The following is a 288358-nucleotide window of genomic DNA, read 5'->3' as shown; positions in this document are numbered from 1 at the left end:
GGTACACCACAACTCACTTGTGTAGACTGCTCATCAAAGTATACTTGTGGGTCATGAGTGCCAGAACATCCACCATTGATGTTCGAATTCCATTTTCATTCAGAATGTCCTGTCTATTTTAAAAAGGCACACAATTCACAAACCTCCAAGCAGGGTTAGGAAGAAGACTATTAGATTTTGAGCACAGCCAAAGGGTGTGTTTATTAAGTCTCTATGTTATACATTGCGTGACGGTCGTTCTTTGGATTCAGGTTTTTTGATTGTTTTGTGATGTGTGTGGAGGCAATGGTTGAACCAAACATTTTACTCTGAAGTTTATTCAGTCTGCTATCAAAGCTTATCTGTTCGTTTTGCTTTTGAAAACAGAAGTAAACATTTTCACATTATGTTCTTATAAAGAAAAATATGGTCAATTATAGAGTCTTTTCAGATCTAGAACAGTCTTTTGTCTGGCTACACTACAGCTAGCCGTGGTTTTCTGTTGTATCTTCACTGCGGTAGGGCAAAGTCTGTGCAGTGGTGTGTTGCATTGTGCCATTCACAAAAGTACAATTAAGTTTCTTTGGTTATGGTTGTTTCAAATAAATATCCTAACTGAGTTTGCCTTTTGTTCATTCATTTCATTTCGTATGCCGCTGATGCAGTGCCCTTCTGTAGGTTAGGGAAGGAATTTATCATTTGTTCAAGGTGCCGGCGATAACTCGCCTACTCTTTAGAAAGGACATTATGGGATCTTTAACGTCCACTTGCTAATGCCGACAGACAGGACGGCCAGTTTTACCTGCTTCCAAGGAACTGCCGATGAGACACCAGGATGGAGGTTTATAGCTGGGTCACAATTCAAATCCAGGCTAGATGGTTGAGACAGGGCGAGAGTGCAAAGCTCAAGATTTAGTCCAACCCTTCATCTTTTATCACTTGCATGGAAATATAATTTCAGTATTCCTTTGAACGAACTACCTCCATAAGGCTACATTTACTCATTTTACTATAATTCACCAAATGTCCGTCTGTCCGTTCAAAGGTACCGCAAAAACGGCTGAACCGATCGCAACGATATTTTGGGTGGGTATTCCTGGGACCCCTTGGAGTAAAATAGGCTATATTGTTTTTCCAATTTTCCAGTTTTTCCAAACACAATGGAATAATATTGTTATGAATTTTGGTAGAGCAACATATAGAGCGAGGTAGATCTGATAGGTAGGTATTCGACTGTCGTGACAGGGACTCTACATGTAATAAGTTCTTGATGTTTAGGCGTTTGTCGGGGTAATATGTATGATTGTGGATCTACCTGGAGATTCGGGTGTTAAATAGTGAGGGATTAAAGGTAACGCCCCTGTGAGTTTCACCTAGTAGTCAAACCTTTGTCCATTATGGCACTCCAAACCACATAAACATTAGTTAGGTCCTTAGCGCAACATTAAATAATTCCTTTCCCTGACAATGACTTCGGAACAAACGGACAGGAAACCAGGCCAAAACCACCGCCACAATTGGCCGCCACTGTTTACACCTCCAAGGCCTACAAACCTCACCTGGCACGTGTTATAACACAAGGACCGCGGGGGTCGGGGACGGGAGAGTGGAGTGATGCCGCAGAGGGCATGACCTGGGCGAGCCGGTGAGTTGGGAGGCTTTTTATTGGCTGAGGAGTGCGCCAATGTGACGTCATCGGCCAGAGATATTAGCGACGGTCGGACACCTTTTGGCACGGAGAGTTGGCACAAAGAGTTGGCACGGAGAGTTGGCACAAAGAGTTGGCACTCAGCAGTCGGCAGTCAGGAGTTGGCACTGAGAGTTGGCACTGAGGAGTTGGCAGCTGGCTGCCAGCACTCCCGCGCCAGCACTCCCGCAGAGAGTCGAGTCAAGTGGAGTCGTTTGCTTTGTGCAGCCCTGCGTGGGACCTTTGGAGCAAGGGAGCTCGTGGTGTGGGTGTGCCGTTGAACCGACGAGGCCTGGTGGTGCTCGGGGCCGTGGAACTTGGAGCGAGGCGTGCCGCGGGACGAAAGGAGCCGGGTGTTGGACGGCGGCCACCAAGACGACAAGGACGAGATAAGGCCGTACCCGCGAATACACTTTGCATAAAACTAAAAAACGTGTTATTTTCGTATTCATCTCCCTCGTATTGTGTTTGGAATCTGTTCTGCGTGGGATCCCAATTTAGGCTTATTAGAGTTATTAGTATTACCAGCGCGTGCTTTTTTCACTGTTATTACTTTTCAATAATAAATCCTTATATTATTTTCTGTATATATCTGAACGCAGTTTCCTGGGTGTTTCATTTTAATAGATAAGGCTGCGGAGCTTGCTGTGTCCGCCATTCCGCGCGTTTAACTTTGTGTTGATTTGGAATCCGCCATTGAGTTTTCGCCTCGGGAGTGTAAAGCCTCGCAATCGGCCATCCGCAACTGTGGTGTTAATCGCGGTTGCGTAACAAGTGGTGTCAGGAGTGGGATTCGAACCCACGCCTCCAAAGGAGACTGCGAGACATCGACACGGTCGGGCGTGCATTGCGCCCGACGTTGGAACGCAAAATTTTTATAGTCGAGGCGGAGAAATTTAATAATCAATTGGGCATACGGAGCGCGATATCGCGTCTTCGTCAAATTTAAATTGTGTTACTGGAATTAAAAGAAATACGCGCGTGGGAAACAATCTTCCGGAAGGCGGATGTCGGAGATGGACGAAATGGAGGTATGCAGTGAGGCCTCCGTCAGCGTCGGGCGTGAGCCGGAAATAGGGGAATTAGATGTCGAGGTGAGCCTTGGAACCTCCCCCGTCCCGAGCACCAACTTATCCCCCTCCCCCACCGGGGAGTCGGGAGCAGTAGGAACGGCCCCGACAACCGACCAGATGTTGGGTCAATTGCTTCGAAAAATGGAAGGGATGGAAAATAACATTTAAAAAAATATGGGAGACATGAACGCACAGAGTGAGCGAGCCAGTCGGGAATTGAATGACAAAATTGAAGGGATGGAAAAGAACAGTGAGCGATTGGGAAAGCAGATGGGAGACATGAACGCACAGGGTGAGCGAAACCTTGTATAAATTCGGGGAATAAATGATAAAATTGACGGGCTGGAAAATAAAATGGAGTCGCAGTGGAAGGAATGGAGGGAAGGACTGAAGGACATGAGTGACCAAATTAATGGATTGAAAGGGGAAATGAATGCTCAGAACGAGCAATTGGAGAACAAAATTAATGCCCAAACAAAAAACATGGAGGGGCAAATGGGTAGATTAGAGGAGGGTTTGAAAGAACAGATCAAAGGGATGGACAGCAAAATTGAGGGATTGGAGGGAAAAGTGAATGAACAAATGAAAGAGAGGAATGAAAAATTTGGAAGGAAATTTGGAATGTGAGAGTTGTAATGGGGAATGTTTCCCACATTCTGGCCTGGTTGTTTATCGGGACCGTGTGGATGTCACAACACCCCAACCGGGGGATGAATTTGGAATTGTGCAGCACCAGGGCGGTGGTGCGGAGCAAGAGGGGGTAGAGTTTTTGGGGGTCCGTGCAATGGAGCCGGACCAGGTATTTATTGGGGATATTGATCAAAGCCTGGCGGGGCCAGGAATGATTTGTGGAAATGATGAGGATGAGGATGATTCGATCCAGCGGCTGGAGACCTGTGACAGTCCCATGGAGGTAGAGCTTGTCCAGGCCCAAAGGAGTCTGGGGGAAGAGGTGAGTTGGTCCAAGGAGGTGGTTGGAATGACCGAGGGGACGCTCACCGTACACTGCTATTTGGAAACAGAGGCTCCAAAATTGGACAACCATTTGGGGGAGTGTGTTGGCTCCGGGCTGGATTTGGATCTTGGAGGATCGGGAGATAGAGCTTCTGGAGATTTGGTCCCTGTAGGGAATTTGGATCAACTGCAGGGAGGGGCAGAACAACCGGTGGTAGAGGTTGTTCCCTGCAGCTGCGGTTTGGCAGTGGGAATGAAAATTTGTAAAATAAAATTTAAAATAAAATTACAATGGGAACTTGATTTGGAGCAGCCATGGTTGGGATTGGTCCCCGGGCTGCGGGATCTGGACATGGAGAGGTCATGGGTGATGGCCTCGGGCAAAAGTTGCCCCTTTCAAAATTTGGGTATGCCAGCCAGCTGGGGGGCTGTGATGGCGAGATTTGGACGTGGGGTCCAGCCTTGGGTGTCGAGGTACGACCTGGGTCCCACGGGGGGTCTGGTGGAGTGTGGCGTCCCTTGTCCGTCGGGGCGCCGTCCGAGCTGGTGGCTCGGGCCGGCAGGGTCACCGGACCCTGGTGGGGGTTAAGACCTCCAGAGGGGTCCGAGGTGGTTTCTCAAGCCTGGGTTGGCATTTATTGGGGACCACTAGGGGGAGGTGTTGTGGGTCGCGCTTTGGTGGTGGCACCGCAGATGGCCAGCTTGGGCCTGATGTAGTGATCACCCGGGCATGCGACCTGACACCCTCTCCCTGAGACTTTGGGACAACTGGCATGTGATGACCTGCCATGCCGTGTTGGTCGATGGACGCGGGTCAAACCGAATGGCCAGGGATGGAGATAGCCTGCCGGACAACCATTGGGGCATCTGTGGAACGTGATGGTGTGAGTGACCTTCCACAGATGCTCCGTTATGATTTATGGACTCTCGGGTTGGGAAGAGAGCCATGGGGATGTGAATCGGGAGATGTGTAACGAGCCGAGCATATGGGCCATGCTCGGCTGGCATGTGTATGGCAAAGCATCCTTCCTTGGTGAGGTTAGTGAAATGTGACAAATGGTTGGCATGGGTAATCTGTGGGTTAGATGCAAATTTAAGGGTGTATTTTGAAATGTCATGATTGACACTGTACAGTGACGCCATTATTGATCCAGGTGTGCAGACCAAAGTGTTGGAGGCTGTGATGAAATTAATAGGGTAGCAAGACACAGCTTTCAACTGGTTGCGGGGGCAACTGTGCTGATATTTGGGACGCGGGATGATGGGGATGTAGTTGTGTAGCCTGGGGGTCAACGTGGTGCTGTGCGTGTCCGAGGTGTGTGGACCATGTCTTCTGGGTGGGTCTCCTGGTGGAGCATGGCTGTTGACTGGACCTTGGTGTGGTCAAGTGTGGGTGAGCACTGGGGGGCTGCAGTTCTGTAGTCGGACTGGGGGATGATGGGGAGGTGCAGGGGACGTGGCTGTAGGGATGCCACGCACTGCGACCGTGCCCCCCAGGGCCGAGGTTGTGTGTGCGGTAGTGTGTGTTGTGGCAGCAAGTGCTCACCACATTGGCCAGCTGGGGCTGCTGCAGCTGTGTTCCTCGCAGGGGGGCCGAAGGATGGATGGTGGGTCGCGCCCTTATGGACACTCATGGGCCATGTTGGCGTTTTGACTGCTCACCTTGTCCCGGTGACCCTTGCACGGTAGAGGTGCAGAGCTGTCGTGGCCACAGGTAGTTGTGTAGCGAGGATCACGTTGGATGCGGATCCACATACCTGCCAGTGTAGTGGGGACAAAAGAGAAATTTGGGAGTATTTGGTAGGCCCAGTGTGAAATTTTGGGATTTTGAGGGTGGATGACACTCTTGAACCCGACCAACCTGCAACTACCTGCACTTGAGGTGAGTGTTTTAAGGAGTACTGTCCCAGGCTTCAGGACTTGCTTTGGGAAATTGGGGACATGTAATTTGGAGTTGGGAGGCGGGTGAGAGTGATGACATGGCCGGTGAGGGGATGGAATGGGAGCCACACAGTGTCTTGTGGGTGGCGTATGTTTTTGTGTTGTGGTTCTGTGTTTTGATGTGGTTGTGAGAATGGAACCTGGAGAGTGAGTGATGATTATTGGAGATAATGAAGGGTGATAATTGTGCTTTTTGGAAATGTGCTAATGGAAATGTGTAAGGATTCAATGATTCGAACTGTGAATGGGATTTCACATTGGCAGGCCATGGCAAGCCTTGTAACACCTTTTACACCAAGAATTGTACTGAATTGTGCTGAGTTGTGTGGAGAATTGAATGGCAGCGGGGAAGGAAGTGTGTTTTGGGGTCTTGTGGGTGGGGAAGGTGTGTGTGTCCGCAGGTACAGAGCAAGCTCTGAGGAGCGATGCCTGCGGGCCCCCCTCTGCGGCAATTACCCCTGGCAGCCGGTGGTAACTGGAAATTGGAGCTCGTCGGTGGAGGGTCTGGTTGGGCGCCGCGGGGTGAGGAAGCCCCCGGCGACCCGTGTTGCTGCGCGGAAGCAGGAGGCAAAGGAGCCTGGTGTGTGTGGAGACCCTCACCGGCGAGGTAACGGCGGAAAGGAGCTGTTGGGCTGTCACGGGGCCAAGAGGTAAAGGGGGGGGGGGCAATGAACTTGTAAGTCGGTTGACTTGTTTTTGGGACTGCGGGCACCACAGCCTGATGCGCCCCCACCATCTTTTTGTGCGGTACCTCCCCGCTGCCTAGTTGAGGAATGCACACACATGCGAATGACATCAATGCCATGGTCCTGCAGGGGGGGTGTATTGAGAAGAACCTTATTGATTTTTGAAATGCCTTGATGACCTATGGAATGAGAATGAGTGGTTAAGGGGTTGTGTTGTACGAAGGTGGGCGAAATCCACCGAGCCATGTCACTCACCTGTAACATCTGGACAGGGCCCGTGGAAATTTAGGGGGATGCATTGGGGATGGCCCCGCAGGTAAGGTTGTGTCTTGTGGCATCCACCGGGGGACGCGGTCTGTAGATTGGGGTCGGTACAAATGTTTATAGAGTTTTTGGAATTTTCTGGTTATGGTTAAGTTTTGTGGTTAAATTAGTGTTGCGTGTTGTTTGTTTCCTCCCTCCACAGGAGCGATGGAATGAAGATCAATGTACATACTTGCATGATGGTTAAGGGGTTTAGCATGTTAAGGAAGTGTAGGTAGGTAGTCCGACTCACTTCCCACAGCCCTTCCTGATTTATTTCATAGGTTAATTAAGTATGTGACAGAAAGTGTTAAGGCTGGAATGGTAGCGCCTGCGGTGAACCTTGCAGGAGCTACGGTTCCAGGGGGGGGGCTGTGTTATGAATTTTGGTAGAGCAACATCTAGAGCGAGGTAGATCTGATAGGTAGGTATTCGACTGTCGTGACAGGGACTCTACATGTAATAAGGTCTTGATGTTTAGGCGTTTGTCGGGGTAATATGTATGATTGTGGATCTACCTGGAGATTCGGGTGTTAAATAGTGAGGGATTAAAGGTAACGCCCCTGTGAGTTTCACCTAGTAGTCAAACCTTTGTCCATTATGGCACTCCAAACCACATAAACATTAGTTAGGTCCTTAGCGCAACATTAAATAATTCCTTTCCCTGACAATGACTTCGGAACAAACGGACAGGAAACCCGGCCAAAACCACCGCCACAATTGGCCGCCACCGTTTACACCTCCAAGGCCTACAAACCTCGCCTGGCACGTGTTATAACACAAGGACCGCGGGGGTCGGGGACGGGAGAGTGGAGTGATGCCGCAGAGGGCGTGACCTGGGCGAGCCGGCGAGTTGGGAGGCTTTTTATTGGCTGAGGAGTGCGCTAATGTGACGTCATCGGCCAGAGATATTAGCGACGGTCGGACGCCTTTTGGCACGGAGAGTTGGCACAAAGAGTTGGCACTCAGCAGTCGGCAGTCAGGAGTTGGCACTGAGAGTTGGCATTGGGAGTTGGCACTGAGAGTTGGCACTGAGGAGTTGGCACTGAGGAGTTGGCAGCTGGCACTTGGCACTTGGCAGTTGGCTGCCAGCACTCCCGCGCCAGCACTCCCGCAGAGAGTCGAGTCAAGTGGAGTCGTTTGCTTTGTGCAGCCCTGCGTAGGACCTTTGGAGCAAGGGAGCTCGTGGTGTGGATGTGCCGTTGAGCCGACGAGGCCTGGTGGTGCTCGGGGCCGTGGAACTTGGAGCGAGGCGTGCCGCGGGACGAAAGGAGCCGGGTGTTGGACGGCGGCCACCAAGACGACAAGGACGAGATAAGGCCGTACCCGCGAATACACTTTGCATAAAACTAAAAGACGTGTTATTTTCGTATTCATCTCCCTCGTATTGTGTTTGGAATCTGTTGTGCGTGGGATCCCAATTTAGGCTTATTAGAGTTATTAGTATTACCAGCGCGTGCTTTTTTCACTGTTATTACTTTTCAATAATAAATCCTTATATTATTTTCTGTATATATCTGAACGCAGTTTCCTGGGTGTTTCATGTCGTGAAAATCAAGCTCAGACACGACTTGACCTCTGGGTAGGTTTAATATCATTTAGATCGGTAATACATCCTGTGAAAATACATACATGGAACAGGTATTAAATCAGAGCATTCATGAGCAGCAATGGTAGTTTCCAAATAACAATGGTTAGCGCAGCGCAGCATTTGGGGGCGTACATACCATTCAAACTACTGGATAATGTCACAGTGAGTTACGCTGAAGTGTTCGCACGCCCCGGTTGTCCCGGGTCTTATAGACGGCCCCTTCCGTAGCGAGCACCCCTGGGTTCACCTTGGTATAATTTCACTACATTCTCCCCGCCGTTAGAACTATACTGCCGCTCGGCAGGTTGCCCAAGATACTGCCGCTCGGCAGGTTGCCCAAGCATCAGCAATAAACGAATGGGTCACGTCAATCCATGTCGATGGCAAGGGTACTGCATTTCAACCTGTTAGCCTGGTTAGCATCAATCCCCAGATATAGAAGTATTGAGGAGGAAATCCCAGTCAAGAAGATATCGAACCGAGCAAGCAGTGTTCATCCCAGGGAGGAGACGATGAGCCCGTGGGTAGCAGTAGTCTTACTGTGGGGTAGTCGGCACAGCAGCTAGATGGATAAGGTGTACCTTAGCGTTACGCAACTCATTGCATAAGGTGCACCTTGACGAAGAGCGATCATTGCATAAGGTGCGCCTTGACGAAGAGCGACTGTCCATTCGTCGCAAGGCAACATGTCAGGAAGATGTGTCAATGTGGAAGATGTGTAAACGTGGAAGATGTGTAAAGCAGTAAGCCTCTTTACAGTAAGTAAGAGTTCATGACAGGAGGCCACTACAGTAAGTCCATTACAGTAAGCTCTACAGTAAGTCTGTACCTGCCTTGGCTCCCAAGGGTACATACGCATTACAAACTCTTGTTCCGGCACGCGAATCTACCGTTGGCAGCGATCGCACGAGACACGAGCGACCTCTGAAGGCTGTCTGGACGACCGGCATGGCTGTTTACGATGACGCCCCAAAACGACCGAAGCGCGCCTCTCCAGCGAAGTGATTGCAGCACCCGTAGGCGCTGCAGCTCAGCTAGGGCACGGCTCGGCTAGGGCTCGTGTAGCCTTCACCAGAGTCCCCACGGCATATAGTCTGATTTGCGCTAGGTCCGACGCGATAAGCAAAGGTGCAGAACCCCCGGGATGCATATGGCATCCTGTCCAGCTGTACAGCGCGCGCGGAGGATCGGAGAAGATCGGCAGACCGAGAGAGACTCCCGGCTGGACAAACCATGTTTGTCCCAGCGTCGTCCCGGATGGATGGATAGTCTAGATGTCGAGATGATTGTCATGCTAGATGACCCGGATGGATAGGCCATCCCCAGATGTCCGACCGATCCATCCATACAACGCCATCATTGCATGGCACGGAGCCAGCCGGACCGCGGATGGATCGTCCATCATGGAATGGCTCGGACCGACCATCCATGGACACAGAGTGCCCATCCAGGGCCCCCACAAGGGGCGAGGTGGGAGGCGATATACCGGACGGCACCCGGGCGAGCATCAATTGACCACCCGGGCCCCCACAAGGGGCGAGGTGGCTCGATCACCGGGAGGGGCCATGCCGAGCAAAGATCGCAGACGCTCCCAAGGGGCGAGGTGGCCCGATCACAGGGAGGGGCCATGCCGAGCAAAGATCGCAGACACTCCCAAGGGGCGAGGTGGCCCGATCACAGGGAGGGGCCATGCCGAGCAAAGATCGCAGACGCTCCCAAGGGGCGAGGTGGCCCGATCACAGGGAGGGGCCATGCCGAGCAAAGATCGCAGACGCTCCCAAGGGGCGAGGTGGCCCGATCACAGGGAGGGGCCATGCCCCGGAGCGACAGAGCCATGGGTCACGGTGTACCCCAGAAATATATCCATCGTGCGTAGGGAGTTTGCGACATGCAAATTAGCATCATGGTCATATCCCTTGGACATATCCACACATGCAAATTAGCATCATGGTCATATCCCTTGGACATATCCACAAACCGTAAGATTATCGAGGTAGACGAATCATCTGTTAAGGCACCCGATCCTTCCTTCCATAATGGATGCCGGCCCATAACATCACTGAGCCGCCACCGGGGGTGCAGCAGCGCGCTGCATACCGAAGACAGACGACCTTCACAGTCTGGGTCAGGCTGAGTCACAGGCAGTCCGGGCAGAGGGAAAATGGAATCAGACGAGGCGTCTCGCAGGCTCGAAATGTACGAGCCAAGTCCGATAAACAACGAGCCCAGAGTAGACAACGAGCCCAAGGTCGAGGGCGAGCAGGCGGTACGGTGCACCGTTACATGCGCAGGTGACAAGGGAGTCGGGCGCGACGCTCAATGTCACCATTGCACGAGGTCACCGTGTACTCCCTAAACGACGCTGGCGCGCGACCCTGACATTTGGTACGTAGTCTACCAAGGTACAGGGAAATGTAAGCGTATCCCCCCCCCCCCCCCCCCGATGAGTACGCGGGTAGCACGCAATTACGTTAATGACGCTGTAAAGCCAACGCGTGATATAGTCGATGACGTCATCAATTAGTTCGGGCGCGTGCGTGCGGGCGGGTTTGACGGCGAGTTCTAGCTGAGCGGCATCCCCAGACGGAGTAAAGTAGCACTCCGAAAACTAAAGTCTCGTTTTCGGGTCAGAGCATGAAGGATGAAGAGGAGGCCATTTGGTCCGTCAAGCCTGCTCCACACCAACACCACGTAATGCAATCCAACGTTATCATATTAAATTAATTTGGGGATCCGTTTGAGGATCGGGAACAACAAATCAGGTAAAACCCAGGACGAAGAAGAACGATCATCTTATAGGATACACATGGTATACACATGGCATAAGCATAAGCCCGAGTGCCGTGAAAGGCTATGAAGGTCCCGCTCGACGTCCTTAGAAACGCATCCGTGCTGCGACGAGTCGTCGCATGGTGCCAAGCGAGCCTCCATGGAGGCGATTCCGGGCAGCGGAGTTCGCCGGCCTCGGGGAGTAGCTACATGCAGGTGGGATTGCGACGGCCGCGATCAGAATCGCCGGCCTCACAGAGTGCCCGCGAGAGGAACCGCATGCAAAGGGGTCCATCCAGCGAAGATGCGGCGCGCGCAACTGGCGCGTCGTGCATTGTAGTGATTCCATCCAGCGACGGTGCGGTGCCACGCGATGGGTGCCACGTGTTGGAGGTGATCGGAATCAGGATGGGATCGCGGGCCTCCCAGAGTATTAGCACGCGATGGGTGCAGTGCACGACGATTCGCGTGGAGGAGGTGGTTCCACCGAGTATCGAGTGGTCGGAGTGTGCCGGTCGTGAGAGGCACGGCGTGCTTCCGACAAGCGGTGCACGATTCGCACGGAGGAGATGGGCCACAGAGTAGCGAGTGGTCGGAGTGGAGCCGGTCGTGAGAGAGAGACACGGCGTGATTCCGACGAGCAGTGCGCGATTCACGCGGAGGAGATGGGCCACAGAGTAGCGAGTGGTCGGAGTGGAGCTGGTCGTGAGAGAGAGACACGGCGTGATTCCGACGAGCAGTGCGCGATTCACGCGGAGGAGATGGGCCATCGAGTAGCGAGTGGTCGGAGTGAGCCGGTCGTGACGGCGTGATTCTGACGAGCAGTGCGCGAGTCGCGCGGAGGAGATGGTTCCACCGAGTAGCTCTATGTTCCGCTGATCTCCGCTCGTCACGGAATCACGATCAGCGGAATGCGTGCCCCGAGCGGCCTTTCTGCAGACCTTTGCAAAAGGGCCCTTAGTGGAGCACAGGTGACACATCGCCTCTCGGGCCGGCCATGGAGCACAGGCGACACGTCGCCTCTCGGGCCGGGCATTCAGAGCGAGGATGCTGCCGATGTCCACACAAGTAACGTTTTGCATACCGGGCAGGCCGTGGCCGGGCAGCGGCGGCGGCAGTGAGGCCGGAAGCGGAATCCGCTTCCGGAGCTCCCAGAGCCTCAGCCGTCGTGGTGGTCGGGTCCTCCTCCGTAACCTCGGCGGTAGCCCTCTCAGGTCGCGCGTGTCGCGAGGACCCTGCCACGACTCGTGGGTGATCATATGCGGTGGATTGTTCTCGGGCATCTGTGTATACGCGTGCCAGCCGTAGTGCCTCTGTAAATGTCAGATCCGCGACCTCCAGGAGCCGGAGCCGCAAAACTCCAGAATTAATTCCGGAGATGAATGAATCTCGGAGCAAGTCGTCCTGCACTTGCTCGTGGGTCCGGACGTCCTGCACGCAGTCTGCCAACAGGTAGCGCAACTCCTGCGCGAAGCGATCGATCGATTCAGATGGTTGCTGTCGCCGCTGAGAGAGTTGATGCCGGCCGTGCACAGCGCTCCGTGTCTTTACGTAGAGGCGCTTCAGCTCGGCTAGAGCCGTAGCGTACGTCCCAAATCGAGAAATGTTCCGGAAAACGGTGTGATAGACCTTCGACTGTAACACGGATAGCTTTATCACGGATAGCAAAAATTTCTCCCAGTCGATGTCAGAGACTGGTAGACAGTTTAGTCAGGTTCACTATGTCAATAAATATAGGCGACCTCAATTATAGGCGACCGTGACAGGTCCATAATATGCTTCACAGCCTTTACATCAAGAAATGTATCACTTTCTGGATTCAGTGCAACAAGTGCACTAGCCAAGTGTGAGTTCCGCTCGCTGAATCTGTGATCCATCTCTCCAAGCACTGAATCAATAGTGTTGTCGTTCAGTCTCTGAAGTTCTGTTTTTTCATCATCATCCTTGTGTCCTGCAGTTCCCATAACGACATACTCATCCATATTTGTGTTTGCTTGCGTCTCCGTTTGGGGATCGTGGGTCTCAGTGATGCGCTGACAGCCGTGGCCATGTCCCACACCTGATTAAACTCCTCGTCACAACGGAGTTTCCATACACAAGCTGTTGCACTCGCCACGATATTTAAACCTGTCATCAAGTCAGTGTCCTCTCTCTGTAGACGCTTGTTTGGTGGGTCCAACAGGGCAAGAACTGTATGCACTACCTTGGCAATTAATGAGAAACTGGGCTCGGTCATCTCGCGCAGCAGGCCCAAAGCCTCCATTCGTATTTCTGTGCCATAGGCCAGCACAGAGTCGATCTCAGTCAAAAGAGATGTTGTCATTAAAGGATTTTACAATGACTGACACAGTGGCAAGATGTCCCGTCTATCTCTGTTCCGGAAGGCATTTAATATGCACACCCTTATAGTGCACAGCAATTGTGGGCTTCTTGCAGAATTTGTAGAGGGCATTACACACATGAAAAAAGTCCACTACAGCTGTCTCTGCTGGCATTGCGTGTACTACCACGAAGTGTAGCTGGTGGTTAAGACAGTGTACATAAGGTATCTCACGACCTAGTTTCTCTTGCAGTAGCTTCTGGATGCCACCATGACATGATTTCTTCCCAGACATCAGAGCAGCCCCATCAAATACCTGGCTTAGAATCTTTGATGTGTCCAGTCCAACTTCATTTAGCTCTGCCAAAATAGTGTCTGTTAATGTCTGTGCGTCACCTTTGCCAGCTGTTGATATGGTTAGCAGGCGCTCTGTGACCTCATATGACTCATTTACAAATGGAATGACAATCGATATATTTTCACACCCGGTGGAGTCACGGGTTCCATCTACTATCAAAGTGTAATAGGAGTCGCCTACTTCCTCCAATATAGCCTCTGTCACCACACTGCTGAGTGTACTTATGAGTTCATTTTGCATGTCGTGACGGGTGTACGTGGCGTTGCGAGGGATCGTTTTCACAACATCAGCCAATTCAGGGTCCTTTTTAATTGTATAGTCCAGTAAGGAGAGGAAAAGTCCACTCCCCCCCTCCGACATGTTGTCAAAAGCCTCTATCTTCCCTCGTAAAGGCAACTGGTTTTCCACCAAAAATCCGACAACATTGATGAGAGAGGAAACATAATACCTGTTCTTTCGTAGTTGGTCTGCGTTGACAAGTGTTGAAATCTCCTTTCCAGTATTGACACGCCTCTCCCGCTCCTTCCACAGTGTATAGCAAGAGATATGCTCCTTTGAAGACTCGTGTTTATGAAATCCCCGATCTCTCTCCACAGCATTTTTCCAGTTACGAAAGCCCACACTCACAAAGGCATCCAGTGTCCGAGACCTCCGAGTGGCGCTAGACAACCGACAACAAAAACAAAATGCTGCATCAGCCTTGACACTGTATTCAAGCCAGTCTCGGTTGTGATACCAAGCGGAGACAAATGAACGCTTCCTACCACTGAAAATGCTGGCAGGGTACTGTTGTAAGACGATTTGGTTGGGCTGGTCAGTCCCTAGGTCATCTATGATGATGGATTGTCTTCCACAGCTAGCGCTTACATGGTGCATCATGGCTGCTCGCAGAAAGAGGCTCTTGTTCTTCAGAGGTGGCCGTGCTGGGCGCATTTGCTCCCTTTTCCGTTGGTGGAGTTGGAGGAGGCCTTGAAGAAGCAGCACCGTGTAGCCATTTTCTTATATCCATTTCTGTTTGAAGTGCAGTCTGATAGTTGCTTGCTCTCTCTGAAACATATTGGTGCCAAGCGCCGTCTGACTTGCTAATGCTAACTGTACGTTATGTGCGTGCTTATCTTGATGTAATGACAACAAATCAAACCAATAGGGCATTGGTCAAGCACCAGACCAATGAGCATACTACTTCCCCAAATGAGACCTTATGCAAATATGACCAACAGGGTGTGTTTTCTTCTTTTCTTATTTTTGTTTTGTTTTCATTTCATTTAGCGAAAAGGTTTTCACTTTTAATATGATAAATATAAATTAATTAATTAAACGCAAAGTTTGGCACCAAAGGCTTGGCCTGCGGGTGGGTGGGGGGGGGGGCACAATAACTCATTTGGGGGGAATGACCCACGAATCCCCCCCCCCCCCCCCATGACGCCAACCCTGCCTGCAACCCACAATGGCCAGAGATCACAAATTCACTTTTCCCAGAAGAGCAGCCCTGCGACTGACCTGACCTAACTGCACGCGTCTTCAGTATCGAGCTTAAATCTCTCATGGCGGATCTGAAGAGCGGAATGCTTGGAGAAGTGGTGGGCTACTTCGGCATGAAGGAGGATCAGAAACGTGGACTCCCACACTGCCACATCCTGCTGATACTTGCCGATGAAGGCAAGCCACGTGAGCCCAAGGACATTGATCGCATCGTGTCAGCCGAGATTCCTGATCCTCATATCAACCAAAAACTACATGATATAATCACACCCAACAACATCCATGGGCCATGCGGTGCTCTAAACCAAAGTTCACCATGCATGTCTCCACAACGGGAATGCGAGAAAAACTTCCCAAAACGCTTTGTATAGCATACCATGGTGACGGACTCTACGTACCCAATCTATCGGCGCCATTCACCAGCCCAAGGTGGTCAGACACACAAGAAGAAGGTGCGAGGACAGGATGTCGAGATCAATAACCAATGGATTGTGCCCTTCAACCCACTGCTGTCTTTGAAATACAACGCCCACAAAAACGTCGAGGTTGTGAATTCAGTATCCAGTGTCAAATACATATACAGTCCCTCGAAAAAGTAAGTACACCCCATGTAAAGTTTTGATTTATTTCAACATATTTCAACATACAGCTATTTGATCTTCATTTCAACAATATTGATAGATAAAGGTGATATAATATAACAAATATCATGAAACATTTACATTTTGTAGTCCATTGTATAATTTAAATAAACATAAATGCAAATTTCGCATGTGGAAAAAGTAAGTACACCCTACATTTATCACGACTTCAAACACCTAAAATTAGAATCAGGTGCACCAGCTCAGGTGCAAATGATTAGAACATCGTTAGAGAGGATCTTGGAGGAACCTGTCTTATTTAAACCTCAGACATTTAGTTTGGTTTGCTCTTTTTTGTTGAAGTGTGCGGCGTCACCATGCCTAGATCAAAAGAGCTCTCTGAGGCCTTCAGAAAGAAGGTTATAGATGCCTACGAGTCTGGGAAGTGATTTAAAGAGATCTCCAAACAATTTGAAATCAATCATTCGACTGTCCGGAAGATCATCTACAAGTGGAGAAGATTCCAAACAACTGCCAACTTGTTCAGGCCAGGCCGCCCCAGCAAGTTCAGCCCGAGAGCAGACCGCCAGATGCTGAAAGAAGTCTCTAAGAACCCCAGAATGTCATCACGGGACCTACAGGTAGCCCTTGCCACTGTTGATGTCAAAGTGCACGAGTCTACCAATAGAAAGAGGCTGCACAAATTTGATCTACATGGGAGGTGTGCCAGGAGGAAACCTTTGCTGTCCAGAAAGAACATCAGGGCAAGACTAAAGTTTGCCAATGAACACCCAGGCAAAGACCAGCACTTCTGGAACAATGTGCTCTCGACAGATGAGTCAAAGGTAGAGCTATTTGGCCACAGTACCAGAAGACGTGTTTGGCAAAAACCAAAGACAGCATTTGACCAAAAGAACCTGATACCAACTGTAAAGCATGGTGGTGGAAATATTGTTACGGTTTTCCGCCGCCCTTCCTACCCTTACCAAGGGGAGATTAAACCCTTTGTTCTTCCTGGGCCGGCGTAACCGAGACTTGAAACGCCCCTTCCGGGCAAATGCAAGGTAGGGTTTCGGGACCAAGTCTCGCACGTACCTAAATACCTGCGCCGCCACGGAAGCGGGGAAGCAAGCCTCGCACGAGCCACGTGTAATTTGAGTACACCGAGCGGATTGCGTACCACGTCGTCCGTGCAGTTTTCTAGTATTGGAACCCGATTCGAGCGGTTCTATTCGTACCACGCTTAGTCAATGATGGAAAACACGAGACGGTCGAATAAAAGGAATAACACAATTTAATTATTATTTACACTTATGTACAAGTCGGTAGAAAGCAGACACAGAGCAGAACCTAATCAGTCTTATACTTAAAAGCCCAGACTCGGGCCTGATCACACTCACACAGGGGAATTGCAGGCAGAATGGTGTCCACGCGCTGCCTTGGTCGTCCAGGAACGGCAGCCCGGCGTGCTCTCCACGGTCCCAGCACGTCCCGCGAAGATGGCAAGCAGGCGGTGGAAAAGGATCCTCGCAGCGCGTCTCTCAAACAAAAGGCAGCAGATGAGGCAGGAAGGCGGGAAGGAATGTAAGCGTCTCTCGGCACGGCTGGGCGGTTCCACACCGCGTTTAGTAACCAGCGCGCTATCACTCGCGTAACCCAATGCAATAGAGGCTCAGCCTCATGCTCACCCGAGCGTCACTTTAATACGAGCGCTTATACCTGGTTCATGCGCGTCTCTCCGATCTCGTAACTCTCATAAATACGCGCCTCTTCAATAGCTCATAACTCACCAAACTCACCGCACTCAACAGCTCGTAACTCAATGCTACCGAACTGCTTCTATGCTTCTCGTGGGGGCTTTGCGCAACGGGTTATATGGACACCCCCTGAGCCCTCTCGAACATGCCAGTCACGCCCTGCCGCAGCCACTCCCCTTGAGCCCTGATTGGCGGCTTGCGCTTACCGTCAGCTTCTTCGCCGCCCTCATTCGGTCCCGACCCGACCTGCCAGGCCTGCCTCGTGTTACTTCGCGCCAAAAAGCCAAAGGCAGCACAAAGAGGCGTAAGAGGCATAAGGCAATGGAGGCAGCATAAGGCAATTAAACCATGAAAAGGACCTAACTCTCATTATTCTACTCAACGCAAAACTAACACAGGAAAAAGACTATTCTCACACATACTATGAAATAACTGCACTATCGCGAGGCTACATGTTGTTGTGTGACTAAACTATGAGTGGGAAATTTAACCTTTATTGTACAAAACTCAAAACCGCAACAATATTATGGTTTGGGGCAGCTTTGCTGCATCAGGGCCTGGGCAGCTCACCATCATAGAATCCACTATGAATTCTTCATTGTACCAGGGGGTGCTTGAGGAAAATGTGAGGCCATCTGTCGGAAAGTTGAAGCTCAACCGAAGGTGGACCTTGCAACCTGACAATGACCCTAAACATACTAGTAAATCCACCAAGGAATAGCTGAAAAGAAAGAAATGGAGGGTTCTGGAATGGCCAAGTCAAAGCCCGGATCTAAATCCCATCGAGATGTTGTGGGGGGATTTGAAACGAGCTGTGCATGCAAGAAACTCCTCAAACATCGCACAGCTGAAAGAATTCTGCATGGAGGAGTGGGCAAAAATTTCTCCCAGTCGATGTCAGAGACTGGTAGACAGTTATAAGAAACGCCTACTTGAGGTTGTTTCTGCCAAAGGGGGCAATACCACCTATTAGAGACAAGGGTGTACTTACTTTTTCCACAGAAGGAAATGGCATCTGTTAATTTTTTGTTGAATAAATTATTGCAAAGTCAATTTTTCATTGTTTTTTGTTCAATTAGATCACCTTTATCTATAGATACTGTTTAAATGAAGATCAAATATTGATATGTCCACATATGTTAAAAAGATTTTAAAAAACATTTAATGGGGTGTACTTACCTTTTCACGTGACTGTAGTGATGGATGTATGTGACTAAGGGCAGCGACCGTGTTACCATAAAGCTGGCCATCGGAGAAGAAGGAGATATCACCAATGACGAAATACAGTGCTTTGTGGATGCGAGATAATCAGTGCCTCTGCAGCTTACTGGCGCCTGTACGAGTTCCCTATCCAGCAGATGAAGCCTCCCGTGCAAAAGCTTCAAATCCACTTGGAAGATGAGCTACTCATCCTGTTCCAACCAGAAGATCTGCATGACATCGTCAACTGTGGTCCACCGAAAACAAAGCTCACAGAATTCTTCAAGCTGAACCAGAACACTGAAGTGAAGATCACCTACCCTGATGTATTTAAGCAATTCAGGTGGGTGCAGAATACCTCATTTTGGAACCGAGGATTCCAATCATTCCATCCGAAAACCTGTTCTCCTTCCAGATGCAGCGAAAACAATTCCCTGTCCGAGTCTGCTTTGCAATGACCAGTAACAAGGCTCAAGGTCAGACATTAGAAAAGGTAGGCATCTACCTAAAGACAGATTTCTTCAGCCATGGAGAGCTTTATGTCGCCATGAGTCGCGTTGGCAGCAGCGACAATATAAAAATGTTTGCCAATAACTTCAAAGAGAGAAAAGGAACTTTTATCAGCAATGTCGTCTATCCTGAAGTTCTAAGCTGAAGAAGAGGTACAAAATCATTCCATTTTTTTTCCTTAAAGAAAAGCGCACAGTTGATATCACGATTTGAAACATGATGGAATAATATTTACGGATATGAACAGTGATGTGGTTTTTATTGAAATTCCAAAGATACTGTTTAGATTTTGATGATTTGCGTGTGATATGATTTAACGGATGTTGAAATAAATCGTTTAAAATAAAAAAAAGCCTTCAATTTCTGATATTTTACCTTTTCATTTGGGCCTTCCAATTGAAGCCCCCGCCTGTAGGGCGGGCACCGTTGCTAGTTACTTAAACACAGCAGCCAAGTTTTTTTTATCCTCCTACACAACTTTTTATTTACATATTTTCTCCTTCCTCCCCAAACCAGATACCCTCTCTATTTTCAATTGCCCTTTCTCGTTTTCCCACTTTTGATGCATTGCATAATTTGCATGTAACCCTAAACTATAACTGGCTGCAAACTGCGATTAGAATGTGTTGTACTTACATCGATAACTTCATATTAATAACTCATTTTTCAGTTAACAACTAGGGTTCAAGCCAGCTTTTGACAGCTTTAGACTTGGACATGTGTTTTTTTATGCCTGACTAGTGACTATAAACTGTCAGATTGGTGCTCGACACGCAGTGGGTGGGCATCACCAAGTCCGCTACCCTCAGACATTCAGCTCATGCCCCATCTGTGAGAATTACTTGATACGTAGATGTAAAAGATGCCACAGTGTATTTCATGAAGAGTAGGCAAGTTCTATTGTCGGCACGATGTTCAAATTAAAAATTCTTGCCAAAATCAACTCCAGTTGTGTATGTCATGCCTGGCCAACCAGTTCGTGTAAGACTTTGGCCAAGAGTACATGCCCTGTGAGCGACAAACTCCAAGTTAATGGGAAAATAGCATAAAGAGGAGAGAGTATTGGTTCGACATGTGTTTCTCAATTGAGGTTTTAAAACATCAAGAATCCCATCTGAACTAATGCTGGAAACCCCTGTTCAAATCCCATGTGCTATATATTATTTGTGACATATTTACTTATGTCCTTGCGATTGACATCTACAAAGAAAAAGCACCGAGATGTATCTTGGTTACAAGGCCAAATTCATGGCCATATAAGCTACGCATACTGTTTCTTCCACATACATTTTCTTTATTTTTTATTTATTTATATAAAAACACCTTTTTATCGCATAGCCCATAGGGCAAGTCCATCTAGAACAGTGTTTGTCTCTCCATATGTATGTATGTATGAATATATGTATGTATGTATGCATGTATGCATGTCCCCTCAAACGTGCACCAATCAGAGCAGAGGATTCAGTCACGTGACAGAGGTGATGTGATTACGGCATACGACGGCTCACTCCACACACCGTCATTCTGATTTCTATGCCGTACAGGCCGAACATATAGGCCACAGGCTTCATGCTTTACTTTCAGGCCGCTTCGGGCAAATTAGACCAGGTTTCTTAATACAGTAACATCTTCTTCGTAACAATAATAATAATGTTAATAATAATAACATAGTAAATGTAATCGTGACACTGCAATCCCTTTGTTGTGACTGCAAAGTTACTGGATTGAAGCAGTGTATGGTTGGTTCATTGTTGACTTGACTCATATGGAATAAACCAGTGTCTCAATGCAATCTCTTCATTTACATGGTGACAGACAGTTTGTAGACTTACAGTACTTCAAAAAAATACTTACATTATTTGCTAACTGGTATCCCCACCCACGTCATACTATCCTCTTCAACAAAAGTATCAAACCCGGCTATGCCGCTGTTAGACTTTCGTTCTTGTTTATATACAAAGTCGAGGCTCGTGTAAGAGCTAACACATAAAACACATAAAAACAAACAGTTACACACATAAAACATATAATAAAGGGAGCGGGAGACGAGAGGGAACCACAAAAACAGTAGAAAACAGGGTCATCGGTAGATCTGTGAAAGGGAGAGCGCTGGGGTGGGGTACACGGGATAAACAAGCTGGACACGCCTCGGACTTTCAAGAAAGAAAATGGAATTTGAAAGAGGTGGATTTGGGGTGTATAACGGGGGTAGAAAATATCAAGGTTTTAGATGGGGGAAGACAAGAGATGGTGGTGAACAGCTGTTTTAAAGACCTGGAGGGAGGAGTGGGATTGAAGAAAGCGTGGGAGTTTGTTCCAGGGGCGGGAGTGAAGAGGAATGAAAGAGTGAAGGTGAGCAGAGAGTCTTGATTTTGGCAGTTTCACCAGAAGATGATTGCTGGCAGATCTTGTGTGACCTGTAGGAATATTTGGTGGACAGAGCACAGACAGAGCAGGGGGAGCAAGGTCGGAGAGGAGTCAGTAGAAGACAGAAAGACCACCTACCTGCCTGCGGTGAGAGAGTAAAAGGCCCTCAGAATCAGTTTCATCGTGGGAGATTCCAATGATTCTGAAAGCTTTGGTTTCTACAGCGTGAAGTCGAGCTAGGTGTGAGGGAGGAGCACCGGCCCAGAAGGGAGAGCAGTATTCCATTGAGCTGTGGATGAAAGCCTTGTATGTGATGAGAAGCTCAGTCGTGTCAAGGAAGGACTTCGCACGACGGAGGATGCCCAGTCGGCGAATGGCTTTGGAGGCCAGCTTGGAAATGTGGTTTCCCAGGACAGATCATGGCAGATAGTGAGACCCAAAAGCGTGAGTGACAGAACTTCTTCAAGAGGATTGTTGAGAAAGTAGATGGGAGGGTTGTCCAGATGGTCTTTTCGGAGAGACATAGTAAGAGTGTGAGATTTGTCAGGATTGAAAGACATGTTCCACTTGTTTGACCAGTTTGTGATATTGTCCAGGTCTGTAGAGAGTGACGAGGATGCTGCCTGCCGATCTGAGGGTTGAGATATGCAGTGGCAGAGTGTGGAGTCATCAGCAAAGAGATAGAGAGGATTTTCCAGAGTCAGAGAGATCATTGATGAAGACCAGAAAAAGCACAGGGCCCAGAATACTGCCTTGAGGAACTCCAGCCTGGACAGGAAAGGGAGATGAGAGAATTCCATTTAGAGCCACATGTTGACTTCGACAGGAGAGGAAGTCCGTGAGCCATGCGTGGAGATTTCCATGGATACCATAAGAGGAGAGTTTGGAGAGCAGGGTGCGGTGCCAGTCCGTATCGAAGGCACGTGATATGTCAAGGGAGACAGCTCTGATTTCCCGTTGAGGATTGAGGACCTCCATCCCTTGTTGAGACAGCAGAAGCAGTATGTCCAGAGTGGAGTGGCCTGGTCTGAATCCAAATTGATGATCTGAGATGAAGCCATTTTTTTTTTTTTTTTTTTTTTTGCGTACAGAGTCGAGGCTCGTGAAAGAGCTAACATTTATCAAACAAAGAAATCAAACAAACAAGCAAACAAAGTATATAAAAAGGCGAGCGGTCGACAAGATGAGGAGAGAAGGGGAGGAAGCACACAAACACAACATTTGAGAGCAGGGACATCGGGAGATGTTTTTGGAGGGAGAGGGCCTGGGGGGAGGCAGGATAGGTATAAAACGCAAGGACACCAAGGACTTCCAGGAAAGAAGTCAAAAGTCATCTCAAAAAAGTGGATTTGGGGTGAAATTAGCGGGGGTAGAAAAGATCAAGGTTTTGGATTGGGGAATATAAGAGATGGTGGTGAACAGCCGTTTTAAAGACCTGGAGGGAGGAGTGGGATTGAAGAGAGTGAGGGAGTTTGTTCCAGAGGTGGGAGAAAAGAGGAATGAAGGAGAGAAGGTGAGCAGAGAGTCTTGATTTTGGCAGTTTAACCATAAGAGGGTTGCAGGCAGATCTTGTGCGACCTGCAGGAATATTTGGGGGACAGAGCCCAGAGAGAGCTGGGGGAGGAAGGCCGGAGAGGAGTCGGTAGGAGACGGAAAGACCACCAACCTGCCTGCGGTGATTAAGTGAAAGGCCCTCGGAGATAGCGTCATCGCGGGAGATTCCAATGATTCTGAACGCTTTGGTTTCAACAGCGTGAAGACGAGCTAGGTGTGAGGCAGGAGCACCAGCCCAGAGGGGAGAGCAGTACTCCATTGAGCTGCGGATGAAAGCCTTGTATGTGGTGAGGAGCTCACGTGTGCCAAGGAAGGACTTCGTACGACGGAGGATGCCCAGTCGGCGACTGGCTTTGGAAGCCAGCTTGGAAATGTGGTTTTCCCAGGAAAGATCATGGCAGATAGTGAGACCCAAAAGCTTGAGTGACAGAACTTCTTGGAGATGATTATTCAGAAAGTAGATGGGAGGGTTGTCCAGTCGGTCTTTTCGGAGAGACATCGTAAGAGTGTGAGATTTGTCAGGATAGAAAGACATATTCCACTTGTTTGCCCAGTCTGTGATTTTGTCCAGGTCTGCAGAAAGTGAGGAGGCTGCAGACTGCCGATCTGAGGGATGAGGAATGGAGCGGCAGAGAGTGGAGTCATCAGCAAAGAGATAGAGAGGATTTTCAAGAGAGTCAGAGAGATCATTGATGAAGACCAGAAAAAGCACAGGGCCCAGAACACTGCCTTGGGGAACTCCAGCCTGAACAGGAAGAGGAGATGAGAGAAACCCATTCAGGGCCACACGTTGACGACGACTAGAGAGGAAGTCCACCAGCCATGCGTGGAGATTTCCATGGATACCAAAGGAGGAGTGTTTGGTGAGCAGAGCGGGGTGCCAGACCGTATCGAAGGCACATGATATGTCGAGGGAGACAGCTGTAATTTCCTCTTTGGCATTGAGGACCTCCATCCATTGTTGAGACAGCAGAAGCAGCATGTCCAGAGTAGAGTGACCTGGTCTGAAACCAAATTGATGATCAGAGATCAAGCCATTGGAGAAGAGGAAAGATTTCATATCCGAAGCAATGATGGATTCCATGACTTTGCTGATAATTGGGAGAAGGCTGATTGGTCTGTAGTTGCTAGGATCTGTTTTTGCACCTTTTTTTGCAAAGCGGTGATGTTGGCTGATTTCCAAGCAGATGGCAGTTGACCTTGAGCAAAAGAGAGGGTGAAGAGAACAGAGAGAGGGAGTGAAAGAGCGGAAGAACAGGATTTTAGGACCCGTGGGCTGATGCCGTCAGGTCCAGTTGCAGAATCAGAGTCGAGGGTTGACAGAAACTTTTCCACCTTGTCAGGAGGAAAGGACACGGAGTCCAGGAGCAGCTGGGTACGACTGGGTATGGTGGGTACAGAGAGGGATGGGTTTGGGACACAAGATTTAGAGGCAAACACAGAGTTGAGGCATTCAGCTTTTTCACGTGCGGAGTCAGCTGTGTAGCCGTTTGAGGTAATGGAGGGGAAACAAACACCAGAAACAGATTTGACCAGACGCCACCACGATTTGGAAGAGGGAGACAGATAAGAGAGTTCGGTCTTGAGAACGGAGAGATATTGTTTCCTGGCTCTCCTGAGGGTGGACACACACTTGTTTCGGGCTTTGTGAAAGGAAATGAGATTTCCTTCCGTTGGATTTGCTTTCCAGGAGACGAAGGCAATTTGCTTCTGGGCAACAGCCTCACCACAAGATTCCGTGTACCATGGACGGGAGGAAGGGTATGACAACTGAAGACGAGATGGGATAAATCTGTGCATGAGATAGAGCAATTTACTTTGGAAGAATTCCCAGGATGAGTTGATGTCAGAGGTGGTAGAGATGGGAGACCAGTCCAGATGATTGATGGCTGCTTGAAGACCGTGCCAGTTGGCCTGAAAAATGCCAGACTCGTCGATGCTGAGCAGGCTCCCTGAGAATGGTCAGAGAGATGTCCACTTTAACAAGGACATGATCAGATGATCCGATTGGAGCAGAAGAAGAGCAGCAGACATTTTCAGGGAAGTTCGTCATAACCAAGTAAGCCATTGCTGTGCGTTGTGCCATTGTTTTGCGGAAGTAAGCCTTTGGAGAAGAGGAAGGATTTGATATCAGATGCGATGATGGATTCCATGACTTTGCTGATGATTGGGAGCAGGCTGATTTGTCTGTTGTTGCAGGGATCTGTTTATCTGTAGTTGTTTTTGTTTTGTTTGACCTTTTTATACAAATAGAATGGTAAATAAGAATAATGAACAACCTGAAAACAAAATTGAAATATTGGGACAAAACTCAACACACGTACTTTAACTCAAAGACCAAAGTACATGATCGTTCAAACTTCAAAAGCTTATTCACATACACCGTGGTTGTGTGAACATACAGCAAACATATAGGAACCATACAAAGAACAAACAGTGAACAGATGCAGAACACAACAAACATAAAGAAAATACGCAGCAAACATACAGTAAGCATACAGCAAATATACAGCAAACAGAGAACATACAGCCAAACATACAGCAAATATGCAGTGAGCATACAGACAACATATGCAGCAAACATGCAGCAAACATACAGAGAACATCCGCTGAACATGCAGAGAACATCTGCTGAACATGCAGAGAACATCCGCTGAACATGCAGAGAACATACGATGAACAGACAACATGTTGAGAACATACAGAGAACAAACTGAGAACATACAGCAAACATACGCACGCTTGTCCAAAGACAAAAAAATAACAGGTATACAACAAGCACGTTCTATGTCTACGTTCTGTCATTAACGAGGTTTTTTTCAAACCTTTAAAATACAAGACCAGGCCTGTATTCCATGCATGAGGTACCGTACTTTGAGCAAATAATTGATTTGTATTCTGTAACCCAACATGTCACCAGTGACGTTAGATTCGATTGACCAAACAAGGAAAAGAGCCGCCAGATAGGAGAAATCCTCAAGTAACTAGACTCGCTGGATGGTGGTGTCAGGGTTAGAGTCCGCTCTGAGTCTGGGAAGACGGTGAAATATCAAAGACTTTAAAAATGGTACCTGCTGCTTCCTTGTATTGATGCTCACCATTTTAAAAGGATACATTACAAACAACCATAGGTTGGTAACCATTGCACAGTCTTGAGGGGCTTTATGACCATCTCATTGAAATTCCTTGGAAGGGAAAACAAATTATATAATTACTAGTAAAAGTGTCAGGTGTCCTTATATCTTTATTTATTAGACATCCTACGGACATAAATGAACACTCATTTTACTCTGTGTGCGTTGCACATCATGTGCAGCGAATTTCACCTCCCTACGCCTTGTATTTATTGTTATTTAAAATAAAACGCTTCTGTACACCACCCTTGAGGCTCGGTTTGGTTTGAAGGTATCCTTTGGGCCTTAATGATAGGGTACAAGGTACTGGGTCAGTTTCTCTAGGTAATGTTTTCGGTAACGAATATTTCGCTAATCTAATCAGAAGGAGACCCAGAGGTCATGGGTGTCATAGTCGGGGTTGTATAGCTCCAAAAATGGAAATTTCAGAGATAATTGATAGACTTAAAGGTTTTTATGAAGGAAAGGCTTTTCATGGTTTTTAGCTCACCTGGAACGAAGTTCAGGGGAGTTTTATGCGATGGCGCGCCGTCAGTCAGTCTGTCCGTCCGTAAACACTTGCAACTTCTTCTCCGAAACCGCTGATGGGATTGTGACCAAATTAAGCACAAATGATATGTGTTGCGTTGTGACTAAAGTTTGTTCGCGACATTTAAAAAAGTCGGCGTCTAAGGGGGTTTACTGGGGTCAAAGTGGATCCAGGTTTGACCCCCTAAAATAGAAATTTGCTTTTTCCTCTGAAACTACACACCCTATTTCGATGAAACTTTACCCCAACCTTCATCACCAGTAATGTACCAAAGTTTGTTCACGGCATTTAAAAAAATCTGCCCCTTTGGGAGTGTGGGGGTATTGCCCCCCAAAATAGTTATTTTTTTGTTTGTTTGCTTAAAGTTTTATGATTATGTGAGTGTTACATGCTCCTCCCCAACCCCCGGTCACGGTGTACCTCCGAGCCCCGAGAGGAGTCACGGCAGAAAGATGTGTTATTCTGGGTCAAATATCAATGGTGAAACCACACCAATTGTTACCAACAAACAAATATTGTATTAAGGTCACACAAGAATAACAACACCAAAAACAATAGTAATAAATTGTACAACCAATATATATTTCCTATGATGGTACCATCAGGTTCGTACACTATAACTCACTGTGCTCCAAGTGAGCGAAAAGAAGAATATTCCCCAATGTCTCTATTCCGGCATCAAGCCCAAGTCGATCCGCTCCAGTGATCGTCAGAACGATGTCCAATCGAGACCAGAATCCCATTCGGATGACAGTCACAGTCACGCGGCCAAAGCTGCGCAAAGGCGCCCTCCAGGCGACTGGGAAATCCAAAGGCGCCCTCCAGGCGACTGAGAAATCACACCCTCGGGTATGGACATTCCACGGCTCACAGTCGGCGAACCGCAAATTAACCTTCAAAAACCACGTTGCACACACACACACACACCAGATTAACGTCTGAATGCGGTGAAAATGGTTGAAGCGAGATGAAACCTTGAGCGAAGCGCAAGTCCTGCGTGAGTCAAAATGGCCGACGGCCCGTTCTCGTGGCATAACAGCACGATGATAATTCTCCTCGGAATCAACCGCCAAAACCTGACACGCAGGTTGATCTGTCACATCGATAACAACTCTGTCGCAAGAATCCCTTTCCCGGGAAACCCGAAGTTCGCTAGTGACCTCCGTTCGTCAACGTTTGCTCCAGATCTCGAAGCAGCTAGGCTTCTTCCCCGACTCACTCGCTCCGCCTTTTTCTCCTCCTCTTCCTCTTTGTCGTCGTCCGGTTCCGGTTTCATTTAAAACATCGACTTTTTTACCTTTTGAAAATAGTAACCTCTATCTCCCTTAAACGACAACAATAATAGTACATGGAATCAAAAATGTTTACAGTGGATGAAAACCACAACAACGGAAGTGACGAATCCGTAACAGTTAGTATGATTCTCCATGCTGCCCTGTCTTCTAGCAACCAGTGAAATTAGTTTAAAATACTTTTAGTCAGTGCAGTGTACTGTTTATTTTACCAGGTGAGCGCCAAGTGTATTGCCCCTATGTTTATGTTCTGCTGAGGTCATGTTCCAAACAAGTCTTAGCTAATATTATCTGGAGTTTATCGTGTTCGTATGACATGTGTTCATTTTTGATTGAAGCTTTTTGTAGCAGGGTTCTTACAAAGAAGTCTCATCCTAAAGTTGATCTGATTCACGAGTTCTTAATTTGTGAATTTTCTCGCAAACAGGTAGATTAAACCTTCGACTTCACTCTATTTTTAGCTCACCGAGAACGAAATTCAGGGGAGCTTATGCGATGACGCGTCGTCAGTCCGTCAGTCAGTCAGTCAGTCAGTCAGTCTGTAAACACTTTAAGCCTTTTCTCCGAAACCGCTGATGGGATTGCGACCAAATTTGGCACAAATGATATTTGTTGTGTTCTGACTAAAGTTTGTTCAGGGCATTAAAACAAATCGGGGTATAAGGGGGTCTACCGGGGATCAAAGTGGATCCAGGTTTGACCCCCGCCCCCGCCCCCCCCAAATAGGAATTTGCCTTTTTCTTCTGAAACTATGCACACTATTTCGATGAGACTTGACCACAACCTTGATCATCCATGATGTACCAAAGCTTGTTCACGGCATTTAAAAAATCGGGGTCTAAGCTGGTGTTTGGGGGAGGGAGGGGGGGCTTATTAGAGATACTACTGTAGAGAGTTTATGACCAGATAAAGTTAGGGAGCGAACCTCATTGAAAGTTTATTTCACCTTCACTGACCATAAGACAATCTTTATTCAATTATAGTAAAAAAAATTAAAGTTTTTGTTTAGATGTGTATGGTAAAGGACATTTTGAAGACTGACTGTGCATGTTCATCTTCCCCTTTTTGTATGGTCCTTGTGGACACGAAGTTTCTGGGTATTTGAATATCATTAGTAATCGTGAAATTAGGGATCTGATGAAAATGGGAGCAAAATATAGGGATCCAGTAACTCAACCTTGGAGCTGCATTAGGTCTTCAATTGTAGATTCTATCAATTTTCAGCCGATTAACTTAAAATTTGAAGAGGTTTTACATATCAGGTCACTGAATTCACAATGATTTTTTAGGACAAAAGGATGATCTACCGAGTGCCATTCTACTTTGTTCTATTTTGCCAAGTGAACCTCTGAGTGATTTTTCATTTATTTATTTAATTATTTTTTCCTAGCATTTCTCCACGTACCGGCGGTTAAGAATGTCCAATTTATGTGACCTTGACCTTTGAACGTTTGACTTCAAAAACAATATGCTACCAGCTTATAACTACCACGACTGTGCTCTCTCAGGTGGTGAGGTTTTCGTGAAGATCAGAGTAAAAATGTGTCCTGTAGGCCAAAAATGTGACGGGACATTGTGAGAGGCGAGTGGAACTCCAACAGAACATGCTGGGAAGGGTTGTGATGTTCCCTCGTTCACTACTCGGTCAATCAAAGGGGTTGAGTGTAACTCCAACCTTCGTGTCAGTCGATGAGAACTAGATGGTATTCATAGAATACTTACCATGCGCAGTCAACTTGGTGCAAGCCCACTCTTCTATTTTATAAGGGTTTTTTTTCTGGGATCCAATATGGCTGCCATACCATGTGAGTGATGACATCATAAATGTATATTAACTAACGTAATTGTTGCATAGATCATGCTCAATAAATTTCAAAATGATCAGACGAAGCATGTTCGCTGTCAAATTATGACGTGATAATGAAGGCACCAATGACGTAATCGTTAACAACACTTATTCGCATGCGGAGTTCTTTACAATAAGTCACATTTCTATTTTTTTCCATGGAGCAGTTTCGCAGATAAAGAGGCGCAACGTATTTCGGTATTTTCCAAAATGGTGCCTGTACCACGTGACCTATGATGTCATAATTATCATTAACCTATTCTACAGGAGGAGGCGCTCATATGGTGAAAATTTTGTGTCCATCAGACCAATAGTTGCAGCGAAAAAAAATTCATACTGATCAGATGAAGCGTTGTAGGCCTACTTGTCGAATTATGACATCATAACAATGGCAACGATGACATCATCATTAACATGTTATACCCCATGGGGAGTACTTGACAACACACCATGCTTCAATTTTTTCCATGGAGTGCTTTCGAAGATATAGAGGTGCGAAGTTTTTCGATTATTCCAAGATGCGCCTGTACCACGTGACCTATGACGTCATAATTATCATTACAAAATTCCACAGGAGGAGGCGCTCCGATGGTCAAAATATCGTGTCCATTGGACTAACAGTTGCAGAGAACATTTTTTTTCATACTATTTTTCATACTATTTTTCACACTATTTTGTCATACTTATCAGATCAAGTCTGATACCTCCAAAGGCAGTCGCCGACTGGGCATCCTCCGTTGTGCGAAGTCCTTCCTCGGCACACCTGAGCTCCTCACCACATACAAGGCTTTCATCCGCAGCTCAATGGAATACTGTTCTCCCCTATGGGCTGGTGCTCCTGCCTCACACCTAGCTCGGCTTCACGCTGTTGAAACCAAAGCTTTCAGAATCATTGGAATCTCCCGTGATGAAGCTAACTCCGAGGGCCTTTCACTCACTCACCGCAGGCAGGTAGGTGGTCTTTCTGTCTTCTACCGACTCCGCTCCGGCCTTGCACCCCCAGCTCTCTCTGTGCTCTGTCCCCCAAATATTCCTACAGGTCGCACAAGATCTGCCAGCAACCCTCTGATGGTCAAACTGCCGAAATCTCGGCTCTCTGCTCACCTTCACTCTTTCATTCCTCTTTTCTCCCGCCTCTGGAACAAACTCCCACACTCCCTTCAATCCCACACCTCCCTCCAGGTCTTTAAAACAGCTGTTCACCACCATCTCTTATCTTTCCCCAACCAAAACCTTGATCTTTTCTACCCCCACTAATTCACCCCAGATCCACCTTGTTTGAAATTCCAACTTCTTTCCTGGAAGTCCCGGCAGTGTCCATATGTTTTATACCTCTCCCACCCCCTCCCCCCCTTCCCATGCCTCCCCCCCCCCCAAAGCCCTCTCCCTCCCACAGATCTCTCGATGTCCCTGCTCTCAGATGTTGTGTTTGTGTTCCTCCCCCTCTCGCCCCATCTTGTCTACCGCTCCCCATGTTATATGTTTTATGTGTCAGTTTGTCTTTCTGTGTGATTAATGTTAGCTTTCACGAGCCTCGATCTTGTATAAAAAAAAAAGAAAATAAAAAGTGTTGTACTTGTCGAATTATGACGTCATAATGAAGGCATGGATGACATCATCATGAACATATATTCCCCTTGGGGAGTGCTTGACAATGAATCATGTTTCAATTTTTTCACTGAGCATTTGTGAGATATGGAGGTGCAACGTTCTCCAAGATGGCGTCCGTACCATGTGACCTATGACGCCACAATTATGAATAAAAAATATTCGGCAGGTGGAGGCGCTCCCGAATCCTCTGGTAAAGTTTAGTGACAGTCGGACCAACGGTTGCTGAGAAAATGAATTTTCAAAATGCAGACTCGTACGCAGGTATGGACCTGATCGCGAACCCTGCTTTTCGCTTCGCGAGCACAAGCAAACAACTCAACGAAATAGTCCTTGAGCCAGACCAAAAGTAATGCTCCGGCGGGGGGAGTAATTCTCATTATGATTTTCCATTAGACCAATGTCTCAAGTGTCAGAAAAGGTGTGATGGACATCTGAGAACGGTAGCTTAGTGCCCGGATGGACGCCATCTTTGAAACCACCCAGCTCGAAAATGCCCATTTGGTGGGGTACATTGTTGCACGTGTATCTGGACTTCTATACTAGCTATCGATGTGCGGTTGACGACTAAATATACGTCCGATGTGTACCGTCTAAATAAAAAATAATATGAAGCATTTTGTTTTAGATTAATTATTATAAAAATCAATTATCGAAAAAAAATCATATATTTTTCAATATTTTATTATTAGACTTGTACTTTTTTTTAGTGAAACAACACTGGTATGATTTTCCAAATTATGCATTGTGCTACACCGTTTATCTGTCTATAAAAATAACTCAAAAACTAAAACATATCATCCACCACGAGTTTACAACAAATAAATGTAAAGAGGCATAAAATGACTTAGGCCGCCGTTGGCATTATCTATTCTGACGATAACGCAAGTTAGGAATGTCGTACGGAGAGGATTTTAACACCATACGATATCTAATAAGCAGGCGGAAATTGTTACATAGGAAATCTGCACTTTGGTGGCCATCTTGGATTTCAAAATGGCCGCCAATTATATTAATTATTCATTACTAGAGTTTGGAAAGACGTATGGAGCTGATTTTAACACCATACGATGTATATTCCTAATAAGCAAGGGGAGGTATCATTGAACATGTCATGTTTTAGTCAAATAACACCGGTATGATCTTCCAAATTATACATTTTGCTAAACCGTTTATCTATCTATAAAGATTTTCAGGCAATTTGGCCTGCATTATAATAGAGAACAACATATGCTATACAATATACAGTGCAGTGCACACAAAGTACCACTTCCGTCACATGTGCACCCTTCGGTCCCGACTGTATTAGCATTCGATAACATCGACAGGCTAGAGGAATCGCTGAGTGGTGGCGGAACATCGCATCGCGTCAACGGTATCATTGTCCAACCGAAGTCGCAGTCGTGTTTGCCGCCCCAACCTCCATCGGCAGTATCCAAAGCAGATAAGAAGCGATCTATCCCGTCATCCAGCGATTTAGTTCCAATATACAGCGGTGGGAAACGAGAGGGCCCACCTGCAATCAAGCCTGCAGATCTTTCTGACACTCTTGCAGGCGCAACATCCCTTGCGCAGCGCCGAAATCACGTATGGATTATGACTCGCATGCTGGAACCATGCGACCAGACAATCAGTTCGTGGACTGGTTTCAACATCATGACTAGAGATCGTGTTCAGGTGACGGAAGATGTAGTTGGCTACCTGCCGACTATAAACACGCCTGCCACAGATATGGCAACAGTGCAAGAAATCCTCAGAGAAGCTCTGAACATCATGTCATCACTTCAGCTTGAGCGTATACCGGTGGTGCTAGACCAGGCACTATTTGCTAAGGCGACCGAAATAGCATGGAAAGATGTCGATCGATATGGAAGAATCGTGCTCATGATGGGGAACTTCCATACCATCTGTAACTTCATGTCGAGCATTGGGAAAATGTTTGGAGATGCAGGCCTTCGGGATGTAGCTGTTGAGTCAGGAGTAATCGCTGAAGGTTCCATCAACAGGGTTCTGGAAGGCAAGCAATACAACCGTGCTGTGCGACTCCACAAGTTGATGTACGAGGCACTAATGCGCATCATTTGGAAGAGCTTCCAGGTGTGGATAGAAAGCAATCATCCTGACAAGGAACCCCAGATTCGAAGCACTGACCTCAAAATTCGCAGCATCAAGGAGGATGTTTGCCACGAGACTCTCGCTGCTGCTCTCGATGATGATTCATGTGTACAGAGCTTTGACATGTTCGCGAAATACCTACATTTTCTGCGAACCAAACATGGAGACCTGGCTCGCTTCTGGATGATGTATATTGATATGGTAGAGACCCTGCTGGGGTTGATTCGTGCGGATAGAGAAGGCGACTGGATGCTTCACTTGGCTTGTGTCAGAAGAGTGATCCCTTGGTGTTTCGCAATGAACAAGGTGAACTATGCTAGATATCTACCAGTGTACTATGCACAGATGACGCAACTCCACGAAACATGCCCCGAGTTGTACAGGCATTTCAATCAAGGCTACTTCTCTGTACAGCTTAGACCAGGGAATCCATTTGCCAGAATCGCTGTTGATCAGACAACAGAAGAAACAGTAAACAAAGATACGCAAACAGCTGGAGGAACACGAGGTTTTAGTCTTTGACAAGGGGCTGTGTCACGATACTATCTAACTGCAGAAAATCGGGCTACTGCACTGAGGCAACTACGAGAAACTATCCTTGTGAATGGCAGCGACACATCTCACGCCAAGCACCCTGACTTGTCTACTTCTCGCATCAAACGTGATGAGTCTGGCGTCACAGCTATCTGTGATCTACTGGAAAATGACTGGACCAATCCATTCGCCGATGATCCGTCATGTCTTCTCAGTATATCTACCGGAGCGGCTGCGAGGGAGGACGTTTCTAATGACCTACTCAACACCCTGCAAAAGGGGGAAGCGGCGTATCAAAGCTTCCAGAAACGTCTTGAAGAGGGAACAGGCTTTCATGACACATTGAACAAGCTAAACTTGAAGACCTTTGGTAAGATCAAGCAGAAAGTTGTGAAGGGCACAAACAAGGAGATCGTCCTGAGAGCTGACAGACAACTGTTTGCCACCATGATACTCATCGCCAAGACAAGGAACCTCGACATGCAACTTGTCCTTTGTCACCCACTAGGGCCGTTACCATGGTCTTTGGCAAACGTTGATGGGTCAATGAAAAAAACGAACAAAGCTGCACTTGCGAAACACATGGAAGGTCTTGTGGAACCAGCCGAGAACGTTGACAAGCGAAGTGCAACAATAATTGATGCAATGGCTCTCATACAAAAGATGCATGGCGAGAACGACACGTTCGAAGAACTATCTGACCGCATCCTTGCTGCAGCGCTTCACGCTGGTCAAGGCAGTGAGCGCATCGATGTTGTCTTTGACACATACACAGAAGAATCCATCAAAGCAGCTGAGCGTGTGAACCGCGGTTCAAATGAAGGCATCAGTTTCAGCGAGATCAGACCCGCACACAAAATCATGAACTGGCGGCGTCTCCTTGCTTGCAGCCAGTCAAAGGAGAAACTGGTTGTGTTTCTGGCGGAGTCGTGGAAACATGAAACAAATCGCGAAAAGCTAGGCAACAGAACACTGTATGTCACCTGTGGTGAAAAATGTCTGGTACTGACCCGCGATAGGTGGAAGTTGGTGCAAGCACTCGAATGTAGCCACGAGGAAGCAGACACGCGTATGTTTCTCCACGCAAAGCACGCCGCTACCCACTACAAGACGATCATCTTAGTGGCAGATGACACCGACGTTCTGATCATCAGTCTTCATTTCAGCAGAACCATCGATAGTCAGCTCTTCATCAGACGAGGAACAAAGGTTCGATTCAGAATGATCGACGTTGGAAAGTTGGCTGCGGTATTGGGGTCTGGAGTTTGCAGTGCATTGCCAGGGCTTCATGCATGGAGCGGGTGTGACACTGTGAGTGCTCTGGCTAGCCAAGGAAAGATAAAGGCTTTGAAGCTTGTGCAAGCGAATGAGCGGTATCTTCAAGCATTCACAGATCTGGGATCTTCGTGGAATGTACCAACAGACGTCTTCAATAGCATTCAGGCCTTCACGTGTCAGCTGTACGCCAAGAACACGAAGATCGTCGGTGTTAATTCGCTCCGTTATCACATGTTCTGTGCAAAGAAGGGCCAGATCGAATCTGGACAATTGCCGCCTTGTGAAGACTCCTTGATGCAGCATACGCTTAGGGCCAACTATCAGGCGGCTATCTGGCGACGCAGCCTTGAAAACCTACCAGACGTCCCAACACCATCAGCAGGACATGGTTGGGAACTCGATGATGGCGGTTCGCTCACAATCCGATGGATGGCGGGTCTACCAGCTCCAGATGTCGTCTTGAATCTCATCTCATGCACATGCAGAAGGACGTGTCGACCGTCAGATTCCTCCTGCATACTGAATGGGTTGAAGTGCACTGTTGTGTGTAAGCTGCAGGGATGCTCCAACATGGTGCAGGATGATGCTATCGTGGCTCAGGATGCAAATGACTCTGATGGCGACTCTGATGATTAACTTTGTGTGCACTGTATATTGTATAGCATATGTTGTTCTCTATTATAATGCAGGCCAAATTGCCTGAAAATCTTTATAGACAGATAAACGGTTTAGCAAAATGTATAATTTGGAAGATCATACCGGTGTTATTTGACTAAAACATGACATGTTCAATGATACCTCCGCTTGCTTATTAGGAATATACATCGTATGGTGTTAAAATCAGCTCCATACGTCTTTCCAAACTCTAGTAATGAATAATTAATATAATTGGCGGCCATTTTGAAATCCAAGATGGCCACCAAAGTGCAGATTTCCTATGTAACAATTTCCGCCTGCTTATTAGATATCGTATGGTGTTAAAATCCTCTCCGTACGACATTCCTAACTTGCGTTATCGTCAGAATAGATAATGCCAGCGGCGGCCTAAGTCATTTTATGCCTCTTTACATTTATTTGTTGTAAACTCGTGGTGGATGATATGTTTTAGTTTTTGAGTTATTTTTATAGACAGATAAACGGTGTAGCACAATGCATAATTTGGAAAATCATACCAGTGTTGTTTCACTAAAAAAAAGTACAAGTCTAATAATAAAATATTGAAAAATATATGATTTTTTTTCGATAATTGATTTTTATAATAATTAATCTAAAACAAAATGCTTCATATTATTTTTTATTTAGACGGTACACATCGGACGTATATTTAGTCGTCAACCGCACATCGATAGCTAGTATAGAAGTCCAGATACACGTGCAACAATGTACCCCACCAAATGGGCATTTTCGAGCTGGGTGGTTTCAAAGATGGCGTCAATCCGGGCACTAAGCTACCGTTCTCAGATGTCCATCACACCTTTTCTGACACTTGAGACATTGGTCTAATGGAAAATCATAATGAGAATTACTCCCCCCGCCGGAGCATTCACTTCAAAATATGGCCGGTTGGCTCAAGGACTAAAAGGACATTACTCTCGTGGACCGTGAATGGGAGTGGTAAAATGGCCGATCTGTGGCTTCAATCGTTCACATCACAACCATTGGCCAATGAGCCGTAAACTACGATCGTGACGTCTTCGCAAAGCAAAGCAAAAAAATCAAAAGCCTTTTCGTCCAATGCAATGAACCATAAGTAGAATGAGTTGAGACACCACAGACAATAAAAGTGTTTTTTGACAATGAGGAAGAAGAAGAAGCATGTGCGCTAAGGCCTAAGAGGAAGGATGTAGAATAATTTCCGGGTGATCTTGTGAACCTCGTCATATTGTAACTGTAACGAAGGCCACGTGATCATGTCGGCTCCGATCTCAAGTAAAGAGGTTTCTTCGGAGATTCTCATTTTATTATCAATAATGAGAAAGATCTGTAAAAACGTTCATTAAAAGATAAAAACATCTTCTGTTCGTTGATGACGGGAATGAAGGTAAGTTAAACGAGTTTTTATTAAATGTTTGTTGAGGTATTTGATTGTTCATTTAATGGTGTTTTTCGCTCCTTTTGTTGTACTAGGGCATGCCCGTACTATATATATATCGAAAATTGTATCCCCCCCCCTCTATTTACATGAAATGGTTTGGTCCAAAGCGAACGGCTTGCGAGTACGGTGACAATCCCCCCCCTCTATTTACATGAAATGGTTTGGTCCAAAGCGAACGGCTTGCGGAGTTTGGTAAAGAAATCGCCATAGCGTGCACGTAATTAGTTTTAAAACATAGTTTAACGGCAACATAGTTTGCCAACGTGAAATAAATGAATACGCTCTCAAATGTGCCGTCCGAGGCAGAGTCTGTTCGCCACGTTCGGCACACGTGATAGCTCGCTGCTCTCTGATTGGTTGAATCGTTTTTTGGACATAGCTCGGTAACTACTTCTCCGATTAATATGTCGCAAATTAGTTTTAATTAGTTTTACAACATAGTTTAACGGCAACATAGTTTGCCAACGTGAAATAAATGAATACGCTCTCAAATGTGCCGTCCGAGGCAGAGTCTGTTCGCCACGTTCGGCACACGTGATAGCTCGCTGCTCTCTGATTGGTTGAATCGTTTTTTGGACATAGCTCGGTAACTACTTCTCCGATTAATATGAAACCTTGAAAAGGCACATCCTCGGGTCCCCAGCAATATACCTGGCAAGTTTAAAGTATATCGGACCCGTGGTTGTCGAGAAACAGCGGTCACAGACATACATACATACATACATACATACATACATACATACATACATACACACAGAGATTACTGGAATTATAGATAGATTCATTAAATTATTTAATATCACGTCATCACTAAACTTCCCAAAATGATCGTTAAACCTCATTCTTCCTTTTAACTGCAAAAATTCCAGATACATTTTATTATAATCAACTTGTATATCCAGTGACCAATGTCACCTTTAAATGAGAGTACGATGTACAATTACCTACTTTACCTGTTCTGGTGGATATTTTGCGTTCACAACCAAAATGTAGGTGGAAAACCTGATTCATAATCCAAAAATCTCAAAAATATGCTGTGGGTTTAAAATGTGACATTCCTGATTGACATTCCATACTTGGTGATATTGAATTCCACAAGAATATTTGATTTTGGAATTCCCTGCTGCGCCGAGGATAAGGTGCTGTCCCTGCCGCGCTGTCCCTGCCGCGCTGTCCCTGCCGCGCTGTCCCTGCCGCGCTGTCCCTGCCGCTACCTCACACTATCAGAGACTCCTCCTCTCTCACCACATTCAAAACATCACTAAAGACCCACCTGTTCAACACTGCATTCAACATTCAACCCACAGCATTTAACCCCTGACTATCACTTCTCCTTCTCCCTCCTTTTGCTTTAAATATTTCCCTATTGATTCTTGTCTTTTTGCAATTGTTGTTTTCATGTATTGTTATGCATTATGTTTTCCACTCTGTCAAAGCGCCTTTGGGCTTCTGGAAAAGCGCTATACAAAATAAATGAATTATTATTATTATTATTATTAGACCTCACCGTCTCCTCATCCAAGTTTCAGCTTCCGAGCTCAAAGGATGGCAGAGATATCGCCCGGACAAACAAACAAAGAAATGGGGCGAAAACTGAGTACTTTCGGCACGCCGCGCATCATCGCCGGGCCCTCTTCGGCTCGCCGCGATGACGTCATGTAGCACCTGGAGATTGAATAGGAAAGGAGCAGTGTGCAATTCTCAAGGAAATTTGGTGCATGAGGCCATTCGGATTTGGTCCATCATGCCTGTGCTACATGAACACCACTCTCAGATTCATTAAATCTGGCAAGCAGAATCATTAAACAAGTACAGATACATTCAAAGTACACCGTCCCCATGCCAAATAATTAAATATCCTCCAGCGTGGGGGGGGGGGGGCGGGGGGGGGTTCCCTGGCAATACCGACGTGCAGCTCATAGAGACTGTATTGGGAGGGAGAGGTGTACAGTAATTGATTGATTAATTGCATTATTAAAAGCAATAAATAATGATCATAAAATATTTTCTTAATCAATTGGCTAATACTTAGCATACCGAAACCACCAGTGCTTCATCTGAAGCTGTAACTTTTTGAAAATTAATTAAATAAGTCAATCGAAAAAATCAAATAATTTATTGATTAATAAATAATTAATTAATCGATTAATTGATTAATCAAACAATCAAAAATATCCTTTATAGCCACATCACTTGGTCACTGTCATGTCCAAATATTAGCTTCCTAGCTCAAAAAGTGCCTGAGATATTGCCCAGATGAGAAAGAAAATAAATAAATAATTAATAAAGAAAATAAATAAATAACAAATACAGATACATTCAAAGTACACCACCCACATGCCAAATAATTAAATATCCTCCAGCGCGGGGGGGGGGGGGGAAGAGGGGGGGGGTGCCCTGGCAATACCGCCGTGCAGCTCATAGAGACTGTATTGGGAGGGAGAGGTGTACAATAATTGATTGATTAATTGCTTAATTAAAATCAATAAATAATGATCATAAAATATTTTCTTAATCAATTGGCTAATACTTATAGCATACCGAAACCACCAGTGCTATCCGAAGCTGTAACTTTTCGAAAATTAATTAAATAAGTCATTAATCGGAAAAATTAAATAATTAATCTCTTAATCAATAAATAATTAATCGATTAATTGATTAATCAATAAATCCCCAAAAAACCTTTATAGCCACATCACTTGGTCACTGTCGTGTCCAAATATTAGCTTACGAGCTCAAAAGGTGCCTGAGATATTGCCCAGATGAGAAAGAAAATAAATAAATGATTAATAATGAAAATAAATAAAGAATAACCATAAAAAATTAAATAATCAATCAATTCGCTAATGGAATACATAAACCACCACCATTTCATCCGAATCTGTAACTTAAATTTTTTTTATTAATAAGGACATTAATTTTCACTCTACTCTGGACATGCTGCTTCTGCTGTCTCAACAATGGATGGAGGTCCTCAATGTCAAACAGGAAATTAGAGCTGTCTCCCTTGACATATCACGTGCCTTCGATGCAGTCTGGCACCCCGCTCTGCTCACCAAACTCTCCTCCTATGGTATCCATGGAAATCTCCACGCATGGCTTGCGGACTTCCTCTCTCGTCGTAGTCAAGTGTGGCCCTGAATGGGTTTCTCTCATCTCCCCCTTCCTGTTCAGGCTGGAGTTCCCCAAGGCAGTGTTCTGGGCCCTGTGCTTTTTCTGGTCTTCATCAATGATCTCTCTGACTCTCTGGAAAATCCTCTCTATCTCTTTGCTGATGACTCCACTCTCTGCCGCTCCATTCCTTATCCCTCAGATCGACAGTCTGCAGCCTCCTCACTCTCTGCAGACCTGGACAAAATCACAGACTGGTCAAACAATTGGAACTATGTCACTATGTCTCTCCGAAAAGACCGACTGGACAACCCTCCCATTTACTTTCTGAACAATCCTCTCCAAGAAGTTCTGTCACTCAAGCTTTTGGGTCTCACTATCTGCCATGATCTTTCCTGAGAAAACCACATTTCCAAGGTGGCCTCCAAAGCCAGTCACCGACTGGGCATCCTCCGTCGTGCGAAGTCCTTCCTTGGCACACCTGAGCTCCTCACCACATAGAAGACTTTCATCCGCAGCTCAATGGAATACTGTTCTCCCCTCTGGGCCAGTGCTCCTGCCTCACACCGAGCTCGGCTTCACGCTGTTGAAACCAAAGCTTTCAGAATCATTGGAATCTCCTGCGATGAGTTAACTCCGAGGGCCTTTCACTCACTCACCACAGGCAGGTAGGTGGTCTTTCTGTCTTCTACCGACTCCTATTCGGCCTTGCTCCCCCAGCTCTATCTGTGCTCTGTCCCCCAAATACTCCTACAGGTCGCACAATATCTGCCAGCAACCCTCTTCTGGTGAAATTGCCAAAATCAAGACTCTCTGCTCACCTTCACTCTTTCGTTCCTCTTTTCTCCTGCCTCTGGAACAAACTCCCTCACTCTCTTCAATCCCACTCCTCCCTCCAGGTCTTTGAAACAGCTGTTCACCACCATCTCTTATCTTCCCCCATCCAAAACCTTGATCTCTTCTACCCCTGTTAATTCACCCCAGATCCACTTTTTTTTTGAAATACCGACTTCTTTCCTGGAAGTCCTAGCAATGTCAATGTGTTTTATACCTCACCCACCCCGCCCCCTTCCCGTGCCTCTTCCCCCCAAGCCCTCGCTCTCCCACAGATCTCCCGAAGTTCCTGCTCTCAAATGTTGTACTTCTGTGCTTCCCTCTCTCTCCCCATATTGTCTCCCGCTCCCTTTATTATATGTTTTATGTGTCAGTTTGTCTTTTTGTGATTAATGTTAGCTCTTACAAGAGCCTCGATCTTTTATACAAAAAAAATAAAAAATGTTGCTTTTCACCCTATCTCTCAATGGTGAAAAATCACTTAAAAATTAAATAATTCTCCTATCTGAATCCATTTTCAGATCTTCACCAAAATCGAATCTATTTGTCTTGGTCACACACAACCTGTCCACCAAGTTTCATCCAAATCAATCCATAACATCTTGAGATATCCTGTTTGGGTTCGCTACCCCTCATCACCGCATGCACCCCCTCCACCCTCACCACTGCCTAAGGGGGTGTTCAAAAGTTAAACAAACGTAGAGGGGGGACGAAGATTAATCTTTCCTGAAGCGTCATTTCATTTCGGGCCGGCCCTGGGTGGTGCAGCAGCGGATTGGTGGCATTAAGCCGGAGTTATGCTTGTGCGTCTGCGAGTCTGCTAACATGCACGGGTGTCGCTCGCAGACGTCCGCACGGTTGTTTGCGAACATACTAGCACGTAACGCTAATGCGTGAACTAGGGGGAGTGTCGCATTTACTAAAACTAAAGAATGTACAGAAAACGAAGAAGAACCCAGAAACGGAAAGCCGTAAACAAAGTGACGTTCTCGTTGCATTGAAGTGGATCAATTAGTGTAGCCTACAGAAATGGATAGCAGAAGGATATTGAATGCCTTGAGGAATAATTTAATTTATGTTTCTGGTGAAATGCCGCGCTGGGGGATATTTAATTATTTGCCATGGGGACGGTGTACTTTGAATGGATCTGTACTTGTTTTCTGCTTGTTTTCTCTTTGTTTTGTTCACCCATGGCTTTGCTGCTTGTTTTGTTCACCCATGGCGTTGCTGGCGATGCATTGAAATTTTATCCTCTGTCCATTTTTGGCTCTGGACATTGATTATATGCTTATTAATGAAACACAATAATGAGGGAGCAACTAGGAGGGGTGAAGGGGTAGGGCAGGATGTAGAGGAGGAAGAGGAGTAGGAGGAGTGGTGATGGTAGAGGGGGCGGATGACGTGGTGGGTCTGGGTGGCAGAAGTGGTTCTTTCATTATGTTTGCAGTGGCTGCTGTTTGCATCATTGCTCAGAGTGTGGCTGTGCCGCTGATGTAGTGCCCCCTTTAGGTTAGAGAAGAAATTTGGAATTTGGCCAGCGTGCCAGCGATAGCCCACTTACTCTTCGATTAAGATGCCATGGAATCTTTAACGCCCACCAGGTACCATCTAATGCTGACAGATGGATGCCCAGTTTCAAGTCCATCCGAAGGACAGCACACTCACCTTGCCCTATCTGTGAAACACCAGGATGACAGTTTATAGCTGCGCTGGGATTCAAACAAACCCAAACTAGACAGCTCAGAGGTGAATATGTGTACCTCAAGGCCATACTGCCAGCCCCCACATGAAGAACAAACTAGATGCAAAACCCCACATTGATTGGGTAAAATAATAAGGAAAACAGAGTAAAGAAAATAACATTTATAATCTTTCCTTGATTAACATGAGCATTGTGTCCCTGGCAGGTCATGGGTGAAATGGAGAGCTTCTTGGAATGGCTCCAATCACAAGGCCTGAGAGCAGAAACAGCCCAAGCAGTGATCGATAAGCTTGGAATTGAGCATCAGAAGGTTATTCGAGTTTGTACAGAGTCAGATGCATTGCGAACCGAGCTCCTCTCTCTCGCCAAAGAGAAATTTCAATTTGCAATGTATGCTGACCTCTGTAAATTTATGAATTCTTTCTTGAAGCCAGAAGTTGTCCAGTTTGCAGGATCTTCTCTGTTGGGAGGTCTGTTCGTAAACTTGGAGAATGTTATTCAGGAACTTTCCAGTTTTTGTAAAAAATTTGATGGATTCCAAAATGTGCAGCTGGAAAACGTTCCTGGTTTCTGTGGAATCGGGTTCAGTGATGTCTGCAACCTCCAACTTCAGGGTGATGGATTCACACCCAAGTCTGGTACGTCATTATTTTATACACCCGAGCATGTTGAGAAATACCTTGATGCTCCACCATAAATACTTTTTTTCTTGTAACGTATGGAATGTCTTTTAGAGAAATTTTGCGTTGTTAGCATGTTTGGATTTATGATATCCAAACTCCTTTTTTCTTAATCAAAATCCAAAGTGTTCCCTGTTTAACAACACATTTTTTTTTTTTTTTTTTGTATACAAGATCGAGGCTCGTGAAAGAGCTAACATTAATCACACAAAAAGACAAACCGACACACAAAACACAAAAAACAAGGGGAGCGGTAGACAAGATGGGGAGAGAGGGGGAAGGACACAAAAGAGAGAGGGAAGGACACAAACACAACATTTGAGAGCAGGGACACCGGGAGGACTTGTGGGAGGTGGTGGGAGAGGATTAAAACATGTGAACACTGCAAGGACTCTGGGGTGAATTACCGGGGGTAGAAAAGATCAAGGTTTTCGATGGGGGAAGATAAGAGATGGTGGTGAACAGCTGTTTTTAAGACCTGGAGGGAGGAGTGGGATTGAAGGGAGGGGGGAGTTTGTTCCAGAGGCGGGAGAAAAGGGGAATGAAAGAGTGAAGGTGAGCAGAGAGCCTAGACTTTGGCAGTTTAACCAGAAGAGGGTTGCAGGCAGATCTTGTGCGACCTGAAGGAATATTGGGGGGACAGAGCACAGAGAGAGCTGGGGGAGCAAGGCCGGAGAGGAGTCGGTAGAAGACAGAAAGACCACCAACCTGCCTGCGGTGAGTGAGTGAAAGGCCCTCGGCGTTGACTACATCGCAGGAGATTCCAATGATTCTGAAAGCTTTGGCCTCAACAGCGTGAAGCCGAGCAAGGTGTGAGGCAGGAGCACCAGCCCAGAGGGGGGAACAGTATTCCATTGAGCTGCGGATGAAAGCCTTGTATGTGGTGAGGAGCTCAGGTGTGCCAAGGAAGGACTTCGCACGACGGAGGATGCCCAGTCGGCGACTGGCTTTGGAGGCCAGCTTGGAAATGTGGTTTTCCCAAGAAAGATCATGGCAGATAGTGAGACCCAAAAGCTTGAGCGACAGAACTTCTTGGAGAGGATTGTTGAGAAAGTAGATGGGAGGGTTGTCCAGTCGGTCCTTTCGGAGAGACATTGTAAGAGTGTGAGATTTGTCAGGATTGAAAGACATGTTCCACTTGTTTGACCAGTCTGTGATTTTGTCCAGGTCTGCAGAGAGTGAGGAGGCTGCAGACTGCCGATCTGAGGGATGAGGAATGGAGCGACATAGAGTAGAGTCGTCAGCAAAGAGATAGAAAGGATTTTCAAGAGAGTCAGAGAGATCATTGATGAAGACCAGAAAAAGCACAGGGCCCAGAACACTACCTTGGGGAACTCCAGCCTGAACAGGAAGAGGAGATGAGAGAAACCCATTCAGGGCCACACGTTGACTACGACCAGAGAGGAAGTCCGCCAGCCATGCGTGGAGATTTCCATGGATACCAAAGGAGGAGAGTTTGGAGAGCAGAGCAGGGTGCCAGACCGTATCGAAGGCACGTGAAATGTCAAGGGAGACAGCTCTAATTTCCTGTTTGGCGTTGAGGACCTCCATCCATTGTTGAGAAAGCAGAAGCAGCATGTCCAGAGTAGAGTGACCAGGTCTGAAACCAAATTGATGATCAGAGATCAAGCCATTGGAGAAGAGGAAAGATTTAATATCTGAAGCAATGATGGATTCCATGACTTTGCTGATAATTGGGAGAAGGCTGATTGGTCTGTAGTTGCTGGGATCTGTTTTTGCACCTTTTTTGTGCAAAGCGGTGATGTTGGCTGATTTCCAAGCAGATGGCAGATGACCTTGAGCAAAAGAGAGGGTGAAGAGAACAGAAAGAGGGAGTGAAAGTGCAGAAGAACATGATTTTAGGACCCGTGGGCTGATGCCGTCAGGACCAGTTGCAGAATCAGAGTCGAGGGTTGCCAGAAACTTTTCCACCTTGTCAGGAGGAAAGGACACAGAGTCCAGGAGCAGCTGGGTACGACTGGGTACGGTGGGTACAGAGAGGGATGGGTTTGGGACACAATATTTAGAGGCAAACACAGAGTTGAGGCATTCAGCTTTTTCACGTGCGGAGTCAGCCGTTAAGCCGTTTGAGGTGAGGGAGGGGATGGAGGGGGAACAAACACCAGAAACAGATTTGACCAGACGCCACCAGGATTTGGAAGAGGGAGACAGATAAGAGAGTTCGGTCTTGAGAATGGTGAGATATTGTTTCCTGGCTCTCCTGAGGGTGGACACACACTTGTTTCGGGCTTTGTGAAAGGAAATGAGATTTCCTTCCGTTGGATTTGCTTTCCAGGAGACGAAAGCAAGTTGTTTCAGGGCAACAGCCTCACCACAAGATTCTGTGTACCATGGACGGGAGGAAGGGTATGACAACTGAAGACGAGATGGTATAAATCTGTGCATGAGAGAGAGCAATTTACTTTGAAAGAATTCCCAGGATGAGTTGATGTCAGAGGCGGTAGAGATGGGAGACCAGTCCAGATGATTGATGGCTGCTTGAAGACCGTGCCAGTTGGCCTGAGTGAAATGCCAGACTCGTCGACGCTGAGGAGGCTCTCTGAGAATGGTCAGAGAGATGTCCACTTTGACAAGCACATGATCAGATGAGCCGATTGGAGCAGAAGAAGAGCAGCAGACATTTTCAGGGAAGTTTGTCATAACCAAATCCAGAAGAGAAGATGCTCCGTTGACTGAGATCCGGGTCGGGAAATTGACAGATTGTGTCAGTCCCAGTGAGTCGCAGAATTCCTTTGCTGAAGAGCCATGGCTGGTGAGAGAGGTACCCACACCCAGCCAACTGGCATGGTGACAATTGAAATCACCACATATGAGGAAGAGAGAGTTGGGATGGGTAGATAGAAGTTGGTCCATATTATCAGACAGTGAGATGTAGATGGAGTCATCGCTGATTGGTGGACGGTACAACACACATATGAACAAAAGGTGGGAGCGAAGGGGAAGCCGTAGCCAAAGGTATTCCTGGGGGTGAGGTGGAGAGAGGGCAGTGGAGGGCGAGTGAGGAAGAGAGTTTTTTATAAAGATAGCAACCCCACCTCCAGGACGAGGCTCAGGTCTATCATACCGGAGGAGGGAGTAACCTGGGAGAGATACCAAGGCATCAGAGACATCATGAAGGAGGAAAGTTTTTGTTAAGCAGATCACATCTGGTTTGTCAGAAGTAACCTGTATGGAGAGGTCAGTCAAGTTTGAGCGAAGGCCCCGGATGTTTGAGGTCCATACCGTTAATGAAGAGGAAGGGGGAGCATCGGGTCCAGAATAGGGGGGGGGAGGGGTAGGGTAAGATGTGGAAGAGGAGGAAGAGGTAGGGAGAGCTGTTGAAGGTGTGTCAGAGATTTCAGAATAGCTTGGAGAAAGGGAAGAATGGGGCGGACAAAAGGTTTGATGGAGATTGGGTGAGGCACAGTGAGGTGTTATTTGAGGAGGGGGAAGAGCAAGGCAGAAGGTTTGGGGAGATTAAGGTGAAAGTTGGAAGGAGGAAGAAGCAGGGAGGATGCTTTGAGGAGGAGGGGTGAGAGGGGAGGGGAGGAGCGAGGGAGAGTCTCGGAGGGGAGGGGTGTGGGGGGAGTTTAGGAGGGAGGGGAGGGAAGGGGCAAGGGGGGAGATTTGAAAGGGATGGGTGATGGGGAGGATTTGGAGGGGAGGGGTGAGATTGGATTTTGAAAAGTGTACGATTCATGGGAAACGAACATTTTTTGCAAAATGAGTTTGAGACCTTCGAGTCAAAAATACGTTTGAGGACACTGGAGGAGGGATGGAGTTCTGGATAGTTTAGGGAATGTAGAAAGGAGGAACTGTAAGAAATGGTATTATATATATTTTTTGGAATGAATAGATTTGGTGAGCAAGACGAAAGCATCCTTTTGTAGGAAAAGAAGAAAAGGGTGTTATAATATATGAGAGAAAATAGTTGTTCAGGGGAGAGATTATACATTTCTAACCGCGTGATCGCGAACGAAGAACGAACGAACAAAAAGAACAAATAAACGAATAAGACCTGGGAAGGAAATCGTTTTTTTGGGGTTTTTTTTTTTTTTTTTTTTTTTTGTGAGTACAGATATTAAACAAGGAGGTATGGGGTGAACGACTGGGACGAAACAGTGAACGAAAATAATTTCAGCGCATTCGACGAATCGCTGAGAGAAAAACAAACCACAAGGTCGGAGACGGTACGGTAGTCCAAGCCTACGAGTACTAGGCCGCAGAATACTCGATACCATTAACCGACGATTGTGTATACATGTACGAAAAATTAGCACCGAAAATTTTCCAAAAGATACGCTATAGGTACATACACCGAAAGATAGATACAGTCTCGACAAAAACACGATTGAGAAATATCACTTAGCTTCGAAAGCGTGAGCGCATGGAGCACCCTTTCACGTGGTTAGAGAGAGCGTGTCTATATGTACACTATCCATCCATGCTATAGTACACATTGCAATTATTCACAAGCAGGAAGCAGTTTGTTCACCTCACATTTAGGCAAGGACAGCTTTGGGTCTAAAATGAAAGGTTAATTTTTACAGGTAATTTAATTACAGTCCAAGGGTCCAAAATTTTGCCCAATCAATCCACAAATAGACCAATTACAATTGAAAGAAGATATAAAGGATTTCTGTCGGCAAATTACATTAAAAGTATACTTTGCTAAAGTACACCCAGCACCATCAGCCCTACAACAGACAACACCAACAGACACACATACAATCAATTACATACACCGATAGTTTACATACACCTAATACACCACAACTCACCTTACCGAAACCAAAAAGCACCTGGACACCACGTGTTGACAATCCCGATCTGCACGTCTGTATGGAACAAGTGAACAATGAAATTGAAAATGCAGCACAAAAATACAATTATTCAAGACATAAGGACAATTTTACAAAGGCAGAACAAAGAGCACTCTACAATATCCGACATAATAAAGACTTAGTAATAAAGCCAGCAGATGAAGGTTCCACTGTTGTCATTATGTCGACTACCGATTAAATTGCAGAAGGTAATCTCCAACTACATAGTGATACCTACAAAGAGCTCCCATCCGGCCCCACCCTTCCACATCTCAGAGGTTAAAACGATCGTAGATTCTATTCAGGTAGATGAAGCCATCAAATCTCGCTTTGTTCCAAAATACCCTCCTTGTCCTTATCTTTATTTTCTTCCTAAAAGACACAAGGTAAACAATCCAGGTAGGCCAATTGTGTCTGGCTGCGCATGTCCAACTGTTTTGATGTGAAAATTTGTTGACTGTTATGTATTTCGTCTCGTACTGAATCTCCCCTCATATCTCAAGGGCACAACCAGTTTTCTGACACGTCCGAGGATTGAATGAAACATACTCGCCTTTTGACTCCCGATAAATTTTAGTCACGGCAGATGTTACATCCCCATACGCTACTATTCCACATTCAGAAGGCCTGTCTGCATGCCGCAAAGCACTGGATACACTTCAAGTCCCAATACCACCTACCTTATGCGCCCATTGGAACTGACGCTCAAATTGAATAATTTCAAATTTTCCTCGTCGATCTTTTGTTTATTCACATTTGTTCTTTCGCTGTTTGCCTTTTTTTTTTTTTCACCCATACTTCTCCCGAACCTCTTACCTTTGTTTTAATGTCTTAAACAACCCAAAAAACCATGTTAATAATACCGTGTACCCTCCCTCCCACCCCCGCCCTCTCCCTTCCACAGATCCACCGACGTTCCTGTTCTCTACTTGTGTGCTTTCCTCTCTCTCCCCCTCTTATCTCCCGCTCCCTTTATTACATGTTTTATGTGTCCGTTTTTGTTTTTGTGTTTAATGTGTTAAGCTGCTGTCACATCTTGACGTTTTAGCCAGCGTATGCCGACGTATGAAAAATTTGGCGAATACGCTGGCACACGTCGAATACGTTATGGGTAAGTTTTGTATACGTTAAGAGCACGCTGAAGCACGCTGGCATACGTCGTAGTACGCCGAGCTCGTCGACAAATTTTGTGCATGCACAAAATTTGTCGACGTATGCCAGCGTATGACTCACTCACACCAGCACTCAATTTTGATACGTCGGCAAACGCTGGCTAAATCGTCAAGGTGTGACAGGGGCTTTAGCTCTTACACGAGCCTCGATTTTGTATACAAATAAATAAATAAATGTAAACGGACGACATTACATTCAAACTCAGGGTACCACTATGGGCACCCGTGTTGCACCATCATACGCCAACATCTTCATGGGAATGATAGAGGCTAAAATCTATGCACAACCTCATCACGGCATCTTGGAAAAATCCTGGGTACGTTATATTGATGACATTGAGTTTATCTCGTCAAAATCCCCCCATAGTCTCATACAGTTCCAAAATGAATTAAATTTGATTCATCCGACCATCAAGTTTACATTCAACAGCTCAAAGTCCATACTTCACTTTCTAGACACATCACTCACACTTCAAAACAACAGACTCGAAACAGAACGATACACCAAACCAAGAAACACTCACTCTTACCTTCTCCTATCTTCATCTGACCCTAAACATACAATTTATTGTAAACATACCATACATACAGCCAAGCAATCAGAGGAAGACGCATCTGCTCAACAAAAATGGCAGAAGAAACTTCTCTCTCCCAACTAGAAAGACATTTCCTTGCAAGACACTATGTCTCTCACTCTGTGAAAGAAGCGATAAACCGAGCAAAACGCATACCTAGACCAGACCTTCTGACTTACAAACCCAAACCTGCAACTAACCGTGACCCACTGGTAACAACCTACTTCCCCACCCCATACCAATTGCCAAGTATTTTGAATAAGGCCCTTCCTCTCTCTCCCCTCCGCCCCCAGTCAGAAACACTCAGCACCACATTTCCTCAACCTCCACTAACATCATTTTGACGTGGTCGGACACTCGGGGTCCTTTTAGTAAAAGCAAAGCACCCACAGCCCCACAACAAAGAAACAAGGATCTCTGGCTTATATAAATGCACAACAAACAACTGTATCATTCACAAACAGGTATTATAGACCAGGAGCCAGCGGTCGTTGTTTTGCACGAAATGACCATTTGTTATTAAAGGGTGCCCATTGTGGATTAATGTATCAGGCCCAAATATGTGTTAATTACAGTGGTGCTGGGTTCTGAGAAGTTCAACATCACATTGTATGCTCTCCTGACTATATACATCATTCAAATCTTACAATATTAGGAATTGAGTTACTGTAGTGGTACCACCATCCACTTGTGAAACCAAATTGGATGCGTAGCTCGTAATTTTGAAACTGTATGGATTTCATTTTCCGAAAATGTGAAAAACGACTTTCACCAGGGTCACTTCCTTCATGTTTGAGTGAGTGACACATACAAGATACTAGTCTAAACTTAGTGTAATTGATTCAGAAACCTGGGCTATTTCCTCACAAACAAAATGAGTGGTATATGAGGTCTATATCTGCAAAATGAGTGAGTTACAGGCCCACAAGTAAACACTTACCTTAAAGTGGAAATGTGCATGTAATTCGGTCAAATTTGGCAAAATTACTTATCACAACTAGTACACCCGCTCACTACGGGAGCGGCAAGAAGGGTCAATCCTCTTTGGGGTATATAGATTACAGTCGATTTATGGTCGGGTCTCAAGAACATTGGGTGTGTGTTCATTTACCAAGTTTCTTGTGAAGAGATCGCCAAGTGGTTTAAGCATTTGAGCAATCACTCCATTCTAAACCGTTAAGGAACGGCTGGCTTGGCAAGCCCAAGCTAGCTGCTTGGTAAATGAGCACACCCCGGTCTTCCTCCCTTTCAGTTTCGTATTAAACAGCAGGAGCAAGTTTCAAATGTTCGCTACCAAAAATGCTATGGTAGTGGTAGAAAGGGCCATGTTATTAACCCAACATTTGTGGGTTATATAGAGTACAGTTGATCTTCGCTCAGATCTGTAAGTAAACCTTACTTCACGGATGTCTGGATTCCTCCAAATTTCTTCATTTAGTGTTATAAAGAGCATTAGCGACTGTTTAAAAAGCTAGGCATACGTGTTTGTGGTTTATAATATTTTTACTTCCTGTAGAATCCGTTGCTCCCATGGAAACACCATTATAACTATAAGCTGTTTATACACGTTATCACTGCAGGAAAAACGCCGTGGGGAAGTGGGACATTATTAGTATTAATATTGTTTTGTCATAACATTAACAATATGCGATTATCATTAATTTTGTTATTAAAAGCGTCTTTGGAAAAACGCCGTGATAAATCTTCTTCTTTGGAAAAACGCCACAATAAAGCTAATTTAACATTGATATACACCTCAACACGCAACCTCATTGACGGCAATCGCGGGGAAAACCCGCTCGGGGGAGAAAACCCCTTTGGGGAGGGGGGGAAATAAATGCGCTACAACCTTCATAACCCTTCGTCCTCCTGTCAAGTTTGGTTGAGATTGGATAAGTAATGACGGAATGTATTGGCGTCAAAAATTCATCAGACAGACAGACAGACACCAAATGGTGTATTTTGGTATGATCGATTATTTTGATATGAAGGTTTCATATGCAGTTAATAATTTGTATCGATGCAATGCAGTCTGTAAACATATGAGTAATGGCAGTCAGGTATGATATTTGCTACAAACACATATTTAGTCAATAATGCACTTGACACCTGACAAAATAAAAATGAAATTATTATATTCACATTGAACGTGTATGTACAGTACATTTTTATATAACCCATATCACTACGACTTAAACATCATAACACTCATCCACATCACTGTTGTCTGTATCCGACCATTCATCATCAATCTCCTCATCTGAGTCATAACTTGAACTGAGGTCACGACCATTTAATACGTAGATTGTCATTGTCATCCATATTCCAGCCATGTTGCGTTGAATTCCATGTGATCGGGGTTGGTAGTTGGGCGTGCCTCCACAGGTATGCCACATTGTTGGATCCTGAGGATGTCCCAGTGGAAGGTGCTTTGCTAGCCAATGTGGAACCTGAGGAAGTCCCAGTGGAAGGTGCTGTGCTAGCCAATATGGAACCTGAGGAAGTCCCAGTGGAAGGTGCTGTGCTAGCCAATATGGAAACTGAGGAAGTCTCAACGAAGAGACGACGTCACTCATATTTTACTCCAAAAAGAGATCGCCATATCAACGCAGACCTCTGGCAGGAAAATTCAAATATGCCTAGTACACTGTAGTTGAGGCAGATAATCTTGTACTTTCAAAAAGGAAAGACTCTTTGTGGTATCTCTAATGTTCCATACAATCAAAAACTCTCGTGTTGAGAGGGTGGAATTCCCTCTTCACACAGGATGCGCACTTCCTTTATAAGAAATGGGGTATAGGAAAAATATTGAGTTACCCCCTACCAGGCTAAATGTAGTTCAACAAACTCTACTCAATGTTCAGAAAGTGGCAGATGAGTGTGGTGAGAAGTACATGGCAGTTCATTATGATCTGGCAATAGCTAAAACAGCTATGCGTATTCAAGACCAAGGGTCACCTAAGTTTGACAACCTTTTCATCTGCTTTGGGACATTTAAATGGAATCGTCATATTTTGCTGGACACAACACCTGGTGTTGGGCTAGCGGCTAGGGTGCCGACTTAGGATCCTAGGATCCTGGGTTCGAATCCCGGTCGATTGCTGAATTAACGCCAGGGGGGGTTGACTCAGCCTGTCATCCTTCCGAGGTCGGCTAATTGAGTACCAGTTCACTGGTAATTCCCTGTTTGTCGTTAAAGGCGGCAAAAAGGGTTGGCGTCAGGAAGGGCATCCGGCCGTAAAACATTGCTTCAAAAAGGGGACCGAAAAACAACAACAACCACGGTTCCCGAAAAAGGCCAACCCCCGCTTTGCGGGGAAAAATGGCCTCTAAAAAAAAAAAAAAAAAAAACCACCTTTAGAGGCCATTTTTCCCCGCAAAGCGGGGGTTGGCCTTTTTCGGGAACCGTGGTTGTTGTTGTTTTTTGGTCCCCTTTTTGAAGCAATGTTTTACGGCCGGATGCCCTTCCTGCCGCCAACCCTTTTTGCCGCCTTTAACGACAAACAGGGAATTACCAGTGAACTGGTACTCAATTAGCCGACCTCGGAAGGATGACAGGCTGAGTCAACCCCCCTGGCGTTAATTCAGCGATCGACCGGGATTCGAACCCAGGATCCTAGGATCCTAAGCCGGCACCCTAGCCGCTAGCCCAACACCAGGGTCTAGCCCAACACCAGGGTCGAAAGGTGGTTATTTATTTTTGTTTTTTAGTCATATTTTGCTGGACTGAGATATATAATAAACTCATCTGGAATGCCTGATCTGCTATGTGATGCAGAATTGCTTAGCTCTGGCTCACTGCAAGACTTCCTGAATGGAAAGCATTACAATCGCTGTGTCCGTCTGCACCCAATTATTATGAGCGCCCTGGAAAAGCTGCTTCTCAACCAGTTTATCAAGGAAAATGCGGATCTTCCAGACTGTGAGCTTTCAGCACGAAACGTCTTCAGCGAGAAACCTTCACCCAAGTCTCTCACAGCATTACTCGCTGATCCAGGCCTTAAACTGGTCTTCACGCAGTGGGACAAGTATCGGGATAACATATGAGAGGCGAATCGTGGAAAGACAGCCAAATACTGGATCAGTTTCATGGATATGCTCAGTCACGATATGGTACTTGAATGTGTATCGCATACTAATGGCGTTGACCTCTATGTGTATGCACTGAAGAAGATCTTACCAGTCTTGTGGGCTGCAGACAGACCAAACTACAAGCGATGGATGGTAAAATACTATCTTGATCTTCTAAATATGGAGAAGATACACCCAGGGATAAAAGCCTACTTTGAAGATGGTGCACTATCAGTACAAGGAACATCCAAAACATTTCTTTGCACTGCCGTAGACATCACAGGCAAGCAAACCATTAACCATGATGCTGCTTCTCGACAGTCAGTCACTGGAATATCCGCATGCACCCAATGTGGTCAGTCACAGAAGAGGTGGTCAGTGACACGATCAGCAAGAAGCGCTGTTGTTACATGCCTTCTTGAGATGGCTGGACTGTCATCGGAGGAAGAAATATTCAAGGAACTTCGACCATATCGTGAAGAACATGACAATGCAGATGGGGAAGCACTTGCAAAGCAGAGAGAGGAAACCTGCAACCCGTACAGTGACATACACAGAGATGACAAACTGTACTGCCTGTCGACTGGTTGCACTGATTCCTCTGAAGTTGCTGAAGATCTTAACAATCTGTATAAAACTGAGAACAAGTTGAAAAATAAATTCATCACCGAATGTGAAGCCGGACCTGATTGTTTCAAAGAATCTATCAGAAGACACAAGGTCAAGAATTCTGCAATTAATGGGATCACTGTGACATTAACCACCAGATATCTCAACGTGTTGGAATTACGCTTCACGCGAGATTTATTTGGACGACTTATTTATGTAGCAATGCAGACATTCATAAGTGTCGAGGCCATAGTATCATATCCCCTGTCACCAGCACCTCTGTCAATGGCGCACATTAACGGAGCGATTTGCTCAACCAACAAAACAGTTCTCGGCAAGAAGGTAGAGAAGAATCTGATCCATATACCAGTTGATGTCCGACCTCAAGTGGCTTTTGTAGACTTCGTATTCTTCATCAGGAGCAGGAAACCTGAAAGAAAGCTGATGATACCGATATCTTAGTACTGTTTCTGTACCACGAGCTGATTACTCTTACTGACCAGGTGACTGTCTATCTGGATATGGGGCTCAACGGTAAGAACAATCAGTGGCTGATCAATGTAGCCAGACATCTTAGGCCCAAACGTGTGCACCGCCTTGCCCTCATACCGTACCTTCATTGGTGGTGACTTCTCAGCAGCTTTCAGTCACAAGGGTAAAGCACGACCATTTGATTTGATGGACCGGCACAGACCACATGCTTCATCTTTGGCTGTTCTTGGCCAATCAGCAACACTCACACCAGACACCTTTCTTGGCATAGAGAAGTATGTTTGTGCTGTACAGTGCATTCAGAAAGTATTCAGACCCCTTCACTTTTTTACATTTTGTTATGTTGCAGCCTTATGCTGAAATCGTTTAAATTAATTTTTTCCCTCATCAATCTACACTCAATACCCCATAATGACAAAGAGAAAACAGGAATTTAGAAAGTTTTGCAAATTTATTAAAAAGAAACAACTGAAATATCACATTGACATAAGTATTCATACCCTTTGCTATGACACTTGAAATTTAGCTCAGGTGCCTCCCATTTCTCTTGATCATCTTTGAGATGTTTCTACACCTTGATTGGAGTCCACCTGTGGTAAATTCAATTGATTGGACATGATTTGGAAAGGCACACACCTGTCTACATAAGGTCTCACAGCTGACAATGCATATCAGAGTAAAAACCAAGCCATGAGGTCGAAGGAACTGCCTGCAGAGCACAGAGACAGGATTGTGTCGAGGCACAGATCTGGGGAAGCCTACAAAAAAATCTCTGCTGCATTGAAGGTTCCCAAGAGCACAGTGGTCTCCATAATTCTTAAATGGAAGAAGTTTGGAACAACCAGGACTCTTCCTAGAGCTGGCCGCCCGGCTAAACTGAGCAATCGGGGGAGAATGGCCTTGGTAAGAGAGGTGACCAAGAACCCGATGGTCACTCTGGCTTACGTCCAGAGATCCTGTGTGGAGATGGGAGAAACTTCCAGAAGGACAACCATCACTGCAACACTCCACCGATCTAGGCTTTATGGCAGAGTGGCCAGACGGAAACCTCTCCTCAGTGAAAGACACATGAAAGCCCGCTTGGAGTTTGCAAATAAGCACCTAAAGCACTCTGAGACTGTGAGAAACAAGATTCTGTGGTCTGATGAAACCAAGATTGAACTGTTTGGCTTCCGTCTGGCCACTCTGTGGCCTATGATGTCATAATCTATATCTATCTATAATTCCAGTAATCTCTGTGTGTGTGTGTGTGTGTCTGTGTGTGTGTCTGTGTGTGTGTCTGTGTGTGTGTCTGTGTGTTTGTTTGTCTGTGACCGCTGTTTCTCGACAACCACGGGTCCGATATACTTGAAACTTGCCAGGTATATTGCTGGGGACCTGAGGATGTGCCTTTTCAAGGTTTCATATTAATCGGAGAAGTAGTTACCGAGCTATGGCGATTTAGCCGTTCGCCGTTCGCTTTGGCTTTGCGAATGGACCAAACCATTTCATGTAAATAGAGGGGGGGGGGGGGGGGGTTCTACCGTACTCGCAAGCCGTTCGCTTTGGCTTTGCGAATGGACCAAACCATTTCATGTAAATAGAGGGGGGGGTTCTGTGGTCGTTACTGCCACGTGGTTTCAAAGTTTTTTTTTGTTGTTGTTGTTTGCACGCATGTTTTTTTGCACCCACGTACGGGCACGCCCTAGTATATATAAAACACAGTTTGTGTGTGTGTAATGTTACCGATAGACTCCTAAACGGAGAGGCTCACGTACTTGATATTTGGCACAGACATGGCCATTGAGCCTGGGAAGGACATGGCCAACCTAAAAATATTTGACGAGATCCATATTTTTTATTCATATTTACCTCAGCGCATTTCAGCGAGGAATATTATACACGGAAATCTGACCTGGTGGCAGAGCAGCGCGCTGATTCGCTCAGAGCGATCACGTGATGTTCCATTCCCGCCGCCAGACCATTGAACATAAAATACAGTTTGTGTGTGTGTAATGTTACCGATAGACTCTGAAACGGAGAGGCTCACGTACTTGATATTTGGCACAGGACATGGCCATTGAGCCTGGGAAGGACATGGCCAACCTAAAAATATTTGACGAGATCCATATTTTTTATTCATATTTACCTCAGCGCATTTCAGCGAGGAATATTATACACGGAATCTGACCTGGTGGCAGAGCAGCGCGCTGATTCGCTCAGAGCGATCACGTGATGTTCCATCCCCACCGCCAGACCATTGAACATAAAACACAGTTTGTGTGTGTGTAATGTTGTAATGTGTGCAATGTACGGGTCTCCCTTCCCCCGCCCGGCAACGCCGGTACTGGAGGGCGTCACAGGATCGGTGAGTCTCCAAAGCCGCTTCGTGCTGTTGCGAAGATGCAGGACGATGTCGCGATTGTTGTGCTGCTCTCCGACCATGAGAACTGCAACGTCATTGTTGACTGGCCCTCCCCCTTCCCCCTCCCCCCTCCCTTCCCCCTCACCCTCCCTTTCCCCCTCCCCCCCTTTCCCCCTCCCTTTTCCCCCTCCCCCTCCCTTTTCCCCCTCCCCCTCCATTTTCCCCCTCCCCCTCCCTTTTCACCCTCCCTCTCCCCCTACCCCTTCCCCCCTCCCCCTGCCCCTCCCCCTCCCCCTCCCCCTCCCCCTCGCCCTCTCCCTCCCCCAGTCCTCCCCCTCCCCCAGTCCTCCCCTCCCCCCTCCCCCTCCCCCAGTCCTCCCCCTCCCCCAGTCCTCCCCTCCCCCCCTCCCCCTCCCCCCTCTTCTCCCCTCCCCCCCCTCTTCTCCCCTCCCCCCCCCTCTTCTCCCCTCCCCCCCCCTCTCCTCTCCTCCCCTTCCCCCTCCCCTCCCCTCCCCCGCCCGGCAATGCTGGGTACTTCTGCTAGTTCATAATAATCAAACAAGATTGACATATGACGTCATAATTATCATTTAAAAATTCTAGAGGTGGAAGCGCTCCGATGGTGAAAATTTCGTGTCCATCACCCTAACAGTTGCACATCAATTTTTTTTCATACTGATCAGATCAAGCATTGTACTTGTCAGATTATGACGTCATAATGAAGGCACCAATGACATCATCATTTACATATATTATTCCCCATGGGGAGTACTTCACAATGAGAATTGTTTAAATTTTTTCCATTGAGCGGCTTCGGAGATATAGAAGTGTAACGTTTTTCCATACCACGTGACCGATAACGACATAGTTATGAATAAAACAAAATCTACAGGTGGAGGCGCTCCTATGGTAAAATTTGGTGCCAATCGGACCAACGGTTGCCGAGAGAATTAATTTTTAAAATGCAGACAAGCATGCATGCGACTCGTACGCACGTATGCCACACGTACGCAAACAAATGCCGAACCCTGCTTTTCGCTTCGTGAGCGCAGGGTAATATCCTTGATACAAGGGTTAGAAAAGCAGCAACCACCTTTCAGGACAGGACACTGTTGGTTAAATTCGGAACTACAAAAGCACTCCGTGGAGAGCATACCTGCGCCAGGCTGAACAGTTTGTTTTGTATCCCACTGATGGGCCAGATCTGGATTCGGACCTGAAACAAAATCTCATCACCTTGTTCTTGTCACCTAACCAACTTGTCCACAACTTGTCCACAAAGCGCAGGCCATTGGATGCTGGTACACATGACAAAATCTGTAACCGTTTGGATAGGTGTGGCATTTCCGACAACTGACAAAGTTTACATTAGGAAAAACTAGAACAGCAATCGGAAGAGCACATTCCTCCGTCAGGCTGAACAGTTTGTTTTGTATCCCACTGATAGGTCTGGCTCCAAATCCGGCCTGAACCAAAATCTAATCGGCTTGTTCTTGTCACCTTACCAACTCATCCACCTAGTTTTGTCATAATTAATCCAAAACTATTTGAAACATCATGCTGCAAATCGTTTTTGACCGTATCTCTCAATGGAGATGAATCACTTCAAATTTAAACATTCTCGGATTCTGATTCCGATCCTCACCAAAATGGAATTGATTAGTCCTTGTCACCCAACCAACCTGCCCACCAAATTTCGTCCAAGTCCATCCATAACTTTTTGAGATATCGTGCCTATCACTCGTGCCTTATATCGTGACATATATCGGTTTTAGCTGATCACTAAATGGTGAAAAATCATGTAAAGAGTTATCTGATCTGGATCCGGATTTGAATCTTCACTAATATTTAATAATTTCGTCCTTGTCACAGACTCAAACTCTCCACCAATGTCTTCCAAACTAGTCCACAACTTTTTGAGATATTGTTATGAAAATTAGGGGTAGAGGAATATCTAGATCCAGGTAGATCTGCATCGGTAGGTGTCTGGCTGTCGTGATAGCGAATCGAGATGTAATAAGTTCTGTAGCCCGAATGTCGGATTAAGCTTTTATCTTTGTCCCTGTTACGAGGGGGCGGGGCATGCTAATTAGTACAGGGATTATGGGTAAAATTCCCTTTTGTGTCGTTCCCTCTGTGAGCATCCCAGTGTCCCTTATGGCAATACATCCTATTGACACTTAGATAGGCCTTTAGTGCACACACTAATTAAATTCCCCCCCTTACAATGACTGACCGAAAAAAACCAACAGGCAGAGGCCGCGCAGTACACCACCATGGCAACAAACATCATGCCAGGCAGGCTGGGAGCCACGCCCAGGAGAACGTGTGATTGGTCGGGGAAGGGACAAAAAGCTTCCCCGTGATTGGGGGGGTAAGAAAGGTAAAGGAGTGGCACACTGATTGGCCACCGACCGTTGACACCTTGGCCAATCAGTGCGGAAGGCGCAAAACCACTACTTAGAAGCAGGTTGCTGATTGAAGGACAAGCGCTGGTGATGTCAGAAGGCACGAAAGACCACCAAGAAACGAGGCACTGGTTGGGAGAGAGGAGGGCTGACATCACACAGCGAGTGACAAAACGACTCGCTCGCCGGCATTTTGTTTCTCTCTTCCCTTGGCCTCTTGCTCCTGACTGTCCCTTCGCGCTGGGCCTTCTCTTGCTTCGGACCTGGTGGAGGATCGAGCAGGTCGAAAGACGGTGGAGAGAAGGAACGCCGTCGATTCTCTTCCTTGTGTTGGTGTGCGAATGATGAGCGAAGCTTGCGTTGGAGCGCTGACGAGCGGGCGCGCCAAGGGCCGCTCCGTGCCAAAGACCAGGCAGTTTGCGCCAACCGGAGCTGCGTCGGACGACGCGCTCGAGCCAGACGATCCCTGACACTGCCAGATGGAGATAAGCTCGCATTCACAAACACACGACGCGACATTTATTTTATTCTTTCTCCCTTTGTCTCGTATTTGAAATCTGTGTGGGGACGTCCCAATTTAGAATGAGTTTCTTCCGTCGTGTTTCCTTTGTATCGGGTTCCGTGTAATAAACCTGTTTATTTTCGTACATTTTACCTCCATGTTCGTTTGAGTTATTAATTTGCAAGTTGAAGACGCTGGCGTGCGCGGGCCATGAGGTAAGAGCTCGCCGCTTCTTCCTCTTCCTTCTTCCCCCCATGCTTGCAGAGTCAAATCCGCAATTGATCGTCGCCTCGGAGTTAAAGCTCGTTCAGGCTATCCGCGATCCCACGGTCTTAACCGAGGGTATTCGCACGACAATATTCTGTTCACAAACAGATGAAGGTAGGCAAACAGGGGGGAAAACAACCTCCGCCCACCTTTGGTGGCAGAGGTAAAGATATGTCATAAAAAAACATGACAAATCCGGTTTGGAAAACTTGGCAATAATCAGGTAGCAATGGCTACAGCAGATTCGACCGACACTTGGAAAAATCCGGAAGTCAACTGGAAAAGTCACAAAATAACGGTGCAGATTATACACAACAGTTTACGGTAATACAGAGTGTAATACATGGGGAAAGACTTACCATTGATGAAATGGTTGCTACACACACCAGCTCATACATACTTCTCGTTGTAAACACCTCGGTTCTTCTCCAGTAATGGTGGCAGCATTACGGAGCCTTGTTCTTGCACAGGAAGTGACATCATTGCATACGACCTATTAACATGGTTTATATTTGGCAGGTTTTAAACTCCATGTCCTGCAAAAGACTGACACTGAATTGTATACAGGTGATGTTTATCCTGCAAATATGGAATCTAAACGACACAATGATTCATTTGTCTCAGAAGCTTCAACACATGCTTCTAGAAAGGAAGATTCATATGTTCATGTGACAAATGCCAGTCCTAACTGTTCTGCAACTGGTGAGCAGAAACCTATAAAATGAATATTTAATCTTTTGAATTCAGAATATATAAAATTTTCGAAATCTTTAAATATTTTGCATTTTCAGTTTGATAAAAAATGAAAAATGACTTATTTTTCATTGTTTTGTAGAACAATCAAGAAGTCCAATTGGACAAATAAGGTCCAGGTGCAGTGTGGCAGTGAAGCTGTCTTGTTTGAAGAAACAATCCCAAGTACAAGTCTCACGACCTTTAACATCGAAGTGCATGTCTGGTCCTTGCAACACAAAGATTAATACGGAATTAAACAAACACAGAACAGTTCTCGAAAGCCAAATGCGTTTTAAGTGTAACATTTGCAGTGTATATTTTACTTCTTCGAGTAACGTCAAAATACACATGACTTCCCACACTGGAGAGCGCCCGCACAAGTGCTCGATATGTGATAAGGATTTCTCTAAAAAAGCTACATTGAACATGCATATGAGGATCCATACAGGACAGTGTCCTTATACATGCTCCAGATGTAATAAGGGCTTCTTTCAAAAGTGTGATTTGAACAGGCATATGAGGATCCATACAGGAGAGCGTCCTTACAAATGCTCCATATGTAATAAGAGTTTCCCTCGAAAGGGCAATTTGAAATTGCATATGAGGATCCATACAGGAGAGCGTCTTCACAAATGCTCCAGATGTAATAAGGGTTTCTTTCAAAAGTGCGATTTGAACAGGCATATGAGGATCCATACAGGAGAGCGTCCTTACAAATGCTCCATATGTAATAAGAGTTTCCCTCGAAAGGGCAATTTGAAATTGCATATGAGGATCCATACAGGAGAGCGTCCTCACAAATGCTCCAGATGTAATAAGGGTTTCTTTCAAAAGTGTGATTTGAACAGGCATATGAGGATCCATACAGGAAAGCGTCCTTACAAATGTTCCAGATGTAATGAGAGTTTCCCTCGAAAGGATACTTTGAAATTGCATATGATGATCCATACAGGAGAGCGTCCTTACAAATGCTCCAGATGTAATAAGGGTGTCTTTCAAAAGTGTGATTTGAACAAGCATATGAGGATCCATAATGGAGAGCGCCTGCACAAGTGCTCTAGATGTAATAAGAGTTTCTTTCAAAAGTGTGATTTGAACAGGCATATGAGGATCCATACAGGAAAGCGTCCTTACAAATGTTCCAGATGTAATGAGAGTTTCCCTCGAAAGGACAATTTGAAATTGCATGTGAGGATCCATACAGGAGAGCGTCCTTACAAATGCTCCAGATGTAATAAGAGTTTCTTTCAAAAGGGTGATTTGAACAGGCATATGAGGATCCATACAGGAGAGCGTCCTTACAAATGCTCTGTTTGTGATAAAGGCTTCTTTCAAAAGTGTGATTTGAACCAGCATATGAGGATCCATACAGGAGAGCGCCCACACAAGTGCTCTCGATGTAATAAGAGTTTCTCTAAAAAAGGCAATTTGAACAGGCATATGAGAATCCATACAGGAGAGTGTCCTTAGAAATGCTCCAGATGTAATAAGGGTTTCTCTCAAAAGGACAATTTGAAATTGCTGTGAGGATCCATACAGGAGAGCATTAAAAAATTCAAACACAGTAAATGACAGAAAAGACCAGCTGCTAAAAAATTTACTGGCAAGATTGTATTGTGAACTAAAGAAACAGAAACAGAATGTCACAAAACTCCTCCCTAGAAAAAGATGAACTAGAAAATTTGTGGAAGGATACTTATTCTGAAAAGAGAAAATGAAAAAAAAACAACAACAACGAGGAATGGATCCAAAACTTGGAAAATAAGAAGCAACCTCGTGAGGATATTTCCCCCAGAATGATAATTCTCAAACAGAAAATTAGACAACACCTTCTAGAAATGCCGAGATTCAAAATCCCTGATGTGGATGGCATTCTAAATATCTGTGTGAAGCAACGAGATGCTCCCCACATTCATTACGCTTGAGCATTGGATGAGCTTATCCAAGGTGAAAAGGCAACGGATGAGTGGAACTCCAATCCTAATCTTCCCTCCTGAGTTTTGAGCAGGCATTTCACCATCTCAAGTTATCCCTAACCCATGTTAGTTATCCCTAACCCATCCCTAACCAGTTATCCCTAACCCAGGTTAGTTATCCCTAACCCAAGTCCCATGAGATGAGACATCCCTGCGCAGTCTTTCAATGTTCACTCATTAACCTGAAGCAACCCAATCATTGTACATATTTGTTCTCTTTCTCTTTCTCTTTCTCTTTCTATTTCTCTTTCTCTTTCTCTTTCTCTTTCTTGTCCAATTGGACAAGGAGGTTGGGTTAATAATGTATTAACCCAACCCAACCAAGGAGGTTGGGTTGGGTTAATAACAATGATTGGGTTAATAATAATAATGCTAAGTTTTATGGGGCATGATAATAATGCATTTATATCGTTTTATGGCACATTTATATCCTCGACACACCTTTCAAATAAAATCCATTAAAATGAACAATATTCACACGAACCAACTTTTATTTCAAATAGGCAAACTAGAATAGTGACATGGAATTTTAATCTCGTGTTTGTGTTTTGAGCAATGCTTCAAAAATTTGTCGACTGGTTGCTTGGCGGATGTTTAGAGGGAGTGAATTCCAGGGAGTTGGAGCAGCTACTTCAAAATGAGTCAAGACTTTTGGGATAATGAGGAGGGATTGGGCTGTAGATCTCGAGGTGTGTGCTCGTAAATAAGTGGTGACCAGGTCCATGATGTAGGCCGGGTTCATGTTGTTTCGTCCTGTTTCGTCCAAAATAATTGAGTGGAAGGATCTTAAAAACGATTCTATTTTCAATGGAAAGCCAGTGGAGATTATTTTTTAGCGTTTTGAGTAAGACATGAGCAGTTATGATATCAAAATGCAATAATATAAAAAAATGAGCATTTTTGATATCAAAATGCAATAATATCAAAAAATGAGCAGTGATGATATCAAAATGCATTATATCAAAAAATGAGCAGCTATGATATCAAAATGCAATACTATCAAAAAAATGAGCATTTATGAAATCAAAATGCAATAATATCAAAAAATGAGCAGTTATGATATCAAAATGCAATAATATCAAAAAATGAGCAGTATATATATATACCACCTTTAGAGGCCATTTTTCCCCGCAAGCGGGGGTTGGCCTTTTTCGGGAACCGTGGTTGTTGTTGTTTTTCGGTCCCCTTTTTGAAGCAATGTTTTACGGCCGGATGCCCTTCCTGACGCCAACCCTTTTTGCCGCCTTTAACGACAAACAGGGAATTACCAGTGAACTGGTCCTCAATTAGCCGACCTCGGAAGGATGACAGGCTGAGTCAACCCCCCTTGCGTTAATTCAGCGATCGACCAGGATTCGAACCCAGGATCCTCGGATCCTAAGCTGACACCCTAGCCGCTAGCCCAACACCAGCCCAACACCAACAAAAAATGAGCAGTGATGATATCAAAATGCAATGATATCAAAAAATGAGCAGTGATGATATCAAAATGCAATAATATTAAAAAATGAGGATTTATGATATCAAAATGCAATAATATCAAAAAATGAGCAGTTGTGATATCAAAATGCAATAATATCAAAAAATGAACAGTTATGATATCAAAATGCAATAATATCAAAAAATGAGCAGTGATGATATCAAAATGCATTATATCAAAAAATGAGCAGTGATGATATCAAAATTGCCAAATGCAATTTCAAGGTTGAGCTTGAAAGTGGTTGGATGTCAATGAAAGCTATTCTGTTGGGAGCCGTTGGTGAGGTATGTGGATGGACAAAAGGACCACCGAGGCACTCGGAAACATGGTGGTGGGATGATGAAGTTGGAAAGAGGATTGACGAGAAGAGGAAGAAGTTCAAGGAGTGGCAGAAGGCAGAGGGTACGGGAGCAGAAACAGCGGAGCATGAAAGTTATAAGGCAGCCAGGAAGGCTGCAAAGAAAGAGGTAGCAAAGGCGCAGGAGGCATGTAGGAAAATGTTCGGAGAATGCTTGGATTCGGAAAAGGGTCAGAAAGCAGTATTCAGGATTGCAAAGCAGATAGCGAAAGAGAGGTGTGATGTGATGGGGGTGAGTTGCTTGAAGGATGAAGTGGGACAAATCGTTGTCGACCCAGATGGAATTAAAGGAAGATGGAAAAGATATATGGAAATGCTGTTGAATACAGAGAATGAATGGGATGGCAACATAGAGAGTAACCCAGTTTTAGGACCGGCAGAGAAGATAACTGAGAAGGAAGTTGAGGAAGCGATAAAAGCAATGAAGGGTAGAAAAGCGGGAGGGCCGACGGGAGTTGTGTGAGATATGTTGAAGGCAGCAGGAAGTTGGGGTGTGAAGAGAATGACAGAGATCTGTAATCTGGTGGTGAAAGAAGGCCGCATTCCAGTGGATTGGGAACTGAGTACCCTCGTCCCTCTATACAAGTGGAAAGGTGACCCCCTGGAGTGTGGCTCGTACCGAGCGATAAAGTTATTGGAGCATGGAATGAAGGTATTGGAAAGGGTGTTGGAGAGGAGGATAAGGAAGAAAGTGAAGATCGATGAAATGCAGTTTGGATTCATGCTAGGCAGAGGAACGACAGACGCGCTTTTCATTGTGAGGCAGTTGCAGGAGAAGTACATGGAGAAGAGGAAGAAGTTGTTTCTTGGGTTTGTTGATCTGGAGAAAGCATTCGATCGGGTTCCACGCAAAGTATTGACATGGGCATTGAGGAAGTTAGGAGTGGAGGAATGGTTGATCAGAGTCGTGATGGCAATGTACAAAAGAGCACGCACAGCTGTAAGGACGAAGGACGGAAACAGTGGTGAGTTTGAGGTGAAGGTGGGAGTGCATCAGGGGTCGGTACTAAGTCCACTACTATTTGTAGCTGTGATGGAGGTGCTGGCTCAGAACGCAAAGGAGGGTTTACCGTGGGAGTTGTATGCAGATGATCTGGTGTTGATTGCGGAAAGTATGGATGGACTGAAGGAAAAGATGAACACGTGGAAGGAATGTATGGTGACAAAAGGTCTGAAGGTGAATATCGGAAAGATGAAGGTGATGGCAAGTGGTAAAGCATGTGGTGAGGTGGAAAGAACTGGGAAGTGGCCCTGTGCTGTGTGTCGGAAGGGTGTCGGAGTGAACTCCATTCAGTGTACAATGTGCGCTGAGTGGGTTCATCAAAAATGTAGTGGTCTGAGAGGGTCATTCACCAGTGTGGCAGCTACATTCAAATGTAAGGTGTGCACAGAGGGAGCTGCAGATGGAGGAAATGTTGAGTTGGATCTTGGAGACGGCGTGAAGCTGGAAGGTGTGAAAACATTTTGCTACCTCGGAGACATGCTGAATGGAGAAGGTGGATCAGACTCGGCAACGGTTGCTCGAGTGAGATGTGCATGGAAGAAGTTTCGGGAACTGAGTGGCGTGCTGATGATGAGGGGAGTGTCGTTGAAGCTGAACGGAAAGGTGTATGCTGCATGTGTGAGAAGTGTTATGATTTTTGGGAGCGAGACATGGGTAATGAACGTAGAGCAGCAACGAAGGTTGGAAAGGGTGGAAATGCGAATGGTTCGACGGATGTGCGGAGTATCGTTGAGAGAGAGGAAGACAAATGATGAATTGCGAAAGATGATGGGAATAGAGCCTGTGATTGATGCCGTGAAGAAGAACAGGTTGAGATGGTTTGGTCATGTGTTGAGGAAGGATGAAAGTGACTGGTTGAGAAGAGTGATGGAAATGAATGTAGAAGGAAGTAGAAGACGGGGAAGACCGAGAAAGACTTGGCTGAAGATGGTGGAAGAAGAAATGCGGGCAAGGGGATTAACTAGGAGAGATGCAGAAAATAGGGCAAAATGGAGAAGATTGTCATGGGGACCGCAAGGCTAACCCCCGTTCTAGCAGGGAAAATGGCCTTTAAAATGCATGTTGTTGTTGTTTGTTGATGATATCAAAATGCAATAATATCAAAAAATGAGCAGTTATGATATCAAAATGCAATAATATCAAAAAATGAACAGTTATGATATCAAAATGCAATAATGTAAAAAAAATGAACAGTTATGATATCAAAATGCAATAATATCTTAAAATGAACAGTTATGATATATCAAAATGCAATAATATCAAAAAATGAGCAGTGACAATATCAAAATGCAATAATATCAAAAAATGAAGTTATGATACATCAAAATGCAATAATATCAAAAAATGAGCACTTATGATATCAAAATGCAATTACATTAAAAAAATGAACAGTTATGATATCAAAATGCAATAATATCCAAAAATGAGCAGTAATGATATCAAAATGCAATAATATTTTAAAAATGAGCAGTTATGACATCAAAATGCAATAATATAAAAAAAATATGAACAGTTATGATATCAAAATGCAATAAAATCAAAAAATGAATAGTTATGATATCAAAATGCAATAAAATCAAAAAATGAACAGTTATGATATCAAAATGCAATAAAATCAAAAAATGAATAGTTATGATATCAAAATGCAATAAAATCAAAAAATGAATAGTTATGATATCAAAATGCAATAAAATCAAAAAATGAATAGTTATGATATTAAAATACAATTATATCAAAAAATGAACAGTTATGATCTCAAAATGCAATGATATCAAAAAATGAACAGTTATGATGTCAAAATGCAATAATATCAAAAAATGAACAGTTATGATATCAAAATGCAATAACATCAAAAAATGAGCAGTTATGATATCAAAATGCAATAATATTAAAAAATGAATAGTTATGATATTAAAATACAATAATATAAAAAAATGAGCAGTGATGATATTGTTGCGGTTCTCTCGCCGGCCTTCTCCCCTTATCAAGGGGGGATTAATCCCCTTGTCTTTACTGGCCTGGCGCGAACCGAGACTTGCAACGTCCCTTCCGGACAGCGCAAAATAGGGTTTCGGGACCAAATTCTCGCTCGTACCTAAGTAGTTGCGCTGCCCCTGCCCTGGAAGCGAGGAAACAAGCCTCGCACAAACCACGTGAGGTTGGAGTACGCCGAGCGGTTTGCGTACAGGTGATCCGCGCAGTTATAATTAATGGACCCCGATTTAAGCGATCTTATTCGTGCCACGCTTAGTCAATGATGAAACCACAAAGACGATCGAATCAAGAAGAAAGAACAGATTGGTTTAATTAGTACTACGCGTATATACAGCTCAAGGATGAAGAGACACAGAGAAATCCTTATACAGTCTTAATTATCCCAAAGACAACGGGCCCGTCTCACACTCACACGGGGTATTGCAGATGGGCAGGTGTTCCCCAGCGCGTCCAAGGATGGTCCTCGTCCAGCTCTCCACGGTCCCCGGCACGTCCGCGAACTTTTCACACTGTGCCTTTGCACAATTTCGGGGCTGGGTCGTGTGGCTCCACTAGCAGGTCTACCTAGCTGTGCCCCTCTGCCACTGAAGTCGCCACCCGAGCTTACCTTGCTCCTTGCGACTACCTAAATTGGGGAAGGCCCCTCCTGGCTCTCTCACCCCCTGATGCCCTCCTCAGCATTGGGCTACCCGGGTCCTTCTCCTGGATCCCTGGGCCCCGTTGAACACTACTCACGACTCTAACTGGCTCTCAGAGCCTACCTGTGGCCTCACCTGGCCGACAGACTACCAGTGGCAGAGTGCCCCAATAACCATACGCACCAACAAAGCCCACACGCCCAGCCATTCCACATACTCATGCACCCAACCAATCACTTCTTGCTACTTCCCGCACCACAGGTGTCAATATCCAAACAATTTACCTAGGCCCTCTACCTGACTTTAAACTACCCACCCCGGGTATTCGTGAAGGGGTCCATCTCCCCCCCCCCCCCCCCCCATTCACTCCTTCGCACCATGCATTCCACACCTTTTACTTCACACCAATTATTCCTCTCACACACCAACTCTCTTGCACACCTCTTGTGCTCACACACCTGTTTCCCACTTGCACACCATGCAGGTCAATTCACACCCCTCAAACACAATTCCATTTGACCTCAATACACCACTTCTGGTTAGTCCCAACCAATTCCTCATTTGCTCAAGCTCAATACACACAGTGATTCTCATCCAATTCCTCATTTGCTCAAGCTCAATACACACAGTGATTCTCATTCACACAGCATCATATAACTTGCTGCTTTTCCCCTAAAACTCGTGCTTCCCCGTCTTCCCTTACACTAAGTGCTTCCCTCGTCATTAACATCCACCTAAACGAACTACGTCCCCTCTACCTGTACAAATGTCCCAACTTAAATCTCATGTCCTCTACTGTCATTTACTAAATCCCTATCAATTAACCTAGCCCGCCCTTGGCTAGCTTCGGTGCCCCATGGAGGTAACCATTGCTGGCACCGCCATGAGCATGTCACTGCCATCCCCCTAATCTAATGCTCATGAGCCCCAACATGTGAGGAATGGCGAAACCACCACTCCACCACGCCGGGTACCATTTCCCAACACTATCACTATCCGTCCACTGCACTCGAGCCTCTCGGTGCGGAAATACATCTTCACAGCTCGGCTTCGAAAAGCCGAGTGATGCATGCGGGTGGTTGGTTGCCTGTAGGTTGGGTCCGTCCGGCATTTTTGATTCAGGGGAGGAGGCATGCTTGGGCCAAGGTTCAAGGCGCCATCCCTGCGTGGAGCCTTTCGGTCCCATGCACGATGGCCAAAACCGCCCACGGTCGGAGCACCGCAGCCGCCAGGGGGCGTGGCCCCGACCTCTCCTTCCTCCCCTCGAACCGTGCCGATCGCCTTTACCGCCAAGGCACGGCACCGACCATACAGGGCAGGGGCCGGCACGAATCGTGCACGGCGCTCCTTGCGAGACCGCGGCGGCATCGATCCCCGCCGGTCCCCACAGCACACAAAGCACCACCATGCAATGAGGGCTCGCGTCGGCTATACGTCGCGCTAAATGCTACCCCAGTCTGCGTCGATGCTCGGGCCGCGTTCTCACCCCACGCGACCCGTTCCTCACTCGCACAACGCGGCGCTCCAGCGCCTCTCATACACTCCCTTACCACACACTTTTCCTTCACACACTCCCTTACCGCACACTTCCCTGTTACACACTCCGTAACACAATCGGCCATCGCACACCCTCGCGTACACCCCTCCGTTACGTACTCCGTAACGTCCACGGGTGTGCACTCTCCCGGTACACACCCAATCACACGCTCTAGTGTGCACTCCTGCACACTCTCTACAACACGCTCCGGTGTGCACTCGCTCTCACTCTTGGCCATCGCATACTCTGTTTCACACTTTTCTCCAACACACTCTTCCCACTCACATTCGCGCTCCGGCACACACTTCTCTCTCACACGCGCGCCACTCGCTCGCGTACACCGCACAAAGGACCTTCCACGAGCGCCCGGGCTACGCCTCGATCCCAAGCGCGCCAACAATCCTTTCCCGCCATACACACTCCTGCTCACCTTAAGGACCTTCTTCCGTGGCAGCACCACCTGCAAACCTTCATTGGGGTTAGCAAGCCCGACATCACGGTGCAAACACAGACTTTGCACGGATTCCATTTTTTCCCTCGATGCTATTTCCTCTATTTCTGCCGTCTCTTCGGCCCCAATTGTTCCTTCAATTTGAATTATTTCTTTTTCTTCATCTAGCTCGACGACCGCCGGCACCCAAAATTTCATCTTCCAATTCGACCTTCCCCGGCGCTCCCGACATTTCTTTATCCAATTTGACGGCCGTCGGCTTTTCTACACCCCGAGTCGTGATTTCTACACCCTCGGTCCATGTAGCCGCGCCCTGCTCCACCTCGCTCTCCCCGCGTTCCTAGCACCGCGTTACCTCGTCGCGTACCACCGCGACCTTATCGCTCGACCTGCGCCCAATGTCCTCCCCTGCCTCATTCCTATTCCTATCCATTCGATCCAACGTTTGTTAATTTCCTGTCTTGACACTCCCACGATCGCTAAGAGTTGCATTATGAATGATTGCATGTCCAAACTCACTTGCGCAGCGGGCGCGGCCCTCGTCGCCACGTGCGAGGTGCCGCCATTTTCTTTTCCAACTGCCGCACCCTTTTCAGCTTCCACTACTACCAACTGTCCCACTCGTTCCTGGGTCGTTAATTTTTCATTTTCTACCCTCACTGGCATTCGATCGCTTTGGCTAGCCATGGCACGAATTTAATTTTTGGATCTTAAAAACTAAATTTCGGTCGCTCGTAATTTGAGTGCGTTAAGCGCACTTCGGGTCCAATCCCAAACTCCTGACACCAAATGTTGCGGCCAATATGTAAAATTGGTGTTCAAAATTTTGTCGAAATTTTTTGGTCCCAGGTTCCAAATCCCACTCCTGACACCAAATGTTGCGGTTCTCTCGCCGGCCTTCTCCCCTTATCAAGGGGGGATTAATCCCCTTGTCTTTACTGGCCTGGCACGAACCGAGACTTGCAACGTCCCTTCCGGACAGCGCCAAAGAGGGTTTCGGGACCAAATTCTCGCTCGTACCTAAGTATTCGCGCTGCCCTGGAAGCGAGGAAACAAGCCTCGCACTAACCACGTGAGGTTGGAGTACGCCGAGCGGTTTGCGTACACGTGATCCGTGCAATTATAATTAATGGACCCCGATTTAAGCGATCTTATTCGTGCCACGCTTAGTCAATGATGAAACCACAAAGACGATTGAATCAAGAAGAAAGAACAGATTGGTTTAATTAGTACTACACGTATATACAGCTCAAGGTTGAAGAGACACAGAGAAATCCTTATACAGTCTTAATTATCCCAAAGACAACGGGCCCGTCTGACACACTCTCACGGGGATTGCAGATGTGCAGGATGATGTTCAGGCCAAACGCGTCGGCTTGGTCGTCCAGGAACGGCACCGTCCGGCTCTCCTCGGTCACAGCATGTCCCGCGATGATGGAGGTAGGCGAAGACAAGGCCACGCCGCGCGTCTCTCAAGCAAGGGTGATATATCGGGGCGAACGGCAGGGACGGCGTTTATGGCAAAGGGCGGTTACGCAGCTTCGTTCACTCGCTTGGCTGAACCGCGCAAGTTGTTTATAAACGCCCTGGCTGCGCCCACGTATCTCCAGCGATAGTCAAGTTCATACGGTGCGAGTGATGCAGATCCTCTTCAAGTCCTCTTTGCCGCACGTCCCCTCTGCCAGTCCTTCCCTCTGCAAGTCCTGTTGAGGGCTTTGCGCATCGGTTTTATTGCCAACCCTCTTAGCCCGATCGAATGTTCCAACCATGCTCTGTGACGCAGTGCTGCAGCCACACGCTGTGAGCCCTGATTGGTGGCTCATTCTTACCGTCGCGGGGACCTGCACCCCCGCGACGGTAAGACCTTGCTCGCCCAGCTCTCTCTGGGCTCTGTCCCCCAAATATTCCTACAGGTCGCACAAGATCAGCCTGCAACCCTCTTATGGTTAAACTGCCAAAATCAAGACTCTCTGCTCACCTTCACTCCTTCATTCCTCTTTTCTCCCGCCTCTGGAACAAACTCCCTCACTCTCTTCAATCCCACTCCTCCCTCCAGGTCTTTAAAACGGCTGTTCACCACCATCTCTTATCTTCCCCAATCCAAAACCTTGATCTTTTCTACCCCCGCTAATTTCACCCCAAATCCACTTTTTAGGTGACTTTTGACTTCTTTCCTGGAAGTCCTTGGTGGCCTTACGTTTTGTACCTATCCTGCCTCCCCCCAGGCCCTCTCCCTCCCACACATCTCCCGATGTCCCTGCTCTCAAATGTTGTGTTTGTGTGCTTCCTCCCCTTCTCTCCCCATCTTGTCGACCGCTCCCCATTTTATATAGTTTGTTTGCTTGTTTGTCTGATTTGTTTGTTTGATAAATGTTAGCTCTTTCACGAGCCTCGACTCTGTATACAAAAAGAAAAAAAAAACCGTCATCGCCTCTGACACTCTGCCTCGACTCCGCCCCGACCTCAACGCCGGCCCCACCCTTTTAGGCCTACCTCGTGTTAACTCGACTAGTGAGCGAGCAAAGGGCAGCAAAATGGATTGCGCCTACCAAGGTAGGATGGTTTGCCGGAGTAGGACCTATTCTCCTGTCTTTACACAACGCAGGATTAACATTGGAACGGGCCTACTCTCACATATACTAAGACGTAACTACACTACAAATGAGGCTACATGTTGCTTGTGTGACTATCTATGAGGGGCAAACCTTTTTGTTGTATGTTTTACCTCCAAATAATTTGGCTGGATTTTCATCATAAAAGGCATGGTGTTGTCAATGATGCGGTACACCACAACTCACTTGTGTAGACTGCTCATCAAAGTATACTTGTGGGTCATGAGTGCCAGAACATCCACCATTGATGTTCGAATTCCATTTTCATTCAGAATGTCCTGTCTATTTTAAAAAGGCACACAATTCACAAACCTCCAAGCAGGGTTAGGAAGAAGACTATTAGATTTTGAGCACAGCCAAAGGGTGTGTTTATAAGTCTCTATGTTATACATTGCGTGACGGTCGTTCTTTGGATTCAGGTTTTTTGATTGTTTTGTGATGTGTGTGGAGGCAATGGTTGAACCAAACATTTTACTCTGAAGTTTATTCAGTCTGCTATCAAAGCTTATCTGTTCGTTTTGCTTTTGAAAACAGAAGTAAACATTTTCACATTATGTTCTTATAAAGAAAAATATGGTCAATTATAGAGTCTTTTCAGATCTAGAACAGTCTTTTGTCTGGCTACACTACAGCTAGCCGTGGTTTTCTGTTGTATCTTCACTGCGGTAGGGCAAAGTCTGTGCAGTGGTGTGTTGCATTGTGCCATTCACAAAAGTACAATTAAGTTTATTTTGTTATGGTTGTTTCAAATAAATATCCTAACTGAGTTTGCCTTTTGTTCATTCATTTCATTTCGTATGCCGCTGATGCAGTGCCCTTCTGTAGGTTAGGGAAGGAATTTATCATTTGTTCAAGGTGCCGGCGATAACTCGCCTACTCTTTAGAAAAGACATTATGGGATCTTTAACGTCCACTTGCTAATGCCGACAGACAGGACGGCCAGTTTTACCTGCTTCCAAGGAACTGCCGATGAGACACCAGGATGGAGGTTTATAGCTGGGTCACAATTCAAATCCAGGCTAGATGGTTGAGACAGGGCGAGAGTGCAAAGCTCAAGATTTAGTCCAACCCTTCATCTTTTATCACTTGCATGGAAATATAATTTCAGTATTCCTTTGAACGAACTACCTCCATAAGGCTACATTTACTCATCTTACTATAATTCACCAAATGTCCGTCTGTCCGTTCGAAGGTACCGCAAAAACGGCTGAACCGATCGCAATGGGTGGGTATTCCTGGGACCCCTTGGAGTAAAATAGGCTATATTGTTTTTCCAATTTTCCAGTTTTTCCAAACACAATGGAATAATATTTACCGATATTAACAGTGATGTGGCTTTTGTTGAAATTCTACAAATACTGTTTATTCTACGTACCAGGAGAGAGTAGATAGACTCCTGAAGAACTCTTCCTCTATAAATGTGTGGCTCCGAAGTAACATGGCAGCGTGTGCAAAGCGACTGAGAAACAGGTGCAGCGGCCGCTTCCGTGTTACAGATTCGGCGTGCAATCTTCACACATAAATGTGCGACTACACCGATCGTAACGATTTTTTGTGAGTATTCCTGAAACCCCTGCAGTAAAATAGGCATAATGCATCATCCGTGTTTTACATTACCTCAGTGTAATTAAAACCGTGAACACAGCGAATGTTGGGGAGTCCATTGATCGTGTACCCGCCCGCCCACTGGCAACGGTACCCGCCCGCCCACTGGCAACGGTACCCGCCCGCCCACTGGCAACGGTACCCGCCCTAAGAGCGGGGCTTCAATTGGGAGGCGTAAATGATTATTGAAACGATTTATATAAACATCCGTTAAATCATATCACACTCAAATCATCAAAATCTAAACAGTATTTTTAGAATTTCAATAAAAAAACCACATCACTGTTCATATCGGTAAATATTATTCCATCGTGTTTCAAATCGTGATATCAACTGTACGCTTTTCTTTAGGAAAATTCTTTAGGAAAAAAAATGGAATGATGTACCTCTTCTTCAGCTTAGACTCTTGGGAAACCTGATCTGTTTGTGACGTTTACCTGCAACCAGACTCGGCGTCAGAACAAATCTAATCGGGGGGCATGAGGGTAACCACGGGGGGAGGGCACTAACTGCCGTTCGAGAACTCAATCTATGATGTACAGTCACGTGAAAAAGTAAGTACACCCCATGTAAAGTTTTACCTTTTTCAACATATTTCAACATACAGCTATTTGATGTTCATTTCAACAATATTGATAGATAAAGGTGATATAATATAACAAATATCATGAAACATTTATATTTTGTAGTCCATTGTATAATTTAAATAAACATAAATGCAAATTTCACATGTGGAAAAAGTAAGTACACCCAAACATTTATTACTACTTCAAATACCTAAAATTAGAATCAGGTGCACCAGCTCAGTCTATCTATCAATATTGTTGAAATGAAGATCAAATAGCTGTATGTTGAAATATGTTGAAAAAGTCAAAACTTTACATGGGGTGTACTTACTTTTTCACGTGACTGTAAATGCTTGATAATAAGAGTTTGCCGTCAACAACCAACACACCAACCCAGTTCCAATTTAGAAACATACTGCAAAGTCTCTCTCTTACACACACACACACACACACACACACACACACACACACACACACACACACACACACACACACACACACACACACACAGCACTGTGCACCCACACTGCACAAAATATGGCCTACATACAAGCCATGTCTTTTTTCTCTCTTTCTCTCTCTCTCTCTCTCTCTCTCTCTCTCTCTCTCTCTCTCTCTCTCTCTCTTCTCTCTCTCTCTCTCTCTCTCTCTCTCTCTCTCACTCTCACTCTCACTCTCACTCTCACACACACACACACTGCACTGTGCCCCCACACTGCACAAAATATAGCCTACGTGCAAGCCACGTCTCTGTCTCTCACTCTTTCACTCTTTCACTCTTTCACTCACTGCACTGTGCACGTCATTGGACCATCATTTGAAATCGACTATTTTTCTCCACTCTTACCGAATAAATGCAGACAGACCCAAAAATCCATCAGCATTTTGCGTGATAAGCATGAAAGCCAAGGCTGGCATCATAAAGTGAATTAAACGCATGGCTTACCTTCAGAAGAGTTGCAGGCGGCGAGTGTTGGTGCTGAACCTCCTAAGAATGGTGTCCTTCCACTCAGTTGTGCATTTTCGGGTTAAGTCCCTCTCAAACGCTAGCTGAACCAACTGGGCCTTTCTTTTGTGGAGCATTGCGTGTCTGTGGTCCGAAAATACGTTTCTCAGAGTGGAGAATGAATTCTCGCACATTGCTGTGGAGGCACCAAATGTTGAGGCATGTTTGAAAGCAGTCAGTACACTGGGCATTCCGATCAGATGTGTGTGATACTCTGAGAGGATGTGCTGTGTAGTCCAATCCCCCTCGATTGGCTGTGATTGTTTTTGTGAGCTGAAAAACTGTTTAGCAACTTCGTAATCTGCCTCAATTATAGGCGACCGTGACAGGTCCATAATATGCTTCACAGCCTTTACATCAAGAAATGTATCACTTTCTGGATTCAGTGCAACAAGTGCACTAGCCAAGTGTGAGTTCCGCTCGCTGAATCTGTGATCCATTTCTCCAAGCACTGAATCAATAGTGTTGTCGTTCAGTCTCTGAAGTTCTGTTTTTTCATCATCATCCTTGTGTCCTGCAGTTCCCATAACGACATACCCATCCATATTTGTGTTTGCTTGCGTCTCCGTTTGGGGATCGTGGGTCTCAGTGATGCGCTGACAGCCGTGGCCATGTCCCACACCTGATTAAACTCCTCGTCACAACGGAGTTTCCATACACAAGCTGTTGCACTCGCCACGATATTTAAACCTGTCATCAAGTCAGTGTCCTCTCTCTGTAGATGCTTGTTTGGTGGGTCCAACAGGGCAAGAACTGTATGCACTACCTTGGCAATTAATGAGAAACTGGGCTCGGTCATCTCGCGCAGCAGGCCCAAAGCCTCCATTCGTATTTCTGTGCCATAGGCCAGCACAGAGTCAATCTCAGTCAAAAGAGATGTTGTCATTAAAGGATTTTACAATGACTGACACAGTGGCAAGATGTCCCGTCTATCTCTGTTCCGGAAGGCATTTAATATGCACACCCTTATAGTGCACAGCAATTGTGGGCTTCTTGCAGAATTTGTAGAGGGCATTACACACATGAAAAAAGTCCACTACAGCTGTCTCTGCTGGCATTGCGTGTACTACCACGAAGTGTAGCTGGTGGTTAAGACAGTGTACATAAGGTATCTCACGACCTAGTTTCTCTTGCAGTAGCTTCTGGATGCCACCATGACATGATTTCTTCCCAGACATCAGAGCAGCCCCATCAAATACCTGGCTTAGAATCTTTGATGTGTCCAGTCCAACTTCATTTAGCTCTGCCAAAATAGTGTCTGTTAATGTCTGTGCGTCACCTTTGCCAGCTGTTGATATGGTTAGCAGGCGCTCTGTGACCTCATATGACTCATTTACAAATGGAATGACAATCGATATATTTTCACACCCGGTGGAGTCACGGGTTCCATCTACTATCAAAGTGTAATAGGAGTCGCCTACTTCCTCCAATATAGCCTCTGTCACCACACTGCTGAGTGTACTTATGAGTTCATTTTGCATGTCGTGACGGGTGTACGTGGCGTTGCGAGGGATCGTTTTCACAACATCAGCCAATTCAGGGTCCTTTTTAATTGTATAGTCCAGTAAGGAGAGGAAAAGTCCACTCCCCCCCTTCGACATGTTGTCAAAAGCCTCTATCTTCCCTCGTAAAGGCAACTGGTTTTCCACCAAAAATCCGACAACATTGATGAGAGAGGAAACATAATACCTGTTCTTTCGTAGTTGGTCTGCGTTGACAAGTGTTGAAATCTCCTTTCCAGTATTGACACGCCTCTCCCGCTCCTTCCACAGTGTATAGCAAGAGATATGCTCCTTTGAAGACTCGTGTTTATGAAATCCCCGATCTCTCTCCACAGCATTTTTCCAGTTACGAAAGCCCACACTCACAAAGGCATCCAGTGTCCGAGACCTCCGAGTGGCGCTAGACAGCCGACAACAAAAACAAAATGCTGCATCAGCCTTGACACTGTATTCAAGCCAGTCTCGGTTGTGATACCAAGCGGAGACAAATGAACGCTTCCTACCACTGAAAATGCTGGCAGGGTACTGTTGTAAGACGATTTGGTTGGGCTGGTCAGTCCCTAGGTCATCTATGACGATGGATTGTCTTCCACAGCTAGCGCTTACATGGTGCATCATGGCTGCTCGCAGAAAGAGGCTCTTGTTCTTCAGAGGTGGCCGTGCTGGGCGCATTTGCTCCCTTTTCCGTTGGTGGAGTTGGAGGAGGCCTTGAAGAAGCAGCACCGTGTAGCCATTTTCTTATATCCATTTCTGTTTGAAGTGCAGTCTGATAGTTGCTTGCTCTCTCTGAAACATATTGGCGCCAAGCGCCGTCTGACTTGCTAATGCTAACTGTACGTTATGTGCGTGCTTATCTTGATGTAATGACAACAAATCAAACCAATAGGGCATTGGTCAAGCACCAGACCAATGAGCATACTACTTCCCCAAATGAGACCTTATGCAAATATGACCAACAGGGTGTGTTTTTTTCTTTTCTTATTTTTGTTTTGTTTTCATTTCATTTAGCGAAAAGGTTTTCACTTTTAATATGATAAATATAAATTAATTAATTAAACGCAAAGTTTGGCACCAAAGGCTTGGCCTGCGCCACGTGAGCCCAAGGACATTGATCGCATCGTGTCAGCCGAGATTCCTGATCCTCATATCAACCAAAAACTACATGATATAATCACACCCAACAACATCCATGGGCCATGCGGTGCTCTAAACCAAAGTTCACCATGCATGTCTCCACAACGGGAATGCGAGAAAAACTTCCCAAAACGCTTTGTATAGCATACCATGGTGACGGACTCTACGTACCCAATCTATCGGCGCCATTCACCAGCCCAAGGTGGTCAGACACACAAGAAGAAGGTGCGAGGACAGGATGTCGAGATCAACAACCAATGGATTGTGCCCTTCAACCCACTGCTGTCTTTGAAATACAACGCCCACAAAAACGTCGAGGTTGTGAATTCAGTATCCAGTGTCAAATACATATACAGTCCCTCGAAAAAGTAAGTACACCCCATGTAAAGTTTTGATTTATTTCAACATATTTCAACATACAGCTATTTGATCTTCATTTCAACAATATTGATAGATAAAGGTGATATAATATAACAAATATCATGAAACATTTACATTTTGTAGTCCATTGTATAATTTAAATAAACATAAATGCAAATTTCGCATGTGGAAAAAGTAAGTACACCCTACATTTATCACGACTTCAAACACCTAAAATTAGAATCAGGTGCACCAGCTCAGGTGCAAATGATTAGAACATCGTTAGAGAGGATCTTGGAGGAAACTGTCTTATTTAAACCTCAGACATTTAGTTTGGTTTGCTCTTTTTTGTTGAAGTGTGCGGCGTCACCATGTCTAGATCAAAAGAGCTCTCTGAGGCCTTCAGAAAGAAGGTTATAGATGCCTACGAGTCTGGGAAGTGATTTAAAGAGATCTCCAAACAATTTGAAATCAATCATTCGACTGTCCGGAAGATCATCTACAAGTGGAGAAGATTCCAAACAACTGCCAACTTGTTCAGGCCAGGCCGCCCCAGCAAGTTCAGCCCGAGAGCAGACCGCCAGATGCTGAAAGAAGTCTCTAAGAACCCCAGAATGTCATCACGGGACCTACAGGTAGCCCTTGCCACTGTTGATGTCAAAGTGCACGAGTCTACCAATAGAAAGAGGCTGCACAAATTTGATCTACATGGGAGGTGTGCCAGGAGGAAACCTTTGCTGTCCAGAAAGAACATCAGGGTAAGACTAAAGTTTGCCAATGAACACCTAGGCAAAGACCAGCACTTCTGGAACAATGTGCTCTCGACAGATGAGTCAAAGGTAGAGCTATTTGGCCACAGTACCAGAAGACGTGTTTGGCAAAAACCAAAGACAGCATTTGACCAAAAGAACCTGATACCAACTGTAAAGCATGGTGGTGGAAATATTGTTACGGTTTTCCGCCGCCCTTCCTACCCTTACCAAGGGGAGATTAAACCCCTTGTTCTTTCTGGGCCGGCGTAACCGAGACTTGAAACGCCCCTTCCGGGAAAACGCAAGGTAGGGTTTCGGGACCAAGTCTCGCACGTACCTAAATACCTGCGCCGCCACGGAAGCGGGGAAGCAAGACTCGCACGAGCCACGTGTAATTTGAGTACACCGAGCGGATTGCGTACCACGTCGTCCGTGCAGTTTTCTAGTATTGGAACCCGATTCGAGCGGTTCTATTCGTACCATGCTTAGTCAATGATGGAAAACACGAGACGGTCGAATAAAAGGAATAACACAATTTAATTATTATTTACACTTATGTACAAGTCGGTAGAAAGCAGACACAGAGCAGAACTTAATCAGTCTTATACTTAAAAGCCCAGACTCGGGCCTGATCACACTCACACAGGGGAATTGCAGGCAGAATGGTGTCCACGCGCTGCCTTGGTCGTCCAGGAACGGCGGCCCGGCGTGCTCTCCACGGTCCCAGCACGTCCCGCGAAGATGGCAAGCAGGCGGTGGAAAAGGATCCTCGCAGCGCGTCTCTCAAACAAAAGGCAGCAGATGAGGCAGGAAGGCGGGAAGGAATGTACGCGTCTCTCGGCACGGCTGGGCGGTTCCACACCGCGTTTAGTAACCAGCGCGCTATCACTCGCGTAACCCAATGCAATAGAGGCTCAGCCTCATGCTCAACCGAGCGTCACTTTAATACGAGCGCTTATACCTGGTTCATGCGCGTCTCTCCGATCTCGTAACTCATAAATACGCGCCTCTTCAATAGCTCATAACTCACCAAACTCACCGCACTCAACTGCTCGTAACTCAATGCTACCGAACTGCTTCTATGCTTCTCGTGGGGGCTTTGCGCAACGGGTTATATGGACACCCCCTGAGCCCTCTCGAACATGCCAGTCACGCCCTGCCGCAGCCACTCCCCTTGAGCCCTGATTGGCGGCTTGCGCTTACCGTCAGCTTCTTCGCCGCCCTCATTCGGTCCCGACCCGACCTGCCAGGCCTGCCTCGTGTTACTTCGCGCCAAAAAGCCAAAGGCAGCACAAAGAGGCGTAAGAGGCATAAGGCAATGGAGGCAGCATAAGGCAATTAAACCATGAAAAGGACCTAACTCTCATTATTCTACTCAACGCAAAACTAACACAGGAAAAAGACTATTCTCACACATACTATGAAATAACTGAACTATCGCGAGGCTACATGTTGTTGTGCGACTAAACTATGAGTGGGAAATTTAACCTTTATTGTACAAAACTCAAAACCGCAACAATATTATGGTTTGGGGCAGCTTTGCTGCATCAGGGCCTGGGCAGCTCACCATCATAGAATCCACTATGAATTCTTCATTGTACCAGGGGGTGCTTGAGGAAAATGTGAGGCCATCTGTCGGAAAGTTGAAGCTCAACCGAAGGTGGACCTTGCAACCTGACAATGACCCTAAACATACCAGTAAATCCACCAAGGAATAGCTGAAAAGAAAGAAATGGAGGGTTCTGGAATGGCCAAGTCAAAGCCCGGATCTAAATCCCATCGAGATGTTGTGGGGGGATTTGAAACGAGCTGTGCATGCAAGAAACTCCTCAAACATCGCACAGCTGAAAGAATTCTGCATGGAGGAGTGGGCAAAAATTTCTCCCAGTCGATGTCAGAGACTGGTAGACAGTTATAAGAAACGCCTACTTGAGGTTGTTTCTGCCAAAGGGGGCAATACCACCTATTAGAGACAAGGGTGTACTTACTTTTTCCACAGAAGGAAATGGCATCTGTTAATTTTTTGTTGAATAAATTATTGCAAAGTCAATTTTTCATTGTTTTTTGTTCAATTAGATCACCTTTATCTATAGATACTGTTTAAATGAAGATCAAATATTGATATGTCCACATATGTTAAAAAGATTTTTAAAAACATTTAATGGGGTGTACTTACCTTTTCACGTGACTGTAGTGATGGATGTATGTGACTAAGGGCAGCGACCGTGTTACCATAAAGCTGGCCATCGGAGAAGAAGGAGATATCACCAATGACGAAATACAGTGCTTTGTGGATGCGAGATAATCAGTGCCTCTGCAGCTTACTGGCGCCTGTACGAGTTCCCTATCCAGCAGATGAAGCCTCCCGTGCAAAAGCTTCAAATCCACTTGGAAGATGAGCTACTCATCCTGTTCCAACCAGAAGATCTGCATGACATCGTCAACTGTGGTCCACCGAAAACAAAGCTCACAGAATTCTTCAAGCTGAACCAGAACACTGAAGTGAAGATCACCTACCCTGATGTATTTAAGCAATTCAGGTGGGTGCAGAATACCTCATTTTGGAACCGAGGATTCCAATCATTCCATCCGAAAACCTGTTCTCCTTCCAGATGCAGCGAAAACAATTCCCTGTCCGAGTCTGCTTTGCAATGACCAGTAACAAGGCTCAAGGTCAGACATTAGAAAAGGTAGGCATCTACCTAAAGACAGATTTCTTCAGCAATGGAGAGCTTTATGTCGCCATGAGTCGCGTTGGCAGCAGCGACAATATAAAAATGTTTGCCAATAACTTCAAAGAGAGAAAAGGAACTTTTATCAGCAATGTCGTCTATCCTGAAGTTCTAAGCTGAAGAAGAGGTACAAAATCATTCCATTTTTTTTCCTTAAAGAAAAGCGCACAGTTGATATCACGATTTGAAACATGATGGAATAATATTTACGGATATGAACAGTGATGTGGTTTTTATTGAAATTCCAAAGATACTGTTTAGATTTTGATGATTTGCGTGTGATATGATTTAACGGATGTTGAAATAAATCGTTTAAAATAAAAAAAAGCTTTCAATTTCTGATATTTTACCTTTTCATTTGGGCCTCCCAATTGAAGCCCCCGCCCATAGGGCGGGCACCGTTGCTAGTTACTTAAACACAGCAGCCAAGTTTTTTTTATCCTCCTACACAACTTTCTATTTACATATTTTCTCCTTCCTCCCCAAACCAGATACCCTCTCTATTTTCAATTGCCCTTTCTCGTTTTCCCACTTTTGATGCATTGCATAATTTGCATGTAACCCTAAACTATAACTGGCTGCAAACTGCGATTAGAATGTGTTGTACTTACATCGATAACTTCATATTAATAACTCATTTTTCAGTTAACAACTAGGGTTCAAGCCAGCTTTTGACAGCTTTAGACTTGGACATGTGTTTTTTTATGCCTGACTAGTGACTATAAACTGTCAGATTGGTGCTCGACACGCAGTGGGTGGGCATCACCAAGTCCGCTACCCTCAGACATTCAGCTCATGCCCCATCTGTGAGAATTACTTGATACGTAGATGTAAAAGATGCCACGGTGTATTTCATGAAGAGTAGGCAAGTTCTATTGTCGACACGATGTTCAAATTAAAAATTCTTGCCAAAATCAACTCCAGTTGTGTATGTCATGCCTGGCCAACCAGTTCGTGTAAGACTTTGGCCAAGAGTACATGCCCTGTGAGCGACAAACTCCAAGTTAATGGGAAAATAGCATAAAGAGGAGAGAGTATTGGTTCGACATGTGTTTCTCAATTGAGGTTTTAAAACATCAAGAATCCCATCTGAACTAATGCTGGAAACCCCTGTTCAAATCCCATGTGCTATATATTATTTGTGACATATTTACTTATGTCCTTGCGATTGACGTCTACAAAGAAAAAGCACCGAGATGTATCTTGGTTACAAGGCCAAATTCATGGCCATATAAGCTACGCATACTGTTTCTTCCATATACATTTTCTTTATTTTTTATTTATTTATATAAAAACACCTTTTTATCGCCTAGCCCATAGGGCAAGTCCATCTAGAACAGTGTTTGTCTCTCCATATGTATGTATGTATGAATATATGTTTGTATGTATGCATGTATGCATGTCCCCTCAAACGTGCACCAATCAGAGCAGAGGATTCAGTCACGTGACAGAGGTGATGTGATTACGGCATACGACGGCTCACTCCACACACCGTCATTCTGATTTCTATGCCGTACAGGCCGAACATATAGGCCACAGGCTTCATGCTTTACTTTCAGGCCGCTTCGGGCAAATTAGACCAGGTTTCTTAATACAGTAACATCTTCTTCGTAACAATAATAATAATGTTAATAATAATAACATAGTAAATGTAATCGTGACACTGCAATCCCTTTGTTGTGACTGCAAAGTTACTGGATTGAAGCAGTGTATGGTTGGTTCATTGTTGACTTGACTCATATGGAATAAACCAGTGTCTCAATGCAATCTCTTCATTTACATGGTGACAGACAGTTTGTAGACTTACAGTACTTCAAAAAAATACTTACATTATTTGCTAACTGGTATCCCCACCCACGTCATACTATCCTCTTCAACAAAAGTATCAAACCCGGCTATGCCGCTGTTAGACTTTCGTTCTTGTTTATATACAAAGTCGAGGCTCGTGTAAGAGCTAACACATAAAACACATAAAAACAAACAGTTACACACATAAAACATATAATAAAGGGAGCGGGAGACGAGAGGGAACCACAAAAACAGTAGAAAACAGGGTCATCGGTAGATCTGTGAAAGGGAGAGCGCTGGGGTGGGGTACACGGGATAAACAAGCTGGACACGCCTCGGACTTTCAAGAAAGAAAATGGAATTTGAAAGAGGTGGATTTGGGGTGTATAACGGGGGTAGAAAATATCAAGGTTTTAGATGGGGGAAGACAAGAGATGGTGGTGAACAGCTGTTTTAAAGACCTGGAGGGAGGAGTGGGATTGAAGAAAGCGTGGGAGTTTGTTCCAGGGGCGGGAGTGAAGAGGAATGAAAGAGTGAAGGTGAGCAGAGAGTCTTGATTTTGGCAGTTTCACCAGAAGATGATTGCTGGCAGATCTTATGTGACCTGTAGGAATATTTGGTGGACAGAGCACAGACAGAGCAGGGGGAGCAAGGTCGGAGAGGAGTCAGTAGAAGACAGAAAGACCACCTACCTGCCTGCGGTGAGAGAGTAAAAGGCCCTCAGAATCAGTTTCATCGTGGGAGATTCCAATGATTCTGAAAGCTTTGGTTTCTACAGCGTGAAGTCGAGCTAGGTGTGAGGGAGGAGCACCGGCCCAGAAGGGAGAGCAGTATTCCATTGAGCTGTGGATGAAAGCCTTGTATGTGATGAGAAGCTCAGTCGTGTCAAGGAAGGACTTCGCACGACGGAGGATGCCCAGTCGGCGAATGGCTTTGGAGGCCAGCTTGGAAATGTGGTTTCCCAGGACAGATCATGGCAGATAGTGAGACCCAAAAGCGTGAGTGACAGAACTTCTTCAAGAGGATTGTTGAGAAAGTAGATGGGAGGGTTGTCCAGATGGTCTTTTCGGAGAGACATAGTAAGAGTGTGAGATTTGTCAGGATTGAAAGACATGTTCCACTTGTTTGACCAGTTTGTGATATTGTCCAGGTCTGTAGAGAGTGACGAGGATGCTGCCTGCCGATCTGAGGGTTGAGATATGCAGTGGCAGAGTGTGGAGTCATCAGCAAGGAGATAGAGAGGATTTTCCAGAGTCAGAGAGATCATTGATGAAGACCAGAAAAAGCACAGGGCCCAGAATACTGCCTTGAGGAACTCCAGCCTGGACAGGAAAGGGAGATGAGAGAATTCCATTTAGAGCCACATGTTGACTTCGACAGGAGAGGAAGTCCGTGAGCCATGCGTGGAGATTTCCATGGATACCATAAGAGGAGAGTTTGGAGAGCAGGGTGCGGTGCCAGTCCGTATCGAAGGCACATGATATGTCAAGGGAGACAGCTCTGATTTCCCGTTGAGGATTGAGGACCTCCATCCCTTGTTGAGACAGGAGAAGCAGTATGTCCAGAGTGGAGTGGCCTGGTCTGAATCCAAATTGATGATCTGAGATGAAGCCATTTTTTTTTTTTTTTTTTTTTTTTTTTTGCGTACAGAGTCGAGGCTCGTGAAAGAGCTAACATTTATCAAACAAAGAAATCAAACAAACAAGCAAACAAAGTATATAAAAAGGCGAGCGGTCGACAAGATGAGGAGAGAAGGGGAGGAAGCACACAAACACAACATTTGAGAGCAGGGACATCGGGAGATGTTTTTGGAGGGAGAGGGCCTGGGGGGAGGCAGGATAGGTATAAAACGCAAGGACACCAAGGACTTCCAGGAAAGAAGTCAAAAGTCATCTCAAAAAAGTGGATTTGGGGTGAAATTAGCGGGGGTAGAAAAGATCAAGGTTTTGGATTGGGGAATATAAGAGATGGTGGTGAACAGCCGTTTTAAAGACCTGGAGGGAGGAGTGGGATTGAAGAGAGTGAGGGAGTTTGTTCCAGAGGCGGGAGAAAAGAGGAATGAAGGAGAGAAGGTGAGCAGAGAGTCTTGATTTTGGCAGTTTAACCATAAGAGGGTTGCAGGCAGATCTTGTGCGACCTGCAGGAATATTTGGGGGACAGAGCCCAGAGAGAGCTGGGGGAGGAAGGCCGGAGAGGAGTCGGTAGGCGACGGAAAGACCACCAACCTGCCTGCGGTGATTAAGTGAAAGGCCCTCGGAGATAGCGTCATCGCGGGAGATTCCAATGATTCTGAACGCTTTGGTTTCAACAGCGTGAAGACGAGCTAGGTGTGAGGCAGGAGCACCAGCCCAGAGGGGAGAGCAGTACTCCATTGAGCTGCGGATGAAAGCCTTGTATGTGGTGAGGAGCTCACGTGTGCCAAGGAAGGACTTCGTACGACGGAGGATGCCCAGTCGGCGACTGGCTTTGGAAGCCAGCTTGGAAATGTGGTTTTCCCAGGAAAGATCATGGCAGATAGTGAGACCCAAAAGCTTGAGTGACAGAACTTCTTGGAGAGGATTATTCAGAAAGTAGATGGGAGGGTTGTCCAGTCGGTCTTTTCGGAGAGACATCGTAAGAGTGTGAGATTTGTCAGGATAGAAAGACATATTCCACTTGTTTGCCCAGTCTGTGATTTTGTCCAGGTCTGCAGAAAGTGAGGAGGCTGCAGACTGCCGATCTGAGGGATTAGGAATGGAGTGGCAGAGAGTGGAGTCATCAGCAAAGAGATAGAGAGGATTTTCAAGAGAGTCAGAGAGATCATTGATGAAGACCAGAAAAAGCACAGGGCCCAGAACACTGCCTTGGGGAACTCCAGCCTGAACAGGAAGAGGAGATGAGAGAAACCCATTCAGGGCCACACGTTGACGACGACTAGAGAGGAAGTCCGCCAGCCATGCGTGGAGATTTCCATGGATACCAAAGGAGGAGTGTTTGGTGAGCAGAGCGGGGTGCCAGACCGTATCGAAGGCACATGATATGTCGAGGGAGACAGCTGTAATTTCCTCTTTGGCATTGAGGACCTCCATCCATTGTTGAGACAGCAGAAGCAGCATGTCCAGAGTAGAGTGACCTGGTCTGAAACCAAATTGATGATCAGAGATCAAGCCATTGGAGAAGAGGAAAGATTTCATATCCGAAGCAATGATGGATTCCATGACTTTGCTGATAATTGGGAGAAGGCTGATTGGTCTGTAGTTGCTAGGATCTGTTTTTGCACCTTTTTTTGCAAAGCGGTGATGTTGGCTGATTTCCAAGCAGATGGCAGATGACCTTGAGCAAAAGAGAGGGTGAAGAGAACAGAGAGAGGGAGTGAAAGAGCGGAAGAACAGGATTTTAGGACCCGTGGGCTGATGCCGTCAGGTCCAGTTGCAGAATCAGAGTCGAGGGTTGACAGAAACTTTTCCACCTTGTCAGGAGGAAAGGACACGGAGTCCAGGAGCAGCTGGGTACGACTGGGTATGGTGGGTACAGAGAGGGATGGGTTTGGGACACAAGATTTAGAGGCAAACACAGAGTTGAGGCATTCAGCTTTTTCACGTGCGGAGTCAGCTGTGTAGCCATTTGAGGTAAGGGAGGGGATGGAGGGGAAACAAACACCAGAAACAGATTTGACCAGACGCCACCAGGATTTGGAAGAGGGAGACAGATAAGAGAGTTCGGTCTTGAGAACGGAGAGATATTGTTTCCTGGCTCTCCTGAGGGTGGACACACACTTGTTTCGGGCTTTGTGAAAGGAAATGAGATTTCCTTCCGTTGGATTTGCTTTCCAGGAGACGAAGGCAATTTGTTTCTGGGCAACAGCCTCACCACAAGATTCCGCGTACCATGGACGGGAGGAAGGGTATGACAACTGAAGACGAGATGGGATAAATCTGTGCATGAGATAGAGCAATTTACTTTGGAAGAATTCCCAGGATGAGTTGATGTCAGAGGTGGTAGAGATGGGAGACCAGTCCAGATGATTGATGGCTGCTTGAAGACCGTGCCAGTTGGCCTGAAAAATGCCAGACTCGTCGATGCTGAGCAGGCTCCCTGAGAATGGTCAGAGAGATGTCCACTTTAACAAGGACATGATCAGATGATCCGATTGGAGCAGAAGAAGAGCAGCAGACATTTTCAGGGAAGTTCGTCATAACCAAGTAAGCCATTGCTGTGCGTTGTGCCATTGTTTTGCGGAAGTAAGCCTTTGGAGAAGAGGAAGGATTTGATATCAGAAGCGATGATGGAATTCCATGACTTTGCTGATGATTGGGAGCAGGCTGATTTGTCTGTTGTTGCAGGGATCTGTTTATCTGTAGTTGTTTTTGTTTTGTTTGACCTTTTTGTACAAATAGAATGGTAAATAAGAATAATGAACAACCTGAAAACAAAATTGAAATATTGGGACAAAACTCAACACACGTACTTTAACTCAAAGACCAAAGTACATGATCGTTCAAACTTCAAAAGCTTATTCACATACACCGTGGTTGTGCGAACATACAGCAAACATATAGGAACCATACAAAGAACAAACAGTGAACAGATGCAGAACACAACAAACATATAGAAAATACGCAGCAAACATACAGAAAGCATACAGCAAATATACAGCAAACAGAGAACATACAGCCAAACATACAGCAAATATGCAGTGAGCATACAGACAACATATGCAGCAAACATGCAGCAAACATACAGAGAACATCCGCTGAACATGCAGAGAACATCTGCTGAACATGCAGAGAACATCCGCTGAACATGCAGAGAACATACGATGAACAGACAACATGTTGAGAACATACAGAGAACAAACTGAGAACATACAGCAAACATACGCACGCTTGTCCAAAGACAAAAAAATTACAGGTATACAACAAGCACGTTCTATGTCTACGTTCTGTCATTAACGAGGTTTTTTTCAAACCTTTAAAATACAAGACCCAGGCCTGTATTCCATGCATGAGGTACCGTACTTTGAGCAAATAATTGATTTGTATTCTGTAACCCAACATGTCACCAGTGACGTTAGATTCGATTGACCAAACAAGGAAAAGAGCCGCCAGATAGGAGAAATCCTCAAGTAACTAGACTCGCTGGATGGTGGTGTCAGGGTTAGAGTCCGCTCTGAGTCTGGGAAGACGGTGAAATATCAAAGACTTTAAAAATGGTACCTGCTGCTTCCTTGTATTGATGCTCACCATTTAAAAAGGATACATTACAAACAACCATAGGTTGGTAACCATTGCACAGTCTTGAGGGGCTTTATGACCATCTCATTGAAATTCCTTGGAAGGGAAAACAAATTATATAATTACTAGTAAAAGTGTCAGGTGTCCTTATATCTTTATTTATTCGACATCCTACGGACATAAATGAACACTCATTTTACTCTGTGTGCGTTGCACATCATGTGCAGCGAATTTCACCTCCCTACGCCTTGTATTTATTGTTATTTAAAATAAAACGCTTCTGTACACCACCCTTGAGGCTCGGTTTGGTTTGAAGGTATCCTTTGGGCCTTAATGATAGGGTACAAGGTACTGGGTCAGTTTCTCTAGGTAATGTTTTCGGTAACGAATATTTCGCTAATCTAATCAGAAGGAGACCCAGAGGTCATGGGTGTCATAGTCGGGGTTGTATAGCTCCAAAAATGGAAATTTCAGAGATAATTGATAGACTTAAAGGTTTTTATGAAGGAAAGGCTTTTCATGGTTTTTAGCTCACCTGGAACGAAGTTCAGGGGAGTTTTATGCGATGGCGCGCCGTCAGTCAGTCTGTCCGTCCGTAAACACTTGCAACTTCTTCTCCAAAACCGCTGATGGGATTGTGACCAAATTAAGCACAAATGATATGTGTTGCGTTGTGACTAAAGTTTGTTCGCGACATTTTAAAAAGTCGGCGTCTAAGGGGGTTTACTGGGGTCAAAGTGGATCCAGGTTTGACCCCCTAAAATAGAAATTTGCTTTTTCCTCTGAAACTACACACACTATTTCGATGAAACTTTACCCCAACCTTCATCACCAGTAATGTACCAAAGTTTGTTCATGGCATTTAAAAAAATCTGCCCCTTTGGGAGTGTGGGGGTATTGCCCCCCAAAATAGTTATTTTTTTGTTTGTTTGCTTAAAGTTTTATGATTATGTGAGTGTTACATGCTCCTCCCCAACCCCCGGTCACGGTGTACCTCCGAGCCCCGAGAGGAGTCACGGCAGAAAGATGTGTTATTCTGGGTCAAATATCAATGGTGAAACCACACCAATTGTTACCAACAAACAAATATTGTATTAAGGTCACACAAGAATAACAACACCAAAAACAATAGTAATCAATTGTACAACCAATATATATTTCCTATGATGGTACCATCAGGTTCATACACTATAACTCACTGTGCTCCAAGTGAGCGAAAAGAAGAATATTCCCCAATGTCTCTATTCCGGCATCAAGCCCAAGTCGATCCGCTCCAGCGATCGTCAGAACGATGTCCAATCGAGACCAGAATCCCATTCGGATGACAGTCACAGTCACGCGGCCAAAGCTGCGCAAAGGCGCCCTCCAGGCGACTGGGAAATCCAAAGGCGCCCTCCAGGCGACTGGGAAATCACACCCTCGGGTATGGACATTCCACGGCTCACAGTCGGCGAACCGCAAATTAACCTTCAAAAACCACGTTGCACACACACACCAGATTAACGTCTGAATGCGGTGAAAATGGTTGAAGCGAGATGAAACCTTGAGCGAAGCGCAAGTCCTGCGTGAGTCAAAATGGCCGACGGCCCGTTCTCGTGGCGTAACAGCACGATGATAATTCTCCTCGGAATCAACCGCCAAAACCTGACACGCAGGTTGATCTGTCACATCGATAACAACTCTGTCGCAAGAATCCCTTTCCCAGGAAACCCCAAGTTCGCTAGTGACCTCCGTTCGTCAACGTTTGCTCCAGATCTCGAAGCAGCTAGGTTTCTTCCCCGACTCACTCGCTCCGCCTTTTTCTCCTCCTCTTCCTCTTTGTCGTCGTCCGGTTCCGGTTTCATTTAAAACATTGACTTTTTTACCTTTTGAAAATAGTAACCTCTATCTCCCTTAAACGACAACAATAATAGTACATGGAATCAAAAATGTTTACAGTGGATGAAAACCACAACAACGGAAGTGACGAATCCGTAACAGTTAGTATGATTCTCCATGCTGCCCTGTCTTCAAGCAACCAGTGAAATTAGTTTAAAATACTTTTAGTCAGTGCAGTGTACTGTTTATTTTACCAGGTGAGCGCCAAGTGTATTGCCCCTATGTTTATGTTCTGCTGAGGTCATGTTCCAAACAAGTCTTAGCTAATATTCTCTGGAGTTTATCGTGTTCGTATGACATGTGTTCATTTTTGATTGAAGCTTTTTGTAGCAGGGTTCTTACAAAGAAGTCTCATCCTAAAGTTGATCTGATTCACGAGTTCTTAATTTGTGAATTTTCTCGCAAACAGGTAGATTAAACCTTCGACTTCACTCTATTTTTAGCTCACCGAGAACGAAATTCAGGGGAGCTTATGCGATGACGCGTCGTCAGTCCGTCAGTCAGTCAGTCAGTCAGTCAGTCTGTAAACACTTTAAGCCTTTTCTCCGAAACCGCTTATGGGATTGCGACCAAATTTGGCACAAATGATATTTGTTGTGTTCTGACTAAAGTTTGTTCAGGGCATTAAAACAAATCGGGGTATAAGGGGGTCTACCGGGGATCAAAGTGGATCCAGGTTTGACCCCCCCCCCCCCCCCCCAAATAGGAATTTGCCTTTTTCTTCTGAAACTATGCACACTATTTCGATGAGACTTGACCACAACCTTGATCATCCATGATGTACCAAAGCTTGTTCACGGCATTTAAAAAATCGGGGTCTAAGCTGGTCTTTGGGGGAGGGAGGGGGGGCTTATTAGAGATACTACTGTAGAGAGTTTATGACCAGATAAAGTTAGGGAGCGAACCTCATTGAAAGTTTATTTCACCTTCACTGACCATAAGACAATCTTTATTCAATTATAGTAAAAAAAATTAAAGTTTTTGTTTAGATGTGTATGGTAAAGGACATTTTGAAGACTGACTGTGCATGTTCATCTTCCCCTTTTTGTATGGTCCTTGTGGACACGAAGTTTCTGGGTATTTGAATATCATTAGTAATCGTGAAATTAGGGATCTGATGAAAATGGGAGCAAAATATAGGGATCCAGTAACTCAACCTTGGAGCTGCATTAGGTCTTCAATTGTAGATTCTATCAATTTTCAGCCGATTAACTTAAAATTTGAAGAGGTTTTACATATCAGGTCACTGAATTCACAATGATTTTTGAGGACAAAAGGATGATCTACCGAGTGCCATTCTACTTTGTTCTATTTTGCCAAGTGAACCTCTGAGTGATTTTTCATTTATTTATTTAATTATTTTTTCCTAGCATTTCTCCACGTACCGGCGGTTAAGAATGTCCAATTTATGTGACCTTGACCTTTGAACGTTTGACTTCAAACACAATATGCTACCAGCTTATAACTACCTCGACTGTGCTCTCTCAGGTGGTGAGGTTTTCGTGAAGATCAGAGTAAAAATGTGTCCTGTAGGCCAAAAATGTGACGGGACATTGTGAGAGGCGAGTGGAACTCCAACAGAACATGCTGGGAAGGGTTGTGATGTTCCCTCGTTCACTACTCGGTCAATCAAAGGGGTTGAGTGTAACTCCAACCTTCGTGTCAGTCGATGATTGAAGAACTAGATGGTATTCATAGAATACTTACCATGCGCAGTCAACTTGGTGCAAGCCCACTCTTCTATTTTATAAGGGTTTTTTTTCTGGGATCCAATATGGCTGCCATACCATGTGAGTGATGACATCATAAATTTATATTAACTAACGTAATTGTTGCATAGATCATGCTCAATAAATTTCAAAATGATCAGACGAAGCATGTTCGCTGTCAAATTATGACGTGATAATGAAGGCACCAATGACGTAATCGTTAACAATACTTATTCGCATGCGGAGTTCTTTACAATAAGTCACATTTCTATTTTTTTCCATGGAGCAGTTTCGCAGATAAAGAGGCGCAACGTATTTCGGTATTTTCCAAAATGGTGCCTGTACCACGTGACCTATGATGTCATAATTATCATTAACCTATTCTACAGGAGGAGGCGCTCATATGGTGAAAATTTTGTGTCCATCAGACCAATAGTTGCAGCGAAAAAAAATTCATACTGATCAGATGAAGCGTTGTACTTGTCGAATTATGACATCATAACAATGGCAACGATGACATCATCATTAACATGTTATACCCCATGGGGAGTACTTGACAACACATTATGCTTCAATTTTTTCCATGGAGTGCTTTCGAAGATATAGAGGTGCGAAGTTTTTCGATTATTCCAAGATGCGCCTGTACCACGTGACCTATGACGTCATAATTATCATTACAAAATTCTACAGGAGGAGGCGCTCCGATGGTCAAAATATCGTGTCCATTGGACTAACAGTTGCAGAGAACATTTTTTTTCATACTATTTTTCATACTATTTTTCATACTATTTTTTCATACTTATCAGATCAAGTCTGATACCTCCAAAGGCAGTCGCCGACTGGGCATCCTCCGTTGTGCGAAGTCCTTCCTCGGCACACGTGAGCTCCTCACCACATACAAGGCTTTCATCCGCAGCTCAATGGAATACTGTTCTCCCCTATGGGCTGGTGCTCCTGCCTCACACCTAGCTCGGCTTCACGCTATTGAAACCAAAGCTTTCAGAATCATTGGAATCTCCCGTGATGAAGCTATCTCTGAGGGCCTTTCACTCACTCACCGCAGGCAGGTTGGTGGTCTTTCTGTCTTCTACCGACTCCGCTCCGGCCTTGCACCCCCAGCTCTCTCTGTGCTCTGTCCCCCAAATATTCCTACAGGTCGCACAAGATCTGCCAGCAACCCTCTGATGGTTGAACTGCCGAAATCTCGGCTCTCTGCTCACCTTCACTCTTTCATTCCTCTTTTCTCCCGCCTCTGGAACAAACTCCCACACTCCCTTCAATCCCACACCTCCCTCCAGGTCTTTAAAACAGCTGTTCACCACCATCTCTTATCTTTCCCCATCCAAAACCTTGATCTTTTCTACCCCCACTAATTCACCCCAGATCCACCTTGTTTGAAATTCCAACTTCTTTCCTGGAAGTCCCGGCAGTGTCCATATGTTTTATACCTCTCCCACCTCCCCCCTTCCCATGCCTCCCCCCCCCCCCAAAGCCCTCTCCCTCCCACAGATCTCTCGATGTCCCTGCTCTCAGATGTTGTGTTTGTGTTCCTCCCCCTCTCGCCCCATCTTGTCTACCGCTCCCCATGTTATATGTTTTATGTGTCAGTTTGTCTTTCTGTGTGATTAATGTTAGCTTTCACGAGCCTCGATCTTGTATAAAAAAAAAAGAAAATAAAAAGTGTTGTACTTGTCGAATTATGACGTCATAATGAAGGCATGGATGACATCATCATGAACATATATTCCCCTTGGGGAGTGCTTGACAATGAATCATGTTTAAATTTTTTCACTGAGCATTTCTGAGATATGGAGGTGCAACGTTCTCCAAGATGGCGTCCGTACCATGTGACCTATGACGCCACAATTATGAATAAAAAATATTCGGCAGGTGGAGGCGCTCCCGAATCCTCTGGTAAAGTTTAGTGACAGTCGGACCAACGGTTGCTGAGAAAATGAATTTTCAAAATGCAGACTCGTACGTAGGTATGGACCTGATCGCGAACCCTGCTTTTCGCTTCGCGAGCACAAGCAAACAACTCAACGAAAGGACATTACTCTCGTGGACCGTGAATGGGAGTGGTAAAATGGCCGATCTGTGGCTTCAATCGTTCACATCACACCCATTGGCCAATGAGCCGTAAACTACGATCGTGACGTCTTCGCAAAGCAAAGCAAAAAAATCAAAATCATTTTCGTCCAATGCAATGAACCATAAGTAGAATGAGTTGAGACACCACAGACAATAAAAGTGTTTTTGACAATGAGGAAGAAGAAGAAGCATGTGCGCTAAGAGGAAGGATGTAGAATAATTTCCGGGTGATCTTGTGAACCTCGTCATATTGTAACTGTAACGAAGGCCACGTGATCATGTCGGCTCCGATCTCAAGTAAAGAGGTTTCTTCGGAGATTCTCATTTTATTATCAATAATGAGAAAGATCTGTAAAAACGTTCATTAAAAGATAAAAACATCTTCTGTTCGTTGATGACGGGAATGAAGGTAAGTTAAACGAGTTTTTATTGAATGTTTGTTGAGGTATTTGATTGTTCATTTGATGGTGTTTTTCGCTCCTTTTGTTGTATTCATTAAATTATTTAATATCACGTCATCACTAAACTTCCCAAAATGATCGTTAAACCTCATTCTTCCTTTTAACTGCAAAAATTCCAGATACATTTTATTATAATCAACTTGTATATCCAGTGACCAATGTCACCTTTAAATGAGAGCACGATGTACAATTACCTACTTTACCTGTTCTGGTGGATATTTTGCGTTCACAACCAAAATGTAGGTGGAAAACCTGATTCATAATCCAAAAATCTCAAAAATATGCTGTGGGTTTAAAATGTGACATTCCTGATTGACATTCCATACTTGGTGATATTGAATTCCACAAGGATATTTGATTCTGGAATTCCCTGCTGCGCCGAGGATAAGGTGCTGTCCCTGCCGCGCTGTCCCTGCCGCGCTGTCCCTGCCGCGCTGTCCCTGCCGCTACCTCACACTATCAGAGACTCCTCCTCACTCACCACATTCAAAACATCACTAAAGACCCACCTGTTCAACACTGCATTCAACATTCAACCCACAGCATTTAACCCCTGACTATCACTTCTCCTTCTCCCTCCTTTTGCTTTAAATATTTCCCTATTGATTCTTGTCTTTTTGCAATTGTTGTTTTCATGTATTGTTATGCATTATGTTTTCCACTCTGTCAAAGCGCCTTTGGGCTTCTGGAAAAGCGCTATACAAAATAAATGAATTATTATTATTATTATTATTAGACCTCACCGTCTCCTCATCCAAGTTTCAGCTTCCGAGCTCAAAGGATGGCAGAGATATCGCCCGGACAAACAAACAAAGAAATGGGGCGAAAACTGAGTACTTTCGGCACGCCGCGCATCATCGCCGGGCCCTCTTCGGCTCGCCGCGATGACGTCATGTAGCACCTGGAGATTGAATAGGAAAGGAGCAGTGTGCAATTCTCAAGGAAATTTGGTGCATGAGGCCATTCGGATTTGGTCCATCATGCCTGTGCTACATGAACACCACTCTCAGATTCATTAAATCCGGCAAGCAGAATCATTAAACAAGTACAGATACATTCAAAGTACACCGTCCCCATGCCAAATAATTAAATATCCTCCAGCGTGGGGGGGGGGGGGGGGTTCCCTGGCAATACCGCCGTGCAGCTCATAGAGACTGTATTGGGAGGGAGAGGTGTACAGTAATTGATTGATTAATTGCATTATTAAAAGCAATAAATAATGATCATAAAATATTTTCTTAATCAATTGGCTAATACTTAGCATACCGAAACCACCAGTGCTTCATCTGAAGCTGTAACTTTTTGAAAATTAATTAAATAATTCATTAATCGAAAAAATCAAATAATTTATTGATTAATAAATAATTAATTAATCGATTAATTGATTAATCAAACAATCAAAAATATCCTTTATAGCCACATCACTTGGTCACTGTCATGTCCAAATATTAGCTTCCTAGCTCAAAAAGTGCCTGAGATATTGCCCAGATGAGAAAGAAAATAAATAAATAATTAATAAAGAAAATAAATAAATAACAAATACAGATACATTCAAAGTACACCACCCACATGCCAAATAATTAAATATCCTCCAGCGCGGGGGGGGGGGGGAAGAGGGGGGGGGGTGCCCTGGCAATACCGCCGTGCAGCTCATAGAGACTGTATTGGGAGGGAGAGGTGTACAATAATTGATTGATTAATTACTTAATTAAAATCAATAAATAATGATCATAAAATATTTTCTTAATCAATTGGCTAATACTTATAGCATACCGAAACCACCAGTGCTATCCGAAGCTGTAACTTTTCGAAAATTAATTAAATAAGTCATTAATCGGAAAAATTAAATAATTAATCTCTTAATCAATAAATAATTAATCGATTAATTGATTAATCAATAAATCCCCAAAAAACCTTTATAGTCACATCACTTGGTCACTGTCGTGTCCAAATATTAGCTTACGAGCTCAAAAGGTGCCTGAGATATTGCCCAGATGAGAAAGAAAATAAATAAATGATTAATAATGAAAATAAATAAAGAATAACCATAAAAAATTCAATAATCAATCAATTCGCTAATGGAATACATAAACCACCACCATTTCATCCTAATCTGTAACTTAAATTTTTTTATTAATAAGGACATTAATTTTCACTCTACTCTGGACATGCTGCTTCTGCTGTCTCAACAATGGATGGAGGTCCTCAATGTCAAACAGGAAATTAGAGCTGTCTCCCTTGACATATCACGTGCCTTCGATGCAGTCTGGCACCCCGCTCTGCTCACCAAACTCTCCTCCTATGGTATCCATGGAAATCTCCACGCATGGCTTGCGGACTTCCTCTCTCGTCGTAGTCAAGTGTGGCCCTGAATGGGTTTCTCTCATCTCCCCCTTCCTGTTCAGGCTGGAGTTCCCCCAAGGCAGTGTTCTGGGCCCTGTGCTTTTTCTGGTCTTCATCAATGATCTCTCTGACTCTCTGGAAAATCCTCTCTATCTCTTTGCTGATGACTCCACTCTCTGCCGCTCCATTCCTTATCCCTCAGATCGACAGTCTGCAGCCTCCTCACTCTCTGCAGACCTGGACAAAATCACAGACTGGTCAAACAATTGGAACGATGTCACTATGTCTCTCCGAAAAGACCGACTGGACAACCCTCCCATTTACTTTCTGAACAATCCTCTCCAAGAAGTTCTGTCACTCAAGCTTTTGGTTCTCACTATCTGCCATGATCTTTCCTGAGAAAACCACATTTCCAAGGTGGCCTCCAAAGCCAGTCACCGACTGGGCATCCTCCGTCGTGCGAAGTCCTTCCTTGGCACACCTGAGCTCCTCACCACATACAAGACTTTCATCCACAGCTCAATGGAATACTGTTCTCCCCTCTGGGCCAGTGCTCCTGCCTCACACCGAGCTCGGCTTCACGCTGTTGAAACCAAAGCTTTCAGAATCATTGGAATCTCCTGCGATGAGTTAACTCCGAGGGCCTTTCACTCACTCACCACAGGCAGGTAGGTGGTCTTTCTGTCTTCTACCGACTCCTATTCGGCCTTGCTCCCCCAGCTCTATCTGTGCTCTGTCCCCCAAATACTCCTACAGGTCGCACAATATCTGCCAGCAACCCTCTTCTGGTGAAATTGCCAAAATCAAGACTTTCTGCTCACCTTCACTCTTTCGTTCCTCTTTTCTCCTGCCTCTGGAACAAACTCCCTCACTCTCTTCAATCCCACTCCTCCCTCCAGGTCTTTGAAACAGCTGTTCACCACCATCTCTTATCTTCCCCCATCCAAAACCTTGATCTCTTCTACCCCTGTTAATTCACCCCAGATCCACTTTTTTTTTGAAATACCGACTTCTTTCCTGGAAGTCCTAGCAATGTCAATGTGTTTTATACCTCACCCACCCCGCCCCCTTCCCGTGCCTCTTCCCCCCAAGCCCTCGCTCTCCCACAGATCTCCCGAAGTTCCTGCTCTCAAATGTTGTACTTCTGTGCTTCCCTCTCTCTCCCCATATTGTCTCCCGCTCCCTTTATTATATGTTGTATGTGTCAGTTTGTCTTTTTGTGATTAATGTTAGCTCTTACAAGAGCCTCGATCTTTTATACAAAAAAAAAAAAAAATGTTGCTTTTCACCCTATCTCTCAATGGTGAAAAATCACTTAAAAATTAAATAATTCTCCTATCTGAATCCATTTTCAGATCTTCACCAAAATCGAATCTATTTGTCTTGGTCACACACAACCTGTCCACCAAGTTTCATCCAAATCAATCCATAACATCTTGAGATATCCTGTTTGGGTTCGCTACCCCTCATCACCGCATGCACCCCCTCCACCCTCACCACTGCCTAAGGGGGTGTTCAAAAGTTAAACAAACGTAGAGGGGGGACGAAGATTAATCTTTCCTGAAGCGTCATTTCATTTCGGGCCGGCCCTGGGTGGTGCAGCAGCGGATTGGTGGCATTAAGCCGGAGTTATGCTTGTGCGTCTGCGAGCTAACATGCACGGGTGTCGCTCGCAGACGTCCGCACGGTTGTTTGCGAACATACTAGCACGTAACGCTAATGCGTGAACTAGGGGGAGTGTCGCATTTACTAAAACTAAAGAATGTACAGAAAACGAAGAAGAACCCAGAAACGGAAAGCCGTAAACAAAGTGACGTTCTCGTTGCATTGAAGTGGATCAATTAGTGTAGCCTACAGAAATGGATAGCAGAAGGATATTGAATGCCTTGAGGAATAATTTAGTTTATGTTTCTGGTGAAATGCCGCGCTGGGGGATATTTAATTATTTGCCATGGGGACGGTGTACTTTGAATGGATCTGTACTTGTTTTCTGCTTGTTTTCTCTTTGTTTTGTTCACCCATGGCGTTGCTGGCGATGCATTGAAATTTTATCCTCTGTCCATTTTTGGCTCTGGACATTGATTATATGCTTATTAATGAAACACAATAATGAGGGTGCAAGTAGGAGGGGTGAAGGGGTAGGGCAGGATGTAGAGGAGGAAGAGGAGTAGGAGGAGTGGTGATGGTAGAGGGGGCGGATGACATGGGGTGGGTGGCAGAAGTGGTTCTTTCATTATGTTTGCAGTGGCTGCTGTTTGCATCATTGCTCGGAGTGTGGCTGTGCCGCTGATGTAGTGCCCCCTTTAGGTGAGAGAAGAAATTTGGCCAGCGTGCCAGTGATAGCCCACTTACTCTTCGATTAAGATGCCATGGAATCTTTAACGCCCACCAGGTACCATCTAATGCTGACAGATGGATGGCCAGCTTCAAGTCCATCCGAAGGACAGCACACTCACCTTGCCCTATCTGTGAAACACCAGGATGACAGTTTATAGCTGCGCTGGGATTCAAACAAACCCAAACTAGACAGCTCAGAGGTGAATGTGTGTACCTCAAGGCCATACTGCCAGCCCCCACATGAAGAACAAACTAGATGCAAAACCCCACATTGATTGGGTAAAATAATAAGGAAAACGTTGTAAAGAAAGTAACATGTGTAACCTTTCCTTGTTTAACATGAATATTGTGTCCCTGGCAGGTCATGGGTGAAATGGAGAGCTTCTTGGAATGGCTCCAATCACAAGGCCTGAGAGCAGAAACAGCCCAAGCAGTGATCGATAAGCTTGGAATTGAGCATCAGAAGGTTATTCGAGTTTGTACAGAGTCAGATGCATTGCGAACCGAGCTCCTCTCTCTCGCCAAAGAGAAATTTCAATTTGCAATGTATGCTGACCTCTGTAAATTTATGAATTCTTTCTTGAAGCCACAAGTTGTCCAGTTTGCAGGATCTTCTCTGTTGGGAGGTCTGTTCGTAAACTTGGAGAATGTTATTCGGGAACTTTCCAGTTTTTGTAAAAAATTTGATGGATTCCAAAATGTGCAGCTGGAAAACGTTCCTGGTTTCTGTGGAATCGGGTTCAGTGATGTCTGCAACCTCCAACTTCAGGGTGATGGATTCACACCCAAGTCTGGTATGTCATTATTTTATACACTCTAGCATGTTGAGAAATACCTTGATACTCCACCATAAATACTTTTTTTCTTGGAATGTATGGAATGTCTTTTCGAGAAATTTTGCGTTGTTAGCATGTTTGGATTTATGATATACAAACTCCTTTTTTCTTAATCAAAATCCAAAGTGTTCCGTGTTTAACAACACACAAGTTGTTGCAATATTGCAACAAACGTTGCAATTATTCACAAGCAGGAAGCAGTTTGTTCACCTCACATTTAGGCAAGGACAGCCTTGGGTCTAAAATTAAAGGTTAATTTTTACAGGTAATTTAATTACAGTCCAAGGGTCCAAAATTTTGCCCAATCAATCCACAAATAGACCAATTACAATTGAAAGAAGATATAAAGGATTTCTGTAGGCAAATGACATTAAAAGTATACTTTGCTAAAGTACACCCAGCACCATCAGCCCCACAACAGACAACACCAACAGACACACATACAATCAATTACATACACCGATAGTTTACATACACCTAATACACCACAACTCACCTTACCGAAACCAAAAAGCACCTGGACACCACGTGTTGACAATCCCTTTTTGCACGTCTGTATGGAACAACTGAACAATGAAATTGAAAATGCAGCACAAAAATACAATTATTCAAGACACAAGGACAATTTTACAAAGGCAGAACAAAGAGCACTCTACAATATCCGACATAATAAAGACTTAGTAATAAAGCCAGCAGATGAAGGTTCTACCGTTGTCATTATGTCGACTTCCGATTAAATTGCAGAAGGTAATCTCCAACTACATAGTGATACCTACAAAGAGCTCCCATCCGGCCCCACCCTTCCACATCTCAGAGGTTAAAACGATCGTAGATTCTATTCAGGTAGATGAAGCCATCAAATCTCACTTTGTTCCAAAATACCCTCCTTGTCCTTATCTTTATTTTCTTCCTAAAAGACACAAGGTAAACAATACAGGTAGGCCAATTGTGTCTGGCTGCGCATGTCCAACTGTTTTGATGTGAAAATTTGTTGACTGTTATGTATTTCGTCTCGTACTGAATCTCCCCTCATATCTCAAGGGCACAACCAGTTTTCTGACTCACGTCCGAGGATTGAACGAAACATACTCGCCTTTTGACTCCCGAAATATTTTAGTCACGGCAGATGTTACATCCCCATACGCTACTATTCCACATTCAGAAGGCCTGTCTGCATGCCGCAAAGCACTGGATACACTCCAAGTCCCAATACCACCTACCTTATGCGCCCATTGGAACTGACGCTCAAATTGAATAATTTCAAATTTTCCTCGTCGATCTTTTGTTTATTCACATTTGTTCTTTCGCTGTTTGCCTCTTTTTTTTTTTTCACCCATACTTCTCCCGAACCTCTTACCTTTGTTTTAATGTCTTAAACACCTCCAAAAAACCATATTAATAATACCGTGTACCCTCCCTCCCACCCCCGCCCTCTCCCTTCCACTGATCTACCGACGTTCCTGTTCTCTACTTGTGTGCTTTCCTCTCTCTCCCTCTCCCCCTCTTGTCTCCCACTCCCTTTATTACATGTTTTATGTGTCCGTTCTTGTTTTTGTGTTGAATGTGTTAGCTCTTACACGAGCCTCGATTTTGTATACAAAAAAATAAATAAATGTAAACGGACGACATTACATTCAAACTCAGGGTACCACTATGGGCACCCCTGTTGCACCATCATACACCAACATCTTCATGGGAATGATAGAGGCTAAAATCTATGCACAACCTCATCACGGCATCCTGGGTACGTTATATTGATGACATCGAGTTTATCTCGTCAAAATCCCCCCATAATCTCATACAGTTCCAAAATGAATTAAATTTGATTCATCCGACCATCAAGTTTACATTCGACAGCTCAAAGTCCATGCTTCACTTTCTAGACACATCACTCACACTTCAAAACAACAGACTCAAAACAGAACTATACACCAAACCAAGAAACACTCACTCTTACCTTCTCCTATCTTCATCTGACCCTAAACATACAATTTATTGTAAACATACCATACATACGTACAGTCGTCGATACAGTACAGTCGAGCAATCAGAGGAAGACGCATCTGCTCAACAAAAATGGCAGAAGAAACTTCTCTCTCCCAACTAGAAAGACATTTCCTTGCAAGACACTATGCCTCTCACTCTGTGAAAGAAGCGATAAACCAAGCAAAACGCATACCTAGACCAGACCTTCTGACTTACAAACCCAAACCTGCAACTAACCGTGACCCACTGGTAACAACCTACTTCCCCACCCCATACCAATTGCCATGTATTTTGAATAAGGCCCTTCCTCTCTCTCCCCTCCGCCCCCCAGTCAGAAACACTCAGCACCACATTTCCTCAACCTCCACTAACATCATTTTGACGTGGTCGGACACTCGGGGTCCTTTTAGTAAAAGCAAAGCACCCACAGCCCCACAACAAAGAAACAAGGATCTCTGGCTTATATAAATGCACAACAAACAACTGTATCATTCACAAAGAGGTATTATAAACCAGGAGCCAGCGGTCGTTTTTTGCACGAAATGACCATTTGTTATTAAAGGGTGCCCGTTATGGATTAATGTATCAGGCCCAAATATGTGTTAATTACAGTGGTGCTGGGTTTTGAGAAGTTCAACATCACATTGTATGCTCTCCTGACCATATACATCATTCAAATCTTACAATATTAGGAATTGAGTTACTGTAGTGGTACCACCATCCACTTGTGAAACCAAATTGGATGCGTAGCTCGTAATTTTGAAACTGTATGGATTTCATTTTCCGAAAATGGGAAAAACGACTTTCACCAGGGTCACTTCCTTCATGTTTGAGTGAGTGACACATACAAGATACTAGTCTAAACTCAGTGTAATTGATTCAGAAACCTGGGCTATTTCCTCACAAACAAAATGAGTGGTATATGAGGTCTATATCTGCAAAAATGAGTGAGTTACAGGCCCACAAGTAAACACTTACCTTAAAGTGGAAATGTGCATGTAATTCGGTCAAATTTGGCAAAATTACTTATCACAACTAGTACACCCGCTCACTACGGGAGCGGCAAGAAGGGTCATTCCTCTTTGGGGTATATAGATTACAGTCGATTTATGGTCGGGTCTCAAGAACATTGGGTGTGTGTTCATTTGCCAAGTTTCTTGTGAAGAGATCGCCAAGTGGTTTAAGCATTTGAGCAAGCACTCCATTCAAAACCGTTAAGGAACGGCTGGCTTGGCAAGCCCAAGCTAGCTGCTTGGTAAATGAGCACACCCTGGTCTTCCTCCCTTTCAGTTTCGTATTAAACAGCAAGAGCAAGTTTCAAATGTTCGCTACCAAAAATACTATGGTAGTGGTAGAAAGGGCCATGTTATTAACCCAACATTTGTGGGTTATTTCGAGTACAGTTGATCTTCGCTCCGTTCTGTAAGTAAACCTTACTTCACGGATGTCGGGATTCCTCCAAATTTCTTCATTTAGTGTTATAAAGAGCATTAGCGACTGTTTAAAAAGCTAAGCATACGTGTTTGTGGTTTATAATATTTTTTACTTCCTGTAGAATCCGTTGCTCCCACGGAAACGCCATTATAACTATAAGCTGTTTATACACGTTATCACTGCAGGAAAAACGCCGTGGGGAAGTGGGACATTATTAGTATTAATACTGTTTTGTCATAACATTAACAATATGCGATTATCATTAATTTTGTTATTAAAAGCGTCTTTGGAAAAACGCCGTGATAAATCTCTTCTTTGGAAAAACGCCACAATAAAGCTAATTTAACATTGATATACACCTCAACACGCAACCTCATTGACGGCAATGGCGGGGAAAACCCGCTCGGGGGAGAAAACCCCTTTGGGGAGGGGGGCAAATAAATGCGCTACAACCTTCATTGTGTAACCCTTTGTCCTCCTGTCAAGTTTGGTTGAGATTGGATAATGAACGACGGAATGTATTGGCGTCAAAAATTCATCAGACAGACAGACAGACACCAAATGGTGTATTTTAGTATGATAGATTCTTTTGATATGAAGGTTTCATATGCAGTTAATAATTTGTATCGATGCAATGCAGTCTGTAAACATATGAGTAATGGCAGTCAGGTATGATATTTGCTACAAACACATATTTAGTCAATAATGCACTTGACAAATGACAAAATAAAAATGAAATTATTATATTCACATTGAACGTGTATGTACAGTACATTTTTATATAACCCATATCACTACGACTTAAACATCATAACACTCATCCACATCACTGTTGTCTGTATCCGACCATTCATCATCAATCTCCTCATCTGAGTCATAACTTGAACTGAGGTCACGACCTCAGTTGTCCAGGTTGTCCTCACTTGCCAGACCTCAGTTGTCCTCAACCAAGTTGTCCAGGTTCAAGTTATCTGGCATTTGCAGCCCATCAAACCATTTAATACGTAGATTGTCATTGTCATCCATATTCCAGCCATGTTGCGTTGAATTCCATGTGATCGGGGTTGGTAGTTGGGCGTGCCTCCACAGGTATGCCACATTGTTGGAACCTGAGGATGTCCCAGTGGAAGGTGCTTTGCTAGCCAATGTGGAACCTGAGGAAGTCCCAGTGGAAGGTGCTGTGCTAGCCAATATGGAACCTGAGGATGTCCCAGTGGAAGGTGCTGTGCTAGCCAATATGGAACCTGAGGAAGTCCCAGTGGAAGGTGCTGTGCTAGCCAATATGGAACCTGAGGAAGTCCCAGTGGAAGGTGCTGTGCTAGCCAATATGGAACCTGAGGAAGTCCCAGTGGAAGATGCTGTGCTAGCCAATATGGAAAATGAGGAAGTCTCAACGAAGAGACGACGTCACTCATATTTTACTCCAGAAAGAGATCGCCATGTCAATGCAGACCTCTGGCAGGAAAATTCAAATATGCCTAGTACACTGTAGTTGAGGCAGATAATCTTGTACTTTCAAAAAGGAAAGACTCTTTGTGGTATCTCTAATGTTCCATACATTCAAAAACTCTCGTGTTGAGAGGGTGGAATTCCCTCTACACACAGGATGCACACTTCCTTTACAAGAAATGGGAAAAATATTGAGTTACCCCCTACCAGGCTAAATGTAGTTCAACAAACTCTACTCAATGTTCAGAAAGTGGCAGATGAGTGTGGTGAGAAGTACATGGCAGTTCATTATGATCTAGCAATAGCTAAAATAGCTATGCGTATTCAAGACCAAGGGTCACCTAAGTTTGACAACCTTTTCATCTGCTTTGGGACATTTAAATGGAATAGTCATATTTTGCTGGACTGAGATATATAATAAACTCATCTGGAATGCCTGATCTGCTATGTGATGCAGAATTGCTTAGCTCTGGCTCACTGCAAGACTTCCTGAATGGAAAGCATTACAATCGCTGTGTCCGTCTGCACCCAATTATTATGAGCGCCCTGGAAAAGCTGCTTCTCAACCAGTTTATCAAGGAAAATGCGGATCTTCCAGACCGTGTGCTTTCAGCACTAAAAGTCTTCAGCAAGAAAGCTTCACCCAAGTCTCTCACAGCATTACTCGCTGATCCAGGCCTTAAACTGGTCTTCACACAGTGGGACAAGTATCGGGATAACATATGAGAGGCGAATCGTGGAAAGACAGCCAAATACTGGATCAGTTACATGGATATGCTCAGTCACGATATGGTACTCGAATGTGTATCGCATACTAATGGCGTTGACCTCTATGTGTATGCACTGAAGAAGATCTTACCAGTCTTGTGGGCTGCAGACAGACCAAACTACAAGCGATGGATGGTAAAATACTATCTCGATCTTCTAAATATGGAGAAGATACACCCAGGGATAAAAGCCTACTTTGAAGATGGTGCACTATCAGTACAAGGAACATCCAAAACATTTATTCGCACTGCCGGAGACATCACGCAAGCAAACCATTAACCATGATGCTGCTTCTCGACAGACTGGAATATCCGCATGCACCCAATGTGGTCAGTCACAGAAGAGGTGGTCAGTGACACGATCAGCAAGAAGCGCTGTTGTTACATGCCTTCTTGAGATGGCTGGACTGTCATCGGAGGAAGAAATATTCAAGGAACTTCAACCATATCGTGAAGAACATGACAATGCAGATGGGGAAGCACTTGCAAAGCAGAGAGAGGAAACCTGCAACCCGTACAGTGACATACACAGAGATGACAAACTGTACTGCCTGTCGACTGGGTGCACTGATTCCTCTGAAGTTGCTGAAGATCTCAACAATCTGTATAAAACTGAGAACAAGTTGAAAAATAAATTCATCACCGAATGTGAAGCCGGACCTGATTGTTTCAAAGAACCTATCAGAAGACACAAGGTCAAGAATTCTGCAGTTAATGGGATCACTGTGACATTAACCACCAGATATCTCAACGTGTTGGAATTACGCTTCACGCGAGATTTATTTGACGACTTATTTATTTAGCAATGCAGACGTTCATAAGTGTCGAGGCCATAGTATCATATCCCCTGTCACCAGCACCTCTGTCAATGGCGCACATTAATGGAGCGATTTGCTCAACCAACAAAACAGTTCTCGGCAAAAAGGTAGAGAAGAATCTGATCCATATACCAGTTGATGTCCGACCTCAAGTGGCTTTTGTAGACTTCGTATTCTTCATCAGGAGCAGGAAACCTGAAAGAAAGCTGATGATACTGTTACATATTTATGTGAATGTATGTGAATTACCATTCAGGTCTTTGCTTATCCGTGTGTAGTAGATTAAGGGTTGTTGTGGTTGGAGGGTCAGGAGCCCTTCTGAAAAAGTGTCCGGAAATGGAAGTGACCGGAAACGGAAGAGAAAAAGACACGAGGAAGAAAAGGGACGAGTATTCTTCTTCCTCGCCCCGCTCCGACGAAAGGTGGGATCGACCTTGCGCTGCGTGGAAAAGCGGCGTTCCGAAGCCCGTCTGGCGAGAGGAGTTACCGGGACGTGTACCTACCCGGTGGAGACGTCAAGTTGACGTGGGGCCGTGCATCGACCCCGCGTCTGGCACCGTTCGCGGCACCGTCTAAACAGACGCGTACGGGTCGCACGTTGGGGCCTAACACGCCTTGCAAGCGGCGTGGGGCTTTTGGCTTGCTTTACCGTACCCGCTTCGCGTGGCCACGAGGGGCTGCAGCCGCGGTGCCTGGTACGATACCTGCCCGGTGGAAACACGTCCACCCGGGGTTCGTTCAACCGCCCGAGTGCGGCGACGCCGACCAGCATCTCGGTCAGGAGGGGCCCAGAGACATTGTGAGGGGCAGAGACCAAAAGGGGGTCGTGAGTACAGAAGTGGACACACATATATAAGATGGCCATCTTAATCATATAGGGAATTGATTGTGGATTGGGAATTGTTGATGGTTGTTTGTTGTTGATTGCTCGGGGAATATCCGTGATTGTATCATTGAAATCGTATGATATCCTTACCCTGGAAATATATCATTGCACATCCGTTTCTCTTGGGTGGAAGTCATAGGGATTGCGTTGCGAAAGCGCATATATATAATACTACTTTCTGGCGAAGGTCCTCTCACGGTCCGGGGGTCACCGAGACCAGGTAGTCACCGAGGGGACCACGTAACAGAATTGGGGGCTCGTCCGGGATCTAAAAGTGTATTTGTATAAAATAATAAAATAATATTTTTATTAATTAAAATTTATTAATTAAGTATTAATTGGTAAATTTTTGGGGAAATTGGGGTAAAGTCTTGGGTGAAGGTTAACAGGTGTTAACGATAGTCACCATGGCGTTTGTGGCACAGAACTTTGCGGTAACACCGAGTGAGGCACAGTTCCGAGCGTTACTAAAGTCGGACCTCTTGAAATTGGCCAAACATTTTAACTTGGAGGTCCGAACTAATTTGAGGAAGGCAGAGTTGCAGGCCACGGTGATACAATCTATGGTGGGATTAGGAACATGGGACGAGTTAGCCTGGGAGTGGCTACCCGAAGAACCAGAAGACGTTGAGCTCCGGAAACTGGAGTTGCAATTACGGAGCCAGGAACGGATCAAAGAAGAAGAAAGGAAAGCAGAAAAGGAAAGAGCAGAAGAAGAAGAAAGGAAAGCAGAAAAGGAAAGAGCAGAAGAAGAAAGGAAAGCAGAAAAGGAAAGAGCAGAAGAAGAAAGGAAAGCAGAAAAGGAAAGATCAGAAGAGGAAAGGAAAGCAGAAGAGAGGAGAGAAGAGAAACAAGCAGAGGAGAGGAGAGCTGCAAGGGAACTCGAAGCAGAGGAGAGAAAAGCAGAAAGGGAATTAAAGGAACGTGACATGGAGCTTCGGCAGGAAATTAAATTCAAGGAGCTGGAGTTAATGAGAGAACGGGGAGAGGCACCACCCTTGCTGACGGGGTCGACACCTAACCAGAAAACCTGGGATGTGGGCAGACATGTGAGGCTGGTTCTACCGTTCAGTGAAAAGGAAGTCGCGAAATTTTTTCCGCACTTTGAGAAAGTGGCTCGACAATTAAACTGGCCGGAGGAGGCCTGGACCATACTCGTGCAAAGTGTGCTGGTGGGGAAAGCTCAGGAAATTTATTCGGCGCTACCAATGGACCAATGTGCAGATTATGAGGTACTGAAGAAGCACATCCTCAAAGCCTATGAGTTGGTTCCGGAAGCTTACAGGCAAAAATTCAGGAATGCCAGGAAGAGGGAGAGTGAGACCCATGTGGAGTTTGCCAGAGTGAAAGAAAACATGTTTGATCGGTGGTGTGAGTCAAAAGGAGTCGGGAAAGACTTCGAAACATTGCGGGACTTGATCCTGGTGGAGGAATTCCAGCAGTGTGTCCACGAGGACATCAAAGTGTACCTGCAGGAAAAGAAAGTACCAAAGTTGTGGGACGCAGCCACCATGGCAGATGATTATGCCTTAACCCACCGAATAGGGGTCCACAAACCTAACTCCTCGCCTAGACTTCAGCAGGGGAGTTATGGAACACCCGGTGCGGAGAACGACCTTACATGGCGGCGGCCTCGAGATGATTATGGGGACAACTATGATACCCCACCTGTTCGAAATCAGAGGGATGCGGGCCCAAGACAAACTTATAGTTCGGGGGGCCCGAGGCAGACCACGAGTTTTTCCTCCGGGCCTACTTGCGCTTTTTGCAAGAAACCTGGACACTTGATGTCCAGTTGTTACCGCATGAAAAGGGAAGACCCAGAGCGGAGTCCGACTATTACGACTCCAAATGCAATGGCCATTGTGAGAAATCGCCATCAAAAGGGTTACCAACCATTTATTTCAGAGGGGTTTGTGTCACGGGATGGAGCCTCGACTAACCGGAAACCGGTTAGGATATTGAGGGACACAGGGGCACATCAATCTTTAATGCTTGAAGGCATTTTGCCATGGTCCGAGGAGACGGCAACGGGGGATAGTGTTCGTTTACAGGGGATCGGGGGCGGTGTTAGTGCTCCACTTCATGTCATCCATTTGGAGTCCGATTTGGTGTCAGGACCGGTCACCGTCGGTTTACAAGCCACGCTTCCTGTAGAGGGTGTATCTGTGGTTATCGGGAATGATTTGGCCGGGGGTCAAGTTTATGGTAACCTGAGGGTTGGTAAAGAGCCCAGCAGGGAAAATAACACCACACCAGCTCGGGATGGCGACAAAAGTGCCAAGTTATTTGTAGGGGGATTGAACTTCAAAACAGAGGAAGAAGTTCTGACCTCTGTCTTCAACAGGTATGGGCCGCTGGTGGAAGTGCGGTTGGTAAGAGACTGGGAAACGCAACAGTCAAGAGGGTTCGGCTTTGTCACGTTTGCCAGCACAAAAGACGCCAGAGAGGCAGAGAAGAATTGGAATGGCAAGGATTTGGAGGGTCGGACCATAACAGTAGGGAAGGCATTTCGTAGGCGTCGAGAGGTCTACAGGAGAGGACAACTGGGCGGTAGTTTTGGTGGTGGCCGCAATCAATATTATTATGGAGGCTCCCTGAGTTACGGCAGCTCCCGAAGGAAGGATTGGCAAAGTAGTGGCCGAGAAGGAGACCGCTATTCATGGGACTACAGGGACAAGTGGTCCCACCATAATTATTAGGGAAGTTCTGAGAAGTTGAAGCACTGAATGCGGCGGAGCCGCCGAGCCAAGATTCCTACACGGATTAACCGTGAACGCCGTTCCTAAAGGCGTCCATGTAGTGAACTTTCATGTACGGACTAACCGTGAACTCCACGTTCCTCAAGGCGCCCATGTAGAGAACTTTCCTGCACGGACTAACCGTGAACTCCACGTTCCTAAAGGCATCCATGTAGTGAATACTCGGCTTGGCCGCCCGGAAAAAGTGCTATCGAGTTGCTTAACTTTGGATCTTTGATCAACCCCTTAACCTTCATTCACAAGAAACTGACGGTCAAAGTCAGAGGGTCAGGAGATGGAGTTTGATTTGGCAGGGACAATGTCGTTGTTGGTGCTTAGTCCAGAGTGAGTAATCTGGAGGGGTTGTGGTAAAATTTTGGTTGCTTTATTGTTAAGTGATAACGGTGCCCGGGGGGAACTGATAATGTGGGGGGGTTGAGTTATCTGGTTTGTTTCTCCAAATTGGCCGGCAAAGAAAGTTTTCACTGGGTTCAAACTTTCTTTCTTGAAGGGGGGGAGTGTTACATATTTATGTGAATGTATGTGAATTACCATTCAGGTCTTTGCTTATCCGTGTGTAGTAGATTAAGGGTTGTTGTGGTTGGAGGGTCAGGAGCCCTTCTGAAAAAGTGTCCGGAAACGGAAGTGACCGGAAACGGAAGAGAAAAAGACACGAGGAAGAAAAGGGACGAGTATTCTTCTTCCTCACCCCGCTCTGACGAAAGGTGGGATCGACCTTGCGCTGCGTGGAAAAGCGGCGTTCCGAAGCCCGTCTGGCGAGAGGAGTTACCGGGACGTGTACCTACCAGGTGGAGACGTCAAGTTGACGTGGGGCCGTGCATCGACCCCGCGTCTGGCACCGTTCGCGGCACCGTCTAAACAGACGCGTACGGGTCGCACGTTGGGGCCTAACACGCCTTGCAAGCGGCGTGGGGCTTTTGGCTTGCTTTACCGTACCCGCTTCGCGTGGCCACGAGGGGCTGCAGCCGCGGTGCCTGGTACGATACCTGCCCGGTGGAAACACGTCCACCCGGGGTTCGTTCAACCGCCCGAGTGCGGCGACGCCGACCAGCATCTCGGTCAGGAGGGGCCCAGAGACATTGTGAGGGGCAGAGACCAAAAGGGGGTCGTGAGTACAGAAGTGGACACACATATATAAGATGGCCATCTTAATCATATAGAGAATTGATTGTGGATTGGGAATTGTTGATGGTTGTTTGTTGTTGATTGCTCGGGGAATATCCGTGATTGTATCATTGAAATCGTATGATATCCTTACCCTGGAAATATATCATTGCACATCCGTTTCTCTTGGGTGGAAGTCATAGGGATTGCGTTGCGAAAGCGCATATATATAATACTACTTTCTGGCGAAGGTCCTCTCACGGTCCGGGGGTCACCGAGACCAGGTAGTCACCGAGGGGACCACGTAACAATACCGATATCTTAGTACTGTTTCTGTACCACGAGCTGATTACTCTTACTGACCAGGTGACTGTCTATCTGGATATGGGGCTCAACGGTAAGAACAATCAGTGGTTGATCAATGTAGCCAGACATCGTAGGCCCAAACGTGTGCACCGCCTTGCCCTCATACCATACCTTCATTGGTGGTGACTTCTCAGCAGCTTTCAGTCACAAGGGTAAAGCACGACCATTTGATTTGATGGACCGGCACAGACCACATGCTTCATCTTTGGCTGTTCTTGGCCAATCAGCAACACTCACACCAGACACCTTTCTTGGCATAGAGAAGTATGTTTGTGCTATACAGTGCATTCAGAAAGTATTGAGACCCCTTCACTTTTTTACATTTTGTTATGTTGCAGCCTCATGCTGAAATCGTTTAAATTAATTTTTTCCCTCATCAATCGACACTCAATACCCCATAATGACAAAGAGAAAACAGGAATTTAGAAAGTTTTGCAAATTTATTAAAAAGAAACAACTGAAATATCACATTGACATAAGTATTCATACCCTTTGCTATGACACTTGAAATTTAGCTCAGGTGCCTCCCATTTCTCATGATCATATTTGAGATGTTTCTATACCTTGACTGGAGTCCACCTCTGGTAAATTAAATTGATTGGACATGATTTGGAAAGGCACACACCTGTCTACATAAGGTCTCACAGCTGATAATGCATATCAGAGCAAAAACCAAGCCATGAGGTCGAAGGAACTGCCTGCAGAGCACAGAGACAGGATTGTGTCGAGGCACAGATCTGGGGAAGCCTACAAAAAAATCTCTGCTGCATTGAAGGTTCCCAAGAGCACAGTGGCCTCCATATCTTAAATGGAAGAAGTTTGGAACAACCAGGACTCTTCCTAAAGCTGGCCGCCCAGCTAAACTGAGCAATCGGGGGAGAATGGCCTTGGTAAGAGAGGTGACCAAGAACCCGATGGTCACTCTGGCTTACGTCCAGAGATCCTGTGTGGAGATGGGAGAAACTTCCAGAAGGACAACCATCACTGCAACACTCCACCGATCTGGGCTTTATGGCAGAGTGGCCAGACGGAAGCCTCTCCTCAGTGAAAGACACATGAAAGCCCGCTTGGAGTTTGCAAATAAGCACCTAAAGGACTCTGAGACTGTGAGAAACAAGATTCTGTGGTCTGATGAAACCAAGATTGAACTGTTTGGCTTCCGTCTGGCTACTCTGTGGCCTATGATGTCATAATTCATAATAATCAAACAAGATTGACATATGACGTCATAATTATCATTTAAAAATTCTCGAGGTGGAAGCGCTCATATGGTGAAAATTTCGTGTCCATCACCCTAACAGTTGCAGATCAATTTTTTTTCATACTGATCAGATCAAGCATTGTACTTGTCAGGTTATGACGTCATAATGAAGGCACCAATGACATCATCATTAACATATATTATTCCCCATGGGGAGTACTTCACAATGAGAATTGTTTAAATTTTTTCCATTGAGTGGCTTCGGAGATATAGAAGTGTAACGTTTTTCCGTACCACGTGACCTATAACGACATAGTTATGAATAAAAAAAATCTACAGGTGGAGGCGCTCCTATGGTAAAATTTTGTGCCAATCGGACCAACGGTTGCCGAGATAATTAATTTTTTTAATGCAGACAAGCATGCATGCGACTCGTACGCACGTATGCCACACGTACGCAAACAAATGCCTAACCCTGCTTTTCGCTTGGTGAGCGCAGGGTAATATCCTTGATACAAGGGTTAGAAAAGCAGCAACCACCTTTCAGGACAGGACACTGTTGGCTAAATTCGGAACGACAAAAGCACTCCGTGGAGAGCAGACCTGCGCCAGGCTGAACAGTTTGTTTTGTATCCCACTGATGGGCCAGATCTGGATTCGGACCTGAAACAAAATCTCATCACCTTGTTCTTGTCACCTAACCAACTTGTCCACAACTTGTCCACAAAGCGCAGGCCATTGGATGCTGGTACACATGACAAAATCTGTAACCGTTTGGATAGGTGTGGCATTTCCGACAACTGACAAAGTTTACATTAGGAAAAACTAGAACAGCAATCGGAAGAGCACATTCCTCCGTCAGGCTGAACAGTTTGTTTTGTATCCCACTGATAGGTCTGGCTCCAAATCCGGCCTGAACCAAAATCTAATCGGCTTGTTCTTGTCACCTTACCAACTCATCCACCTAGTTTTGTCATAAATAATCCAAAACTATTTGAAACATCATGCTGCAAATCGTTTTTGACCGTATCTGTCAATGGGGATGAATCACTTCAAATTTAAACATTCTCGGATTCTGATTCCGATCCTCACCAAAATGGAATTGATTAGTCCTTGTCACCCAACCAACCTGCCCACCAAATTTCGTCCAAGTCCATCCATAACTTTTTGAGATATCGTGCCTATCACTCGTGCCTTATATCGTGACATATATCGGTTTTAGCTGATCACTAAATGGTGAAAAATCATGTAAAGAGTTATCTGATCTGGATCCGGATTTGAATCTTCACTAATATTTAATAATTTCGTCCTTGTCACATACTCAAACTCTCCACCAATGTCTTCCAAATTAGTCCACAACCTTTTGAGATATTGTTATGAAAATTAGGGGTAGATGAATATCTAGATCCAGGTAGATCTGCATAGGTAGGTGTCTGGCTGTCATGATAGCGAATCTAGATGTAATAAGTTCTGTAGCCCGAATGTCGGATTATGCTTTTATCTTTGTCCCTGTTATGAGGGGGTGGGGCATGCTAATTAGTACAGGGATTATGGGTAAAATTCCCTTTTGTGTCGTTCCCTCTGTGTGCATCCCAGTGTCCCTTATGGCAATACATCCTATTGACACTTAGATAGGCCTTTAGTGCACACACTAATTAAATTCCCCCCCTTACAATGACTGACCGGAAAAAACCAACAGGCAGTGGCCGCGCAGTACACCACCATGGCGACAAACATCGTGCCAGGCAGGCTGGGAGCCACGCCCAGGAGAACGTGTGATTGGTCGGGGAAGGGACAAAAAGCTTCCCCGTGATTGGGGGTAAGAAAGGTAAAGGAGTGGCACACTGATTGGCCACCGACCGTTGACAGCTTTGCCAATCAGTGCGGAAGGCGCGAACATTCGGCCAATCAGTGCGGAAGGCGCAAAACCACTACTTAGAAGCAGTTTGCTGATTGAAGGATAAGCGCTGGTGATGTCAGAAGGTGCGAAAGACCACCAAGGAACAAGGCACTGGTTGGGAGAGAGGAGGGCTGACGTCACACAGTGTGTGACAAAACGACTCGCTCGCCGGCATTTTGTTTCTCTCTCTTCCCTCTCTTCTCTTCTCTTGGCCTCTTGCTCCTGACTGTCCCTTCGCACTGGGCCTTCTCTTGCATCGGACCTGGTGGAGGATCGAGCAGTTCGAAAGACGGTGGAGAGAAGGAACGCCGTCGATTCTCTTCCTTGTGTTGGTGTGCGAATGATGAGCGAAGCTTGCGTTGGAGCGCTGACGAGCGGGCGCGCTGAGGGCCGCTCCGCACCAAAGACCAGGCAGTTTGTGCCAACCGGAGCTGCGTCGGACGACGCGCTCGAGCCAGACGATCCCTGACACTGCCAGACGGAGATAAGCTCGCATTCACAAACACACGACGCGACATTTATTTTATTCTTTCTCCCTTTGTCTCGTATTTGAAATCTGTGTGGGGACGTCCCAATTTAGAATTAGTTTCCTCCGTCGCATTTCCTTTGTATCGGGTTCCGTGTCATAAACCTGTTTATTTTCGTACATTTTACCTCCATGTTCGTTTGAGTTATTAATTTGCAGGTTGAAGACGCTGGCATGCGCGGGCCATGAGGTAAGAGCTCGCCGCTTCTTCCTCTTCCTTCTTCCTCCCGTGCTTGCATAGTCAAATCCGCAATTGATCGTCGCCTCGGAGTTAAAGCTCGTTCAGGCTATCCGCGATCCCACGGTCTTAACCGAGGGTATTCGCACGACAATATTCTGTTCACAAACAGATGAAGGCAGGCAGACAGGGGGAAAAACAACCTCTGCCCACCTTTGGTGGCAGAGGTAAAGATATGTCATAAAAAAACATGACAAATCCGGTTTGGAAAACTTGGCAATAATCAGGTAGCAGTGGCTACAGCAGATTCGACCGACACTTGGAAAAGAAATCCGGAAGTCAACTGGAAAAGTCACAAAATAACGGTGCAGATTACACACAACAGTTTACGGTAATACAGAGTGTAATACATGGGGAAATACTTACCATTGATGAAATGGTTGCTACACACACCAGCTCATACATACTTCTCGTTGTAAACACCTCGGTTCTTCTCCAGTAATGGTGGCAGCATTACGGAGCCTTGTTCTTGCACAGGAAGTGACATCATTGCATACTACCTATTAACATGGTTTATATTTGGCAGGTTTTAAACTCCATGTCCTGCAAAAGACTGACACTGAATTGTATACAGGTGATGTTTATCCTGCAAATATGGAATCTAAACGACACAATGATTCATTTGTCTCAGAAGCTTCAACACATGCTTCTAGAAAGGAAGATTCATATGTTCATGTGACAAATTCCAGTCCTAACTGTTCCTCAACTGGTGAGCAGAAACCTATAAAATGAATATTTAATCTTTTGAATTCAGAATATATAAAATTTTCGAAATCTTTAAATATTTTGCATTTTCAGTTTGATAAAAAATAAAAAATGACTTATTTTTCATTGTTTTGTAGAACAATCAAGAAGTCCAATTGGACAAATAAGGTCCAGGTGCAGTGTGGCAGTGAAGCTGTCTTGTTTGAAGAAACAATCCCAAGTACAAGTCTCACGACCTTTAACATCGAAGTGCATGTCTGGTCCTTGCAACACAAAGATTAATACGGAATTAAACAAACACAGAACAGTTCTCGAAAGCCAAATGCGTTTTAAGTGTAACATTTGCAGTGTAGATTTTACTTCTTCGAGTAACGTCAAAATACACATGACTACCCACACTGGAGAGCGCCCGCACAAGTGCTCGATATGTGATAAGGATTTCTCTAAAAAAGCCACATTGAACATGCATATGAGGATCCATACAGGACAGTGTCCTTATATATGCTCCAGATGTAATAAGGGTTTCTTTCAAAAGTGTGATTTGAACAGGCATATGAGGATCCATACAGGAGAGCGTCCTTACAAATGCTCCATATGTAATAAGAGTTTCCCTCGAAAGGGCAATTTGAAATTGCATATGAGGATCCATACAGGAGAGCGTCCTCACAAATGCTCCAGATGTAATAAGGGTTTCTTTCAAAAGTGTGATTTGAACAGGCATATGAGGATCCATACAGGAAAGCGTCCTTACAAATGTTCCAGATGTAATAAGAGTTTCCCTCGAAAGGATACTTTGAAATTGCATATGATGATCCATACAGGAGAGCGTCCTTACAAATGCTCCAGATGTAATAAGGGTGTCTTTCAAAAGTGTGATTTGAACAAGCATATGAGGATCCATAATGGAGAGCGCCTGCACAAGTGCTCTAGGTGTAATAAGAGTTTCTCTAAAAAAGGCAATTTGAACCAGCATCTGAGTATCCATACAGGAGAGCATCCTTACAAATGCTCTAGATGTAATAAGAGTTTCTCTAAAAAAGGCAATTTGAATAGGCATATGAGAATCCATACAGGAGAGCGTCCTTACAAATGCTCCATATGTAATAAGAGTTTCCCTCAAAAGGACCATTTGAAATTGCATGTGAGGATCCATACAGGAGAGCGTCCTTACAAATGCTCCAGATGTAATAAGAGTTTCTTTCAAAAGGGTGATTTGAACAGGCATATGAGGATCCATACAGGAGAGCATCCTTACAAATGCGCCATATGTGAAAAAGGTTTCCCTCGAAAGGACACTTTGAAATTGCATATGATAATCCATGCAGGAGAGTGTCCTTACAAATGCTCTGTTTGTGATAAAGGCTTCTTTCAAAAGTGTGATTTGAACCAGCATATGAGGATCCATACAGGAGAGCGCCCACACAAGTGCTCTATATGTAATAAGAGTTTCTCTAAAAAAGGAAATTTGAACAGGCATATAAGAATCCATACAGGAGAGTGTCCTTAGAAATGCTCCAGATGTAATAAGGGTTTCTCTCAAAAGGACAATTTGAAATTGCATGTGAGGATCCATACAGGAGAGCTTAAAAAAATTCAAACACAGTAAATGACAGAAAAGACCAGCTGTTAAAAAATGTACTGGAAAGATTATATTGTAAACTAAAGAAACAGAAACAGAATGTCACAAAACTCCTCCCTAGAAAAAGATGAACCAGAACATTTGTGGAAGGATACTTATTCTGGAAAGAGAAAATGAAAAAAAAAACAACAACAAGGAGGAATTGATCCAAAACTTGGTAAATAAGAAGCAACATCGTGAGGATATTTCCCCCAGAATGATCATTCTCAAACAGAAAATTAGAAAACACCTAGAAATGCCGAGATTCAAAATCCCTGATGTGGATGGCATTCCAAATATCTGTGAAGCAACGAGATGTTCCCCACAATCATTACGCTCGAGCATTGGATGAGCTTATCCAAGGTGAAAAGGCAACGGATGAGTGGTACTCCAATCCTAATCTTCCCTCCTGAGTTTTGAGCAGGCATTTCACCATCTCAAGTTATCCCTAACCCTTGTAATCCCATGAGATGAGACATCCCTGCGCAGTCTTTCAATGTTCACTCATTAACCTGAAGCAACCCAATCATTGTACATATTTGTTTCCTCCTCCTCTCTCTCTCTCTCTTTCTCTCTCTCTCTCTCTTTTCCTGTTAATAATAATAATGCTAAGTTTTATGGGGCATGATAATAACGCATTTATATCGTTTTATGGCACATTTATATCCTCGACACACTTTTCAAATAAAATCCATTAAAATGAACAATATTCACACGAACCAACTTTTATTTCAAATAGGCAAACTAGAATAGTAACATGGAATTTAAATCTCGTGTTTGTGTTTTGAGCAATGTTTCAAAAATTTGTCGACTGGTTGCTTGGCGGATGTTTAGAGGGAGTGAATTCCAGGGAGTTGGAGCAGCTACTTCAAATGCGCAGTCACCTTAACAAGGAGTCAAGACTTTTGGGATAATGAGGAGGGATTGGGCTGTAGATCTCGAGGTGTGTGCTCGTAAATAAGTGGTGACCATGTCCATGATGTAGGCCGGGTTCATGTTGTTTCGTCCTGTTTCATCCAAAATAATTGAGTGGAATGATCTTCAAAACGATTCTGTTTTCAATGGAAAGCCAGTGGAGATTATTTTTAGCGTTTTGAGTAAACATGAGCAGTTATGATATCAAAATGTAATAATATCAAAAAATGAGCAGTGATGATATCAAAATGCAATAATATCAAAAAATGAGCAGTTATGATAATAAAAAGTAATATTATCAAAAAAATGAGCAGTGATGATATCAAAATGCAATAATATAAAAAAATTAGCATTTATGTCATCAAAATACAATAATATCAAAAAATGAGCAGTTATGATAATAAAAAGTAATAATATCAAAAAAAAATGAGCAGTTATGATATCAAAATGCAATAATATCAAAAATTGAGCATTTATGTTATCAAAATGCAATAATATAAAAAAAATGAACAGTTATGATATCAAAATGCAATAATATAAAAAAATGAGCATTTTTTATATCAAAATGCAATAATATCAAAAAATGAGCAGTTATGATGTCAAAATGCAATAATATCAAAAAATGAGCAGTGATGATATCAAAATGCATTACATCAAAAAATGAGCAGCTATGATATCAAAATGCAATAATATCAAAAAAATGAGCATTTATGATATCAAAATGCAATAATATAAAAAAAATGAGCATTTATGATATCAAAATGCAATAATAACAAAAAATGAGCATTTATGATATCAAAATGCAATATTAAATATCAAAAAATGAGCATTTATGATATCAAAATGCAATAATATCAAAAAATGAGCAGTGATGATATCAAAATGCAATAATATCAAAAAATGAGCATTTATGATATCAAAATGCAATAATATCAAAAAATGAGCATTTATGATATCAAAATGCAATAATATCAAAAAATGAGCATTTATGATATCAAAATGCAATAATATCAAAAAATGAGCAGTGATTATATCAAAATGCAATAATATCAAAAAATGAGCATTTATGATATCAAAATGCAATAATATCAAAAAATGAGCAGTTATGATCTCAAAATGCAATAATATCAAAAAATGAGCAGTGATGATATCAAAATGCAATAATATCAAAAAATGAGCAGTTATGATCTCAAAATGCAATAATATCAAAAAATGAGCAGTGATGATATCAAAATGCAATAATATCAAAAAATGAGCAGTGATGATATCAAAATGCAATAATATCAAAAAATGAGCAGTGATTATATCAAAATGCAATAATATCAAAAAATGAGCATTTATGATATCAAAATGCAATAATATCAAAAAATGAGCAGTGATGATATCAAAATGCAATAATATCAAAAAATGAGCAGTTATGATCTCAAAATGCAATAATATCAAAAAATGAGCAGTGATGATATCAAAATGCAATAATATCAAAAAATGAGCATTTATGATATCAAAATGCAATAATATCAAAAAATGAGCAGTGATGATATCAAAATGCAATAATATCAAAAAATGAGCAGTTATGATCTCAAAATGCAATAATATCAAAAAATGAGCAGTGATGATATCAAAATGCATTACATCAAAAAATGAGCAGTGATATCAAAATGCAATAATATCAAAAAAATGAGCATTTATGATATCAAAATGCAATAATATCAAAAAATGAGCATTTATGATATCAAAATGCAATAATATCAAAAAATGAGCATTTATGATATCAAAATGCAATAATATCAAAAAATGAGCAGTTATGATATCAAAATGCAATAATATCAAAAATGAACAGTTATGATATCAAAATGCAATAATATCAAAAATGAACAGTTACGATATCAAAATGCAATAATATCTTAAAATGAACAGTTACGATATCAAAATGCAATAATATCAAAAAATGAGCAGTGATGATATCAAAATGCAATAATATCTTAAAATGAACAGTTATGATATATCAAAATGCAATAATATCAAAAATGAACAGTTATGATATCAAAATGCAATAATATCTTAAAATGAACAGTTACGATATCAAAATGCAATAATATCTTAAAATGAACAGTTATGATATATCAAAATGCAATAACATCAAAAAATGAGCAGTGATGATATGAAAATGCAATAACATCAAAAAATGAACAGTTATATTAAAATGCAATAATATGAAAAAATGAACAGTTATGATATCAAAATGCAATAATATCAAAAAATGAGCAGTTATGGGCAATAAACCAAACCATTGATTGTACAGTGCATTCAAAAAGTAATCAGACCCCTTCACTTTTTTCACATGTTGTTATATTGCAGCCTTATGCTGAAATCGTTTAAATTCATTTTTTCCCTCATCAATCTACACTCAATACCCCATAATGACAAAGAGAAAACAGGATTTTAGAAAGTTTTGCAAATTTATTAAAAAGAAAAAACTGAAATATCACATTTACATAAGTATTCATACCCTTTGCTATGACACTTGAAATTTAGCTCAGGTGCCTCCCATTTCTCTTGATAATCTTTGAGATGTTTCTACACCTTGATTGGAGTCCACCTGTGGTAAATTCAATTGATTGGACATGATTTGGAAAGGCACACACCTGTCTATATAAGGTCTCACAGCTGACAATGCATATCAGAGCAAAAACCAAGCCATGAGGTCGAAGGAACTGCCTGCACAGCTCAGAGACAGGATTGTGTCGAGACACAGATCTGGAGAAGCCAACAACAAAAAAAAATTCTGCTGCATTGAAGGTTCCCAAGAGCACAGTGGCCTCCATAATTCTTCAATGGAAGAAGTTTGGAACAACCATTACTCTTCCTAGAGCTGGCCGCCCAGCCAAACTGAGCAATCGGGGGAGAAGGGCCTTGGTAAGAGAGGTGACCAAGAACCCGATGGTCACTCTGACTGAGCTCCAGAGATCCTGTTTGTAGATGGGAGAAACTTCCAGAAGGACAACCATTACTGCAACACTCCACCGATCTGGGCTTTATGGCAGAGTGGCCAGACGGAAGCCAAACAGGTCAATCTTGGTTTCATCAGACCACAGAATCTTGTTTCTCACAGTCTGAGAGTCCTTTCGGTGCTTTTTTGCAAACTCCAAGCGGGCTTTCATGTGTCTTTCACTGAGGAGAGGCTTATACAAGCTGTGAGCATGACCGGCTTATACAGTACAGTACAGTACCGTACATTCACTGCTGTGTGATTTACGTTTTCATGGCTTTCGCGGGCGTGAATTGTAACCTCACTATAAGCGAGCTTCGCGGGATATCCCACCAGATGTGTAAATAAGTCAACTCCGCTAACTATAGAATGCAAACGTTTCATTAAATTGATTACAGTTTCAAATTTACGGTAAAGCATCATCAGAGATCTTTCACAATGAAAACACTTCGGGGGATGTTCCATCAGCTACGAAAACATGTCAAACCGCGAATTATAGAATGCAAATGATTCATGAAATCTATTATTGAAATTAGCAGATACGCTCGATACAGCATCATCCGATAACATCCTCCACAAACAATATTGTATCCCGCAGATACCCACAATGCTCACAATCGTACATATAAATACAGATTGTGTCCTCCGCTCCATCTCGATCATTGTTCGCGTCCCAATGCTTGGACCTGTGTTTTTGACTTGCTCTGCTCATAGTTCAATAATGGCTCCCAAGCGCGACACCAGTGCAGAAGATGCGTCGACTACCAAGAGGCAGAAGAAAGTGATGTGCCTGAGCCAGAAAGTGGAGCTGCTGGACCGGCTTTCGCGAGGAGAGAGTGCTACCTCTGTTGGCAGGCTTTATGGCTTCAACGAATCCACCATTCGCCTCATCCGGAAGAAGGAGAAGGCGATTCGTGAGAAAGCTTCAGCGAGCGCCGTATCGAGTATGAAGACGGTCACCCCTTGTCTGGAATGTCCACACGGAAAGGATTGAGAAGACTCTCAGAATATGAATCGAGGACAACACACAGACGAGGGACTTCATGCTGAACCCCATGATGCTGAACGATTCCCTAAACCCGCTCATCAAGGAGGTGTTGGACGCCATTACAAAGGTTTCCGAGGAGGAGGCGGGCAGTAATGAGGCAGAGGTGCCGAGGTCCAACCTCACAGACCAGTTCCTGGGCGAGTTGCTGCAGGACACGAAGGCGATTGTCGACAGGGTGCAAGACGCTGACCCAGTCGTGGAGAGGTACCTCAAGTTCAAGAGCAGCTTGAATGATGCGCTGCTCCCGTGCAAAGAGCTGCATCAAAATGTTGGGCAATGGGTCAAGCAGCTCCCCATCACCCATTTCTTCAGCCCTGCTCCTTCCATCTCAAGATCACCAGCACCCTCTCCTGCCGTCATCTCAGTGTCCTCACCAGAATCCTCACCAACATCCTCACCAACATTCTCACCAACATCCTCACCAACATTCTCACCAGCATCCTCACCAGCATTCTCACCAGCATTCTTACCAGCATCCTCACCAGCATTCTCACCAACATTCTCACCAACATTTTCACCAACATTCTCACCAGCGTCCTCACCAACATTCTCACCAGCATCCTCACCAGCATCCTCACAAGCATTCTCACCAGCATTCTTACCAGTGTCCTCACCAGCATTCTCACCAACATTCTCACCAGTATCCTCACCAGCATCCTCACCAGCGTCCTCACCAGCATCCTCACAAGCATTCTCACCAGCATCCTCACCAGCATCCTCACCAACATTCTTACCAGCATCCTCACCAGCATTCTCACCCACATTCTCACCAACATTCTCACCAACATTCTCACCAGCATCCTCACCAACATTCTCACCAACATTCTCACCAACATGCTCATCAACATTCTCACCAACATTCTCACCAGCATCCTCACCAACATTCTCACCAACATGCTCATCAACATTCCCACCAGCGTCCTCACCAGCATCCTCACCAGAATCCTCACCAGCATTCTCACCAGCATCCTCACCAACATTCTCATCAACATTCCCACCAGCGTCCTCACCAGCATTCTCACCAACATTCTCACCAACATTCTCACCAACATTCTCATCAACATTCCCACCAGCGTCCTCACCAGCATCCTCACCAGAATCCTCACCAGCATTCTCACCAGCATTCTCACCAGCATCCTCACCAACATTCTCATCAACATTCCCACCAGCGTCCTCACCAGCATCCTCACCAGAATCCTCACCAGCATTCTCACCAGCGTCCTCGCCAGCATTCTCACCAGCGTCCGTCCTCACCTTCTCCTACCTCTCCTGGCTCTCCCTTAGTGCATGATTTTTCTGCACCATCATTTGGGTCGCCCTCAAAGTTCGAGGAATTCTTGGGATTTTAATTCATCACCACCATCATCGTCACCATTTGAAAGTTGTGTTTGTTTGTAAAAGAAAATTTAAACGTTACATGATGGTGTTGTGTTTGTTTTTTACTTTCGCAGTACGGTATGGTTAAGCACTTTTAATAAACTGTAAGCGCATTCTTTCAATAAATTGGAAATGGTACCTGGTGTTGTTATTTTTAAATGGAAGCATTTTTTGTGAAACTGATTATGTGCATTTGCGGTCGAAAACATTTCAAACTTTAAAATTTTCCTCCCTGAATCAGGAACCGCCGGGAACCTATAATGTATGCCCCTTTTCCCCCATTGAAATAATGCTGCGGCATACATTCGTGGATTTTCATCGACCTTCACGGATTTTCATTGACCTTTGCGGATTATCGCCGACATTTGTGGGTTTTGTCTCTCCATTTCCGGGACTTTCATCGACCTTCATGGATTATCATTGACCTTTGTGGATTTTCATTGACCTTTGCGGATTATCGCCGACATTTGTGGGTTTTGTCTCTCCATTTCCAGGACTTTCATCGACCTTCACGGATTATCATTGACCTTTGTGGATTTTCATTGACCTTTGCAGATTATCGCCGACATTTGTGGGTTTTGTCTCTCCATTTCCAGGACTTTCATCGACCTTCACGGATTATCATTGACCTTTGTGGATTTTCATTGACCGTTGCGGATAATCGCCGACATTTGTGGGTTTTGTCTCTCCATTTCCGGGACTTTCATCGACCTTCACGGATTATCATTGACCTTTGTGGATTTTCATTGCCCTTTGCAGATTATCGCCGACATTTGTGGGTTTTGTCTCTCCATTTCCAGGACTTTCATCGACCTTCACGGATTATCATTGACCTTTGTGGATTTTCATTGACCTTTGCGGATTATCGCCGACATTTGTGGGTTTTGTCTCCATTTCCGGGACTTTCATCGACCTTCACGGATCATTGACCTTTGTGGATTTTCATTGACCTTTGCAGATTATCGCTGACATTTGTGGGTTTTGTCTCTCCATTTCCGGGACTTTCATCGACCTTCATGGATTATCATTGACCTTTGTGGGTTTTCATTGACCTTTGCGGATTATCGCCGACATTTGTGGGTTTTGTCTCTCCATTTCCGGGACTTTCATCGACCTTCATGGATTATCATTGACCTTTGTGGATTTTCATTGACCTTTGCGGATTATCGCCGACATTTGTGGGTTTTGTCTCTCCATTTCCGGGACTTTCATCGACCTTCACGGATCATCATTGACCTTTGTGGATTTTCATTGACCTTTGCGGATTATCGCCGACATTTGTGGGTTTTGTCTCTCCATTTCCGGGACTTTCATCGACCTTCACGGATTATCATTGACCTTTGTGGATTTTCATTGACTTTTGCGGATTATCGCCGACATTTGTGGGTTTTGTCTCTCCATTTCCGGGACTTTCATCGACCTTCACGGATTATCATTGACCTTTGTGGATTTTCATTGACCTTTGCGGATTATCGCCGACATTTGTGGGTTTTGTCTCTCCATTTCCGGGACTTTCATCGACCTTCACGGATTATCATTGACCTTTGTGGATTTTCATTGACCTTTGCGGATTATCGCCGACATTTGTGGGTTTTGTCTCTCCATTTCCGGGACTTTCATCGACCTTCACGGATTATCATTGACCTTTGCGGATTATCGCCGACATTTGTGGGTTTTGTCTCTCCATTTCCGGGACTTTCATCGACCTTCACGGATTATCATTGACTTTTGTGGATTTTCATTGACCTTTGTGGATTATCGCCGACATTTGTGGGTTTTGTCTCTCCATTTCCGGGACTTTAATCGACCTTCACGGATTATCATTGACCTTTGTGGATTTTCATTGACCTTTGCGGATTATCGCCGACATTTGTGGGTTTTGTCTCTCCATTTCCGGGACTTTCATCGACCTTCACGGATTATCATTGACCTTTGTGGATTTTCATTGACCTTTGCGGATTATCGCCGACATTTGTGGGTTTTGTCTCTCCATTTCCGGGACTTTCATCAACCTTCACGGATCATCGTCGACATTCTCAGGATTTGATTCACCATTCGTGGATTTTCGCGATTCGGGAACCTATCCCCCCCTTTTCTCATTGAAACCATTTTTTCCATGGAATCTCCCGCGATGAAGCCAACTCTGAGTGCCTTTCACTCACTCATCGCAGGCAGATTGGTGGACTTTCTGTCTTCTACCGAGTCCTCTCCGGCCTTGCTCCCCCAGCTCTGTCTGTTCTCCGCTCCCCAAATATTCCTGCAGGTCGCACAAGATCTGCCTGCAACCCTCTTCTGGTGAAACTGCCAAAATATAGACTCTCTGCTCACCTTCACTCCTTCATTCCTCTTTTCTCCCGCCTCTGGAACAAACTCCCTCACTCTTCAACCCCACTCCTCCCTCCAGGTCTTTAAAACAGCTGTTCACCACCATTTCTTATCTTCCCCCATCCAAAACCTTGATCTTTTCTGCCCCCATTAATTTCACCCCAGAACCACTTTTTTGAAATACCGACTTCTTTCCTCGATGTCCTGGCAGTGTCCATGTGTTTTATACCTCTCCCACCCCCTCCCTCGTTCCCACGCCTCCTCCCCCCAAGCCCTCTCCCTCCCACAGATCTCCCGATGTCCCTGTTCTCTAATGTTGTACTTGTGTGCTTCTCTCTCTCCCCCCATCTTGTCTTCCGCTCCCTTTATTATATGTTTTTTATGTGTCCGTTTATTTTTTATGATTAATGTGTTCGCTCTCGAGCCTCGATCTTGTATACAATACAAAAAAAAAAAAATCCCCGCTATTCGCGGGTTTTGCTATTCGTGGATTTTCCAGGAACGTATCCCCCGCGAATAGTAGGGTGCGACTGTATTTTCCTTTTTGTGTCTGAGTACTGTGTCCGGTCACAATGCTTTGTTTTCTATGTTCACGCTGGATGGAATCATCAGGTTATAAGTGAGCATTATGTCCTTGTTTTGAATGATTGCTTATGGAGATAACAACCCAAATTATGGAGATAACAACCAAAACACACATACATACACACACACATATATATATATATATATATATATATATATATATATATATATATATATATATATATATATAAAGCGCGGCGTTACGCGCGCTGCTTGTGAGCAAGGAGGAAGCGGACAAGCGGTAACATATAAACGTCTTTATTGTAAGACTACACTGTAACACTGAACTCCTCCGGGCTGGTCGCCCGGTGTATATCATGGGGCCACGCCTACCCCTCGGGCGTGGCCACCGCCCACTTGGTGCGTGGAATGATGTCACCACGCCAGTGGGCTTTTGTGTCCGCCACACGCGCCCCCCCAGAATTCCCGCGCACCTGGAGGGCCAGTTTGTGGGGCAGTCGAATGACCCGGCCGAAGCGCCCCCTGGCGATCGGCGGCGTCCGGGGTGCAGGGATACCAGGTGGGATGCCCCTGGCTGCCCCTGGGATGGGTGCAGGACCGGGGGGCGCCGTGGCGGCGGGGCTGGGCGGTGCCGGGGGTCCGCCCGCAGGAGGGCGGCCCCGACGTGGGGGTCGGGCCACTGGCGGTGGATGGTCCACATCGAGGTGGGCCGGCTTGAGGCGGTCTACCGAAACGCGGTCAGGAGTACCGCCGATGTCCAGGGTGAAGTGCTTCGCCCCGGTCTCCAGCACGCGGAAAGGCCCGTCGTACGGGGGCCGCAGTGGTGTCCGATGGGCATCGTGGCGGACGAAGACGTACTCCGCCGTGCGAAGCTCCGGGGCGACGTGCGTCGGTGGGTGCCCGTGGCATGCCGTTGGCACCGGGGCGAACCTCTGGGCGGTCTCTTGCAGAGCGGAGCGCTGCTGTGCCGCGGACCATGGTGCCGTGGAGTCGGGGAGGAACTCGCCCGGCACCCGCAGCGGTTGCCCGAAGACCAACTCCGCCGCGGATGCGCGCAGGTCCTCCTTGGGCGCCGTCCGGAGGCCCAGCAGGACCCAGGGGAGCCTGTCGACCCAGCCGCCGTCGCGGAGGGTGGCCCGGAGCGCGGCCTTCAATGAGCGGTGAAATCGCTCACACAGGCCGTTAGCCTGGGGGTGGTAGGCCGTGGTTCGGTGCAGCCGGACCCCGAGCCCCTGCGCAACCGCCCCCCAGAGCTCCGAGGTGAACTGGGGGCCGCGGTCGGATGAGATGTCTGAGGGGGCGCCGAACCGGGCGACCCAGGTGGCGATGAAAGCCTGCGCGACATCGGCCGCCGTTGTCGACGCCAAGGGCACGGCCTCCGGCCACCGGGTGGTGCGGTCCACCATGGTGAGGACGTGGGTGAAACCCCGCGAGGGGGGCAGAGGTCCCACCAGGTCCACGTGGACGTGGTCAAACCGGCGTTCCGGCACCGTGAACGGGGCCAACGGGGCCTGGGTGTGCCGGTGCACCTTGGCGCGCTGGCACGCGAGGCATGTCCTGGCCCAGCCGCGGACGGCCTTCCGGAGGCCATGCCAGACGAACTTGTCGGCGATCAGCCTTTCGGAGGCCCTCGCGCCCGGGTGGGACAGGCCGTGGATGGCGTCAAACACCTGGCGCTGCCAGCCCGCGGGCACAATGGGGCGAGGACGCCCGAGGGAGACGTCGCACAAGAGGGCCGCGCCCGCGCCGTCGAACGGCACCTCGGTGACGCGGAGGCCCGTGACGGCGGTCCGCAAGGCCTGGACGTCGGGGTCAGCGGCCTGGTCCGCTGCCATCCGGGCATAGTCGATGCCGAGGTGGACTGCATGGGCGACGGCCCGGGAAAGGCAATCCGCAACCGGGTTGTCCTTCCCCGCGACGTGCTGGATGTCCGTCGTGTACTCGGACACGGCCGAGAGGTGACGCTGCTGCCGGGCCGACCACGGCTCGGTGACCTTGCCCATCGCGAAGATCAGTGGCTTGTGGTCGACGAAGGCAGTGAACGCCCGGCCCTCGAGCAGATGGCGGAAGTGCCTGACCGCCAAGTGAAGTCCGAGCAAGTCGCGGTCGAAGGTGCTGTAACGGCGTTCGGGCGGGCGAAGCTGCCGGCTAAAGAACGCCAGCGGTTGCCAAGCTCCACGCACCCATTGCTCGTGCACCGCGCCCACCGCGTAGTCCGAGGCATCGGTGGTGAGGGCGATCGGTGCATCGGGCGCCGGGGTGCGCGAGCATGGTGGCGTTAGCCAAGGCGAGCTTCGCGCCCGTGAACGCCGTGTCCATCTGCTCGGTCCAGGTAACGTCGCCTTTGCCCGGCTTACCTCGGAGAGCTTCGTGCAGGGGGCGCAGGAGCTGGGCGATACGGGGCAGGAACCGATGGTAAAAGTTCACCATGCCCAGGAACTCCTGCAGCCCTCTGATCGTGCGGGGGCGCGGAAACCCCTTCACCGCCTCCACCTTGGCCGGCAGGGGGACGGCTCCGTGCCTGGTGACACGGTGCCCCAGAAAATCGATTGTGGCGGCGCCGAACCGGCACTTTGCGGGGTTCACAATCAGGCCATGCTGGCCCAGGCGTTCGAAGAGCGTGCGGAGGTGGCGTAGGTGCTCTTCGCGGGACGCGCTGGCGACGAGGATATCGTCCAGGTAGACGTAGACAAAATCCAAGTCGCGCAGGACGCTGTCCATCAGTCGCTGGAACGCCTGAGCCGCATTCTTCAGACCGAAGGGCATGCGCAGGAACTCGAAGAGTCCGAATGGCGTGATGACCGCCGTCTTCGGGACGTCCTCCGGCCTGACGGGGACCTGATGGTAGCCGCGTATGAGGTCCACCTTCGAGAAGAAGGACCTGCCCGCCAAACGGGCGGAAAAGTCCTGAATGTGGGGGACGGGGTAGCGGTCGGGAGTCGTGGCGTCATTGAGACGGCGATAGTCCCCGCACGGTCGCCATCCCCCGCCGGGCTTCGGCACGATGTGCAGCGGCGACGCCCAAGCGCTCTCTGAGCGCCGAACGATGCCGAGTCGCTCCAGGGTAGCGAACTCCGCTTTTGCCACCGCCAGCTTCGTCGGCTCGAGGCGGCGTGCCCGGGCGTAGACCGGTGGCCCGACGGTGGGGATGTGATGGGCCACCCCGTGCTTGACGGCCCCCGCCAAGAAGGTGGGCCGCGTGAGGGCCGGGAAGCCGGCGAGGAGGCGGGTGAATGCGTCCGCTGCCGGAAGCGTACAGACCAACGTGGCCGGAACCGAATCGTTCGGCAAGCCGCTTGGCAAGCCGCTCGTTGAGCTGGGCAACGCACATGCGAGCGAGCTGAACGTCTCGGCCTGGACAAGCCGTCTGCGCTTGACGTCGACCAGGAGCCCATTAGCGCACAGGAAGTCCGCGCCAAGCAGTGCCATGGGCACGTCGGCGGTGACGAACGTCCATCGGAAAACCTGCCCTCCAAACCGCAGAGAGAGGCAGCGTTTTCCGTACGTACGGATGGGCGTCCCGTTCGCGGCAAGCAGCGCGGGGCCCCCACCCGCGGCGTGCTTGTCTGACGTGCCGGCGGGAATGACACTCACCTGTGCTCCCGTGTCGCACAGGTAACGGCGCCTGGAGAAGGTGTCCGTTATGAACAGCAGGCTGCTCGAACGGCCGGCGCTCATCGCCACAATTGAGCGCCGGCCCGGGCGTTTCCCGACCCGTTGAAGGAGCACGGCGGATGACACCGCCGAGCTTCGTGGCCGAACTTGGCGTGGAACCAGCACCAGGTGGTGGAGCTGGAGGAGCGCGGCTGGCTCCGCCAGGCCGGTGGAGTCGACGGGTTTCCCCGCGGTGGCGGTTTTCGCCGCGGCGGTGGGCGGGGCGTGGCGGCGTTCACGAGGTGCGTATCAGCATGCTGCTGAACTTCAGCGTGCTGTAGAAGATGATGCTGTGGAACATCAGCGTCGAAGGCCGTGACGGCCACGCCAACGCTCGCCCGCGTGTCCGAAGCGGCGAAGTACTTGTCCGCCTCGGCCGCCAATGCTCGGGGTTCCGTTAGCCCGGTCCCGGCCAACGCGAGGCGAACCTGCGCTGGAAGTTGGCGACGGAAAAGCGCCCGGAATAGCGAACCGGGGGCTTCGTCGCCCAACAGTGACAGCATATGGTCCATTCGGACCGACGGGCGCGTCTCACCGAGCTCGGGGAGATCCAGGAGGCGGTCGGCCCGTGCGTCGTCCGTGAGGCTGAACGTGGCTAGGAGTAGCCGCTTGAGTGCCTCGTACTTGTGGCCGTCCGGTGGGTGGCGAAGGACGGACACAACTCGAGCGGCCGTGCCGGGCCCGAGGGAGGCGACGACGTGGCAGTAGCGCGTGTCATCGCCGGTGAGGTGCCGAAGCTGAAATTGGGCTTCGGCCTGGACGAACCAGACTTCGGCCTGAGCCTCCCAAAATTCCGGAAGTTTGACGAAGGCGGCCATGGCGATGGCGTCGCGTGTGGAAGGATCGCTCCGGCAGATCCAACGTCGAGGGTCACCAGTAAAGCGCGGCGTTACGCGCGCTGCTTGTGAGCAAGGAGGAAGCGGACAAGCGGTAACATATAAACGTCTTTATTGTAAGACTACACTGTAACACTGAACTCCTCCGGGCTGGTCGCCCGGTGTATATCATGGGGCCACGCCTACCCCTCGGGCGTGGCCACCGCCCACTTGGTGCGTGGAATGATGTCACCACGCCAGTGGGCTTTTGTGTCCGCCACATATATATATATATATATATATATATATATATATATATATATATATATATATATATATATATATATACATACAAACACACACACAAAATGGTGATGCATTACATGGTGATACCTTAGGTCATATAAACGATCCTCGAGGAATACAAAGGTGAGGAAATAATTAATAAACGAACATATACTTACTGTACACGCCAAATGCAGAATTCAGGTGCTTCTTCTTCTTCTTATATGGCACGCAGCCAAATAAGAGTTTCTGGCTGTGTTTCATCATCTGTTGAAGGTGCAGCTGTGCTGCTGACGCAGTGCCTCAGACCAGTGTTGTGAGGGTAGAACTCACAACCAGAGATAGGATGCTAGAGATAGGATGCCAGAGATAGGTCGCCTCCTCTTCGTGAATGACGGTTTGGGATTTTCAACGTCCACCAACGAATGCAGGTAGATGGGACGCCCGGCTTAACGTCCATTCAATGGTTCACCCTACCTGCGAATCACCAGGATGGCAGTTTACAGCCGGGTCGGTATTCGAACCCAGGCTAGACAGCTTGGTAGGCGATTGTGCGTACCTGTAGGCCATCCTGTTCACCAAAAAGTCATCTTGAGACCTCAAAATCAGTCTCAATGCTGGATTCGCGCGAACATAACGTCACCGGTTTGCTCGGCCACGTGACGCCGAACTGCCTTTCAATTGGCCTAAAGTTTTGGAGACCTGGATTTGGACCGTGCCACTTTTGACTTACGATCCCACAGAAAGGGGGATTCTCATATAACAATAAACTTACATCTGTTGTTAAAAGTAAAAATGTGTTTCACATTTTAAATGAATGAATGAATATAGTTTAGTTTAGGATAAGTTAGACCGAAATAAACAAGTGTCGGAAATAAAAACGAGGAAATAAATACCATTGATAAAAACTTACACCCCTTCGCTGGGAGACAAAATGAGACGAGCAAGGAAATAATCGGGAGACATTGCGAGTGTGGATTGGAGTGATTTTCAAGATGAACGTGTGATGGATTATTCATTGTCGGGATTATAAAGAGGAACAATCGAGAAAAACTTTTTAAAAGGAAAGAGATTTCGGGTGAATTTGTTGGGGGTACTGATTGGAAGAGTTCTTGCCAGTTGTCATTGCTCGGTGTACTTCTACTGGACTCGAAAGGATTGTTTGTCGCAGGGAGAGGTTTGTTTAAAAGGACTGGGTCACTGACGTGTCGAATAGAGGAGAGAATATTGGTGAAGGAGGAGTGGAGATCGGCAGCAGGGACTGGTACGGTCCGGTGGTGGTACCATCACGATGTCTCAAGTGGAGGAGGGGTCCCGCGTGCGAGTGAAGGCTTACTACAATGGGTGAGACACACTGGACCCCGGTCTGGACACACACTGATGAGCCACACTGGACCCTGGTCTGGATACACATTGATGACGCGCACTAGAGACTGGCACCCGGTCTGCACACACATTGATGACGCGCACTAGAGACTGGCACCCGGTCTGGACACACACTGGACCCTGGTCTGGTCTGGGTACACACTGGATCCTGGTCTGGACACACATTGATGACACGCACTGTACCCTGGTCTGAACACACACTGGACCCTGGTCTGGACACACACTGGACCCTGGTCTGAACACACACTGGACCCTGGTCTGGATACACACTGGACCCTGGTCTGGATACACACTGGACCCTGGTCTGGATACACACTGGACCCTGGTCTGGATACACACTGGACCCTGGTCTGGATACACACTGGACCCTGGTCTGGATACACACTGGACCCTGGTCTGGATACACACTGGACCCTGGTCTGGATACACACTGGACCCTGGTCTGGATACACACTGGACCCTGGTCTGGATACACACTGGACCCTGGTCTGGATACACACTGGACCCTGGTCTGGATACACACTGGACCCTGGTCTGGATACACACTGGACCCTGGTCTGGATACACACTGGACCCTGGTCTGGATACACACTGGACCCTGGTCTGGATACACACTGGACCCTGGTCTGGATACACACTGGACCCTGGTCTGGATACACACTGGACCCTGGTCTGGTCTGGATACACACTGGATCCTGGTCTAGACACACATTGATGACATGCACTGTACCCTGGTCTGAATACACACTGGACCCTGGCCTGGACACCCACTGGACCCTGGTCTGGATACACACTGGACCCTGGTCTGGTCTGGATACACACTGGATCCTGGTCTGGACACACATTGATGACAAGCACTGGACCTTGGTCTGGACACACATTGATGACACGCACTGGACCCCGGTCTGGACACACATTGATGACAAGCACTTGACCCTGGTCTGGACACACATTGATGACAAGCACTGGACCCTGGTCTGGACACACATTGATGACACACACTGCACCCAAGTCTGGACACACATTGACGACACGCACTGGACCCCGGTCTGGACACACATTGATGACAAGCACTTGACCCTGGTCTGGACACACATTGATGACAAGCACTTGACCCTGGTCTGGACACACATTGATGACAAGCACTGGACCCCGGTCTGGACACACACTAGACCCCGGTCTGGACACACACTGGACCCCGGTCTTGACACGCGTTGATGACACACACTGGACCCCGGTCTGGACACACATTGATGACAAGCACTGGACCCTGATCTGGACACACATTGATGACAAGCACTGGACCCTGGTCTGGACACACATTGATGACACGCACTGGACCCTGGTCTGGACACACATTAATGACAAGCACTGGACCCCGGTCTGGACACACATTGATGACAAGCACTGGACACACATTGATAAGCACTGGACCCTGATCTGGACACACATTGATGACAAGCACTGGACCCTGGTCTGGACACACATTGATGACACACACTGCACCCAAGTCTGGACACACATTGACGACACGCACTGGACCCCGGTCTGGACACACATTGATGACAAGCACCTGACCCTGGTCTGGACACACATTGATGACAAGCACTGGACCCTGGTCTGGACACACATTGATGACAAGCACCTGACCCTGGTCTGGACACACATTGATGACAAGCACTGGACCCTGGTCTGGACACACACTGGACCCCGGTCTGGACACGCGTTGATGACACACACTGGACCCCGGTCTGGACACACATTGATGACAAGCACTGGACCCTGGTCTGGACACACATTGATGACAAGCACTGGACCCTGGTCTGGACACACATTGATGACACGCACTGGACCCTGGTCTGGACACACATTAATGACAAGCACTGGACCCCGGTCTGGACACACATTGATGACAAGCACTGGACACACATTGATGACAAGCGCTGGACCCTGGTCTGGACACACATTGATGACAAGCACTGGACCCTGGTCTGGACACACATTGATGAGACACATACTGGACCCTGGTCTGGATACACACTGCACCCTGGTCTGGACACACATTGATGACATGCACTGGACCCTGGTCTGGACACACATTGATGACAAGCACTGGACCCTGGTCTGGATACACACTGGACCCTTGTCTGGACACACATTGATGACGCACACTAGAGACTGGCACCCGGTGTAGACACACATTGATGAGACACATACTGGACCCTGGTCTGGATACACACTGGATCCTGGTCTGGACACACATTGATGACACGCACTGGACCCTGGTCTGGACACACATTGATGACAAGTAATGGACCCCGGTCTGGACACACATTGATGACACGCACTGGACCCGAGTCTGGACACACATTGACGACACGCACTGGACCCTGGTCTGGACACACATTGATGACATGCACTGGACCCCGGTCTGGACACACATTGATGACAAGCACTTGACCCTGGTCTGGACACACATTGATGACAAGCACTGGACCCTGGTCTGGACACACATTGATGACAAGCACTGGACCCTGGTCTGGACACACACTGGACCCCAGTCTGGACACACACTGGACCCCAGTCTGGACACACATTGATGACAAGCACTTGACCCTGGTCTGGACACACATTGATGACAAGCACTGGACCCCGGTCTAGACACACATTGATGACAAGCACTGGACCCTGATCTGGACACACATTGATGACAAGCACTAGACCCTGGTCTGGACACACATTGATGGCAAGCACTGGACCCTGGTCTGGACACACATTGATGACAAGCACTGGACCCCAGTCTGGACACACATTGGTGACAAGCACTGGACCCTGGTCTGGACACACATTGATGACAAGCACTGGACCCTGGTCTGGACACACATTGATGACAAGCACTGGACCCTGGTCTGGACACACATTGATGACAAGCACTGGACCCTGGTCTGGACACACATTGATGACAAGCACTGGACCCTGGTCTGGACACACATTGATGACAAGCACTGGACCCTGGTCTGGACACACATTGATGACATGCACTGTACCCTGGTCTGGACACATTTATGACAAGCACTGGACCCTGGTCTGGACACACATTGACATGCACTAGACCCCAGTCTGGACGCACATTGATGAGACACATACTGGACCCCAGTCTGGATACACACTGGACCCCATTCTGGATAAACACTGGACCACAGTGTGGACACACACTGATGAGTCACACTGGACCCAGTCTGGACACACACTTGAGCCCGGTATGGCCACTCATTGATGACACACACTGTACCCTGGTTTGAACACACACTACACTCTGGTCTGGACACACACTGGACCCTGGTCCAGACACACACTGATGAGACACATACTGGAACCCGGTCTATATACACACTGGACCCTAGTCTGGACACACACTAATGGGACACATACTGGAGCCTGGTCTGGATACACACTGGACCCTGGTCTGGACACACACTAATGGAACACATACTGAACCCGGTCTGGATACACACTGGACCCTGGTCTGGACACACACTAATGGGACACATACTGGAACCTGGTCTGGATACACACTGGACCCTGGTCTGGACACACACTGATGAGACACATACTGGACCCTGGTCTGGACACACACTGATGAGACACATACTGGATCCGGTCTGGACACACACAACCCCGGTCTAGCATCGTCGAAGATCAGGACTGTGTGGATAACTTGTACTCTCAAATTCCTTGTCCCTCCTCGACTCGGTCGGTAATACTCCCTTTACCCTTACTTCCATTCATTGTAGAACCTCACAAGCTCGATCGGTGTTTGTTACAATTTGTTATACACAACATTGAGGGGGTTGACTCCCATTAGATGGTGGATTAAAGATCCCGCAATCAACGAAGAGCAGGCGAGTCATTGCCAGCACCCCAAACAAAATTCCAAACATCCTCCTCTGCCTCCTGCTGGGAAGGCAAAGCAGGTTGTGCAATCCTTCGCTGTGAGACTGTTTTGACAACACTGAACCTATACTTTTGGGTAGATATAGATAGATAGGTAGGTAGATATGGCAAGAGATGATCAACTCTACGTGATTCTCCCGTTTGTGGGCGTTGGCTTTGCCACCTCATCACCTGTTTGTAATCGTGACAAATTATGTGACTCAGGTTGATGGATTGCATCTGTTTTCAGGAAAAACAACCATGGCAAGCCATTATTATTGACCATCATTATCATTGCGCTTGTATCGCTTTAGCGACAACTGGCCCTGACCTAATAAGGGGCCACTTCTGTGGGTCACTGACTCGGAACTGAACCCGAGCTCGCGCTCATTTGGTGCCGAGTGGTGGGTTTCCAACTGCCAGTCGTGGTATGATGGCACACTTACCATGTCATACATAGGTAGTGCTGGAACTAGATCTCTGTGTGTTGACTGCATCCGAGGCAAGACTTGAGCAAGTGCAGTTGTCCGCACATGGCCCGATTGGCAATCTACTACATATTGCATAAACTCCTTTTATAGGCGACACATTGATTTTGAAAGTAGTGCTGGCATGATGGCCTAGCGGTACGCACATTCGTCTCTAAGCTGTCTAGTCCAGCCTGTGTTTGAATCCCGACTGCTATCAACGGCCGTCCTGGTGTTTCACAGGCAGGGTAATTCATCACTGTGCGTGTGGCCGTCCCTCGGATGACCGTTAAGCTGGGCGCCCTGTCTGCCAGAATTTGGTGCTGAACGTTAAAGATCCAATGATGTCCTTTGTGCGAAGATTAGACGATTTATCATCACCACAGTGAACAAATTACAAATTCCTGCCATAACCTACAGAGGGCACTGCGTCAGATGCACAGCATGCAAAGGAAGAAGTTTTGAAAATGTGGAAACATAATCATCCACTCACGGTATGAAGTGAATTATAAATTGAACTAACTGGTGACTTACAGGGTGTTTCAAAAAGAGTGATACAACTTCAAACGTTTATTTACAAAGAAACAGAATCCTCAAGAACGTGAACCAAACATTTCTTGAAAGCTTATGACATGGTATTTTCTATCACTGATTGTTATTGCAGTAAGTTACTGCTAGAGTTCGTGAGAGCCCAAGGTCTGAATTTGGCATTTACGCAAAATCTTTGTAATTGACGTTCTCGATGTGTGCGGTTCAGACAGGCATTGATCCTGACTCCAGAGTTCTGTCCAACTTTCCTGTAGGTCTCAGATGGTTCTGAACCCCCCCCCAGAAAATGTTCTTGTGGTTGTTGGTGACACCGTTCAAGTGGAAATGGGCTTCATAACTGAACCACATCAGGTTGATCCAGTTCGGGTACCGCTCCATCCTGTCACTGAGCCAACTGGCACATATTAAGTCTCCTTCTCATGTCATCTTGACTCAGTTATGCCTAATAGTGATGATGTATGGGAAAAGCTTCAGTTTCTTAGTGAGGATACGCCAGACTGATGTTGGTTTGATCCCTAGCTCCTGGGAGCGCCGGCGGTGGGACTTCTTGCGACTGTCCACTGCAGAATCCCGCATGGCGTCGATGTTGGCTTGGCTCTTGGTTACTGATGCTGGCCTGCCACTGTCGCCCTTGCTCGTGTTGTAACTCGGTGGGTCAAAAAACAAAGAAATGGCAGGAAGTCAAAGTTGTATCAATCTTTTTGAAACGCTCTGTATATCGGTAACTTCTGTGCAATAGCAGGAGGTAACTAGAACGTCACTTGGTGGAGCGCACACCTCTGCGAGGCTGAACAGTTTGTTTTGTTTCCCACTGATAGGCTTGACGTGATAGGCTGCTTCTGGACCTTAACCAAAATCTAATCGGCTTGTTCTTGTCACCTACCTAACTCATCCACCAAGTTTTGTCATAACCCATACACAACTTTTTTAAATATCATGCTATATATTGTTTTTGGCCCTACCTCTCAATGGTGAAGAATCACATTGAAATTAAAATATTCTAATATCTGGATCGAGATCTGGATCTTCACCAAAGTCGAATAATTCGACCTTGTCACACACCCAAATTGTCCACCAAATTTCATCTGAATCCATGCATAACTTTTTGAGATATCTTGCTCACAGACAGACAGACAGACACAGACAGACAGGAGTGAAAACATATCTACAACTCCGTCCACCTTTGGTAGAGGTAAATATATTTGCTTCTTTATTATGTAGACATGTTTGTTATTATTGTGTGTGTGTGTGTGTGTGTGTGTGTGTGTGTGTGTGTGTGTGTGTGTGTGTGTGTGTGTGTGTGTGTGTGTGTGTGTGTGTGTGTGTGTGTGTGTGTGTGTAGGGACATTCTGATAACAAATGTGGAACCAGGAAAGAGTTTTTCTGACCTTTGCACGGATATTCAAGAGATGTGTGAGTTTGCCACCGAGCAAGTGTTCACCATGAAGTGGGTCGATGAGGAAGGTGGGTTTCTTTCGGTCTAAAGGCGCGGACGATTTTACACCTGCTGTCAATTGTAACGTCGGGTTTGTCCAGATTGTGCGAAAACTACATGTTGTGTAGGACGCTATCACGTTTGTTCCAACTCGATGTTGATGCCGCTCCCCACTCCCCCTTTCCCCACCACCAACACTCCACCCACCCACCGCCATCCTCGCATCATCTCTCATTTCTAGGAGACCCTTGCACGATTTCATCCCAGATGGAGCTGGACGAGGCCTTCCGTCTCTACGAACTCAATAAGGACTCTGAGATGATCATACATGGTGAGAACCTCAACCAAGTAATTGTAGTTTTGGTGGGAGAGATTGTGCTCTTTTGCAGCCACACTAATGATGCATCAACTGACTTAACCAGACTCGGTGGCGTAATGGTTAGAGCAGGGGTTCCCAACCTTTTTTGTGTTATGGCCCCCTTGGCTCCCAGAGCACATACCCAGCACCCCCTCCCTTTCGCAGGGGTCGAGCGGCAGAGGCCGTGTTAGCAGGCTAGGGGGTCTGGGGGCATGCCCCCCAGAAATTTTTTGATTTCTAGATGCTCTCTCGTGCATTCTGAGAGGTGTTTTTTCCTTTAATTGGCTATTTTGTTTGTATGAGAATTGGTAAATTATTACACAGAAAATGAGGAATTCCAAGCAGCCAACATGAACATTTAGTTCCATAGTTTTTTTCTGTTCCTTACTGGCTCCCAACTACATCGGTTTTGGAAGAAGCAAACAAAGCAACGTCGTTCGAATGATGCATGTGTGATATGAGATTTTAATATCATCAGAAGCAACATTATGGACAGCATAAAATAGAACTGTCACACAAGAAAACAGTATGAAAAGGTTCCAAATCAAGAACATGTGAAAACTAAAAACCTCTGTTGTGTCTGTATTTAACGCAGCGTGTTATAATCTCACAAAAAGAAACTCAATTTGACAACAACTCAGGTAATCAAAATTAGGGACGTGGTGCATGCACCGTAAAAGTGAATTAAAAACTCAGTGGGATGGCTGAAATTGCATTTTAGCTACCAATTGGGGTAGCCGTGGTTGAGTCACAGGCAGGGCACAGCGGAGGTCATCTTCCATGTGGAGCCGATTACGCTGTTTCGATTTGATATTCAACAGCGCGGAAAACCCCGCTTCGCAGAGATAGGTAGATGAGAATGGCAGAAGCACCCGGATAGCTATCTGGCTGATATTAGGGTAGCGACCCATTCCCACCCAAAACTCCGTCAAGCTCTTCTCTTCGAATGTGTCTTTGGCAAATGAATCGTTTCGGAGATCCAGGAATTCATCTTGCATTGTCTCCGGCAAATTAGCCCATGGTGCCCCGAGAAATACACCATGGCCCCCAGGTTGGGAACCACGGGGTTAGAGCATCCGTTCCGATTCTGGGAGGTCGGTGATTCAAACCCTGACCAATTTGTAGCAAAGACTATTAAAATGCTACATGTTGCTTCCCTGCTTGACTCTCGGGATTTAGAAGGATGGAGCACGGACAAACAACCATAAGTTGGCAATATTCGTGCAGGATTTGATGGGCCTAAAGGCCTTCTCCTGCAATGAAGTTCCTTGGAAGGGAACTCGTTTGACAAGTGGTGGTTCAGAACAGAACATCGCTCCTGAATATTATTTGGGTTTAGTTTGTCACAAAAATTGTCTTTTTTTTTGGCTATTTCCCAATTCAGATTGTGTTATAATGTTGCAAATTGTGTGAATATTTTTAACAGAATTACTTGGTTATCTTTTTGAGACTTTAGTTCCAACATTGCAATTTTTTGCAAGATTATAATCTGCTTTCTACAAAGCAACAACTTGTGACGTGCTTGTCGCAGGATGGGAGCCTCCCTCATTGGCCGTTGGTTGTGAGACCAATTTTTATTTACGATATGTAATCCCACTTGGAATGAGAATGCCAAGGCTGCTCTAATAGGGTTTATGGTGCTGCTTTGGGATTGTTCCAGGACACTTGCTGTAATTATACATATCAGAGATGTCTTGATTTTACCTGAAACCTCTTCGGGATTGCACACACGGGATTGGTCAGTGTTATGTGATGCATCATGAAGTGAAGGTGGATTGGTTGAGCACTGTGCTGAACTGTGTAACTGTGTGAAGCGAGAATTGCATTAATGTAGCAATTATGTAGAAAATGATTGGGGTCACCACCACATCATCCTGATATGTGAATACAACACGACTGCTAAGATTCTCCGGTTTATAGGTAAGGTAGGTATTGTGCTGCAATTGTGAAAATTTCTCATTAGATCCCTGAGTTGTGCACGCGTGTCCGACAGGATGGTGCAGAGGTGGTGCACTTATCTTTGAGTAGTCTTGTTTGCGTTAGATTCTGGACCCAACTATAAACGGTTGAACTGTTGTATCACAAGCAGGGTCTTGCCTCACAAAGTATGCAGACCTTGGGGTGTATGTTGAGCTGGGTATCCGGTTTGCTAGAATTAGTTTGTGGATGATAAAGATCCAACGGTGTCATTCGCAAGGAATAAGCAAGTTGTTGTCGGCACTTTGAACAAATTCCAAAATCCTACCGAAATTTTCTCTTGCCAACTTGCACTTTGCGAGTGTAGCAAGTATGCCAAATATCCTTCTGCATGAGTTGAGGGAGGCCTTTGTCCTCCAATGCAGGGTGGGTGTGTGTGTGTGTGTGTGTATGTATGTGTGTGTGTGTGTGTGTGTGTGTGTGTGTGTGTGTGTGTGTGTGTGTGTGTGTGTGTGTGTGTGTGTGTGTGTTGTTGGTTGATATCTTCATAATTTGGGTTGTAGAAGGTCGAATGGAGTCCTCCCAGGACTCAAGTATCCCACCCCTGCTTCGGTGAAGGATTGCGATTCATGGGCTAAGTTGTGAAGTTGTGTTGTTCTCAGAGTTTTGATGCACAGGTGCACTTAGCTTTGAGTCTCTTTTCCACATCATCCTGAAATTGGCATTTCAGGATCGTCACTGAGCCCCGTACAGCCTCCAACTACAGTTCGTTTGTGGTAATATTCTCAGGGATGGTTTTTAAAATATCAGTAACGTTCTTCTTTATCATTTCCGTTGCCCCAATTATCACTAATACAATTTTGGCGCTCTTCAGCTTCCAGGATCTTTTCACTTCATTCTTGAGGTCTTGGTATTTGGTTATTTTCTTGATTTCTGTGTTATTTAGGCTAAAATCGCTATCAGCAATGCTGTCTTTTCCTTTTTGTTCTTGAGTACTGTGTCCAGACGCAATGCTTTGTTTTCTATGTTCAGGCTCGATGGAATCATCAGGTCATACATGAGCAGTATGTCCTTGTTTTCATTGATTGCCCTTGGTTCATGTCTCCATGAGTTTTGTGGAACTGGGATATTGAAATTTCTGCAGATGTGCCATTGGATTACTCTACATATCTTGATGTGCCGTTGGGTGTACAGCTGCTCTGACATGAGTTTGTTTTTTTTACATCGCAATAGGAGGTGACTCATGCTTTTTGTTTATGTCTTGCAGAATCTACACTTGTCTGTCTGTCTCAATCCTGCCATCTCTTTAAAGCTTTTGTTGTAGTGTCCTTGATCTTGGGCATTGATAATGATTCGTTCGCCATCCCACTTCTTAGCCATTCCAGTAATCCTTCTTTGTCTATCTCCAATCTGTGCAGCTTTTTTATATTTCCTGCTCTTTTGTTTTTCTTCCAGTTATCACTATATATCCACTGGTATTTCATCTTGTATTTTTCTTTTGCCTTTTTTGCAATCGTTGTGGCTGTATTTGTTGCTGTTTCGGTTTGGTGTGTGACATTTTCTAGTGCACCTGTTTTTGAAAGTTTTTTTGCAAGGTGAGTGGGAGATACCTTTTCTGGTTTGTTTTGTTCATGCTTAAATACACAAATTGTATTCAGTAGTCTTTTGAGCTTTTCACGTACTCTGCTAATCCAACAGTCGTTGCTCTGTGCACTTGATTGAGTTCCATCAGGCCGCCACTTCCTTCTTTCCTCATCAGGTACATTCTTGGGATGCACTGATTTTTGTCGACCATTTTGTGGATAGTGAGGAGTTTCCTTGTTTTGATATCTAGCTTTTTGAAATCCGCTTGTTGCCAGTTTACCATTCTGCAGCTGCATTGGATCACTGTTATTGCTAGTTGGTTTATGGCTTTAATTTTGTTTCCTGGGGTGAGATATGTTTTCAGGATCAACCTCGTTCTACGCAAGTATTCTTTGGTAACTGTTTTGTCCATTTATATGCCTCTGCCGACGAAGTCGCCGGAGGCATTATGTTTTCAGGTTGTCCATCCATCTGTCCGTCCGTGATAGGTTTTCATGATAGGACAACTTGGAACGGCTGAAGGGATCTTAGTCAAACTTGGTGCAGGTATGTCTAATGAGGTAAAGATGAACTGATTGGATTTTGGGGTCACAGGGTCAATGGCCAGAGGTCATGTTAGGTAAAAATCCTGTTACCACAATAACTTGTGAAGCAGTGATGGGGTTCTGGCCAAAGTTGGTACAAGTTTGTATTATGATGCAAAGATGAACTTATTACATTTTGGGGTCAAGGTCAAAGTCTGCAAGAGGTCTATAACTGGACAACAACTGAAGGGACAAATTAAAACTTGGTACAGGTATGTATAATGATGTAAAGATTACCTGATTAGATTATGGGGTTGAGAGGTCAAATGTCAGACGTCCCGTCAGGTTAAAAAAAAGATTACCGAGCTAACTTGTGAACCAGTCGTGGGATTTTCACTGAATTTGGTATAATTATATATTATGATGCAAAGATAAACTGATTCGATTTTAGGGTAAAGAGGTCAAAGAGGTCATGTTGAGTTATAATTACTTCGTTACCACGATAACTTAAGAAGATCTTAAGAAGAAGAAGAAGGGATCTTAGTCATACTTGGTGCAGGTATGTATAATGACGTAATGATGAACTGATTAGATTTTGGGGTCATGCGGTAAAAGGTCAGAGTTCATGTTGAGTAAAATTTATGTTGCCAAGCCAACTTGTGAACAAATGATGGGATTTTGAGCAAATTTGGCATAAGTATATATGATGCAAAGATGAACTGATTGGATTATGGCATCAAGAGGTCAAAGGTCAGAGGTCATGTCAGATTAAAATGTGATAACTTGAGAACAGCTGAATGGATTTAAATCAAACTTGGTACAAGTATTATAATGATGTAATAATGTGGGTGGAGGCATATCGGTCGACGGCGAAGAGTGTTGTTCTAGTTTATGACAAATTTGGTGGCCCTCTTCTACTCCAAGGTATTTGAAAGATGCTTCGTTGTCTAGCTCTTGTATTGTTGCATTTAGGTCATTTAGGTGTTGCATTTATTATTGTTGTTGTTGTTGCATTATTGTTGCATTTAGGTCACAACATTTAGGTGTTGATTTTATTTATGTTGTCCGTTTTTGTTGGACTGCATTGCATGAATATGCACTTGGCACACTTATTCAGGCAAATTTCCATTTGGATGTCTTCTGAGAACCATTTCACTAATTTTTGATGTTCTGCAAATTTTTCGTCGTTCGGTGGAGTTTTAAGTCATCCATATACAGTAGATGCGTCACCTTTCCTGTTTCTTTAGATGTTCTTTTATTGCATGTTAGAGTGTATCTGTGTCCCTGCTCATTAATGAGCTTACTTGGTGGGCCCAGGGCCAGGCAAACCAGGAGTGGGAAAGGCTGTCTCGTCTCCATGTCATAGCTTTACTCCTGGTATTTCAATCTTTCCTTCTGAGTGCTGCAGGATTAGTGTGGTATTCAATAGATCCATGGCTTTCTCAATCGGCTTGTTTATTTGGGGATTTATCTTGTACATTTGCATGCATTTTATCATCCATGAATGAGGGACACTGCCAAAAGCTTTTTTTATAGTCTATCCATGCTGTGGACAATTTGGTTCTACTCGTATTGCAATTTTCGATTATGGCCCTGTTTAGTAGCAGGTGATCGATTGTTCCATAACATCCTCTCTTGCATCCATTCTTTTTCTGCCTGTAGGGCCTCCTTGTTGTGTTAGGTGATGGTGCATTGTTTCTGCGATGATTCCTGTTAAAAGTTTGTATGTTGTTTGTGGGCAGATAATTATTGGCCAGTATTTGTGGGGTATTCCGGTCTTTTCAGATTTTGGGATGAGGAAGGTGTTACCTTCTGTGAGCCATTCATCCATTTCTTGATCCCTTTGGATAAGTTCATTGAATGCTGGAGCGTAGGGAATGTGGAGAGCATCAAAATGCTTTAACCAGAAGTTTGGAATCCCATCTGGGCCAGGGCTTTTGAAGTTTGCCATCTTTGCAAGTTGCTGTCGTATTTTCTGCATAAATTATTACTGGGGGCATTTATTTGTATTACTGCGATCTTCATATTACTGGGAGCATTTATTGCTGCACAACATGTGTATGTATATATATATATATATATATATATATATATATATATATATATATATATATATATATATATATATATACATACATACATACATACATACATACATACATACATACATACATACATACACACACACACAGTCACGTGAAAAAGTAAGTACACCGCATGTAAAGTTTTGACTTTTTGAACATATTTCAACATACAGCTAATTGATCTTCATTTCAACAATATTGATAGATAAAGGTGATATAATATAACAAATATCATGAAACATTTACATTTTGTAGTCCATTGTATAATTTAAATAAACATAAAAGCAAATTTCGCATGTGGAAAAAGTAAGTACACCCCTACATTTATCACTACTTCAAATACCTAAAATTAGAATCAGGTGTACCAGCTCAGGTGCAAATGATGAGAACATCGTTAGAGAGGATCTTGGAGGAACCTGACTTATTTAAACCTCAGACATTTAGTTTGGTTTGCTCTTTGTTGTTGAAGTGTGCGGCAGCACCATGCCTAGATCAAAAGAGCTCTCTAAGGCCTTCAGAAAGAAGGTTATAGATGCCTACGAGTCTGGGAAGGGATTTAAAAAGATCTCCAAACAATTTGAAATCAATCATTCGACTGTCCAGAAGATCATCTATAAGTGGAGAAGATGCCAAACAACTGCCAACTTGTTCAGGCCAGGCCGCCCCAGCAAGTTCAGCCCGAGAGCAGGCAACCAGATGCCTAAATAAGGCTCGAAGAACCCCAGAATGTCATCACGGGACCTACAGGTAGCTCTTGCCACTGTTGATGTCAAAGTGCACAGTCTACCATTAGAAAGAGGCTGCACAAATTTGATCTACATGGGAGGTGTGCCAGGAGGAAACCTTTGCTGTCCAGAAAGAACATCAGGGCAAGACTAAAGTTTGCCAATGAACACCTCGGCAAAGACCAGCACTTCTGGAACAATGTGCGCAGGACAGATGAGTTAAAGGTAGAGCTATTTGGCCACAGTACCAGAAGACATGTTTGCCGAAAACCAAAGACAGCATTTGACCACAAGAACCTGATACCAACTGTAAAGCATGGTGGTGGAAATATTATGGTTTGGGGCCGCTTTGCTGCATCAGGGCCTGGGCAGCTCACCATCATAGAATCCACTCTGAATTCTTCATTGTACCAAAGGGTGCTTGAGGATAATGTGAGGCCATCTGTCGGAAAGTTGAAGCTCAACCGAAGGTGGACCTTGCAACATGACAATGACCCTAAACATACCAGTAAATCCACCAAGGAATGGCTGAAAAGAAAGAAATGGATGGTTCTGGAATGGCCAAGTCAAAGCCCGGATCTAAATCCCATCGAGATGTTGTGGGGGGATATGAAACGAGCTGTGCGTGCAAGAAACCCCTCAAACATCACACTGCTGAAAGAATTCTGCATGGAGGAGTGGGCAAAAATTTCTCCCAGTCGATGTCAGAGACTGGTGGACAGTTATAAGAAACGCCTACTTGAGGTTGTTTCTGCCAAAGGGGGCAATACCACCTGAGAGAGCCAAGGGTGTACTTACTTTTTCCACATGTGAAATCTGCATTTATGTTTATTTAAGTTATACAATCGACTACAAAATGTAAATATATTTATATATATGAATATATATATATATATATGGCAAGCTCTTTGTAGGTGGACTGAACTTCAAAACAAGGGAAGATGTTCTGGACTCTGTCTTTGGCAAATATGGACTGCTCTTGGAAGTGCGGCTGATAAAGGACAGGGAGATGCAAAAGTCAAGAGGGTTTGGCTTTGTCACGTTTGAAAACACAAAGGATGCCAAAGATGCAGAAACGTATTTGAAGGGCAAGGATTTGGATGGTCGGACCATAACAGTAGAGAAGGCAGGCCATGGGCGTCGAAGGGGCTACAGAGGAGGAAAACGTGGAGGTAGTTTCAGGGGTGGCTATGGCTCCCGGGGTGGGAGTAGTAGTTTTGGTGGTGGTCGCAGTCGAGATTACTATGGAGGCTCCCAGAGTTACGGCAGCTCCCGAACGGACGATTATCATGGTAGTGGCCGAGAAGGAGACCGCTATTCACATGACTACAGCGACAAGAGCTCCAACCGTGATTATTATGGAAGTTAGGAAGAGTTTGAAGCACTGAATGCTGCGGAGCAGCCGAGCCAAGATTCCTACAAGGATTAACCGTGAATTCCACGTTCCTAAAGGCATCCATGTAGTGAATACTTCCAGGCCTCACCACCCAACCACCATGAAACCTGGCTCTCAGCTCGGCCTCCCTAAAAAAGTGCTATCGATTTGCTTTGTTTTGGATTTTTGATCACAACCCTTTAACCTTCATTCAAAAAATGTTTTTGCCTGCAAAGAAAGTTTTCTCTATGTTCAAACTTTCTTTCTTGAGGGGGGGAAGTGTTACGGATTAGTCACTTCCATTGTGGTGGTTTGCATCCACTGTAAATATTTCTGATTCCATGTACTATTATTGTGTTCAAAAGGTTTATTGTTCATGAACTGGTTTCAAAAGGCAAAAAAGTTAATGTTAAAAGAAACAGGAAACCGGACCGGGAACCGGACAACAAAGAGTAAGAAGAGGGAGAAAAAGGGCGGAGCGAATGAGTCGGACAAGAAAGCCAAGTTTCTCCGGGTTCTGAAGCGAACGTTGGCGAGCCAGAGTCACGAGCGAACTTTCGGGTTTCCGGGAAAGGGATTCCTACGACAGAGTTGTCATCGCTGTGACCGGTCAACCTGCGTGTCAGGTTTTGCGATCGATTCAGGAGAGAATCATCGCCGTGCCATGCGCCACGAGACCGGGTCGTCGGCCATTTTGACTCGTGCAGGACTTGTGCTTCGCTCGCGGTTTCGTCTCTTTTCGACCATCTCCACCGCATTCAGACGTCGATCTGGGGCGTATGTGTGACGTGGCTTTTTGAAGGTTAATTCGTCCATACCCGAGGGTGTGATCTCTCAGTCGCCTGTAGGGCGCCTTTGGATTTCCCAGGCGCCTTGAGGGCGCCTTTGTGCAGCTTCGGCTGTGTGACTGTATTTGCCAAACGCACGGGATTCTGGTCTCGATTGGACCTCGTTCTGGCGATCGCTGGAGCGAATCAATTTTGTCTCGAAGCCGGGAATAAGAGACATTGGGGAATGTTCGTGTTTCACTCACTTGGAGCACAGTTAGTTAAATATTACAAAACTGATGGTACCATCATATCATAGGACATATTGATTGTACTTTTGAATACTATTATTGTTGTCCTGTTATTCTTGTGTGATCTTAATACAATATTTGTTTGTGAGTAACAATTGGGGTGGCTTCTCCCTTGATCTTTGACATACAGAATAACACATTTTTCTGCCGTGACACTTCTTGGGGCTCGAAGGTACCAGGGGGTCGGGGAGGAGCGGAGCACGTAACTACAAAATGTAAATGTTACATGATATTTGTTATATTATATCACCTTTATCTATCAATATTGTTGAAATGAAGATCAAATAGCTGTATGTTGAAATATGTTGATAAAGTCAAAACTTTACATGGGGTGTACTTACTTTTTCACGTGACTGTATATTGTCGTGTGATCCCACTCGGTGAAGACCGGGAAATCACTGATAGCAATTGAGCATTACTTCGAAGCGATGATCAAATACGGACTCACTATACAAGCGCGGGAAGAAGAATAAGAAAGAAGAAGAATAAGCTGGAAGATTTTACCTGTTGGTCCCGCGCGGCAGCTCCGAGCAGTCTTCAACCCTGCAAAGTAACTCAAACGAAAACTGCTTTTATGTACAAAAATAAACAAGGCTTTATTGCCACAGATGCCAATAATACAAAATAAAACGCGCCAGGTACTAACTATGGTTCCTATTCGGAGCGCTCCCACACCAGACGTATCACACGGACGAAAGGAAAATAAAAGGAATGAAAATAAATGTGTAAGTTATCGTGCACTCAGCTCAATTGGCGCCTTGGCAGCGATCGTCCAGTCCGAGCGCGCACTCCGGTGTTGGCGGGAAGTAGGCCTCAATCCGCCTCGTTCGTGCGCTGCTAGGCCTCACCGGGCGTCCCGCTCACCCAGGCCTTGTGGTGTTCCAGCGGCAAGCTGCCCTCGTCCACGCACAATCGCTCGCGATATCCGGAACCAAGAGGGGAGAGTCTATGGCGGAGGAAGGCGTAAGGGGCAATCGAGAGAGGAGGTAAGAGAGTCCAAGGCGAGGAGAGGGATGTCTGGGCACGAAGGGATCCAGAACCAGAGGGGCTAAAATGCCGGCTAGCGAGTTATTTTATCGCTCGTGCTGTCCCGTCATCGGTCCTTCCTTCCAATCAGTCTGTCGCCTCTCAACCTCTAGAATGTTCTTCCCACGTCAGTCCCTCACCATTGGCCGAGCGCTTCGCGCTCTCCTCCTCATGCCATCGGTCGATGGCCAATCAGTTCGTCGCTTCTTCCTACTAATCCGAGGGAAGCTTCTTGCCCCTCCCTCTACCAATCGGCGGGCTTCATCCTGCCTCGTCTCCCTATTGGTGGTGTCTCGTCCAATCGCTGCCCCTCTGGGCGTGTCTATTGCCTGCTTGCTCAATGTTTGCCTGCCAGGCGGGATTGTTAGCCTTGGTGCTTGATGCCTGCTTCCGGTTGGGTTTTATTATTATTTATGTGATGTGTGGTGCTTTTACTGGTGGGATTCCTCACTATTGTTTATGTGTGGTGCCATACGGGACAATGGATAAATCACCAGGTCTCACGAACAGGGGAATTAACATAATCCCTACTCTAGTTAGCACAAGGATCATCCTTGTATGATCACAAAGATACACTTACGCGAACAAACCGCAAAAACAAACTTATTACATGTGGGGTTCCCTATCACGATAATCGGAGCATGATACTTACACAGATCTACCTGATCTATATATCACTCTACCCCAACATTCATATATATATATATATATATATATCTATATATATATATATATATATATATATATATAGATATATAGATATATAGATATATAGATATATAGATATATAGATACAACATGCATTTTAAGGCCATTTTCCCTGCTAGAGCGGGGGTTAGCCTTGCGGTCCCCATGACAATCTTCTCCATTTTGCCCTATTTTCTGCATCTCTCCTTGTTAACCCCCTTGCCCGCATTTCTTCTTCCACCATCTTTCGCCAAGTCTTTCTCGGTCTTCCCCGTCCTCTACTTCCTTCTACATTAATTTCCATAACTCTTCTCAACCATCACTCTACTTTATCCCTGGTGTTGGGCTAGCGGCTAGGGTGCCGACTTAGGATCCAAGGATCCTGGGTTCGAATCCCGGTCGATCGCTGAATTAACGCCAGGGGGGTTGACTCAGCCTGTCATCCTTCCGAGGTCGGCTAATTGAGTACCAGTTCACTGGTAATTCCCTGTTTGTCGTTAAAGGCGGCAAAAAGGGTTGGCGTCAGGAAGGGCATCCGGCCGTAAAACATTGCTTCAAATAGGGGACCGAAAAACAACAACAACCACGGTTCCCGAAAAAGGCCAACCCCCGCTTTGCGGAGAAAAATGGCCTCTAAAGGTGGTTATTATATACTCTTCTCAACCAGTCACTTTCATCCTTCCTCAACACATGACCAAACCATCTCAACCTGTTCCTCTTCACAGCATCAATCACAGGCAATATTCCCATCATCTTTCGAAATTCATCATTTGTCTTCCTCTCTCTCAACGATACTCCGCACATCCATCGAACCATTCGCATTTCCACCCTTTCCAGCCTTCGTTGCTGCTCTACTTTCATTACCCATGTCTCGCTCCCATAAATCATAACACTTCTCACACATGCAGCATACACCTTTCGCTTCAGCTTCAGCGACACTCTCCTCCTCATCAGCACGCCACTCAGTTCCCGAAACTTCTTCCATGCACATCTCACTCGAGCAACCGTTGCCGAGTCTGATCCACCTTCTCCATTCAGCATGTCTCCGAGGTAGCAAAATGTTTTCACACCTTCCAGTTTCACGCCGTCTCCAAGATCCAACTGAACATTTCCGCCATCTGCAGCTCCCTCTGTGCACACCTTACATTTGAATGTAGCTGCCACACTGGTAAATGACCCTCTCAGACCACTACATTTTTGATGAACCCACTCAGCGCACATTGTACATTGAATGGAGTTCACTCCGACACCCTTCCTGCACACAGCACACGGCCACTTCCCAGTTCTTTCCACCTCACCACATGCTTTACCACTTGCCATCACCTTCGTCTTTCCGATATTCACCTTCAGACCTTTTGTCTCCATGCATTCCTTCCACTTGTTCATCTTTTCCTTCAGTCCATCCATACTTTCCGCAATCAACACCAGATCATCTGCATACAACAACTCCCACGGTAAACCCTCCTTTACGTTCTGAGCCAGTATCTCCATCACAGCTACAAATAGTAGTGGACTTAGTACCGACCCCTGATGCACTCCCACCTTCACCTCAAACTCACCACTGTTCCCATCCTTCGTCCTTACAGCTGTGCGCGCTCTTTTGTACACTGCCATCACTACTCTGATCAACCATTCCTCCACTCCTAACTTCCTCAATGCCCATGTCAATACTTTGCGTGGAACCCTATCGAATGCTTTCTCCAGATCAACAAACCCCAAAAACAACTTCTTCCTCTTCTCCATGTACTTCTCCTGCAACTGCCTCACAATGAAAAGCGCATCTGTCGTTCCTCTTCCTGGCATAAATCCAAACTGCATTTCGTCGATCTTCACTTTCTTCCTTATCCTCCTCTCCAACACCCTTTGCAATACCTTCATTCCATGCTCCAATAACTTTATCGCTCGGTACGAGCCACACTCCAGAGGGTCACCTTTCTCCTTGTATAGAGGGACGAGGGTACTCAGTTCCCAAGCCACTGGAATGCGGCCTTCTTTCACCACCAGATTACAGATCTCTGTCATTCTCTTCACACCCCAACTTCCTGCTGCCTTCAACATATCTCCCACAACTCCCGTCGGCCCTCCCGCTTTTCCACTCTATGCTTTTATCGCTTCCTCAACTTCCTTCTCAGTTATCTTCTCTGCCGGTCCTAAAACTGGGTTACTCTCGATGTTGCCATCCCATTCATTCTCTGTATTCAACAGCATTTCCATATATCTTTTCCATCTTCCTTTAATTCCATCTGGGTCGACAACGATTTGTCCCACTTCATCCTTCAAGCAACTCACCCCCATCACATCACACCTCTCTTTCGCTATGTGCTTTGCAATCCTGAATACTGCTTTCTGACCCTCTTCTGAATCCAAGCGTTCTCCAAACATTTTCCTACATGCCTCCTGCGCCTTTGCTACCTCTTTCTTTGCAGCCTTCCTGGCTGCCTTATAACTTTCATGCTCTGCTGTTTCTGCTCCCGTACCCTTCGCCTTCTGCCACTCCTTGAACTTCTTCCTCTTCTCGTCAATCCTCTTTCCAACTTCATCATCCCACCACCATGTTTCCGAGTGCCTCGGTGGTCCTTTTGTCCATCCACATACCTCACCAACGGCTCCCAACAGACTAGCTTTCATTGACATCCAACCACTTTCAAGCTCAACCACATCATCCTCTACCCAACTCAGCCTCTCTTTTAATGCCTCCCTTACTGTCACCTCTTTCAACCTCCACACCTTTATTCTTGGTTGGTACTTAACCCACCGAGCTCTCCTCGCACCTTTCACCCTTATGTCGCAGACAACCAAGTGGTGCTGTGAAACAGCCTCCTCCCCCGGGATCACCTTTGTGTCGCAGAGGTGCCCCCTATCTCGCCTACGCACCATCAGGTAGTCAACGGTTGTCGTCGACCCACCTGACGTGTATGTAACAAGCTTATTATCCTCTTTCTGGAACTGAGTATTACAAATCAACAAATCAGCTCCATCAGCAAACTCCAAAATCCTTTCACCTTCTCCATTTCTCACACCATATCCGTAACCCCCATGAACTCCCTCAAAACCATCCATACTCCTTCCCTCATGTCCATTCAGGTCTCCTCCCACTACAACAACTTCCTCATCTTTCACGTTTTCCATCAGCTTCTCTATCGCACACCAGAACTTGTCCTTCTCTTCATTGCTTCGACCAACCTGCGGAGCATATCCTGAGATGACGTTCACCAAGAGCTTTCCAATCATCATTTTCACCATCATCAACCTATCACTCATTCTAGTCACACTCAACACACTGTCTACAAACTCCTCAGAAAACAGGACACCAACACCATTCACGCCCTCCGGGCACCCTTGCCACACAAACTTGTATTTCTGTCCCTGCCTACCCTTCACCATTCTCACACCACTTCCCTTCCATCTCGTCTCTTGCACACAACATATGTCCACTCTTCTTCTGACCAATACCTCCACCACTTCTCCTGATCTCCCTGTCATTGTCCCTACATTCCATGTCCCAAACCTCAGAAACCGATCTCCACTTCGGGCTGCACCCTGCCCACATGTACTTGTAATTGTCATGGTTCTCTTTTTGAGGCAATGTTTTTATGGCCGGATGCCCTTCCTGACGCCAACCCTCTTAGTCGTCTCTTACGACACGCAGGGATACGGTGTACCTATTCTGACCAGGGTACACACTGGGAAACGTTTAAAACATGGAAATTGGGGGGGGGGGGGGGAGTGGGGGCGGCGTCAGCATCACGGCTGCGGTTGAAACATATTCCAACAATATCCAAACAGAACCATGAAAACCATGAAAAACAATCTGGGAAAAGTCTCCAAGTGAGAACGTGGATTTGAGAAAGCAGGAGCAGAGGCGGAAGAAAAACGAGATACAGGGGGCGGGGCACAAGTCGAGACGAGGAGGAGAGCGAACAAGCAACGTGTCCGGGAGGAGAGAAAGAATCAATATAGAATTCTTTGTCTAGGGAGGTGAGGTGAGGGGGAGAAAATAAAATAAAGGAAACAAGCAATACAGTGAAGGAAAGAACCCAAATCGACAAAACACCGACGGGGGGAGGGAAGCCCCAAGTTACCAGGCCGCGCATGAGGTACGACCTAGAAAACGATTAACTCCACACAAGTTTGTACGAATTACAAACCAATACCAACCAGAAACACACAACAACACGAACACAGCAAAATAACCAGTGGAAATTTGACAAAGACAAGAATGGGAAAACACTTAAACTTCGATGCCGTGGAGAGCTTGAAGTACGCTTCACTCGCCCGAGGAACCGCTATATCTATAGATAGATATAGATATATATATATATATATATATATATATATATATATGTATATATATGTATATATATGTATGTATATATATGTATATATATGTATGTATATATATATATATGTATATGTATATGTATGTATATATATATATATGTATATGTATATGTATGTATATATATATATATGTATATGTATATGTATGTATATGTATATATATATATATATATATATATATATATATATATATATATATATATATATATATATATATATATATAATATATATATATATATATATATATATATATATATATATATATATATATATATATATAGACAGACTTGGCATTTAATATGGAATAATTTTTTTGTGGGGGTGAACTTACTTTTAAAGATGTCTTAGAACCAAAAGTTCATTGGAATTATGTTGAAATTATTCTAGATTTTGTTAATGTGACCTTTAAAAGAAACAAAAACCACATTTGACATTTCGAAACAAATACAGTGGAACCTTGACTTACGAGTGCCCCAACTTACGAGTTTTTCGAGATACGAGCCGTCGCTCGGGCGGTTTATTGCTTTGAGATGCGAGCCGAGATCTGAGTTACGAGCTTTCGCCACCCGGTCACGTGGTTATCTTGCCGTGCAAGTACAGTATCTCTGTCGTATAGCGCTGCATTTTTGTTTTCGCATGTTGGTTATTTTGAGTTTACGCCGCCAGGTGGGTTCTGGTCACGTGGTTATCTTGCCGTGCAAGTACAGTATCTCTGTCGTATAGCGCTGCATTTTTGTTTTCTCATGTTGGTTATTTTGAGTTTACGCCGCCAGGTGGGTTCTGGTCACGTGGTTATCTTGCCGTGCAAGTACAGTATCTCTGACGTATAGCGCTGCATTTTTGTTTTCGCATGTTGGTTATTTTGAGTTTACGCCGCCAGGTGGGTTCTGGTCACGTGGTTATCTTGCCGTGCAAGTACAGTATCTCTGTCGTATAGCGCTGCATTTTTGTTTTCGCATGTTGGTTATTTTGAGTTTACGCCGCCAGGTGGGTTCTGGTCACGTGGTTATCTTGCCGTGCAAGTACAGTATCTCTGCCGTCAACTTGTTCAGAGTGCCGGCGATAGCTCGCCTTCTCTTTGTGGAAAACACGGTACTGAGAAGAAGAAGAGGATGATGTGCTTGGATATAAAACACGCAATCGTCGAAAAACATGAGCGAGGTGTCGAGGAGGACGTATATAACGGCAGAGGAGAAGAGCATGCCAGGCCACAACTTGTGGATATAAAACACGCAATCGTCGTGTTTTATATAAAACTTGTGCTTGGATATAAAACACGCAATCGTCGAAAAACATGAGCGAGGTGCCGAGGAGGACGTATATAACGGCAGAGGAGAAGAGCATGCCAGGCCACAACTTGTTCAGAGTGCCGGCGATAGCTCGCCTTCTCTTTGTGGAAAACACGGTACTGAGAAGAAGAAGAGGATGATGTGCTTGGATATAAAACACGCAATCGTCGAAAAACATGAGCGAGGTGTCGAGGAGGACGTATATAACGGCAGAGGAGAAGAGCATGCCAGGCCACAACTTGTGGATATAAAACACGCAATCGTCGTGTTTTATATAAAACTTGTGCTTGGATATAAAACACGCAATCGTCGAAAAACATGAGCGAGGTGCCGAGGAGGACGTATATAACGGCAGAGGAGAAGAGCATGCCAGGCCACAACTTGTTCAGAGTGCCGGCGATAGCTCGCCTTCTCTTTGTGGAAAACACGGTGAGATCCTTAACATCCAACAACTAATGGGACGCAAACGGGGCGCCCAGTTTAGCGGTACACACATTGATGAATCACCCTGCCTGTGATTCACCCATGACAGGTTATAGCTGGGTCGGGATTCAAACCCAGGCTGGACAGTTTAGACTTTAGAGTCAAGTGTGCGTACCTCCAGTCCAGGCCATCCTGCCAACTTGTATGCTGTATACAGGTGAAATATAAAGCGCGAGATATTTTTATATATACTGTATATTTTAAAAAAAATTGGTGTGGTTTTTGGCGGGCTGGAACGGATTAATAGCATTTCAATGCATTTTAATGGGGAAATTTGATTTGAGAAACGAGCAATTTGAGTTACGAGCTCGGTCACAGAACGAATTAAACTCGTAAGTCAAGGTTCCACTGTATATTGATCCTTGAAAGTGATGTAAACTGTTATCGAACTCAATTCACGGACAGTACTGTGTTAAACTTCTGTACGTTTTCCAGAAGTATCTCTTTATTTTGCACATTAGCCAAAATTTTTTTTAACAAAAACAAAAGTTAAATTACGACTGGGATTACGGACAGTAAAATTACAGTTCAGTACTTCGTGTAACCCCCACGAGCATTCAGGAGAGCACGTACACGTTGAGGCATGCTGTTCACGAGATTTGCCAAGGTTTGGACAGGAATCGCTTGCCATGCAGTGAGACTAGCCTGCTGCAATTCACGCACAGAGGTCGGCTGGTGGTCCAAGTGGTCGATTTGACTCGTTAATTCTGCCCACAAGTTCTCCATCGGATTCATATCCGGGGACATGGCAGGCCACTCCATATGCTCTACACCACGGTCAGCAAGAAAGTGTTGGATCATGCGAGCACGATGAGGCCGTGCATTGTCATCTTGGAAGACAGTTTCCTCGAAAGGCTGCACGAGCAAATGGAAGCAATGTTTCTTCCAGAATGGCCCTGTACTTGAACTGGTTCAGGTTTCCATTCAGAACAACCAGGTCAGTTTTGCCCCCTGCATGAAAAGCAGCCCAAACGGTCACCCCACCACCTCCAGCTTGGACTCTTGGCACTATACAATCTTTGTTGTAGGCTTCATGCACTTGTCTGCACACTCGGACATGGCCATCTTGACGATAGACCAGAAATCTAGACTCGTCACTGAAGATCACGTGATTCCAGTGTCCTGGCTGCCATTGACGGTGCTCTCTGGCCCACTGCAATCGACGCTGGCGGTGTGGTCTGGTCAGGCGTGGCTTTCTCAGGGGACGCCTGGCATGATAGCCTGCTTGAACCAGTCGTTGGTTGACGAGCCTTCTGGATACAGGCACATTTGCCAGTTGCTGCCACTCAGCCCTAAGCCGATTACCTGACTTGGTACGGCCATTGCGGGTTAACCGGTGCAGCTGGCGATCATCCCTCCTTGTGGTTCTGCGGGGACGTCCTGGCCTCGGTATTGGAGTAGGGACACCCCTCTGAGCATTTTGTTTCAGGATCTTTGACACCTGACCTTGAGTGATGCCATACTGCCGAGCAATAGCACGCTGTTTCATGCCGTAATTTCGGAAAGCCACCACTCCATGACAAACAGCATTGTCGAGTTGACGGACCATCTCCAGAGGAAGCGGCAATAACTTTTGGAGACGTGCAGCAGTTGTTTTCCACTAATACAGAACGCAACAACCCTTGTATACCCGACTGTGAAGCCAATCATCAAATGCACCTGTCCGGACATTTTGCCATGCCACCTGTGATATAATCCTGTTGTTGACTTCTCGCTGCGACAGACAATCGGTGACATGGTTCTTTTAACAAATAAATCACCAAAGTGTAAAAGAAACTCACCAGATTGATATACTGAGTTAAGAAAGTAAACCCAAGTCAAGAAAAAAAAAATTCCATATTAAATGCCAAGTGTGTGTGTGTGTGTGTGTGTGTGTGTGTGTGTGTGTGTGTGTGTGTGTGTGTGTGTGTGTGTGTGTGTGTGTATATATATATATATATACACACACACATACATTCGTGGCCAAAAATATTGGCACCCTTGCACTTTTTTCAAATAATGCACTATTTCTTCCAGAAAAGTGTTGAAATTAAAAAATATTTTGGTATCCACATATCTATTTCTATGGATTGCAGTGGAACAAAACAAAAACAGCTGAAATCAAATCGTAAATCTTCGCTTATTCCACACAGAAATCCTAAAATGGCCCGGACAATATTATTGGCACCTTTTAGAAGTAGTTAGAAATAATTAGTTGGATTTCAAGCAGGTGATTCTCCTTTACTTTAGAATTGAACCCACCTGTGGTGAGTTGCAGGTGCCTGCAATATAAAAATCACTCATTAAACTTGTTTGAATAGAGAAAAGGAGTCATTCTGCTGTTTTGTGTCACTGTGTGTACCGCAATGAGCATGGAGAAAAGAAAGAAAACCAGAGAATTGTCTGAGGAGGTCAGACACAACATTCCCACAGGTCATCTTCCATCTGCTTGGAAATCAACCAACATTTGCTTGGAAATTTACCACAGGAACCAAAGCATTCAGAATCATTGGAATCTCCTGCGACGAAGCTGATTCTGAGGGCCTTTCTCTCTCTCACCGCAGGCAGGTTTGTGGTCTTTCTATCTTCTACCGACTCCTCTCCGGCCTAGCTCCCCCTGCTCTGTGCTCTGTCCCCCAAATATTCCTGCAGGTCGCACAAGATTTGCCAGCAACCCTCTTCTGGTAAAACTGCCAAAATCAAGACTCTCTGCTCACCTTCACTCCATGCCTCTTTTCTCCCACCTCTGGAACAAACTCCCACACTCTCTTCAATCCTTCTCCTCCCTCCAGGTCTTTTAAACAGCATCTCTTATCTTCCCCCATCCAAAACCTTGATCTTTTCTACCCCCCGTTAAAACGCCCCAAATCCGCCTCTTTGAAGCCCCCGCTTCTTTCCTGGGGTTCCTAGAAGTGTTCATTTGCTTTGTACCGTGTACCCCTCCCTTTTCCCCCAGCCCCCCCCCCCCCTTCCACAGATCTACCGGCATCCCTTTTCTCTTCTGTTGTTGTGCTTGTGTGCTTCCTTCTCTCCCCCTCTTGTCTCCCGCTCCCTTCATTGCATGTTTTGTGTGTCTGTGCATGTTTTTCATGTTCAATGTGTTAGCTCTTACACGAGCCTCGATTCTGTGTCCAAAAAAAAAAAAACACAGATCACAGCACGACATATAAAATAGCCCTGAGTGTGCTGATGGTCATCTCTTGAGGTTGAAGTTCAGACCACTGCTGATTTGGGGGAAATCCCCTGGGAGAGCCCCTTGATCCTCTGGAAGGCCCCAGATCCGAAATCGAAAAATCTGAACCTGAGCAATCCTTCCAACCATCGAGTAGAAGGGCTGTATTAGGTTTCAGAGCAGTCTGTTGGTAAATAAGGGACGAGTGAGGATCCAAAGTTTGGGGGGTAATCCCCCACAGAAGTCCCCATGATCTAAAATCGAAAAATCCAATGGAGTTCTAGTCATGCTCCATATGTCCAGATTTTAAGGTTCGTTCTGATTTTGTGGAGTGTTGTAACAATTAACATTTTTGAAAAGTTTGAGAAGTTCTGAATCTGGAAACCAATGTGCTTTGTACATTGATACATAATAAATAGAAGCTTCATGATTATAGACAAGCCTTACCGACTTCCTACTTGATATCAATTTAGGCATATTTATTCATTTATTTATTTTTACGCACGCATTTACGGTGTTTTACGTAAATTTTCATTTATGGACGCTTTCCGACGATTCTGTGCCCCCCCCCCCCCCCCCCGATCAATATCGGTCTGTGAGGCAGTCAGTGGTTATGATGAGCTTTTTATATATTAGATGTATGCACACCATGGAAGGGATGTATTTATTTGCTTGGTTAAATGATACGGAATCACAGCAATGATACGGAATCACAGCAATGATACGGAATCTATTGCATTTGAGTTGTATGCATTCAAGCTTTAGACATTAGAGCTCTGGACTAATTGAATTTTTTTTTTTTTCTCCTCTCATTTCCAGTTTTTCCTAGTATCCCAGAAAAACCTGGAATGCCATGCCCTGGCGAGGACAGTAAGTTGTGGATGAAATTGCTCTACATGCTTGTTTTTATTTTTCTCTTTGCTTTAACGCAAATGTTAATGTCATATTCTTCACCTGATGTCTGCAAGTGTTTGATGTTTGGAGAGAGAGAGGAGGCTGAGAGTGTAAAAGTTTTTACAGCTTTGCCTTTTGAGAGGAGTTTGCGTTCTTCGTATCGTTTGCATCGCCACGTCTCATCAACTTCATTACCAGCTCCACCCGCATGTCTCATCTCCGGTGACCCTCGTGTTTTTCTTTACCAGAGTCCATTTATCGACGTGGAGCGCGAAGATGGCGGAAATTGTACCGTGTCAATGGTCATACATTCCAGGCCAAGAGGTTCAATCGAGTGAGTATTTCATCGCTTTGGTTAAAAGTTCAGTACATAAAGATCATTATCAAAATGACAGCAATGATTCTTGTGGCTTTAACTGCATATCTCGTACCAGAATGTTGCTTTCCTCCACAGGATTCCAACACATATCCATCTGCCCCGACCTTGTGTCTAAACCTTTCCTGATTCTCAACCGTCATCTAATCACTTCCAAATGATTGTCCTATTCTTTGCATCCTTTTAGCGGGCATTTTGCGCTTACTGTGGAGACCGGATCTGGGGCCTGGGCCGCCAAGGCTACAAATGCATCAATTGCAAACTGCTCGTGCATAAACGCTGTCACCGGCTCACACCGACATCGTGTGCTCAGCGACTGGTCAGTGTCAGCGAGTTGAGGGGCTGAGGGGAGGTCGGATGGGGGGAGGGGGGGAGGGGCGTGTTTGAAATTGCTCGTGGTGCAAAACACATTGAAGCCATTGCTCGTTTGTGCTGACCCAAAGTGCACCAGATTTTGGAGTGTTTGGGGCATGAAGTAAAACACTAATTCCATTGGCGTGGAACATTGTTTTATTATAAGAGTTCGCTTACAAGGAGATCATTAGGCCCATATTTGCCTGCGCTATTATTACCAAGCTGTGGTTGTTTGTCCGTGCTTTTAAAATGTTTGGTTTTTGTAAAATGCCGAGCATCATGCAAGGAAGCAGCATGTACCATTTCTTTTTAAATCCTCGGTATTACTTGGCCGAGGTTCGACCAGACCAAATTCAGAGCGGACACTCGAGCCATTACACCAGCGAGGCTGGTACTGTCCCAGAAAAACCTGGAATGGTCTTCCCTGGCGAGGACAGCAAGTTAAGGATGAAATTGTTCAGTCAAATTACAAACTTGTTGAGGAAGACATGGCGACTGCATAATTATAATCGTAACAAATATTTTGATTTGATTTCCGTTGCAGGAACAGTCCACTCTGCCCACATCTATGCATCATGGGAACCGTGACACCGACGACAATGAAAATGACCACAGAGGAGGTAACGGCTTATCGCTCATCTCCCCCGCCCATCCCGCTTAGCGGTTAGGGTGCCGGCTTGGGATCCTAGGATCCTGGGTTCGAATCCCGGTCGATCGCTGAATTAACGCCAGGGGGGTTGACTCAGCCTGTCATCCTTCCGACGTCGGCAAATTGAGTACCAGCTTGCTGGGATGAATGATCCCGGTGTGTACCCCGGTTTAGAATAGGTACACCGTATCCCTGCGCATCGTAAGAGCGTGACCAAGGGTTGGTGTCAGGAAGGGCATCCGGCCATAAAAACATTGCCTCAAACAGGGAACCATGATTGTCATGGGGCTCGCAAGGCTAACCCCCGCTCTAGCGGGGAAAATGGCCTTAAAACGATCATTCATTCATTCATTCATTCCCCCGCCCATCCCCTGCAGTTAGTCATGTGACCGTTTTCAGCTATTGTGAAATGAACTTTATTATTACTATTATTATTATTATTATTCCATTTTACATCTGAGTAAGTCAAATGGCAACTCCCAAGAAGTTGAGGCATGATCGATGCGTTTTCTAACACCTATAAATTGATCTTTGGTAAGTTCAAAATTTTGATTCGTGGGGAAATCTTTTTGCATCTTGCTGGAGAGAAGGCTATTCGTTTATTTTTATTCCGAGTTGATCTTTTAAAGAAAATTAACTCCAAACGGAGATGGGTTTTTCGTTATCCTTGGTCCTGCTTTTAAAAGTGAAGTCCCTGAGCTCACTTTCCACAAATATCCCAGTTTATTACCCGGAGGCAGCCATGCTTTGTCTGGTCACGTGGTTTTTACACACTTTACTGTTTATTCTTTCATTATTATCAATGCTGAAGAATAGCACAATGCTCGTTAATGGTATAATTACAATAGCTTATTATACATATTGTAATGCTTCCAGTCAAACTAAAAACTTGGATATGAAAATGAGTAAACATCCAATTGAATGGGACACAATATATGTCATCTGGACATCCTTCTGCAGCTCTGGGGAAATCCGATGAAGTTGTATTTTGATGGCTTACAGGCAAAAGTCTCAAGTTTATATACGAGGTTACGTTGTGTTAGACATCCCAGGCAATCAACAAAAGTGTTTTTACCACGTGGTCAGGGGCGTCGAGAGCCAGCCCGGGCTCCGAGGCAAACGACCACAGGGCCCCCACCCTTTCTCTCTTTTATAACTTTTAAAGGAACTTTCTTTAATGAAAAACCAAAAAACTTTTTTTTTAAACAAATGGTCACTTTTATTTAGCCGTATGATCGACAATAAAGGAGATAGATGGACGTTTGGACCGATCGAGTCAATTCGCACCCTCGACTGTTGAACACTATTTCTGCATAAGATTGGCAAATGCATAAGAGCCTGGTGTTGGCTTAGCGGTTAGGGTGCCGGCTTGGGATCCTAGGATCCTGGGTTCGAATCCCGATCGATCACTGAATTAACGCCAGGGGGGTTGACTCAGCCTGTCGTCCTTCCGAGGTCGGCAAATTGAGTACCAGCTTGCTGGGATGAATGATCACGGTGTGTACCCCGATTTAGAATAGGTACACCGTATCCCTGCGCATCGTAAGAGCGTGACCAAGGGTTGGCGTCAGGAAGGGCATCCGGCCATAAAAACATTGCCTGAAACAGGGAACCATGATTGTCATGTGGCCCACAAGGCTAACCCCCGCTCCAGCGGGGAAAAATGGCCTTAAAACGATCATTCATTCATTCATTCATTGGCAAAAAAAATACGTGAGAAGATCGTTAATAATTTTTTTTGGACAAAGAGGATATAAACCCATTTCTTTGTAACACACATTTCTGGTTAATAACCATTTTCTGTAAAGTTTGAAGCTGCACCATTAACAGAGGTAAATATCGTTTTGTTTCTGGCAAGAAAGCCGGCAAGGTAAGCAAAATCAGGTTCTGGGTTTAAATGCAATGATGAGGAAATGAGGATGAGCTGATGAGGGGTTTCAATATACTGTTTAAAAAAATTACAGGAGAAGCTCGGGCCCCTCAACGGACCCCAGGCCCTGAGGCAGCGACCCTCCTCTAACCTCTCCCACCTCCCCTCCCCTTCCCGACGCCCCTGCATGTGGTCACTCGGGCCTTTAAACAGTTTCTTGTCACAAGGTGGCACGGCACGTGTCACCACGGGGTTATAAGGCCCACCTCAAACATGTCGATGCTCGGCCATCAGTTTAATGTTTACCGGCGCACTTTTTAAATCGCACATTGCATGTGGAGTGAAATTTTGTAAATTGCAGTTAATTTAAATCTTTGAAAACTTGCGTTTGTTTCACTTTTAAGTAATTGCTTAGTTGAGCAGTTAACTTTCTCGGATGTAAAGATTTCTTTCCTGTGCCTTTTTTGCATCTCACGCAGAAATGTTGAATCAGCCATCAATTCACGATGCAGTCGAGAGATCGGACAAAGAGGTTTGTACCGTTGCTAGCGCCGGTTCCAACTGAAACGTGACCCTTGATACTGAGAGATCAGGTCATCCACCTTGTATTGAAAGTGTTAACGTACGGTGAGCAATTTGCAAATGACAAACACCTTCAAACAGAGGTGATGTTTTGGTCGATTTGCTCTTTGTGTCCGTCGACTCCACAGGTAGGATTTGGATTGTCTGATTTTGACTTGTTACGTGTCATCGGGAGAGGAAGCTACGCCAAGGTGTTGCTGGTTCGATTCAGGAAGAGTGAACGCGTTTATGCTATGAAAGTGATCAAGAAGGAACTCGTCATTGATGATGAGGTGAGGGTGTTGGTGGACGGATTGCAACTATTCCGATCTAAATTATTTTCATTAATGCTTGCTGGGGTTTTCTACAATGAGGTGCGCTTTTATTTTGACCTTCCACCGGGGTGGTATGATATTCACGTAATGATCGTTAAGCATCATGCGTTTCACAGTATGGAGGAACGTAATCCTCCAAGTGAGCTCATTAGGGGTATTAGAGTGAGAACTCCTGCAACTTGGCTTCCCTCACTCCCAAGGAGATATCTAAACGGATTCTGACTTTTTCCATGCACGTTGTATAAAACGACCCCAAGTGGAGAAGATCGCAACACGATCATATAAAAGATGCCAACAACAACAACACAACATGCATTTTAAGGCCATTTTCCCTGCTAGAGAGGGGGTTAGCCATATAAATATGCCATATATAAAATATGCCAGCTGTGGCATATTATCGCATTTGGTAGTAGGTACCCCTTTGTAATGTCAGCTTTAGGATTTCTCTGAATTAACAGCTTCTCTCTCTCTCTCTTTCTCTCTCTCTCTCTTTGTCTCTGTCTCTCTCTCTGTCTCTCTCTCTCTCTCTCTCTCTGTCTCTCTCTCTCTCTCTCTCTCTCTCTCTCTCTCGTTGATGCATCGTACTCTTCACAGAGAGTCGGAACCGTCAAAGCAACTTCCTGTGCAAGGGCTATGCTGGGGTAGTTTGCCATTGCCTTCCCAGGAGTAGTTGGGGCAGGAAATTGGAATTTGTTCATGGTGCCGGTGATAGCTCTCCTACTCTTCGCGAAGGACACCATGGGGTTAAGGTCCACCAACTAATCAGCAGACGAAATGCACAGCTTGATGTTCATCCGAGGGACGGCACACACATTGATGAATCGCCCGGCCTGTGAAATACTGGGATGACAGTTATAGCCATCTCTATCTCCCCTTTACCCTCCTATCTGAAATCACTTGTCTTTCAGGACATAGACTGGGTCCAGACTGAAAAGCATGTGTTTGAGCAAGCTTCTAATCACCCATTCCTGGTGGGACTACATTCATGCTTCCAGACGGAGAGCCGGTGAGGGATGTGGGAGTTGAGGGTTCCGTAGAAAGGGTGGGGTACCGTGTACTTTGTGTCATTTCTCTGCCATAATAAACCGAACATGTAGCATTGAAAATGTAATTTTTGAAGGCTGTTCCAGCGTTCATTCCAAGTGCCCTTTTGGCACGAGGGATGTGCAGAACACCTGATTGCAAGTTTCTGCGTAACAAAATTGTTTCATGCAATAATCCTTCAGCACATGCAACATGTGCATCCTGAGATTTTCTGAGGCGACATGAGGCATTTTGAGCAAACTTGAAACAGTCTTTCTGAGAGACCATTGTGTGAATCATCCAAAAATCTCACCGCGATTACATTATTTAAGAAACTATTACAATTCCATGTCTGTCAGAAAATTAGAGGAATCAGATCATTGGACACCTTCAACCAGGGTATCCCATTAACCATGTTGCAAGGATCTTTAACGTGAGGAGAGAAACTGTTTATGACCTTCGAAGACATTATCAAGCTACAGGATCAACAGGGATATGACGCTGAATAACGACTCTCACTCAAGAAGGATAAACTTGCATGACCCATTTACACATTTGGTTTAAAACTGCTGAGAGTACAGCAAACACACTCCCTGAACCTCCAGGATAAGTATCAACACCGTCTTGAGGTGTCTCTGTGATACTGGGATCTGTGCTAGTTGGCCTGTTCATCATCTACCGCGAAAACAAGTCATCCTCCGCGAATTATATACAGTAAAACTTCCTCCAACGCGGGGGATACGTTCTGGAATAACCTCATGTTGGAGGAATTCGCGTTGGAGGAATCATTAAGCGTATGGGTAAATTGGGGATATGTTCCAGGCTCCCAAAAAACTGACCCTAAAACAGACTTTCTTGCCTTTTTTTACATATTTCTTTGTATGGAATGGTGCAGCATTATTAAATATACATTAAAATAAGTGTTAGTATCATAATAGTACTGTATTATTGCAAAATAACCCACCTTATTGTGAGGTGGTTGTTGGAGGTTTGGGTGATGATGATCGACGATGGGAGCCATAATGATCTGAGTGGGAGCCATAATGATCGCCGTAAGCTCACTTGATGGCGGCAGGTTTGGAGATGGTGACAGGTGGCAGCTTGTGCCGCACGTGTATATAAATTAAATAGTAATTAAGCAAGGTAATAAGGAATAAGGAAAAAGAATAAAATCTTTGGGGAAACGCCGGCCGTTTTTGTCACAATTAATCCAGAATATAAAATCGAACTGCGATCGCCGATGACGGCAAATGGCGACTCGTATCATCGTATATATAAATTAAATATTAATTAACCCTTGTCCACACAAGGCGGGTCTTTTTAGCCTTGTATTCAGCCTAAAAACACCTGCCTTGTATGTACAAGTGTTAAGTAAAGTACACTACAGTAACGAGGAATAAGAATAATATAAATCTTTGGGAAAACACCAGCCACGATCGCGTAAATGCAAAACACACCCTCGCGTTGGGGACGTTTTGACGCATTTAATTCAGCGCGTAAATTGGAAACCGCGTTCGAGGAAGTTTTACTGTAATGCAAACGCTTCATTAAATTGATTACAGTTTGAAATTTACGGTAAAGCATCATCAGAGATGTGACACAATGAAAACGCTTCGGGGGATGTTCCATCAGCTGCGAAAACATGTCAAACCCGCGAATTATAGAATGCAAATGCTTCATTAAATCTATTACCCATTGAAATTAGCATATTGGCTCAATACCCACAATGCTCTCAATCCTTCATATTGTTACGGATCCGGGGGACGGCACTCCCGTTAGCAAGGGGGGGTTAAGCCCCATGTCTTGTTAAGCTGGCCATCCGACCGGTCCTGGGGGTATGACGTCACGCCCTGTCAGCGCTGAATAGGGTAGTAGGCCAATTATTCCTATGACCTAAGTACCAGTGCCTTCCAGTACGCGAGGAAATACTCCCGCCCGGGCCGCAGCGTAATAGTAGGATTGCGCCGAGAGAAGCGAGCTGCGACGCGGGCCTTTAACAAAGGACTAAACCCGATTATAAGCGGTCCTGCCGAAATCGCGCCACAGGTACTCAATAGGGAAAACGCGAAGACGATCGGACGAGAAAGAAACCAAAGTAAGAGGAGGAACAGGTATTTATTAATTACTATACAAAACCAAAGAAACCAAAGGAGAAATGAAAGCAATATACAGAAGAAGAAGAAGACACAGAGCAAATCCTTAAACAGTCTTACTTATAGTCTTTCTTTCGGCAGGTCGGTCGGTCTTTCGGTCTTTCGGCAGGACCCCGGACAACACAAACAGCACAAACTCACGTACACAAATGGGGATTTCAGGCAGGAGTGGCTGGAGGAGATGGTTCAGGTATGGCGTCCAGGTAGCTTGTTCTCCGGTCCCCAACTCGCACCGCGAAGCAGATGAACCAAACGGCAGGAGCTCTTTGCGTGTCGTTTGGCGTGTGCGGGACTATCACAGGGCAACGGTAGGCTGGCTTCGGCGGTTACCCTCGTGGCTCAGCCGCATACGTAATAAACGAACAGTTCAATCAACCGCGAACAATGCGCTCTTCAGTCGCTCAATGCGTTCTCTCAATACCGTTCGCTCGTGATGCGTGACCCCCTTCTCATCGCCAGTGAACTCGCCGATCGCCTCTCCTCACTCATCTGCCTAAGCAGTCCCTCGCAGTCCCTTTTATTGGCCTTGGCCGTATCAAGCCGCCGGCCCCGCTGACACGCCTACTGGTGGGCTCACCTTGGCGATGGTTGGTAAGGGCTCTCTGACTCCACCTTTGATGACGAGGTGGTGCCACGCCCGTGATTTGGCGGCTCCTCCCCCCTTCTTCTCCGATCTTGGCCTCGTGTGCAATGGAGTTTTGGGGCATGGTGATGCCAACGAAACAGCCCAATGCAACAGCGGCGATCGCCGCCGAAAACAGCCCAATGCAATGGCGACGAATGCCAACTTACTGGCACTTTGAAGAGACGATTGGGGCATTGAAAGGGGCCTATCTTATTTGATTGATGCAACGTAGAGTCAACTATTGGAAACACAGCCTTACCTGGAACACATAATAATGACATAACTATAGAGAGGGCCTATGATTCGCTACGTGTTGCAATGTAGACTAACTAGGGGACGACCTTTGACCTTTACAAGAAATGGAGGTATTTACAAAAAATTATTTACAAAGGGCATATTTACACAATTTACAAAGTGCAGGGTTCTCAGAACCCTAAAAATATACAGATTGTCCTTGATTTCGATCATTGTTCTCGTCCCATTGCTTTGACCTGTGTTTTTGACTTGCACTGCTCATCCTTCAATAATGGCTCCCAAGTGCAACACACCAGTGCCGGAGATGCGTCGACTATCACGAGGCAGAAGAAAGTCATGAGTCTTCGCCAGAAAGTGGAGCTGTTCGACCGGCCTTCAGGAGGAGAGAGTGCGGCCTCTGTGGGCAAGCATTATGGCATCAACGAATCCACCATTCACTACATACGGAAGAAGGAGAAGGCGATTCGTGAGAATCTTTCAGTGAGCACTGTATCGAGTATGAAGGTGGTCACCCATGCCCGGGATGTCCACATAGAAAGGATGGAGAAGGCTCTCAGCATATGGATCGAGGACAACACGCAGAAGAGTATGCCTTTGAGTGGACTTGTCATTCGCGAAAAGGCCAAGCAAATTTACGATCATCTGTCTGATGCGGGTGGTGCCAGCACGAGTAATGCGCTGAGTGATGATGGTACAAGCAGCGTGACTTCATTCACTGCAAGCAGAGGATGGTTCCATTGTTTCAAGGAGCCGTACTTTCTAAAAAATGTGAAGCTCTCAGGGGAGCATGCCTCTGCGGACCACAAGGCGGTAAAAATGTTCCCTGCGCAACACGTGAGGCTGATCGAAGAGAAGGGATACCTCCCAGAGCAGGTGTTCAACACTGACGCAACTAGCCTCTTCTGGAAAAAAAATATGCCCACAAGAACTTTCATCTCGAAACGCGAGGAGACAGCATCGGGATTAAAGACTGCCAAGGACCGGGTATATCTTCTCCTCTGTAAATGCAAAAGGGGACGTCATGATGAAACCCATGATGTTGTACCGTTCTCCGGACCGGCATGCTCTCAAGGGCAAGAACAAGCAAACTCTTCCGTGTTTTGGAGGGCCACTAGGATGGCCTGGGTGACAGCAGCAACCTTCTTGGACTGGTTCCATAATTGTTTCGTCCCTCAGGTGGAGAGGTACATGGTGGGCAAAAACCTTGCTCCTGGACAACACTCTAGGCCACCCCGCGAACCTGGACGTGGCTCACCCGAACGTCGGGGTGATCTTCCTGCCACCCAACACCACCTCCCTCATCCAGCCACTCGACCAAGGTGTGATTTCAATGTTTAAAACGTATCACACCTGTTGCACCTTTCACCACATTTTGGATGCGATGGAGTCCGACCCAGGGATCACCGTCAGGCAGTGTTGGAAGGATTTCAACATTGCCCATTGCATCGGCGCCATAAAGGAGTCGCTGGATGAGGTAAACGCCTCCACCATAAACGCGTGCTGGTACAACCTGTGGCCACTGGCAGTCAGAAACTTTACTGGCTTTCCCGATAACACTGAGGAGAGGCATGTGATTGTCGGGTTGGCACGGCAGTTGGGAGGGGAAGGATTTGATGACATGCAGACTGAGGAGTTGGAGGATCTCATTGCCTCACATGGCGACAACCTCACCGAGGAGGAGTTGGAGGCCATTATAAGGGTTTCTGAGGAGGAGGAGGCAGGCAGTGATGACGAAGAGGTGCCGAGGTCAAACCTCACAGTCCAGTTCCTGGGTGAGTTGCTGCATGGCATGCGGGCGCTTGTCGACAAGTTGGAAGATGCTGACCCACTGACCCAGTCATGAAGACGTACTTCAAGTCCAAGAGGGGCTTGGATGATTTGCTTCTCCCCTACAAAGAGCTGCATTGACACCTGTGGCAATCTGCCAGGCAGCTATCCTTTACCAATTTCTTTCACCCTGCTCTCTCCACCTCAACACCACCAGCACCCTGCTCTCCTGCTGCCCTCTCATTGTCCTCACCAGCGTCCTCACAAACACCCTCAACTGCTGCCTGTCCTGCCTCTCCCTCAGTGCACGATGTTGCAGGACTATCATTTGGGTCATCCGCAGAGTTCGAAGAATTCATGGGATTTTAATTCATCACCACCATCATCATCATCATCATTTGAAAGTTGCGTGTGTTTGTAAAATAAAAAATTTAAACGTTACATGATGGTGTTGTGTTTGTTTTTGTCCCCCGTCGCACCGCCCCTCCGTCCGTGTGTCCCGTCCGTCCGTCCGTGCGTGCGTGCGTGCGTAAGCGAAGGACCGCATTCGAATTTGGTGTGTGGGTGCAACCCACGTCAAAATCCAAGATGGCCGCCACCATGTATGTCTGATGCCATGTATGTCTGAACCTTGTGAGCGGAATATCTTGAAAAATAAGTGAAGTACCAACTTCTAATCTGGTGTGTGGGTGTATCTAGGCATAAGGAAGAACACTATTGAAAATTGGGTCGTCACATCAAAATCTAAGATGGCCGCCACCATATATATGTCTGAATCTTGTGAGCGAAATATCTTGAAAAATAAGCGAAGTACCAACTTCTAATCTGGTGTGTGGGTGTATCTAGGCATAAGGAAGAACCCTATTGAAAATTGGGTCGTCACATCAAAATCCAAGATGGCCGCCGCCATGTATGTCTGAACCTTGTGAGCTGAATATCTTGAAAAATAAGCGACGTACCAACTTCTAATCTTGTGTGTGGGTGTATCTAGGCACAAGGAAGAACGCTATTGAAAATTGGGTCGCCACGTCAAAATCTAAGATGGCCGCCACCATATATATGTCTGAACCTTGTGAGCGGAATATCTTAAAAAATTAGCGTAGTACCAACTTCTAATCTGGTGTGTGGGTGTATCTAGGCATAGGGAACAATGCTATTGAAAATTGGGTCGCCACGTCAAAATCCAAGATGGCCACCACCATATATATGTCTGAACCTTGTGAGCGAAATATCTTGAAATTTAAGCGAAGTACCAACTTCTAATCTGGTGTGTCGGTGTATCTCGGCATAAGGAAGAAGGCTATTGAAAATTGGGTCGCCACGTCATAATCCAAGATGGCTGCCGCCTTGTATGTCTGAACCTTGTGAGCGGAATATCTTGAAAAATAAGCGAAGTACCAACTTCTAATCTGGTGCGTGGTTGTATCTAGGCATAAGGAAGAAGGCTATTGAAAATTGGCTCGCCCGTCAAAATCCAAGATGGCCGCCACCATATATATGTCTGAACCTTGTGAGCGAAATATCTTGAAAAATAAACGAACTACTAACTTCTAATCTGGTGTGTGGGTGTACCTACGCATAAGGAAGAACACTATTGAAAATTGGGTCGCCACGTCAAAATCCAAGATGGCCGCCACCATATATATGTCTGAACCTTGTGAGCGAAATATCTTGAAAAATAAACGAACTACTAACTTCTAATCTGGTGTGTGGGTGTATCTAGGCATAGGGAAGAATGTTATTGAAAATTGGGTCGCCACGTCAAAATTCAAGATGGCCGCCGCCATGTATGTCTGAACCTTGTGAGCGGAATATCTTGAAAAATAAGCAAAGTACCAACTTCTAATCTGGTGTGTGCGTGTATCTAGGCATAAGGCAGAACGCTATTGAAAATTGGGTCGCCATGTCAAAATCCAAGATGGCCGCCTTGCGTCTTCCACTTTGTCAATTCACATCACTTCACCGACGGGGGACCTAGGCGTAACGCTTGTCCCCATTGAAACAATGCAGTGGCAAACATTCATGGGATTTACATCGACCTTCGCGGGATTTTCATCGACCTTCGCGGGTTTTGTCTCGCCATTTCTGTGACTTTCCTCAACCTTTGCGGATTATCTTCAACATTCTCAGGATTTGCGTCACCATTCACGGGTTTTGCCTTGCCGTTCACGGGTTGGTCCTCTCTATTCGTGGATTTTCACGACTCAGGAACGTATTCCCACTTTTTCCATTGGAACAATGCCCCGCTATTCATGGGTTTCGCTCTTCGTGGATTTTCCAGGAACGTATCCCCCGCGAATAGCGGGGTCCGACTGTGTATGTGTGTGTATATATATATATATATATAGCGGGGTCCGACTGTGTATGTGTGTGTATATATATATATATATATATATATATATATATATATATATATATATATATATATATATTTGTTTGTGCTGGTGCTACCAGTGACTCCCAGGAAAGACTGGGTGGCGACCAGGAATAGGCTGGTGACACTGGAGAGACAGCATCGGGGGCAGGTGGCCTTGTCAGAGCCGGATGGGTTGTGTGCGTAAGGTGGGTGAGGAGGAGGTACAGCAACGCAGTGCCTTTAAAAAGGGCACACGTAAGATGGCCGGGAGAAACAGCAAGGTAGCAAGCCACAGTGTTGTATGTCCTGGGGTTGTTGCATAATATTTAATATATATATATATATATATATATTTACAGTCGTGGCCAAAAATATTGGCACCCTTGCACTAAAAATAATAACAATTTTCTCAAAAAATAAGTTGAAATTGGCAAAAGTATTTGGTCTCCACAATTATTTATTTCACTGTTACTATTACAGAACCTTTGTTTTTGTTTCAGAACTTAATATATCCTTTTAAATCAGAAAATAAAAATAAATGGCATTGACAAAATTATCAACACCCTAGACTTAATATTTGGTAGCGCACACAGCCTTTGGACAAAATAACTATATTCAAGCGCTTCCTATGGCCATGAATGAGCTTCCTACACGTCTCTACTGGCAGTTTGGCCCACTCTTCTTGTTTAAACTGGTCTATTTCTCCCAGATTTGAAGGGTGCCTTCTCCCAACTGCTGTTTTCTGATCTCTCCACAGGTGTTCAATGGGATTTACATCTGCACTCATTTCTGGCCACTTCAGAACAGTCCAGCGTTTTGTCTTGAACCATTGCTGGGTGCTTTTTGAAGTGTGTTTGGGGTCATTGTTCTGCTGCAAGACGCATGACCATTGACGGAGACCCAGCTTTCTGACACTGGGTTGAACATTGTGCTCCAAAATGCCTTGGTAATCTCCTGATTTCATGATGCCATGCTCACATTCAAGGCACCCAATGCCAAAGGCAGCTCAGAAACCCCAAAACATCACTGAACCTCCTCCATGTTTAACTGTAAGGAAGGTGTTCTTTTCTTTGAAGGGTTCAATTTGTTTTCTGTAAACAGAGATGATGTGCTTTACCAAAAAGCTCTAATTCGGTCTCATCTGTCCACAGGACATTCTCCCAGAAGGATTTTGGCTTGTTGATGTGTGTTTTGGGAAACTCCAGTCAGGCTTTCTTTTGTCTCTCTCAGCAGTGGGGTCCTCCTGGGTCTCCTTCCATAGAACCCCCTTTCATTGAGTTTGTGACGGATGGTGCGAGTTGAAACTGTCTTACCTTGTGTCTGAAGATCAGCTTTAATCTGTTTAGCAGTTGATCGATGTGCTTTCTCCACCATTCAAACAATCCTTCGCTGCAATCTTCGATCAAGTTTTCTCTTGCGGCCACGTCCAGGGAGGCTGGCTGCAGTGCCATGGGCCTTAAACTTCCTGATAACATTGCATACGGTGGACACAGGAACATCAAGGTCTCTGGAGATGGACTTGTAGCCTTGAGATTGTCCATGCTTGGCTATAATCTTGTGTCTGACCTCCTCAGTCAATTCTCTGGTTTTCTTTCTTTTCTCCATGCTCAATGCGGTACACACAGTGACACAAAACAGCTGAATGACTACTTTTCTCTTTTCAAATTGATTAAATGAGTGATTTTTATATTGCAGGCACGTGCAATTCACCACAGGTGAGTTCAATTCCAAAGTAAAGGAGAATCACCTGCTTGAAATCTAATTCTTTCTAACAACTTCTAAAAGGTGCCAATAATATTGTCTGGGCCATTTTAGGATTTCTGTGTGGAATAAGCTTAGATTTCGTAATCTTTTCAGCTTTTTTTGTTTTCTTCCACTGCAAACCAAAGAAATACATATATTTAAGAAATACATACCAAAATATTTTTTAAGTTCAACAATTTTCTAGAAGAAATGGTGCATTCTTTGAAAGAAGTGCAAGGGTGCCAATATTTTTGGCCACGACTGTATGTATATATATATACATATATATATACATACATATATTTATATATATATATTTAGATATATATATTTATTTATTTATATATTTATTTATTTATTTATATATATATTTATTTATATATGTACAGACTTGGCATTTAATATGGAATATTTTTTTTGTGGGGGTGAACTTACTTTTCAGGATGACTTAGAACCAAAAGTTCATTGGAATTATGTTGAAATTATTCTCGATTTTGTTAATGTGACCTTTAAAAGAAAGAAAAACCACATTTGACATTTCGAAGCAAATAAATTGATCCTTGAAAGTGATGTAAACTGATATCGAACTCAATTCACGGACAGTACTGTGTTAAACTTCTGTACGTTTTCCAGAAGTATCTCTTTATTTTGCACATTAGCCAAAAAAAATTTCAACAAAAACAAAAGCTAAATTATGACTGGGATTACGGACAGTAAAATTACAGTTCAGTACTTCGTGTAACCCCCACGAGCATTCAGGAGAGCACGCACACGTCGAGGCATGCTGTTCACGAGATTTGCCAAGGTTTGGACAGGAATCGCTTGCCATGCAGTGACAATAGTCTGCTGCAATTCATGCACAGAGGTAGGCTGCTGGTCCAAGTTGTCGATTTGACGCATTAATTCTGCCCACAAGTTCTCTATCGGATTCATATCCAGGGACATGGCAGGCCACTCCATATGCTCTACACCACGGTCAGCAAGAAAGTGTTGGATCATGCGAGCACGATGAGGCCGTGCATTGTCATCTTGGAAGACGGCGTTTCCTCGAAAGGCTGCACGAGCAAATGGAAGCAATGTTTCTTCCAGAATGACCCCGTACTTGAACTGGTTCAGGTTTCCATTCAGAACAACCAGGTCAGTTTTGCCCCCTGCATGAAAAGCAGCCCAAACAGTCACCCCACCACCTCCAGCTTGGACTCTTGGCACTATACAATCTTCGTTGTGGGCTTCATGCACTTGTCTGCGCACTCGGATGCGGCCATCTTGACAATAGACTAGAAATCTAGACTCGTCACTGAAGGTCACGTGATTCCAGTGTCCTGGCTGCCATTGACGTTGCTCTCTGGCCCACTGCAATCGGCGCTGGCTGTGTTGTCTGGTCAGGCGTGGCTTTCTCAGGGGATGCCTGGCACGATAGCCTGCTTGAACCAGTCGTTGGTTGACTAGCCTTCTTGATACAGGCACATTTGTCAGTTGCTGCCACTCAGCCCTAAGCCGATTAGCTGACTTGGTACGCCCATTGCAGACTAACCGGTGCAGCTGGCGATCATCCCTCCTTGTGGTTCTGCGGGGACGTCCTGGCCTCGGTATTGGAGTAGGGACACCCCTCTGAGCATTTCGTTTCAGGATCTTTGACACCTGACCTTGAGTGATGCCATACTGCCGAGCAATAGCACGCTGTTTCATGCCAGAATTTCGTAAAGCCACCACTCCATGACAAACAGCATTGTCAAGTTGACGGACCATCTCCAGAGGAAGCGGCAATAACTTTTTTAGATGTGCAGCAGTTGTTTTCCACTAATACAGAACGCAACAACCCTTATATAACCGATTGTGAAGCCAATCATAAAATGTACCTGTCCTTACATTTTGTCACGCCACCTGTGATATAATCCTGTTATTGACTTCTTGCTGCGAAAGACAATCAGTGACATGGTTCTTTCAACAAAGACATCACCGAAGGGTAAAATAAACTTACCAGATTGATATACTGAGTTCAGAAAGTAAACCCGTCAAGAAAAAAAAAAAATTCCATATTAAATGCCATGTCTGTGTATATTTTTAAATATATATATATATATATATTTATTTATATATATTATATATTGTCGCGCGTCCGCCTTTGATTAATATCAGGCGGTCACGGATGCCGATCGCGAAGGCCTTAACCCCTGAGGCGAAAACCCAATGGCGGACTCCGGAACCACAAAGCTACACCAAAGCGCGCGGGATGGAGGGGGGCGTCGAGACCCCTTGCATTCTTACCTGTTCTCGGGGCATCTCCAATGCTGCTGCAAATTAAATAAATCACACGGAAAACTGCGTTCAGGAATATACAGTCACGGGAAAAAGTAAGTACACCCCATGTAAAGTTTTGACCTTTTCAGCATATTTCAAGTCAAAACTTTTGAAAAAGTCAAAACTTTACATGGGGTGTACTTACTTTTTCACGTGACTGTATACAGAAGATAATACAAGGGTTTATTACAAATAAAAGCAAGGACAGGAAAATACACGCCGATAATAAAATAAGGTGACTAAATTGGGATCCCACACACCGACTCCAGAAACAAGAACAAAGGAATGGATTAACAAAAGAAACACGTTCGTTATGTGCGTCTGTGGTGTACGAGCTTATCTGTCTCTTGTCGTCTTGTCTTTGGCTGCCGCCGAACACGGCTCCGTTCGGCCCCGATGCACCCTCGAGGCCTCACTCCAAGCTCCACCAGCGCCGATCGCACACCACGAGGTCCCTCGCTCCAAACTCCAAAGCACCGAGCACCGCTCCAAACACCAGCACCACGAAAAAGCACCGCGTGTCCAACGCGGGCTGGCGACTCCAAACGAGGTCAAAAGCAAGCGAACTCCACCCGGGGCCACAACCCAACTCGGGCTGCGGAAGACGAAGAAGACCGAGCGCCGCTAGAGACTGCCGGAGCACGAGCGTAGATGTCCAAACACCAAGAGAGCAACTCCACTACTGGTCAACTCCTCTGCTTGCCAACTCACTCACTCCACTGCGGCTCAAGACTCACTGCCAGAAGCAACTGCTCTGAACCAACTGCTGCGCAACTCACTCTCAACCAACTCCCGCGCACCAACTCTCAACCAACTATCGCGCACCAACTCTCAACCAACTACCGCGCAACTCACTCACTCCTTCTCCCAAAGTCCTCCCGCCCCTCGTATCACTCCGTGGCGGTGACGTCAGCCTTGGCACGATGCCAACCAGTGGCCTCCACCGAATCACAGGCCTGTGGTGTGGTCATAGCACGTGGCAATCGAGGTGGATAGGCCTGTCGGAGGTGTAAATGGCGGCGGCCATTATCGGCGGTGTCCTGGCCTGGTTTCCTTTTGCCGGTTCTCTTTCACAGTCATGTCAGGGAAGGACGTTACTTAGTGTTGCAATAAGGACCTGTCAGAATGTCTATGTGGTTGCGGTGCCAAAAGGGACAAAGGTTTGGCTAACTAGGTGAGGACACACAGGGGCGCTACTCTTTAATCCCTAACTCTACTTAACACACGAACCTCCTGGTAGGTTCACAAGTATACATCTTACCCGACAAAACGCCTACACATGAAGAACTTATTACAGGTAGTTTTCCTTACTGCAACACACGAAGCATGTTACCTACTCGGATCTATCTGCTCTACATATCACTACCACATCGACATAACAATATATATATTGATATATGTGTATATATACAGTCATACCCCCATTTTACGCCATTTCGGCCTATGTCAAATCCGACTTTACGCCACTCTTCTAGAGTAAATTTCAGTTCAGCGAACGTCATTATGTGCGACTTTACGTCACTCCTACGGACGTGAAAAAAATTAAACAATTTAAACAATTGGATGTTTTAACGTTTTAACGATCCGTTGTTTTAACGTTGATGTTTTAACGATGGAAACAATTTAAAATACAATAAAAAGCACATTAAAAATCTAAAAAAATGTACGTACAGTATACGTACGCGTAGCTGAGCTGGTTCTCATTCAAAACAAAGGCGACGCCATATGCATTTTGTCACGTGCTTGCTTTGCCTTTCGCTGGTATTTTTGTGATTATTCCTTTACTGTGTAAGGGTTCCTTTACTGTGTAAAACAACCAACGTAACATGGCAGCGGTGAAACATGACGATGCCGGCTCGGACGTACAGTATACGTTTGTGTATATATATATATATATATATATATATATATATATATATATATATATATATATATATATATATATATATATATATATATATATATATATACTGTATATACACAAATATATATACACACATATATATATACATATATATATACATATATATACATATACGCACATATATATATATATATATATATATATATATATATATATATATATATATATATATATATATATACATACACACAAATACACAAATATATACACAAATATATACACAAATATATATATATATATATATATATATATATATATATATATATATATATATATATATATATATATGTATGTATATATATATATATATATATATATATATATATATATATATATATATATATATATATATATATATATATATATAGGCAGGACCCAGTACCTCCAATGACGGGGGCTCATAGTGCGAGAGGACTGGGGGGTGATAGTGGGAGATAGTGTCCAATGTAGAGGGATGGTAGCTCTACCATCCCTCACGTTGGGGCAAAGGAGCAGTAGATTTATGGGGTTTGGCAGTGTGAACTAGCCGAGGGCAGGCTAGGATATTGTTAGGGATTTATAAGGATGACAATAGGAGACCGAGATTTAAGTAGAGACATTGATACAGGCAGAGGGGACGTAGTCAGATTAGAAGGATGTTAATGACAAGGGAAGTGCTTAGTATAAGGGAAGACAGGGAAAGCACAAGTATTAGAGGGAAGTAGTTAGTTAGATGATGCTGTGTGTGTGTAATTGTGGTTGCCTCTTGGGCTTGGTGAAATGAGGCATTGGTCGAGAATGGTTGTGTGTGAGAGAATCTGGTCATCGTTGAACTTGGCGAAATGAGGCAATGGTCTGGGTTGACCGGAGAAAGTGTATGAGTGGTGTATTGAGGACATGTGTAATGGTGTTGAGTGATTGACTTGCATGGGGTGCAAGTGGATAAATGGAGAGAATACTTGGTGTGTGGGAATAAATGGTGTGTGGAGTGAGTGGTGTGGAATGAGTGGTGTGGAGTGCGTGGTGTGGAGTGCATGGTGCGAAGGAGTGGATGGGGGAGGATGGACCCCTTCACGAATACGCGGGGAGGGTAGTTTAAAGTTAGGTAGAGGGAGTAGGTAAATCGTTTGGAAATTGACATCTGTGGTGCAGGGAGTAGCAAGAAGTGCTTGGTTGGGTGCATGAGTATGTGGAATGGCCCGACCGATAGAAAACAACGGAGGGACTCCCGACGGGGAGCGGCAAAGATTCAGGGCGAAGCCGCAGCCTCCTCCAGTTATTTACTCTAGTTTTACGAATTACGGTGTTTGTCTTCATTTTAAGGCATTTTTAAGACATTACGCCCGGTTTATGTCAAAAACCGAGTTACGTCACGGCTTATGGAACCAATTAATGACATAGGCCGGGGTATTACTGTATATATATTTATTTATATGTATACACAAAGAATTAAGTTAAGCACCCCCCCGTTTTTTTACAACCTCGCACATTACAAGTTTGTTGTCGTCAAAACAGTGTAATATACCCATGATATTGCTATATTTTCTGGAGAAGTGATATTATGGTCACATAAAAACATAACAATCATGCCGTTTTCAATATTTTATTCTGAATAATTTAAGGTGAAATTTTTTGGGAATTTTAGGCATATTTTCACCTCAATTTAAGTATGGAGCTATAGGTCCATCACGGACAGTGTGGATGACGTTTATGTTTTCTAACGTACAGTCATTGTTCTGAGAAGACCTCTAGCGATCTTTGCGTCAATAACGTGTGTAGGACCCACGTGATCGGATCACTGACTCAACCCTACGTCTCATAGACCCTGTAAGCCGTCGTATGCGTTGCTGTGGCAGGTTGTTCCATTCCCGATGTAATGCACGTTCCAATTCATCCAGATTGGCTATTGGAGGGACCATCTTCGCAATTTGTCGTCCCAACATGTCCCAAACGTGCTCGAGGGGGTTCAGGTCAGGACTGTACGCAGGCCAGGGGATGGTTGTCACAGCACCTTGCTCCATCCGATCACGTGGGTCCTACACACGTTATTGACGCAAAGATCGCTAGAGGTCTTCTCAGAACAATGACTGTACGTTAGAAAACATAAACGTCATCCACACTGTCCGTGATGGACCTATAGCTCCATACTTAAATTGAGGTGAAAATATGCCTAAAATTCCCAAAAAATTTCACCTTAAATTATTCAGAATAAAATATTGAAAACGGCATGATTGTTATGTTTTTATGTGACCATAATATCACTTCTCCAGAAAATATAGCAATATCATGGGTATATTACACTGTTTTGACGACAACAAACTTGTAATGTGCGAGGTTGTAAAAAAACGGGGGGGTGCTTAACTTAATTCTTTGTGTATATATATATTTATATATCTATGTATGCGTGTGTGGGGGTTACCCCATTGGGACATAATCCACTGGCACGGGACCAGTGGGGCTGTTGATGGCAGGGGCGTGGCGTGCGCTCGGTTGTCGGAGCCACGCCCCCTAACGAGTGATTTTGTGTTATAAAAGATGCATGATTTCCGGTCGCGAGTTAGTTCTGTTGGAATAAAGGAGCTTTGAACAAGTTAAGAAGTGTCTCGCCTTCGCGTTGTCCGCAACCTCTACACGTGTGTATATTTTTACAAAAATGGCATGGGGTTAATTATTTAGTAGTTGCATCCTAATGAGTGTATGCAAATAAGCTTTTGCAATCCCCATTTAGCATCGACCAGAATCGTATGTGTAGTTAGATTCCTTGTGTCTTCTCTTTCTCCCATGTTCCGTCCCTGTTTAATCCCTAAATCACCCTCATTGCAATTTCCAAACATAAATCCCACTCTACTCATGGCTGGTACACGTATGTTACCACGGAGCCTCGAACACGGGGTTTTACAACCGTGGTGGTTCATGCATTCTACCTCGCACAACCGGGACATCGACAGTGCATGCACATGCTCATGACCCACGCAGGGCGGGGGCGAGAGGGGGTCCATACATGGTGGGAAGAAAGCACCTCGCGGTCTTTTCTCTAGTTTGCGTTTGACTGAAAATCTCCTGTACCTGAACCATTTGACTCACAAAATACTCGCCAACTGATTGGTTCTTAGATTTGTGATGCACAAAACAAATACTTTAAAGGTTAAGTCAATAGTAATTATGACATAAAATGGTTGTGCTAGCTCTCCCACTTACCTTTGAGCAAAAGGTCAAGCTGAGGTCAAATGAAATGTGCAATTGTGACTTCATAGCAAAACCCTGAAAAGTAGAGTTAACTCTTGTTACCTTTATTAATGGTGCTGAGGATTATCTATTTGTGCTGGACAGTATAACTCCAGTTGAATATTTTACATTGGCCCGAAATGGGATTTGAATCACTGTGACCTGACTTTGGAGATACAAATTCAGGTCAGAGGTCGTTGAAGGTCAAATTTTATTTTTGTCCAGAATCCTGAATTTATCTCAATTTGAATAAGACTAGGGCATGCCCGTACTATATATAAGCTAGGACGTGCCCGTACGTGGGTGCCCGTTCCTTGCCAAAAAATAAAAAAATAAAAAATTTGTGTAGGGGTGTGTGTGTGTAAACATCCTAGGGCGTGCCCGTACGTGGGTGCAAAAAAACATGCGTGCAAACAACAACAACAAAAAAAAACTTTGAAACCACGTGGCAGTAACGACCACAGAACCCCCCCCCCCCTCTATTTACATGAATGGTTTGGTCCATTCGCAACGACCACAGAACCCCCCCCCCCTCTATTTACATGCAATGGTTTGGTCCAAAGCGAACGGCTTGCAGTGTTTGGTAAAGAAATCGCCATAGCTCGGTAAGTAATTGTCCGATTAATATGAAACCTTGAAAAGGCACATCCTCGGGTCCCCAGCAATATACCTGGCAAGTTTAAAGTATATCGGACCCGTGGTTGTCGAGAAACAGCGGTCACAGACAAACAAACGTACAAATGTACAAACAAACACACAGAGATTACTGGAATTATAGATAGATATGCAACCACTGGTTGATTAATTATTGTTCCTGATTTATCAACTATCTTTCTTGGACAAACCACATTTCAAAGTTGGCTTCCAAAGCCAGCCGCCGACTGGGAATCCTCGTGCAGTCCTTCCTTGGCACACCTGAACTCTTATCCACCTACAAGGCCTTTATCCGCAGCTTGATGGAGTACCGCTCTCGCATCTGTGCTAGCTCCCCTGCCTCACATCTTGTTCAGCTTGACGCTGTGGAAACCAAGGCCTTCAAGATCATTGGAACCTCCCACAATGAAGCCAAGTCCATGGGCCTACTGCTTCGCCATCACAGACAGGTCGGTGGTCTCTGTCTTCTACCACTTCCTTTGTGGTCTTGCACCCTCTCCTCTTGTTTCCCTGTTGTCCTACCTTCAATTGGAAATACTAGGGCATGCCCGTACTATATATATATCTAAAATTATATCCCCCCCCTCTATTTACATGAAATGGTTTGGTCCATTCGCAACGCCAAAGCGAACGGCGAACGGCTTGCGAGTACGGTGACAATCCCCCCCCCTCTATTTACATGAAATGGTTTGGTCCATTCGCAACGACCACAGAACCCCCCCCTCTATTTACATGAAATGGTTTGGCCCATTCGCAACGCCAAAGCGAACGGCGAACGGCTAAATCGCCATAGCTCGCCCGTACGTGGGTGCCCGTTCCTTGCCAAAAAAAACAAAAAACGCTACCCGTACGCTCTACCCCGCCCGTACGCCCGTAAACAAAAAAAACAACGCTCTTCGCTTCCGCCCTTCGCTCTGACTGAATTGGGAGAAATAATGCGCATAAGAAATCGAGAAATTATTATTTTCTCCGGAAGAAATCGAATTACGAACCGTAATGGCGCAGGCTCTCGGGCTCGCAACAACGCGTCCTGTGATTGGCTGCCGGAAGTGAAGTCTTCACTGTCGCAAATGTGAAGCGATGAATACGATGAATCGCAAATTAGTTTTTATTAGTTTTAAAACATAGTTTAACGGCAACATAGTTTGCCGACGGGAAATAAATGAATACGCTCTCAAATGTGCCATCCGAGGCAGAGTCTGTTCGCCACGTTCGGCACACGTGATAGCTCGCTGCTCTCTGATTGGTTGAATCGTTTTTTGGACATAGCTCGGTAACTACTTCTGCGATTAATTTAAAACCTTGAAAAGGCACATCCTCGGGTCCCCAGCAATATACCTGGCAAGTTTCAAGTATATCGGACCGGTAGTTGTCGAGAAACAGCGGTCACAGACAAACATACAAACATACAAACATACAAACATACAAACATACAAACAAACATACACACAGAGATTAGTGGAATTATAGATAGATGCAAGCTTGAGGTGCAGTTCCAGTGCATCACTGGTTGGGGGTAACGTCTCTCGGTAGATGTTGTTTTGCTGAATGAACGATATCCTTCAGGTAGTTTCTTCATGGACGGCGAGGTTTCACACCGTTGTAACACATTGTAGAATGTTTTCCTTCTGGAAATGAAGCTCTCCGGCCCAACTATTTGAAGTTCCTCACGATTTTCCGATATACTTTCCATATCATAGACAAGACCTAAATGAGACCATCCAGCAATTTATGGCAGAGTTCTTGGAGACTGAAATCTGTAGAATGGTGTCTCTCCTTCTTCGCTCGCCTTTCAAACTCAATTCGGCATCGGGTGTGATGTCTGCCTTCAGCGGTACACCAGCTCTCTGAACTGGCATAACAAAATCATCCTGGCAAAGGTGAAGGATCCTCTCGGATATGCTCATAGTCATGATGTTACATAGGTTGGCTTTGTCCTTTTGTTGACAAAATGTACAAAGGTCCCAATTAATTGGCGGACATTTGCATCGATGGCCTTGGTTAGAAGAGTCCAATGTCTGGTCATCGTTTCCACTGCTCGTTCCTGCCGAAGGCTTGCTATTCTCTTGTGTTGACCTTTCTCCGCAGCCTGTTCAAATGGTTCTCTGAGGAAAAGTTGATTTTATATAGCAGATCTTGTGCTTTTTCATCTCCAAATGCCTCGAGTCATGGTCTGAAATATGAGTCATCAGTAAGCCTTTGTCGTTCATCCCTGATGCGTTTCTTCCCATCCTCAGAGCCGACACGTAGTTGTTCATCCACTCTTGATTTATTGGCAGATGAGACAGCATGAGTAATCAATTGTGGAAGAGGAGTCTCTTTTTCACTTAAGTGTAGTAACTGGAGGATAATGCCGTCAGCCATGTTTGACATCCGCAACAAAAACACACCAACACCTGAAACCACCACCGCAGAAGTGAAGCACCACATGATATTGACGAGCAAAAGCTACAGACACGATGTGTACATAAGAGGAACGTGCATCAAAACCAAATTTAACCCTTTGAGTGCCCATTATGATGGACCTTTTAAAACGTTTTTGTGCATCACAAATTTGAGGACTTGTCTTGCGGCAAGTATCAGTTGTGTCAAACGGTTTCAGAGATATTTGGACCATTATGAGTGCCCATTTGAGTTTCCATTATGAGTGCCCATTTGAGTGCCCATTTGAGTTTCCATTTTGAGTGCCCATTATGAGTTCCCATTATGAGTGCCCATTTGAGTGCCCATTATGAGTGCCCATTATGAGTGCCCATTATGAGTGCCCATTTGAGTGCCCATTATGAGTGCCCATTTGAGTGCCCATTATGAGTGCCCATTATGAGTGCCCATTATGAGTGCCCATTTGAGTGCCCATTTGAGTTTCCATTATGAGTGCCCATTTGAGTGCCCATTTGAGTTTCCATTATGAGTGCCCATTGTTACATATTTATGTGAATGTATGTGAATTCCCATTCAGGTCTTTGCGTATCCATGCGTAGTAGATTAAGGGTTGTTGTGGTTGGAGGGTCAGGAGCCCTTCTGAAAAAGTGTCCGGAAACGGAAGTGACCGGAAACGGAAGAGGAAAAGACACGAGGAAGAAAAAGGACGAGGATTCTTCTTCCTCGCCCCGCTCCGACGAAAGGGGGGATTGATTGAGCCGTGTGGAAAAGCGGCGTTCCCGAGCCCGTCTGGCGAGAGGAGTTACCGGGACGGATACCTGCCCGGTGGACGTCAAACTGTCGTGTGGCCGTGCACCGACCCAGCGTTTGGCACCGTTCGCGACACCGTCTAAAAAGACGCGTACGGGTCGCCCGTTGGGGCCTAACACGCCTTGCAAGCGGCGTGGGGCTTTTGGCTTGCTTTCCCGTACCCGCTTCGCGTGGCCACGAGGGGCTGCAGCCGGGGTGCCTGGTACGATACCTGCCCGGTGGAAACACGTCCACCCGGGGTTCGTTCAACCGCCCGAGTGCGGCGACGCCGACCATCATCTTGGTCAGGAGGGGCCCAGAGACATTGTGCGGGACCGAGACCAAAAGGGGGTCGTGAGTACCCACGGGGACACACATATATAAGATGGCCATCTTAATCATAGGGAATTGATTGTGGATTGGGAATTGGTGATGGTTGTTTATTGTTGATTGCTCGGGGAAAATCTCCGTGGTTGTATCATTGAAATTGTATGGTATCATTACCATTGAAATATATCCTTGAACATCAGTTGTCTCTTGGGTGGAATTCATATGGATTGCGTGGCGAAAGCATATATATAATACAACTTTCTGGCGAAGTTCCTCTCACGGTCCGGGGGTCACCGAGACCAGGTATTCGCCGAGGGGACCACGTAACAGAATTGGGGGCTCGTCCAAATTACAATTCGCAATTGGGTCTACGTCCGGGATCTAAAATGGTATAAAATAATAAAATAATATTTTTATTAATTAAAATTTATTAATTAAGTATTAATTGGAGAATTTTTGGGGAAATTGGGGTAAAGTCTGGGGTGAAGGTTAACAGGTGTTAACGATAGTCACCATGGCGTTTGTGGCACAGAACTTTGCGGTAACACCGAGTGAGGCACAGTTCCGAGCGTTACTAAAGTCGGACCTCTTGAAATTGGCCAAACATTTTAACTTGGAGGTCCGAACTAATTTGAGGAAGGCAGAGTTGCAGGCCACGGTGATACAATCTATGGTGGGATTAGGAACATGGGACGAGTTAGCCTGGGAGTGGCTACCCGAAGAACCAGAAGACGTTGAGCTCCGGAAACTGGAGTTGCAATTACGGAGCCAGGAACGGATCAAAGAAGAAGAAAGGAAAGCAGAAGAGAGGAGAGAAGAGAAACAAGCAGAGGAAAGGAGAGTGGAACGAGAACTCCAGGAAAGGTTAGCAGAAGAAGAAAGGAAAGCAGAAAAGGAAAGAGCAGAAGAAGAAAGGAGAGGGGAACGAGAACTCCAGGAAAGGTTAGAAAGGATGAAAACAAGGGAACTCGAAGCAGAGGAGAGAAAAGCGGAAAGGGAATTAAAGGAACGTGACATGGAGCTTCAGCAAGAAATTAAATTAAAGGAGCTGGAGTTAATGAGAGAACGGGGAGAGGCACCACCCTTGCTGACGGGGTCGACACCTTACCAGAAAACCTGGGATGTGGGCAGACATGTGAGGCTGGTTCCACCGTTCAGTGAAAAGGAAGTCGCGAGATTTTTTCCACACTTTGAGAAAGTGGCTCGACAATTAAACTGGCCGGAGGAGGCCTGGACCATACTCGTGCAAAGTGTGCTGGTGGGAAAAGCTCAAGAGATTTATTCGGCGCTACCAATGGACCAATGTGCAGATTATGAGGTACTGAAGAAGCACATCCTCAAAGCCTATGAGTTGGTTCCGGAAGCTTACAGGCAAAACTTCAGGAATGCCAGGAAGAGGGAGAGTGAGACCCATGTGGAGTTTGCCAGAGTGAAAGAAAACATGTTTGATCGGTGGTGTGAGTCAAAAGGAGTCGGGAAAGACTTCGAAACATTGCGTGACTTGATCCTGGTGGAGGAATTTCAGCAGTGTGTCCACGAGGACATCAAAGTGTACCTGCAGGAAAAGAAAGTACCAAAGTTGTGGGACGCAGCCCCCATGGCAGATGATTATGCCTTAACCCACCGAATAGGGGTCCACGAACCTAACTCCTCGCCTAGATCTCCGCAGGGGAGGTGGGGAACAGCAGGTGCGGAGAACGACAATACATGGCGGCGACCTCGAGATGATTATGGGGACAACTATGATACCCCAACTGTTAGAAATCAGAGGGCTACGGACCCAAGACAAACTTATTTTTCGGGGGGCTCAAGGCCGACCCCGAGGTTCTCCCCCAGGCCTACTTGTGCTTTTTGCCATAAAACTGGACACTTGATGTCCCAATGTTACCTCCGGAAAAGGGAAGACCCAGAGCGGAGTCCGACTATTACGACTCCAAATGCAATGGCCATTGTGAGAAATCGCCATCAAAAGGGTTACCAACCATTTATTTCAGAGGGGTTTGTGTCACGGGATGGAGCCTCGACTAACCGGAAACCGGTTAGGATATTGAGGGACACAGGGGCACATCAATCTTTAATGCTTGAAGGCATTTTGCCATGGTCCGAGGAGACGGCAACGGGGGATAGTGTTCGTTTACAGGGGATCGGGGGCGGTGTTAGTGCTCCCCTTCATGTCATCCATTTGGAGTCCGATTTGGTGTCAGGACCGGTCACCGTCGGTTTACAAGCCACGCTTCCTGTAGAGGGTGTATCTGTGGTTATCGGGAATGATTTGGCCGGGGGTCAAGTTTATGGTAACCTGAGGGTTGGTAAAGAGCCCAGCAGGGAAAATAACACCACACCAGCTCGGGATGGCGACAAAAGTGCCAAGTTATTTGTAGGGGGACTGAACTTCAAAACAGAGGAAGAAGTTCTGACCTCTGTCTTCAACAGATATGGGCCGCTGGTGGAAGTGCGGTTGGTAAGAGACTGGGAAACGCAACAGTCAAGAGGGTTCGGCTTTGTCACGTTTGCCAGCACAAAAGACGCCAGAGAGGCAGAGAAGAATTGGAATGGCAAGGATTTGGAGGGTCGGACCATAACAGTAGGGAAGGCATTTCGTAGGCGTCGAGAGGTCTACAGGAGAGGACAACTGGGCGGTAGTTTTGGTGGTGGCCGCAATCAATATTATTATGGAGGCTCCCTGAGTTACGGCAGCTCCCGAAGGAAGGATTGTCAAAGTAGTGGCCGAGAAGGAGACCGCTATTCATGGGACTACAGGGACAAGCGGTCCCACCCTAATTATTAGGGAAGTTCTGAGAAGTTGAAGCACTGAATGCGGCGGAGCCCCCGAGCCAAGATTCCTACACGAATTAACCGTGAACGCCGTTCCTAAAGGCGTCCATGTAGTGAACTTTCATGCACGGACTAACCGTGAACTCCACGTTCCTAAAGGCATCCATGTAGTGAATACTCGGCTTGGCCTCCCGGAAAAAGTGCTATCGAGTTGCTTAACTTTGGATCTTTGATCAACCCCTTAACCTTCATTCACAAGAAACTGACGGTCAAAGTCAGAGGGTCATGAGATGGAGTTTGATTTGGCAGGGACAATGTCGTTGCTGGTGCTTAGTCCAGAGGGAGTAATCTGGAGGGGGTGTGGTGAAAGGTTGGTTGCTTTATTTTTAAGTGATAACTGTGCCCGGGGGGAACTGATAATGTGGGGGGGTTGAGTTATCTGGTTTGTTTCTCCAAATTGGCCGGCAAAGAAAGTTTTCGCTGGGTTCAAACTTTCTTTCTTGAAGGGGGGGAGTGTTACATATTTATGTGAATGTATGTGAATTCCCATTCAGGTCTTTGCTTATCCATGCGTAGTAGATTAAGGGTTGTTGTGGTTGGAGGGTCAGGAGCCCTTCTGAAAAAGTGTCTGGAAACGGAAGTGACCGGAAACGGAAGAGGAAAAGACACGAGGAAGAAAAAGGACGAGGATTCTTCTTCCTCGCCCCGCTCCGACGAAAGGGGGGATTGATTGAGCCGTGTGGAAAAGCGGCGTTCCCGAGCCCGTCTGGCGAGAGGAGTTACCGGGACGGATACCTGCCCGGTGGACGTCAAACTGTCGTGTGGCCGTGCACCGACCCAGCGTTTGGCACCGTTCGCGACACCGTCTAAAAAGACGCGTACGGGTCGCCCGTTGGGGCCTAACACGCCTTGCAAGCGGCGTGGGGCTTTTGGCTTGCTTTCCCGTACCCGCTTCGCGTGGCCACGAGGGGCTGCAGCCGGGGTGCCTGGTACGATACCTGCCCGGTGGAAACACGTCCACCCGGGGTTCGTTCAACCGCCCGAGTGCGGCGACGCCGACCATCATCTTGGTCAGGAGGGGCCCAGAGACATTGTGCGGGACCGAGACCACAAGGGGGTCGTGAGTACCCACGGGGACACACATATATAAGATGGCCATCTTAATCATAGGGAATTGATTGTGGATTGGGAATTGGTGATGGTTGTTTATTGTTGATTGCTCGGGGAAAATCTCCGTGGTTGTATCATTGAAATTGTATGGTATCATTACCATTGAAATATATCCTTGAACATCAGTTGTCTCTTGGGTGGAATTCATATGGATTGCGTGGCGAAAGCATATATATAATACAACTTTCTGGCGAAGTTCCTCTCACGGTCCGGGGGTCACCGAGACCAGGTATTCACCGAGGGGACCACGTAACAGTCGTAACACCATTATGAGTGCCCATTATGAGTGCCCATTATGAGTGCCCATTATGAGTGCCCATTATGAGTGCCCATTTGAGTGCCCATTTGAGTTTCCATTATGAGTGCCCATTTGAGTGCCCATTTGAGTTTCCATTATGAGTGCCCATTATGAGTGCCCATTTCAGTGCCCATTTGAGTTTCCATTATGAGTGCCCATTTGAGTGCCCATTTGAGTGCCCATTTGAGTTTCCATTATGAGTGCCCATTATGAGTGCCCATTATGAGTGCCCATTATGAGTGCCCATTTGAGTGCCCATTATGAGTTTCCATTATGAGTGCCCATTATGAGTGCCCATTATGAGTGCCCATTATGAGTGCCCATTATGAGTGCCCATTATGAGTTTCCATTATGAGTGCCCATTATGAGTGCCCATTTGAGTTTCCATTATAAGTGCCCATTATGAGTGCCCATTATGAGTGCCCATTATGAGTGCCCATTATGAGTGCCCATTATGAGTGCCCATTATGAGTGCCCATTTTGAGTGCCCATTTTGAGTGCCCATTTTGAGTTTCCATTATGAGTACCCATTATGAGTGCCCATTATGAGTGCCCATTTGAGTGCCCATTATGAGTGCCCATTTGAGTGCCCATTATGAGTGCCCATTATGAGTGCCCATTATGAGTGCCCATTTGAGTGCCCATTTGAGTGCCCATTATGAGTGCCCATTATGAGTGCCCATTATGAGTGCCCATTATGAGTGCCCATTATGAGTGCCCATTATGAGTGCCCATTATGAGTTCCCATTATGAGTGCCCATTATGAGTGCCCATTATGAGTGCCCATTTGAGTGCCCATTATGATGGACCTTTTAAAACGTTTTTGTGCATCACAAATTTGAGGACTTGTCTTGCGGCGATTATCAGTTGTGAGTCAAACGGTTTCAGAGATATTTGCATTTCGTTTTTCAGGATCTTCTTCACAATTTCCTGTTGTTTTCAATCTTTACAGCATAACTTATTAATTGGTTAATATTGTGTCAATCTCTGTGGTTTTTCAAAGCATGCAGACAAGGAGCTAATTTATGAAGAAAATTGAAATTTGACATTTTGACCTCAATTAATTGACCTTGAGGGTGGAGATTTGACCTCGGCGCGATGTATGTCAACCGGGGCGATCGGAAACCTGGGATGCATTGTTGTACTTTCTAGCATGCTTGACGACCTTCGACAAAAAATGCCATCAATTTTTTTTCTTGAGCGTGTTTTTGGAATTCGGCCTGTCGACGAAAAGGGAAGTGTCAAGAAAATCTTGATGCTGGTCGAGCAGTCTTGCTTTGCGTGCTTTTTGCGAGCAGTCTTGCTTTGCGTGCTTTTTGCACGCGTATAAATGGAGCCTCGTTGAAAATGCTCTTAGGGCGCCATGCTTGATGCTGCTCACAATCTTGTGCACTTTTATTTTTTTCTATAACATACTTGGCTGAGGATGAGCTGTCTGCGGATATATAAGCATTTGCTGCCGATCCCGCTTTGGGCGCTGAATCATATGAGCTGGCCATTGTTTTGTCATCACTGTTTTGGTCATTTTGAGCAAATGAAACGGTAGATCTTACAGATGTGGTATTAATTTAACATCAGCTTGAGGCTTCTGCCTTCCAAATCAACAACATTTCCTCACCTTCTCTCCTTGCAGGCTCTTCTTTGTAATCGAGTATGTGAATGGCGGAGACCTCATGTTTCATATGCAGCGTCAGCGAAAGCTGCCGGAGGAGCACGCAAGGTCCATTGTTTTTTGCAGAATTTTGGGTCTAATTTGCTATTTTTGTTCCTGGTTCTACTGCAATCAGTTTGACCGACACGCATACAAAAGCTCAAACTGTTTAATTTACCCACAGGTGGTATACGTGTCGAATGGTAATCTCACAGCTACGTCTGTCCCTCCAGGTTCTACTCAGCAGAAATCTCTCTGGCGCTGAACTTCTTGCACGAGCGAGGGATTATTTACCGGGACCTGAAGTTGGACAATGTGCTACTTGACAGTGATGGACACATCAAACTCACAGACTATGGCATGTGCAAGGTAGGACTTGGACTGGCGACGTTTTGTCAGATTGATTTGTAGGAGCTACAATAGGACTTGAGAAATCTGGGGAGGCGTTTAGCGGGAGTAATGCATTCGATCGTGTGTGTGTGTGTGTGTGTGTGTGTGTGTGTGTGTGTGTGTGTGTGTGTGTGTGTGTGTGTGTGTGTGTGTGTGTGTGCGCGCACACACACAAGATATCTGGAAAGGTTCTGAACGGATTTGGATGAAAGTTGGTGGGATGATTGCCCTTGGGATAAGGAAGAATTGATTAGTTTTTGGTGAAGCTCAGGATATTATTTCGGATCCAGGAATTTTTTGAAGGATTGTTTACCATTGGAAGATAGGGCTCTTTTTTTTTTTAACATTATCTTCTATATATTCTATATTTAACATTGTGATATGAAAATAGTTTCCATATTTGTTGTAGATGTAGTTTAAACTCGTGTTTATGCGTTAGAGCGGTGTATTTTGTTAGCAGCGTCGTCTTCAAGGTTCTTCTTTTTTTCTAATAAAGACATATTCTGTCATTTTAAAACCACCAAAGTGTGTATTCGGTTTCCCCGTTTCATAAAATGTATCGCTTGATACGTATAATGCTTTGAAAGTTTTTTTTTTTTTTTTAACCTCAGAAGAGATATCAACATTTACCTCAGCGAATGTCAATCGCGGTGTCAGTATTTGATGAACTTATAAAGACTTCGGTGAGTTGTAAGTGTGACCAGCATGTGCACGGGATTCTTCCCAGAAGAATGAGTGGTCGCATTAGCTTGTGCGACTTAAAATGAGCGAGTTTTGTTTTGACGTTTGGGCCAGTTTTACATGGTGTAACCAACCCTAAGGAATGAAACGAACGTTTTTTCCTGGCTTACAATTTTATTTGAAGTCACACATGCCTCAAAATACACTCACTTATATAGAATTGAACACTGAATCCGAAAATGTAAGTGAAATTGCCTTGTTTGTTTTTAACATTATTTTTTATATATTCTAAATATATATCTGTGCAGTGTCTGTCTTGTCTTGTGTTGTCTTGTCTTGTGTTGTCACTGAACTACTCCCTCAAACTTTTGTGAAATCGTACTATTCCAACTTGACCCACGGCGGGAGTATGCGCTCTACTGAGTGGCGTTCTAGTTACCTCCGCCACCAAAGGTGGATGGAGGTTATGTTTTCACCCCTGTCTGTCTTTGTCCGTTTGTTTATTTGTTTGTGAACAAAATATCACAAAAAGTTGGAGACGGATTCGGACGAAATTTGGCAGAGAGGTAGCATATATGACAAGGACGAAATGATTCGATTTTGATGAAGATCCGGATTCGGATCCGGCTAGTATAATTTTTTAAGTGATTCTTCACCATTGGAAGATGGGGCCAAAAACGATACATGGCAGGATATCTCAAAAAGTTGTGGATGGATGATTTTGATTAAATGTGATTCTGTATTGTGATTTTCTGGTCAACTATAGGATACAAAACGTAAACTGTTCACCTGGCGGAGGTATGCTCTCTACTGAGTGCCGTTCGAGTTTATTTAGCAATCACTATTAATACATTTGTTTTTTGTGTGTCTGTGTATTGCTGCAGGAGAGCCTTAGACCAGGTGACACCACAAGTACCTTTTGTGGTACTCCGAATTACATCGCCCCGGAAATTTTGCGAGGAGAAGATTATGGTAAGTGAAATTGCTAAGCAGTCCATTGGAATGAGATTTCTCCATTTGAGCCTGATTTGTCCATCTTCCTGGCTGTGTGACAGGTCTGAGTGTAGATTGGTGGGCACTAGGGGTGCTCATGTTTGAAATGATGATGGGCCGATCACCCTTTGATATTGTCGGAGTGGCAGATAACCCTGACCAAAACACTGAGGACTATCTTTTCCAAGGTATGTTCAGAATAGCTGTTTTTGCTGTTTGCTTCAAGATTAAAATATTTGGTGACTTTCCCAAACTGTGAATCATCTCTCATTTGTATCCTTCTTCCTCTCCCCCATGCTCCCTTCCTCTCCCCACGCTCCCTTCCTCTTCCCTCATGCTCCTTTCCTCTCCCACATGCTTCCTTCCTCTCCCACACGCTCCCTTCCTCTCCCACCGCTCTCTCTTCCTCTCCCCCACGCTCCCTTCCTCTCCCCCGTGCTCCCTTCCTCTCCCACACACTCCCTTCCTCTCCCACACACTCCTTTCCTCTCCCATGTGCTCCCTCTCGCTCCCCCACGCTCCTTTCCTCTCCCACACGCTCCTTTCCTCTCCACCGCGCTCCCTTCCTCTCCCACACGCTCCCTTCCTCTCCCCCACGCTTCCTTCCTCTCCCACATGCTTCCTTCCTCTCCCACACGCTCCCTTCCTCTCCCACCGCTCCCTCTTCCTCTCTCCCGTGCTCCCTTCCTCTCTCCCATGCTCCCTTCCTCTCTCCCGTGCTCCCTTCCTCTCCCCCGCGCTCCCTTCCTGTTCCCCACACTCCCTTCCTGTTCCCCACACTCCCTTCCTCTTCCACATGCTGCCTTCCTCTTCCCCATGCTCCCTTCCTCTACCATGTGCTCCCTTCTTCTACCACGCGTTCCCTTCCTCTCCCACGCTCTTCCTCACCCTGTGTGTGCATGTGTGCCCTTTCCTTCCCTCACCATCTTCTTTTATTCCGCACACCCTCCCTTCCTCCCCCAGGTTCTCCCTTCCTCCCCCATGTGCTCCCTTCCTCTCCCACACTCTGCCTTCCCCCATGCTCTTCCTTCCGCACACTCTCCCTTCCTCCCCCACACTCTCCCTTCGTCCCCCACATTCTCCCTTCCTCCCCCTTCCTCTCCCAGGATCTCCCTTCCTCTTCCCCATGCACCCTTCCTCCCCCACACTCTCCCTCACCCCGTGTAGTCTAGGACCTGGCTAAGACATGTATGCACATAATTTAGGAGAGGATAACTCAACTGTTATAGGCTAATATGAACCCAAGGAACAACCTGGGATGTGTGCCAAAATCTCTATCCGGGGCGAAAAGCCCGAAAATACAGCCATCTTTAACACGATTTCCTACTAATATCAGGCATATTCATGATATACAAAGGCCACTATGAGCCTCCATACATTTTATGATTTTGAGCTCCCGGATTGGCTGATAGTTTCAGTCTATAATTATACCATAGTCAGATTTGTCGTGAACACCACCAAGAAAGGTAGTGGAGTGCCCTTTGACCAGGCGCTAGAGCAGTGCTACAACCGGCCTGCCAAAATAAGTGGAGGGATAATTGGTGTCACCAGGAAGAAGGAAGCAGTAGCTCTGTGGGGCATCATCAAGCATAAAAAAGACCAGTACGTTGACCTTCTGAAGATGAAGGATGATGTCGAAGGATGAAGGGTGATGTCGAAGGAGAACTCTCACTTCACCACGACTTCAACCCAAGTACTGCAACTAAGATAGTTGGGATGGTGCAAGACATAGAGGATTATCTCCTGAAGGTATGCAGTCCTCTACAAGACCAGGTAGTGCTGAAGAATGTTCTCACTGGAGAAATTGTGACCAACGTAATCGTAGACAAGTTGTTGTGCTGTATCAAGGAGGGCATCGCTGCTTGTGCTAAATTTATCGATGATCGACTCAGAAATAGGTCGATATCGATACACTCAACTATTAGCAAAATCAAATTTACATCCCCGAAGACCACCTTAAATTTGGCTCCCAAAGCAGACATCAAAGATGAGACAATCAAAGCTCTCATGTTTATTGAGTATGGGTGTCACCGGGGGTTCACTGTTTTTTTTGTTTTTTTTCTTTCTTTTGTTTTTTTTTGGATACAAGATCGAGGCTCGTGAAAGAGCTAACATGAATCGCACAAAAACGCAACCGACACATAAAACACAAAATGAGTGGAGCGGAACACAAGATGGGGAGAGAGGGGGGAGGACACAAACACAACATTTGAGAGCAAGGACATCGAGAGAAATGTGGGAGGGGGAGGGCTTGGGGGGGAGGTGGGAGAGGTGTAAAACATATCAACACTGCAAGGACTTCCAGGAAAGAAGTTGGAATTTCAAAAAAAGTGTATCTGGGGTGAATTAACGGGGGTAGAAAAGATCAAGGTTTTGGATGGGGCAAGATAAGAGATGGTGGTGAACAGCTGTTTTAAAGATGTGGAGGGAGGAGTGGGATTGAAGGGAGTGGGGGAGTTTGTTCCAGAGGTGGGAGAAAAGGGGAATGAAAGAGTGAAGGTGAGCAGAGAGCCTAGATTTTGGCAGTTTAACCATAAGAGGGTTGCTGGCAGATCTTGTGCGACCTGTAGGAATATTAGGGGGACAGACCACAGAGAGAGAGCTGGGGGAGCAAAGCCGGAGAGGAGTCGGTAGAAGACAGAAAGACCACCAACCTGCCTGCGGTGAGTGAGTGAAAGGCCCTCGGAGTTAGCTTCATCGCAGGAGATTCCAATGATTCTGAAAGCTTTGGTTTCAACAGCGTGAAGCCGAGCTAGGTGTGAGGCAGGAGCACTGGCCCAGAGGGGGGAACATTATTCCATTGAGCTGCGGATGAAAGCCTTGTATGTGGTGAGGAGCTCAGGTGGGCCAAGGAAGGACTTCGCATGACAGAGCTTTGGAGGCCAGCTTGGAAATGTGGTTATCCCAAGAAAGATCATGGCAGATAGTGAGACCCAAAAGCTTGAGCGACAGAACTTCTTGGAGAGGATTGTTGAGAAAGTAGATGGGAGGGTTTTCCAGTCGGTCTTTTCGGAGAGACATAGTAAGAGTGTGGGATTTGTCAGGATTGAAAGACATGTTCCACTTGTTTGACCAGTCTGTGATTTTGTCCAGGTCTGCAGAGAGTGAGGAGGCTGCAGACTGCCGATCTGAGGGATGAGGAATGGAGTGGCAGATAGTGGAGTCATCAGCAAAGAGATAGAGAGGATTTTCCAGAGAGTCGGAGAGATCATTGATGAAGACCAGAAATAGCACAGGGCCCAGAACACTACCTTGGGGGAACTCCAGCCAGAACAGGAAGTGGAGATGAGAGAAATCCATTCAGGGCCAAACATTGCCTATGACCAGAGAGGAAGTCCGCAAGCCATGAGTGGAGATTTCCATGGATACCATAGGAGGAGAGTTTGGTGAACAGAGCTGGGTGCCAGACCGTATCGAAGGCATGTGATATGTCAAGGGAGACAACTCTGATTTCCTGTTTGGCATTGAGGACCTCCATCCATTGTTGAGACAGCAGAAGCCACATGTCCAGAGTAGAATGGCCTGGTCTGAATCCAAATTGATGATCAGAGATCAAGCCATTGGAGAAGAGGAAAGACAATGATGGAATCCATGACTTTGCTGATAATTTGGAGCAGGCTGATTGGTCTGTAGTTGCAAGGATCTGTTTTTGCATCTTTTTTGTGTAAAGCGGTAATGTTTGCTGATTTCCAAGATGCTGGCAGATGACCTTGAGCAAAAGAGAGGGTGAGATAGAGCGGCACAGCAGGATTTTAGGATCCTGTTGAGGAGCTACTCTAGCAGGAGATGACCAACTCTGCGTTTTTCTTGGTTGACAAAGATGGTTACTTGAGGAAGAGTGTCAAATCACAACTTGGGACTGAGCTGCTGAAGTTGTGCCCACTAATAGATTAAAAAAGGGCCAGAAACCTCCCCACAAACCCACGCCATAGTTATCGACTTCATGGACTTGGTGAGAAAAGTCCCCTTAAAGAAGCTTGATCCACCCGTCAAGACATTCCATGACTTTGCTATTGCCTTGACATCTATGGTCACCAAAGCTGGGCACAACTGTGATGAGATCCACATCGTTTTTGATGCTTACAGAGAGGACAGCATCAAGAATGGAGAGAGGGGGGAGAAGAGGAAAGTCAAAAGAAATGGTTGTTCTTGATGTGATATCACCAAACCAAAATGTTCCAGTGGTATTAGAGAACTTTTGGTCGTCTTCCATCAGAAAAACTGCTTTTCAGGCATTCTATGTTGAGTGGCTCACCACCAATTACAAAAGCACCAAACCACTGTACCTTGGTATATCACCACAGTCATGGATGGTGTCAGCTGCGTGTGCTTCTCCATTCCCTCGGCTCAACTGCACACACGAGGAAGCTGACTGATGACAGGATGATGTTCCATGTGCAGGACATTCTAAGTCACTGGTCAGGACCTACATCCTTGATGCTGTCATCAGGTGACACAGATGTCTTTGTGTGCCTGTTATACCACATCACAGTCGATTGGAGAGATCTTGGCCTCCAAGAGCTCTGGCTCGTCCGCAACTCAGGAGTGAAAATATCAATATTACCACTCCACGATATCTGCATAGTGCTGGGAGACGAGCTCACAAAGTGTCTCCCAGCACTCCATGCGCTGACTGGGAGCGATACAACCAGCAATATATCAACTAAACTTGCAGCACTGAATGCTGTCCACAAACCAGGAAATTCCTTTCTGATCCTGAATTTCAACTGTCCACAGCTAACAGAAAGCGCAATACAGATGGCGGAGACATTCTTTGTCAAGTGTCTCAAACCATCAAAAGACCTGGAGACATTTGACGACCTGCGTCTCGCTGCATTTGATAGCAATGCCCTCAAGATGGACTTTGGGAGAACCGCTTGCACCTCAACTAATGCAAGGAAACATATCCATAGAGGCTATCACCAACAGCAGCTGTGGGTCCAAGCCCCATTTAGAGACGCCACCTTGATTATGAATGCCGAGTCTTATGGTTTTGTAAGAAGGGGCAGTTTATTAGTCCCTGAGATTGTGATCTCAAAACCCGAAGGCCTGCCAGATCCCTGCACGTGTGGCAGGTGTGCTTGTAAGAATGGGTGTCCCTGCAGGGTAGCTGAGATCAAGTGTTGCAAGTTGTGCAAATGCAAGGGAGGTGATTGTTGTAAAAACCATATCACTGAATGAACACTGCTCATCATCCTCATATCTTGACTCTGTTGTGTTAGTCTTCATGTTCCTGTTCCCGACCCTGGTTTACGTGACATTTACATTTAAGCTCTCTAGATACTGCTGCCTACTAAAGTAATAAGTTTTGTTTTTTATTTTTCATTTTAAGTTAACATTCCATTGATAATACAGTAGTATGATTGAAAATACAATTTCTTTATATTAACCAAGTGCTCGCTTTTTTAATATTATATGGCAATTCCAGTATGTTGGTAGTTGTATGGTAATAAGTTGACCAAACGCTTTTTAGTCATTTTCTCGTAGAAAACCAAATTGGAAATTTTTCACTCTTCTGTATGACCCCCTAAACATGGCCATTCTGAACATTTTAAGCACCTCAGAAAATCTGTAGCTCCAACGGTTTAGAAGATACAGCTATGTCGGTAGTAGCACTTCCTATGAAAAAGGGCGTGGTCATTTTTAAATGGGCGTGGTCATTTTCGGGCTTTTCGCCCTGGATAGAGATTTTGGCACACATGACACATCCCAGGTTGTTCCTTTGGGTCATATTAGCCTATAACAGTTGAGTTATCCTCTCCTAAATTATGTGCATACATATCTTAGCCAGGTCCTCGACTAGTGTGTGCATGTGCTCCCTTTCCCTCACCATCTTCTTTCATTCCAGACACCTTCCCTACCTCCCCCCACCCACAGGTCTCTCTCCTCCCCCGCATCCCCCACTCCACCCACTCCACCCACTCTCTTCCCCGTTTCCTCCATTCTCTGTATTGTTAATTCCATATCTTTTTCGTGCCCCGCTTCCTTTTTATTGCATCACCGTTTCTTCCGTGCCAGCATAGGAGAAATTGAAGAGGGTTGTAAAGGATTGTGCAAAGGAACATTACGTTGTATTTTTAAAAATACCATCTTCATCGTTTTATGTATGAACTCGTTTAAAGGCCTCGTAAAACCACACCGACAAAGCTGTCAGAAAAGGGACCGTCTGTATACAATGTCCATTCACCAGAGGAAGGAGGTAAATTGAGAGGATAAATTGAAGTGTGTCAGACAAGTGAGAAAAACAGATATTGAGAGGGTGGAGGAGTGGGTTGGGAAAGGAACAAGAGGGAACGTTCTTGAGGGTCTGCTGGCAAAGGGGTCTCCTCGAGGGTTTGTGTACATAATAAGCAAAGGGCCAAAAGACCAAAAAAACAATTATTTAATACCCGCCTCTTGATTGCATTTCAGATTGCTTTGTTTTTCTTTCGTAATTCTCACCTGCGTTTCCATAAACGTTAGAGAATACTGTTGAAAATGGTTTCATATTTTCTCCGTAATTGCGGAGGAGAGCGTATTGCGGAGGAGAGCATACATCATTGGATTTAAAGTGTGTAACCATACCTGCGTTATTTAGTACAGCCATTCCGCCATTTCTGCTGTTGTGCTTTATCGCTGTGCAGTGTACACAAAGAGGGCTTGCTGTGTATTTTTGCAGGACGTGTTTACACAGGTACACAGTGAGTAGATGCCCCCTAAATGGATGCATGGCATGTGTATCGATGAAGTGGCTTTTTGGTTTCCTACTGCCGAGTTCAATAATTATTTATTAACAGACTCACCTGGTTTTGTTTGCACTGAGAGCATGGTTGTTGATTTTTTTTCTTCTTCTTACAATTCCTGCCATTAATTGAAAATGTAATATTTATTAATAGGATTCATTGTTACACAAATTTATGATTGTGCTTTTTTACTTTCAAAATCGAAGATTTTTCAAGTATATTGTTTGGTCTTGTGGTTATTCTGTCTGTCTGTCAATTGCCTACAGGTCACAATTTTAAACCAATCTTCACAAAACTTCACCAGATGGTAGAGTTGGTCATAAGGAAGAAGCCTATCGATTTTGAGGTCGAAGGTCATCTTGAGGTCAAATTTCTCAAATTGTCATTTTTCATCTGATTGACTTGAAAATTGAACAGCATTTGCATATTGAGTCATTAAATTGGGAAACCAACTATTTTTGAGGTCAAACGTCAACTCAAGGTCAAACTTCTAAAATCATTAATTTTCATCTGGAAAACCATCAATTTTCATCCGATCGACTTGAAAATAGAACAGCATATTGCCTCACTGAATTGGGAAACCAACTATTTTTGAGGTCAAAAGGTCAAAGGCCAACTCAATTCAAACTTCTAATATCAATTTTCATCAATAAATCGTCAATTTTAATCCGATAGACCCAAGCTTTGATCAAGATCGTCAATTTGAATCTTAATTAAATGGAGAATTTGATGTATCCATGGCAACTTTTTTGAGGGGGGGGGGGGGGTGCAAAAAAATGGGGTGCATTTTGCAAGTATTGTGCTTTGCACGAAGTCTTGTTTTTTCTTTTTTGGGCCTGTATTATGGTCTTGCTGCAACTCTGTCTCAAATAATGAAATTGATGAGTAATTCATATACGTTGTACGACAACTGCAAATACAGCACTAGACCTTTAAAATATGACCGTAAGTACTTTAAATCTGTGAGTATGTGCCCTAAACCCATGTATAATTTGGGCTGGCAGGATAGCTTGGAGGTGTGCATACTCTCCTTTGAACTGTCTCATTTGGGTACAAATCTCAATCCAGCTATAAACTCTGACCCTGGTGTTTCGCATGCAGGCTGATTCAGTGCCTGCAACCTCGATTGGGAGGAAGTTAAGCTGGAGGCCTCATCTGCCAGCAATGGTCATTGGTGGACATAAAGATCCCATGGTGTCTTTCGTGAAGAGCAGGCAAATTATTGCCGGCATCCCGAACAAATTACAAATTCCTGCCTGAACTCTAGATGGCAACTTGTCTGGTTTTCCTGGATATCCCGAGACACCAGGTTACACGACTTGCTATCTCAGAGAATGATTGTTGTCTGGGCAGAAGCCTCCTGCACTATAAACAAGTTAATGCTCCCAAGTTGTTTGCAAGTCACATTGAAACAGCTGTTTTCTGCTATGAATGGCAACCATGGATAATCTGGTTATTTACCTGCGTTTTTGATTGAAAGATAAGGGACTTGGCCAGAATAGTGACTTGACTGAAGGTGGAGATGTCTGTGGGATGACGTTTTTTGCAGCTTCTAAGGCTTATGGAGAAGCCTGTAGATAAGTCAGAGAGATAGAGAGGGGGATGGGGAGGGAGAATGTGTGTGTTTCATTGGTTGTTATCTCTATATGCAGTTTTTAGAAGGTGGAACGGAGTCCTCCCAGGTCTCGAAGTATCCACATCCGTTTCAGAAAGGGATCATGATTCATGGAGCACGTTGTGATGTTTTCTTGTTCTCAAAGTTCTGTTCCCAGGGCTCTTTTGAGACCCGGACAGCTTTCAACTGCAGTTTGTTTGTAGTAATATTCCCAGGGATGATTTTTAAGATCTTTGTGAGGTTCTTCTTGATCATTCCCGTTGCTCCAGCTATCAGTGGTACAATTGCAGTGCTCTTCAGCTTCCAAGATCTTTTCACTTGGTATTTGGTCATTTTCTTGATTTCTGCGTTGTTGAGGCCAAAATCGTTGTGTACAGAAACCTGTGTGTATTGTTAGTCGTGCGCCTTTAACAACCATCATACCACATGGTGGGTATGGGAAGCAAAGATCTCCATGTCCGCCATGTTAATTTGGCACGAATCGTCATCTCCGAACACAATGACCACGGCGGGATGCTGAGAGGATAGCCGAGCGAAGTTTGTCGGTGTTTTGCGTTGAGGTTATTTTAGCACGGACACAATTTGCTTGTCTAACGGATAAATACACCAAATCTCGCTACCTGCTGTGGAGCCCAAATCACGATGCAAGTTCTCATTAAAATGGGGATTTATTACAGAGAGAAAAAGGAAGTAAGAAGAGCATGGCCATGCAGCGGCGATCATAGACAGTTCCACATAATAAATTATACCCATGCTGCCACGCACCCGGGAACCACGACGGCCTTATTCACTTGGGGACACAAGGAACAGAGACAGGAAGTGACAAGACAAAGAGAAACCTGCTTGAATTGCAGTTTAAAACAAAACAAAAATAAACGATGAGCGGTGTAAGTTCTGGTCCCATTGCCCCCAACCCTTGAAAAAAACGGGGTTTTCCCCCCTTCACAAAGCATACCAATTAGGATTCTAAATAGTTGTCGTGTTCACTGTTCAGTTCACTGAAAAAATGGTTTCCATCTTCGTCTTTGAGTTGTGTTAATGGTAATGGTGACTGAGAGTTATAGATTAGCTAACATTGATTAATACGAATTACTAATCATTTCTCTTCCCCATGGACACCTCTCCTCGGCACGGGATATTCACTTCGGTATTCCTATGCAGGCTCAGTGCACTTTTCCAATCCCCAGGATGCGCTTTTCAATAGCGGAACTATTACAGCGGGGCTCTGGAGCAACCCTGGCCATGGGCCATACCAACCCTCGCTGTGATCCTGTAGATATATCTCGCTTAACTCCTTACCCCTCTTTCCCTTCCAAAGATATAAAATCACCATGGAACATGTAACTATCACAATTCGATTTTTTTTGGAGGGGTTAGTTCTTCTTCTTCTTCTTTTTCCATATACAGCCCAAAGTTGCGAGTATCATCATTGGCTGGGGGTCAGCTGCGCTGTGATGCAACACCCCCTGTAGGTTAGGAGAGGGATTTGTACATTGTCCAGGGTGCCATAGATAGATCGCTTCCTTTTGGCGAAGGCGTTTTTGGTTTGTTTGTTTTGCTTTGGTGATATTTACTCTGCAATAGCTTATTGACATAAAGGTGGTGTTTTTTTAATGGCATTTTACACATTGATAAAAGCAAAACCGTGAATCCATAATCCTTCCTATAATTCAGTGACCGGTGTTTGTGTGTTTGTTTGTTTGTCATGTTCTTAGAGTTCTGGTCTGATTACATCCAGACTTGCTACATAGAATCAGCATGACCCCAATTAATGTAAAGGGGTGTTTTTTTGTTTTTTTTATGTTTGCCGGTGATATTGGGGGGGCAGGCGAACAGGATGAAAATTCTCTATGTAAATGTGTACTGTGTAGCGCCACCTCCAGGTGAGAGAGAGTATTACAAGTTCCACTCTTTACATTACAGTATATATATATATATCTATTCCTGTCCCCCGTTTTATAGGGCATTGAGGTATTGAATTATAAGCAGTAGGTTTTTGCATCATGCACATAACCTGAGTTATTCTTTATTATTTCTGGGAGAGTTTGAGGCAACTGTCAGTTACCTGTACACCGCCCAAATAAAGGTAGGTGTCAAAAGAACATGTTGTGCTCAGAACAAGGTCGCTCGTAAGGCGGGTACCCTGAGAGTATAAAATAAATGTCAAACCTCTCTTTTAAATACAAGTGTCTCATACATTTATTTTATTTAACTCGCCATTAACTTGTGAATTTATTGTAACAAAACTAAGATTGATTGCAACTTTTTGTCGGCATAATTGAGTGTAATGTCAAAACATAACAAACAACTCGTTTCAAGACTATATTTGTGTACTGCTTCTCTAAAGGCTCCAATTATTCCCATCACCCTGTGACTTGGAGAACGTTTTTTGGCTCAAGTCTTTCACGAACTGCCTGGCCAAGCCTGATGATCGAGCGAATGGGCAAGAACTTGGGATTTGTTCACGGCGCTTACGATAACTCGCTGATCCATCAGAAAAGACACCGTGTGATCTTTAACATCTATCAGCTCATGCAATCTGATGTGTCCAGTTTAACACTTAGAGGGATGGCACACACATTGATGTATCACCTTGTCCGTGAAACTTCAGGATCACCTTGTCCGTGAAACATCAGGATGACAGTTTATAGTTGAGCCCAGATTCGAACCTAGGCTAGACGACAGAGGTGCGTTGGCATATCCCAGGGCCATCCTACCATATCTGTGTTGACAGTCTTTGTGTTCGGTGTATTTTGAACGTCTGTGCCGAATATTGTCATGAGCCATTCATAAAATTCATTCAGAGTGTGATTATTATTCATCCTTTACCGTGTGATTGAGTTTTGGTTTTGTGTTGTGTGCTTGGCAGTGATTCTGGAGAAGAAGATCCGCATTCCTCGCTCACTCTCTGTCAAAGCAGCAAATATCCTTAAAGGCTTCCTGAACAAGGTAACACAGCACAGATTGGATTCCTACAATTTTCCATTACCTTCCTGTTGTCTCCTTGATCACTTAATAAGATTGTCCGTTGATTTTTTTTTTTTTCACCTCCACCAAATCTCATGAAGTATCACCTCCCATCTCCTAAACCACACACACAAAAATCCCTAATAACACCAGGATCCAAGAGAGCGCCTGGGCTGCCATCCACAGACGGGATTTGCTGATATCCAAAGCCACGCCTTCTTCCGCTCGATTGAGTGGGACCTGGTCAGTCCATCGCTTCTTGGATTTCTCCCAATCACTTCCCGGCTGTCTCCTCTTCGTCATTCTTCCTTTGGTTATTAGTTTGGTTTTTAAATTGATATATGTGGGAAAATTAAACTCAGCACAGATTGGATTCTTTGCAATCAGGAAATCAAGAACCAGGAAAATCAAACCCAGGTCCTCTGGTGAACCGTACCAGTGCTCTGCCATCTGAGTTATCTGGGCGACCCTAGGCGATAGCTCAGACGGCAGAGCACTGGTACGGTTCACCAGAGGACCTGGATTCGATTCCTGGTCTGGGCATGCAATTTTCCCACAAATATCAATTTAATTATTTATAATCCTGTTCATTAATACTTTGGTTTTGCTTTACCTTGATAACTCTTCATTCTTCTTCCCAACCGGTAACCTCAGTTGGATCAGAAACAGGTGATCCCACCATTCAAACCTCACATATCCGGTGATTACGGGTTGGACAACTTTGACTTGCAGTTTACCACCGAACCTCTTTCTTTCACTCCCCCGAGCAATGAGTGAGTTTAATATTATTTTATACTCCACATCCTTTCTCCACACATTGTTATCTACCCTTGCTTTTCACCCCTCAGCCCAAATTGGGCTAAGGGGTATTGTTGTCCGGGCATCCGTCAACATTTGGTTTCCGTCAATTTCAAGGAGAACGGCTTGTCCGATTAAATCCATTTTTGCAGTGTGTGTTGGGGTCGAGTAGAGAAAGGTTCCTTTCGAAAATGGGTGCGCTGCGATTTTCAATATGGCCGCCACGGCAGCCATCTTGAAATTGGTTTCTGTCAATTTCGAGCAGAATGGCTTGTCCGATTAAATTCATTTTTGCAGTGTGTGTTGGGGTTGGGTAGAGGAAGGTTCCTTTCGAAAATGGGCACGCTGCGATTTTCAATATGGCCGCCACGGCAGCCATCTTGAAATTGGTTTCCATCAATTTCGAGCAGAATGGCTTGTCCGATTAAATCCATGTTTGCAGTGTGTGTTGGGGTTGAGTAGAGGAAGGTTCATGGGCGCGCTGCGATTTTCAATATGGCCGCCATGGCAGCCATCTTGAAATTGGTTTCTGTCAATTTTAAGCAGAACGGCTTCTCCGATTAAATCCATTTTTGCAGTGTGTGTTGGGGTTGAGTAGAGGAACGTTCCTTTCGAAAATGGGCGCTCTGCGATTTTCAATATGGCCGCCACGGCAGCCATCTTGAAATTGATTTCCACCATGCATGGGCTGAGGGGTTACGCCCGCTTTGCGGTGCTATTTATTCATCTTGTACTCCATTTCACTCAATTTTGTCATGGAAGTTTAAGAAATCAAACACAGGTTAACATGGTAACAATTACTCATTTGTTGTCAATGTTACATTGTGAAAAGTAGAGTATGTCGATGGAATGACATCATCTTGTTATCTCTCATTTATTCTTTTTTTTTTTCTCTCTCCCTGCAGTAGCGTGATGCAGAAGATGGACCAGTCCGAGTTTGAAGGGTTCGAGTACATCAACCCTCTGTTGATGTCCACGGAAGAATGTGTCTAACAATTTCCTTTTCTTTTGTTCTCGGATCTATTGTTCGAATGTGGTGTGACAGACCTAAACGTTTCAGGTAAACCAAGGCTGGCAGTCATCGGCGCCATCATTTCTCCGACTGCGACTTTACGGGTTGATACCTGGATGGTCTCCTGATAAGTTACAGCAGCTGCTTAATTAAGGAGCGGGGATTTTACTTACTGGACTCTCAAATGAGGGGACATCTGGGGAATATGGAAAATCAAGGTCGAGTTTTAAACTGTGTAAAGGTAAAGTAAACTTGCCTTGTAATTTTCACCATATTTGGGTATTTGATATATTTCCCCTCAAATACTCCCCAAAGTTGCTTATAAGAGATTTGGAGAAAAAAAAAACACAATCCTAAGAAATTATTATGCCCGACGTAACAGAACTGGAAGCTTTTGCGGAAGTGACGTAGAAGTGCGAGGAGCCTCTGATGAAAATCATCGAGTGGCAAGTTTTGTTTTGATGCCGTCATCCATTCTACGGAACACCATGCAGTTTCTGATGGAATTCGACCGTATTCATTTGAACTGGAACACGGGCTGATCGTGGCGTATTAACCCCATATCATGTTCTGAGGAAAGTTACTGATGAGTTCAGTGCAGCTTAACTAGGACCAGGAAGGTTTGGTGTGGTCTGCATATGGACATCGTATGGCGATGCCGATTGCACAGGAACACGTATGCTGCCATTGATATTTGTAAGATGTTTTGTTGCCCTTTGCTTTTCCCCCACTCATCCACACTGCCAAATGCCTGACGCTCCAGTATCTCGTTTGCATGTTCTTTGTGAAGTTACGTTGCCTTCTCGCAAGTCTCGCTCTCACGGCAACCTCGAGAGTTGGACACGGTGGCGTGCATTACAGTTGGCGACCCGTTTCTTCAAGAATGTCCATTTTTATTCCGTCAGCGCAGGTTTGTGTTGTCTGACACTACGATCCAAAGGTTTATAAGCCACTTTTTATACGTTATATCTGAAGTTCTTATACACACATGTGTTGGATGTGTTTACTTTTTACTATGGTTTTAGTATCGTTGATATTTTGGTGTCACTTTTTCTTGAACATTGCTTACCACTCAAATGCACCCCTAAAATGAACATGCTGCCGGTGTAAGGGGATCTACCACAACTGTGCATTGGAGTTGCTGATGTCTTGGTTTTTTTTATACTCCTTTTGTATTTGGGACAATTGGTGAAATAATTTGTTTTTTCATCGTTTTTTTTTGTTGTTGTTCGGTGGTGGAATCCTGAAATGTATCTTTCAATGTTTTCATTTTATATTAAACATGTGAGTTCCTCAAGCCAGAGCTAGTTCAAGGTGTTAACTTTGTAAACTGCAAAACATCCCCAATATGTACCTTACAGTGAGTGCTCTCTACTTGGCATATCTTGCAGCTTCGCCTCCGATGTAAAATTATTTTGATACAAATATTTAGTTTAATGTTTATTTAGGTTAATACAAATATTTGTTCACCACTATCTCTTATCTTCCCCCATCCAAAACCTTGATATTTTCTACCCCCGTTAATTCACCCCAGATCCACTTCTTTGAAATACCGATTTCTTCCCTGAAAGTTCCAGCAGTGTCCATGTGTTTTATACATTCCCACCCCCCACCCCCCTTCCCACGCCTCCAACCCCACAAGCCCTCTACCTCCCACAGATCTCCCGTTGTCCCTGCTCTCAAATGTTGTACTTGTGTGCTTCCCCTCCTCTCCCCATCTTGTCTCCCGCTCCCTTTATTTTGTCTTGTGTCCGTTTGTTTTGTTAGCTCATTAATGTTAGCTCTTACACGAGCCTCTTTCTTGTAAAAAAAATAAAATAAAAGGGAAGAGTGAAACAAGGGTCAAAGGGTCAACAGTTGGGCAAAGGGGAAGTGTGAGAAGAAGAATATACAGATGCACATGAAGAGAAGAGGATTTGAAATTGAACGGGACACAAGGTCACAACAAGTGTAGTAAAGTTCAGCAGAAGTCTTGGAGGGAAGAGCGTGAAGCAAAAAGGTTAGGAAGATGGTTTCACATGTGAAAAGGATGAACAAATGGTTGTAAGTTTTAACTTTCGACTAGGGGAGTGTCAGTTTTTGAATGGACTGGCAGGATGGCCCCCAAAGCTGTTTAGCCTGGTTTAAATCCCGACCCAGGTATAACCCATCATCCCATGGTTTCACAGGCACAGTGATTCATCAAAGAGCCGTCCCTTTAATTATTTTTATTTATTTATTTGTATACAAGGCCTGGCTTTGTATACAAAGCCTGGTGTTGGCTTAGCGGTTAGGGGTGCCGGCTTGGGATCCGAGGATCCTGGGTTCGAATCCCGGTCGATCGCTGAATTAACGCCAGGGGGGTTGACTCAGCCTGTCATCCTTCCGAGGTCGGCAAATTGAGTACCAGCTTGCTGGGATGAATGATCACGGTGTGTACCCCGGTTTAGAATAGGTACACCGTATCCCTGCGCATCGTAAGAGGCGACCAAGGGTTGGCGTCAGGAAGGGCGTCCGGCCATAAAAACATTGCCTCAAACAGGGAACCATGATTGTCATGGGGTCCGCAAGGCTAATCCCCACTCTAGCGGGGAAAATGGCCTTAAAACGAGCATTCATTTATATTCATTTTATTTATTTGTATACAAGATCGAGGCTCGTGAAAGAGCTATCATTAATCACACAAAAAAAATCAAACAGACACATAAAACATATAATAAGGGGAGCGGTAGACAAGATGGGGAGAGAGGGGGAAGCACACAAACACAGCATTTGAGAGCAGGGTCATCGAGGGAACTGTGGGAGGGAGAGGGCTTGGAGGGAGGTGGGAGAGGTATAAAACATGGACACTGCAAGGACTTCCAGGAAAGAAGTTGGAATTTCAAGAAAGTGGATCTGGGGTGAATTGGTGGGGGTAGAAAAGATCAAGGTTTTGGATGGGGGAAGATAAGAGATGGTGGTGAACAGCCGTTTTAAAGACCTGGAGGGGGGAGTGGGATTGAAGAGAGTGAGGGAGTTTGTTCCAGAGGCGGGAGAAAAGAGGAATGAAAGAGTGAAGGTGGCAGAGAGTCTTGATTTTGGCAGTTTAACCATAAGAGGGTTGCTGGCAGATCTTGTGCGACCTGTAGGAATATTTGGGGGGCAGAGAACAGACAGAGCTGGGGGAGCAAGGCCGGGTTCTCCCCTCTGGGCCGGTGCTCCTGCCTCACACCTAGCTCGGCTTCACGCTGTTGAAACCAAAGCATTCAGAATCATTGGAATCTCCTGCGATGAAGCTAACTCCGAGGGCCTTTCACTCACTCACCGCAGGCAGGTTGGTGGTCTTTCTGTCTTCTACCGACTCCTCTCCGGCCTTGCTCCCCCAACTCTCTCTGTGCTCTGTCCCCCAAATATTCCTACAAGGTCGCACAAGACCTGCCAGCAAACCTCTTATGGCTAAACTGCCAAAATCTAGGCTTTCTGCTCACCTTCACTCTTTCATTCCCCTTTTCTCCCGCCTCTGGAACAAACTCCCCCACTCCCTTCAATCCCACTCCTCCCTCCAGGTCTTTAAACAGTTGTTCACCACCATCTCTTATCTTCCCCCATCCAAAACCTTTATCTTTTCTACCCCCGCTAATTCACCCCAGATACACTTTTTCGAAATTCCAACTTCTTTCCTGGAAGGCCGTGCAGTGTCCATATGTTTTATACCTCTCCCACCTCCCCCCAAGCCCTCCCCCTCCCACAGGTCTCTCGATGTCCCTGCTCTCAAATGTTGTGTTTGTGTCCTTCCCCCTCTCTCCTCATCTTGTCTACCGCTCCCCTTGTTTTGTGTTTTATGTGTCGGTTTGTGTCGTTTTGACTTTTTGTGTGATAATGTTAGCTCTTTCACGAGCCTTGATCTTGTATACAAAAAAAAAAAAAAAAAAAAAAAAAAAAAAAACCTGCCTGCGATGAGTGAAATGGACCTTAAACTTGGTGTCCCGTCTGCAGGCATTAGTTGGTGGGGATGTAAAATATCGCACGGTGTAGTTCGCGAAGAGTAGGTGAGCTATCGCCGGCACCCTGAATAAATTACAAATTCCTCTAATCTCCAGGAGGTATTGCATCAGCAGCATATCCCTCAGCCGGTGGTGCTACCCCGCTTCGTTGTGCTGCAATATGAAAGACGAAGATGTTTTTGCATAATTCTTATCGACTCGGGTAATATCGGTGACTTTCCATGATGCGGGCATGGGGCCCTCGGTGAATGACTTTGAAGAGTGGTGGTTTTGGGGAGGCTCGCACAATGATGTATTTATTCGATTTTGGAGAAGATCTGGTTGCTAGAAGTTCTTCAGTGATTCCTCACCATTGAGGGATCGGGCCAAAAACGATACATAACAGGATATCTCAAAAAGTTATGGATGGATTTGGACGAAATTTGGCAGAGAGGTTGTGTGTGTGACAAAGAGGAATTGATTCGATTTTGGTGAAGATCTGAATCTGGATTCGGATATGATAATTATTTAATTTCCTAAGTGATTCTTCACCATTGAGGGATCGGGCCAAAAACGATACATAAGAGGATATCTCAAAAGGTTATGGATGGATTTGGACGAACTTTGGCAGAGAGGTTGTGTGTGTGACAAAGAAGAATTGATTCGATTTTGGTGAAGATCTGAATATAGATTCGGATATGATCATTATTTAATTTTTTTATGTGATTTCACTGGTCAACAAATTTTTTAAAGTTTTATGGTTCTAGTATATTTGGAGGTGATTCTAAGCAACATGAACCTGTAGATTTCGATTATGATATCCAATTTTCACGAGCACATCGAGTTTTTGAGAACCAGTATACCACAGGAATATCAGCCACAGCCGAAATTCGTCTTGTACTCACTAATCAGGACTTTGTAACGAGACTATCTGAGCTGGAAAGCGTTGCTTGGGATAGCTTTGTGGCTCTTGCTAACAATTACCTTGGAAATTTTCGAGAACCAAATTATGAAGAGCTTGTGGACAAGATGTTGAAGAGTCACCAGGCACTCGGTGCTCCAATGTCACTCAAGATACATTTCTTCCATTCTCATCTGGACTTATTTCCACAAAATCTTGGCGATGTCAGTGATGAACATGGAGAAAGGTTTCACCAGGAATATTGGCATCATGGAGACTCGATATCAAGGCCAATTCAATCCAAACATGATGGGCGACTACTGTTGGACTTTACAGCGTGAAAGTGATTGCTCCTACAAACGCAAAAGTAAAGTTCAGAAGCACTTTTAATGTGATGTAAATAAAAACTTAAAGTTCATATTATTTTTGGAGATTTACATCTTTTTTATGTGAGGTAAATAAAAACTTAAAGTTCATATTATTTTTTGTGATATTTTATGAAGTTCATATTATTTTTTTGGAGATTTACATCTTTTTTATGAGATAAATAAAAACTTAAAGTTCATATTATTTTTTGTGATATTTTATGAAGTTCATATTATTTTTTTGTGATATTTTATGAAGTTCATATTATTTTTTGTGATATTTTATGAAGTTCATATTATTTTTTTGTGATATTTTATGAAGTTCATATTTTTTGGAGATTTACATCTTTTTTATGTGATGTAAATAAAAACTTTAAGTTCATATTCTTTTTTGTGACAATAAATAGACTTATTGAGACTTAATCAAGAAATTTGCTTGCTCTAAAGACTTTTTCCACACTTATGATGTACTACGTCAAGGTTACGTGATAGCGAAATTTTAAGGTCAGATTCGGAATCCTGGGCACCAAATTAGTTAGAAACAGTTGAAAATAAGTCAGAAGCAATTTGGCTGTTGACCAGTGTTTTCACCATTTAGAGATTGGGCCAAAAACGATACATAGCACGATATCTTAAAAGGTTATGGACGACTTATGACAAAACTAGGTGGATGAGTTGGTAAGGTGACAAGAACAAGCCGATTAGATTTTGGTTCAGGCCGGATTTGGAGCCAGACCTATCAGTGGGATACAAAACAAACTGTTCAGCCTGACGGAGGAATGTGCTCTTCCGATTGCTGTTCTAGTTTTTCCTAATGTAAACTTTGTCAGTTGTCGGAAATGCCACACCTATCCAAACGGTTACAGATTTTGTCATGTGCACCAGCATCCAATGGCCTGCGCTTTACATGGAATGGAAGTCACAAACGATCCACCAGAGCGCAGGGACTGCAGCACTGGTCTTTCAATTGTTTCAAAACTGGTCTTTCAAATGTTCTATTGCAAAGATGTCAGAGGAGCCAAACCACACACTTTCTGACGCTTATTATCCTCAGCAGAAATTATTTTGTATGAAAGTCAAGGCACGTGGAGGAGCTTGAACATGGAACAGCACAAAGAGAGTGGCAGCACACCAAGAGCAGGATAGAAGGACAAAATGGAGGGAGACTTGGACAAATAAGGGATTTGCGAATAATGAGGGACATGGGAGGATTGGCCATGGGAGGACCCATGGGGTGGACAAGATGGATACAAAAAGAAACACTCAGGAAGGGAAAACTTGGAAAGTGGAGGGCCTGAGGAAGGTTAACGAGGGTAGAACAGATGGTTTTGGATGGGTGGTGCTCTGAGATGGTGATGAGCAGGTGTCTTGAAGACCTGGAGGGAAGAATGAGATTGAAGAGAATGTGGAAGTTGGTTCAACAGGTGGGAAAAAAAGAGAAACGAATGAGTGGATGTGAGCAGTGATCCTGGATTTAGTTTGTTTCACCAGAATAGGGTTGATGGTGGAGCGACGTGTGCGTGCTGTGCCCTGCAGAGACCTGGGGATCCGGGGGGCACAAATCATGGAAAGAGCACAGGGTGCAAGACCAGAAAAGAGGTGGTAACATCTGGAGAGACCACCGAAGAAGACAGAGAGACCATCTGAAGCTCTGGGACAATGGGCCTATCTGTCGATATGCCCATAGTCCCACCTTCATCATGGGACATTACTATGATCTTGAATTTTGAAGGCATAAATAAAGGGGCTCCGTACATGTTTAGGTTAAAATGCAGGGTGATTCACATACGACGTACTATTTTGTTTTTGAATAACTCTGTGTTGCGTGAACCGATTTAGTTGTAATTTGCAGCACTTATATACAAATGTTACACATTTATTATGTGAAAATTTCATTAAAAAATAATTAATTGATACAAATTTAGTTATTGGTCTCGATATGGCCTGGTCATTTTTGATGATGGGAAACAGCCTGACCTCTTGACATGACATGACATGTCGATTAACATGTCGATTAAATTGCTCTTAAACGTTGATAATAATGGAACCGGTCTTCGAGTCAGCTTTAGACTTTTTAGCAGCATAATGTAAAGGAAAAAATCAGCAAGAATGGCAAGTTACAACAGTCAGGAGCGTGCAAAAGCTGCAACCTGGTATGAGGCCACAAAAAGCTTCATCGAAGTGAAACGACGTCTTCGAACGGAGTTTGGTCGAAGCTGGGTGCTGCCGAGCAAGGCATCAATTCTGCGATGGCACACAAGTCTGATGGAAAGGGGCGATGTTCATGATTCCTTCTGGGAGATCACTGATGAAATGCGGCAGAAAACCATGCTCGAATACAAGGCAGAGACTGTTCCGAGTGATCGAAAATGACGGCCGCCATATCGAGACCAATAACTAAATTTGTATCAATTATTTTTTAATGAAAGTTTCACATAATAAATGGGGAACATTTGTCTATAAGTGCTGCAAATTACAACTAAATCGGTTCACGCAACACAGTTATTCAAAAACAAAATAGTACGTCGTATGTGAATCACCCTGTACATATATAAGTTAAAATACATTTACTTCTTCATGCAGGTGTATTAATCAAATTGGCACCCCTATGTATGAACTTTTCTACAGCATTACTTGGTTCCTCCTAAGAACACAAGGGTAGTCCAGCATGCACACGAGATTATTTGAATGTCCCTTATTTTCTATCGTCTGGCATTTTCCACAAAGAGTTATATGGGGCATTCCAATGTGAATTCAAAAGGGTAATTCTAGAGGGTTCTAAAGGGTGATAGTATTAATACCTCAATAGGATTGATTTATCTGTGTCATCGTGGCCAGGTAATTATTTAATCGTTGCTTGGATCTACGGTATATTTTACGATAACCACATTCGTTGTACATTGTAACTGGACTGGAAGATAGACAGTATTATCAGTATTTATATGTGACGTCAACTATAAGGTTTAATATTTAAATGTTGTATTCTCGCCACTGTGGAACCTAAGCCACGCCCCATCCTGTCAATCCTTCAATTATTCTGCCTGTCGTATAATCTAAGCCACGCCCCTCGTCCAGTCCTTCAATCATGCTGCATAAGCTACGCCCCTTACTCCTGTACTTCAATGATGTTGCCCATGGTGGAACCGAAGCCACGCCCCTTACTCCTGTACTTCAATGATGTTGCCCATGGTGGAACCGAAGCCACGCCCCTTACTCCTGTACTTCAATCATGTTGCCCATGGTGGAACCGAAGCCACGCCCCTTCCGCTTGGCCTTCAAGAATGCTGCACACTTTAAAAATAGAGAAAATATCAACCGTAGGTCTTTATTTCAATGAGGTTCATGGAGGTTTTATTCTAGTGTCGGTTATTTTAAAGTACATTTCCCTACTTTATTGAATCCGCTTCATTAATCATGAGCATGCTGTGAAATTTCAGTTTCGCTTCATAATTTGCAACAAATGTCACTGAATCAAATTTAGTCGAGCACATTATGGTGGGAATAGAGTAATAAACCAATATTATTCGGAATTCATGAATAAGGACAGTAACAAAAAAAAAAAAAAAAAAAAAAAAAAAATGGAAAGGCAATGATAATGTGGTCGTCATGGTGACGAGCTTGTCAACGTTTAAGATATCGTTGGAAATCTCGCGATATTTCAGGTTAGACGCGGTGTTTCCAATATGGCGGAGAGACGGCGGCACCGGAGGAGCCTGCAGGTAGCGGCGCTTCTCTCGGGTCCTGGATATCGCTTTGTGTTGTTAGTGCCGATTCTATTTGCCGTTTCACCAGTCCTGTGTTTTCTTTTGTGAAATGGTTGCGTCTTTGTGAAGAAAACTGACCACGTATCCGTCGCCGTCGGGCATGATGATTCCTCAGGCGCCGCTATTCGTTGCAAAGCTTCGCGCGGCCTCCTTCACGGATGTGCTTCTTTGTTTTATATCTTGTTTATACTTTATTATGTTGCAATGGGGTTTCGACCTAATTTTGTTTTCTATCCGAGAGTTATTTGATGTGGTAACTGTAACGCTTGGTGTGATGGGATCCACAATTTACCGCAAGTTCTGCCAATTACCTTGTTTTGCCAAACGAAACTTCCAACATTATGGTCGGTGCGTTGATAGTTATGATGAACCGATGATTATGGGTAGTGGTGGTGGAGGGATGATTATGCGTAGCGGTGGTGGAGGGATGATTATGCTATGGGTAGCGGTGGTGGAGGGATGATTATGGGTAGCGGTGGTGGAGGGATGATTATGGGTAGCGGTGGTGGAGGGATGATTATGGGTAGTGGTGGTGGAGGGATGATTATGCGTAGCGGTGGTGGAGGGATGATTATGGGTAGCGGTGGTGGAGGGATGATTATGGGTAGCGGTGGTGGAGGGATGATTATGGGTAGCGGTGGTGGAGGGATGATTATGGGTAGCGGTGGTGGAGGGATGATTATGGGTGGTGGTGGAGGGATGATTATGGGTGGTGGTGGAGGGATGATTATGGGTAGCGGTGGTGGAGGGATGATTATGGGTAGCGTTGGTGGAGGGATGATTATGGGTAGCGGTGGTGGAGGGATGATTATGGGTAGCGGTGGTGGAGGGATGATTATGGATAGCGGTGGTGGAGGGATGATTATGGGTAGCGGTGGTGGAGGGATGATTATGGGTAGCGGTGGTGGAGGGATGATTATGGGTAGCGGTGGTGGAGGGATGATTATGGGTAGCGTTGGTGGAGGGATGATTATGGGTAGCGGTGGGGGAGGGATGATTATGGGTAGCGGTGGTGGAGGGATGATTATTGGTAGCGGTGGTGGAGGGATGATTATGGGTAGCGGTGGGAGAGGGATGATTATGGGTAGCGGTGGGAGAGGGATGATTATGGGTAGCGGTGGTGGAGGGATGATTATGGGTAGCGGTGGGAGAGGGATGATTATGGGTAGCGGTGGGAGGGATAATTATGGGTAGCGGTGGTGGAGGGATGATTATGGGTAGCGGTGGTGGAGGGATGATTATGGGTAGCGGTGGGAGAAGGATGATTATGGGTAGCGGTGGTGGAGGGATGATTATGGGTAGCGGTGGGAGAGGGATGATTATGATTTATGGGTAGTGGTGGTGGAGGGATGATTATGGGTAGCGGTGGTGGAGGGATGATTATGGGTGGTGGTGGTGGAGGGATGATTATGGGTAGCGGCGGTGGAGGGATGATTATGGGTGGTGGTGGTGGTGGAGGGATGATTATGGGTGGTGGTGGAGGGATGATTATGGGTAGCGGTGGTGGAGGGATGATTATGGGTAGCGGTGGTGGAGGGATGATTTATGGGTGGTGGTGGTGGAGGGATGATTATGGGTAGTGGCGGTGGAGGGATGATTATGGGTGGTGGTGGTGGAGGGATGATTATGGGTGGTGGTGGAGGGATGATTATGGGTAGCGGTGGTGGAGGGATGATTATGTGTAGCGGTGGTGGAGGGATGATTATGGGTAGCGGTGGTGGAGGGATGATTATGGGTGGTGGTGGTGGAGGGATGATTATGGGTAGCGGTGGTGGAGGGATGATTATGGGTAGCGGCGGTGGAGGGATGATTATGGGTGGCGGTGGTGGAGGGATGATTATGGGTGGTGGTGGAGGGATGATTATGGGTAGCGGTGGTGGAGGGATGATTATGGGTAGCGGTGGTGGAGGGATGATTATGTGTAGCGGTGGGAGAGGGATGATTATGGGTAGCGGTGGGAGAGGGATGATTATGGGTAGCGGTGGGAGAGGGATGATTATGGGTGGCGGTGGGAGAGGGATGATTATGGGTGGTGGTGGGAGAGGGATGATTATGGGTAGCGGTGGGAGAGGGATGATTATGGGTAGCGGTGGGAGAGGGATGATTATGGGTAGCGGTGGGAGAGGGATGATTATGGGTAGCGGTGGGAGAGGGATGATTATGGGTGGCGGTGGGAGAGGGATGATTATGGGTGGCGGTGGGAGAGGGATGATTATGGGTAGCGGTGGGAGAGGGATGATTATGGGTAGCGGTGGGAGAGGGATGATTATGGGTAGCGGTGGGAGAGGGATGATTATGGGTAGCGGTGGGAGAGGGATGATTATGGGTAGCGGTGGGAGAGGGATGATTATGGGTGGCGGTGGGAGAGGGATGATTATGGGTGGCGGTGGGGGAGGGATGATTATGGGTAGCGGTGGTGGAGGGATGATTATGGGTAGCGGTGGTGGAGGGATGATTTTGGGTAGCGGTGGTGGAGGGATGATTATGGGTAGCGGTGGTGGAGGGATGATTATGGGTAGCGGTGGTGGAGGGATGATTATGGGTATTGGGTAGCGGTGGTGGTGGGATGATTATGGGTAGCGGTGGTGGTGGGATGATTATGGGTAGAGGTGGTGGAGGGATGATTATGGGTAGCGGTGGTGGAGGGATGATTATGGGTGGTGGTGGAGGAATGATTATGGGTGGTGGTGGAGGGATGATTATGGGTAGCGGTGGTGGAAGGATGATTATGGGTAGCGGTAGTGGAGGGATGATTATGGGTAGCGGTGGTGGAGGGATGATTATGGGTGGTGGTGGAGGAATGATTATGGGTGGTGGTGGAGGGATGATTATGGGTAGCGGTGGTGGAGGGATGATTATGGGTAGCGGAGGTGGAAGGATGATTTTGGGTAGCGGTTGTGGAGGGATGATTATGGGTAGCGGTGGTGGAGGGATGATTATGGGTGGTGGTGGGGGAATGATTATGGGTGGTGGTGGAGGGATGATTATGGGTGGTGGTGGAGGGATGATTATGGGTAGCGGTGGTGGAGGGATGATTATGGGTGGTGGTGGAGGGATGATTATGGGTAGAGGTGGTGGAGGGATGATTATGGGTGGTGGTGGAGGGATGATTATGGGTGGTGGTGGAGGGATGATTTTGGGTAGCGGTGGTGGAGGGATGATTATGGGTAGCGGTGGTGGAGGGATGATTATGGGTAGCGTTGGTGGAGGGATGATTATGGGTAGCGGTGGTGGAGGGATGATTATGGGTAGCGGTGGTGGAGGGATGATTATGGGTAGCGGTGGTGGAGGGATGATTATGGGTAGCGGTGGTGGAGGGATGATTATGGGTGGTGGTGGAGGGATGATTATGGGTGGTGGTGGAGGGATGATTATGGGTAGCGGTGGTGGAGGGATGATTATGGGTGGTGGTGGAGGGATGATTATGGGTAGTGGTGGAGGGATGATTATGGGTAGTGGTGGATGGATGATTATGGGTGGTGGTGGAGGGATGATTATGGGTGGTGGTGGAGGGATGATTATGGGTACAGGTGGTAGAGGGATGATTATGGGTGGTGGTGGAGGGATGATTATGGGTAGCGGTGGTGGAGGGATGATTATGGGTGGTGGTGGTGGTGGTGGTGGTGGAGGAATGATTATGGGTAGAGGTGGTGGAGAGATGATTATGGATGGTGGTGGTGGAGGCATGATTATGGGTGGTGGTGGTGGTGGAGGCATGATTATGGGTGGTGGTGGTGGTGGAGGGATGATTATGGGTGGTGGTGGTGGAGGAATGATTATGGGTGGTGGTGGTGGTGGAGGCATGATTATGGGTGGTGGTGGTGGAGGGATGATTATGGGTGGTGGTGGTGGAGGGATGATTATGGGTGGTGGTGGTGGAGGAATGATTATGGGTAGCGGTGGTGGAAGGAAGATTATGGGTGGTGGTGGTGGAGGCATGATTATGGGTGGTGGTGGTGGAGGCATGATTATGGGTAGCGGTGGTGGAGGAATGATTATGGGTAGCGGTGGTGGAAGGAAGATTATGGGTAGCTGTGGTGGAGGGATGATTATGGGTGGTGGTGGTGGAGGCATGATTATGGGTGGTGGTGGTGGAGGCATGATTATGGGTGGTGGTGGTGGAGGCATGATTATGGGTGGTGGTGGTGGAGGGATGATTATGGGTGGTGGTGGTGGAGGGATGATTATGGGTGGTGGTGGTGGAGGGATGATTATGGGTGGTGGTGGTGGAGGGATGATTATGGGTGGTGGTGGTAGAGGGATGATTATGGGTGGTGGTGGCGGTGGAGGGATGATTATGGGTAGTGGTGGTGGAGGGATGATTATGGGTGGTGGTGGTGGAGGCATGATTATGGGTGGCGGTGGTGGAGGGATGATTATGGGTAGCGGTGGTGGAGGGATGATTATGGGTGGCGGTGGTGGAGGGATGATTATGAGTGGCGGTGGTGGAGAGATGATTATGGGTGGTGGTGGTGGAGGGATGATTATGGGTGGTGGTGGTGGAGGGATGATTATGGGTGGCGGTGGTGGAGGGATGATTATGGGTGGCGGTGGTGGAGGGATGATTATGGGTGGCGGTGGTCGAGGGATGATTATGGGTGGTGGTGGAGGGATGATTATGGGTGGTGGTGGAGGGGTGATGATGGGTAGCGGTGGTGGAGGGATGATTATGCGTAGCGGTGGTGGAGGGATGATTATGGGCAGCGGTGGTAGAGGGATGATTATGGGCGGCGGTGGTGGAGGGATGATTATGGGTGGTGGTGGTGGTAGTGGTGGTGGAGGGATGATTATGGGTGGTGGTGGTGGTGGAGGAATGATTATGGGTAGCGGTGGTGGAAGGAAGTTTATGGGTGGTGGTGGTGGAGGCATGATTATGGGTGGTGGAGGGATGATTATGGGTAGCGGTGGTGGAAGGAAGATTATGGGTAGCGCTGGTGGAGGGATGATTATGGGTGGTGGTGGTGGAGGCATGATTATGGGTGGTGGTGGTGGTGGTGGTGGTGGAGGCATGATTATGGGTGGTGGTGGTGGAGGGATGATTATGGGTGGTGGTGGTGGAGGGATGATTAGGGGTAGCGGTGGTGGAGGGATGATTATGGGTGGTGGTGGTGGAGGGATGATTATGGGTAGCGGTGGTGGAGGAATGATTATGGGTAGCGGTGGTGGAAGGAAGATTATGGGTAGCGGTGGTGGAGGGATGATTATGGGTGGCGGTGGTGGAGGCATGATTATGGGTGGTGGTGGTGGAGGCATGATTATGGGTGGTGGTGGTGGAGGCATGATTATGGGTGGTGGTGGTGGAGGGATGATTATGGGTGGTGGTGGTGGAGGGATGATTATGGGTGGTGGTGGTGGTGGAGGGATGATTATGGGTAGCGGTGGTGGAGGAATGATTTTGGGTGGCGGTGGTGGAAGGAAGATTATGGGTGGCGGTGGTGGAGGGATGATTATGGGTGGTGTTGGTGGTGGTGGAGGCATGATTATGGGTGGTGGTGGTGGTGGAGGGATGATTATGGGTGGTGGTGGTGGAGGGATGATAATGGGTGGTGGTGGTGGAGGAATGATTATGGGTGGCGGTGGTGGAGGGATGATTATGGGTGGCGGTGGTGGAGGGATGATTATGGGTGGCGGTGGTGGAGGGATGATTATGGGTGGCGGTGGTGGAGGGATGATTATGGGTGGCGGTGGTGGAGGGATGATTATGGGTGGTGGTGGAGGGATGATTATGGGTGGTGGTGGAGGGATGATTATGGGTAGCGGTGGTGGAGGGATGATTATGTGTAGCGGTGGTAGAGGGATGATTATGGGTGGCGGTGGTGGAGGGATGATTATGGGTGGTGGTGGTGGTGGAGGGATGATTATGGGTGGTGGTGGTGGTGGAGGAATGATTATGGGTAGCGGTGGTGGAAGGAAGTTTATGGGTGGTGGTGGAGGCATGATTATGGGTGGTGGTGGTGGAGGCATGATTATGGGTGGTGGTGGTGGAGGCATGATTATGGGTGGTGGAGGGATGATTATGGGTAGCGGTGGTGGAGGAATGATTATGGGTAGCGGTGGTGGAAGGAAGATTATGGGTAGCGGTGGTGGAGGGATGACTATGGGTGGTGGTGGTGGAGGCATGATTATGGGTGGTGGTGGTGGAGGGATGATTAGGGGTAGCGGTGGTGGAGGGATGATTATGGGTAGTGGTGGTGGAGGAATGATTATGGGTAGCGGTGGTGGAAGGAAGATTATGGGTAGCGGTGGTGGAGGAATGATTATGGGTAGCGGTGGTGGAAGGAAGATTATGGGTAGCGGTGGTGGAGGGATGATTATGGGTAGCGGTGGTGGAGGGATGATTATGGGTGGCGGTGGTGGAGGCATGATTATGGGTGGTGGTGGTGGTGGAGGGATGATTATGGGTGGTGGTGGTGGAGGGATGATTAGGGGTAGCGGTGGTGGAGGGATGATTATGGGTAGTGGTGGTGGAGGAATGATTATGGGTAGCGGTGGTGGAAGGAAGATTATGGGTAGCGGTGGTGGAGGGATGATTATGGGTAGCGGTGGTGGAGGGATGATTATGGGTGGCGGTGGTGGAGGCATGATTATGGGTGGTGGTGGTGGTGGAGGCATGATTATGGGTGGTGGTGGTGGAGGGATGATTATGGGTGGTGGTGGTGGTGGTGGAGGGATGATTATGGGTGGTGGTGGTGGAGGGATGATTATGGGTAGCGGTGGTGGAGGGATGGGTGGTCGTGACATGATTATGGGTGATGGTGGTGGAGCGATGATTATGGGTGGTGGTGGTGGTGGAGGGATGATTATGGGTGGTGGTGGTGGAGGGATGATTATGGGTGGTGGTGGTGGAGGGATGATTATGGGTAGCGGTGGTGGATGGATGATTATGGGTAGTAGTGGTGGTGGTGGAGGGATGATTATGGGTGGTGGCGGTGGTGGTGGAGGGATGATTATGGGTGGTGGTGGTGGTGGAGGGATGACTATGGGTGGTGGTGGTGGTGGTGGTGGTGGAGGGATGATTATGGGTGGTGGTGGAGGGATGATTATGGGTGGTGGTGGAGGGATGATTATGGGTGGTGGTGGAGGGATGATTATTATGGGTGGTGGTGGAGGGATGATTATGGGTGGTGGTGAAGGGATGATTTTGCATAGCGGTGGTGGAGAGATGATTATGGGTAGCAGTGGTGGAGGGATGATTATGGGTGGTGGTGGTGGTGGAGGGATGATTATGGGTGGTGGTGGTGGTGGAGGGATGATTATGGGTGGTAGTGGTGGTGGAGGGATGATAATGGGTGGTGGTGGTGGTGGAGGAATGATTATGGGTGGCGGTGGTGGAGGGATGATTATGGGTAGCGGTGGTGGAGGGATGATTATGGGTAGCGGTGGTGGAGGGATGATTATGGGTAGCGGTGGTGGAGGGATGATTATGGGTAGCGGTGGTGGAGGGATGATTATGGGTAGCGGTGGTGGAGGGATGTTTATGGGTAGCGGTGATGGAGGGATGATTATGGGTAGCGGTGGTGGAGGGATGATATTATGGGTAGCGGTGGTGGAGGGATGTTTATGGGTAGCGGTGATGGAGGGATGATTATGGGTAGCGGTGGTGGAGGGATGATTATGGGTAGCGGTGGTGGAGGGATGATTATGGATAGCGGTGGTGGAGGGATGATTATGGGTTGCGGTGGTGGAGGGATGATTATGGGTGGTGGTGGTGGAGGGATGATTATGGGTGGTGGTGGTGGTGGAGGGATTATTATGGGTGGTGGTGGTGGTGGTGGTGGTGGTGGAGGGATTATTATGGGTGGTGGTGGTGGTGGAGGGATGATTATGGGTGGTGGTGGTGGAGGGATGATTATGGGTGGTTGTGGTGGAGAGATGATTATGCATGGTGGAGGGATGATTATGGGTGGTGGTGGTGGAGGGATGGTTGCGAGTGGTGGTGGTAGAGGGATGGTTGCGAGTGGTGGTGGTAGAAGGATGGTTGCAGGTGTGGGTGGTGGAGGGATGGTTGCAGGTGTCGGTGGTGGAGGGATGGTTGCAGGTGTCGGTGGTGGAGGGATGGTCGCAGGTGTCGGTGGTGGAGGGATGGTCGCAGGTGTCGCAGGTGTCGTTGGTGGAGGGATGGTCGCAGGTGTCGTTGGTGAAGGGATGGTCGCAGGTGTCGTTGGTGAAGGGATGGTCGCAGGTGTCGTTGGTGAAGGGATGGTCGCAGGTGTCGTTGGTGAAGGGATGGTCGCAGGTGTCGTTGGTGAAGGGATGGTCGCAGGTGTCGTTGGTGAAGGGATGGTCGCAGGTGTCGTTGGTGAAGGGATGGTCGCAGGTGTCGTTGGTGAAGGGATGGTCGCAGGTGTCGTTGGTGAAGGGATGGTCGCAGGTGTCGTTGGTGAAGGGATGGTCGCAGGTGTCGTTGGTGAAGGGATGGTCGCAGGTGTCGTTGGTGAAGGGATGGTCGCAGGTGTCGTTGGTGAAGGGATGGTCGCAGGTGTCGTTGGTGAAGGGATGGTCGCAGGTGTCGTTGGTGAAGGGATGGTCGCAGGTGTCGTTGGTGAAGGGATGGTCGCAGGTGTCGTGGGTGAAGGGATGGTCGCAGGTGTCGTTGGTGAAGGGATGGTCGCAGGTGTCGTTGGTGAAGGGATGGTCGCAGGTGTCGTTGGTGAAGGGATGGTCGCAGGTGTCGTTGGTGAAGGGATGGTCGCAGGGTGGTGAAGGGATGGTCGCAGGTGTCGTTGGTGAAGGGATGGTCGCAGGTGTCGTGTCGTTGGTGAAGGGATGGTCGCAGGTGTCGTTGGTGAAGGGATGGTCGCAGGTGTCGTTGGTGAAGGGATGGTCGCAGGTGTCGTTGGTGAAGGGATGGTCGCAGGTGTCGTTGGTGAAGGGATGGTCGCAGGTGTCGTTGGTGAAGGGATGGTCGCAGGTGTCGTTGGTGAAGGGATGGTCGCAGGTGTCGTTGGTGAAGGGATGGTCGCAGGTGTCTTTGGTGAAGGGATGGTCGCAGGTGTCGTTGGTGGAGGGATGGTAGCAGGTGTCGTTGGTGGAGGGATGGTAGCAGGTGTCAGTGGTGGAGGGATGGTCGCAGGTGTCGTTGGTGAAGGGATGGTCGCAGGTGTCGGTGGTGGAGGGATGGTCGCAGGTGTCGCAGGTGTCGTTGGTGGAGGGATGGTCGCAGGTGTCGTTGGTGAAGGGATGGTCGCAGGTGTCGTTGGTGAAGGGATGGTCGCAGGTGTCTTTGGTGAAGGGATGGTCACAGGTGTCTTTGGTGAAGGGATGGTCACAGGTGTCTTTGGTGAAGGGATGGTCGCAGGTGTCTTTGGTGAAGGGATGGTCGCAGGTGTCGTTGGTGAAGGGATGGTCGCGGCCCCCCGGGCCCTCTCCCTTCCACACATCTCCCTGCTCTCGGATGTTGTGTGTGTGTGCTTCCCCTTTTCTCCCCATCTTGTCTTCCGCTCCCTCTTTTTGTGTATTTTGTTTGTCTGGTCGATTTGTTTGTGAAGTTAATGTTAGCTCTTTCACGAGCCTCGATTCAGTATACAAAAAAGAAAAGAAAAAAGGTGTCGTTGGTGAAGGGATGGTCGCAGGTGTCGTTGGTGGAGGGATGGTCGCAGGTGTCGTTGGTGAAGGGATGGTCGCAGGTGTCGTTGGTGGAGGGATGGTCGCAGGTGTCGTTGGTGAAGGGATGGTCGCAGGTGTCGTTGGTGGAGGGATGGTCGCAGGTGTCGTTGGTGAAGGGATGGTCGTTGGTGAAGGGATGGTCGCAGGTGTCGGTGGTGGAGGGATGGTCGCAGGTGTCGCAGGTGTCGTTGGTGGAGGGATGGTCGCAGGTGTCGTCGTTGGTGGAGGGATGGTAGCAGGTGTCAGTGGTGGAGGGATGGTCGCAGGTGTCGTTGGTGAAGGGATGGTCGCAGGTGTCGGTGGCGGAGGGATGGTTGTGGGGTTTTGCAAAGGCAGCTGGTTGGACCCATCATTCTTCGTGAATGTATCAATGTAGAAGGAAGTAGAGGACGGGGAAGACCGAGAAAGACTTGGCTAAAGATGGTGGGAGAAGAAATGCGGGCAAGGGGGTTAACCAGGAGAGATGCAGAAAATAGGGCAAAATGGAGAAGATTGTCATGGGGACGCAAGGCTAACCCTCGCTCTAGCAGGGAAAATGGCCTTAAAATGCATGTTGTGTTGTTGTTGTTGTATTCTTAGTATTGAGGTAACTCTTTTGTTATATTTCAGCCATTTAAAGTTTTAAAACATTTCTCTTTTTCCAAGGTTTGATACATTTGAGATTCCCACGCAGTCTTTTTAGTGTTTTGAGTGAGCAAATGCTGATGCTTCACGGATTGGTAGCCTTTAATCGGCCGTGACGTGGTACATCGGCCCAAGAAAGAATCAAATTTTCAAATGTGCTGTGTGCAGGGGGATGTTGAAGAAGAAGAAGAGAAGTTGGACACTGCCGTGGCCAAGTATCTCCGGTTTAAATGTCCGACAAAATCATCCAGCATGATGGGTCAGAGAGTTGAGTACTTTACAGGTGCGTAAAGGGATTTATTGCTGGATTAAAATCCGTAAAGGGATTTATTGCGTAATTGCTGGAGGAATCCTTTTGATTTGATTTCCAAGAAGTATTTTATTTTTATTTTGGCAATTTTATGTTCTGGAATAAACTCGTTGCCTTAGATTAATTTATTAGTCTTTGATTCCAAAGGTGTTGTTCTGTTGCTGTTTTTCCCCTTGCTTGTTTGGCACGCTCGAGCAGCAAACGCTCTCAGTGGAGCAGTTGTTGAAGCCTCCAGAGGGATGGCTTCTGCATTCCTCACTAATTATAAACCATCTGCAGCCTCTTGGTTTGGATTATATTGATCTGGTGACGGATTGAGAAGAATTGCCATGATTGTGACGGCAGCGATACATCTGCGCAGGCTCGCGAGCGGTGGACGTGTTGCTCGAGTCGGACTGGGCGACGGGCAGGAAAGGAGCGCCGCTTCTCTTCACCAGCCGCGATACTGCTGTGCATTTCTGCAACAAGTTCGTCAAACAACACTTCAATTTGTAAATCGGATGAGCATTGCTCTTCAGCTTGTAAGATCTTCAAACTATTGCCCTGTTCTGAGTTTGAAAGGCACGTTGTTGCCATCCCACACACGTTGCGCAAATCGCACGGTAAGGTAGCAAGATGTATGGATCAAAAGAATTACCGTATACTGTACATTATGAACACTAGAACACGAATCGGAATCTGGTTGTTGGCACTTCCAAAAATCTGCAGTTTAGTAGCTCTTTGGTTCCGATATTGGGAAGATTGTATGCCATCTCGACATTCAAATTTGCCGCGCACAATGTTCCACTGCTTGAACAGAGCTACTTCCACCAAATCACTACCGTGCTTTTGTCAGTTGATTGAACAGCAAACAGAAGCAAGCCGTTGCTTTCAACAAAATATGGTTTAAGAGGACTGTAATTTCCATGAAGAATGCTCGTCTGTGTAATCTCGTTAGAGCGTCCGCTTCAGGTCTGGGGGGTTCGGGATCAAACCCCGGCCGAGTTGTACCAAAGACTTCAAAAATGGTACGTGCTGCTTCCTTGCCCAGAGGTTGGTAATGATTGTGCAGGCTTTGATGGGTGCAATGGCCTCTTCTTTCGTCAAAGTTCCTTTAAAGGGAACTGGTTATTATTACCAGCGCACACTAAGCAGGAAGCGGGGTTAACCAATTGGTTCATGTCTGTCCATCTGTCTGTCTACAAATGTCAGGTTATGATCGAGGAGCAATTAATTTAAATTGAGTGTCATATTTTATTTGCCCTTTCAAACCCCCTCCATTGAAGCAGCACTTGCACATATTAAATAGGGCGTTGTCTACGTGTGGTGTATAAGACTGCTACCATGGTGCTAAACTTCTGTAATTTTTTTTAAAGGTCTTTAAAATAATTGTTTTATTAGTCCCCTACCGGTGTACACCGGAGGAGACTATAGGTTTGCACTCCGTCCCTCCGTCTGTCAGTCCGTCAGTCCGTCAGTCCATCACGCAAAGAACAGTTTTCCGGACTTTTTTTTCTAAACTCTTAATGCGAATGATTTCAAACTTGGCACATGGTTTCCTCATGATAAGTTACAGATCAAGTTCGAACTTCACGACGTTTCGATCATTTTTGACAAAGTTATGGCACTTTGAACTTTGGTAATTCTGATGATCCTTAACTCAGTGCCATTTTAAGTTTTAATTTCCTTTAAAAAAGATTTTCTCTGCAATAATAGGACCGATTGAGATCAAATTTTCACCATAGGAGGGACTCGGTTTGTAGAATATTTTAATGGTAATTATGACGTCACGTGGTTCGGCCGCCATATTGTTTTTCATGAAAACACGAAAACCCCTTTTTCTCTGCAACGGCTGAACAGATCGAGGCCAAACTTTGCAGGCACAATCGCATAACCATGGCGAACAAAAAAAGTCAGCGAGCATGACGTCGTGCGTCACATGGTCTCAGAGTTATGGCGTTTTTAAGCATGAACCTTTAAAACCGAGCTCCTCCCTAATTTTTGATCCAATCGAGGGGAAACTTCACATCTGTTCAGCATGTCGGTCTACTAAAATGTCCTTTTGGAATTTGCGATAGGGCACGACGGCACGTGGTTTGGCAGATATCGTTAATTAAACGAAAATATTGAAAAAAATGGATATCTCTTCAATCGCTAGTACCTCAGACCGTGGGTTGGTAATTATATAATTCACACAGTGCAATACGTGCAGGCCGCTACACGGCGCGACCTTGCGGGCTTATCAACGAGGCGAGGCGTGACACACATGTGTCTCAGCATACCTCAGATCAAGTTTGAAAACCAGCATCAACCGTGCATAAATTTGCATATTCGATCATTTTTGACAAAGTTATGGCACTTTGAACTTTGGTAGGGGACATGTATTGCAGCGCAATACTCAGAATGCTTGTTTAAATTGAAGTATATACTTGAACAATGCTTGGGTAATGTGTACTATGAACTAGTTATTCCCATGCTTTTTGTAAAAAAAAAAAAAAAAATGAGGAGGGGGAGGGAGGTGGGGACATTGTAATCGACTCAGTGTCTGTCCATCTGTCGCACTATCTCCTAAACGGTTGGGCAGAAATTCACCAAACGTGGTAGTTATAATCACCATGTGACACAAAGGTACGAGAGCATTATCATGCGGGGGATCAAAAAAACAAAAAAAGGGATTACGTGCACGTTTATAAACATTTTAAAATGAAACTTTGTATATGCAGTCGAAATTGGGGGACACGTTAAATATGTAACGATTTTTACTGTAGCCACCGAATGTGGATGAGGTTATGGTTTCACCTCTGTCTGTCTGTGAACAAAATGGCTGAAAGTTGTGGATAGATTCTGAAGAAATTTGGTGGAGGTTGGGTGTGTGACATGGACAAAGTGATTAGATTTTGGTGAAGATCCAGATCAGGATTCGAGAATTTTTTGAGTGATTGTTCACCATTGAGTGATGGGGCTAAAAACAATATAGAACGCCATATCTGAACAAGTTATGGATGGATTCGGACGAAACTTGGTGGACAGTTTGGGTGTGTGGCAAGGACAAATTGATTCAATTTTGGTGGAGATCTGGATATGATAAATATTTTATTTTTAAAAGTGATTCTTCACCACTGAGTGAGTGAATGATCGTTTTATGGCCATTTTCCCCGCTAGAGCAGGGGTTAGTCTTGCGGGCCCCATGACAATCGTGGTTCCCTGTTTGTCTCAATGTTTTTATGGCCGGATGCCCTTCCTGGCGCCAACCCTTAGTCGCCTCTTACGATGTGCAGGGGTACGGTGTACCTATTCTAAACCGGGGTACACCGGGATCATTCATCCCAGCAAGCTGGTACTCAATTGAGTGAGTCACCATTAAGTGAGTGATGGGGCTAAAAACAATGTATAGCACGATATTTCAATAAGTTGTGGATGACTTATGACAAAACTTGGTGGATGAGTTGGGCAAGTGACAAGAACAAGCCGATTGGATTTTGGTTCATGTCGGATCCAGATCCGACATTTCAGTGGGATACAAACTGTAAACTGTTGAGCCTGGCAGCGGCATATGCCCTCTACCGAATTCTCTACTGAGTTTTAAATCCGTTTTTTTTTTTTTTTAAAGAGGACGTCATGTGTCACATGACTCATCAAAGCGGGGTTGTATAAAAGCAGGACGTAGTGATACCTAGTCATCACTGCCAGCAGTTATAAAGTGTCAGTTCTAGTTATTACCTCCGCCATCAAAGGTGGATGGAGGTTATGTTTTCACCCCTGTCTGTTTGTCTGTCCTTTTGTCTGTGAACAAAATATCTCAAAACGTTGTGGACAGATTCGGACGAAATTTGAAAGAGATGCAGCATATGTGACGAGGACGAAATGATTCGATTTTGGTGAAGGTCTGGGTTCGTATCCGGCTAATTTTTTCAGTGATTCTTCATCATTGGGCGATAGGGCCAAAAACGACACATAGCAGGATATCTCAAAAAGTTATGAACGGATTTGGACAAAACTTGTTGGACAGGTTGTGTGTGTGACGAGGAAGAATCGATTCAATTTTGGTGAAAATCCGGATCCGGATCCAGCTAGTAGAATTTTAAAAGTGATTCTTCACCATTGAGTGATATGGACAACCAGGCGGAGGTATGCTCTCGACTGAGTGCCGTTCTAGTTATTATTATTAGGTTTACTCTCCATAAATGGAGAGTAACCTATTATTACTGCTAGAGTTTTTCTTATTATTATTATTCTTCCGCCCTATTTTGCACCTCCGAAAACTTCATAATTAAGTTTCTCAGCAACCGCTGGTCGGATTGACAGGAAATTTTCATCAAATGATCGGCTAGGCTCGTAGATTTTTTAAATGCTAATGATTACGTCATAGGTCACGTGGTATGGGCGCCATCTTGTAAAACACCTGCAACTTTGCCCCTCTGTATCTCCGAAACGGCTCAATGGAAAAATTTGAGGAATGGCTCATTCTAAAGAACTCTGCAATGGGAACAAAAAACATGTGTATTGAGTATATCAAAAATGCTAACGTTAAGAGGTTAGAATTCGTCAAACACAATTTTTCTCCCCCGAAAATGAGATTTTTTCCCCAGATGCTTAGTTTAAAAAAACTCAGATTGCAAAAAATTTCGAAGTCATACGTCACATGGTTCGGCCGCCATCTTGTTTTTCGTGAAAAAACACAAAAAACCCTTTTTCTCCGCAACGGCTGAACGGATCGAGCCCAAACTTGGCATGCGTATTCGCATACCCATGACGAACAAAAAAGTCAGTGAGCACGACGTCATCCGACACGTGGTTTCAGAGTTATGACGTTTTAAAATCTCAAACTAGAAATGGAATCACCTCCATAATTTGTGGAGATATCGAGTGGAAACTTTACACAAATGTTCCTCATGGGGGGATGTTTCATCGTTACTTGAGACGTTTTGATAAGTCACATGGTTTGGCCGCAATAAATAATGGAAGATAAATTTTAAAAAGCTTGTAACTCTTGAACCACTGCATGGATCGACTTTAATTTTTAATGCAATGTAGCTCTCATCGGGTGGAACAAGTGTGCAAAATTTCAAGATGATTGGATGTACGGTCGCGAAGCTAAAGTCTTTATTGTTGACAGAAGAAGAAACACACCATTTTGTCCTCCCAGGCCACGACATCATCCGACATCAGTGCGATTGCCATTTTCAGTTTTAATTTCCTTTAAAAAACATTTTCTCTGCAATAATAGGGCCGATTGAGATAAAATTTTCACCATAGGAGGGACTCGGTCTGTAGAATATTTTAATGGTAATTATGACGTCGCAGGTCACGTGGTTCGGCCGCCATCTTGTTTTTCGTGAAAACACGAAAATCCCTTTTTCTCTGCAACGGCTGAACAGATCGAGGCCAAACTTTGCAAGCAGAATCGCATACCCATGACGAACAAAAAAGTCAGCGAGCACGACATCATCCGACACATGGTTTCAGAGTTATGACGTTTTTAAGCATGAACCTTTAAAACCTAGCTCCTCCCTCATTTTTGATCCAATCGAGGAGAAAATTCACAGATCTGTTCAGCATGTCAGTCTACTAAAATGTCATTTTAGAATTTGCGATAGGTCACGTTTGGTCACTATTTGCGATAGGCAGATATCGTTAATTAAACGAATTTTTTTTTTTAAATGGATATCTCTTGATTCGCTTTATTGATCGACGTGAAACTTCATACTGTAGTAGAAGTCATGAAGAGTAACAAGTGTGCAAAATTTCAAGATGATTGGATGTACGGTCGCGAAGCTATAAGTCTTTATTGTTGAAAGAAGAAGAAACACACCATTTTGTCTTTCCAGAACGTGCTCACGATAACGCGATCTCCCGCGGTCATTTGAACTTCAAAAAAAATTATAATTGCAGATTTGTCAATAGATGAGGCATATTAACAAACGAATGAAACAGATTTGCTCAAATTCTGACTATTTTTAACTCAATCGTATTTCACTGAAAGTAAGCCCATCAAGCGCGTACGTAATACATGTAAATAGAGTGGCCCATTTGCGCATGTGCAAACATCCATCCACATATTACGTATGCGTGCACATGTGACCTTGCGCTCCAGCGTTACCATTTGCGCATGCGTGATTTTTTCAGCGTTTAAGTGCTTCGTTGCACCACCTGCGCATGCGCAGGGTTGGCGGGATTGACGCATTAGAATGTTTGGTGCTGTGCGAGAAGGAAATGGCTGTCATGGTCGTAATTGGTCCTGAAATTTGCGCAAATAAATGCCCTACACGATGCCGTTTATTTCGTCAAAATCCATCCAGCTGATCTGAAGTTATATGAAGAAATGCATTTACGTCGTGACGTCATCACGCAATTTTCGAATGCAGACGTCTTTTCGGAAATTAAATAAAGATAGAAATCGAAATGAATCATGTCCGCGATCTGCGCATGCGCGGTTTTCTCAGTCGCTTTTCAGTGGCATTGCAGTGCAACCCATCTGCGCATGCGCCAGCTATTGAAAATTGGGTCGCCACAGCAAAATCCATGATGGCCGCCACCATGTATGTCTGAACCTTGCAACCTGCATATCTTGAAAAATAAGCGAAGTAGCAACTTCTAATTTGGTGTGTGGGTGTATCTAGGCACAAGGAAGAACGCTATCGAAAATTGGTTCGCCACGTCAAAATCCAAGATGGCCGCCACCATATATATGTCTGAACCTTGTGAGCGGAATATCTTGAAAAATAAGCAAAGCACCAACTTCTAATTTGGTGTGTGGGTGTATCTAGGCATAAGGAAGAACGCTATCGTAAATTGGGTCGCCACGTCAAAATCCAAGATGGCCGCCACCATATCTATGTCTGAACTTTGTGAGCGGAATATCTTGAAAAATAAGCAAAGAACCAACTTCTAATTTGGTGCGTGGGTGTATCTAGGCATAAGGAAGAACGCTATTGAAAATTGGGTCGCCACGTCAAATCCAAGATGGCCGCCACCATATATATGTCTGACCTTGCAACCTGCATATCTTGAAAAATAAGCATGTGTGTGTGTAGGGGGGTGTGTGTGTGCGTGTGGGGGGAGGGGTGTGCGGGTGTTTGTGTGTGTGTGCATGTGTGTTAGGGTTGGGGGGGGGTGGGGGGATGTGTGCATGTGTGTGTGTGTGTTGGGGGTGGGGGGGATGTGTGCATGTGTGTGTGTTAGGGGTGGGGGGATGTGTGTGTGTGTGTGTGTGTGTGTGTGTGTGTGTGTGTGTGTGTGTGTGTGTGGGGTGGGGGGGTGTGGGGGTGTGTGTCAGGGGATGGGTGTGTGGTATGTGTCTTGGGGGGTGGGGGGAGGGGGTTGTGCATTTGTCTGGATATGTGTGTGCGCGTGTTTGTGTGTGTGTGTGTGTGTGTGGATATGTGTGTGTGTGTGTTGGGGGTGGGGTGTATGTATGTGTGTGTGTGTGTGTAGGGGGGATGTGTGTGGGGGTGGAGGGATGTGTGTGTGTAGGTGGGGGGGGGGGGGGGGTTGGTGTGTGTGTGTGTGCATGTGTGTTGGGGGTGGGGAGATGTATGCGTGTGTTTGTGTGTGTGTTAGGGGTGGGGGGATATGTGTGTGTGTGTGTGTAGGTGGGGGGGGTTTGGTGTGTGTGTGTGTGTGTTTAGAGGGGTGTGCATATGGGGGGAGGGGTGTGGTGGGGGTAGGGGGGATGTGTGCGTGTGTTTGTGTGTGTTAGGGGTGGGGGGATTTGTGTGTGCATGTGTGTGTGTGTTGGGGTGGGGGGGGGGGGGGTGTAGAGATGTGTGCGTGTGTTTGTGTGTGTGTGTGTATGTGGGGGAGGGGGTGGGGTGGAAGGAGATGTGCGTTTGTGTGGATATGTGTGTGTGTGTGTGTGTGTGTGTGTGTGTGTGTGTGTGTGTGTGTGTGTGTGTGTGTGTGTGTGTGTGTGTGTGTGTGTGTGTGTGTGTGTGTGTGTGTGTGTGTGTGTGTGTGTGTGTGTGTGTGTGTGTGTGTGTTGGGGGTGGGGTGTGTTTGTGTATGTGGAGGGGGGGTTGGTGTGTGTGTGTGTGTGTGTGTGTGTGTGTGTGTGTGTGGAGGGGTGTGTGTGTGTGTGTGTGTGTGTGTGTGTGGAGGGGTGTGTGTGTGTGTGGAGGGGTGTGCGTGTGGGGGGAGGGGTGTGGTTGTGTGGGAGGGGGTAGGGGGGATGTGTGTGTGTGTGTGTGTGTGTGTGTGTGTGTGTGTATGTGTGTGTGTGTCGGGGTTGTATCCAAGGGGGTTGTGTCAAAGCATGTCCAATGAAAATGGGGTTGTATCACAAGTGGGGTTGTATCAAAAGTGGAGTTGTATCAACAGTGGGGTTGCATCAAAAGTGGGTGCGAGTAAACCGGTCATCACTGCCAGCAGTTTTAAAGTGGCAGTTCTAGTTATTATTATTATTAGTTGTGGTCAGCCTGTCAAATCATATCGAGTATTCCTCATGCACCCTTCCCACATCCTTTTTCTCGAGACTCATTGGGGTAAAGTGGTCTGCAATCTCTCTAGTTGGCTTTTTATTATCTTATACTTTATTGATATTTTTCCTTTGAATAAAGCTTGAATTTCATTTCATTTTCATACACCTTGGTTTCTGAATATCAAGGTAAATGTGTAACGTAAGGAGAAGTTTCTTCTATGCGTCTCTCTTGTTTTGACTTGGTTTTTTTCCTTTTTATGAAATGTGCTTTTGAAAATCTCCGATATCGTGCCGTCAGGCTGCTGCAGAGGGAATACTTCAGTCGGGGACTCAAAATTGCACGCAAGTCTGAGAGGGAAAAAGAAGGCAAGCGGGAGGACGAGAAGAAAGGGAAAAAGGATGAAAAGGTGCGGGAGCGAGGGAAAGAGAAAAAAGACAAAGACAAGAAGAAGGAAAAAGAAACCGAGGAGCGGGATGAAACTAATAAAGATAAAAAGGTGTGTTTTGTGTCACCTTTTTGGTTGAGTTGTTTCTCTGGTTAAATAGTATCGGCCATCAACATGTTTGTTACTCAAGCAAGTATGGCCAATTTATTTATTACGTGGCAAAATAACCATTTTATCCTGAGATGTTAATAATGTACAGCATTCTAACTTGAGGTTCCCTGCGGATTGTTTATTTTGTAACCGTGCTGATGGTGACGAGACATGTACATTCTCCAGGACGAGGATCCAGGGAGCCCCAAGAAGAAGAGGAAGAAGATGGTGTTACATGAAGATCAGGTTTTCTTGGATGGCAATGAGGTGAACGAGTAGTAGATGAGAAAAGTAACAGAGTACTGACAGGCCATCAGGCTGTAACAGCTCACACAGACATGACGTGTGCATTTGATAGACGCATGATGTAACCCAGGGGTTTGTGTGTACAGATCTATGTCTGGAGCTATGACCCTGTACATTTCAAGACATTTGCCTTGGGGTTGTTTGTAGGTGAGAAAACCCATAAAGTGGCATAATTTACCCACTTGAGAAATATAGTTCAAGATCCCTTACGTGAGACCATCTTTCTGTGTGCAGTTGTGGGTGTGATCGCTGCAACTTTGTTCCCACTCTGGCCAGCTGGTATGAAAGTGGGAGTATACTACCTGAGCGTTTCCATCGGTTGCTTTGTCGGAGGCATTCTCATCATGGCTGTCGGTGGGTATTTTTTCGACTCTTTTCGATTTGTCAGATTCCCCCTGACCACGAGTATTCTTGAGGCAGAGCATCCCCATCCCCAAAGTGCCTCCAGTTTTATTTTAGCCGAAGGAGATATTTTCCCCTTTATTCAATCTTGACGCTTTCAAGAGGCCTTTGAGAGAATTTTATTGTGTACATTTTAAATTAGAAATAGTTGTTAAGATGTCACTTGATAATTTCTTTCACTCTGTGCTTTTATTACCTGCGCCACCTAAGGTGTATGGAGGTTATGTTTTCACCCCTGTCTGTCTGTCTCTTTGTCTGTGAACAACATATCTCAACATGTTGTGGACAGATTCGGACAAAATTTGGTGTAGAGGTAGCGTATGTGACAAGGACGAAATGGGATTTTGGTGAAGATCCGGATTCGGAGACGGCTAGTAGAATTTTTTAAGTGATTCTTCACCATTGGGAGATAGGGCCAAAAACGATAAATAGCAGGATATCTCAAAAGTTATGGACGGATTTGGACGAAACTTAGTGGACAGGTTGTGTGTGTGACAAGGAAGAATTGGTTCAATTTTGGTGAACATCTGAATATGGATTCGGATATGAGGATTTGTTCAAAGTGATTCTTCACCATTGAGAGATCGGGCAAAAAGCGATATATAACATGATATATATAAAAAACTTGTGGACGAGTTATGACTAAACTTGGTGGACGAGTTGGGTAGGTGACGAGAACAAGCCGATTTTGAGATTTTGGTTCAGGTCCGAATCCAGATCCGGCCTATCGGTGGATACAAAACAAACTGTTCAGCCTGGCGGAGGAATGCGCTCCACCGAGTGTCGTTCTAGTTTAACAACGAGTATAAAGCCCGTCAAAAATGACGGGGTTGGAACAGTTTATTTGATGTTGCAGGTTGGAACCGTGGTCGTTGGGGTCTTTTGGGTCTTCGTGGTCTTTAAGGGTCTTTGGGGAATTTTGGGTCTTCAGGGTCTTTTGGATCTTTGAGGTTTTCTGGGTAATTTGAGTATTCAGAGTCCTTGGGGTCTTCTGGGTCATTGGGGTCTTTTGGGTCCTCAGAGACTTTTAGGTCTTTTAATTGGTGTACACGCAGTTGTGTTCAAAGATTGCCCATTGAAACCCGACTCAAATCCCTACTAAAGCACGACTCAAAGCCTTTAAAACCTATCCTTATGAAGGGGGACAGACATCACACAAATACACGAACAAGAAATATGTCGTGCATAGCACGATACTTGCGAAATCCTTAAAATATATTGTTGGCCTATGATGACCTCAAAAATACTTGGTGGTTGAATTCAGCGACCTGGTATGCAAATCCTCTTAACATTTCAAGTCAATCAGATGAAAATTGAAGATTTTAGAAATTTGACGAAGTTGGTTACCTTTGGCCTATGTTGACCTATTGACCTTTTGACCCCAACAACAATAGGCTTCTTGCTTATGACCAACTCTACCATTTGGTGAAGTTTCGTGAAGATCGGTGGTGATCTGTGGGCGACTGACAGACAGACAGACAGAATAACACAAGACCATCCAATATACTTGAAGAATCTTCGATTTTCACAAGTAACAAACATTGTGTTTTATATGGTAGATTTATACAGACGAATATGTAAGACATAATGGAGGACTGTTAAACGAGACAAAGACAGCCACTGAGCTTGGGGGAAGTGCCGTCACTTCTCGGGGCACTCTGGGTACCAGCAACGTCACAAACAATGGTGCCACCTTTTTCACACCACTCTTTAGAGTATTTCATATGGAGGGATTTCTTCCTCCCCAATGGTTGCCAACCTATGGGGATTGTCCTAGCTCTTATACTTTTAAATACTTATTTTAAATACTTAATTTTAAATCTTATACTTCCACTTCCGGTCGCTCGAGCGAGGAGGCTTGCTTCGATCTCTCCACGACATCAAAGTTTGAGTATTTTCCCATTCGTGTCTTTGTCAAATTCCCACTGGTTATTTTATTGTGTATGTGTTATTGTGTGTTTCTATTTAGTTTTGGTTTTGTAATTATTGCAAATTTGTGTGTAATTAGTCGTTTTTTTGTTTGCACCTCATGCGCTGCCTGGTCTCTCCAGGCTCCCTCCCCCCCATCAGTATTTTGTGAATATAAGTTCTTTCCTTCAGAGTATTTGCTTGTTTCTTTGATTTTCTTTTCTCCCCCCGACCTCTCAGGAACATCTTACTCTTTGTCCAACGTTTTAAAAACAAAACAAACAAATAAACAACATCAAAAAAAAAATTCTTTATTAATTCTTTCTCTCCTCCCGGACACGTGCTTGTTCGCTCTCCTCCTCGTCTCGACTTGTGCCCCGCCCCCTATATCTCGTTTTTCTTCCACCTCTGCTCCTTTCTCAAATCCACGTCCTCACTCAGACTTTTCCCAGATTATTTTGCATGGTTTTGTTTAAATATTATTTAAATATGTTTAAACCGCAGCCGTGATGCTGACGCTGCCCTCCCCCCCCACCCCCCCCCCCCCCCCCCCACCCCAGAATTTCCATATTTTTAACGCTTCCCAGTGTATACCCTGGATTAGAATAGGTAATAGGTATCCCTGCGTGTCGTAAGAGACGACTAGGAGGGTTGGCATCAGGAAGGGCATCCGGCCATAAAAAACATTGCCTCAAAAAGAGAACCATGACAATTACAACTACATATGGGCAGGGTACAGCCCGAAGTGGAGATCGGTTTCTGAGGTTTGGGACATGGAATGTAGGGACAATGACAGGGAGATCATGAGAAGTGGTGCAAGTATTGGTCAGAAGAAGAGTGGACATATGTTGTGTGCAAGAGACGAGATGGAAGGGAAGTGGTGTGAGAATGGTGAAGGGTAGGCAGGGACAGAAATACAAGTTTATGTGGCAAGGGTGCCCGGAGGGTGTGAATGATGTTGGTGTCCTGTTTTCTGAGGAGTTTGTAGACAGTGTGGTGAGTGTGACTAGAGTAAGTGATAGGTTGATGATGGTGAAAATGATGATTGGAAAGCTCTTGGTGAACATCATCTCGGGATATGCTCCGCAGGTTGGTCGGAGCGATGAAGAGAAGGACAAGTTCTGGTGTGCGATAGAGAAGCTGATGGAAAACGTGAAAGATGAGGAAGTTGTTGTGGTACGAGGAGACCTAAATGGACATGTGGGAAGGAGTATGGATGGTTTTGAGGGAGTTCATGGGGGTTACGGATATGGTGTGAGAAATGGAGAAGGTGAAATGATTTTGGAGTTTGCTGATGGAGCTGATTTGTTGATTTGTAATACTCAGTTCCAGAAAGGGGATAATAAGCTTGTTACATACACGTCAGGTGGGTCGACGACAACCGTTGACTACCTGATGGTGCGTAGGCGAGATAGGGGGCACCTCCGGGACACAAAGGTGATCCCGGGGGAGGAGGCTGTTTCACAGCACCACTTGGTTGTCTGCGACATAAGGGTGAAAGGTGCGAGGAGAGCTCGGCGGGTGAAGTACCAACCGAGAATGAAGGTGTGGAGGTTGAAAGAGGTGACAGTAAGGGAGGCATTAAAAGAGAGGCTGAGTAGGGTAGAGGATGATGTGGTTGAGCCTGAAAGTGGTTGGATGTCAATGAAAGCTAGTCTGTTGGGAGCCGTTGGTGAGGTATGTGGTTGGACAAAAGGACCACCGAGGCACTCGGAAACATGGTGGTGGGATGATGAAGTTGGAAAGAGGATTGACGAGAAGAGGAAGAAGTTCAAGGAGTGGCAGAAGGCGAAGGGTACGGGAGCAGAAACAGCAGAGCATGAAAGTTATAAGGCAGCCAAGAAGGCTGCAAAGAAAGAGGTAGCAAAGGCGCAGGAGGTATGTAGGAAAATGTTTGGAGAACGCTTGGATTCGGAAGAGGGTCAGAGAGCAGTATTCAGGATTGCAAAGCAGATAGCGAAAGAGAGGTGTGATGTGATGGGGGTGAGTTGCTTGAAGGATGAATTGGGACAAATCGTTGTGGACCCAGATGGAATTAAAGGAAGATGGAAAAGATATATGGAAATGCTGTTGAATACAGAGAATGAATGGGATCGCAAAATAGAGAGTAACCCAGTTTTAGGACCGGCAGAGAAGATAACTGAGAAGGAAGTTGAGGAAGCGATAAAAGCAATGAAGAGTAGAAAAGCGGGAGGGCTGACGGGAGTTGTGGGAGATATGTTGAAGGCAGCAGGAAGTTGGGGTGTGAAGAGAATGACAGAGATCTGCAATCTGGTGGTGAAAGAAGGCCGCATTCCAGTGGATTGGGAACTGAGTACCCTCGTCCCTCTATACAAGGGGAAAGGTGACCCTCTGGAGTGTGGTTCGTACCGAGCGATAAAGTTATTGGAGCATGGAATGAAGGTATTGGAAAGGGTGTTGGAGAGGAGGATAAGGAAGAAAGTGCAGATCGACAAAATGCAGTTTGGATTTATGCCAGGAAGAGGAACGACAGACGCGCTTTTCATTGTGAGGCAGTTGCAGGAGAAGTACATGGAGAAGAGGAAGAAGTTGTTTCTTGGGTTTGTTGATCTGGAGAAAGCATTCGATTGGGTTCCACGCAAAGTATTGACATGGGCATTGAGGAAGTTAGGAGTGGAGGAATGGTTGATCAGAGTAGTTATGGCAATGTACAAAAGAGCGCGCACAGCTGTAAGGACGAAGGACGGGAACAGTGGTGAGTTTGAGGTGAAGGTGGGAGTGCATCGGGGTCGGTACTAAGTCCACTACTATTTGTAGCTGTGATGGAGGTGCTGGCTCAGAACGTAAAGGAGGGTTGTATGCAGATGTTGTAGTTGTTGTATGCAGATGATCTGGTGTTGATTGCGGAAAGTATGGATGGACTGAAGGAAAAGATGAACAAGTGGAAGGAATGTATGGAGACAAAAGGTCTGAAGGTGAATATCGGAAAGACGAAGGTGATGGCAAGTGGTAAAGCATGTGGTGAGGTGGAAAGAACTGGGAAGTGGCCGTGTGCTGTGTGCAGGAAGGGTGTCGGAGTGAACTCTATTCAATGTACAATGTGCGCTGAGTGGGTTCATCAAAAATGTAGTGGTCTGAGAGGGTCATTAACCAGTGTGGCAGCTACATTCAAATGTAAGGTGTGCACAGAGGGAGCTGCAGATGGAGGAAATGTTGAGTTGGATCTTGGAGACGGCGTGAAGCTGGAAGGTGCAAAAACATTTTGCTGCCTCGGAGGCATGCTGAATGGAGAAGGTGGATCAGACTCGGCAACAGTTGCTGGAGTGAGATGTGCATGGAAGAAGTTTCGGGAACTGAGTGGCGTGCTGATGAGGAGGGGAGTGTCGTTGAAGCTGAAGGGAAAGGTGTATGCTGCATGTGTGAGAAGTGTTATGATTTATGGGAGCGAGACATGGGTAATGAACGTGGAGCAGCAACGAAGGTTGGAAAGGGTGGAAATGCGAATGGTTCGATGGATGTGCGGAGTATCGTTGAGAGAGAGGAAGACAAATGATGAATTGTGAAACATGATGGGAATAGAGCCTGTGATTGATGCTGTGAAGAGGAACAGGTTGAGATGGTTTGGTCATGTGTGAGGAAGGATGAAAGTGACTGGTTGAGAAGAGTGATGGAAATGAATGTAGAAGGAAGTAGACGACGGGGAAGACCGAGAAAGACTTGGCTAATGATGGTGGAAGAAGAAATGCGGGCAAGGGGGTTAACCAGGAGAGATGCAGAAAATAGGGCAAAATGGAGAAGATTCTCATGGGGACCGCAAGGCTAACCCTCGCTCTAGCAGGGAAAATGGCCTTAAAATGCATGTTGTGTGTGTTGTGTTATACTTTTAAATGCTGAATGTCAAGCAAGGAAGCATCACGTACATTTTCAAAGTCTTTGTTTTGACTTGGCCATGGTTTGAACCGCTAACCTCCCAGAATCGGAGCGGGCACTCTAACTATAATTACACCACTGAGTCTGGTAACGCTGATGGAAATGCTCTGAGTCCTGTGCTTCCATGTTGTGATAGTTATTCGATGCGAGTCTGCCTTTCTGGTGTTGATGACATTTTCAGCTCGTAGACGTACCCTTCAGATTGTCCTCTTTGTGCTTCCCCAGCTCGGTGCATCCTGTTTTTCCTCATCTGGCTGCTTACATGTGGGCGGCATCACTTGTGGATTCTGCCGAACCTCACGGCAGACGTAGGATTTTTGGACTCGTTTCGCCCACTTTTCACGTACGAGTATCGTGTTGCGGAGACGAAGAAAGTAACGTGTGGAGAGGGTGATAAATCCGATGAAGGTTCTGCGTCCAGTGCTATGATGGTGTTGGAAGCAGATGAACAGAATTCGCAACCCAGCAGTGAACACAGCAGTGGGAATGACTTTGAAGTGATCACGCGAGGCGATTTGGATGGAGTCGGTGGCTCTCGAGAAAACAGCGATAGGGAAGAGAGTTCCAACGGTGGTGAAGCTTCTGCAGGAAGTGAGGTTTCCATCGGTGGGGATGGCGAACGGCCACAATGTTAAGATAGGTCGAGCGATGGTGTAGGTATCTTACTGTCACTCTTATTTTGCTACAAGGTGCCTCTTCTCATTGTTATAATAATAATAATTATTATTGTTGTTATTATTTTTACTCTTCTTACCGGTCATCCAGCAGGCTCCACCCTCCTTCTATATGCATTAGTAAACGAATGCCTTACCCCCGCCTCCTCCCCATTCCCCCTCCTTAACAACTCCGGCCATTTCCCCCCAATATATAGCTGCACAAACTGCTGTCTAAACATTCCTGCAAGTGATGTGGATCCCTCATGTAATGCGGTGCTTCCGGGAAGGAAACTAGCGTTTGACCAATCGGAGGTTGTAGGATCGACGAGGTGAGATCTTTGGCATCAACGTTTGCGTGACATTGTTTAATAAGAGGTAATAGATTTCGGGATGCCAGTAATCGCTGATGCTTGCAGTTAGCTGGTCGTTCCATTTCTGGGGTTGCTAATTTTGCTTTATTTATTTTTTCTTCTCCCCCTTCTGGTTTACGGGTGAAACGCAAGCCTTGGTTTTCCAACCTATGACTTCCAGCAACGTATAGCCAGTGTATGTTTCTTTTAATTCACTTTGGCAAAGGTTAGGCAAATATTACCAGTGATTATATAGCATACGTCCGCTTGGATGAAGTGAAGCAAGCAAGTGTCCCGTTATCATGAACAGTATTCTAATGCTCGTTTTGAACTTTAAGTAAACAGGGTGTCGACGTGTCTCTGTGTTCTCTTATACCTCTTTTCTGAACGGAATCTTGCTGAATTTCTAACGAGGCTATGCTTATGATGCACGCACATTTTTATCAATTTCAAAACCGAACATCCACAAAGCGATCCATGTACACCTGCTGCTTTACATTGCAAAAGGTGGGGTGGGGGGGGGGGGGGGGGCGGCGAGGGGGTGGATCAGCATTTCCATTCGAGTACCAATTGCCTGTGACGCTGGGAACACCCAGGTTCAAATGGCATATCGTGTGTGTGTGTGTGTGTGTGTGTGTGTGTGTGTGTGTGTGTGTGTGTGTGTGTGTGTGTGTGTGTGTGTGTGTGTGTGTGTGTGTGTGTGTGTGTGTGTGTGTGTGTGTGTGTGTGTGTGTATACACGTATGTATGTATGTATAGGTATATATATATATATATATATATATATATATATATATATATATATATATATATATATATATATATATATATATATATATATGTGTGTGTGTATGTATGTATGGGTATATATATATATGTGTGTGTGTGTGTGTGTGTGTGTATATATATATGTGTGTGTGTGTGTGTGTGTGTATATATATATATGTGTGTGTGTGTGTGTGTGTGTATATATATATGTGTGTGTGTGTGTGTGTGTGTGTGTGTGTGTGTGTGTGTGTGTGTGTGTGTGTGTGTGTGTGTGTGTGTGTGTGTGTGTGTGTGTATATATATATGTGTGTGTATATATATATATATATATATATGTGTGTGTATATATATATATATATGTGTGTGTGTATATATATATATATATATATATATATGTGTGTATATATATATATATGTATTTGTGTGTTTCTATTGTCTACCGATGTCCTTGTAGTCCACGTTGAAGTACACCATGTATACTAATCTGTCCAGTGTGCGATGTACATACAAGCTCCCCCATGAGCCTTGGATCACTTAATAAATTAAAAGGGTATGTTTTGCTCGTCGAGGCACGGCAGTGCTCATACCTGGAAGGTGTTTGCCCGAAGTATAACGACACAGGTTGTACTTTGATGGTTTATAAAATCCACAGAAATTCTCTTATACCAAAAAGGACATTGTTTCTGTATTTTTTTATTTCTTTTTATTTTGCTCGGGAATTTGAATTTCCATCAAGCGTGCTCACACCCGGAAATGGAGACAACAGCAAACGACACACCACACACACCTTTTTTTTTTTTTTTCCTTTTTGTGGAGAAATTGCTTCGACTTTGTTTAGAATTATTATGGCTTTTTATTATTTCCTTAAGCTCGCATATTTTAAGTGTTAAGGTAGGCGAAGACTGATCATCTTCACCATGCCACTCCAGCTAGCGAAAAGTTCATTATTACCTGTTGCTGCTAATTTTAATGCAAAATGCCAATATTTTCACCAAAATGGTCTGTGTTTCCTTGTCTGTTTGTTTCTAAATCTATTTTACAATCACGGGTTTCGAACAATTAAAGTTTGCTTTTTTCAATGGTTGGATGTGAAATGGGGAGGTTGGGGGGTGCTATTCACACTGTGATCCGATTTATCTCCGGTTATGATGGATGACCGATTGATCTTTCTTCCAGGACTTTGCACCTCCAAGACTTGTGATTAAAATTGCTGTTAAGAGGTCTGCTTGTAATGGAACCTGGTTGGCGGTTAGTAAAACAATCTCTGTTGATTCCACTACTAGGTTGTTAGTTGAATAACGATGTGAACTACAAAAATTGGATGCTACCTGCTGGGTGACTGTGGCATCATTTGAGGCTGAATCTGCAATCAATTTCACTTTAATTACGTGCTGCAGCAGTGCTGCAAGCTTCATTTCATCATTGCCGATCCTTCGTGCTGCATTATTCCTTTCTTTTAAACAAAAATAAAGTTTGTGTTTATTCTGCATCTTTCCCTTAACTTGATTCATGTCTAACCTACCCCTATAAATGTTTACCCCCCCCCTCCCTCCCCCCTCCCCACACCCGTAAAAAAACAGATTTGTGAATCTGGGATATCACGTCCCAAACGTGGATGTTAAGCCCATTTTCACATCTGCTGGCATTAACTGGTGGACCTTAAATATCCCATGTAGGGATCATTTTCGCATCCCCAACTATCACCATAACACTCAGCTCCAGTCTGTCCCTCCGGCGTCTGTCCGTTCATGGGTGTGGCTTCTCCCGTTGAGGGAGTGGCTACACCCATGCTGGGAGGGGCTTCAAAATCAAATCTCCACCATTTTGTTTGCTCCGCATAGTTCTGAGGTCTCTGTTGTTAGGCTCACAGTTTATCCAAAGTCTAATTCGATTTCATTTTCAATAGTCGCCAGGATGGTTTTAGACTGTTGCAAAAAAAAACGGGAAGCAAATTGGGCGAAAGTTACCGTTTATAGAAGAAAATGCATTTTAAACTAGAACGGGACTCAGTCGAGAGCATACCTCCGCCAGGTGAACAGTTTACGTTTTGTATCCCAGAAAATCCCAATACAGAATCGCATTTAATCAAAATCATCCGTCCACAACTTTTTGAGATATCCGTTTTTGTCCCTATCTCCCAATGGTGAAGAATCGCTTTAAAAAAATTATACCAGCTGGATCTGGATCTTCAACAAAATAGAATTGATTCTTCCTTGAAACGCACACAACCGGTCCACCAAGTTTCGTCCAAATCCATCCATAACTTTTTATCCCAAAAACAACAGGCTTCTTGCTTATGATCGGCTCTACCATTTGGTGAAGTTTCATGACGATCGGTTCAAAATTGTGACCTGCAGGCGACTGACATACATACAGACAGACAGACAGACAGAATAACGCACAAGACCAACCAATACACTTGAAAAATCTTCGACTTTCACGAGGAACAAACAGACGGGTGAAAACATATTCTCCACCACCAAAGGTGGTAATGACATGATGAAGGTAATGAGATAAAAGCCGATAATTATTATCTATCTATAATTCCAGTAATCTCTGTGTGTCTGTGTGTCTGTGTGTCTGTGTGTCTGTGTGTCTGTGACCGCTGTTTCTCGACAACCACGGGTCCGATATACTTTAAACTTGTCAGGTATATTGCTGGGGACCCGAGGATGTGCCTTTTCAAGGTTTGAAATTAATCGGACAAGTACTTACCGAGCTATGGCGATTTAGCCGTTCGCCGTTCGCTTTGGCGTTGCGAATGGACCAAACCATTCATGTAAATAGAGGGGGGGGGGGGGGGGGGGTTCTGTGGTCGTTCGCTTTGGCTTTGCGAATGGACCAAACCATTCATGTAAATAGAGGGGGGGGTTCTGTGGTCGTTCGCTTTGGCTTTGCGAATGGACCAAACCATTCATGTAAATAGAGGGGGGGGGGGGGGGTTCTGTGGTCGTTGCGAATGGACCAAACCATTCACATCGAATCACATCGAATGGACCAAACCGTTCGCTTTGGACCAAACCATTGCATGTAAATAGAGGGGGGGGTTCTGTGGTCGTTGCGAATGGACCAAACCATTCATGTAAATAGAGGGGGGGGGGGGGGGGTTCTGTGGTCGTTACTGCCACGTGGTTTCAAAGTTTTTTTTTGTTGTTGTTGTTTGCACGCATGTTTTTTTGCACCCACGTACGGGCACGCCCTAGGATGTTTACACACACACACCCCTACACAAATTTTTTTTTTTTTTTTTTTTTGGCAAGGAACGGGCACCCACGTACGGGCACGTCCTAGCTTATATATAGTACGGGCATGCCCTAGTAATATAAATTCCATTAAAACTCCGTCATGGCTTTATCTCGACTCTAATTCACCAAATGATTTCATTCTTTGTAGTTGCTCGGATGGTTTAATTCTCGGTTTCAGGAGAAGTTGAGAAAATCGGTGAAATGTGGGGATGGGGAAAGGAGAGAGGCGAGGGGTGGAGGAGGGGGAGGGGTAGGAGAGGAGGGGGGAGGAGGAAGGGTTGGGTACCCTACTAGGAATTAGTTATTTATGTTATCATTTTCGAAAAGTACAGCAACTGAATACTGAAGTTAAAGATCGAACCGTCGTGTAATTATCTATTTTTCATGTTCCCGGGGCATATATAGAGTTTGTTTAAGGCGAGTCAACTATTTTCCTACTGTAATTAAATAATACAGCACTTCGAAAATGTACGTAATAATGTAGACTAACTCTGGAACACAATATTTATTAAATAATGACGTTTGGTTTTAATCAATTTTTAATTTGAAAAGCGATGTGTATTCGATGCTTTCAGTTTCAAAATGAACAACAGAAGTAAGTCAGCCAAGACAGGTTCTCCTAACTACCTCACTTCTCAAGTCAAGGTAAAAGTGTCACTTGTCTTTTCACCCTCCTCTCCCCTGTGTACAATGCCCTCCCCTATGCAGTGTGTGCAGTGAGGGACTGGAGAGGATTGAGGGACTGTACTGCAGTGAAGGGGGATAATGAGATGAGTTGGGGGAGTGGGGAGGAGAGGAGGGGAAGAAAGTGGGGAGTATAGAGGAGTGAGATGAGGCGGGGTTGTTGTTGTTGTTGTTGTTGCTGTATAGCCCAGGACAGTTCTCTCGAACAAGCCCGCAGCACATCGACCCCCAATCGATCTCCCAGGAGTGATCCAGAGATGCCCCACATGCCACATCCAGGATGGTGTACCCCCACCTTCACAAAGCCAGGGCCACGCCAGAGACAGGGAGACAAGACAACAGGGAAAGGGCCGGACCATGGTGACCGCACTGCCCTGACAAATCTGGGCAGCAGGGAAGATTTAGCCCCCGACTTGCATTGGGGGTACAACCACCACAAAGAGGAATCCCCAATTGTTGTTGAGGCAGAGGGGGGAGCGGAGGGTGGGGGGGGGGTTTATATATATATATATATATATATATATATAATGCTGTCTGACTGTGACACCCTGAAACATGGAAAATGCTCCAAGGAGAGCAAAAATATGAAGTAAAAGTTGCTCCAAATTTATTTGGGGTGTGTGAGTGATCTGAGAAAGATGGGTGCTGAGAGGGATGAGGTGTGGGGATCTGGGAGGGTGAGAAAGGTCTGGGAGGGGGATCGAGAAGGGGTTGTCTCAATCGCCTCGTGTATGGAGGTTTGTAATCCAATTTGAACGGACTTTAATTGTGCAAAATCATCCAAGGTACCAATTTGAACCGAGAATCAGCACTTTAATTGTGCAAAATGATCAAAGGTACCGATTTTAACAGAGGATCGGTGCTTTAATTGTGCAAAATGATCAAAGGTACCAATTTGAACCAAGAATCAGTACTTTAATTGTGCAAAATGATCAAAGGCACCAATTTGAACCGAGGTTCGGTACTTTAATTGTGCAAAATGATCAAAGGTACGAATTTGAACCCAGGATCGGTACTTTAATTGTGCAAAATGATCAAAGGTATTAATTTGAACCAAGAATCAGTACTTTAATTGTGCAAAATGATCAAAGTTACCAATTTGAACCGAGGATCAGTACTTTAATTGTGCAAAATGATCAAAGGTACCAATTTGAACCGAGGATCAGTACATTCATTGTCCAAAATGATCAAAGGTACCAATTTGAACCGAGGATCGGTACTTTAATTGTGGAAAATGATCAAAGGTGGCAATTTGAACCGAGGATCGGTACTTTCATTGTGCAAAATGATCAAAGGTATCAATTTGAACCAAGAATCAGTACTTTAATTGTGCAAAATGATCAAAGGTACCAATTTGAACTGAGGATCAGTACTTTCATTGTGCAAAATGATCAAAGGTATCAATTTGAACCGAGGATCGGTACTTTCATTGTGCAAAACGATCAAAGGTACCAATTTGAACCAAGGATCGGTACTTTCATTGTGCAAAATGATCAAAGGCACCAATTTTAACCGAGGATCGGTACTTTCATTGTGCAAAATGATCAAAGGTACCAATTTGAACCAAGGATCGGTACTTTCATTGTGCAAAATGATCAAAGGCACCAATTTGAACCGAGGATCGGTACTTTCATTGTGCAAAATGATCAAGGGTATCAATTTGAACCGAGGATCGGTACTTTCATTGTGCAAAATGATCAAAGGTATTAATTTGAACCAAGAATCAGTACTTTCATTGTGCAAAATGATCAAAGGTATCAACTTGAACCAAGAATCAGTACTTTAATTGTGCAAAATGATCAAAGGTACCAATTTGAACTGAGGATCAGTACTTTCATTGTGCAAAATGATCAAAGGTATCAATTTGAACCGAGGATCGGTACTTTCATTGTGCAAAATGATCAAAGGCACCAATTTGAACCGAGGATCGGTACTTTCATTGTGCAAAACGATCAAAGGTATCAATTTGAACCAAGAATCGGCACTTTCCTTGTGCAAAATGATCAAAGGCACCAATTTGAACCGAGGATCGGTACTTTCATTGTGCAAAATGATCAAAGGTATCAATTTTAGCCAAGGATCGGTACTTTCATTGTGCAAAATGATCAAAGGTACCAATTTGAACCGAGGATCGGTACTTTCATTGTGCAAAATGATCAAGGGTATCAATTTGAACCGAGGATCGGTACTTTCATTGTGCAAAATGATCAAGAGTATCAATTTGAACCGAGGATCGGTACTTTCATTGTGCAAAATGATCAAGGGTATCAATTTGAACCGAGGATCGGTACTTTCATTGTGCAAAATGATCAAAGGTACCAATTTGAACCGAGGATTGGTACTTTCATTGTGCAAAATGATCAAGGGTATCAATTTGAACCGAGGATCGGTACTTTAATTGTGCAAAATGATCAAGAGTATCAATTTGACCCGAGGATCGGTACTTTCATTGTGCAAAATGATCAAGGGTATCAATTTGAACCGAGGATCGGTACTTTCATTGTGCAAAATGATCAAGGGTATCAATTTGAACCGAGGATCGGTACTTTCATTGTGCAAAATGATCAAAGGTACCAATTTGAACAGAGGATCGGTACTTTCATTGTGCAAAATGATCAAGGGTATCAATTTGAACCGAGGATCGGTACTTTAATTGTGTAAATTGAACCGAGGATCGGTACTTTCATTGTGCAAAATGATCAAAGGTACCAATTTGAACTGAGGATCAGTACTTTCATTGTGCAAAATGATCAAGAGTATCAATTTGACCCGAGGATCGGTACTTTCATTGTGCAAAATGATCAAGGGTATCAATTTGAACCGAGGATCGGTACTTTCATTGTGCAAAATGATCAAAGGTACCAATTTGAACCGAGGATCGGTACTTTCATTGTGCAAAATGATCAAGGGTATCAATTTGAACCGAGGATCGGTACTTTAATTGTGTAAATTGAACCGAGGATCGGTACTTTCATTGTGCAAAATGATCAAAGGTACCAATTTGAACCGATGATCGGTACTTTCATTGTGCAAAATGATCAAGGGTATCAATTTGAACCGAGGATCGGTACTTTCATTGTGCAAAATGATCAAGAGTATCAATTTGAACCGAGGATCGGTACTTTCATTGTGCAAAATGATCAAGGGTATCAATTTGAACCGATGATCGGTACTTTCATTGTGCAAAATGATCAAGGGTATCAATTTGAACCGAGGATCGGTACTTTCATTGTGCAAAATGATCAAGGGTATCAATTTGAACCGAGGATCGGTACTTTAATTGTGTAAATTGAACCGATGATCGGTACTTTCATTGTGCAAAATGATCAAGGGTATCAATTTGAACCGAGGATCGGTACTTTCATTGTGCAAAATGATCAAGAGTATCAATTTGACCCGAGGATCGGTACTTTCATTGTGCAAAATGATCAAGGGTATCAATTTGAACCGAGGATCGGTACTTTCATTGTGCAAAATGATCAAAGGTACCAATTTGAACAGAGGATCGGTACTTTCATTGTGCAAAATGATCAAGGGTATCAATTTGAACCGAGGATCGGTACTTTAATTGTGTAAATTGAACCGAGGATCGGTACTTTCATTGTGCAAAATGATCAAAGGTACCAATTTGAACCGATGATCGGTACTTTCATTGTGCAAAATGATCAAGGGTATCAATTTGAACCGAGGATCGGTACTGATACTTTCTCCCAAAAGACGATCGAGTTATTCTTTTCTTTGTTTAAAGAGATGGCTAACACAAAGGTTAGCCTTCTAGACAAATACTAAAAGAGCATCAACAATTACTGACTAATCGCTCTCCGTCGTTGTTGTAGGAAGAACACTGTCTAACATTAAGGGTGTCTTACATATCAAAACATAATGTCATTTGAATGTGCAGAATCATTCCCATATATGATAACACAACAACGTTTTACAGTATATTTACCGAGCATCGATTTGAATCGTTGTAATCTTTTGAAAGAAACATGTTTTCGCACTGAAAAATGTCAGTCACAATGCATGACGGGAAATGTCTACATTTACAAACAGGAAGTTACATCATATACAAGGATAATAATATGAGTTCCCTCACAAAGAACTTGAACGAAGGAGAGACCGTTCAATTCCCTCCAAGCAGCGAAGCAGCACCTACTGCAATATTGAATGTTTTGGTACGACTCGGACAGGGTTTGAACCACCAACCTCCCAGAGGCCCCAACTACTACACCGCCCAGTCTGGTTAATATGTTTAAGATTAATTTTAACGTAACAAGAGGCCATTTTGTGATATCGTACCTGAGCTATATTAACACCACATTCATCCAATTTATTCATAATACTTAAAGTTTTTAATGATTCAACTGGAGATGTTTAACAAAATTATTTGAGAAATTACAGGGGAAACTTTTCACCTCAGCAAGAAGCTCGAGAATTACAAAATATGCTGTCTTTCCAAAAAGGTTTTTAAAATTTTGTTAAAAAAATAGTTCTCAAAATGGAGCCGTGAACCAGGGTGCCTTAACTATTTTAAAGTGATTAGAACCTGCGTGGTTTTTACAACCGTAAGGAGCACACGGTGGCATTTCATAAATACGAACAGGGACCCATGAAACAAGAGTTCCACGAATACACTCCCTTTTTAGGGCGGTGTATAGGCAATGAAGCGCTCCTCGCATGTTCCCGGAAGTTTCTGTTTTGCAATATATTGGTATGGCATGGCGATTTTGAATATGACAGGTTCGACGATGTGTTCAGTGTGAACTGCATGAAAATCAAAATTTCGGTGGATGGAGTCAGCCTTGCTACGAATGACGTCGTTATGGGTGGAGTCAGGCCAGTTGTGTAACCAATGGGCAGAAAGAGAGAAACAGGAATAGAAAACTGCCGCTACTTTGATATATAGAGAATAATAAAGCTTTTTTTCAAACAAGCAATGGCTTAAAATTAAGTGGGAAAGGAAAAAAATCAAGTAGGAATTTTCATAGGAAATATGCATCTTGAAGTATTTTTTTGACGCCACAGGATTTTGCTGTGTTGTGGGAGAAGCAATATGGCGGATGGAGCGCTTCCGGTGGCTTCAGGACCGCCAGTCCAATCATCGTTAGGCACCCTATCCAGTTGGAATAGAGATCATCGCAGGCTTACCGCGTACGTCATCAAACGTAAACTCACTTGGACGAACATTTCGCATACGCAATTCAAATGTTAAAATAAAAAGTCAAGATTTTGACAAAAAGCAGGTTGAATGACTTTCATGTTGTACTTGGTATGATATACAGTACATTTAATCAGAGGACAATATACAGTATATACGGATCTGCTAAAATCAATATTAATTGGGTTCCGGTTCTATGTTCTCCCTCGGAAGGAAGATATTAAAACAACAACCGCAAGTTTGAACGTTCACGTGTTGGTGATTTTGGCGGGAAACCCTCCGATGAGGGTGTTTTAACCGAACTCCTTTTCATGAAGGTCTCCGTATTGCTCTTTCTGCTTCTTTTCCAATGACATTTGCGGTTTGTTTTTATTTTCCATCAATGTTACTAACTTCTACGGCAGTGGAAACGCGTTCATTGCGGTGTTACACACAGCGTTGTGCTCCACTTTGTCTTTCGTCTCTACTTTTACGCAATTTTATGGGTGTGTTCAGTATTAATTGGCTTGCTTGCACCAAATGATTTTATTCTTTGAAGTTGCGAGGATGGTTTAATTCTCAGTTTCAGGAGAAGTTGAGAAAATCGGCGAAATGTGGGGACTGGGAAAGGAGAGAAGGGTGGGTGTGCGATGGGGGGGGGTGGGGGGGTTGGGTACCCTACTTGAAATTAGTTATTTATATTATCACTTTGTAAAAGTACAGCAACTGAATACTGAAGTTAGGGATTTTTATTTTTTTTTGTATACAAGATCGAGGCTCGTGTAAGAGTTAACATTAATGACAAAAAAACAACGGACACATCAGACAAAATAAAGGGAGCGTGAGAGACAAGATGGGGAGAAGGGGGAAGCACACAAGAACAACATTTGAGAGCAGTGACATCGGGAGATCTGTGGGACGTGGAGGGCTTGGGGGGAGGAGGTTGGGGGGTGGGAGAGGTCAAAAACACATGGACACTGCTAGGACTTCCAGGAAAGAAGTCGGTATTTCAGAAAAGTGGATCTGTGGTGAATTAACAGGGGTAGAAAAGATGAAGGTTTTGGATGGGGGAAGATAAGAGATGGTGGTGAACAGCTGTTTTAAAGACCTGGAGGGGGGAGTGGGATTGAAGGGAGTGGGGGAGTTTGTTCCAGAGGCGGGAGAAAAGAGGAATGAAAGAGTGAAGGTGAGCAGAGAGCGTTGATTTTGCCAGTTTAACCATAAGAGGGTTGCTGGCAGATCATCTGCGACCTGAAGGAATATTGGGGGGACAGAGCACAGAGAGAGCTGGGGGAGCAAGGCCGGAGAGGATTTGGTAGAAGACGGAAAGACCACCAACCTGCCTGCGGTGAGTGAGTGACAGGCCCTCAGAGTTAGCTTCATCGCAGGAGATTCCAAATACGCCCCGGGATCGAACCATCGTGTAATTATCTATTTTTCATGTTCCCGGGGCATATATAGAGTTTGTTTAAGGCGAGTCAACTGTTTTCCTCCTGTCATTAAATGATACAGTACTTCGAAAATGTACGTAAAAATGTAGACTAACTCTGGAATACAATATTTATTAAATAATGACGTTTGGTTTTAATCAATTTTTAATTTGAAAAGCGATGTGTATTCGATGCTTTCAGTTTCAAAATGAACAACAGAAGTAAGTCAGCCAAGACAGGTTCTCCTAACTACCTCACTTCTCAAGTCAAGGTAAAAGTGTCACTTGTCTTTTCACCCTCCCTCCCTCTCCCCTGTGTGCGATGCCCTCCCCTATGCAGTGTGTGCAGTGAGGGACGAGAGGATTGAGGGGTTGGACTGCAGTGAAGGGGGAAATGAGGAGTGGGGGTGGGGGAGAGAGGAAGAGAGAGAGGAAAGTGGGGAGTATAGAGGAGTGAGGTGAGGTGGGGTTGGTGAGGAGTGAGGTGGGGTTGTTGTTGCTGCTGTATTGCCCCGGACAGTTCTCTCGAACAAGCCCGCAGCACATAGACCCCCAATCGATCTCCTAGGAGTGATCCAGAGATACCCCACATGCCACATCCAGGATGGTGTACCCCCACCTTCACAAAGTCAGGGCCACACCAGAGACAGGGAGACAACAGGGAAAGGGCCGGACCATGGTGACCGCGCTGCCCTGACAAATCTGGGCAGCAGGTAAGATTTAGCACCCGACTTGCATTGGGGGTACAACCACTGCAAACAGGAATCCCCATTAGTTGTTGAGGCATGGGTGGAGAGGAGTAAGGAGGGAGGGGGGAGAGAGCGGTGGAGGGGAGAGGAATGTGGGGTGGACAGGAGAGGGGGGGGGGGGGGGGGGATATATATGTGATAAAGGTTTCTCTCAAAACAGCAGTTTAAAAACACATAATTAGGATGATCCATAGAGGAGAGCGTCCTCACAAATGCTCGATATGTGATAAAGGATTCTCTCAAAAAAGCAATTTGAAATTACATATGAGGATCCATACAGGAGAGCGTCCTCACAAATGCTCGATATGTGATAAAGGATTCTCTCAAAAAAGCAATTTGAAATTACATATGATGATCCATAGAGGAGAGCGTCCTCACAAATGCTCGATATGTGATAAAGGTTTCTCTCAAAAAAGCAATTTGAAATTACATATGAGGATCCATACAGGAGAGCGTCCTCACAAATGCTCGATATGTGATAAAGGATTCTCTCAAAAAAGCAATTTGAAATTACATATGATGATCCATACAGGAGAGCGTCCTCACAAATGCTCGATATGTGATAAGGGTTTCTCTCAAAAAAGCAATTTGAAATTACATATGATGATCCATAGAGGAGAGCGTCCTCACAAATGCTCGATATGTGATAAAGGTTTCTCTCAAAAAAGCAATTTGAAATTACATATGAGGATCCATACAGGAGAGCGTCCTCACAAATGCTCGATATGTGATAAAGGATTCTCTCAAAAAAGCAATTTGAAATTACATATGAGGATCCATACAGGAGAGCGTCCTCACAAATGCTCGATATGTGATAAAGGTTTCTCTCAAAAAAGCAATTTGAAATTACATATGATGATCCATAGAGGAGAGCGTCCTCACAAATGCTCGATATGTGATAAAGGTTTCTCTCAAAAAAGCAATTTGAAATTACATATGATGATCCATAGAGGAGAGCGTCCTCACAAATGCTCTATGTGATAAAGGTTTCTCTCAAAAAAGCAATTTGAAATTACATATGAGGATCCATACAGGAGAGCGACCCCACAAATGCTCGATATGTGATAAAGGATTCTCTCAAAAAAGCAATTTGAAATTACATATGATGATCCATAGAGGAGAGCGTCCTCACAAATGCTCGATATGTGATAAGGGTTTCTCTCAAAAAAGCAATTTGAAATTACATATGATGATCCATAGAGGAGAGCGTCCTCACAAATGCTCGATATGTGATAAAGGTTTCTCTCAAAAAAGCAATTTGAAATTACATATGAGGATCCATACAGGAAAGCGTCCTCACAAATGCTCGATATGTGATAAAGGTTTCTCTCAAAAAAGCAATTTGAAATTACATATGAGGATCCATACAGGAGAGCGACCCCACAAATGCTCGATATGTGATAAAGGTTTCTCTCAAAAAAGCAATTTGAAATTACATATGATGATCCATAGAGGAGAGCGTCCTCACAAATGCTCGATATGTGATAAAGGTTTCTCTCAAAAAAGCAATTTGAAATTACATATGATGATCCATAGAGGAGAGCGTCCTCACAAATGCTCGATATGTGATAAAGGTTTCTCTCAAAAAAGCAATTTGAAATTACATATGAGGATCCATACAGGAGAGCGACCTCACAAATGCTCGATATGTGATAAAGGATTCTCTCAAAAAAGCAATTTGAAATTACATATTGTTGCGGATATGGGATTGGCATCCATCCATATCCGCTTGTAAATATTCCCCTATTTCCTCCATACTTCCCAACTATCCCCAATCCCCCATTCCCTAGTCCCATTTTCTGTAAACAACACTCTGTAGACCCGACCTCCCCCTATTTCCCCCATTAAATGTCGCATCCAGGTCCACCGCATCTCACGTAGACAACTATAGGACATCTTGCTAGTTATTCTTAGTCTATGTCAGTTAAGGACTCGTTTCCATTAATTCTGACTCTTCGTTGCACCAGAATGTGATTGTATGGCACCGTTAGGAAGTTTAGGACCTCCCAATACCTCCCCGCAACTCTTCCTCACGGTTCAGCAACAACAACAACGACGGCGGTGGCGCGGGGAGTGCGCGTCCTCACTCCGGCTTGGTTGGTAGGGGGTGTTGGGAGGGCATGAGGCCTTCCCAGCGAGCCGCCATCGAACATGTGCTCGACGGGGTTACCACGTAGGGGCTCGCTGTCAGCTCCTCGTCAAGGGCGGAGCCCGGTAACCCCCGCACCCAATAGAAGCGGCGGACTGGTCCCATCTGGGGCGGAGTCAACCAGCCGAGGGCGTGTCACTCCCCGCTGAGCATGCGCAGGAAGAGGGAGGTGACATCAGATGCGCGCTGAGCTTGGAGAGAGAAGGACGCCACCTCCGAGCGCTGTGACACCTCCCCGCATCTCTGGACTGGACCGTGCTTTATCCTGTCCCTGAGCCAAGGTGCACCTTGTGCTATCGACTACCTGTCCTTCCCTGCCATCAATCCCTGTGTAAGTCAGCCTTGTTCCGTTTGTCTGTGGTCTGTCTGTGGTCTGTCTGGGATAGATAAGATTGTATCTAAGTGCCTATCTCTTCTGTGTCTTTTACATCACTCTACCTTGTAATCTACCCCTTTTCTCCACCACTAATTATATCCTCCTCCGGAGGTCTTGAGAACTGTACCCCTTGCGTCGTTTCATTTATCCCAGTCGTTGTGTCCTTTCCATCATTGATTTAGCGTAGCGCGATTTGGCCAACGTTCGAGTGGAATCGGGTGAGTTGGGGGTAATCGGGTAAACTGTGCGAACACGGCGGCCATTCCGCTCGGTCAAGCAACATCTTTAGCCGTGTCCGTAACAATATGATGATCCATAGAGGAGAGCGTCCTCACAAATGCTCGATATGTGATAAGGGTTTCTCTCAAAAAAGCAATTTGAAATTGCATATGATGATCCATAGAGGAGAGCGTCCTCACAAATGCTCGATATGTGATAAAGGTTTCTCTCAAAAAAGCAATTTGAAATTACATATGAGGATCCATACAGGAGAGCGTCCTCACAAATGCTCGATATGTGATAAAGGTTTCTCTCAAAAAAGCAATTTGAAATTACATATGAGGATCCATACAGGAGAGCGTCCTCACAAATGCTCGATATGTGATAAAGGTTTCTCTCAAAAAAGCAATTTGAAATTACATATGAGGATCCATACAGGAGAGCGTCCTCACAAATGCTCGATATGTGATAAAGGATTCTCTCAAAAAAGCAATTTGAAATTACATATGAGGATCCATACAGGAGAGCGTCCTCACAAATGCTCGATATGTGATAAAAGTTTCTCTCAAAAAAGCAATTTGAAAAGGCACATCAAGATCCATACAGCAGAGGTGAAATCTGAAATACCAAGATCTGAAAAATGACAAGAGGATTTCAAGATTGAAGAAACCTGAAATTGTACCAGTGATAGTCGGAGCAACAGGGAATCCGGATGTTCAAGAAAACCCAACTGAGCACTTAAAAAGTATTCCGGGAATATCACGACAAACATGCTACAGGTGGAGGCTGTCAGAGGTTCAGTGAGGATTCTAAAACGAGCCTTTGGAACAAAACTATGAGAATGAAGTTTCACAAACTGGTTCATTAATAATGATCCTTTACCGAAAAAGGTGGAGATTTTGAGTTCTGGGAGAACTTCCTCCCACCTCCAAAAACCCGCATGTGGAGATAACAACCAATGAGAGCGTCCTTAAAAATGTTCCATTTGTGATAAGGATTTTATTTCAAAACGGAGATTGAACTTCTGTAGTGCAACCCACGCTGGAGTGCTCACATAAAAAGTGCTCTGACTGTGGGAAGAGTTTTGCTGGTAAAAGGTTTGTTAAATTCATATAAATCAAATGGACTCCTCCGACGACCCAGGTACATTCACCGTGGCTCCGGTCGCAAGTTTGTTTATTTGCAATCAGGTCACTCCATCCCCGTCCTCTGGTCGGCTCAGCGCACTCTCACTCTTCGTCCCAGCGCACCTGGTCACAGCAACCCACACGATCGCACCTCTTGCCTACGAACCCTGGCTAAATCACCTGAATTCATCCCTGCTGTTCAAAACAACATCAAGCTCACCCTGTTCAACACCCGGTCCCTCAACAATAAATGCCTCATCCTGAACGAATACATCCTGGATAACAAACTGGACTTTCTCTGTCTCACCGAAACCTGGCAACAACCTCTGGACTACTACACACTCAACCTCACCACACCCAATGGATATTCCTACGTCAATAAACCACGCTCGGAGGGCCGAGGTGGTGGAATTGCCGTTATCCACCGTCAAGACATCAAGACCAACCTCATCTCCATCTCATCTGCTCCATCATTTGAACACCTGGCTTTAAAACTCTCTGGTCACACGCAGTCAGTCATGGCTGTCGTCTACCGCCCTCCCAAACCACACCCATCATTCCTGTCTGACTTCTCCTACTTTCTGACCCAGCTATGTTCCCTCTCCCCCTCAATCCTCCTCCTTGGTGATTTCAATATCCACATGGACTCCACTGACTCCACAATAACCACTGACTTCACTGATTTACTCACCTGCTTTAACCTCACTCAACATGTCGACTTTCCTACCCATATCCGTGGTCACATTTTGGACCTTGTCTGCTCCACTGGATTAAATTTGCACCATCTCTATGGCTCCGACCTCACCCTCTCTGACCACTTAGCCATCACTCTGACCATCAACATCCCCGCCCCAACACCAAGGCATTATCGCACAATCAACTTCCGTAAGCTAAACGCTCTTTCACCTACCTCATTCTCATCCACCCTCTCTGAAAAAATGTCCACTTCTCCCTTCATTGACCTCCACACCCCTTCCGACCTCACTGACTACTACAACCACACTCTCTCCTCCTGCCTTGACCAGCTTGCGCCTGTAAAAACCAAAACAGTTTCTTTCACCCATTCTGCTCCCTGGTTTACCCCTGAACTCCACCTGATGAAAACTCGTGCTCGCCAACTTGAAAGACTCCGCAATAAAACGGGTCTCACAGTTCACTCCCAAGCCTACAAGGACCACATACAACACTACAAAGATGCCCTCTCCCGCGCCCGCTCTGCCTACTACTCTCAAATTATCCACTCTGGCTCCGGAAACCCAAAAGCACTCTTCTCGACAATAAACAAACTCCTCCGCCCCCTGAACACCACCACCCAGTCATTCACAGTAGACAACTGCATCTCCTTCCTCTCTTTCTTCCAACGCAAAATTGACAACATCTACAACAGCTTGACCACCGCCGCACCCGCTCCCCCTCCAACCACCTGCCCCCCCTTGTCCTGCCATCCCCTGTCTCGGTTCTCCCCAATCTCTCCTACTGACCTCTCTGAACTCCTCATAGGAATGAAAACTGCCACCTGCACTCTTGACCCCATCCCCTCCAGCTTTGTCAAAGCCTCCCTCCCTGCTCTCTCTCCACTTATCATTGCAACAATAAACTCCTCCCTGTCTACAGGCATCGTCCCACCTTCCCTCAAAATTGCTGCTGTTACCCCCATTCTAAAAAAACCTGGTCTAAACCCTGACACCCTAAACAACTTCAGACCCATCTCCAACCTACCCTTTCTGTCAAAAGTTTTGGAACGCGCTGTAGCCACTCAACTCAAACATCATCTCTCTGCCAATAACTTGTATGAAACATTCCAATCCGGATTCCGCTCCAACCACAGTACTGAAACTGCTCTCCTCAAAATCACCAACGACCTTCTCCTCTCCTCTGACGCTGGCAACCTCAACATTCTCGTCCTCCTCGACCTCAGCGCTGCCTTTGACACCATCGATCACACTATCCTCCTCACCCGACTTGAATCCACCTTTAACGTCACCGGCACTGCCCTCTCTTGGATTAAATCATACCTCTCTGACAGATGCCAGTTCATCTCCATCAATAACTGCAAATCCCCCACTGCTCCCCTCCCCCAAGGTGTCCCCCAAGGTTCAGTTCTTGGCCCCCTCCTCTTCATCCTTTACCTGTCCCCGCTCGGTCACTTAATCCGCCGTCATGGTCTCCAATTCCACTGCTTCGCCGATGACATCCAGCTTTTCATCTCCACCAAGTCCGTCTCCACCGACACCCACTCTATCCTGACAAACTGCATCACTGAAATAAAATCCTGGCTTCAAATCAACTTCCTCAAGCTTAACTGTGATAAATCTGAAATAATCATCATTGGCCCAAAAACGCTCACAAAATCCACCCATAACTTTGCCCTCAACATCGACGGTATCCCAGTATCCACCTCCCCTCACATCCGGAATCTTGGCGTCATCTTTGACCAAACCCTTTCCTTCGACAAATACACTAAACAGATCACAAAGTCAGCCTTCTTTCACCTGAAAAACATTGCCCGTCTCCGCTCATCCCTCTCCTCCACGGCTGCAGAAACCCTCATCCACGCCTTCATCACCTCCCGTCTGGACTACTGCAATAGCCTCCTCTATGGTTCACCCTCAAAAATCACCAATAAACTCCAATACATTCAGAACTCCGCTGCCCGTCTACTCACCCATTCCCGGACCCGTGACCACATCACCCCCGTCCTTTACAAGCTTCACTGGCTCCCCATCCCCCAGAGAATCCAGTACAAAATCCTCCTCTTGACATACAAAGCCCTCCATAACCTGGCCCCATCCTACCTGGCTGACCTCCTCTCCAGACACACTCCCACCCGCAACCTCCGCTCTGCTGGTACCAACCTCCTGACCCCCTCCATCCGGACCAAATTCAGATCCTGGGGGGACAGGGCCTTCTCCATCGCTGCTCCCACCCTCTGGAACTCACTACCTCACACCATCAGAGACTCCTCCTCACTCACCACATTCAAAACATCACTAAAGACCCACCTGTTCAACGCTGCATTCAACATTCAACCCACAGCATTTAACCCCTGACTATCTCTTCTCCTTCTCCCTCCTTTTGCTTTAAATATTTCCCTATTGATTCTTGTCTTGTCTTTTTGATTCTTGTCTTATATATATGCCGTATATCGCTGCTGTTTGTTTTCTTGATTCTTGTCTTTTTGCAATTGTTGTTTTCATGTATTGTTATGCATTATGTTTTCCACTCTGTCAAAGCGCCTTTGGGCTTCTGGAAAAGCGCTATACAAAATAAATGAATTATTATTATTATTATATGGCATTACCTGTACGAGGTTGTATGTGCCCCCCTTGCAAGCGTTCCTCAGCAGTAGGCAAGGTATTCAGTGAACCAGGAAGGAGAAAGCTATCGTGAATGCGTACAGACCTTTGGGCATAAACCTTGTGAGCACAACTCCTCAGAGTACCACCTGTATCCAGATTGTCCACAGCAACATGGCAAACCAATCACCCCTCAATTGACGAGCATCAGCTGTACACTTCAAGTCAGTTATCCACTCAAGAGGAATATCACCATCATGAACTGGTTTGTCCTTGAATCTGGTGAGTTTGCGGCCGGTTGTCAACACAAGAGGGTGGTACTGTTGGGCATTCAAGGCCTCCCCTTGTTCACGTAATTTCAGCCGAAGAGTCTCCAACTCCCGAGACAGGGCCTCAATTGCTTCACCACCCTCCGCCATTACTATTCGTGACAGCGATACGTGATAACAATCAGTCAGTTAGTCAGCCTGGGGGTTCCTCAGGTTTTTAGCTCCATCCAACATCCCACTTCTGACACCAAGATGTGGAAGGTGAGATTAGAACAACTGATCTTGCTTCAACAGTGTATTGAGAATTGCAGGTGGAGATGGATGAAAAACCCCAAAGACACAATGAAACCTGTCAGGATGCAGCCGTTGACAATTTAGGAATTTACAAACTTCAGGGCAATACTTTCATGTATTCAATGATAAACTCTGTTGCAATTACCGTTACAATTTACTACACTTGAAGAGTAAATATTTTACCAATGCAATCTACTAGCAATTGAACAATTCCGATCAACTATCTTCTGTCATTAATTTAGGTGTTAACTAATAAAACTTTTTTTTTCATTTTTTTTTTGCCTAAAACACTCCCAAGTAGTCACTGATGAACCTCTGAAAGTTTGACGAAGATCTGTTCAGCCATCTCTGAGAAAAATGGCCACACACACAGACCAACAGCTCTCATATAGTAGATGCTGCCAAACTGTGACACCCCGAAACATGGAAAATGCTCCAAGGAAAGCAAAAATATGACGTAAAAGTGGCTTCAAATTAATTGGAGGTGTGGGGATCTGGGAGGATGAGAAAGGTCTGGGAGGGGGATCGAGAAGGGGTTGTCTCACTTTCCTCGTGGAGGGAGGTTTGTAATCCAATTTGAACAGAGAATCGGTACTTTAATTGTTCAGAGTGATCCAAGGTACCAATTTGAACCGAGAATCAGTACTTCCATTGTGCAAAATGATCTCAGGTACCAATTTGAACCGAAAATCGGTACTTTAATTGTGTCAATTGAACCGAGGTACCAATTTGAACCGAGAATCAGTACTTTAATTGTGTAAATTGAACCGAGAATCAGTACTTTGTGTAAATTGAACCGAGAGTCAGTACTTTGTGTAAATTGAACCGAGAGTCAGTACTTTAATTGTGTAAATTGAACCGAGAATCAGTACTTTAACTGTGTAAATTGAACCGAGAGTCAGTACTTTAATTGTGTAAATTGAACCGAGAATCAGTACTTTAACTGTGTAAATTGACCCGAGGATTGGTACTTTAATTGTGTAAATTGAACCGAGAATCAGTACTTTAATTGTGTAAATTGAACCGAGAGTCAGTACTTTAATTGTGTAAATTGAACTGAGAATCAGTACTTTAACTGTGTAAATTGAACCGAGGATTAGTACTTTAATTGTGTAAATTGAACCGAGAATCAGTACTTTAATTGTGTAATTTGAACCGAGGATCGGTACTTTAATTGTGTAAATTGAACCGAGAATCAGTACTTTAATTGTGTAAATTGAACCGAGAATCAGTACTTTAATTGTGTAAATTGAACCGAGAATCAGTACTTTAATTGTGTAAATTGAACCGAGAGTCAGTACTTTAATTGTGTAAATTGAACTGAGAATCAGTACTTTAACTGTGTAAATTGAACCGAGGATTAGTACTTTAATTGTGTAAATTGAACCGAGAATCAGTACTTTAATTGTGTAAATTGAACCGAGGATCGGTACTTTAATTGTGTAAATTGAACCGAGGATTGGTACTTTAATTGTGTAAATTGAACCGAGAATCAGTACTTTAATTGTGTAAATTGAACCGAGGATCGGTACTTTAATTGTGTAAATTGAACCGAGAATCAGTACTTTAACTGTGTAAATTGAACCGAGAGTCAGTACTTTAATTGTGTAAATTGAACCGAGAATCAGTACTTTGTGTAAATTGAACCGAGGATTGGTACTTTAATTGTGTAAATTGAACCGAGAATCAGTACTTTGTGTAAATTGAACCGAGAGTCAGTACTTTAATTGTGTAAATTGAACCGAGAATCAGTACTTTAACTGTGTAAATTGAACCGAGAGTCAGTACTTTAATTGTGTAAATTGAACCGAGAATCAGTACTTTAACCGTGTAAATTGAACCGAGAGTCAGTACTTTAATTGTGTAAATTGAACCGAGAATCAGTACTTTAACCGTGTAAATTGAACCGAGGATTGGTACTTTAATTGTGTAAATTGAACCGAGGTACCAATTTGAACGGAGGATCGGTACTTTAATTGTGTAAATTGAACCGAGAGTCAGTACTTTGTGTAAATTGAACCGAGTCAGTACTTTAATTGTGTAAATTGAACCGAGAATCACTACTTTAATTGTGTAAATTGAACCGAGAATCACTACTTTAATTGTGTAAATTGAACCGAGGATCGGTACTTTACTTGTGTAAATTGAACCGAGAATCAGTACTTTACTTGTGTAAATTGAACCGAGAATCACTACTTTAATTGTGTAAATTGAACCGAGAATCACTACTTTAATTGTGTAAATTGAACCGAGAATCAGTACTTTACTTGTGTAAATTGAACCGAGGATCGGTACTTTAATTGTGTAAATTGAAACGAGGTTCCAAAACTTTCTCCCAAGAGACGATCGAGTTATTCTTTTCTTTGTTTAAAGAGATGGCTAACACATGTTAGCCTACTTATGAGGCGCCTTTTTATAAATAAAAAAAGGTAAAAAATCAAACATTTAAACAGCCTTGGACGTGCACCTTGACCCCACGGCGAAGCCACACCGACTATCAAGGCTGTACCATTAGCATACACGTGCACCTCAACCCAAAGGCTGAAGCACATGGTCATTCAAAACACATGCATCCTGACCCCGAAGGGCCAGAGCGCATCGTCATACAATGGGACCCTTCCTCCATAGGAGTGAGTCGACCACTCCACCTGACCCAGGATCACAGTGTTTCTCCTGTCAGGTAAGTGTGTTACAAATGTTAATGGTTTGGTACTGATACTTTCTCCCAAGAGACGATCGAGTTAATCTTTTCTTTGTTTAAAGAGATGGCTAACACAAAGGTTAGCCTTCTAGACAAATACTAAAAGAGCATCAACAATTACTGACTAATCGCATCGCTCTCCGTCGTTGTTGTAGGAAGAACACTGTCTAACATCAATGGTGTCTATTCATTACAAAACATAGTCATTTGAATGTACAGAATCATTCCCATATATTATAACACAACAACGTTTACAGTATATTTACCGAGCATCGATTTGAACCGTAATCTTTTGAAAGAAACATGTTTTCGCACTGAAAAATGTCAATCACAATGCATGACGGGAAATGTCGTCAACATGTACAAACCGGAAGTACATAATACACAAGGATAATAATATGAGTTCCCTCACAAACAACGTGAACGAAGGAGAGACCGTTCAATTCCCTCCAAGCAGCGAAGCAGCACATACAATCTTAAATGTTTTAGTACGACTCGGACAGGGCTTGAATCACCGACTTCCCAGACGCTCACACTATTACACCGCCCAGTCTGGTTAATATCATGTTTAACATTCATTTCAACACAACAAGATTCCATTTTGTAACATCGTACTTGAGCTATTTTACACAACATTAATTTAATATATTTATAATACTTCAAGTTTTTAATGATTCAAGTCAAGATGTTTCAAAATTATGTGAGAAATTACGACGGAAAATATTCACCTCAGCTACAAGTTCGAGGATTACAAAATATGTTGTCTTTCCAAAAAGGTTTTAAAACTTTTTAAAAAAAAGTCCTCAAAATGGAGCCCTGAACCAGTGTGCTATAACTATTTTAAAGTAATTAGAACCAGCGTGGTTTTTACAACCGTAAGGAGCACACGCTGGCATTTCAAAAATACGAGCAGGGATTCATAAAACACGAGTTCCACGAATACACTCCCTTTTTGGGGCGGTGTATAGGTAATGAAGCGCTCCTCTCATGTTCCCGGAAGTTTCTGTATTGCAATATATGGGTATGGCATGGCGATTTTGAATATGACAGGTTCGACGATGTGTTCAGTGTGAACTGCATGAAAATCAAAATTTCGGTGGATGGAGTCAGCCTTGCTACGAATGACGTCGTTATGGGTGGAGTCAGGCCATTGCGTAACCAATGGGCGGAAAGAGAGAAACAGAGGAATATAAAACTGCGGCTACTTTGATATAATTATAGAGTATAACAAAGCTTTTTTTCAAACAGGCAATGGCCTAAAATTAAGTGGGAAAGGAAAAAAATCAAGTAGGAAGGTGGAATTTTCATAGGAAATATGCATGTTGAATCATTTATATTGACGCAAACGGGATTTTCTGTGATGTGGGAGCAGCAACATGGCGGATGGGGCGCTTCCGGTGGCTACAGGACCGCCAGTCCAATAACCGTAGGGTACCTTATCCAATTAGAATAGAGATCATTGCAGGCGTGCCGCATACGTCATCAAACGTAAACTCACTTGCACTGACATTCCGCATACGCAATGCAAATGTTAAAATAAAAACGTAATATTTTGACAAAAAGCAGGTTGAATGACTTTCATGTTGTACTTGGTATGATATACAGTACATTTAATCAGAGGACAATATACAGTATATACGGATCTGCTAAAATCAATATTAATTGGGTTCCGGGTCTATGTTCTCCTTCGGAATGAAGATCTTAAAACAACAACCGCAAGTTTGAGCGTTCACGTGTCGTGTCGGTGATTTTGGCGGGAAACCCTCCCTAGATGGATGTTGTGATTTCGTCAGATGATGAAGAGGAACAGTTTACAAAGCAGGTTTGGGAATGGCACAGCAAGCCTTGTTTCATTTAACCTTAATAATTAAGTTGTCTTTATAATCGCTCCGTATTTCGTTCTTTCCGCGCAACTGATCGCGCTTGGGATGTCGGCCCAAGCAAGGCCTGGATTTTCGTTGCCGAGTGCTCGTTCTGTGAGGGTTTTAACCGAACTCCTTTTCATGAAAGTCTTCGTGTTGCTCTTTCTGCTTCTTTTCCAATGACATTTGCGGTTTGTTTTTATTTTCCATTAATGTTACTAACCTCCATGGCAGTGGAAAAGCGTTCATTGCGGTGTTATACACAGCGTTGTGCTCCACATTGTCTTTAGTCTACAGGTGAGGGCGAGACTACCGGAAGTAAGCTGTAACACGTCACGGAGGTATATAATATGGAGAGCCAATTGGCCACCTCGCAGCATTAGCCGCCGTGAAGCCACCGGAAATAGTCTGGCGGCCATATTGGGAAGCCGATCGTAAGCCTGTCAAAGCAAAGGCGTGGCGCACTGATGATGCAGCTGGAGCGAATTTTAGGACCGCCGACTATTTAATTAATATAGAATACTAATATTTGAACTGATATTCTGGCTCAGAATCCCGTTCTTTAAGGAAATGGTGTTCATTAAGTTTGAAGTTGGTTCTAGACGCATTTTTCCTGGGGAATCCAATGGTTTAGAGCTTGTTTGAAAAAAAAGTGCCCAAAATTACCGCTCTGTGTTCTTTATCGTTCTTCTCATGACCCAATCACCCACTAGTAGGAATAAGAATCCTGACATGTTACACCCACTTGAAGGAAGCCGCATTCAGGATTCTGGTTGAGTCCTGTGCAGAACAGTTCCCACTTGCAGACTTGATGTCATGTCGCATCAAGAGGCGCTTATATGCGGCAACAAACTGCCGGGCCGTTGGGTTATTCCCACTTCCACATGCAATGCGGACCGCTCCAAAGAAAAGTTCAATGTGGTCTTGGCTCATTTTGTACGTGAGCAGGTATCGCAGGGGAGATGAGGCAGGTTTGACATATGTGAAATACAAAATTTTGACACTCTCTATGCAGATCATGAAACCAATGAAGGGGGTTTTCAAACGCGTATTGGTCATAACTTGACCATTCATGTTTTTGATGTTGGACAAGTAACTGTAGGCAGTATCCAGGAATGGCAGGAAAAGTCCTTCTCGTGATGTCATGAGTGGTGCCTTGTAGTTTCGTGCCAATGGATTGCGAGAATTTAGAATGTCAAACAGTTTGTCCAATGTTTCAATGTATTGGCAGGTAGCCTCACTGCCCTGAAATTCTGATAGTTGCAAAGTGTCCCTGCAAAACCGAATTGCATCTGCCACACTAGTGCTCAATGTCTGAGCAGCTGTGTCCACCTTCATGACATTGCTCTTCCACTCGATGTGTTTCCGGGAGAGCTTATTTCCCAGACGCAAGCCTTCCCTCTTCTGCAGATCAAAGAGTGCCTGGATGTATTTCCACGCGATGACTTTTTTGTTGCCATCCTCCATCATTTTCATGGATCCAAGACAGTTTCTTGCAAGTTTAAGCATGTGACATGCATCGAGTACAACACAAATTTTCTTTTCGGGATTTGCTGGGTGGGGAAATGTTGGTTTCACATTCTGCGGCGTGATGTCGGCACCTAGCTCACGTAACATTGTCAAATGAGCGGACGGTCCATCGCAAGTTAAGGAAACCACCTCTGCACCGATATCATGCAATTTTAGTAGACATTGTGTCACCAAATTCGCCTGTTCCTTCCCCGACAATCCATTTATCATAAAGTATGCTACAGGCACTTTCCAACTGTCATTCAGTGCAACCAGCATGAAAACCAGTGCGTTGCTGGCCTGGGGAGCACTGTCATCTTGGACTCCGTTTCCGATGTCGACGTACCCCAATACCTTGTCCCCTAAAAAGTCAATTGCCTTCATGATGGCCATCTCGTCTAACATCAGGCTACACAGTGTTCTCTTGCCAGTCTCCTTCTCTGCTTTAAACCGGCTCTCTAGTGCTTGGAATACAACTGCACTAAAACCAGGTGAACCATCAATTGCGCTGTACCATTTCCGGATTGTGGATGGACTTGGCAGTGCCAAGTCGAATGTCTCTCGAACATAGTCGTATCCTTTAGCAGAATAAAATTGAAGAGTGAGTGCGAAAGCTTTGATGACTGGATCGTATTCATCTCTCGAGCGTTTGCCGCTGCCTTTGTTCTTCAGCATTCTGCTCACAATAGCTTTTGACACACCAGAGAATGTTGTGTTGAGCATTTCAATACAATTGTCGGTGACCATCCCATTCTCCCTCAGGTCTTCCACGATGGTATTCAGGGACTCCACTTTTCTGGCTAACCTTCTGTTGTGTTGCTGACTCACTTTTAATTTTTTTCGAAAGTTGTCCAGCTTGTGGACTGCTTCATCGAGCTTGTGCTTCAATACCAGTGGACTTGTGACGGAGTAGGAGTGATCTGTGGTCTGAAATGAGGGTCCCACCTCAGGTTCAGGATCTTGAGTAGTGGCTTGAGGTTCTGGTGTATCTTCTTGGATGACAGACCTGGCCACTGGCGCTTTCCTCAAAGCTGTAACCTATTTGGAAAGAAAAGAAAAGGTGAACCATTAATACTCATTAAGTTGTTTTTAGGGCTGAGCCGAATGCTTAGAAGCTTCGTTCATTAGATTGGGGTTCTAATTAGAAATAGATGTGACTGCGTTGGACGTATTGTAACATTGTTTCAAAGACTAAACATTTTGTTAAATATTATTACAACAAAGCTTCGGGGGGGGAAATGCCAAGAAAGTGTACAAAATGGGATTCGGCTCAGCTCTAAATCTTTTAAAAAGCAACTGAGTTGTTCTCCATAAAACTATGTCTTAGGAGCTGCATATGAAGCAGCAGACATGGCATGTGATGGGTTACTATCATAACATAGGTGGAATACCAACATAGCATAGTTTACCTTCTTTAAATGTGCTGGGAAGTTGAAACAGCTGGGGACGGACTTCGGCTTCAGTCGGACGGTTTGACCAGTCCTGTCGAAGTCACTCTCATTGAAGTGATCACTGCACAGAACTGTGGTGCCTGGGGTGGGGTAGAAGGACTCCCTTCTCAGGGCAGATGTCCATCGAGAGCACAAGTCCTTATCCTTTGGAAACCTTGAAACAAAATACATTGTGGTCACAAAATGTGGTTGCGGGTCAAAACCTCAGAGGGCAGTCAAAACATCCGAGTCAAAACGACTCCATATCAAAATAATATTTTGAGTTTCATATGTATAGTTAAATACAACTTCATCTGCTAATGTTTGCCATGTGTCGGACTTTCGTACCTTCCACAAGTAACCCCCATTTGCTCTTTCTGCTCACGAGTGACACAGGAGGGCATGGAAACCCTGACAGTAGTAGACTGGACAATTAAGTGAAGCTCATCACAAATTAAATCACTTGACAATGATCACGAGCTGACGAGTCAATCTCGATACTTCAATCTGAATCAATGAATGAGTCAATCAGACATCAGTCTGACATACTCACATAGCCCTAGTGAATACACAATACAGTTGTATTTGAGATCTGTGTCGTATTGCACACCCTGCGCGTGGTCTAACATCATCAAATTCAAACACAGTGTTCAAACTTCATTGAAACTACATTGAAACTTAATTACCTAGCCCCACCACCGTGACCACGCCAAAAACTGAAAAAGCAGAACACCCGCGATAGCGGTTTGTCACTTACTTGTGAAATGTGCATGTGGAGGCCTTCCCTGAGGTATTTGTGCAGTCAAATGCAACACACTGTGGCATTTTGAAACAGCACGTTCACAAATAAGACTCCTTACAGTCGGTAAGCATCCAAAATGAATCAGAAATTGTGAGATCAGCTGATTGTGAGATCAAACACGGACGCAGACACAATCGGCTTCCCAATATGGCCGCCAAGCAACTTCCGCTAGCTTCAGCCGACAGCCGTCATTGGCTCTCCAGTTTATTATATACCTCCGTGTAACACGTGCCCTTTTTGTGGTTTGTTTTCAACGTATCCAATCACGTGACTTGTCGCGAAGGGCGCACTAACCGGAAGTTACGTAGTTCTGTGGGCGGCTATAGAAACATTTCGTATTATTTTTCATAAAACTTTATATTGTTAGAAAGAGAATTACTTCGAGCTTGTCGGAAAGTTAAAATTTTAAAGATTAGACAAGAATTAAGCGAGTTATGATCAAATAACCTACACCGTTTCCATAATTTCCGGCTGTAACACGTGCCCTTTTGTGGTTTGTTTTCAACGTATCCAATCACGTGACTGTTGTCGAAGGGTGCACCAACCGGAAGTTACGTAGTTCGTTCCGCGGGCGCCTATACTTTTACACAATTAGGGGTGTGTTCAGTGTGAAGCGGCTTGCTTGATAGATACAAAGCGCTCAAGCTATCCATGCAACCGAACGGAGTGCTCTACACTGCTTAGCAACATAGGGTATCCATGGAAACAATGCTATCGTGGTGCTCGAGACAACTCCGCACTGCTTAACAACATGGCGGTCTCCATGGAAACAATGGTATCGTGGTACTCGAGCCAACTCGGCGCTGCTTCGCAACATGGTGGTCTCCATGGAAACAATGCTATCATGGTGCTCTAGACAACTCCGCACTGCTTCGCAACATGGCAGTCTCTATGGAAACAATGCTATCTGTGGTACTCGAGCCAACTCGGCACTGCTTCGCAACATGGCAGTCTCCATGGAAACAATGCTATCGTGGTGCTCTAGACAACTCCGCACTGCTTCGCAACATGGCAGTCTCCATGGAAACAATGCTATCTGTGGTACTCGAGCCAACTCGGCACTGCTTCGCAACATGGCAGTCTCCATGGAAGCAATGCTATCTGTGGTGCTCTAGACAACTCCGCACTGCTTAACAACATGGCAGTCTCCATGGAAACAATGCTATCGTGGTACTCGAGCCAACTCAGCACTGCTTCGCAACATGGCGGTCTCCATGGAAACAATGCTATCGTGGTGCTCTAGACAACTCCGCACTGCTTCGCAACATGGCAGTCTCCATGGAAACAATGCTATCATGGTGCTCTAGACAACTCGGCACTGCTTAACATGGCGGTCTCCATGGCAACAATGCTATCGTTGTACTCGAGCAAACTCGGCACTGCCTAACAACATGGCGATCTCCATGGCAACAATGATATTGTGGTACTCGAGCCAACTCGGCACTGCTTCGCAACATGGCGGTCTCCATAGAAACAATGCTATCTGTGGTGCTCTGGACAACTCAGCACTGCTTAACATGGGGTATCCATGGCAACAATGCTATCGTGGTACTCGAGCCAACTCGGCACTGCTTCGCAACATGGCAGTCTCCATGGAAACGATGCTATTGTGGTGCTCTAGACAACTCCGCACTGCTTCGCAACATGGCAGTCTCCATGGAAACAATGCTATCTGTGGTGCTCTGGACAACTCAGCACTGCTTAACATGGGGTATCCATGGCAACAATGATATTGTGGTACTCGAGCCAACTCGGCACTGCTTCGCAACATGGCGGTCTCCATAGAAACAATGCTATCTGTGATGCTCTGGACAACTCAGCACTGCTTAACATAGCGGTCTCCATGGAAACAATGCTATCGTTGTACTCGAGAAAACTCGGCACTGCCTAACAACATGGCGGTCTCCATGGCAACAATGATATCGTGGTACTCGAGCCAACTCGGCACTGCTTCGCAACATGGCGGTCTCCATGGAAACAATGCTATCTGTGGTGCTCTAGACAACTCAGCACTGCTTAACATGGCGGTCTCCATGGCAACAATGCTATCGTTGTACTCGAGCAAACTCGGCACTGCTTCGCAACATGGCGGTCTCCATAGAAACAATGCTATCTGTGGTGCTCTGGACAACTCAGCACTGCTTAACATAGGGTATCCATGGCAACGATGCTATTGTGGTGCTCTAGACAACTCGGCACTGCTCAACATGGTGGTCTCAATGGCAACAATGCTATCTGTGGTGCTCCAGACAACTCGGCACTGCTTAACAACATGGCGGTCTCCATGGCAACAATGCTATTGTGGTACTCCAGCCAACTTGGCACTGCTTCGCAACATGGCGGTCTCCATGGAAACAATGCTATTTGTGGTGCTCTAGGCAACTCGGCACTGCTTAACATAGGGTATCGTATCCATGGCAACAATGCTATCTGTGGTACTCGAGCCAACTCAGCACTGCTTAACAACATGGCGGTCTCCATGGCAACAATACGATTGTGGTACTCGAGCCAACTCTGCACTGCTTAACAACATTGCGGTATCGACGGAAACGATGCTGTGGTACTCGAGCATTGCTGTCCAGACGTCGTTTTCAGTTTTACTCGATCGTCTTGTGACACCTTCCCAAATTAATTAATTGTGTTCGCAGCGGGTACAGAGTACGAGGAAGAGGGAAGGAAATATAAGAAATGGGGAATCAGAAGAGGAGCTTTGTCTTTGGATCCTACCACTGTGCATTTTTCGTGGGGGGGGGGGGGGGGGGGCGGGATGGGTGGAGTATTGACAATTTGCTCCAATTATTTAGGGGGGGGGGAGGAAGGTGTGGGAGGAGGATTAAAAGTAATAAAAGTATCCAATGCACGTTTCAATAATACTCGCAGGGTACCTCTGTGTGGGTAGAGTTTGCACATTACTTATTGAAAAAATAGTATTATCTGTGTATTTCAAGATTATTTTGATGTTTGTGTGTTGTGTGTTTAACCCATAAAGTGCTAGATTTACTCGTTAGTAGCCCAAAAATGTTTTTTTGTCATCGGATTTTCTCCACCAATTAGAAGCAAGCTTTCTAAGTTACCCTTAGTATTAAACATTGTAAGAAAGGTTATTATTCGTTATTTTGGTTGAAGTCAGTTTAAACTGACTTGCATACAAATAGTGACTAGAACACGTCCATACAATGACCATATTTGGTAGGGCCACGATCGTTTGTTATCGTTGTTGGCTTCCAATATGTAATCTGCAAATAATAATAAGTAAAGGGGTCTAAAGACCTTAATGGTCTCAGTCTAAGAGGTTAGGGGTCTAGAAGGGTCTCCTTTTGGTGCCAGCAGTTTGATCACACATGCACATTCTGTTAGACCACATTGTCAACAAAGGAAGAGATTTCTCACTTGACAAATTTTATCAAAATAACAAAAGTAAGGTCGCCCCCTCATTTGTCACATGTATTCACTGTCTTTACTGGTATGTAATATGCACTATGGATTGGTTATTGTGCTATTTGTGTCATTACCGTTCTCGGTCTAGTGTGTTTACCGTTATATATTATACGAGCTGAAGTACCCGAGAGGGTGAGGGAGGGGAGAGGAAGTTTACCCTTGTGACGAGTGCTTTAACCTCAGCGCTGCCCAGGTAATAAAGGAAATAGTAATACCCTCTGCCACCACCATTAGATGGTGCTGCATGGTACACATTTATCTATCTATAATTCCAGCAATCTCTGTGTGTGTGTGTATGTGTCTGTGTCTGTGTGTGTGTGTGTGTGTGTGTGTGTGTGTGTGTGTGTGTGTGTGTGTGTGTGTGTGTGTGTGTGTGTGTGTATGTGTGTGTGTGTGTGTGTGTGTGTGTGTGTGTGTGTGTGTTTGTTTGTCTGTGACCGCTGTTTCTCGACATCCACGGGTCCGATATACTTGAAACTTACCAGGTATATTGCTGGGGACCCGAGGATGTGCCTTTTCAAGGTTTTAAATTAATCGCAGAAGTAGTTACCGAGCTATGTCCAAAAAACGATTCAACCAATCAGAGAGCAGCGAGCTATCACGTGTGCCGAACGTGGCGAACAGACTCTGCCTCGGATGGCACATTTGAGAGCGTATTCATTTATTTCCCGTCGGCAAACTATGTTGGCGCTATGTTGGCGTTAAACGATGTTTTAAAACTAATTAAAACTAATTTGCGATTCTTTCGCTTTCCTGCGATATGCGACCTTCCGGACAGTCAAATGAGGACGTCACTTCCGGACTTACGGATAGTCATAGTGACGCTGAACTGATGCTGAACGTGGCGAGCAGACACTGCCTTGGACGGCACATTTGAGAGCGTATTCATTTATTTGACGTTGCAATCTGTGTTGATTGTTGTAAGGTACGATCGATTGTAGTACATACATATTTATATTTTGTACATATTCATTACGGGTACGGGTACGGTACCGGGTACGGTACGGTTACGGGTACGCCACGTACGGGCACGTCCTAGTCTATCTATAATTCCAGTAATCTCTGTGTGTGTGTCTGTTTGTATGCGACCGCTGTTTCTCGACAACTACCGGTCCGATATACTTGAAACTTGCCAGGTATATTGCTGGGGACCCGAGGATGTGCCTTTTCAAGGTTTGAAATTAATCGGACAAGTGGTTCCCAAGGTATGGTCACCGTACTCGCAAGCCGTTCGCTTTGGCTTTGCGAATGGACCAAACCATTTCATGTAAATAGAGGGGGGGGGGGGGGGGTAGTCACCGTACTCGCAAGCCGTTCGCTTTGGCTTTGCGAATGGACCAAACCATTTCATGTAAATAGAGGGGGGGGATAGTCACCGTACTCGCAAGCCGTTCGCTTTGGCTTTTCGAATGGACCAAACCATTTCATGTAAATAGAGGTGGGGGATATAATTTTAGATATATATATAGTACGGGCACGCCCTAGTATAGAGAATTTACACCCCCACCTGGCCCTCCACACCTCCACCTGAGGCCCCCGGCCCCACATAGTTGTATTTGTACACCAGGCTTTGGAGTTTGTAACTTAAAAGATGTGGCTGTGCATCTATCTATAATTCCAGTAATCTCTGTGTGTATGTGTGTGTGTCTGTGTGTGTGTGTGTGTGTGTGTTTGTCTGTGACCGCTGTTTCTCGACAACTACCGGTCCGATATACTTGAAACTTGCCAGGTATATTGCTGGGGACCCGAGGATGTGCCTTTTCAAGGTTTGAAATTAATCGGACAAGTGGTTCCCAAGGTATGGTCACCGTACTCGCAAGCCGTTCGCTTTGGCTTTGCGAATGGACCAAACCATTTCATGTAAATAGAGGGGGGGGGGGGGGGTTCTACCGTACTCGCAAGCCGTTCGCTTTGGCTTTGCGAATGGACCAAACCATTTCATGTAAATAGAGGGGGGGGTTCTGTGGTCGTTACTGCCACGTGGTTTCAAAGTTTTTTTTTGTTGTTGTTGTTTGCACGCATGTTTTTTTGCACGCACGTACGGGCAAGCACGTACGTGCGGGCACGCCCTAGTAAAGAACAAAGGCAGACAGACAGAGAGACAATGGCATTTTGGATATATGTGGCTTCCAATGGCTTCCAAACTTCCATCTCGTGGAGAAGTCCGGAGGGTGCTGTTCCATTACCATGATCGTGACCAAATGAGCCTGAAGGACAGCATTACCAAGGCAACCGAGGTGCTGCTTCCTATCTGGGAGAAGGTGGTGGAGTGGTGGAGCATATCAGGAAGCTTCATGCAGAATGGCAGGGGCTAAAGAAGCTCATTAACCGCATGTCAGCAAAGAACCTGTCGAACCAGCAGATGTTCCAGGAAAGCCTCGATAATCTGCTTGATATGGCACACCGTGATGTGATGTCCCTCATGAAAATCGAGGAGGACCGCATGTTGTTGGAGGCCCAGCGGGAGAAGGGTCGCAGACGTACGATGGAAGGAGTGGACCGAACTCTCGCTCTCCAGGAAGAGGGCGTGATGCGAAGAAGGGTTGCTGAGGCGAATCGAGGGTCCAGTCAGCAGTGGCCGCTTCCAAGGCAGTTGCTCACCTTGCCTAGAATGATGACTCTTCCTCTGCAGCAGCAGGTCTGTCGTGTTAACCGAGACGGAGGCTGGACCGTCTCCACCCAAGACTCTGCAGCTACGAGGCACGGTGGCAGCGGTGAGTCGTGAGTTGCCTACCGTGCTCAATCGGACAAACACCAGTCATCGGAATGCTGCCCAGTGGATACCTTTGCTGGTGATGTGATCTGGGTGAGGCATATCGGTCGACATCGCGATGTCGTAGAGGTAGAGTGCCGTTCTAATTATAGTATAGATTGAGTATACACAACAGGGCTATGCTTCTGAACATTTCATTGGTTGTATCGTTTTGAATCGGACAATGGCGACCATTTTTGCTAACATAAGGAAGCACCTCTCTTAATCGCTTGCTCCTCTTGCCGATTGGCTAAGAAAGCGGTAGATACAGAACGACTGGTTTGGAGAGGGACAGCAAGCCGCTGGCTAAAGAAACACACTTGGAGTAGGAGGTTTTTCATTTTTGCTTCCATTGCTTGTAGTGTTTTGACCAGTGTACGCAGGTTCCTTCTTCTTCTTCCTCCTCTACTTCTTCTTCTTGCTCTCATTATTATTGTGTCTAGTTTTGCGATTAGTTAATGGAGTTTGAGGTTTTGCTTTGATTTGCAGAGACTGCGTGCAGCGATGCATTTCACTGTGGGGAAACTGTGTGAGAAAGTGGCCAATGATGAGCACGTCTCGTTCAGCAAGCAAGCTGTTGCTGCAATCGCCGAGACAACCTTTCGCCAGTGTGGTCTGTATCTCCCTCTTTTGCCATTGTGGTCTGTATCTCCCTCTTTCGCCAGTGTGGTCTGTATCTCCCTCTTTCGCCAGTGTGGTCTGTATCTCCCTCTTTCGCCAGTGTGGTCTGTATCTCCCTCTTTCGCCAGTGTGGTCTGTATCTCCCTCTTTCGCCAGTGTGGTCTGTATCTCCCTCTTTCGCCAGTGTGGTCTGTATCTCCCTCTTTCGCCAGTGTGGTCTGCATCTCCCTCTTTCGCCAGTGTGGTCTGTATCTCCCTCTTTCGCCAGTGTGGTCTGTATCTCCCTCTTTCGCCAGTGTGGTCTGTATCTCCCTCTTTCGCCAGTGTGGTCTGTATCTCCCTCTTCCGCCAGTGTGGTCTGTATCTCACTCTTTTGCCATTGTGGTCTGTATCTCCCTCTTTCGCCAGTGTGGTCTGTATCTCCCTCTTTTGCCATTGTGGTCTGTATCTCCCTCTTTCGCCAGTGTGGTCTGTATCTCCCTCTTTCGCCAGTGTGGTCTGTATCTCCCTCTTTTGCCATTGTGGTCTGTATCTCCCTCTTTCGCCAGTGTAATCAATTTATGACCTCTCCACAATGCCAACAACACATAGTCATCTGCAGGATTCCTTATTTTATTATGCACCAACAAAATCGATTGGACAGGGACACATGGCATTTTGAATATCTTACTCGTACCATTCACCAGTTGCATGGATCCTTCAAATGCATATGTACGTTACAGCACACATGACGATGCATTCTAAAAGTAGAAAGGGCACTCGGTAGAGCACATACCACCACGGGCTGAAAAGTTTACGCTTTGTATTCCATTGACAGGCTGGATATGGATCCGGACCTGAACCAAAATCGAATCGGCTTGTTCTTTTCACCTAACCAACTCATTCACCTAGTTTTCTCATCACTCGTCCACAACTTTTTAAGATATCGTGCCACATGTCGTTTTTGGCCCCAACTCTCAATGGTGAAGAAGAATGTCTTTAAAATTCTCGTATCTGGATTTGGATCTTCACCAAAATCGAACCAATTCATCCTTGTCATACACCCAACCTGTCCACCAAATTTTGTCTGAATCCATCCGTAAATTTTGCGATATCCTGCTCACCAGACATCAGACATACAAATGGGGGGGGGGGGGGGGGGGGAGTGAATACATAACCTCCATCCACCTTCAGCGATAGAGGTAACTAACAAGCTATAGGTGTCAAATCTGAAGTACAAAGTGCAGTCAAATTTGACGTTGAACTCAAATCTCTTATCTCTGCAGATAATGCCACAAGTTACTTGGCAGGACATGCACACATCCCTTGGATTGTTCACGTACACGTCTACCCCAAACAAAGAACAGGATTACATGAAAAATGTACATCAATCTTTTCTTGGCTAATAACAAGCACCATCACAGACCAATATATAATTGTCTTTTATACATTCTGTGCAAATTAACCATGTCATATTAATCCATATATCCTCCAAGTCAGTTCCCTTTGTGTAGCCTACTTGATCAACGTGATCATGATCAACATGCCTCCGTCATCGTGATCTACGTGATCTTTGTGTAGCCTACGTGTAGTTTTGTGTAGCCTGACGTGATCAACAAATTGTCAATACTAGCAAGTTGCCCGTGCCCGCACAGAGTTTTATACGGGGTTACGGATAGAGGTGGCAAAAATGCAAATGGCGTCTTCTGTCATCGAGTTGGAAAGCTGGAAGCAACAATTCACATTTTTTGCCACATCTGATGAAATTTAGATGCTCTAATGGCGGAGATCGAGGTGCTCCATTTGAAACTGTTCGCAATATGTAGCTTTTTGATGCTGAGGGTCTGTAATAAAAATTTGCATTGGCGTTAAAGCCAGTGACCAATTGCAATATTATAACTGAAATACGTTTGTTAAGACTACAACTTGAACGTAGCAGAGGAAAGTCATGGCCGCTCCCAGAAACTTTCACGAACTGAACAAAATGGCAGCAGTGTGTTCCTGCAGATTAGAATAATAAGATGCAATTTATGCAGTATAATTTTGTTTTCCCAATCTATGGTGCATGTATACAACCACAGATATTAAAACAGATCATTACCTCCGGACCTGAGGCCACCTGCCACGGATAACTCTGCGGTCCTGCGGGTTGCTAGTCAACCACGGATGCCGATTTGAAACCACCAAACTGAGCAGGGTTCGTGCTCCTTTATTGATGCATTACCTTACCGATGGTTTGGTGATTCCAATTGGGGACCGTACCCTTCGCAGTTCGCATGTATTTTATTATTTATCTATTACGTATGGCTGAATGAAATGATAAAGTACGTACGAGCTAACCAATGGGGCAGAACTTCCCAGCTTTCTAATCTTGCACACTAAATCGAGCCAATCTATGGAAAGGGACGACATGAGCAGGAAGGAACCAAACTGTTTACCAAAATGAAGGAACACGTATTTACAAGCACAGCAATTCAAAGGCCCATATGTATATGAATGAATGAATGAATGATCGTTTTAAGGCCATTTATCCCCGCTAGAGCAGGGGTTAGCCTTGCGGGCCCCATGACAATCATGGTGCCCTTTTTGAGGCTATGTTTTTATGGCCGGATGCCCTTCCTGACGCCAACCCTTGGTCACGCTCTTACGATGCGCAGAGATACGGTGCACCTATTCTAAACCGGGGTACACACCGGGATCATTCATCCCAGCAAGCTGGTACTCAATTTGCCGACCTCGGAAGGATGACAGGCTGAGTCAACCCCCCTGGCGTTAATTCAGCGATCGACCGGGATTCGAACCCAGGATCCTAGGATCCCAAGCCGGCACCCTAACCGCTAAGCCAACACCAGGCTTTATGTACAGTACAGTAAATCATTCAGAACAAGCACAAAAGAGCAGATGCTTACCTGTAACACTTATCCCCCTTAGACAATCTCACTTCAACAACTACACATAAGACATGTACAACAACACAACAACATGCATTTTAAGGCCATTTTCCCTGCTAGAGCGGGTAGTTGGGCAGATATGTGAAAAAGATGTTCACCTCTGGCAGGAAGCATAAAAATTGGTATGTAAGGGTTTTAAGGTATGCTGAATTGAAATAGATGTGGAGACATTTGATAGGATCAACGTAACGTTCTCAAAAATGAGGTTTTGGGGGACGGGGTGTTTATGCATTTTTTGCCAATTTCGCGCGATTCGCGGTAGGAGGGTACAGTTGGTTCTTGGCCTGCCATCTTATTGTGGCTTCAATGATCATTTAGCAGCATACATTACTGGAATGGGTATATAAATACCTCTAATATGGTGTATTACTTATCACATTGTGTTAGTTATCTCACTCAACATGGACTCTCAACCATAACTGCTGGCATCAACTGCACTGCGAAATGAGAAAAATTTTGATTTCTTTAAATGTGCCACAATTTAATAAATTTCAAAATACACCTGCATGTATATTTCTTCCAATCCATGCTAAATGGAATAACAGTCCCAAATAAGTAATATAGACAGTGTTTCTCTGGGAACATGTGTTATGTGCTATGCTACTGGTAGTCGAAAATTGCAAAAAGACATATACTTTTTTCCTCTTTTTGGAAGTTAGATGTGTGGGCAGTAATATACGTATGTATTCTGTTCAGAAAGTTGACAACAGACAGATATGGAAAGACTTCTTTAATTCACAAAAATATGTATGCATTGATTAGTATCTGAGCTTAGGAGAGCATCACCTGGCATCAATGGGCTTTCTAGCTCCAAGGGCAGAGGGTGCTCATTGTGGTATGTAGCTGGGTTTACTTCAGTATACGTCTCAGGTAGTGATTTGATCTTTTTGGCTCCAAAACAAAAAAATATGCAAAAACACCCCCAAACCTCATTTTTGAGAATGTTACGTTGATCCTATCAAATGTCTCCACATCTATTTCAATTCAGCATACCTTAAAACCCGTGTATACCAATTTTTATGCTTCCTGCCAGAGGTGAACATCTTTCTGATATTTTGTCACATATCCACCCAACTAATGGCACCAGTAGGATAATTGCTGTGGCCCCCTGACAGCAGCTTGATGCTTGACAGGACCTGTTGGTGGCCCCTTGACTCACTGCGGGCACATGTCGACGAACATGTGAGCTGCATGTGTGAGAAGTGTTATGATTTATGGGAGCGAGACATGGGTAATGAACGTAGAGCAGCAACAAAGGCTGGAAAGGTTGGAAATGCGAATGGTTCGGTGGATGTCCAGAGTATCGTTGAGAGAGGGGACGACAAATGATGAGTTGCGAAAGATGATGGGAATAGAGCCTGTGATGGATGCTGTGAAGAGGAACAGGTTGAGATGGTTTGGTCATGTGTTGAGGAAGGATGAAAGTGACTGGTTGAGAAGAGTGATGAAAATGAATGTAGAAGGAAGTAGAGGATGGGGAAGACCAAGAAAGACTTGGCTAAAGGTGGTGGAAGAAGAAATACGGGCAAGGGGGTTAACAAGGAGAGATGCAGAAAATAGGGCAAGATGGAGAAGAGTGTCATGGGGACCGCAAGGCTAACCCCCGCTCTAGCAGGGAAAATGGCCTTAAAATGCCTGTTGTTATTTGTTGTTAAAGTGGTATTTCACCATTGAGTGATTGGGCCAAAATTATATATAGCGTGATATTTCAAAAAGTTGTGGATGATTTATGACAAAACTTGGTGAATGAGTTGGGTTGGTGACGGAACAAACCGATTAAATTTTGGTTCAGGTCCTGATCTAGATCCGACCCATCAGTGGGATACAAATTGTAAACTGTTCAGCTTGGCGGAGATACTGTATGCTCTCTACCAAGTGCCGTTCTAGTTTATCAATATGCCTATAAATACCCCCTCCCGCACATATATAAATATAATACAGTATACAATATGCCTATAAAAAATCCTCAATAACAGGGCAACACTTTTTAAAGGGTCAGTCAGGAATTGGTACTTAACAATATTTCAGGTTTTTTTTTTAATTTTTTGCCCAATCAAACTTAACCTACTGTGTCGTGCTTTGCAGAACTTTTCACCCGAGACGTGGAGATGTTTGCCAAGTAAGTACCTGTTTATAAGGAAGAAGTTTGAATTTTTTTTGTATACTTAGTCAAGGCTCATATAAGAACTAACACAAATAACATAATAAAGGGAGGGGGAGACAAGGAAGTGGGGGGGGGGGGGGGGGGGATGGTGCACTCGAAATATGAATTGTGAGAAAATGACTAATGTGATCCTGTAAAGTTTTGTCGCAATGAACCATGGGAGCTCAGATGAGTAAGGTCACGAACACACAAGCAAATCCCACCTGTCGCTTCGCTGAATATGGAGAAGGTTGGAGTACAGGCTTCCTCAAATAAATACGCTTATTATACCCTGAGTTATAATCATTGGTAATTTCTTAACATTTCCAGATACTGACACTTATTTAGCCCACGAGATCCAATCCTCAAATCCAAAACCATATTTAGATTATTGTCCCCCGTCGCACAGCGTAGCGAAAGGGGGACTATGGCTTTCCCCTCCGTCCGTGTGTGTGTGTGTGCGTGCGTGCGTGCGTGTGTGCGTGTGTGCGTGCGTGTTTGCGTGCGTGCATAAGCGAAGGACCGCATTCGAATTTGGTGTGTGGGTGCAACCCACGTCAAAATCCAAGATGGCCGCCGCCATGTATGTCTGATGCCATGTATGTCTGAACCTTGTGAACGAAATATCTCGAAAAATAAGCGAAGTACCAACTTCTAATCGGGTGTGTGGCTGTATCTAGGCACAAGGACGAACGCTGTTTAAAATTGGGTCATCACGTCAAAATCCAAGATGGCCGCCGCCATGTATGTCTGTACCTTGTGAGTGGAATATCTTGAAAAATAAGTGAAGTACCAACTTCTAATTTGGTGTGTGGGTGTATCTCGGCATAAGGAAGAACGCTATTGGAAATTGGGTCACCACGTCAAAATCCAAGATGGCCGCCACCATATATATATCTGAACCTTGTGAGCGGAATATCTTGAAAAATAAGCGAAGTACCAACTTCTAATCTGGTGTGTGGGTGTATCTAGGCATAAGGAAGAACGCTATTGAAAATTGGGTCACCACGTCAAAATCCAAGATGGCCGCCTCCATGTATGTCTGAACCTTGTGAGCGAAATATCATATCATAGCATGTTTTCTGCGTCTTCCACTTTGTCAACTCACATCACTTCCCCGACGGGGGACCTAGGCGTAACGCTTGTATACTTTAATTAGTCCATGAGAGTACATCGTGTTTCCAAGACAAGGCTTTGTTGAGTAGGCCGAATCAAAATGATGTCGTGAAGTTGGGCTGACCAAGGACAAGCTTTTCATGAAGGTAAGCCTTTAGTTGTCCCCCATCGCACAGCGGAGCGAAAGGGGGACTATGGTTTTCCCCTCCGTCCATGTGTCCGTCCGTGCGGGCGTGCGTGTTTGCGTGCGGGCGTGCGTAAGCGAAGGACCGCATTCGAATTTGGTGTGTGGGTGCAACCCACGTCAAAATCCAAGATGGCCGCCGCCATGTATGTCTGAACCTTGTGAGATGAATATCTTTAAACGTAAGCGAAGTACCAACTTCTAATTTGGTGTGTGGGTGTATCTCGGCATAAGGAAGAATGCTATTGAAAATTGGGTCGCCACGTCAAAATCCAAGATGGCCGCCACCATATATATGTCTGAACCTTGTGAGCGAAATATCTCGAAAAATAAGCGAAATACCAACTTATAATCTGGTGTGTGGGTGTATCTAGGCACAAGGAAGAACGCTATTGAAAATTGGGTCGCCACGTCAAATACAAGATGGCCGCCACCATATATATGTCTGAGCCTTGTGAGCGAAATATCTTGAAAAATAAGCGAAGTACCAACTTCTAATCTGGTGTGTGGGTGTATCTAGGCAAAAGCAAGAACGCTGTTTAAAATTGGGTCGCCACGTCAAAATCCAAGATGGCCGCCACCATGTATGTCTGAGCCTTGTGAGATGAATATCTTGACAAATAAGCGAAGTACCAACTTCTAATCTGCTGTGTGGCTGTATCTAGGCACAAGGAAGAATGCTGTTTAAAATTGGGTCGCCACGTCAAAATCCAAGATGGCCGCCGCCATGTATGTCTGAACCTTGAGATGAATATCTTGAAAAATAAGCGAAGTACCAACTTCTACTTTGGTGTGTGGGTGTATCTCGGCATAAGGAAGAACGCTATTGTAAATTGGGTCGCCACGTCAAAATCCAAGATGGCCGCCACCATATATATGTCTGAACCTTGTGAGTGAAATATCTTGGAAAAATAAGCAAAGTACCAACTTCTAATCTGGTGTTTGGGTGTATCTAGGCAAAAGGAAGAACGCTATTGAAAATTGGGTCGCCACGTCAAAATCCAAGATGGCCGCTGCCATGTATGTCTGAACCTTGTGAGTGGAATATCTTGAAACATAAGCGAAGTACCAACTTCTAATCTGGTGTGTGGGTGTATCTAGGTATAAGGAAGAACGCTATTGGAAATTGGGTCACCACGTCAAAATCCAAGATGGCCGCCTCCATGTATGTCTGAACCTTGTGAGCGAAATATCATATCATAGCATGTTTTCTGCGTCT

General features: G+C 45.3%; 6 protein-coding genes, 1 long non-coding RNA gene and 2 other non-coding genes across 13 annotated transcripts in view; 6 read left to right on the top strand and 3 right to left on the bottom strand.

Annotated features, from left to right (window-relative positions):
- The first annotated feature begins 37240 nt into the window (after nt 1–37240).
- LOC144892666 (uncharacterized) lies at nt 37241–65223 on the top strand. Of its 2 annotated transcripts, XM_078780633.1 has the most exons (5): nt 37241–37489; nt 43396–43828; nt 61701–61835; nt 61969–63123; nt 63207–65223. In XM_078780633.1, exons 1-5 carry the CDS (start codon nt 37475–37477, stop codon nt 63209–63211), a joined length of 1743 nt encoding a protein of 580 aa, XP_078636759.1. In that variant the 5' UTR covers nt 37241–37474; the 3' UTR covers nt 63212–65223. The 2 variants fall into 2 exon arrangements, with proteins under 2 accessions (XP_078636759.1, XP_078636758.1); XM_078780632.1 differs by having other exon boundaries at nt 37247–37489; nt 61969–65223.
- Nucleotides 65224–96462: 31239 nt separating this feature from the next.
- LOC137417948 (uncharacterized) lies at nt 96463–121324 on the top strand. Its single transcript, XM_078780631.1, has 4 exons — nt 96463–96663; nt 101757–102189; nt 118243–118377; nt 118511–121324. Exons 1-4 carry the CDS (start codon nt 96649–96651, stop codon nt 119878–119880), a joined length of 1953 nt encoding a protein of 650 aa, XP_078636757.1. The 5' UTR covers nt 96463–96648; the 3' UTR covers nt 119881–121324.
- On the bottom strand, nt 120701–134614 carry LOC137417953 (uncharacterized). Its single transcript, XR_010982527.2, has 2 exons — nt 134125–134614; nt 120701–121043 (listed from the first exon to the last, which is right to left on the bottom strand). It is a non-coding gene; the product is annotated as an uncharacterized LOC137417953 (long non-coding RNA).
- Nucleotides 134615–134872: 258 nt separating this feature from the next.
- On the top strand, nt 134873–211252 carry PRKCI (protein kinase C iota). 2 transcript variants are annotated; one of them, XM_078780630.1, is made up of 18 exons: nt 134873–135289; nt 141623–141744; nt 141957–142046; nt 163158–163208; nt 163481–163566; nt 163796–163927; nt 164507–164582; nt 166961–167013; nt 167192–167335; nt 168286–168383; nt 194760–194846; nt 195011–195146; nt 196733–196820; nt 196904–197029; nt 208048–208127; nt 208299–208388; nt 208800–208918; nt 209852–211252. In XM_078780630.1, exons 1-18 carry the CDS (start codon nt 135237–135239, stop codon nt 209934–209936), a joined length of 1716 nt encoding a protein of 571 aa, XP_078636756.1. In that variant the 5' UTR covers nt 134873–135236; the 3' UTR covers nt 209937–211252. The 2 variants fall into 2 exon arrangements, with proteins under 2 accessions (XP_078636756.1, XP_078636755.1); XM_078780629.1 differs by having other exon boundaries at nt 209849–211252.
- Nucleotides 211253–218828: 7576 nt separating this feature from the next.
- Nucleotides 218829–246267, top strand: SEC62 (SEC62 preprotein translocation factor). The gene is made up of 8 exons (XM_068103906.2): nt 218829–218881; nt 229325–229439; nt 229828–229933; nt 238160–238358; nt 238584–238664; nt 238790–238850; nt 238938–239057; nt 245130–246267. The coding sequence occupies exons 1-8, from the start codon at nt 218846–218848 to the stop codon at nt 245537–245539; spliced, it is 1128 nt and encodes a 375-aa protein (XP_067960007.2). The 5' UTR covers nt 218829–218845; the 3' UTR covers nt 245540–246267.
- An 8088-nt stretch (nt 246268–254355) lies between these two features.
- On the bottom strand, nt 254356–254411 carry LOC137417965 (U7 small nuclear RNA). The gene has a single exon (XR_010982540.1). It is a non-coding gene; the product is annotated as a U7 small nuclear RNA (small nuclear RNA).
- Nucleotides 254412–258031: 3620 nt separating this feature from the next.
- On the top strand, nt 258032–259383 carry LOC137429271 (uncharacterized; the record flags this gene model as incomplete). The annotated part of the gene is made up of 2 exons (XM_078781079.1): nt 258032–258741; nt 258872–259383. Coding segments are annotated over exons 1-2 (1149 nt in total), but the record flags the coding sequence as incomplete, so codon positions are not given.
- A 9032-nt stretch (nt 259384–268415) lies between these two features.
- Nucleotides 268416–268471, bottom strand: LOC137430419 (U7 small nuclear RNA). The gene has a single exon (XR_010985061.1). It is a non-coding gene; the product is annotated as a U7 small nuclear RNA (small nuclear RNA).
- A 1484-nt stretch (nt 268472–269955) lies between these two features.
- CENPS (centromere protein S) overlaps nt 269956–288358 on the top strand; it is a 24284-nt gene continuing 5881 nt past the window's right edge. For 2 of the 3 annotated variants that reach the window (XM_078780628.1, XM_068103899.2), the window contains exons 1-3: nt 269956–270174; nt 280635–280758; nt 285782–285815. In XM_078780628.1, the coding sequence (XP_078636754.1) occupies nt 270124–270174; nt 280635–280758; nt 285782–285815 (209 nt within the window). In that variant the 5' untranslated portion in view covers nt 269956–270123. Of the gene's footprint in view, nt 270175–270275; nt 270329–280634; nt 280759–285781; nt 285816–288358 lie in introns of those variants that run through there. The other variant, XM_068103900.2, reaches the window with a different exon arrangement.

Source organism: Myxine glutinosa, chromosome 6 (assembly GCF_964187855.1).
Source record: "Myxine glutinosa chromosome 6, kmMyxGlut1.1, whole genome shotgun sequence".
Taxonomy (NCBI): domain Eukaryota; kingdom Metazoa; phylum Chordata; class Myxini; order Myxiniformes; family Myxinidae; genus Myxine; species Myxine glutinosa.
Note: the sequence above shows the minus strand (reverse complement) of the source record. Positions and strands in the feature narration are given on the sequence as shown.

What these genes read in the sequence shown, in the direction of transcription:
- LOC137417948 (XM_078780631.1), top strand. An exon ending in TGGATTCACACCCAAGTCTG is followed by an intron (nt 102,190 to 118,242) that starts GTATGTCATTAT and finishes AATTGTATACAG; the next exon opens with GTGATGTTTATCCTGCAAAT. An exon ending in TCCTAACTGTTCCTCAACTG is followed by an intron (nt 118,378 to 118,510) that starts GTGAGCAGAAAC and finishes ATTGTTTTGTAG; the next exon opens with AACAATCAAGAAGTCCAATT.
- LOC144892666 (XM_078780632.1), top strand. An exon ending in TGGATTCACACCCAAGTCTG is followed by an intron (nt 43,829 to 61,700) that starts GTACGTCATTAT and finishes AATTGTATACAG; the next exon opens with GTGATGTTTATCCTGCAAAT. An exon ending in TCCTAACTGTTCTGCAACTG is followed by an intron (nt 61,836 to 61,968) that starts GTGAGCAGAAAC and finishes ATTGTTTTGTAG; the next exon opens with AACAATCAAGAAGTCCAATT.
- SEC62 (XM_068103906.2), top strand. Translation starts at nt 218,846, where the DNA reads ATGGCGGAGAGACGGCGGCACCGGAGGAGCCTGCAG. An exon ending in AAACTAATAAAGATAAAAAG is followed by an intron (nt 238,359 to 238,583) that starts GTGTGTTTTGTG and finishes TACATTCTCCAG; the next exon opens with GACGAGGATCCAGGGAGCCC. An exon ending in TTTTCTTGGATGGCAATGAG is followed by an intron (nt 238,665 to 238,789) that starts GTGAACGAGTAG and finishes TTGTGTGTACAG; the next exon opens with ATCTATGTCTGGAGCTATGA.
- PRKCI (XM_078780629.1), top strand. Translation starts at nt 135,237, where the DNA reads ATGTCTCAAGTGGAGGAGGGGTCCCGCGTGCGAGTGAAGGCTTACTAC. An exon ending in GTGAAGGCTTACTACAATGG is followed by an intron (nt 135,290 to 141,622) that starts GTGAGACACACT and finishes GTGTGTGTGTAG; the next exon opens with GGACATTCTGATAACAAATG. An exon ending in TGAAAATGACCACAGAGGAG is followed by an intron (nt 164,583 to 166,960) that starts GTAACGGCTTAT and finishes CATCTCACGCAG; the next exon opens with AAATGTTGAATCAGCCATCA.